The following is a 225,113-nucleotide window of genomic DNA, read 5'->3' on the forward strand; positions in this document are numbered from 1 at the left end:
GTTACCAGGGGTTGCAGCTGGTTGAAAATGTTCAAGTTTTTAGGTGACAACTGAGTGACCTTTCTTCAGGGGTGCTCTGCTCCAGCAAGCCCCAGCGGCCGGCACAGGTTCTGGGGGCCACAGACAGCTGGCCCAGTTTACAACAGCCCACTTAGACTAGTGCACTAAAGCGACATCGGAAAGGGCACTGGCCTGGTATAGATACACAGGGAGCACAAGGGTTGCTTTAGGCCACTGTGCATACACCATGCCTGACCTGTACCATGCTTCTCTGCCCAGCTCAGGAGGGGGCCCATAATCTCCCTCCTCGACACCTCTTTTCTATCTCCCACATTCATGTTAGTGTCAGTATCGACTCTTCTCTTTATCCAGCCTCTTGCACAAGCCTGTCAATATTTTAACCTAAATCCACCCTTTCCCTATTAGCGTCATTGCTAAAACTCTTGTTCTAGGTCTAGATTCTTTCCCACAGCTTGATTAATGTGACCTCCTCTTCTCCAAGCTCCCTGCCTCTCACCTCTTGTTCCCTTAGTATGTCACTATAATAGTGCTGCTAACAATCATATCATCATTTGATCTAACCCTGGGCAGTCTGAATCCCTTCAATGGCTTCCATTCTTATCCTTTGCAGCCTTACTCTGAACACGCTACAACATCGCTCTATGTACATCTCTTTTCACATCCTCCTTACTCCCTAAACTCCTCAAGCCTCTCTCCTTACTGCTTCTCTCTCAGGAAAAGAAGAGCCAGCACTAGAATTCGGAATCCTGAAGTCATTCTCAGAACTCAGTCTTGTGTAAGGCTATGTCAATAGTCCACTGCAGCCAGTGCCTAGAGTGGGTTTTTCACGCAATCATCTTCATTACCTCTTTCAGCTGATCATTTCATGACAGAAGCAGCCGCCACAGGATTACACCAGCCTGAAGCTTGGCATGTAGATAGTGACATAAGAGTGTAGTGCGGTAGTAATGGCACAGCTGTGAACCAGCCACATTTAATTCTAGAAGGAAAGAACTTCAGAAGCCTTTATAAATACTCATTAAATCATTTTTTTTTAAATCAAATAAAAAAAGTTCCTCCATCCTGACCCCACTCTGTATGGCATCATGGAATAGTTTGTTAGGGGTGATCTTGCAGCACAAAAACCCCATCCTCTGTTCAGAATTCGGAGGTTAGGAATGTTCTGGAGTGGGTGGATTAAAACAAAATACATTAGTGGCAGGTGAAGAGTGTTGTAACAGAGCAAGTATCTGGGCGGACACCACACACGCCAGAGGTGTGAGCAGTCTACACCCAAATGAAAACAAATTAGCCTTCAGTTGCGTGCGATAGAATAGTCTGACAAAGAAATACCCTTACCTTCACCAGGGTTTTTATGATGTGGATAGCTATAGTACCCTCTTCAGACTTTATCTACCCTCTTTCAAATAAAAGTGGTTTGCTTTTAGGATTCAAGCAGGAGACCAGCCTTCTCTCTTTCTTTATATTACCTAGTCAGTCCTGACCCAGGCTTCCACAGCTTACTTCCTTCTTTTGTGCCCAGCTCTTGAGCCTGGTAGAATATGCATGTGCGCCACACCTTTTAGCCCTTTCCTGTCTGTTTCCACATCCCTGAAGAGCTAACAGGAAGATAGAGAGTTGAGATGGGGCTACCAATGCTGAGGCCTTAATGTAATTTTTAGTTTAGATATATAATTCCTTAAATATTACCCAAACATACATTTCACTCTGATTATATGACAACCAGTGGGCTCTTGGCTGTCAGAGACCTCACATGTCACCCTTTGGTGAACTATTATGCATATATCTGACCCAGGGGATCCCTCTAAAATCCTGCACTCCCTCTGCCAGCTGGCACCAACAGGTTCCTGGATCACAATACCCCTCTCCCTTTTTAGAATGCTTTTATAAGAAGAAAGGTTTAGAAGAAAGATTTTGAAACTGGAAATTTCAGTAACACTTGATCCTTCTACAATTCTTTTGAGATTGTATGTAGGGCTTGAGATTGCTGAAGAATATCATGAAGGTGACATCAAGATCCCATATCAGAGGCAACCTGCTCACTCTAACGAGAAAATAAATCTGGCAAGATAGGAGAAAAAAGGGAAGGAGAAGTGGCAAGCAGTAAGATGTGTAGTTGTTCAATCTATAAGGATGGATTTAAAAAAAAAAAACACACAACAGTGTACAGTGGAAAGGGTACTAGACTGGAAATCAGGAGACCCCAGTTCTATTCCTGGCTCTGCCACTGACCTTGGGCCAGTCACTTTATTTCTCTGTGTCTGATTCTCCATCCCTTTAGATGTCTCATCTCTATAGATTGTATAGCTCTTTGGGGCAAAGGTTGTCTCTTATTCTGTATTTATATAGTGTCTATCATGATGGGGCCATAATTTTAGCTAGCACCTCTGGCCATTACTGTGATATATAATAAATAGAATTACTGAGGGAAACATTAGGTCTCACAACAAAGCAATTGGAGTTACATCAGTCAAGCATCAAATCGTTCAGGCTACAATTAGAAACAAATGTTGGTCAAAGTCAAGTTTAGGATAATTCAAAAACAAAAACCAGTACTGTAGAAAGTTAGTGTTGCTAACCTAAGCATAATACCAGCTCATTAAAAAAATGGGAATCAACAATTAAAACATCAGTAAACAAAATCCAGGCATAATTCTCAAAACATAATGCATACTCCTCAACCCCATGTTCCCAATGCTAAACATGGCTCCACAATCTGACTACAAACAGGAATTGCAACCTTTGCTTCAACTAATGATAGCCTATAGGAGATGTGAGTGAGGAATGTGTTGGCTTTTTAAAATACATTATGAGTGTGTCATATGTCACACCAGCCCCATTTCCTTTTAATTTACTCCACATTGATTGACTAAAATTACAGTGTATATGTCTCTGGGGCTGATCCAGCCCAGCTACAGCCACTGTGAGCTACTCTGGTAGCACAAAGAACCTGTAAAGTCAGCCGATCTGGACCTCCAAGGATTCCCTGTGTTGACTAAATCCCTTGCACTAATATTTAAATGAGAAGTCAAGAGTATGTAATTACATCCTTCAGAACTAGGATTGTGCAAAAATCCTGGCATAGATGCAGTTAAATAGTTCATACACCCACTTTACAATTGACACCACACACAATTATTTTGACCACAAGAAAACATTAGTTTTAAGTTTAGCATGAACCAATATTAAAATATATTGCCTCGTAGTGTCATCTCAGGTGAGGCCTACAGATACTCCGAACCTCTTTGACCCATTTTCCTGAGAGAATCAAAGGTCCAGTGACTAGATCTCACACAAACATATACCCTTTATAACAACATTTTCACTTATCCAATCAAGGAACAAAAACAATATCATGTGACCAAAGTGCTAATGAACACCGGGCAGACAATGTTTGTAAACAATTCATAGACTGAAATTTATTCACAAAAATCTGCAATATAATTTATATAGTTATTTGAATAATTTCAAGTAATAGATTAAATTTAAAGCAACAAATTCAGGAAAGATAAAGGATCATATTTAATTTGAATGAATTGTTCACTGCAAATGGTTTCTACAGATTTAGAATAGAATGTTCGCAATATGAAGTCAATCCAACTAACCTAACTCAAAACACTGCAGTTCTCCTGTTATTTAGTTTATTTGTTTTGTCAGTGTAATTATGGAAGGAGTAATTGATTATAAGAGCAAGATACACTGATGCTCAAATTCTCCTCATTCCCTCCTCCACCCTATGGTTCAGATCCTGTGTTGTTATCCTCACAGACTGCCACACTACATGGAACCACATTGAGGTCAATGGGTCTCTGTGCTGGTGAGTCATCTGTCCACAGGAAACCAGTTGCAGGACTACAGTTTAATTCTTTACACAATTGTTATGCATTCAGATTAGGCAAATATAGGTCCTCCTGATCCTGCAAACATTTAGGCTTGTGACTAACTTTATGTACTGCAGAGTCAAAGGGACTACTTGCAGCACATAAAGTTAAATAAATGTGTAAGTCTTTGCATGAGCATGGACATAGTTTAGGTAGGAGTAATTCTAATTGGAGGAATAAAATCTTTTAAGATGACCAAAAGGCCTCTCATGAAAATCTATGGCTGATTAACACAACAATGCAAACAACACTCAATCTGTTCTAACTACAATCTTCCAGCTGATTGGTGTTTGATTTATAACCAAAAACAAACAAAGCATTATAGCTATTTTCGCTATTCGCAGTTTGAATTCCACTTATTTCAGTAACCATATTTGGTGGGTGATTAAAACAGCAATAAATGTGGCTTTTTAAAAGGTTGAGGCTTTCTAGTTAGGTTTTTCCTCCTTGTGCCACAGTTCCGGACTCATGAGTTGCTCAAGGTGCTGAAATGAGATTCATCCAAAAATGGATTAAAAACAAATACAACATTCAGGTAGCTCAAATATTTATATTTAAAGTCCCCAGAAATTAAAAAAAATGATAAATTTTAATATTTCCTCAGAATTTAAGACCTGAATTGGTTTAAAGATTATAGTCATATACCAGGAAAAGACAAAACAGGTATAAGTTTAGTTCCTGATTTTAAAAAAAATAGCTAAAAAAAAAATTTCTGCTCAGTTTCCTAGAGCCACATGCACCTCCTCTCAAATAAATTTTCTGCCTTTGGTTTCCAAATAGATGACAATCTGACGAGTGCAAAAACACAACAGAAGTAAAACACTGACAACGCATTTTAAAATATACACACAGTAAAAATTTTCAAAATGATCAAGTGTAGATATGAAAGTAGAAGTAAAAAGGGTTCAACACCTTAAGCTGTCCAGGGTGCTCAGGAACGAGCATCATTTAATGAAATGTCAGCCCATGATGAGCCATGTAAATTGCAGTAGATTGATGTTGGAGAAAGTGAATTGGGTTTAGATTTACTTGTCTCTTTGCCATTGTCTCTTTTTCCACTATATTACTATACAGTTGATGAGAATATTACCACTGTCAACCCCAAGCATTCAAAATTCATGAGTCAGGCCCTCAAAAGATCATGAAGTTTTGTTTTTCAAATAATAGAGCTGGGGATATTTTGTATTTATTTTCTGATTTCTGAGCCTTTAGGTTGTACTCACTTCAAGTTTTCAACTTTTTTCTGCTGATAAAAGCACATCCTCTTATTGATAGTATTGGGGACATTAACATCACTGACATGAAAGCACAGGATTCTGGAGACAAACACTGTGATTAGAAACATACACTTAGATTGTTGCAAAAATTGTACTGTGGTTCTGAATTTATAATGATGCGACGTTTGTCACTCTCACCTTTTAAAATGCAGCACTGTAACTTTTCCCAGTGGTTTCTTCAGAGCTTCGTATCAATAAGAAGCTTTCCCACAGTCTCTCAGGACAGAATGGAAACGTATATAGATTGTAAACTCTCCAGGTGAGGAACTCTTTATTATGAGTGTTCAGTATATAGAACAATGGGGCCCTGATCCCCCCAGTCAGGTCCTCTAGGCACTACCATAATTAATAACACAGCCAAATTATCTTCTCAGCTCCCAGCCTGAGTAATCGGGCCACCAACTGAGAAGGTCATAGATCATGGGGCAGCAACACAGCCACTCGTTCTACAGGTGGAACTGCCCATGGATTTTCATGGTCATGGCTCCATCTGCACTGCCCCCCAAAAAACTTCTTGTACACACTGGGTTGCAAAGATCCCCTGCAAACCTCTGGCTCCTGTGTTTGCTCCCCCATGTTCTGGGCACTTTTCCACAATGAAACCACACTGGTCCTGCTGTGTTCAGGCTTCTTTGCATCTATGGGAGGTGTAAAGAAAGATCTGACCCTTAGTCAGTTTTTGACATTTATGTCCAGTTTACCTTTTATATATTCAAGGTATCAACTGAGGGGAAAAGGGGAGGGGAACTTAGATAGGTAGATGGGGGTGGACCCTTGATCCTTTGTTGTAACACCATGGAGCTCAGAACCTTGTTAATTATGACGCCTTGACAGCTGGGCTCAGACTGTTATAGAATATTGATTGAGAGACTTCTGCCACTGCCATTTATTAAAATTAGTCATCAGTATCAGAATCTCCTCTCCACCCTCATGGTTTCTTGAATACTTCTTATCAAGACATTTTTTCTAAACTCTCCTGATCACACAATGAAAAGAAACATTAACAACTCTGGCACTGCAGACTAATTCCAACCATAATCAGTCACAGTGATAAACTGTCCAGCAAGAAGAAGCCACAAGTGAGTTTTTGGAAGTAATAAGTTAAGCTTATTTTTACAGTGAAAGAGCATCTTACCCAGATTCCAGGTCATGTGGCTGACATGGCACAGCTGATTTCCACAGCTGTAATCACCTGTGTGCAGAAGTATGTCAGGTCAGAGGTGTTTGGGTTGGTCTCTTGCACCTCTATTATTCATTCTTACAAGTTAACTGAGTGGCCATCCTGTATAGACACCCCCAGCTATAAGTGGCATTTCATTGTGAAGAGTATCCAGTTCTCATACTCTTCCTGGTCTGATGCAATTTGGCATAATTCCACAAACTTCCATGTTCTGAGAAGAGTAAATGCAACAATAGCCTCAGTCAGTCATGTCAACAAATCAGCCAGAGCCTAAGGACAGCAATCTGCCCTCACCTGCTAGAGGCAGTATTTGGTGCAAGGAGGCTTCATCAGCTGACTAGAAGGAATTATGTGATTGGCTGAGAAGATCATTTAATTGGTTTAGAGGCGCTCGCCATCGGTCTTTTACAGAAATACCAACTAGGAGTTTTATTCCAAAAGTAAGTGGTGAGTGAAGTAGTTTAGATCTCTTTACTCTAGCACAGGAAAATCTTTGTCTTGTTCAGAAAGCAAATTAAATTGGATGTGATTTGGTCCTATTATATCAGTAGCTGACTAAGTGTTTAATTTTTCCACAGAATCTACCTATAACGTACAAACTTATCAAAATGCATTCCAACTGCAGGCAAGAGTCATGAGTGTTCACATTTCTAATATAGTGATGTCAGCGATCTGTGGCTGTTTGGGAACAGATTCTCAAATGATCCTGCTTGACTCTGCAAAACACTTTGTTAAATTGGAAAATGTGGTTTCTGATAAGCCAGCCTGCACTAGTAGGAAATACTTCAAACCATCATTGCTTCTACCTATTTGTCTAAGTATGATGGAATGTCTCTAATGTTACACTCAGTGTAACAGTAGGTCAGATTCCAAAGTAAAACACTAGGTCTGGCCTAGTTTGGCAATGCCCTGTCACATGAGTGACAAATGAAAAACCTGCCCTCTTCTTCACTCATGGGCTGGGAACACTACAGAAGTGGTACACATTCCTATAAGATATCAGATTGGGTCTTTCAACCCACATCATCTTCCCTTCTCATCTTCTGCTAGGAGTAGTAGTGGTGGGTGTCAGAGGCAATTTTTGTAAATTAAGGGTTCTGATCAGTTGAAGACAGTAATGATTTTATTGTTTAATCATATTTACACCAAATTAATTTAGCTTTAAGGCCACATTCCTACTGCAGATTATGGAACTTCATTTTTAACACCTGGTTACACAAGTGTATGAAGCTTCTGCTCTAGTTCTCACTGGTGTAACTCAAGAACAGCTAAACTCAACTTATTGAACTCTCTCAAAGGAACGTGACATCCCCCACTCTTCTAATGGAGTTAACCTGCAAAAGAATGGTTTGTAGTAGAAATGCTGATAGACACTTAACTCTAGTGGTACTACCAAATTTTAGAATAAGATGTTTTAAAAAGGAATATGAACAATAACAACCAAACAGTATGTCATGTTTAAGTCAACCCTTATTCCATCCTCACCCTCAAGCAAAATTTGTAGCTTTATTTTGCTTAATTCTTGTCAAAGATCCTATGGCCTATTCAAGAGTAAGGGAAAATGGGGTTTAACAGCCAACAATCTTTTTAGCTATTACTTTCTGCATAGTAAATGATGTTCTGGCTTACAGACACTACACTACCACTATTTCATTGCTTAGTTAATTATACACATGGTGTTAATATATACACTTTAATAGTGTATTTCCAGGAAGCAAGGGGAAACTTCAGTATGGAAGTGCTACTTCTCCAGAGCTGAGCTGGCCTGGCAGCAGACAGTTCCAAATTTAAAGTGACAAGAGGAAAAAGAACCATAGATCCCTGCTATTTTATCCAGCTTTATGTGCAAGACTCATTTTTCCCATAAAAGCTCCATTTTCAGTGAAAGCATTTTGCAGCATACAGCATCACTGGAGCTAACATGGAAAGCTATATTTCAGAATACCAACAATAAGAGGCAGCATAGCAATCACTATTTTATTACATAATAAAATATACTGTGACAAAACAATCCAGCATTTTCTAAACATACCTGGTGTGTGTGGAATAGTCTATGCAGAAAGCAGATGATTTCATTGCAGCTCACCATAGCAAAAGAGCCAGGAGAAGGTTTGCAGTTTTCCCTGGGACAGGTAGTGGTCTTTGGGTTTTTTAGGCCCTGATCCAGCAATGAAGTCTGCATGGCAACAAGCCTCACTGGAGCCAACCTTGCAGAGCTCTTCTGCAGTACCAGTTCCTTAGACTGCAAGCTCTCTGGGGCAGGAAATACACCTTTCTATACAACTGTATTGAGGCCACAATCCCAACTGAGACTTCTGGGTGCTAATAAAGCACTGTGCACTCACCAGCCAGGGATGGAAAAATAAAGTCTCAACTCCAAATCTCTCCACATCACTTTCTTCTGGGCTTCCTTTATTTCCAAAAGCCCAAACTAAAAACCAGAATAAATCAACTCCAATTACTGGGTAATAACCAGCCAAGGTCTTGCCACCTGGGAAGAGAGACAACACACCCTTTCCCTATGGCAGTGGGTCTCAACCTTTCCAGACTACTTTGCCCCTTTCAGGAGTCTGATTTGTCTTGCATACCCCCAAGTTTCACCTCACTTAAAAACTGCTTGCTTACAAAATCAGAAATAAAAATTCAAAAAAGGGTAACTGAAAAAGTGCTTACTTTCTCATTTTTACTATATGATTATAAAATAAACAATTGGAATATCAATATTGTACTTACATTTCTGGGTGATACTCAAGCCTGTTTTTCACTTGTGAGCCTTGTGTGAAGCCTGAGCCCCAGGCAGTGGGGCTGAAGCATGAAACTTAGCTTCATGGGGCCCCCTGTGGTGTGGAACCCCAGGTCATTTACCCGCTTGGCACTCCCTAATGCCAGCCCTGCACTTGCAACTCATAACCCATCCTGTGACCCCTTTGGGGGCTGCAAACCCCAGGTTGAGAAACACTGACCTAGATGAGTTGAGTACCCCCTGGAAGGCCTCTGAGTACCCCAGAGGTATATGTACCCCTAGTTGAGAACCACTGCCCTATGGTAACTTCCCCTACCCTGCCTTCCCTTTTCCTTTTATAACTCTGCTCAGATCAACCATCTGACAGGCAGGAATCTAGTAACCCCTCACATGCCAGAGAGCCTTTACACCTTGTCACAATGCTACTGAAGCCGAAAAAACAGGCTCATCCCTATTGTAGTTTGAAATTGGAATAATATTTCATAAATACTTAAAAATAATCATAGCTTGTGCCTTACATTTACTTTAGCAGCTCTTATGTCTTAGTGCTTAAAGATGTATTGACATGTATCATAGAATCATAGAATATCAGGGTTGGAAGGGACCCCAGAAGGTCATCTAGTCCAACCCCCTGCTCAAAGCAGGACCAATTCCCAGTTAAATCATCCCAGCCAGGGCTTTGTCAAGCCTGACCTTAAAAACCTCTAAGGAAGGAGATTCTACCACCTCCCTAGGTAACGCATTCCAGTGTTTCACCACCCTCTTAGTGAAAAAGTTTTTCCTAATATCCAATCTAAACCTCCCCCACTGCAACTTGAGACCATTACTCCTCGTTCTGTCATCTGCTACCATTGAGAACAGTCTAGAGCCATCCTCTTTGGAACCCCCTCTCAGGTAGTTGAAAGCAGCTATCAAATCCCCCCTCATTCTTCTCTTCTGCAGGCTAAACAATCCCAGCTCCCTCAGCCTCTCCTCATAACTCATGTGTTCCAGTCCCCTAATCATTTTTGTTGCCCTTCGCTGGACTCTCTCCAATTTATCCACATCCTTCTTGTAGTGTGGGGCCCAAAACTGGACACAGTACTCCAGATGAGGCCTCACCAATGTCGAATAGAGGGGGACAATCACGTCCCTTGATCTGCTCGCTATGCCCCTACTTATACATCCCAAAATGCCATTGGCCTTCTTGGCAACAAGGGCACACTGCTGACTCATATCCAGCTTCTCGTCCACTGTCACCCCTAAGTCCTTTTCCGCAGAACTGCTGCCTAGCCATTCGGTCCCTAGTCTGTAGCTGTGCATTGGGTTCTTCCGTCCTAAGTGCAGGACCCTGCACTTATCCTTATTGAACCTCATCAGATTTCTTTTGGCCCAATCCTCCAATTTGTCTAGGTCCTTCTGTATCCTATCCCTCCCCTCCAGCGTATCTACCACTCCTCCCAGTTTAGTATCATCCGCAAATTTGCTGAGAGTGCAATCCACACCATCCTCCAGATCATTTATGAAGATATTGAACAAAACTGGCCCCAGGACCGACCCTTGGGGTACTCCACTTGATACCGGCTGCCAACTAGATATGAAGCCATTGATCACTACCCATTGAGCCCGACAATCTAGCCAGCTTTCTACCCACCTTGTAGTGCATTCATCCAGCCCATACTTCCTTAACTTGCTGACAAGAATACTGTGGGAGACCGTGTCAAAAGCTTTGCTAAAGTCAAGAAACAATACATCCACTGCTTTCCCTTCATCCACAGAACCAGTAATCTCATCATAAAAGGAGATTAAATTAGTCAGGCATGACCTTCCCTTGGTGAATCCATGCTGGCTGTTCCTGATCACTTTCCTATCATGCAAGTGCTTCAGGATTGATTCTTTGAGGACCTGCTCCATGATTTTTCCAGGGACTGAAGTGAGGCTGACTGGCCTGTAGTTCCCAGGATCCTCCTTCTTCCCTTTTTTAAAGATTGGCACTACATTAGCCTTTTTCCAGTCATCCGGGACTTCCCCGGTTCGCCACGAGTTTTCAAAGATAATGGCCAATAGCTCTGCAATCACAGCCGCCAATTCCTTCAGCACTCTCGGATGCAACTCGTCCGGCCCCATGGACTTGTGCACGTCCAGCTTTTCTAAATAGTCCCTAACCACCTCTATCTCCACAGAGGGCTGGCCATCTCTTCCCCATTTTGTGATGCCCAGCGCAGCAGTCTGGGAGCTGACCTTGTTAGTGAAAACAGAGGCAAAAAAAGCATTGAGTACATTAGCTTTTTCCACATCCTCTGTCACTAGGTTGCCTCCCTCATTCAGTAAGGGGCCCACACATTCCTTGGCTTTCTTCTTGTTGCCAACATACCTGAAGAAACCCTTCTTGTTACTCTTGACATCTCTGGCTAGCTGCAGCTCCAGGTGCGATTTGGCCCTCCTGATATCATTCCTACATGCCCGAGCAATATTTTTATACTCTTCCCTGGTCATATGTCCAACCTTCCACTTCTTGTAAGCTTCTTTTTTATGTTTAAGATCCGCTAGGATTTCACCATTAAGCCAAGCTGGTCGCCTGCCATATTTACTATTCTTTCGACTCATCGGGATGGTTTGTCCCTGTAACCTCAACAGGGATTCCTTGAAATACAGCCAGCTCTCCTGGACTCCTTTCCCCTTCAAGTTAGTCCCCCAGGGGATCCTGCCCATCCGTTCCCTGAGGGAGTCGAAGTCTGCTTTCCTGAAGTCCAGGGTCCGTATCCTGCTGCTTACCTTTCTTCCCTGCATCAGGATCCTGAACTCAACCAACTCATGGTCACTGCCTCCCAGATTCCCATCCACTTTTGCTTCCCCCACTAATTCTACCCGGTTTGTGAGCAGCAGGTCAAGAAAAGCGCCCCCCCTAGTTGGCTCCTCTAGCACTTGCGCCAGGAAATTGTCCCCTACGCTTTCCAAAAACTTCCTGGATTGTCTATGCACCGCTGTATTGCTCTCCCAGCAGATACCAGGAAAATTAAAGTCACCCATGAGAATCAGGGCATGCGATCTAGTAGCTTCTGTGAGCTGCCGGAAGAAAGCCTCATCTACCTCATCCCCCTGGTCCGGTGGTCTATAGCAGACTCCCACCACTACATCACTCTTGTTGCACACACTTATAAACTTAATCCAGAGACACTCAGGTTTTTCTGCAGTTTCGTACCGGAGCTCTGAGCAGTCATACTGCTCCCTTACATACAGTGCTACTCCCCCACCTTTTCTGCCCTGCCTGTCCTTCCTGAACAGTTTATAACCATCCATGACAGTACTCCAGTCGTGTGAGTTATCCCACCAAGTCTCTGTTATTCCGATCACGTCATAGTTCCTTGACATCACCAGGACCTCCAGTTCTCCCTGCTTGTTTCCAAGGCTTTGTGCATTTGTATATAAGCACTTGAGATAACCTGTTGATCGCCCCTCATTCCCAGTAGGAGGCAGGAGCCCTCCCCTCACAGACATTCCTGCCTGTGCTTCCTCCCGAAAACCCGCTTTCCCACTTACCTCAGGGCTTTGGTCTCCTTCCCCCGTAGTGGTGATGATTAAAAACACACTTCACCTAGTTGAGGGATTTATCACCAAATATTAGTTATTTTTTCAAAAAATGCACAAATTCTGAGCCACAAAATTGGTTGCACTATAGCCTGCAAATAATACTGGCCCCATTTCCCAATATAGCAAATATAACTCATGACGCACAGAAGACGACGATAATGCTTCTTAGATGAGAATCAATGTAATTGGATATCATATTCAGCTAAATTTTCGTGAACACTAGGGAAGAACACATTCTTAATATCTGATTAATTGCTGTTGCTGGTATCACTACAGGAAAGAGATCTGACAGGGAATAGTCTCAATAGTTCAGATGAGGATTTGTCAAACTCTATAGCTCCTGAATTAAATGAATGTTTATGCTCAAGCTACTTTTAAGAGGAGACACTTATGGTAACAAGCATGTTTATGTTGATTATTTTAATCTTGTCCCTGTAAATTGTTGTCTCGATGTTCTTTAAATTACCAAAGGTGTTTAAAGGATTCTGCCTAACGTGGTTTCAAATTGTATCTTTCATGTGAATCTTATCAACCTGTTTAATTGTGAAAATATACATAAAATGCAGTGGGAGTTGGACTGGTGACTCATGCCTCTCATAATTCTTCAGAACACAGGGGAGCAAGGATTTTTGTAACTACATTTGAAGCTTTTCGAATTTAATTTTCACTCTAAAACATGAGCTTTGATTCTCTCAGGCCATGTCTACACTACAGACCTTACAGTGGCACAGCTGTACCGCTGCAGAGCTGCACTGCTGTAAGGTCTTCCATGTAGCCACTCTAATCCGATGGGTGAGAGCTCTCCTGTCGGCATAATTAAACCACCCCCAATGAGTGGTGGCAGCTATGTTGGCGGGAGAGCATCTCTCACCAACATAGCACTGTCCACACCGGTGCTTTTGTCAGTGAAACCTATGTTGGTCTGAGGGGGTGGTTTTTTCCCCACCCCCCCGACCAACAAAAGTTTTACTGACAAAAGTGCTAGTGTAGACATAGCCTTAAAGTGGCTGCAGGAACTCCCTCTTTTACTCGGAGAGGAAACATGGCCCATTATCCTTCATACAAAGGGACAAATACTTCTACCTAAAACACCCTTACCTCCTGAACTTGGATGTTTAGATAAAACTGTGACCCACATCCAAATCTCCCCAGTTTTGCCCATCTCTCAGAAATTGCCTGGAGCATGTTGCTCTTGGAGTGGAAACTCTTACTTCAAAGTAATCGATTCTTTTTTACCCCCAGCTGCCCTTCAGCCAATGAGAAGTTCAGGCACTAGACATCAGCTGTCAGAGGCAGATGAACCTTTGTGTAAAAACACAAGGAACTCGAAGCTTAAAATGATCCCCTGGAGGCTTGAAGATGGCAATATTTGCCACAGATAACAGAGAAGAGTTTTATTATGAAGCTGAAAAGAGAAGAATCTGGAAGGCCTATCTGCCAAGCTAAAGCAGCACTTACAAAACTATGTTGCAATCTCTAGAGATCCCAGCTGAGACGTGTCTAGGTGCTGTGCATACACAGTAAGGCAGTCCCAGCCTTAGAGAGCTTACACTCTAATAGATAAAAGGTGGGGAAAAAGAAGCTTTGTTATTCCCATTTTACAGATGGGGAATTGAGACACAGATTAAGTGATTTGCCCTTAATCATACAGGAAATAAATGGCAGAGCAGGGAATTAAACCCATATCTCCTATGACTCAGTCCAATGCTCTAATACATTTGTTAGTCTCTAAGGTGCCACAAGTACTCCTGTTCTTTTTGCGGATACAGACTAACCCGGCTGCTACTCTGAAAGCAATTAAACATAATACCATCCTTCCTCTTAAAAAGGTAGAAAGGCTCAGCTGGGTGGAAAATTTTATCTATTGTAAGACCATCTATGCTAACCACTATGCCACCAATTTATCTGAAACAAAGACATACAGTATTCTTATTGTGCATCTCTAAACTGTCCTCTTAAGAAACTTGGTAGATTTACAAAAATAAGAAGCTTTCATTATGCACTGCAGCTGACTAAACAATTATTATCTGAAACTTTATTCTTGGGATACTTAATTGAGCCTAGAGCATGAGGAATCTGATTATGACCATTATCTTGTTCTACTTTAGAGAGGAAATCGGTATCACCATACAGTGCCCTACATTAGGGTATATACAGTACCATGGAGTATGGACTGAGAGCTGCTGAAGTAGGCTGTTTTTCCATTTGAAGAAGGTAGTGGGGGAGGTGGGAAGGGCAATGTCCAAAGCAGCAGTAAACTTGGGTGGGAGGGCTGGAGGTAGGTCTCTCCCCGTATATAACCTGTCATCTATGAGCAGCACTTTCCCCAGCTGTCTGATGGTGTTCATGAGAAGGCAGTGCCAGCCTGTGGCTCTGCTTTTGAGAACAGAGTACTGGCAAATGAAAAATGATTCTGGCACTGACTTCTCTGTCTGCCTTGGTGTTTGTTACTGGAGTGTGCATCTGCACACAGTGAGTATAGATTTCACTGGTAGATACAGCATCTTGTATGATTGTTAGGATGTCCTCCCTAGCAAGTAACATTATATCAAGCTCAAAGGGGTGATCGATTTTATGATTAGAGCACAGGCTGTAAACAACTGCAGTGCTGATGGTAGCATGTCAGCTGAAAAGTAGGGATGTAAAAAGAAAAAAACATGCACAGACATGATGGTTTACATGCTCTCCAATTACACCTATCTTCGCAACTAATTCCCCCAACATGTTGTTTGTAGCAGGACTAATGAACTGTCCAAATGACTTCTAGAGTTAAAGGAACAGTGTACATTAGCAAATGTGGCACACCAAAATATAAATACAAAAGTCCTTTACTATGACGTTCAAAAAAGCATTTTTCCATGGGCTGCACCACAAACAGTATATTCCTTTAACTGGTTTCATAGTAAGAAATTAACTAACACAACCCAGAGTTGTAAGGGTACTTAGAGACTTTCCAAAGTGACTCATGATATGGGGTGCCCTTTGAAAAAGGCCTGATTTGTTTCAGACAATAGGTGCTTAGTGCTTTCTGAAAGCTAGGTCCCTGGAAGAAGTCTCTATTTGGGCTCCCATAATAAAATAAAATGGTGATAATCAATGATATAAGTACCTGAAAGAAAAAAAATTGCCCACAAGAAAATCAAGTGGAGAGCAGAATAAATGCAAATCGTTCATAGGGGAGAGAAATGTCAATCATACAAAAATACCTCAGAGATAAGGAGGATTGCCCATTATATTTTTAAAATATTCTTTAGAATCCTGAAATATCAATTATGGTGTCTGTTACACTTACGTCCCTTTCTATTCTGCTAAATCCTGCTTATTCAAGTCCTATTTAAAAATGCTTTTATTCTCCCTGTTCAGCAGGAGAAGGAGGTTAAACTTGAAAGACCCTTCAATTATATATGAAGAGGCAGATCTGCTGGCAGCTTGGGGACGAGTAGCTGCATATCTGAGAGCAGATGAGCACCTCTGCTCTTCCTGCAATTACCTATTTAAAACCCAAAAGGTGCTGTGCAGTAGCACTACTGTACATTAGCTGAGGTTTTAGTTTTTGCTGAAAATAAAAAAAAATAAATCTTCCAATGAAGGTCTGTTCTTCAAACACTTCAGTAGGTTTTGCTGATCCATTCAGCAGAGCTTTTCATGTTGTTCCCTAGTTCCCTGACAATTGGCAATCTGCATCCTCCCACCTAAGTACTTTGGAGCCTAAGTTTCACTGACCATCAGTTTTACATGGACTTGTCTTTTAAACTGACTCCAGTCTAGTACTCTACACATAAAGGAAATCGAATGATAAGACTTCTCCCTTCCTCCTCCCCTCCTCCCAACCCTACCTCCCCCAGCCAACTGCTAGTCCAGGGGTTGGCAACCTTTCAGAAGTGGTGTGCGAGTCTTCATTTATTCACTCTAATTTAAGGTTTCGCGTGCCAGTAATACATTTTAACCTTTTTAGAAGGTCTCTTTCTATAAGTCTTTAATATAACACTAAACTATTGTTGTATGTAAAGTAAATAAGGTTTTAAAAATGTTTAAGAAACTTACTTTAAAATTAAATTAAAATGCAGAGCCCCCCGGACCGGTGGCCAGGACCCGGGCAGTGTGGGTGCCACTGAAAATCAGCTCGCGTGCCGCCTTTGGCATGTGTACCATAGGTTGCCTACCCCTCTACTAGTCTCTCACCCCTGCAGAAGGGCATTAAAAATCCACTGTAAAGAGCTTACTAAATCAAGATCTCAAATCAATAGCAAAGAATAGACTGGTTTAGAAACCTATTTTAAAAATAAATTAATAAATAGTTGTATCTCAAATTGACAAGACTGGAATGGTTTTCCTTGCAACAGCTGAGATTACAATCTAATGAACCATGCAGGAAAGATGGAGAGTGCACAGCATCTTGTATAATTGTGTTAACATAGATGGTCACATCTCAAGGTCCAAGAAAAAATTATCAATATCTTCTAGATGCATTATAATAGAAAAGTCTCCTGAGAATTATTCATTCCAGAGGTGCTTCACTTGAAGAATATACCGTATTTTTGTAGCATAATTCAAGTACTCCTAATGCTCTAGGTCAGTGATCATCTGAAGGAAGATTAAAACATGATTTTAGTGAAGTGACTCAATGTCTTGGACTAGAAAAGGTGTCTCAGATATACTAGCTGAACTGAACAAGCAAACTAACTCTCTAGCTCCCAAACTGTGGAGAAAGCGGCAAGGGGATACCAGAGGCCAAAACTATAGTAGCAGAAAAGAGATCAAAATAGCATGGAATAGCTCATGGAATTGTTAGATCCCCTTCATGGTAACTGTCCTTTAAACAAAGACAGCAGCGTACAGCTTCACATCCTTCAAGACTTATAGAAGAGCTCCATGAAGCTCGAAAGCTTGTCCCTTCCACCAACGGAAGTTGGTCCAATAAAAGATATGACCTCACCTACCTTGTCACCCTTCAAGCTAGTCACGTAGCTCACTCAGCCACACACAGCAGAACACACTGCCTCCTAGCCCCTGCTAGCCCAAAGAGTGAGTGAACCTTGTATCCCATATCATACAGCCACAACGCTACCAATTCAGTATAAAATATTGCCACAGATAGAGGACTTTGGATGGCTTGAAATGGGGTGACCTCTGTATTTCACAAATAGTACTCTTCTAAGAGAATATGTCTTCATCACAAGCTTGCCCCAGTCGCTGCACTGTGTGGTAGAAGAAATGGAGTCTCATGACACAAGTTACAGACATTCTGCTTTTGATTTTGGTGCCTGGTGCCTCTTTGTTTTCTGTGGGGCCTGTGTTGGGCTGTTCCTGTGATGTCCCCTCTCTAGCTTCACTAGATCACAGTTTCCCTGTTGCTGGCCTCTTTTCCCTTCTGTCTGTAATCATACCAGTCTGTAATAAATGCCTAACGCTTCCTACAGCTTCACAGTGCATGACTGAGCCTATGTTTTAAATTGGCAGACTTTAACACAGTGGTAGCATGCAAAACAGATGAATGTCAATACATATTCATGCCACGGGCTAATAATGCAGCAGCAGAAACACAAGAAAGATCAACATTCCATCCAGTTCTGTGTTCTCTCCTTGACAGGAACATCTACTGAATGCTGCAGAAAAAGGTGAAAATGCCTAAATGTGTAGCTGTGTGGTGTGTTTGTGTTGAGTTGGTGAGGAATTTCTTCCTCATTGCAGCTGATGATCAGCTCATGCACTGAAGCACAAAGATTGGTAGCTGATGTAAATCTTATCCTAGCTTGTATAACTGCAGGTAAAGCAGTGGAGTGTATCCATCCTTTGTGCAGTTTTTGGTCCAATTGATATAGCGTGAGGACATGAAGGAGCTTAGCTTGTTGGAACATAACACAGTTTTAGGAACAGGAAAAATTATTTTGTCCTAACAAGCCTGCTACATTTTATGTAACTTTCAGCCCACATTCTTGCAGTAAAAGTCCAGATTCCAAATTCTAAATTCATGCCTATTCTTTGCTGTGGTGGCCTCCTATGGCAATTTTTGCCATTTGTTTAGCACTCATTGAGTGAAAATGTTCTGCTTGCAGATCCTATTTTCTCTCAATCATTAAAAAGTTAGTCAAGATAATTTCCTCTTATACACCTTGTTCAGAGTCTGGAGGGCCTCCCACTAGGTCACCTCCAAATCTCTGCCTACTGGAGGCATCAGAACCATACTTTTATTTCCAGATTTCAGTCTCTAACTGTTTTTCCAATAGGCACCATGAACTTCTCTCTCAGCCAGGTGTGCACATATTGGGACTCTTAGGTGAAGGCACGTGTGACTGAATACACACCTCATGCCACATTCTCTTAATGGAATATATGCTTCTCCACAGTGGCAGCTGTCTAGGGTAGAATGTGCATCATCTGTTTAAATATCTGCCTTCCGATTTATATGCAATGTGTATATGCAATAATAATTTCAGAGAAAATGCCTCACACTTTGCAACCTTAGGGTTTTTAAATTAGCAGGGAAAGTTCTTGGCCTCAAGAAGCACATTTTGCCCCCATAGAATTGAAGTACTGATTATGCCACTGCTCCCAGAAGAGAAAATTAACAACAGAATGAAAAACAAATCTCATTAGGAATTCAAGTAGCCTAGTCCTTTCTCAAGATTATCTGTCTTAGAGGAGGCATATGCGGTTTGGCTGTGGGTCTGTTTAGGTCTAGGAGTGCTTAGCTTCAGACGTAGTGCTGGAAGTTGCTTCTACCACTTTGGCACACCCAAGCTGATCTTACTTGCCTCTCACATTGAAAGCCTTGAGATGTAACTATGGAGTGCAACTGAGAATGAAATTAGTAAGGTAGAGAGCAAGGGGGGTTATTTGACAGCCCCATTTCGGGGTGGAGGAGGAGGGGAAATTGAACACTGGGTGAAGGGGGGGAGGCTTGGCTGCTGTCACCAAAAGTGTAACCTAGCAACCTGAACACAATCAGGCATGAAGTAAACAGACTTTTTAACACAAGTGAGGTAATTTTGCACTTCTCCCTCCAGACCGTGGGAGCAAAGGGGACTCATTCACCAAGCTATGGTAGCTGTGTAAACAGTGAGTAGGTCCTTTATATATATGTATTTAATAACAGGTACATTTCTGGCTTTTACTGCTTTCTTTGTTCAAATACCAGAGTCCCAACTTTCCCTTTGAAACAGCAGCCCTCTGAAATGTAGGAAGCTGGGGAGAAGGAGCTTCTAGCAAGTAGCCCTGATTTATGCAAATATGTATGAACAAGCTACGTCCCAGACCACATCTGTGTGAAAAGAAAGGTACACTTGCACATAAAATAGCTGGGATGGACAGGTAGGTAGCTTCCGAATTCCCAAAGTCTGAGACTTAGTGCTGCTGCTTTTATAGCCCTCATGTTTGAGTGTCCACTCCCACACATTACCTTGGTTATTACTGTTTGTGTTTTTCTCATCTCATACCTGAGTCTATGAGGTACTCAGTACTCTCAACTCCCATTGGCTTCAGAAGGGGTTGAGGGTGCTCAGCATTTTGCAAGGTCAGGCTAGTTTTGTTTCTTGGCTCTGACTATATACATGATTAGCAGAGTCTCTGCTGGCATTATTTTATGTATTTATTTATTTGCATTGCCATTGTACCTGGAGACCCCAACCAAGATCAGAACCCCATTGTGCTAGTCGCTGTACATAAATGTAGAATGAACCAGTCTCTGCTCTGAATAGCTTACAATATATATATATATATATAAATAGATAAGATAAACAAATGATGGGAGAATATAAGTACCATTATCTTCATTTTACAGTGGAGGAATTGAAGCATAGAGAGATTAAGTGTCTTGCCCCAGGTCACACAAGAGATCTGTGGAACAGCAAGGATTTGAATCTAGCTCTGCTAAATTGCAGTCTACCTGCTTAATCACAAGACCATCCTTTCTGTGCCTTCTGGGTATACTACTATTAGGAAGGTTTCATCTGAATTAAAAATACATTTTTAGGGAGTTTTCAAAGAGTTATAGAAATGAGGGGGTGAAAAGATTTATTAGGTCATCTAATTAAAGTACAACATATACCAATCCTGTACACCTCAGCTGGGAAACCAACTATACTTATACATACCACAACTTTGATTCATACGGTAGATGCATCACAAAAGTGAAACTGCCACAAGTCTGTTTCACAAGGGGAAGAACCAGCCCCAGTTACTGGGGGGATGACTATTTTCAGAGGATTTATTTAAATGAACTTTAAATAACTCACAGTGACTTGTTAAGGTGTCATCTGTCTGATGACTGGTGAGGGCTGGCTGGACTTCTTAAGGCGCCCTGTTTACATGTGACTGCATTGTTGGGGTGCTGCTGAATATGCTGAATATGTATCATAATCTCCTCCTAGTCCTGGTCACTGAGATCCACACTACAGGTTTGCAAAATACTTCTTTAAATTTCCTTTGCTCGCTGCCCCAGCTGCCTCTTCAGCACCAGCCGTTCTTTAGAATTAGCGTGGGGGGTGGCAAGGTGGATGGTTTGGCCTAGGTATGGCACGGACAAAATAGCTTTCAGGCAGATATTCAGGCACTGGCCTTTAAAAAGCTGTAATTTCTAAACTAAAGGAATGTTTAAGCAAATACAGATAAACTATATGTCAATGATCTCCCCAGTGGGCTCCACTTTAGTTCCATTTGAAATGGTGAATTATGAAGCAGAAGGTAGAGGGAAATGATAGCACCTAAAGCTTCTTCTTGTGATTTGTTCTGCCCTTTATTAACACGTGTGGAGTGTTTGAAACCTATGCCCAGGGGTACTGAGCAATGAATCCCACTAATCCCTGCTAAGCACCAACCCACACCCTGGGCCTGTTGTGTGATTTAGGGATTCATTATGCAGACACAAGGTGACCAGTGTCATGTGGGTCTTTTTCACTTCCCATTGGTTCCTGAGGGAACCCATTAAAGCTCTGAGGAAGTACCTCTTTGTTTCTATTTGTAAATGCTACTTCAGGAAGCACCTGCCAACACAACGTGGTATAATAATACTTCCCCCTTATAGAACGCTTTATAAACATTCACTGATCCTCACAACACCCCTGTGAGGTAGGTATTGTTAGCCCCATTTTACAGGTGAGGAAACTGACACAAAGAGATGTCAATGGTTTGAGTGATGTGAGAGCTCAACACCTCTCAGACCATGGTATAAGTGAATTTAGGAACTGAATGTACCTTAAATTATAGCAATTGTGAGAAGAAAGATTCGGTCTCCCCATACAATAGATGGAGAGTGTGTCCATAGGTGTGTATAGTACATGTACATAGAATCCATGTGTCTAAATTCCCAACTGGACTGTGCAGCTACGGATGCTAGAATAATCACCAACTTTTCTGTATTGTCATAGAATCACTAAAATGGCAACAGAGATAAAGAACTTGGAACTTGTTCTTCAGCAGCTGGAGTAAGTACCCAAGAGCCATTCCCTACATTTGGAAGAAACACCTAAGCAGCAATGCCCATGAGTGAGCTGGTGGGAAAGCAGCAGCTTGTACCCATGCAAACAGTAACTGAGCTGATGGGGCTGCTGACTAAAAATGGTCATATGGGGTGGTGATGGGTGTCTCATTGCTGACAAAGAGGGAAGCCTGCTGAGCCCATCTCCATCAGGCAGAGAAAAAAAAACATTCTGCTTGGAGTTTAGAGTATTAGCTTTCTAGCTTATAAAGCTGCACACACCAGGTGTCCTGTGCAGTGACATAAGCAGAGCTCAAGTTACATTGTGCGGTAACAACACTGAGTGACAGACCATTAAAAAGTCTGGTTTTGGTTTTCATTTTGAAACCATGGGTGAATAACTACAGAGGCAGCATCCTTTCCCAGGACTAAACCTGGGTGAATCGTTCATAACAAATAATTCACAATGAATTTCACCTTGTTTTCTGTTCCCACTTTGTTTGCAAAAAGAGAACATTTTTCTGACCTATATTTGCGGTATGAAATTATTCACTGAGTAATTTCTGCTGATAATCCTTGGTCTGTGGCTTGTTTATGAGCAGTTTGTTGGGGATGTTCAGTGCATTGAGAGTAAGCTGTCCAGGGCTAGATTCTCTATATTTCAGCTGGCCCTTTAACACTGCCCTTGGGTCAAAGAAGGCATAACAGGATTACTGGGGATTCCCCTTTTGTAGGTGAATTCCAGGCTGGTATAGAGCCAAGTAGCCTGTTGTAGGCCACCTCTTCATGCCCTGCTCCAAAGATAGGGGGCACATCAGGGAGAAGAGACATGTTGGGGTAATTCTCAGACAGCAGAACGGCCATCTAAGGGGCTATTATAGCTAGGGTAGGTTACAACAACCTGAGGCTGTTCTTATACTTACAGCAGGGGATGAACTGTCCCCTGGCTGCCCCCAGCCTCAGTGGGCTGCAAAGGTGTTTCTAAACCACCTTTTTCCCAATACCCCAAGTCTTGCCCATAGTACATAGATTGGACTGATTGGATGAGCACAATGCTTAGAATCAGGTTTCTGGTGCTAATACTCATACTAATGAATTCAAATTCACTTTCTACAAGAGTTGCCTGAAAACATGCCATTTCTACAAACATGCCTGTCAATCAACTTGTATTCATGTAATGCAAACACAGAAGGGCTCTCAATGAATATTCAGGCAAAATTCAGCACTCACTCAGCTCTACTCAGCAGTTAACAGCCCCCGTTTGAAATACTGCCTGGGCCTGCAAATCACTTCCAAAGAAACCTTCCCTGCACATCATTCTCCTGCTGCAACAGAGAGCATTTTGAAAACTTTGTTCCTGCCAAAGCATAGAGCACTCTGACACGCAGTGGGCTGCCATGGGGAAGTATGTGGGGAGTCCTAAAATGGTCTTTTTTTGTAGCACTTCAGAAGGATCAGCGCTGAGTTAAGATGATCATGAGGAAAAATCAGAACCCACATATTCCTAGGTCTCCTCTGGTTCTGATCTAGGAAACAGAACACTGAGCCAGACACTCAAGCAAAATATGATGATTTTTTTCTAGCTAAGAAACGCAGTGAAGCATGAGCATGATGCTACAATGGCTCCTGCTCCTCATATTAGCATTGATGCTAATAATGCTGGGAGTCATCTGGTGAAACGCCGGCTAACGATCCTCTGAGTGGAGGAGTTTTTGTCAGGCTTGAGAATGTGATCTCAGTGCTGTGGTAAAGCTGAGCTCCTAACCTTGCCTGTCTCAGCAGATGACAGATCAGGAAGCCATGACTCTGAGTCACCCGTCAAAGCTGCCAGCTGGGGCAGTTCTCATTGTTTTCATGGGGGTTTCCCTCAGAAGGCTCCTTTTTCTGTATGTCAACAGAAACATGGGAGTCTGTGTGGGCTTGCTTCTCAGCTTACACATTCATGTGTGCTCTTGCTGGCCTACCAGGTAACAACAAAGTGTTCCCATAAATACAGAACAGACCTGTTCAACACAGGGAGCAAACTATCCTATCAGCTTCTCTTCACTCAGGTATTTCATTCAAGCTATTTTTCCTCAGTAAATTTGTCTAGAGCATTAAGTGCATTTCAGGTGGGTATGAAATTCAGATCCAAGGTTTCCCCTTCTGTAAATGAAACATTCTAACAAAGTCTGCTCCGGTGTCAATAAGGGAGAGGATTCCCTCAGTTTGCCGCAATCCCTTGGGATGTGAAGGAAAAGAATAAGTGATAGTGGATCTCTCTGCCTGGTCAGAATGGATTTGGGGTGAAATCCCTGAGAGGAAGATAACCTGCACTGGAGTTTGATGCCTACTTGGAATGGATTCTCACTCTGCCTTTCATGAACCTGACTAGTACCTAAGATACAGACATTTTCATAAAATGTGATTGCATGCTGATACATGGTTTTCTTCTCTTTTTCTTCAAGAACCAAGTGTATATCTGCTAAGGAGAAGATGGAGATGCTAAGGAGCCCAGTTGCTGGTCCATTCAAAGGACAAGACATCACAGCATTAGCAGGAAAACTCAAACACGTGGCTCTAAACACACCACTGCGGTTTAGTATGGAGGCCATGAGACCCCAGTCAAAGAACAACTCTCGCTTTGGCAACCTAAGCCACCATTCCTTCTTCTCACGGCACAACCCCCATCCTCACCGAGTGACCCACATCCAAGGTATGGCCTTAGGATGGGGGGGGGCAGGAAACAGGAGTTGAAGGCATTAATGATGTGGCCTTTCTTTGCTGAGGAGCAGAGGTCAGATGGGATGGGAGGAAACCGAAAAATTAATGTAATGCTTCAGCACAGGCCTGATTGCAGAGTACAGTGGGATATGAGGAAAGTAGCAGAACTTTGACTGCATAATGTTTCTAGAGTAAGTGTTGCCCTGGTGATTCTTCTGAGCAGCAGTTATGATCTGAGTGAGACTCCTTAGGTTGATATCATGCATGTCTTTGTTCCATCCCAGGACCTAGTTCAGACAATCAACTACTGCATCATCTGGATAAGATAATCCCAGCTGTGTATTTCCAATGTAGGAATTTATCCCATGCCTGGCTTCCTGTTTAAAGATGATATAGGCAGTAGTAATTCATCCAAACTGTGTATTCCCTAACTAAATATAGATCTATAAACAGAGGTGCTTCAGGAATCCATTCAGTATTATTGGGGCAGGGGAGGAAAATTGATCTATGTATGCCACCACAAAATTCATGCACCTACAGATTTATTATTCCGGCAGAAAGTAACTGTAAATGCTGTGTGTTATGCAAGGTGAAAGACTATTTTCTTGTGTGCTTCTTCCATTGACAGGTTTCAGAGTAGCAGCTGTGTTAGTCTGTATTCGCAAAAAGAAAAGGAGTACTAGTGGCACCTTAAAGACTAACCAATTTATTTGAGCATAAGCTTTCGTGAGCTACAGCTCACTTCATTGGCTGTAGCTCATGAAAGCTTATGCTCAAATAAATTGGTTAGTCTCTAAGGTGCCACTAGTACTCCTTTTCTTCTTCCATTGAGTTACTAACTGATATTTACCTCTTTTCATTTTCTTTTGTAGGCTTAAATGGCGCCCCCATCTGTATGGTTAATGATGCGTGGTCTGTGCTGACTCCTTTGTCACCTCATCCAATGATAAAAGGCCAGCTTTCTACTACTGTACTGGGGGTGTCAGGGGCCCAGATGCCGATTGGAGATCCACATAGTAATCTTGTCCCCAGGTTAACTGTAGGTTAGTGTGCTGCTCACACACGCGAGTGCGGTAGACTGCTTGATCAGGATGCCCTGTTGGGTGGCCTTTTGTCCAATTAAGTGGAATTCCTTAATTAACAAAATTAATCATGCTGTACCTGAAATGGTTCTCAAATGACTGCCCTTGTTTTGGCTTGCTACAGGACTGGAGGTAGCTCAGGTCTTACATTGACAAAAGACTGAGCCTGATTATTTTTCCTGCCCCTTTGAGCTGAAGTGGTTTTGAACCAGAGAAACATAATGCCAGGTTTCAGAGACAGCATGTATTGCCACACAGCACTGGTGGAAAAGCAGCTTTGCCCTGGCAGACATCTTCCTGTGGCATACAAAAGCACCATCAGCTTCTCATTTTTACAAGGGCCAGATAGCCCTGTTTGAGAACCACTTAATCACTTGCACGTATCCCAAACATGGAATTACCATGGCAATTAAGTGATGGACAGTTAGGGCAGTGGTTAGGTTAGGGCAGTGGTTCTCAACCAGGGGTACGCATACCACTGGGGGTACTCAGAGGTTTTCCTCATCTAGATATTTGCCTACTTTTACAACAGGTGACATAAAAAGCACTAGCAAAGTCAGTACAAACTAAAATTTCATACAGACAATGACTTGTTTATACTGCTCTATCTTCTACACACTGAAATGTAAGTACAATATTTATAGTCCAATTGATTTATTGTATAATTATATGGTAAAAATGAGAAAGTAAGCAATTTTTCTGTAATAGTGTGACACTTTTGTATGTTTATGTCTGATTTTCTAAGTAAGTAATTTTTAAGGGAGGTGAAATTTGGGGATACAAGACAAATCAGACTCCTGAAAGGGATACAGTAATCTGGAAAGGTTGAGAGCCACTGGGTTAGAGGTGTCTGCTTGTCCTTTCCCATCTTTCAGAGATATCACTGTGAGCACAGTGCCCCTTTGTTCTGCGCTCCTCAGTCTCCTGAGACTCTCCAGCAGCTTTATTTTTTGGCAATATGAAGCTAGGGGTTCTCCCTTCACTTGGAGGGCATCAGACCTCAGACATGCACAATGCTTTGGTGTTGCACCAACCACCTGGTACAACAGAATCCAAGGAGGAAGCAGTGTGTCTGATTCTGAACTGCCCATCTTGAGCAATAGGCTGTGGAGCACAGGCCTCTCACCAAGATTTTAGTGCTCTCGTTTTTAGCCTTCTGTACCCCCGCAGCCCTGACTCTCCCTGCAGAGCCCATAGCCCACACAGGAGGCTTTAACAGTGGAAAAGAGCAGAGATTTGAGAGATTCCCCCCTCTTCATCTTCTCATCCATCTCTGCAACACCCTCCCTCCTGTACGAGCCTCTATCTCCTTCCCATATTATACCACAAAGTTTGCACTTGGATGTTTGTGTTACCTCTAGGGCTACTCATGGTGTGAAAGATGGGAACCTTCCTTTCCACTCACTCTCATACAAAAGAGTATCACTGCTTAAGATACAGTATATCCCATAATACCTTGTAATGTATCCAGTGGTTGTAGGTACCATTTATTTGCATTTCATTTCCATCCAAGCTCTGCAGGGGAACTGTTGGCCTCATGATGAGACCCATGCAAATACCTTTCCACAGTGAAAATAGGAAGTCATGGATGCCTAGGGGGAGGAATTCAAGGTGTGGTCTATGTTCAGACTTATACAGGGTTTATAAGTGCTGTAGGAACTAAGTGATGCTACTATACTGAGCTTTCTCACATGTCTCCTATCTCACAGGTGTCTTGTCCGATGCATGGAGAGAAGAACTGCGGGAACTCGCTGCCAGAGTTAGTGCTTCCTCCTCCACTGAAATGGAGCAAAAGGAAGTGGTGAGTTTTTCATACTGCAAGCATGACCCTTAGGGTTGCTTTACTCTTGAGTGTCATCTAACCAACACCTGGAATAAAATAAAGAAATGGAAGGGAGGGAGCAGAAAAACCTGAAGAGAGTTTTTCATGAGGCTGCTATATCACTACTGTAGGTCATGTGGCCCAGTCTGTTGGTGACAGCATCAAGACTTGAAGGGTCATGTGGAAATCTATTTGGTAAAGATCATTTTAAATTACCTACTTACTCCTAATCTAAACAAGGCAAAATGTGCAATGGAATGTGACCCATACCCAGATCTGGAGATCCCCAAATTTTGGAGGTTGACCAAAATCTGAGCTCTGATCCAAATTTTGCAGATGATTTATTTGCTTTTATAATGTACTGGATCATAACTTCTGGATCTCTACTATCCCATTCTCTGGGGTGTTTAATATCTGGAGCCAAAATTTGTAGTTTGAGTCTTTAACAACTACTCAGAGGGGACCATGCCAAAAGGAGAAGTGGGTCAACACTAGTTTTTCACCTCTTGACACATAGGCTCAAATCTACTTTAGGGTACAGATGAAATTGGTTTCAAACTCTTGTAGAGGAACATCACAAAACAATCGCACAATGACACAATTGTTAATCTCCAGTGGAGGGAGAATCAGGATTTACAGGATGTTGTAGGTCAAAATTAAGGAGCAAAACTGTGCGAAAGATCATGGCCGGATACAGCAGAGGTGTTTTAGGTCAGGATCGAAGGACACTGGCAGTGCTGTGGGGAGCCAGAGGTAGAATACCAATACATATTACAGGTCAGGATTGAGGTGCATATATAGCACTGCATACAGGAAGTTTACACAACCCCTACATGCACTGTATCAGCTCCAGTGAGTGCTGTCACTCACTTTCAAGAGCAACAAATTCAGCACCCTGGATTAGCATTCTTTAATACTGGGACCTGATAATCTCAGTGTTAATTTATAAATGAATATAGCTGCATAAGGATACCTATGGGTTTAGATGCAGTGTTTGGGCTTTGACCATTCAGTTGTCTGTCTCTTCTGACAGACAGCAGTACGTGGTGCACAAGTTTCAGTTTTAAATAAAACACTGTTTGCAAAATCAGTGCACAGTTCACAGCTGGAGAGAAACACACCTCCCAGGTGAGCTTTTAGTATTGCACAGTAGTTTCACTTTAACTGCAGCAGGTACATTCATATTTTTTGCAACAGCCAAGCACCTCTTTGTTCATGTGTTGATGAAGATTTCCCCTTTCGTCACAGCCTTTTTACACTCAGTCTTGTTCTAATCATTTTATCTCCTGTGCAACTCCTGTCCCACGCTCAGCCCTCTAATCAGAAAGCATGTGTGCATTTGCATTTTAACAGGTGGAAGAGCCCCAGAGAGCAACACAGTACTCAGCAGAAACTGGGCGCCTCATCCCACCTTCTTCTCGGGCAACAATCCGCCATACACCCCACCAGTTGTGCCGGAATAATGCAAAGAACAAAGGCAAAGATGCTGCCCTGTCTTTCCAAGGCCAAGAGCTGGTAGTAAGTAGAACATAATGAGAAAGAGTAGCTACACCTGGTACTTCCTGCTGCTCACATCCTCTGTGTGACTATTTTTCCTTTAGGACTGTCGCAGGGTAGATACACTCCATCCTGTGCGCTGGGTCAGGTATGGGAAAAAAAATGTACAGCACCCTGTTGGGTCCTGTGTTCGTGACTCTGACTATAAAACATGGTACTACAGCCTAGTGGCTGGAGTCAATAAAGCAGCTCTTCCGCTCAGGACAGCGTGGCCTAATGTCCAGAGTCAATAAAGTAACCCACATCGGTGGGATTGTGTGGCCGATTGGCCTGTTGGGGGAATGGGGCGCCACTTAGGGGTGTGTGGCATCCAGGGCAGAGCAACTCGGGCCCTCTTTGCTCCTCCATGTCCCAGCCCGGGGCCCTGGTGGTGGTGGAGGGGGTGCTCACCACCAAGCCAATGGGGATCCTCCCAAAACACTCTGACTGGTTCCACAGTTCACTCACTGCAGAAAAGTCTAAGTTCCCTGGGCTGCTTCCTATCCTTTTCTCCCTCGACGAGGCTCCACTGTCCCCACGGGTCTCTGGGGTCCTCAAGTGGCCTAGCTCCTGCCAGTGCAGTCCCTTCTCCAGGCTCATCAAGCAGCCTGAGCTGTGTGTGCTGTGGCTCTGTAACTGGGACCTATAGCAGCTCCCTACAGAGAGCCTACATCGTCCCCCTTCAGCAGCCTGTCCAAACTGAGTTGGGCTGCTTCCTTTTATACTCTGCCTCCAGGCTGAGCATGCGCAGCAGAGTCATTGGGGCAGGGCTTCCTCAGCCTGCAAAGCACAGTTAATCCTTTCAGGGCTGGTGCGAGTAGGTACACCTCGTCACAAGGACATTCTATATGTGCACATGGTGTTTTACAGAAAATCCATCACTTCCCTTAAATAGTTTGTTACAATGGATAATCACCATCACTGTTAAAACTGTGTGCCTTATTTCTAACTTGAATTGGTCTGGCTTCAACTTCTAGCGCTTGGTTCTTGTTCTGCCTTTTTCTGTTATATTAAAATGCCACTTGGTACCTGATATTTTCTCCCCATGAAGGTACTTGTACATTGTAATCAAGTCATCTCTCAATAGTCTTTTAGATAAACTAAACAGATTAAGCTCTTAAAGACATTTTCTCTAACTTTCAAATAATTTTGTGGCTCTTTTCTGCACCCCCTTGAATTTTTCCACATCTTTTTAAAAATGTGGACACCAGAACTGGATGCAGTATTCTAATATCAGTGTCACCAATGTCATATGCAGAGGTAAAAATCACTTCCCTAATCCTACTCACTAGTCCCCTGTTTATACATCCAAAGACTGTATTAGCCATTCTTTTGTTCTTAGATGTATGACTTTGCCTTTGGCTGTATGCAAACACATTTTAGTTGAATGGGTTCATCTTACCTAGTGATCCAGATTGCTCTGCATGACTGCCTTGTTGTCATCATTATTAACCACTCCACCAATCTTTGTCATCTGCAAATTATCAGCAATAATTTGATATTTACTTTGAGATCATTAATAAAAATGTTGACTGATGATAGGTTGTAGTGGGCAGGGAATAGAGAACTGACGTGTGTAAACAATGGAAAGAGAATGAATACTGCCCTTGTAGGAGTCATTTCTTCCCTCCCTCAAGGAGACAAGTTTGTTTACTAGAAGTCGGTTTGTTTTCCACAGCTTGGATTTGATATTGTTTTGTTTTTAAATGGTCAAGTGCCAGCAGACAGTGCCAGGTTAATTGCAGAAAGGCAGCTGAAAGGGGTACTAAGGAGAGATATTCATGAGAATCTGCAGCAGTGCCCAAGAAACATTTTGAAGTTCATCTCCTCTGCAGGCTGGGAGGAGAATGAGAAGTTCCAGTTTAGCATGTATAGCAAGTGTGACTAGGCCTGCCCCTGTTTTGCTTGCTCTAGGCACAATAGATAGAGGGAAACAAGAGATGGTAAAAAACAACACAGAACATGGAAACATGAGTTCACTCCTAACTGATAATGTACTCTTCTGAGGTGAGTTTGCGTGCCTGTATACAAGGACAACGGTCAGAAAGGAGTGAGCATGCAGTGCACCAGAAGACTCAATGTCCAAACAAATTTAGTCCAATTTAAACACCGACTCAGTGATCAGGGCCTTATCCTAGTCTTTGTTGGTGGGGGGAGATATCTACCCTTGCACACAGTAGGCTTTGATAGATCATCCTCTACTTCTTTTATTATATTTTCAAATGTGTAGGTTAGACCCTGAGCAAGGAACAGTAACTCATAAAACTGAAAAACCACACCTGTACGGTGTCTAGATAAGCAAGGTGCCTGTGTATGCATATCCTAATGACCTCCTGTTTGTCTGTGTTCCAGGTACAATCAGTGTCACTCTGACCTGATCATGCTGTCACTTTCTACTTTGCTCTTCTGCCAACAGATTTTGGAGCTGCTGTGTCAGATCCTGCAGACAGACTCTTTGTCGGCTATTCAGCAATGGCTGCTCACAGCTGGTCAGAGGGGTGAGGAGAACCTGAAACCTCAACTTGGTGCCTGAGCCAAAGGAATAGACAGCCACTTCTATTCTCAGAGTTTGGCACCCTAATTATCTCTACTTCAGCAACCACAAGTTTATTCCCAATACACACATTACAGCCTTTCAGGTCAACCTGAGTTTGTGGAGTATACATTTTTCTGTGAGGGGAAAATTTGCTTCTGGAGGAAAGATTTCTTTGTATGGAATCTATTAGGGTTTTCTAATGACCAGGTCTGCACTAACTGGTGAAGAACTAAGGATATGAATTTTGCTTGGTGTTCAGGGACTCAGATGCTGTGGTGATGGGATTGGAATAGAATCTGGACAGATGGATGGCGTGCATGGCTTTCTAAAAATTGTCTCTGTTAGTCTCAGTTTTTTCTTCATTCTGTCTTTCCTGCCAGTGATTGTCTTTTGGGTTTCACTGACCGTTATTGAATATGGCCCAGCATTAGTGAAAAACTTTTTCACTAAGAGGGTGGTGAAACACTGGAATGCGTTACCTAGGGAGGTAGTAGAATCTCCTTCCTTAGAGGTTTTTAAGGTCAGGCTTGACAAAGCCCTGGCTGGGATGATTTAACTGGGAATTGGTCCTGCTTCGAGCAGGGGGTTGGACTAGATGACCTTCAGGGGTCCTTTCCAACCCTGATATTCTATGATTCTATGATTAGAGTAAAGGACAGTTTCTATGTAAAAGTTATAGGCCAAAATTTTCAAAATAAGGCTCCTAAATCAATTACCTGATTTCCACAGGTGCTGACCTCAATGGGGGCTTCAGGTGCTCAGTACCTATGAAAGTCAGATCACTTATTAATCTGCTTAAATATGACTTTGGAGGCCTAACTTTAGGCCTTTATGTTTGAATATTTTGCTTCTGAGTTACAGGCTGCAGCTGAAGGTAATGCTGCTGCTGCTGAATTCAGGCTTCACTATTGAGTTCCAGTATAAAAATGCAGCTGTAGGAAGATAAATATTGTTGGCCAGATTATATTAATTGTATTCATTTTAAGAGTATTTGCTCTGGGTGTGTACCAGTTGAGTAAGGGAAATCCCTATTTCCACAAAAAGGGAATAGTGGGAGTAGGGTGACCAAGTGTGAAAAATCGGGACGGGGGTGGGAGGTAATAGGTGCCTATATAAGAAAAAGCCCTGAATATTGGGACTGTCCCTATAAAATCAGGACATCTAGTCACCTTAAATGGGAGCCAGAGTAGCTCTTCTGTTTAAATAACATTTAATAGATGGTATAACAGACTGTTTGAAACAGAATCATAGAATATCAGGGTTGGAAGGGACCTCAGGAGGTCATCTAGTCCAACCCCCTGCTCAAAGCAGGACCAATCCCCAATTTTTGCCCCAGATCCCTAAATGGCCCCCTCAAGGATTGAACTCACAACCCTGGGTTTAGCAGGCCAATGCTCAAACCACTGAGCTATCTTAGGTAGCACAGTAGCTTGTGACTCAACGGACCTATATTACAGCAAGAGACCATTACACATGCCACTGTTCCAAGACCAGGGTATCACTGGAGTCCTGCTGTACTTCTGATTGATCAACTTCTCTCTGCTCTGCTTGAACGCATGCTGCATAGAGGGGGTGAAGAAAGTGACAGACTACAGGGAATAGGGAAATCATTTTATGACATTCAAATGTTTCCATATCGGAACTTTTCTCTCTCTCTCACTCACTCTCTGTTTTGTAACAGGTGAGATATTGTTTCTTCTGCTGCCTACTTGTCTTCCTCTCATTACAGAAAAGGATCTTGTTATGAGGATGCTGCAGACTGCAACAGCCAACCTACAACTGGAGCCCCAGTCCTTGAGCACAAGCATGGAGCAGAGGCTTCAGTCCCAGACGGCAATGGGCCTGTCCTCCAGAGGGCAACACTTGGGAAGCAATCATCCAATCAGGTTCTGTCATAAAAATTATTCAATGGGATGTTCACAGTGTGACAGAGAACTGAAACATTTCACTTACTGAGAGCTGGAGACATGCTGGGTACATTAGCCTGCATGTACAGCAGCAAGAGGCGAGAAAGAGACTGTTACACAGAAAGAGATTAATCAAGCAAGCAATAAAACTGATTTTGTCCACCTTCTAACTCCCCCTCTCCCCCCGCCTCACCCCCATGTCAACTGGTTTAACTGAGGACCTGATCCAAAGCACATTTAAGTCAATGGCATGGCTTGCAGTCACTGCTCAATGGGGGCCCATTATTTCAGTAGCACATGCGTCAGAGATTAAGGTGAACTAGTAAAATTGTGCAGGGGCTTGGATTTCAGTCCTTCTATGTGGACTTCCAGTCAATAGCATGAGCAGAGTAACTAGAAAATAAAAATACACCTGAACACAGGAAGTGAATGGCAAAGTGACAGACTAATGCAACCCTTCATTTTCATGACTACCAGGTTTATTCAAAATTTAGAATTTTAGATTGAGAAAAATATTTAGTTTTCTCTGCATTTCTTTATAACAGATTGTCTCAGAGCCAGAAGCAAGAATCCATTCCAGAGGAAGACAAGCCAGGTAAAACTATTATATTAAATAAATACTTTGTATTTATTACATAATCCCTTCAAATCCCAGGGTCTTAAGACATTTTATAAACTTTAATTAAGCAGCAACAGACCTTTGAGGTAGGGAAGTATTTTACCCATTTTATGGATGATGCCTTAGAGAAGTTAAGTGATTTGCCAAGAGTCACACAGTGAGCAAATGGCAGAGCTAAGAATAGAAACCAAGAGGTCCTGGCTCCCAGTACAATGCTCTAACCACTTGATCAGACTTTCTGAACATTCACACTTTACTATGAGAGCAAGACTATACTACATATAGACAAATAAATGACAAATTCCTTGCAGGCTATATTTTGGTAACACAGAGTAGGAATTCAGGTAGCCTTTTTGTGGTTACCTCTGAGTGAACAGTAATGCATTCCCTGTGAAAGTTTTCAATCTGGCAGGGATTTGGGCATGGGATCAGGATAGAATTTCATCCTTAGTTTTGCGGTGAAAATTCTGTTAAGTAAATAAAAGAAGATTTTACCCAATGATACATCTGTGCCAGTAGAAATAAGTAAACTAGATTTTTAAAGCGTAAAATATGTTGCAACTTGCCATTCTCCTGAGCTACAGTTTTCAAAAAACAAAATACTGTATTCAAATCCAAATAAGCAAACCTGGCACTTCCTCCAAAGTTCAGTTGTTCCAAATCTTGGGGTTTATCAAAATAAACTCTGCTATGAGCAATTTTTGTGTCTTTTCTAGCTAAATAAAGTGTGTTGTTATAACCAGCAAAAACAGTGGGAAACATTTTCAAAAACTCTTGAGACTTCCGAGCCTACCTCCCATTTTCAAAAGTGATTTAGGCATTTATAAGACTACATCTCTTAGATCCAGATTTTAAAAAATATTTAGATGCTTCAAGATGCAAATAAGCACCCAGTTGCAATTTTAAAAGTGGCTAAGTACCTAACTCCCATTGATTTCAATGGGAGACAGGCACCTAGTAGGATTTTCAAAAGCCCCTAGACACCTATCTACTTTTGTAGGTGCCTAAATACCTTAAAAATCTGGCCTTTGGGCACTGAAAATGTTACCCACATGGGCGAGGCATTAACTGCTCTGTGAAATTATAACTGGTGTTGACCCACATTGACCCATCCCAAATTATTTTTAATTTTTAGTGCATATGGGTACTTCAGAAGTTCTCCAGTTCCATTTATCCCAGGATGTAAAGCAGAACCAGCCAGATCCACCCAATTAACTTGGAATCTTCTCTCATTCCTGATGGAAGAACCTCAAGAAGTGCTAGCACATTTCCTGCTATAGCTGCAGTGTTTTACTCTCATTACTCACCTAGTGAAAAAGTGTTCTGTAGAGTACATGAAAAGGCATGCAATATCCTGTATCACCTAATTCCTCTCTTCACTTTGACATTGTATGTTGAGTCATGGCAAATTTAAACAGAATTTGTTTAATGACTGTGCCATAGACATTAAGTCATACTGTAAAATGGGTCTCTGTGAAATTCCAAAAGTCCCCATAGCTGTAGATGCTTAAAGTACTGCTTCTGCTATGATCCAGCTGGGTATTTGGTTCAATATGCAGAATCACAAAGAGAATGTGGCTGTGTTTTTCCAATGATCTCAGATGCAGGAGGTGCATGGTCCATGGGGTGGGTTGACTCGCTGCTTGAAAGATTGGCCGTTAAACATTTCAGTCCTTCCTCTCAGATCCCGTGGGTACCGCTGAGCAATTGCTCGCCATTCCAAAGGACTCAAATCAGTCCTGTCAGTGCTTTTTTAAAGCCACTGGAGGAGACAAAGCCATTCTGGGTAGTAGAGTCATCCATATGTTAGTGATTCTCAGTTCTTTGGCTCCTTTTCACTGAACACAGCTGCTGCCTCATTACTTTCCCACTACGTGCCAGGAGGTAGCAATCTGGATAAAGAAGAACTGGTTGGAATTCAATCCAAATAAGAGAGAAGTGATGTTTGTTCACAGAGGCATTTAGAGGATTAGGTGGAGACACCACCTATGGAGGGTGTATGTCTGCTTTCTGGCAAAATAGCTCACAGCTGTTTGATCTTACTGGATCCATCACTGCTGCTCTTGGCTTCTCAGGTAGCAATGGTGGCCTGCAATTCCTTTTGTCATATATGGCTGTATGATTTTTCTTCTAATGTGGACCTTAGAACAATCTTCCATCTCTTTGTCTCCGCCAGGTTAGGTTACTGAAATGTGCAGATTTCTTTGGTAATGACATCATTGCATATCAATTACTTGTATAAAGAATGTATGACTCCTAGTATTTGCCTGTGGTCCCTTTAGAAATAAACTATCTGCTTGGGTATCCAGCTGATCTCCGTGACTCCTGCCACTCTGTGATCAGTTTACAGCGTCTGGAAGAAGCAGAGCACAGCACAGCACAGCAGACTGTAACAGTGCTAGGGCCACCAGGGCTGGATTAACCTTTTGTGGGCCCGGCGCCAAACATATTTTTGGGCCCTAGGGTGACCAGACAGTAAATGTGAAAAATCAGGACAGGGGTCGGGGGGTAATAGGAGTAAGAAAAAGACCCCAAAAATCAGGACTGTCCCTATAAAAATCGGGGCATCTGGTCACCCTAGTGGGCCCCCATGGGGGCAAAGGAGCATGGCGTTGGGAGGTCGGCCCCCAGAGCAAGGGGCCAGCCAGGGACAATGGGGCATAGCATGGTGGGGCCGGCCCCACTCCACCCAGCCCAGTGCAAGGGCACTGTATACAAACCGGCAATTGCCAGACGCACACTGGCCCACCCAGCACTGTGCTGCCAGCATGCCCCTTCCCCTCAGGGGTGGGCCCATGCCATGCCACACAGCCCCTGACTCCCTATGCCCAGCGTCCCCAAGAACTTCTATGTCCAGCAGCCCCACACACAGACCCTCCACCACAAATGCACAGCGGCCTGCACACCACCACCCCTGCCCAGCACCCCAACACACAGCCACACCACTACTGCCCAATGCACTTCCCCACAGCCCACCACCACAACTACACAGCACCCCACTCAGAGCCCCCACTGCCCAGCATCCCAACACACAGACCTCCCCCACCGTCCCCCAAGACACCCGCCACTGGCCTGCAGCCCCACACACACCTCCAGAGACCCACTCCCTCACACCCAGCACCCTGGCCACACTCACCAGCCTTGCTGGAAGGTGACAGCGTCTGCCAGGCTGAGCTGGCAGCGCGGCCAGGGCCAGGGCAGGGAATCACTCCGGCCTCTCGGGAGTGGCGCGATTGGCCAGGCTAGGGTCTGCCCCCACCCTGGCCAGACTCCCTCAAGACCCACTTGCCTGGAGATAGGGTGACCATATGTCCCCGTTTGGCCGGGGCAGTTCCCTTTTTAAGCTCTGACCCAGCCATCCTGACTTTTTTTGACAAAAACGGGCAGTTATCCCCATCAGCTGGCAAGAGCAAATGAACAAATGCCCAGTTTACCAAAAAAGTCTGGTGCGGCCCCCCCCCCCAGCGGGGCATGGAGGACCCGGGGGGGGGGGGTGGCGACGCGAGGTGTCAGGCAGCAGGGCATAGGGGGTCAACCCCCGCCCCAGCCAGAATGGAGCTTGGGGGGGTTAGGGGCCAATCCCAGCCCCTGGCAGCGGTGTGGGGAGGGTGTCAGCCCTAGCTCCTGGCAGTGGTGCGGGGAGCTGGGGCAAGGGAGGGGTCAGCCCCTGTCCCGGCAGCGGCATGCGGCGCGCGGGGTCAGCCCCTGACTGCGGCGTGGGGAGCTGTGGGGGAGGGGTCAGCCCCAGTGGCAGATTTAGAGTTCGTGGGGCCCTGTGCTCAGCTTCATTTTTGGGGCCCCTCCTTGGGACCCAGCCAAGAAAAATAATATTCTCTCTTATCTCCCTCCAACCCCCATTTTTCATTCTTTTTTTCTTCATCCTCCTCCTATAAGTAATAGCAAGTAAATGAAAATAAAGTGAGGTACCTTGAAGGTTTTTGTAGTCTAACTTATTTTTCCACAGACCACTTGAAAATCTCTGTGGGTCTCAGCAGACCACTTAATGATTTTTCCCAATATTGTTTGTACCATTAGCTAACTACTGCAAAGCGCTGTATATAAGAGCGCTTTATAAAAAAAAAAGTAAAAAAACATTGGGGTGCAGGGTCGGGCCAGACTTAGGGTGCAGGAGGGGGCTCAGGGCTGGAGGTGCAGGGTCTGGGAGGGAGTTCGGGTGCAGGATCAGGCTGGGGGTTGGGGTGCAGGGTCTGGCCCGGAGTTAGGGTGAGGGAGGGGGCTCAGAGTTGGGGCAGTGTTGAGCACTGACCTGGGGCAGCTCCCATTTAGTGCGAGGGGTGCAGGTGGGGATGTGGGGGGTGCAGGAGTCAGGGAGGGCAGGAGGCTGGGAGTGTGTGAGAGGGCTGCAGGAGTCAGGATTGTGTGTGTGAGAGGGGTGCGGGAGTCAGGGCTGTGTTTGTGTGAGAGGGGTGAAGGAGTCAGGACTGGGGGTGCAGGGTCTGGGAGGGAGTTAGGATGCAGGAGGGGGTTGGGACAGGGTTGGGACAGGAGGTTGGAGTGTGGAGCGCTTACCTGGGGCAGCTCCTGTTTGGTGCGAGGGGTGGGGATATGGGGGGGTGCAGGAGTCAGGGCAGGGGGCTGGAGGTGTGAGGGTGCTCCCAGCCCCCTGCCGTGAGTGGCTCATGGCAGGAGGCTGGAGGGGATGTCTGTAGGGGAGTGCGGGGGCCCCGCCTTTGCTCAGCCTTGCCCTTATTCCACCCCCGCTCCCCAAGGCCCTGCCCCCGCCTCTTCTCCGCCTCCTCTCCTGAGCATCCTGAGGCCTCACTCCTCCCCCCTACCTCCACCCCTACACCAGAAAACAGCTGTTCGGCGGTGAGGAAGCACCGGGAGTGGGAGGGGCGGGAACACGGCACGCTCGGGGGGAAGAGGTGGGGAAGGGGGGAGCTTGGGTGCCGCTGGGTGTGGGTGGAGCCTGCCCTGCAGCAGGAGCCCCAGGAGCTGGCAGGACCAAGCTTCTGCCCCTGCAGGAGAGAGCGGTAGGAGGGGGGGCGGAAAAGAGCTGGAGGTGCCTTACTGCAGCCCAAGCAGAGTGGGCCAGGCCAGAGCCCCTTTGGATCCTGGGCCAGGCGCCATGGTAAACTCAGTATTGAGGGCCACTGCAGCCAGAGCAGAAACTGGAGATGTTGAGAGGCTTAATTAGGGTTTCTGACGTGCTTAGGTGAAAGGTGCCATAACACTATAATGTTGTATTACCATTTCATGTTGCCACCGAGATTTCAAGTATCAGAGGGGTAGCTGTGTTAGTTTGTATCCATAAAAACAACAAGGAGTCCAGTGGCATCTTAAAGACTAACAGATTTATTTGGGCATAAACTTTTGTGGGTAAAAAACTACTTCTTCAGATGCATGGAGTGAAAATTACAGATACATATACTGGCACATGAAGAGAAGAGAGTTACCTTACAAGTGGAGAACCAGTGATGACAAGGCCAATTCAATCAGGGTGGATGTTGTCTACTCACAATAATTGATGTGGAGGTATCAATACCAAGAGAAAGGAAATTGCTTGTGTAGTGAGCCAGCCACTCCCAGTCCCTGTTCAAGCGCAAATTAATGGTGTTAAGTTTGCAAATGAATTGTAGAGCTACAGAAGCTCCTCACAAGATTTCAAATTACTGCAAGCATTTGCACCGGAATATCATGGATATTGGAGATTTTTGCCACAGAGCTTCTGTCTGTGGCCACAACAAGAAAGTAAGCTGGGTCTGGTATTCTATGCACATGCAGAGAATTCAATAACAAGCTGCTCATTAACAAGTTGAAGTGCTTTATTGTTGTCCGTGCATCTCTTCAGTGCAACTCTATTTCTTAATAAAAGTAGTGTTCTGAATCAGAATCACATTAGTTGGCTTTTCGGGAGACAGGAGCAAATCTACAAAGGAATACAATCGTACTGCATGTAACACTTGTACAATACCAAGTCAATCTAGTGCCCAGTACTATAGAGGTCTGAGATATTGAACTTCTGCCATCCAAAGCCCATAGACCAAACCATTAGGATCCTCTGCCCCACAAACCAGTCAGTCCAGTCTCCAGCCACATTGTGTGCGTGTATGCACCAAAGTGATGTGCTGGTCTGTAATATGTTTCCTTGCCTCAAACACAGGTTACATGGAAATGAATGAATGAACAGGCATCCCACACCTGGCTGTGTACTAAAACAGCTTCTGAGTGCACTAAGTGACTCCAAATATGGTGCAGAAAAGGACAATGGTTCTGAGAGGAATGGGAGCTAATGGGATGGGAGATGAGATCATTGCATGACCATCCATTCATGAAGCAAGCTAAGCACCGTTACACCTTACTGTGAAAGATCGGAATTGGAATTTTAAAGATCTCGTATGTTATTTAAAAGTGGTTTGCCAGCAGAGCTAGGCATAAGCAGACTAAGCAATTGCTCAGCACCCTGAGCGGCTCAAGGGGGCCCCCTTAGTCACTTTTTGGTATGTGTTGGGGGGCAAAATATTCCTGCTTTAGGGCCCCTAATGGGCTAACACCACCTTTGTAATAATTGCCAGATTTGTTGCTTTTTACATATATGTCACCTTTCACTGAAGAGCTCAAAGTGCTCTGCAAAACTTCAAAACACCCTTGTGAGGTGGGTGAGTTTTATGCCATTTTACAGGAAGGGAAACTCAGTCTACACTGAGCTTTTAGCTACCAGTTTCAAAAGCAGGGTAAGCTGCAAATGGCATTGCACCAATGTAAACTGTGCGTGCACTATGGATTTGCACTAGTGCAGCTGCACCAATGGCTAAAGTCCCAATATAGACAAGCCCTAAATAACTAGCTCAGTGAGTCCGTGGCAGAGCTAGGAATAATGTCATGGAGTAGGATTCAGTAGGACTCAAGTCCTATTTTGTATATGGGCAATCTGTGAGGAACTAGGCACGACCAGTTCATCACCCCATAATCTATGTTAAGAGTTTATAAATAAACTAGGTCAAACCTTTCTTCACAAAAATCCTGTTAGAGCTCTTGTTTTTCCCTCCTTTCCCTGGCTGCACTGCACTTCCTTCCCCTGCCAACACATCTGACTGAAATGTAAGACCCTGTGAAATGCGAGGCACACAGTACTTGGTATAGTCAGACAAGCTCCTGAGAGGGCAAGTGGGTCAGCAGGAGAAATGGGGCTGGTAAGTGAGCATCCTTTGATCTCTAGCCAGATCCTTCATGCACTGCAAGATTCAGTCTTTAGTTATCTTTCCTCTCCAGCGGTCATTACTCTCTCTGCATACAAATCCCTCCCTAAAACCCATTTCAGTTGTGACTCAGAGATGCAAACTGATTAAGGCCCCTCTGAATTGGGTTCTTGGAGATTATACGTCATACACAAATATTTAATTTCACAGTAGTAGCCATGTTAGTCTGTATTCGCAAAAAGAAAAGGAGTACTTATGGCACCTTAGAGACTAACCAATTTATTTGCGCATAAGCTTTCGTGAGCTACAGCTTATGCTCAAATAAATTTGTTAGTCTCTAAGGTGCCACAAGCACTCCTTTTCTTTTTGCAAATATTTCATTGTTTTATTAAAACATTAGGGCTGGAATTTTCATAGGAGATCTAAGGGATTTAGACACCCAATTTCTACTGATTTAGGCTCAGTTTACATCATAGCATTTGTATTCTAGCATGGCCAGTTACCTTCCCACTTGTCATATGTTGTAGATTACGGTTCCCCGGCCTTTTGATTATGAGATTTGTCTATTATAAGCTCTTCCTGGCGAAGGCCATTCCTCCTTCTGTGTTTGGAGAGCACCTAGCACAATGTGTCTGCTCCTAATGACAAACAACAAACACTTCTCAGATTTATAGAGGAACCTGGATGACGGCATGGCTTGTCTATGTGCTGACATGTGGCTGTGTAAATAGTACTGTTCTCCTAACCCTAATGCCCTACTTTTCCAAATTATTTCCTTCTGAAACAGATTACAATTCTGATCATCTTTCATGGACACTTGGTAAAGTGCTGTGTTAGAGGCCTGAGATTAATTGAAAGCTTGCATTCCAGTGTGTGTGTGTGTGTGTGTGTTCTATTCAACAAGCTTCATTCACAGAGCCCAGCTTTCTTATTCCTCTCCAGCCTGGCCCTTTAAGTAACCTGATCCGAGAGGCTGGAACTCCTCAGCCCGTGAAAAGGAAAGGAAGAGGGATGATTCTGCTGCTGCTTTTTTGGCCACTTTCTTGTCAATTTCCCTTCCTTTCTTTCCCTTTTCTTTCTGGTAGAGAAGGGGAAGTGGCTAGGCCTGGAGAGCACTTATGTTTCAGCGGACAGAGCTACTCTTCTGAACCCCCAGGCAGATTCAGCAAGGGAGACTCCAGACTGTTGCCTTTTCTCTACCCAGAAATCCATTTTGCAGTTTTTGTTGATTTCCTTGTTGCAAGCTTTGGCAAATCCAAATGATTTCCAAACCTTTTATTTCTTTTGCTGCTGCGGCTGCTGCTGGGAGTTGGAGCAAGGGATTAATGATTTGCTTCTCCTTCAATGTGTGATTCAGGGATAGGGAGAAGGTCAGGCCTTGTCACCTGACATTGTGAATCCTGTCAATTCTGGCCACTCTGGAGGGGGTTTGTTGTATTTTCCTCCTGCCCTCCCTTCCTGCCCTGTCCTTTCTCTAGCCTTCTCCTCTTTCCCTAGCACTCTGTTTTGCTCACACACAATCCCTACCATGAATTCACAAGCAGCTTCAGGACACATTTGGCTGATTTTCTTTTTCTTTACCAGCTCAGCAAAAGGTAAGCTACTTTGCTTTTGAAATGACATGAAACGGGAAAGTATTCTGTGGACCCGAGAAACAGGATGCTCATCACCTTACACAAAACTCTGCATCATGCCTGGTGCTTATTGGAATTCTAGATCTCAAAATTAGAGTCCCACAGTCAAAAAAGGGGAGTTTAAGGAAAGCTCTGAAAATGCTCAGATTTCTAATCTCTTTATGAAGATTTATTAGCATGGCAACTAACAACAGCTTTTGCATCTCCAGAATTCAGGGACAGGTGGCTGTAACTTAGTTTCAGGCTTTGTGATTAGAAGCTTCTCTCTGGGTGCCTGGGAATACAGGAAATATTGTAAAAGAGCCAGCACCAGTTAACTTTGATACACAGAGAATGGTTTAAGGAATGCAGCTAGATTTACACCTATGTATGCCTGAATCTACTATGGAGTTTTCCCTTCATGGAGACTTTGGCATTCTTTGGGGAGAGTTTTAAAACCTATTTTGCTGGTCATTGTAAAGGATCAGATGACAGAATTCCAAAACACTTCAGTAACCTACTATGTTCACAATGAATTGGAAGAACAGTAGGTCCCTTTGAGAATTTCAAGCACAACTGTATCTTTAGATAATGGATTGAACGGATTATTCCTCCTGGCCAAAGCCAACACAAAAATCAGAGTCAATCTTTAAGGATATACAAAGTATAAAATACACAAGCAGATTGATCTCAAATAATTCTAGGCATACTACATCAAATGAAAAATTAAAGAATATTAAGGCTGAGTTAGAAAAACAAAGACATTCTGAGGCAAGGCCTCTCCAGCATCTTTATGCTAACATGCTGTGGTTAGGTCAATGATTAAGTTAGGGTTAGGGGGTTATGACTTAGATACACTTCTCATCACTGCTACTTTAAAACAGGCAAGAAATGTATGTGTATGAAAGTGGGAATATGTCATCTATTCCTTCACCATCAAATATTCTAGGTTGTCCAAGGTAGGATGGAATGAATGGACATCTCTGTAAGGATCCTTCAAACTTTGCTGAGCATGAACATATCCATAGAACTGTGCTATAGGACTAGAATTCATTCCCTGGAAAGAAACCTCTGTCACCCGCAGCAGTGGACAGGAGTAGGAATTGAAAAAGGGACTGAAGCCTTCTGTTGAGAGCTAATCTCCAAGGTCCCATACGAAGTCTTGAAGTCCCACAGCAGGGTTCCCGTTTTTATTTACCTTTCAGCAGAACTGTGCAAACTAATCCTTAATGGGCCAATGAATCAATCACTATCAACCCTAGGAAAAGATCTCCTGGCACTCAAATATCACAGTGATGGGCGTGTTACAAGAACCTACACAGAATAAAATAGAAAAGAACTGCACCAAATTAAGAAAATTTTTACAGGTTTCCACTGGTTGGCAATAGCAAATGTTATTGTATTATGATACCAGCAATCTGTAATTCAACAGTTTGTAAGGGACTAAGAAATAGCATGAAGGTTCCTTGTAAATTGTGAGTAGATGGAGTTTACATACAGCACTACTCAAAGGTGAATGATAGGGCTACTTAGTAACTTTACCCACGGTCTCAGAGACCGCAGCAGATAGTGGAGGAAGATCCTCATCTGATATAATTTGTCATAGCTCCATTGTTATAACTCCATTGACTTCAGTAGAGTTATAACAACTTAGACCAGTTTAGGATTTCCTCCAGGCTGTATATTCAAACTGCTGGTGAGACACTACAGTGCACATAATTAATTTTAATAGGCCCACATTTGGCTGCTAAACTTGCTGTGGACCTGTGTTGGGTAATTACATAGACCAATGAACTCTTCCGTTCAGCGATGTTTTGTTAACAAAGGTATCTTACTAAATTTTCATCCTTAGTCCTTGATAAACCCCAGAGATATGAGAGATAAGATGGGGAGGGAGGGCTCAGGGAATCCATTCACTTATTTTCTCATTTAAACAAAAACACTTTCCCACAACCACAGAAAGAAGCAGTACCACTGGGCAAACAGACTTATGTGCATTTGCTGGAAATGTTTATCCATTCCTGAAAAATATAGTAAGTATATTGGTAGTGTAGCACAATGTCCTACTTGTATAGGTTGAAGAGGGGGTATGGGGAATTAAGTGTTTTCTAACAAAGACTCATTGTATCTCCCAGTCAGTATTGGTGCAATATTGTCAATTTCAAAAAGCAAAGCAATACAATTCAGAAGTATTCTCATGAGCCCAAGGGATAAGTCATCACTGGCAGAGAATGGAGCGAATTCCATCAGAGTTTGTGAAATCAATCCCAATTCACCCTTTAATCTGATGATGGAACTGTATCAAGGAGCTTTTGATCAGCATTCTACATCCCCTCCTAGCATCCATTAGAGCCCAGTGGAGTCCCCCTGCCACTCTTCCCAGCTGAATCAGCAGAAGTTGGGTTGATCTCATCTGAAAGTCACCCTTTTCACATTAGTACAGTAGCATCCAAATACACATTTGAGGCTAGAACATCAGCAGCTGTAAATTGGGGTAGCTTCATTGAAGTTTGTGCTAATTTACACTAATTGATGATCCAGGCCTTGAAATTCAATTTTCTGGGTTAAATACAATAAATACTGCTAATCTACTCTCAGTTTTAAAAGTGATTCAGTTTATTTTCCTGCTCTGTTGTTGATACACTGTAAAATGGAAGACACAGGCAGATAAAGCAGATAGTTTTGTTGTTGTAAGATAAAAGTGTTCTTTCCCCTGCCAGGCACTGGGTTAGGCTTTAGTGCAAATGACTCAGTGCAACTTTTTAAGGTGATATATATATATATATATATCTTTCAAGCTTTCAGAGACAGTGGAGTTGGACAGAGAGAAATGCAAATGACTGTCAGGCATGAGAGTAGATTCATCCCTAGTGTCACTCCACTGGCTTCATCTGGAAATGTACATTGCCAGTATTATCATGGACATTAGAAATAGAAAAGGCCTTTTAGGTCACTTGGCCCATCCCCCGGCCAGTGCTGGCCAGCCCTGTTCTGTACAGTGTTTCTAATGCTTTGTGAAGTCTAGTTCTAAATGTCTCCCTGGATGGCAATTCCACCACTTGGGTGATTATGCCACAGGCTACAGATCTCAAAGTCGGGAAGCATTTCTTAGTATTTAGCCAGATTTTTCTCTTTTTAAATTTGAATTCATGGTGCAAGACCCATTACCAGGCTAAACCTCTCATAATGTCATAAATCACTGGTAGTTTTTGCAGTGTTCCACCTAGAGACTCTTTGTACAAATCACAGTCTTCGAAACATCTACATCTGTGAGGGGTGAGTCTGTTATTGGCACTTAGTGAGGAAAAGCAGAGCAGAGACACAAGCTCTCAGGCAGCTCAGTCAAATCTAAGGGTGTGGACAAGGTTCTTTCTAATCTTTACTCCTACTTGTACCCCCTTTTTGAAGGGCCCAGGAATAGGAGTTACTAAAGGCAAGATAAGTGGAGGTTCTTTCTACCAACCCAGGCCTCAGCAGCAGGACAGGGAGAATAAGAAAACATATGTATTTTATCTCAGTCAGGTTCTGGTCCAAAGCCCATTGAGGTCAATGGGATTCTTTTCATTGCCACTTAACCTATATGCTGAGATAAATTTGAATGCAAGACCATCACGGGTACCGAGGAATGTGAAAGTGTGTGGGTGGCTTCAGTTCTGGTCTCCTTTCATAGGGAACTTGGAGACACCATCTTTCCAGCCTGGAATCCTCTATCAATATCGCTACTCACTGGAGGTGCAGCTAGATTATGTCTCAAGGTTGTCCTTGCAAGGAAGTCGGATGCGGGCTGAAGCTTTGGTTCAGGTGCACCTGCTCTGGAGAAATCTTGCAGGGGAGCAGCTTCTCCAGATCCAGGTATGTGATGGTTTTGTCCCCTAGTTCCTGCAAGCCTGAGAAAACCTGTTAGTACTTCTAGGACCAACAGGCAATGAGGATTTCCTTTTAGCTCAAGTGGTAGAGCTACTACTGCTGGATCATCTTGGTTTCCATCGGCAACGGATTCCTTCCATGTAAGTAGATTAAGTTTTTACTCAGGCATGCTGACTGTGGAAAAATGGCCAGTGGCTCATCTTTATCCAAACATTAATAAGCCAGTTGAGTGCCAAAATGCTTGCCTGAGAGTTTCTTCACTGAATAAACACATAGCAATGCTAATTTCAGTTGGTGGGCATAGGAGACATTCAATCCCAATCATCTTCTGTTTCTGACATAAGTGGTGTCTGTGAAGAGTCTATGGGATATGTTAAAATAGGGCTGTCAAACAATTAAAAAAATTAATTGCAATTAATCGTGCTGTTAAACAATAATAGAATACAATATAAATATTTTTGATGTTTTCTACTTTTTCAAAGATATTGATTTCAATTACAACACAGAATACAAAGTGTACAGTGCTCACTTTATCTTTATTGTTGAATACAAATATTTGCACTGTAAAAAAACCAAAAGCAATAGTATTTTTCAATTCACCTAATACAAGTACTGGAGTGCAATCTCTGTCATGAAAGTTGAACTTACAAATGTAGAATTATGTACACAAATAACTGCACTCAAAAACGAAACAATGTAAAACTTTAGAGCCTACCAGTCCACTCAGTCCTACTTCTTGTTCAGCCAATCTCTCAGACAAACAAGTTTGTTTACATTTACGGGAGATAATGCTGCCTGCTTCTTGTTTACAATGTCACCTGAAAGTGAGAACAGTCATTCACATGGCATTGTTTTAGCTGGTGTCACAAGATATTTACATGTCAGATGAGCTAAATATTCATATGTCCCTTCATGCTTCAACCACCATTTCAGAGGACATGCGTCCATGCTGATGACAGGTTCTGCTTGACAATGATCAAAAGCAGTGTGCACCAACACATGTTCATTTTCATCATCTGAGTCAGAAGCCACTAGCAGAAAATTGGGGTGTTTTGTTTTGTTTTGTTTTGGTGGTTCAGGTTCTATAGTTTCCACATCAGAGTGTTGCTCTTTTAAGACATCTGAAAGCATGCTCCACACCTCGTCCCTCTCAGATTTTGGAAGGCACTTCAGATTCTTAAGCCTTGGGGTCCAGTTCTGAAGCTATCTTTAGAAATCTCACATCTCACATAGAAATCTCACCTTCTTTGCATTTTGTCCAAACTGCAGTGAAAGTGTTCTTGAAATGAACAACATGTGTGGGTCATCATCTGGAACTGACATAGCATGAAATATATGGCAGAATGTAGGTAACACAGAGCAGGAAACATGCAATTCTCCCCTAAGGAGTTCATTCACAAATTTCATTAATGCATGATTTTTTTAACGAGCATCATCAGTGTGGAAGCATGTCCTCTGGAATGGTGGTTGAAGCATGAAGGGGCATATGAATGTTTAGCATATCTGGCATGTAAATACCTTGCAATGCCGGCTACAGAAGTGCCATCTGAATGCCTGTTCTCACTTTCAGGTGACATTGTAAATAAGAAGTGGGCAGCATTATCTCCTGTAAATGTAAACAAACTTGTTTGTCTTAGTGATTGGCTGAACAAGAAGTAAGACTGAGTGGACTTCTAGGCTCTAAAGTTTTACATTGTTTTGTTTGTGAGTGCAGTTATGTAACAAAAAAATCTACTGTAAATTGCACTTTCACGATAAAGAGATTGCACTACAGTACTTGTATGAGGTGAATTGAAAAATACTATTTCTTTTGTTTACCACTTTTACAGTGCAAATATTTGTAATAAAAAATAACAGTGAGCACTGTACGCTTTGTATTCTGTGTTGTAATTGAAATCAATATATTTGAAAATATAGATGAACATCCAACAATATTTAATACATTTCAATTGGTATTCTATTGTTTTGCAGTGCGATTAAAACTGGGATTAATCATGATTAATTTTTTTAATTGCGGTTAATTTTTTTGAGTTAATCACGAGTTAACTGTGATTAATAGACAGCCCTAGTTAAAAATGAAATCTGTGCCTCCCCCAAGTCAAATGGCCAGAGGTGCTGGGAAGTGGGACACATACCCGCTCTGTGACCTATACCCTCATAGCTTCCATCTGTGTTTTGTGGTTTTAGATCCAAGACCTAAAAGTCCACCATGATTCAAAACACGAGAAGAGTCAGAATGTTACCGGAGACCCATCCACTGAGGTTGTGCTGGGCAAAGAGGACACTGCAGAGCTTCAGCTGCCAGTTTTCCTCCACTGGAATAATGGGAAGGTGTGTTAATAGTACCTCACCCACAGACACACAAAGAGCCCCTAACAAATCCCTATTCGAAACCTGAAGAGTCCCTCATTTTCCCTGCTTTACATTCCTGCCACTCTCAAATTTCTATGTGGTAAGCACCACTCTTCTGGCTATGGACCCCAAGATGAAACTCTCCTCAGATGCTATCAGTGCTGCTGTTTACCTGGCTAGTGGGAGTGACTGTTGAGTAGCAGAAGGCATTCCCTTTTTGGGAAAAGGTGCCCTATCCCAGCCTTTCAGTGTCTGAACACCGACCAGCCCAGACAGTTAGTCACTTCACTTCATGCACTAATGGAAGGCACGCCGATATTATGATGAGGAGGGTGTTACGAGCACCTATCTAGGATAGAATAGAGCAAAGGAAAGAAATTGGAAGTAGATCTTCCACACAGCAGTGCACAAGATGACCACAGAGTCAGCCAGTGGGCTCCAGGTGTGATAGTTCTGTTGAAATATAATAGGCTTGAGCAGTCTGGGTTAGCAATGGTGGCTCTAGGTCAAAATTTTAGATGGGAGAGTGTTGGTCATTGCTGCACAGAAGCTCATTACTTAAGAGAACTCTTGAAAGCTCTCCTACACCCCACCCTACTCAGACCGTCTGGCCTATGCTGTAACTTGTAGGTTGTTCAGGGACGTACAGACACTCTTTCTGAAGTCCTGCTATTGCTACAGAGCCCCCTGCTCTGTTGTACGTTACACAATTGGGTAGTCTACAGGAGCTGCCCCTGCACTGGTCCTACATTTACTGTTCAGTTAACAGCTGTGGATGCCTCATAGGAGTCAGATGAAGATAAAAGAATGTTATTTCGACTCAGTAGAGCAGTATTCCAGGTACCCACAAGTGGAACTGCCGCTGCTTTAAGGTTTGCGCAAAGTGGAGAGGACTCACTTTTAAAAAAGACTTTGTGGTCATAAATGTATTGTGAAATTAAGCCTGTGCTAATCAGGGATATCAGTTTTCTTTTGAAGCCTTTCAAAAAAGTGTAGTCGTCACCTAGTTCTAGTGCAGTGACAGCACAATGAATATTTCTCTCATCCCCCATGGAGTCCCAAGCCTGAGGTTCTCCCTACTGCCCCTTAATCTGAAATTTTTCTCCACCTTGAACTTCCATATCAGTCCAGAAAACCCTTCTGAGAGCCTGGGGAGAGGGGAATTCTCTCATTGTCATGCTCATCATGCTATCTCCATGCCTTCATGCTGAGTTCTTGTCCCTTTCTCAGCAGTCTCAGAGATTCTCTCCCATAAATCAAATTTCTCCTCATAGGTAGAAGGCATCTATGGAGATGGAGGAGGAAGGCCCCAGACCTTGAATCTGAAACAGGGCCTCATCAGTCTCCTCCAATTCCAGCCACATTATGGGACAGCAACTGAGGTAGGAGCAGAATATAGTTTTGTTTTAAAGAAAAATATGGAGGAACCTGATCTTAGTGCATCAGTAAAACCATCCCTGGAGTGAGAGGGTGTTTCCCTCTCCAAACCCATTCCTCTCTTCTGCAATTGCCAATTAGTGCCAGTTACAATAATGTTTTTCATAATTTCTGTGATTACATTCATGCCTTTTTTGTGTTTACTTGCTATAATGACTTAAATGTCAAACACCCATTTGGGTGTGCAGTTGCCTGGTTTTTTTTTATACACTCACCTTGTTGCAGTAACTATGCGAGCTAGAATAGGCATATATACAGAAGAGGAGGCTTTTGAGTCTCCTTTTCAAAATATGGCCCTGTATCTGGCTCTGTGCAGATTTTCTACATAATTTGTTTTAATTGGATTGCGTCATTTTTATGTATAGTGAACTGTATTTTGTTCTGCCATAAGTTCTACTCACACGTTATAATTTCATGACGTGATTTCTTATATTTGCTTGGCTTCAGGAGGATGTTTCTGGGAGCTGTCAAGTCACATATGTTGTTTCCAAGGATTCCGTTGTAAAGACAAAAGATCTGCACAGCTGTACAAGGCCAAAGTTTGGATTCACCTCCGTTAACAAAGCAAGTCCATTCCTACATTGATGGTGGTGGGTTAGAATGTTCCTGCCCCAGTCACACCCCATTTAAATGTACTTCAGTCTTCTCCAGATCTTACCATAGGGTCAATAACTTCAGGGAGGTCCCAGAGTGAACCGTCTCAGGTGTATTATGATTATTTCATGCTGGGGCTTAAAGAAAGCTTTGAAAAGAAAGAAAAGTTCACTTTTGAAGCCTCCTTGGGGTCTCTTCTGCCAAAGTTTGGTGGCTACTGAAGAATTAAGGCAGAATCAGATTAAATGATCATTCTGAGCCCTGTGCTCAAAAGGAGCAAAGGAAACTGAATATCCAGAAATATTTGCTAATAGTGAAATCAATTGGATTGTGGAAGAGTGTGACAAGGGAAGTGGCAGCAGCCCCAATGGATGGTTTCAGGCATTCAGACCTGGTAAAATTAGGTACAATTCTACTGAAGCTACTGGCCTTACATCTGCCTGTGCCAAGAGTGATTTGACCTATATCTTAGATTTCACTGAAAGCACTGGAGAAAAAACTGTAGTGACAAACATGCACTGGCAAGGACTGGCACTATAGGTGACCTAATAGGAATATTTATATTAAAAAAAGCCATTTAAATGTAAACACGGCACATTTTCTCAAAGAAAATAATGGAATTTCTGCCAGGACCAAATTCATGAGGATACAGGTTTGTCCAGGGTGGATGTGTGTGTGAGGATGAGGTGGAAGGCAGTGGTAGAACTTTAGGGCTCAGTCTAATAATTCCCATTGAGTTACTGGAAGTCCTGATCAGGATCAGGACTATAGTGCCTTCACTGGGCTGAGAGGCAACATGGTCAAGTGAACTGAGTGCTTGGCTAGAACTCAGGAGACCTGAATTCCATTCCTGACTCTTCTACAGGCCTGCAGTAGGACCTTAGAAAAGTCACTTCACCTCTCTGAACCTCAGTTTTCCCATCTGTAAAACAAAGCTAATAATACAGACCCACCTTTCTAAAGTGTTTTGAAATCTACAGATGTAAAGCACTGTATAAGAGCTGGGTGTTATTACTCTTATAATTCACTATGTAAACTAGGTCATTGTATCTCATGTACAAAGATTCACAAAGCAAACCTGGTAGTTTCCTGCAGCTCTATTCTTCCCCTGCGACTTCTCCATTCATAAAGAATCCTCCAGATAATGGCCCAGGTGTTCAGATAATGTCTCCTGAAGTTATCAGAGGTCTCTGAGTGAAGCTGAGGGCAGCAGAGAGGTGATGGTGAAGTCTGGCAAGTGCGTCATTCTTTGAAAAAAAAAGAATCTCGTGCAAGGTCACTCTGCAGCACAGCAAGGGAGCCAAGCATTTTTGGCTTGGGTTCACTTTTGATAATTTCTGCTTTTTCTCTCTTTTTTATTTGTTGAATGGCCTTGTGAATAAGCACACTAACCCAGTAGGCTTTCCCTTTCTGTGCTTTCCTTTTTCACAGTAGATTTGGGGGTGGGGGTGAAATATGCTGGATTGACACTGCTGCAGAATGAGGCTTCTCTTTATCCACAGAAGATCCTCTCACATTGCCCCTTTAATATGATTGGTCACACTCTGTATTAGGAATCTATTTACACATTGTTTATAAGGGGTTACTAAACAAATAATAGATGTTACAAATGTGAGTTGTTTGCATTATAGATGGTTATAAACACACCAGTAGAAGATGTTAAAGATATTTATAAGCCATGATTATATTGACCTGCTAGGCTTTATAACAATGTATAACATGTTACTAATTCCCTGAACCATAATTCCCCGCTTTCACAGTATCCCTTAATTGTAAGGATGTTGGGGGTGACGATGGGGGTTGTCTCTCCCGATTGTCTGAATGTTTGTGACCAGAATGAGTGTGATATGAGGCAAAGGCAGTAGGGAGTTACCTGGAAAGACCTGTAGTGCTGTCAACAGAGGCTGATGGAACGCCATCCAGAATCTATTACTGTTGCCTCGGGAGGCATTCACTTCACATTTGTTTATCTAGTGATTGCACAGAACACTGTGTATCTCTTGATGGCTAAAAGGAACAGCCAAGCTACCCAAAGCATAAGAGATGCCCTGTGTTAATACATTTTGTTGTTCATCTCTGGAGACCAGGACTCAAATATGGAGTAAGTCAAAAGTGAAATGTGTTTGGTGAGCTCAATGTAGTCCCTGGGGCATGTGCCCATAGCACAAAACCACTACACACAATTATGTATCAAAACCCACCTTCAGTGCCTTTTCCTGGGCCACTACTTGGGCAGTCCTGTGCTGTACATGAGTGATTAGAGGCTGGCTGACCCCAGACACTAATTCTTTCTCCCCTAGTCCAAAATCCCTTCCTGCTACTTTCACTCTGAGAAAGTGTCACTATTTTCCCCTTTAGGCTTTGGCAATGACAATTTGTAATACACTGAACCTTCCACTGGATGTCACTGTTCCTCCACACTAATCTCTGCTACAGGGTGGGAACCTGACAGGAAACATCTCTCTTTAGTTTAAGTGCTCCGATGCTGAACATGGCGCCAGATGTATCTTGGAAAACCCATTCCTCCCATGCAGGCTGGATGTTCCTCTTAGAGCCTGTTGTTCCACTTACAGAAAATTGCTTGTGGGAGTTATGCATGTTCTGGCAGCAGTGAAGGGATTAGCAAAATCCTACTGGTGCCCAGAGAATGCCCTAAGAGTAACTATCAGCTTTGTGCTCTACAGTTAGAAATAGAAAATAGAGTAGGCATTTCTTTATTTTCCTTTCATACATTTTAAGATGAATCTGGTGTTCATGCAAGGGTAGGATTGAGTGAATAACCTTCCTCCGCAGTCCTTGTTGAAGACGGCCCAACTCAGCTCTGCCAGCCCACAATGCAGGAACTGAACTAGAGTGTTCCATTCTTGGGCCCTACCCCATACAGTTATTCCAATGCACTTGAGCTCTCAGATAAAGTGTCTCCAACTGTCCTAGTCCTGTCCTCTCACAGCTCAGCCAACCTTCCTCATTCCTCTTCCAGCAACTCCAACCCTGTGCCACCTCACAGCTCTTCAGTGCACTTAGCTGTAACCTGAAGCAGGCCCTCATAGTCTACTACTAGATCCCAGCTCATCTTAGCCAATAGACACCAGTCTTAACCTGCGACCACCACTGATATCCCTGCCTTGGATTCCTAAATAGTTCTGTCTCTGTACTTCACTTCTGATCTGACCCATCCTCTGCTGAACCACCTCTTAGTTCTGCTATTGCATCTCAATCCCAAATTGCAGGTTGCCTTGTCATTATAGTCCTGGACTCCACACAATAATGCCAATATATGCAATGCAGGACCTTCTAATATTATAGTCATAGATCTATCCAGGCACCTCAAACCCCACAAACAACATCTCCTACTAGTTCAGTCCTGGGCATCTTCCCTACTGACCAGAAACTGACAAAGCTGCCAAATTGCATAGCGGTTCTGTGATGAGGTGGTTCTTTCATCCAGGAGGCTCCAGGGTAAGACTATCAAATGCATAGATACAACTTTTGTTAGAAACAAAAAGAAGAGCAAACATTGAAAGGAGAACAAGAAAGGAATAGATTGGCAAAAGGATAATGTGTTTGTTCCATTCTTTTGCAGATTTTTGGAGTTCTGTGGCAACCCACGAGCAAAAGTTTTTACTCTGTACGAGGAAGTCTCATCCAGTCAGTGCTGTCGGAGGAAAGCCACGAGGTCTCTCCAACCTTGAAGTCCTCCATTGGCACCAAGATCGTGTCAAGGTTAGTGCTGAGCTGGTTCCAGAGGCTTGCATATACTGAGTAGGCTGGAATGGGATCAATGTCTCCCTACAAAAGTTGGCAGCTAGGAGATACACTTCTCCCGTGTGGGCTTGATTTTCTTGTTATGTCTTGATGTGGGCTGTCGATGGTGAAAGATAAAAATTGGACACACTGAAAAAATCATCCCAGAGGATTTATATTTTCTGGCTCCTACATAAACCCAGGGCAGGCTATGGGAGTACAAAACACACCCCAAAACTGAGGGGTCCTTCACTCCTCTTCATTTTCCCTTGCAGCTTCTGGAATACTAAATGCCCTTTGTTTACCACTACGTTCATTTCACTTCACCTCATAGGGTACACCATACTGATACCAACATATGTCCTAACCATTCCCTAAGCAAAGGGAGGTTTAAAAGATGAAACCCTTCTCAACAGCCTCTTTTCTCTCACCAGACAGCAGCTTGAACTTGTGTCTTCTTCGATGCCTGGCCCTGCAGAGACTCCTGTACAAAGCCTTCAGGAAGCTCTGGCTGGCATACTGGAAAAGCACCAACCTATAAGCACAATTAGCCCGCCCTTCAAGAGAACCTGCATGCAGTGCCCATCGGTGAGTAGCACCAAATGCTTGCAGAAGAATTCTCTTTCTAATGTGACACTTGGGAATGCAAAACAAAGTGAGATCTAGCTGGAGAAGGCTGAAGGGTCTGAGAAGTTTAAATAGAAAATCAGTACACACAGTGATGGCAAGGAAGGGCCAACAGCAGCTACACATCCAGTATCTATCACTGTGAGATTAAACACAATGGCTCAAAAGAATTCTCTGGCTAACTTTGGCTCGGGCAGTAGGTAGGGAGATTGTCCACCAAAGTCTCATGATCACAAGGGCTGCTTCATTTCGTAAAGTAACGAAGTACTAGTGTAAAGACACTTTTTCTAGGTGCCCACAGGGAGAAAGGCAACTAGAGATTCTTGCTCTAGGCAACACCAGGTAGGCACATGAAATACCTACTGAATGTCAGGTATTCTTATAGTTTTCCATAGTTCCTCAGTCTGATTGGAATGTTATGTAGGGTCCCCAAAGTGCCGCATACGTTTTCAAAATGTTATTGTTCATCTGCAGCACTGGAATAAAGGGCTCTCTGAGTAAACCCATGGAGTGTGGTAAGCCTGTCTGCTGTTATGTACTCTGTAATAATACACACACAGCTGTGAATATTAAGACTACTGTACTGAAAGAGGAAGTATTGCCCAGGATACTGGGGCTACACTCCATTGTTTTTGGAAGTGTGATGGGTTCTTTAAGAGCACCTGCACAGTAGCCACCAGCGATGGAAAGAAGGAACCATGGGTGAAAGTTTCATTCCAAAGACAGCACCCCTAACAATGCCCATGTTAAACATTATTTGTATTCTAGTGGTGCCCAGGGGACCCAGCTGAGATGGAGACCCCCTTTGTTCAAAGCCCAGTAAAAAGGATAGTAAGAGCCAGTCTCTGCCCCAAACAGCGTATAGTCAAAATAGATGAAGGGGGGAGGAAAACAGAAGTACAGAAAGGTGAAGTGACTTGCCCAAGGTCATACAGCCATGCAGTGACACAGTCAGGATAAGAATCCAGGTCTTCTGACTCCCAGTCCAGTGCACTATCCACTGGACTATGCCTTGTACAGGTTGCCTTATTAAAGTGGTCAGACCCTTGATAGCGTTCCAAGCCCTCATTGTACCAGCTGGGGCTATTAAACTGTCAATGCACAGCATAAGTTTCACTCTGTCTGCTCTTCAACACATGCTTTGCAGACTAGCCCATTTAAATGCATTTTCTCTGGTTTTGTGATTTTGTGGATGGAGCAGTTGACCTTAGCCATCAAACTTTTCAGTTGCATGTCAGGTTGCATGCCAAAGGCATAGCCCTCTACTCCATTATGAACCCACTTTCTTGATTGGTCAGAGGTACTGTCTAGGTCCTTGTCAGGTGTTTGGCCTCAGTAACTAGTCCTGGAGGTTCACTGCTCACATGCTTTTCTTTAAGAGCTTTGATGATTGAAGGTCAGGCATTGAAATTATTAGCTTTTCAAGGCTGGCGCTTTAACTCCCCTGCTTGATCTTTTTCAAAGGATGATGGGAAAACTACAGCAGGAGGACACCTGGTATCTGGGACTCCTGAGAGCTGAGTAAGGAGTAACTTGCCTTGCAAATAGAGAGGCCAAGATTCAGCTCCCACTTCTCATTCTTCACACTGTAGTTCTTCGCTTTGTAGTTTCTGCATGTCCAAAGTTGTCAAGTCCACCCATGTTCCCTGTGAGGGAGCAGAGGTGTTTAGTAGCCTGGAGCCACACCTCTGTACTTGTCAGCCCACGTAATATAAATGGAGTTGAACTGGGTCAATACAAGGCACTACAGAAGCAAGGCATGCTGTTGATGCAGAAGGTAGTACGCTTCCCTCTGAGTCACTATTTAATCAGTGTCCCAGTCTGGTATTGCAAGGGGAGGGGGGAAATGATGGAACATTTGCTGCTGGCAACTGAGATCTTGGTTGTCTGTGGTCATTAAATATCTCATGGAACTTTTTACAAGAATAGAGATATTAGTCCTGTCCAAATTGCAGCTGGACCAAAATATTCTGCCTACCAAAATCCCCCTTGCAGTGACATGGTATTCTTTATTTCTGTCCTAAATATTTGGATCTAATGTTGTTGCTATCTGTGGAAAGGCTGCCAATGTCCATGCCAGAGATAGCTGCATTTAAGAGATGGGTGAAATAATCCCTGTCTTTATACTGTGCACATTTTGTCCCATGCTATGGCATCTATATAAAATTGCATTTATTGATAATATGAGTGTTTGTTTTCAGCTCAAAACATATTTGAGGACTCTTGGTAACAGGAGAGTCAAAATGGATGTCTCCAAGGTGTCAACAACCTGGCAATTCCACAGGTTCATCCAGATGTTGCGTGATGCCAAGAAGAGGGATGTCCTCCAGCTGCTGAGGAAAGCTCCGGAGAAGATGGTGTAAGTAAATTCCCCAGTGACTGTCTGTTCAGAAAAGACAACAGCCATTCTTACAGACACCTGTTCACAAGGCAGTTTCTGGACTCATTTTAATGATTAACCACATTTCATTCAGGCAGATGCGAAAAGGGCACATTATCATTCCCAGTATCTCAAATGACCAGTCTGAAGAAGTTCAAGGGCCACTTTTTTTAAGGACTTGGCCTTTTTTTACAAGGTACCATAAGCTAATTGAATGTTTTTGATGCAGATTCAGCACATTTTAGAGTAAGTGCTCTGGGGAACCTTTCAGAGACACATGCCCCATATAAACGCAGATCCCTGCTCTACATGTCCCATTCAGTAATTCCAGGACAATGTCATTTTTCACTTCCTATGCTGAACTGTTGCATGGTGTCACTGTGTGCTTTTAAAGGCTGCTGCCTTCCACTCAAGAGGTGGTTGCATTTCAGTGCTAGGTGAAATCTATATGTGATTACATATATATGGTTCCAGTTGATCAACTGCTGTAAATTAGCAAAAAGAAAAGGAGTACTTGTGGCACCTTAGAGACTAACCAATTTATTTGAGCATGAACACGGCTGTTCCTCTGAAACCTGCTGTAAATTAGCTAATTTTTGGATGAAAGCTTCTCCATATGGTAGCTTATTATTTATGTGTATAATTTATCCAATTGAAGCTGCAAAGGGTGTTTATATAGGTAGAATGTAAATTGAACTGGAATTACCCTGCACACTTTTGAAAAGCTTCTGGACCAAACTTAGCCCTGATGTAAGTAGGTGCAGTTTCACTGACTTCAATGGAGGACTGAATTTACTTCCTTTTCTGGAACTGGGGGAAACAGAAACTAGGGATCATATTCTCAGCTGGTATATATCAGTGTGAGTTCATTTGACTTTAATGGACCTATGCCAGTTTACACCAGTTGAGGATCTGGCCCCAAATGCTTCCATCCTCCCCATGTTCAGCTGTACATAGCGCACATAATTCGCTTTCTCCTCTCATTCCAGTACCTTCTTCATTGATGCTGCAGTAGCTGCCCAGTCAACAGCTTCCTTGGCAGCTCTCTCTGAATTTCTGGATTTTAGCAACAAAGGACAAGTGCCCCTCCTAGAGCAGTTTCTCTATGCTGCAGCCTTCTCTCCTCGGCCCTCAAAAGAACTTCTGCGCCTGGTGCTAGTAAGTCAGAGGCATTTCCTCTCTCCCCTTCTGCTCTTTGGTGATCCTACTACTGGATTTGGACTTCATCCTGCTCCCATTAAGTTAATGGAGAAACTCCCAGTGACTTCAGTGGAGCAAGATCAAGCCCTCACAAAGGAGAAAGATAAAATACTAAGTATGTCCTTTGTCCATCCAAGCACTTAATGAAGGGACTTCAGAAGCAATCCTCATGATTTTGGACAAAACATTGCTCTGTATTAAGGGGAGCAAGTTGCCTAGGTGTATTGACTAGAACTGGTTGACATTTTTTCAATAAGGTGGGGTTTTTCCTCCCATCAGAAATGGTTTGTTTGGGAAATGAAATTTTACATGAAAAACTGTTGACTCTTTTTTTTCATTATTTTTCAATTAAAATTTTATCAAAATCATTATGGAAATGGTTATTAACATGTTAAAATTAAGGAAAAACAGGTTTGATAGTCGTCAAAAAATCAATAATGATGTTAATTAACATGTTAATAACAATTGGGAAAAAAATTCAGACAATGAATGAGTTCATTTTGATCTCAAAGTGGAAATAATTCTGAAATGTCAACATTTTTTACAAATCTTTTTTTCTCCTCATTTTTCAGCCAGTATTGATGTTGACATCTCAATAACTCTACTTACACAAGGCTACAGGGAGTGGGGAGGGAGGAAAGGGAAAGAGGAATTCTGTGAAGCAGCCCCTAAAACCATGGTTAGCTCTGGCAGCCTAAGATCAGAGGGGCACTGAGAATGATCTCCTGCCACCATGTTGTTATGTAGGAAGGCAAACCTAAGATGGAATTGGAGTTACTTTTTACATTTCTGGAGTAATCAGTGGGCCAGTAGGAGTATTCCAGGCTGGCCTCAGGACAGAGCACAGCCTCATACCGTCCACAGTAGTGGAGCCTATGAGAGCTTGGAGGAAAGGTGTTTTTACAACCTCTGTTGACAAAGACTTCCTTTGCTCAACAGTAATCCAATTATGGCCTGGAGTTGGCCTTCAAAGGGAAGCCTGTGCCACCCTCCTCAGCTAGAGTTCTGAGACCTCATAAAGTAAAAAAAGGGTTTATAATGGAGGGAAAAGCTGTCCAGGATCTTTAGGACTCCATCCAGGACATGCAAAATCCCACCAAAGGGATTAATGTGGGAGAGGAAAATTCATTTTTGTGTAAAATCCCTCTATTTAAGATATTATTGTACATGAATACTTGAAATGGGAATAAACACTCTGAGGAAATATGTGGCATGACTTTATATCAGTGGGCTGATATAGACAGTAAAAGCTTAATTGCCTGCTATGGAAATCAGAATATTGAGGGACTAGGCCAAGGCAGATGAGAGCAAAGCTAGAGAGACTCTCTCACTAAACCCTTTGGGGGTTATAACTAAAACATATTCTCTCTCTCTCTCTGTCCCTTCATCCTGCCTTCATTTCTTTACACCCACTCTCCCAGGACAAGCTGAATGGAAAGGAGTTAGACCCTGCCATCTGGGAAACAGGCATAATTGTCATTGGCACTCTAGCTGGCAAGTTGTGCCGGATGAAGCTGTGTGGATTGCAGGTGGGTTTCCTGACATGATTGCTGCAGTTATTCATTTCAGCCCTCCCCTTTTTTCCCCACAGCTGCCTGAAAATTGTGTCATGCTTCTTTTTCACCCTGCTCTGTTTCTGCCTCCTCCACATAAACAGGAAGTAGGACTTGGAATGGAAACTGTTCTGAGAAGATTAAGAGACACCAAGGAGAATTCTGAGATAATCATTTACCTGTTGTCCCTGCAGAATGCCCTGCTCCCAGAAACCATTCCTACCCTTCTGCATTATGCAGAGGAAGGGTCTTCAGGGGTCTCAGGTACAGCAGTATCTGCCCTACAAAGGTTCTCCTCTCAGCATATCACTGGTGAGGTATGGAACGAGCCTACTTAGAATCAGAGCTTTTCCTTATGCATTTAAAACACCCTTCCATGAAACAGCCCAGGTGTCCGTGTTCCAGGAAGTGTATGGGATAGCATTCTCACCAAGTCACTTTGTAACTACCAGCATTCTCCATCTATCACATCTGGGATAATGCTTCCTTAAATTTTAGCTGCTATTCCCAGAAGTCCCTCTGTCCTGCACTGAGAAGGAAATAAGTGGTGTGCTTGCCCCATGGTGCTTAGATGGATGTATCCAATTAGCAGAGTCTCCGTGTGATGACTGGACTTGCTGAGGCTTGTTCTGCTCATTACTGTAGCTGATATTAACTGGGAGCTTTGTGGCTCATAGGCATTAGCCATACCCAGGGAGCCAGAATGGAGACTCCCTTTACCCAAGTCAGTAGGAAATGTGATAGTCTTTTCAAATCTGACAGTAGTTCCATAGATCTCAGCCTATCTTTCTAACACCTAGTGGTCTCTCAACTTTTCTTTCCGAGAGAGCATTCTTCATGCTTTGCCACCACTGGGAGAGATGCCATCTAGATTAGGAACAGGAGGTGGCTCTGCAGGGCTTTGGTGATGACTATACTTCCGTTTTTTTTCCTGGAGTTGTAAATAGTAGGTCTTCTGTTGAAAGCCCAAAATCTAGGATTCCACGTGCAAAATATAACATGAAAGTGTAGTGTGAGATGCAATAATTATATATTTGGTGTTAGGAATGGTGAGAAGTAAAGTTTTAACTATATTCTGGCATTAGGTGAAAAAGGCAATGAGGAGGATTTTCCATCAGAAAAACAGAAACTATGAAAAAACCTCTCGACTGGCTGCTGCTGAAATTCTGTTGGACAATGAGCCTTTGCCCATGGACCTCACCAATATCCTACTGGCCACCAGAGAGCTGGAAGCAGAAATGTCAAAATTTTTACTTTCGAAAATCCAGACTAGTTTACATTCTCACCATCACCCAGCCAGGTGAGTATGGAGACTGGAAAGTATTAATTGTCACTTTAAGACCCAAATCCCTTTTTCCTTTCTTCCTCTAAATACCCTCCATCGCCTTCCTCTTTTTCCTCTCTTTCCTTCTCTCCAACATTCTCTCTCTTCACTCTCATCTGTTAGTCTTTCCTTTTTTGTTGTTTTTTCCCTTAAGCAAACTAATTTGATTTAAGTTCCCAGATTTGTTGCCTCAGTCCAGTGGTATTCTATGTGTTGAAGGCAGTAAACAATATTATACGGAACACCCAAATGACAGTGTAAAAACTGTAGAGGTGTTCAGAAGCTAAACTCCAGGGTTGCAAGATATCTATAAAGTATGAGCAATTATATTACTCTTTCCAGATTCTCAAAAAAGCCCAACCCAACAGCTGACTGAAATGCAAAAGTTTTTGAGCTGGCAAATAGTGATAGACTCGAGGAGCTCAATCTATTTAGCTTAACAAGAGAGAAGATTAAGGGGTGATGAGATCACAGTCTGTGAGTACTTACATGAGCAACAAATATTTGATAATGGGCTTTTTAATTTAGCAGACAATGGATAACAAGACCCAGTAGCTGGAAGTTGAAGCTGGACAAATTCACACTGGAAATAAGATGTAAATTTTTAACAAGGAGAGTAATTAACCACTGGAACTATTTAAGGCATGTAGGGGGTGGATTCTCCCTCAGTGACATTTTTTAAATCAAGATTGGATGTTTTTGTTAAAGATACACTGTAATTCAAACAGGAATTATTTGGGGGGAATTCTGTGGCCTGTTATATATAGGAGGTCAGCCTAGATGATTACAGTGGTCCCTTCTGGCCTTAGAATCTATGACATATCGCACCAATGTATTTGAATACATTTATTCAGGTAAAAAAGTGAATCTAGTTCAAAGGTATTCACAGTTTCTTCATTCATTTTCTGCAAACATTCATAACAAGCAACTTTTCATTCACAAAAAATATATGCAGAAAGGGAAAGTGTTGTAATGCTCCAATGAACAGATATTCACAGGAGTGTTCCCATAGCTATCTTGAAAGCTCTTTGGGGATTTGGCAGTCATCCAGTCAAGAAAGAAACAATACCATGGTCATCTACATAACAATCACATGCTCTGATGGCAAATCATTTGTAAGCAATTCACAGAGCAGGATATGTTTGCACAAACCAGTTCTTAAATCATTTTGAATAACAGACTAAATCATAAAAAAAAATCAATCCGTTTGCGGACAATTCGCCAATAGAAGAAGATTAAGTTTACTGACCACATTGGCCAGTGTGACTACTTCAGCCATCTCTAGCACATCACATTCTATTCTTGTAGGAATATAACTACACCCAGACTAAGGAAACCCTGAGCTAGGAAAGGCTTTTATACCGTTTCACAACTCCACTCTGTTCTACCCTCTCTCCCTCATTTTCTTCTTCTGTCCTGCTCCATGTTCTTCTGTCCTTTTTATGCTGTAGAACCATCAATTACAACCACCACCAAGCCTCAAACTTATGCACGTCATGAATAGTTGCCCATGCCATATGGGATATCGCTGAGCTATTTTCTCCCTCCTTTGGGAACATACAAAAGAAGAGAAAGATTATAAAGGAGCTGGTTTCAGTAAAGCTGTTTTTATGCCATTTAAATTGTTCTCAATATGTTGTTCATATATACATACATATATTTAAGTGCATGTCTCCTAACCTCCCTATAAAACCTTCCATAATGGCAGCTGCCTTTTCTGAGTTTTGATTTAGATTCAGGTTTCAGAGTAGCAGCCGTGTTAGTCTGTATTCGCAAAAAGAAAAGGAGTACTTGTGGCACCTTAGAGACTAACCAATTTATCTGAGCATAAGCTTTCGTGAGCTACAGCTCACTTCATCGGATGCATTCAGTGGAAAATACAGTGGGGAGATTCATATACATAGAGAACGTGAAACAATGGGTGTTACCGTACACACTGTAACGAGAGTGATCACTTAAGGTGAGCTATTACCTCACCTTAAGTGATCACTCTCGTTACAGTGTGTACGGTAACACCCATTGTTTCATGTTCTCTATAGAACCATACACACTGTAACGAGAGTGATCACTTAAGGTGAGGTAATAGCTCACCTTAAGTGATCACTCTCGTTACAGTGTGTACGGTAACACCCATTGTTTCATGTTCTCTATGTATATAAATCTCCCCACTGTATTTTCCACTGAATGCATCCGATGAAGTGAGCTGTAGCTCACGAAAGCTTATGCTCAGATAAATTGGTTAGTCTCTAAGGTGCCACAAGTACTCCTTTTTGATTTAGATTCAGACACTAGATTTTCCTCTTTTTCTGCCCCACCCATACACACCTTTTCCTCTGTTTTGTTCTAGGAAAGCAATGAAAGAAATTCTGAAAGATCCACAGATCAATAATTACAACTACCTCTCCAAAACTGGCAGTTCCTCTTCTTTCTCAGGACCCTTGGCAGGTGACAGCATGGACAAGATTATGTTTAAGCTCATCTCAAAGACCAAGTGAAAGTACCTGTAGGCAGAGTCTACTTTTGGAATCCATTGTCAAGGAGCCCTGGGAGTTAAAGGGGATCTCTAACTTGTGTGACTGTCCCAAATTTAAGACGAGGGGGCGAGAGTCCTCTGTATGTGTCCTGAGATGTCTAAGCACATTGGTTATTTCTCCACTAGCTCTAGTTGCATGTACTTTAAAAGCAGTGGGGAAGGAAAGGAGGGGGAAGGATATGTGAGGGAAAGAAACTGCTATGGTAGGGCCACCACAATCCAAAAGCTGGCTCTACATGTAGAGCGTAAAATGACTCCTTTATGGAATGAGGCACCAAATCAGTCAGACATGGTCACATTAGCAGAGCCATTGTTCTTGATTCTTTACAAAGCGTATCACTGCTACTCTGAAGCTTTGTGTGGAGTGATGTCAGACACACACCCCATCATCCAAATACATCTGTTTCTGACATACTGCTTGTCAAAGGGCAGCCCCATCCTGGAGCACCCTTCTGTGACAGTCACAGCATGCCAAGTATGCCTACCTCAGTTTCCCCTTTCAGAGGCCCCAGTAACTCCACTTCAGATTTGCTTAAATCATACCCCTACCACACCCAGGGTGTATAGTCCTTAACACCCCATTCTTCCCAGCAGGCCACCTCCCACACCACTTTCTTTGCTGGAAGTCTTTCCATGCCATACTCCAGTGTCTTCCACCACACCTAGGCTCCTTGTCAGTCCTCTTCTGTCTCTCTGCCAGGATACCCACCCCAGCCCTTCCAGCTAGAGTGGAATCCCACTTCTTCAAAGTAGGAACCCCTTTGTTCTGGGAGGTCATCCTCACCAGGGGAGAATCCCTAACTCCCCCATCCCTCTCACTGTTCTGCTAGATCTAGGTCTCCAGGATGGAAGTGCCAGTAGGTAATCCCCTCTGCTGCTCCCTAGCCTTCAGCCCTCTCCAGCCCTGAGTTGCAGCTCTCCAGCTTAGAGCCAGCAGGCACTTCCCTCAGCTGATCTCTGGCTTTCAACTCTCTCCAGCCTTCCAACTCCATTGCTCTGGTTTGGGGAAATCAGCCAGTAAAACCTCTCTTATTGCTCTCCTGCCTTTAGCCTTCCCCCAGGAACCACCGAGAACTTTCTTCCAAGACTTTTCCACAGTCCCCTGGTCTCTGGCAGTTGTCACCTATTCTTTTCCTGATTGACTCGGCCAACTCTAACTCTCCAGGTTGGTTGGGGTGAGGGTCAGAGATGCTTGCTCGCTCCCCGTTCCACCACCACTTCGTGCCATATCTAGGGCCCAGCCAGGTACCCTCTTTTAAGCCCAACTTGGGGAGTCAGCTGACCAATCACAATCTTCCTCTTAAAGGACCAGTGCCACCGTGTGGTACGTCTTCCCACATACTTTATACAAACACTGATCATGCCAGTATCACAGTTCTCCCAGAATCTGCTACCACGAAAGATTAGCCAAATCTGGGACCTAAACCTGTGGTAGATCTCTTGTGTGATAGCACATTGCTGCTATTGCTAGGCCAAGAGACTAGCTCTATTCCTAATTATTTCTTAATTCATTAGAGTATTTTAATAAGCTTTTCAAAGGGGCAGATCCTCAGTTGATGACTTGACTGGAGCTATGACAATTTACACAACCTTTATGATTTGCCCAAATATTTTTATCCCCACCCTCCAGCTCTCATTTCTGTGCCCATTCATATCATTTCTCCCTTTTACCCTTTAACTGTGTTCCTTTGTATATCCCCAAAGGATGTTCTGGGCATGCAGAGGCAAACTAAATGGGAGTCAGGAACATTTTAGGGCTAATCCTTTGATTATTATAAGTTTGGACAGAGATTAAATTTTGCACCCCTCATATTTTGGCTTCTTGGTCAGACTGTTAATTGTTAGTGTATGGGACTGTGCTGTTCATCTACCATAACCTGGAAGGGAAGAGATATTGAATATAATGATATGATCTGAATGGGGTTGGTACTTACCAAAAGGCCTCTAGCCTTTTGTCTGATTTACCCAGAAACCCAACAGGTTACATAACAAAGTAATGTTTCCTGCACCCCCATCAGAGCTCTTCTGTACTTTGAGTTATAATGCCACTGAATTCGACACCTTGAACACAGAAGACCACACTGGACTTCTCTGCAATCCCATGGCAGAATCTTCAGATCTTCCCATTATATTACATGGGAGGCCTCCAAACTCTTTATTTTCCAGTCAGATAGTTGCAAAGTGTCCCGCCCCTTAGCCATTATTGGAACGTTTTAAAAATGGATGTGTAACATTTTCCCAGTGATGACTGCTGTACAGCTCTACTCGTTGGTGTGTCTTTCTGTCTTTCAGTCACGGATGACATGCTGTCCACTTTCAGTCTGGAGCTGCTATTCACTGAGAGTGGTGGTCTCCTGAGGAAGAGTGTCTCAGGTTTCATGCTGCGAAGCCATGGCCACCAGCTTCAGGCAGCTCAGGTCTGCTATCAGTTTTTGTCCCTAAATGTGAAACACTTTAGAGTGACTGAACAATAGATACATGTGCAGGAACCCAGGACTCCTGCATTGTGCCAGCCATTCAATATCTCCTCTTTAACCTTCCTTGTAGGCCTGGTGGGTTCCTAATATTTGACTTCATGTACCCATTCAGATGCCCCCACAATAGAGAACATCTGCTACATCTAGCCACACATGGGAAGGCTCAATACCTTAGCTGCTTAGCTGTGTTATTCACTGTTCTGAAGTGGGAACCAGGGCAAACCTGCTGTTTGACATTTTAAGAGTGCCTGTATTGAAGGTTGCTCACCTTGGCTAAACATCCTGACACGTCAATATTTTCCTGACATTTTTATTCATCATCTATCTATGGATATATGGGCCCATATCCTCAGCTGGTGTAAATCAATCTCATTCCATTGACTTCAGTGAAGTTGCACCTATGTATGCCAGCTGAAGATCTAGCCCATGGCATCTTCAAAAAGACTGGAACAGAGACACTGCTGTTATACTGATGTTTTAAAATGTACTACTACAAAGACTGAGTGAAATACTGGCCCCTAAAATCAATGGGAGTTTTGCCAGGAACTGGTCCAGGGTTTCATCCTAAAAAAGTCATAATAACTGTTATTCTGAATGTCCAAGTAGAGGTTAGGTGAAATCTGGAAGCCGCTAAGTGCCTCTGTATTTTGAGAAACTTTCCTCACACGTTCATGCTTAGTGTGAGAGACAATTTTACATCATGGTCTGATCCACACTTGACACAGTGCAAGGAGATCTGAAACCCGTCTAAGATTTCTATGCTGCTAATCACTCTATAGGATTGATTGCAAATGGAATCTTTTTTCTGTCCATCTATCAGAGTTATATGGCCCCCGTGACTGTCGTATCTGAGCATCTCACCATCTTTCATGTATTTATCCCACAATGCCCCAGTGAATGAGGGAGTTACTATTATCCTCATCTTACAGATGAGGTACTGAAGCACAGAGAGCTTAGGGACATGCCCAAGTTCACTGTGATGGAGCAGGAAACTAAACCTAGTCACCCAAGTCCCCAGATGGTGTCCTAACCACTAGACAGCCTTCCTCTCTACTTTAATTAACACCCTTAAAATAAACAATATCAAATACTAGAACCTGATTCTCCACTGCTTTGCCACCTGTGTTATCATTTACATTTGTCCAAAATTGGTGTAAAATAATACCGAATCAGATCAATAGCGTTTTGCAATCACTTTGTTCAACTTAAATGATTGCTCAAAGGATAGGCCAGTGTTTTATCAGGCTCACTGAGCTTTAAATATAATCACTTCCCAGTTCACTAGGCCCACGGGTAGATGTTACCTGAATCAGTAGTACAGTAATGTAAGATGCCAACCAACTGCTCTCAATATAAGTGTTTCTATCAGCATATCAGCAGGTTCTTTATCCAGCTTTCCCTAGTGGAAGTAGTAAAGGTCAACCCTTGAGGAAGCCTTGCCTTGTACAGCACATTTTCTCTGCTTGTGTATTTTAGGTCTCTGTTGAAGCCCAGGGGTTAGAATCTGTGCTGGGAGAGAGTAATACTGAAGGAGAAGAGGAGCAGGAGCTCATGGCTGGGATGTCTGCCATTTTCTTTGAAGTCCAGTTACGGCCAATTGTTTTCTTCCAAGGGTATACGGATTTAATGGCCAAGGTCCTCTTAAGCAGCGGAGAGCCAACCAATGTGGTCAAAGGGAATGTCCTGCTGATGGATCATGAACAGGTAATGGCTGTATGATATGAGGGCTTTCCGTCATCCAAGCTGCCTGTTAAACAGCACCATGGTACACTGCAGCTTAGTGAATATTCTGGAGGAAGCCTGCTTGCAAGCCATGGGCTCATGCCTGAGATTCATGATGGTGCCAAATCTAACCATGGGATGGCATTGATCAAAGGATGTTAAGATTTGGTTTTCTGAATTGGCTTATTAGAGGTGGGTTCTGCACTGCTATGTGGGAGACCTGGCTTCAATTCCTGTCTTCCCCTCCCTAGACTAGTAGGCATTGGGAGTGCAAAGTTGGCAGCGTCCCCTCTGGCCAGCTGCTGTTTAATATTTTTGTATGAGCACCTAAGATCAAGAAAAGTGCTTCCAAAATAAATATGCTCTTTTCTGTTCTACAGGCAATTCCACTCCAGTCTGGACTGCAATCTGTGGTTAAACTTCAGGGGGCACTTGGGTTAGATATTTCAGCCAACATTGATATGAATTTATGGGAGCAAGAATCAAGAACAAGCATCAAAACGAGGTAAATGAGTGAAAACTTATTTAATCTCTGAACACTCAGGAGACTTAGCAGGGACTAGCGTAAATTAGAACAGCCTTAGAGCTGCTCCAAACATTAGAACAGACTCAGGGCTGCTCCAACTTAGGCTGACTTGTAACAGCCCCCAAAGGGCTATTTTATATAATTGGCCAAAGATAACTAGAGCTCCATTCCCCACTGTATTTTCCACTGCATGCACTCGATGAAGTGAGCTGTAGCTCACGAAAGTTCATGCTCAAATAAATTTGTTAGTCTCTACGGTGCCACAAGTCCTCCTTTTCTTTTTAGAGCTCCATGCTTTCCAGCCATGCCTTTCCCACCAAATACACAAATGCACATCCCATGCTGTGAGGATGGGGGCTTTTTGGGGGGGAGAGAGGGAGGGAGTTGCATAGAGTATCCTCTACCTCTATACTAGCTGTGAGAACTACATCGGTTACACACCCCTTTAAATCTACCCCATTGAACCTATATGTTCAAGGATCCCACAAAAAGAAGTTAGCAACTTCTGAAAGATCTGCCTCCCCGTGAACACAGACACCCGTCACTTATCACTGTCTTTAGGCTCCCATAGCCTGTGCTTGGGATCAGGCTAAAAGCCTCACTTTGATAGATGGGTTTAATTAACATTTTTTTGCACCTCCCCTTCCTTCGGGATCAGCTGCTGACAAATTAAGAAATAATGAAATCATAGACTGCCGGCATTGCACAGACAGTATGTTCCCCTGGGAGGCATTGGTCAGTGACAGGATTTATGCTTTCTCCCGTTGCAGGGGTGGACTGGCCATTGATTTCACAGCAGAAATCGATGCCCCTTTCTTTCAAGCCAGTGTGAAAAGCCAGATTGAGGCAGAAGCCTCAATCAATTTTGATACAGCGGTGAGATTTTCAGGGAATCCTGTGCTCATGTGTCTGCAGCTAAGGGAGGAGCAGCTTCCTTACAGGTAAGATGAGGCATTCTAGTCTAGGACTACTAGGGTGTGGAGTTCTACTCAGGGGTGGGGATTAGGACACTCCTACTGTCACGGACATTCTCACACCAGACACAGTGTTTAGTTTGTGATTCCCAGTGGTGGGAAAGGTGTGGAGGGAGATCATGCACTACTTCTCCCTGTCCTCCTGACATTAGAACTCAGTTCAGAACCTTGACAACTGTGCTCCCTAGTTCCAGTGGTACTTGGCCTTCCGCAATATCATGAGCATCTGAGATATCCGGGGATACTAAACCCTCAGGATACAAGAGGAGAGGTTATTATGAAAACCAGTTCTCACCCTCCCACTAAGCAGCAAGTTATTTATTGCCCTGTTTCTTGTAGCACGTGGTAGGAGTTTCATTGTCCAGAATTTGACTTAAAGCAGGTTCTGTTGAGTCCCTCCATTTGGAGAGGTCAGTAAAAGGTTAAAGGAAGCCTTGGACAATGCTGGAGAGTTAGCCAGCTTAAGAAGTACTAAGACAAGCCCTGTGCCCAGAAGAATGCTGGGCTGTCTTTTTCAGTATTGTGGCAATTAACCTCTTTTATACTGTAACTGCTGGTCCTAATGCCAATATTGATTTTGTCCCAGATATAACATCACTGTTTATTATGCTGTTACTGATAAATCCTTCATGGCTCCTTCTTAACATAAAAAAGTGTCAAGCAGTTTGTTGCTGCTGTATGGCATCAGAGGCAGATACCACTGTTCCTATGACTTACTAGCTGACTCGAGGTAACAGGGCTGAGTGTAACTGTCTGAAATACTTGCAAATAATAGATAGATAGGTTCCCATAGAAAAGCCTTGGGCCTCCTAACCACCCCAGAGATACATCAGGGACATGAAGGGAACCTCACCTACAGGTCAGGCATCAAAACAGGGAGAGAGAGAAGCTCTTGGATCCAAGGTCCTTTCCCACTGAGGAGTGAAACTCTTGAGGAGTTATTCATTTCTCCACAGATTTTCAAATCTTGCTACACAGCTTTTCCTGGAAGTCCAGTCTGCTCCACTCTCCTGTTCAGTGTGCACTGCAGACTAGTGCCAGAAATCAACTCATTCTCTAAGAATCTTCCCCTTTTCAGTCAATTGCTGGGAGCAGAGGGATAACTTGAGACAGCAGTGGTTCATCCTCCTACTGAAACATTTAGGCCCCGTCCACATTATAGGTGAAACTATCAGCAAAATTTCCCTGTCCAGTGTTGTGAAATGTTGGAATTGTTTTAAAGTGTGCTAGTTAATCTGTGCTAAAGATTAAATTCATAGCAGCCTCTAGCATGGTTATACAACATGGATATAATACTGTTTTCAAGGGGCAATAAATCCCCATTGACAGAAGTCAAGAAAAAACACCTGTCAGAATATGCCATAACAGTCCAACAGATCAAACTTTTAAGGAATGAATGAGGTATGAACCCATCAGCATGGAACATGCTGATTTGAGGAGACAAGTTGGGTCCAATCTTGTATGATTCTAAAGTCTCCTAACTACTTTGTTGTTGCTCTTGTTCTGCTCCACAGAGAAATCTTTACAATCTCCGAATCTTCACTGAACCAAAGCATTACTGTTCGCAAGGGGAGACGGGGCATTATTGCTGGACGTGAGCTTTCCTTGCACAGGGCCAACTCCGAGATGTGCAAGATCCTGTTGACAGAGACAAAGGAGTAGTAGAGGAATCAATGTGTGCTGGGTCTGGATTTATCATTCCTCCCTTTTCCTTGGTCCCAAATTCTCAATGAGCCACATCCATGAGCCAGACCCAGGACTGATGTGGGCAGCCCAGAGCCCTTTCTAGCTCCCAAAACAGTCTGCTTTTTACTGACTGTAATAAAAACAAGTATCCCTATTGCAAGAGAACACGTTGAAATCAGGGTGCCAAATGTGGTTGGGACATGAATCCCTAGAGTTCATCAAGGCAAGTCCCTTGTAAAGGGCCAGCTCTGAGATGTGCACGATCCTGTTGGCACAGTCAAAGGTACAGCAGAATTAACATGTTCTGGGTCTGGCCTTAAGAATCCTTAAGACACCAAGATAGGAGAGAGGTAGAATGTTCATAATCATGTACCCTTCCCTATGATGGTCATTCTCCATATGAGATGGTCCCTTAGAAGCAAAACTGGGCCATCATAAACCTCACAGCTAAGACCCTTGCTTTGAGAGTCACAAGGTGAATTTCAGGCAGTCTTAAGAAAGTGTTCTGAGAGAGGATACCCAGAATGGCATGTTAATCACACATTTCTTCTCACTCACCTGAGTAACCACAATCAAGTGAGCTCTCTCAGAGGGTCTGGTCAGAACTTCCCGGGGCTGAGGAAGTGAATGGAATCCAATATTGCATGATTTGGTGACTGCGATAGTGGGCCATGCATGTGGAAAGGGTAGCTTGATTTTGGGGAGTACTTGATTTTTGAAAAAAAAGCAGTAAAACAAAAAAGCTGCATAATCTGTCAGCAATTATGTACATTCCTTTTGGTATAATTAAAAGTGTTTGTATCTGAATAGTTGTTCATCTCAGTTCCCTCACAACTTGAACTTCTTCTGCTTGATCCTCCAGTGAGTTCATGCTCTGTTGCCAGGGAAATGACTGATGTCAGAAATCGAGAAAGAGAAGATGACGCTGGTAGTGGCAAATCCTTTGTTTAAATAGGGAAAATTCAACTCTGGCATAACTTCTCATTTTAGGGGTTAGATGGATGAATTTGACCCACACAATTTTCAGTATTAGCAAGAATAATTAAACACATTATGGAAAACTAATGTGAAGGTAAATAGGGTTGTGCTTAAGTAGGGTGTGTGTATATATATATGGCAATTTTTCCCTTGGCAAGACTCCTCTTTTAAGGGAATGGAAGTCTACTAGGGATATTACTTCTCATTTCACCAATACAACATTAGTGGAACAGTGGAACCACTACTGGGGCACTGTGTCCAGTTCTGGTGTTCATGCTTTAAAACAGATGTTGAAAAATTAGAAAGAATTCAAGGAAGAGCAACAAGAACGTTTTGAGATCCGAAAGATCTGCCTTACAATGAGCAACTTAAGGCACTCAGTCTATTTAGCTTGTAAAACGCAATTACGCAAGGTTACAACGCAATTTGGCCATGGCCTGTACTTACACAGGGAGAAGATATCAGATAGATGAAGGATCTTGAATTTAGGAGACAACAGCATAACAGGATCCAAAGGCTGCATTCGAAGTCAGCGAAGTTCAAACTGGAAATGAGACCCAGTTTTTAATACTAAGAGGCTTTAAACATTTGAACAGATTACTAAAGTATTTGTTAATTCTCCATCACTTGGAGTTTTTCTAAAAGATATGTTCTAGTTCAGCCCACGTTACTGGGTAAAAGTAGGTATCGCAAGTTGAAATTCCCTCGCCTGTATTACCCAGGAGGTCAGATTAGATGATTATAATGGTCCCTTCTGGCTTTGAAATCTATGACTCTATGAAATGGAGAGTTTGGCCAAGGTTAATACAACAAGGACATTTCATATAGTTCTCTGTCTCTCTCTCTTTTTATGGATATTATTCAACAAAAATTGAACAGAGCAGTGTGGGAGTGTCTTTCCCAGTATCCCACTCTCCTCCCAGTCTTGTCAGAATGTAACAGGAGTTAGGGGAAGGACATGTTTATGTGTATATATATATATATTTTTTGAGATTCATTTCCGAGTGGATAGTTACCCATGGTGCTCCTCCTTCTAGGTGATCCTAGGTTTACATATTAATGAAAAAACCTTTTGCATCTCTTAACTTCTTAAAAGTGGTACCACTCTTTTAAATGAAGCACAAGGTGACAACAAGACATTCCTCAATCCTAAAGATATGAGGCAATATTCAAGTAGCAAAGTGATGGAGAAACTTCCCTTTTCTGTTTATATTTTGGCTATATTTGTGGTAATTAGTGTACATTGTAATTTGCTTTTTAGAGTAAACATTGTTTTTTAAGTTTTCAATGATTTTTCTTTTAAGTGACCAACATCATTGTATCAGTTATCATTTTTGTGCTACAAATTGAATATTACTGCAGCAATTGCAAAAGGAAGGAAAATTAACATCAAATAGCAATGCTCCTGGATCCCTTTCTGATAAGATTTTTGGTGTCCCAGTTTTGCTTCCCACTTACAGTTTCTATATCAGAAAAAACTGGGGAGTGGGGAGATTGTGGGAGTATGAGAACACTGCAAAAGCTGAGGATTTTGTTGCCTGATAGCATTTCTTTCATACTGATATTCATATTTTTGCTTGGTGGTGTTTTGCTGCTTTTTCAGAGGGAGATACTAATTATTCAACATTTGGTTTAGTTTAATAAATTTAATCTATTTTTTAAAAAAAAATATATTTGACTTTGTTAATTTTTCCTTGCATGTGAACAGAAGAGGAACACCACTTTGCAACACGTTCCCCGCAGAAGCCAGAGGGAATGGTGTCATTGAAGCCAACTATATTTAACATGGCTAGGAGCTGGAGCTTGCTTTACAGCTTCAGCCTCAAAAAGTTCCAAAGGGCTGAAGCTAAATTCTCTCAAAACTCCAAAGCCCTGCAGGAGCTCTGGTCTCTTTTGCTCTGCATCTATAGAGCTTAGAGATGACCTTCAGCCCTGTGAGATTCATAGGCCTAAAGATCCCAGTTATCCAAACCCTCCTATTTTGTGAAGGTTTTGGGTACCAGTCAAAATGTTGGTAAAAATCAGGGTTTGCCCTCATCTTCTGAGCAGCTCAAACATCCGCAGATTACTAGGTAATTTGCACTGAGCAGGCCCAAGGTCATATAGATTCATTACAATGTAACCTGCTCTCTTGTCTAAATGGCAGAATTACCCCCAGACTGTGGAAGGAAGGAACATGCTTCACTTGTTATATTTCTAGACTGTCTTCTGGGCTTCAAACTGCTTTCAAATTCAAGTTATCCATCAATAAATTCCATCCCTCTTTGAGCCTCATTTACTTGCCTCTCCATCTTTAACTTTTCCCTGTGGTCTCTCATCTTCATCAACTTTAATTCCTGCTAGCTTGATTCTCCTATTCCAGTGCTGCTTTCCTGTCCTCTCTGTTTGAATTAAAACACCTCAGAGCTTGCTAGCAGCTCTGCTGGCATGTACCATTGTGCTTACCTCCTTCAGCGGAACTGAAGGTTAAGCTGCTAATGACACAGTCCTGCGGTTAACCATGCCTGTAACTTATTCCACAAATGGGTTGGCAGCCACAGCATGAGGCCTGAGTGATCTTAATTCATGTCTGAAATTACGTTATTCTGGTTTCAAAGTAGCAGCCGTGTTAGTCTGTATCTGCAAAAAGAAAAGAAGGACTTGTGGCACCTTAGAGACTAACCAATTTATTTGAGCATGAGCTTTCGTGAGCTACAGCTCACTTCATCGGATGCATACGTTATTCTGCAAGTTGCCTGGGAAAGACCATTTCAGAATTGAAACCTCCATCAAACCAGAACAGATTAAGCCGTCACACTCCTTCACTACTAGTCCAAACCAATGAACAGAATGGTCTGGTTGCCAGATGTCAAGATGCTACTTGAGTGCATTCCCAGAGTTTCACCTCCTTCCTGGTTTCCTTTAACTTCCCATGTGCTCTCCTAGGATTTACAGAGGCCTTTGCGGCCCAGCTCAGGAGCTGTATTACCTGAGGTCAAATAGGAAATGACATACATAGCAGCACATTCTTGGATTAAAAAAAATACAATAATTGTATGCACGGGGGCTCATAAATTGGAAGAATTTAACTGGGGTCACCCAGAAAAATGTGTCAGTTTTGCCCTAAGGAAATCGATACAGTTCCTCAGTATCTGCTGTATTCCCTGTTATGAAGCAATCCTTGGCACTTCATTGTTAAGACTGCAGCTAAATTGCTGTTTAAACACGTATTTTGCGTTCTCTTTCAAATACTAAAGGGCATGCCTTGACAACTGCAAAACCTGAGGTCAAGCTGTTTACTTCTCAACGTCAATTGGCAAGTTTTAAGAATGACTGCCTATTGGAGTATGGCAGGCGGTAGTGATTGTCACCAGCAGTGACAATCTAAGTGGCTGATTGGACCTTAATGGTGATGTACAGACAGCTATACACAACAGTGCACAGCTAAGACTTCAAAAAGAGAAGAACCCCCTCTAGCCCTTTTGTTACTGATGCTTTTAGAGCCAGGGCAGTCAGAGTAAAGATCATTCAGATCCTGCCGAGTCCCACTGGCCCCAGCAGCACTTTCACTTTCCCTGCTACTTTGTCTTGCCCTTGTCCTAAGACAGCCACCACCATAGCAAAGTTAAGGCCTTGACTAGCCACACACTCATGTAACAGTTTCAAGATGACCACCTGTGGTCACAGTGTGTATAATACTGGTAAACCAGGTGCCAGCTCTTGCCAAGGCTGTTGGTGTCAGCTGAGCACTGACAAACCAGACCAGCTCACCTAAATATTAGTATTGTTCAAGATAGGTGTTAGACTTGCAAGAATGTGTTTAGACTCTATAACATGCTGGTAAGTTGCTGCATGCATACATCTTATTTGTAATATCAGTATCCCGTGCTAAAAGGTAATATGTAAGTTTTGCTATATAATTGTGAAAATGCCTGCTCTGAACTTGTGAACCTAAGCAAGAAGAGTGGTTTCCCCTGCCCGTCAAGAAGGACTATCAAGACTAAATTGGCCATGGTAGGACAAAACCTTTGTTGATTGCCCCTTCCATCCATGAGAAAGTTATGTGCAGGAGCGCTGGCCCCATTGGTTTGAACTCTGAGAAAAGGGCATATAAAGATGCTCACAAGAGGAAATGGTTATCTCTTGGCTGTTTGACTCTCACAAGGGCTGGAGCTGAGGAACAAATGCAGAGATCCCTCAGATTAACCTGGGTTAGCCCTAAAAGACATTCAGTGGACAGATTACTGTCACCTTTTGGAACCAAAGACCGTACCTCATTTGTGCTTATCTGTTGCCGGTTTTAACCTGCACATAACTCATTTCTTTTTTATAGCTGATAAATCTTTTGTTAGTTTATTATAGGATTGGCTACAGCATTGTCTTTGGTGTGAGATCTAAGATACAAATTGATCTGGAGTAAATGACTGGGTCTCTTGGGACTGGAAGCAACCTGAATATTTTGTGATTTTTGGTGTAAGTGACCACTGAGTGACCACTGATCACTGAGTCCAGTTTGCCCGGGGTTGGGGAGATGTAGGGAAGAGGATTATATCTAAAGTAGCCTAAGATTGTAACTAAGAGGAAGTGGGGGGATGGGTGAGGGACCTGACATTTCAGAAGATCTTAATCCAGGTCTGGTTCAAGGAATCTACTTAAAGAACAAATAGTTGTATTTTTCCCCATAAAAGAGTAGTAAAATTTCTGGCCTTGAAGAAAGAATATCTCCTCTGCCTCCCAGGTGGAGAGACTAACTCTCCATATTTTGTCTGGAGGCATATTTCCAGCTCCTTTGGAAGTTTCTGGAAAGTTTTGGAGAGCAATTCATTAACTTTTGCTACTGATGGCAGTTTTTGTCTGCTTTTCAGAAGTCAATGAAATCTTAACGTTTCAAGGTCCAGTCCAGAGATTTTTCAACTCTAGCTGTACCTTGGTTTGACATCCTGCTCAGGGCACCCAGAACTGTGATCCACTGTGTCACACCTCTGCCTTAACAAGAGCAAGACAGCTCTTTTGCAGCTGCTAAACTACGTGTAAGCTCCCTGACATACCAGCCTGGCCAGCAAATTCTTCAAAACTCTGCCAGTCTGAAGCTTGCCTTGTAAGGAACAAACAACGAATCCCAGTCCTCTTGTTTCTCAGAGACGACTCCCTGAAGTGTCCAATCCCTCTCACTGGATACTCGCAGAAATTATTACGTTCGCTGCCTCCAGAGAGACAGAGCCCACACCAGTCTCTTAGGTTAGCTGAAGACTCAGACTTTGCTTTAAATACACAGCACTGAGATGGATTTGTATTAAAACAAGAATACGTTTATTAAAAAAAGAACTGAGATTTAAGTGACACTAAGCAAAAGAAAGAAAGAGGGATCTGAATACAAACAAAACAAAACACACTTTCTAGTGACTAAAACTTAAATCTTAGCAAGTTACAATCTTTGCCTAAGCAGTTTTCTTACTCCCATCAAGTTACCAGCATCTCCAACCCTCCAGATTGTGGACCCAACATTCACAAAATCAAAGGGAGCTGCTATCTTTGTTCCCTAAGTAGTGGATAATGAAAATGCCATTTTGCTCCAGCAAGACATCTACCACTTTGTTGACTTCAAGAAAGCATTTGACAGAGTATGGCACGAAGCTCTCTGGGCAACCATGAAGAATTGCAATGTTGTCTTAAGCTTATTCTTACCATTAAACAACTGTATGCCAAGGCCAGCAGTGCAGTTCTCATCAATGGTACAACAGGAGAGTGGTTTCGCACCACTGTTGGAGTCCGGCAAGGCTCCCTTCTTTCGCCCACACTGTTCAACATCTACTTGGAGCGCATAATGACTGATGCGCTAGAAGATTGCATATGCACAGTCAGCATTGGGGGGCGAACAATCTCAAATCTTCAGTTCGCTGATGACATTGATGGCCTGGCAGGCAGTGAAGATGAACTTGTCAACCTTGTGAAACAATTGGATGAAACCTCCGCAAAATATGGCATGGAAATCAGTGCAGAGAAAACGAAACTGATAACAAACAAACATGATGGGATCAGCTCACATATCACTGCCAGTGGCAAGAGCTGGAGACAGTGAAACAGTTCAAGTATTTGGGGGCAATCATCACTAATGAAGGATCCAAGGCAGAAATTCGGGTAAGAACTGCGCAAACAGCAGCAGCACTGGCAAAGCTAAAGCCAATTTGGAGGAAGAAGACCATCTCCCTGGAATCCAAACTGAAACTGCTGCACGCACTGGTCATCTCCATTTTTTTGTATGCGTGTGAGACATGGACCCTTACGGCAGAACTTGAATGGAAAATACAGGTAGTAGAGATGAGAGGCTTCTGTAAAATCCTGGGCATCTCCTACTTCGACCACATCACTAATGAAAAGGTCAGCAACATCATCACCCAATATGCTGGGTCATAGGAAGACCTCCTGACGACCGTGAAAAAGTGCAAGCTGAAGTGGTATGGCCACATAACAAGATCATCTGGCCTATCCATGGTCATCCTCCAAGGGACAATACAGGGGAAGAGAAGAAAAGGTAGACAGAAGAGATAGACTGACAGCATAAAAGAGTGGACAGGAATGGACTTCGCAGAGACTCAAGCACTGACACACAATTGTCAGGGATGGAGATAATTGGTTGATTGACCATCAGTGATGGTGCCCCAATGACCAATGCAGTTATGGGAATGATGATGATGACGACATTACCCAAAGTCCATAGTCTCTGTCTCAAGAGCCAGAAAGGATTCCTGGGGTGGTGAGTCTTCCTCCCACTGGTCCCCTCCCCCTCTCGCCCCCCCCCAGTGTGCTCATTAAAGGTATGTCTACACTTAAAACGCTACAATGTAGCCACTACCTACACCAACGGGAGAGGGTCACCCATCTGCCTAAGTAATCCACTTCACTGAGAGGCACTAGCTAGGTTGATGGAAGAGTTCTTCTGTGAACCTAGAGCTTTCTATGCCTGGTCAGTATAGCTGTGGCTCTCATGGGGTGTGGATTTTTTTACACCCCTGGGATACATAACTCTACCAATATAAGTTCCTAGTGTAGATCGGAACTTAGCCGCTCTTGTTAACTGGTTAGCTTTGTTTATCATAGATATAAATGTACTTTTGTTGTCCTCTGCCAGTAAATCCACATTCCTTTGTTTAGGGCGGGCTGGGTTTATGCACTGACTCCCAAACACATTTTAAGAACATATTTCCAGCACACACATATAAATCTTTGTACACAACCCATACATACATTATGCAATGATTTTTGGGACCGGCGTGTCACCAGTTTACATATGATACTTTACATGACAATTTTTAGATACATACTAAGATGACAGAGTGTTGGGGGCAATGAGCGTATCAGGCCTGATCTGAGTCACAGTATGGTGGGCTCTCTGGCAGTTGACATTGAGAGGGTCCCAGGGTCACACTTGGAACGAAAAAGTAAAGGGCAGCGATAGGTTGGGCCAGGTGGCCTTTTCCTAAAATTGTCAACATGTGTCACTTATGTTCCTTAAAGGGCCAGCTCATCAAGTGACAATATGTTATAAACCCAATTCCTAGTCATGGGTCTTCCAGTCTCATATAACTTCTGTTCTTTTCACCGTAAAAGAAATTGGTGAAAGTACTACTCTCAATCCTCAGTTGTTCTACTGTTTTTTATATGTTACATTTGAATTCAATAAATGGATCACCTCTTCCATGCTGCTTTATCAACTAGAGAGGGCCAATGGCCTGGCCATGTAAAATAAAACATACAAGAGGAAATACCATAAAAATATCTCAGTGCACCCAATACCAACTGATCGTATCCTTTGGTTTTAGAGCAGGAGGCATACACACAGTTTGGCACTTCCACTAACCACTCGAAGATCAAGAGCAAAAATTTAACCCATGTTACACTGCACTCCAATAAAGTGTCTGTGCTCCACTTTTATAACTGCATTAACCTTTCCTTGTGGGGATTCACCAGCAGGACTGCCCATGTTATGGAAAGTTCCAAAGAAAACTCTAGAGCAGGGGTGGGCAAACTTTTTGGCCTGAGAGCCACATCGGGGTTCTGAAACTGTACAGAGGGTTGGGTAGGGAAGGCTGTGCCTCCCCAAACAGCCTGGCCCCTGCCCGAATCTGCCCCCTCCCACTTCTCACCCCCTGACTGCCCCCCTCAGAACTCCTAACCCATTCAACCCCCCCTGCTCCTTGTCACCTGACCGCCCCCTCCCGGGACCCCCCACCCTTAACCGCCCCCCCGGACCCCACCCCCTATCTAACCCCCCCTGCTCCCTGTCCCCTGACTGCCCCAACCCCCATCCACACCCCTGCCCCCTGACAGGCCCCCTGGGACTCCCATGCCTATCCAACCTCCACTGTTCCACGTCCCCTGACCGCCCCACCCCAGAACCTCCACCCCATCCAATCGCCCCCTGCTCCCTGTCCCCTGACTGCCCTCCAGGACCCTCTGCCCCTTATCCACCCCACTCCCTCTCCCACCCTCTTACCATGCCACTCAGAGCACCAGGACTGGCAGCCGCACCACCCGATCGGAGCCAGCCACACCGCTGCACTGCCTGGCAGGAGCTCGCAGCCCTGCCACCCAGAGTGGTGGTGGCACGGCGAGCTGAGGCTGCACGGGAGGGGGACAGCAAGGGAAGGGCCAGGGGCTAACCTCCCCGGTGGGAGCTCAAGGGCTGGGCAGGACAGTCCTGCATGCTGGATGCGGCCTTCAGGCTGTAGTTTGCCCACCTCTGCTCTACAGGATCAGATCTGAAACCACTTAGCTATGCATGCTCCCATCACCAGTAAAAGTTAGTTACATTGTGTGTTATACTGCAAATGGATAGGCTGATACTAACATGAAAACAGGCCATTAATTAGAACCCTACAATATTAATTAAAGAGAGGAGGAAGGTGCCAAGAAGAAATGGAGAAACAAACCCCCACATCACATCTACCTTTCCATTAAACGAATGACATTTTTAATGGGCAACTTTAATTACCGACTTGTTGGTAATTGTTGGTGTGAAGAATTAGCAGCAGTGATTCTGGTTTTGAATCTTGTGCTATTCACATACTTTTGCACTCAGCGTTTGGCAACTGTCTTTCCTCAGGAGACCTTGGATAGTTCATGAGAAAATGTTCCTCCCCAGGCTGAGAAATGACTTGCACTAAATTGATCTGCACAATTAGAACTGATGCTTCCATTCATTTCAGTGCAAAGTTATTTCATAAAGAAATATTTAGCACAGATAATTAGGAGAAATTTCAAGTGTGCAGGATCCCATCTTTAGCCTGCAATCATCTATCTAACTGGGATTTTGTGAGATCAGATTAAAGGATGAAGCCTGTCACATCATAGCACCTTACCAGAAGATTGTTTCAAACCTTGCATTGCTTTTTGTAAACAAGACTGACATCTGGAAGCAATTTTTCCAAACATCTCTCCAAGAGTCACTTCATATATTGTAGCTCAGAGACCTCCAGTGGCTATTTAAATATATGCCGGAGAAGTCCAGATTTCCCAGGTGATGGATAGTGGGCAATGAGGACAGTCTTCTAACTCATATATATGCACACCTACACACACAATGTAACAAGTAGCCCATTGCAATACTCGTATTAGAAATGTGACTGAGGAATTCTGGCAAAGAGGGCTTCCACTACTTCTTCATACAATGATGAAGGAGTGTAGAGGAAGCAGCACCTTCTCTTCTTCATTGCAAGTGTCACATTTAAAAGTACTGACCCAGTACGGTGGGAAGTGGTATGAGTTCTTGCAGCACCGGAGAGGTCACAGGATGTTCAGTGCTCTTCCTGTCTCAGCTCCAGTGAAAAGAAACCTTGAAAAGTGGGTGAGACTAGATTGTGCCCCTGCAATGTGCCAGCCAGCACAGCTAAACTGATGCACAAGGTCGATAACCTGTGTCATGTAGAGGTCTGGTGCAGATTGCTTCCTCCTAGACCAAATCAGGAAACCAGGGACCAGAGTGTAACTCTGAGTCCCTTACTCAGGGCTTGTGGTATAACCATGGTCTAGCCCATGGTCAGCAGGAGTTCTCTTGGAAGGACAGTGAAAATGCTCCCTACTGCCTCTTCCCCAGCTACTTTCAACATAGGAAGAAAAGGGGCAAGTTCAGAGCCCCATGTGACAGTACATTACTACTAGCCCTCAATTGCTGGCTAAAAGAAGTAATATTTTAAGGACACCATGTAAAGAGCAAGACAACAGATGGATTTCAATCCATCAAGACTGGTGATAAAAAATTATCTGAATGCCTAAAAAATTATCTGAATGCCTGCTTCCTGCAGAGACTAACACAGAAATGTATGTGCAAAAGTGACAGGAATGAGTGTAAGAAGATACAGAGTTATATGAAGGACATTGCTACTGTGGGGAGGAAGGCAGAGATGCAAGTCCATAGCACTGGTGTATGTTCTCACGTAGGCTGCAGAGGACTGTTTGAAATCATCAAGAATCTAGAGAATTATTAACTTAAGTGAAGGAGGAGAGACTGCCAAGCATAGATAGTAAAGGGGATAATAAAGTAGTTCACAAAATCATTATATAGTCCCTGTATCCTGCCACTTTCTACAGGGAAAACAGGTACAAAAATGATTTTTAAATAAGTGCAACATACATAAGCCTGAGCTATGTGGGGATCCAAGAGTGGCATAGCCAGGAGTGCTGCAAGTCAGGGTTGGAGTACGGTAGCTGAACCGCAGTGGGTCCAGGACTGGAATACAAGGTCCATTACAGATCAACATTGACATGGTGGGATAAAGTTGAGACGTGAGGGATGGGAAGCTTGCATGTCATCTGTCTGCATTCTACCGGGTGTAGCTATTTGTATCCATTCCACATTTGCAGGAGTACTAGAATTCATCCCTTCCCAAGTGGTTGATATAATAGCCTTGGCTTAGCATTCTTTGGGGACTAGGACATAAATGCTATCCTGCTAACTTTATGTGGAATAAGGAAAGGGGCACTAACAAGATCAAGGCCTTTCCTAGTGATTGGGTGTTTTTCTGCAGCACATGCTGAGAATGGACCAGGCAATATAGAGCTGTTGACACCCCATGGGAATCTTTGGAAAACATTCCATTTAGAACCAGTTTTGCTTCTAAATAATATTTTGGCATTTTTCATTTGTTCATTATTACTAGGGACTTTTGCATGAAAACAGGATCTTTGTTTCATAGAAGCTCATCTTTATATGATCCTTACTCAGAATGCTGTGTTTATGGTATCACAAAGCCAGCAACAGAAAGGATCAGTGCTACCTTTTTAATCTGATCCTCAGAAAATCTCCAAGCTCCTAGGAAAGCACAAAATAAAAAGGAAGTTTGGATCAGTCTCCTCTCAGTCACTTAATTTAGCACTGACCACAAAAACAGGGTGGTATAAAATCAGCACTCTATAGGGATCTAGATCATAGGACAGATTTTCAGCCACCCTCCAAAACCGTCTGCAAAGTTTGCAAATTTGCTTAGACATGTCAAGTTACATGCACTAATCTGGATTTGGCACAACCGGGTGCACATGTGGAAAGCAGAAGACAGCAAAACAACATGGCTCTAGAAACTTTCGGGATTTGTGTCATGGGAAACAGCAGAAAGAGAAATCAAACAAAACATTTTGGATCTAATTCTCATAGCTCTGAAGCTTGTGCAGTCATTTAGACCAGTGCAAAGGGATTGCAACCTGGGTGTAGAACACTACCTCATTCTGAGTTAGTAGGGTTCCTGTATTGCACTGGTATAAATGACCTTGGCGGTGTATGGCTGTGGAGAATCAGACCCCATCCCACCAACTGAAATAAAGATGCCAAAGAACTCAGCATTACAGAGTTTTTATACAAGCCCCAGAATGGAAGCTCAGTGCAGCTTGGAGCACCCACCCTTGATCATCTTTACTGATGTCTAAGTAGGTGGCCTCTGAATGAGCCAGTTTGCTTCTATGGAGATACCCTTTCAGGGAGAAACTAAGGAAGATGAGTGCATCTGAGTATGCAAGATGGCAGCTGGAGACTGTTTTCCTAGCTGACATGCCCCACTCCATGTGATGTGGAAGGACAATGCAAAGGTCTGGTCTGTCTGCTGGAGGCATAAGGCAAGTAATCAAAATGGGTGATTGTAAGTGAGGCAGTCTAGCACGGGATTAAGTAGAGGATGAAGCAGTCTCCAGGGACAGGTGTTATTGTTTGAGTTCCTATATAATATAACAGGCAAGCTTAGGCATGTGAACTAGGAGCAGAGCAAAGGTGAACTGCAATGACAAGGAAACTGAGGTTTGCCCAGGCTCATTAAGGGAGAAATTGAAAAATTTGGTAGGCAACAAGCTTGACTTACCTTTCTGTAATTATAACTCTCAGTGAAGTGCATGTCATTCCTTATGGAGAGGAAGATTTAGTCAAAACAAGCATAAAACAAACAAACAAAGTGCTCTCCTTTCTAAAAAAAACATCCCCAAACAATCCAACGCCAGTAACCCAACACCCAGGATGTGTAATCCTGCAAAACAAACCAGTCAGAGTGTAACCCAGAACTCAGAGGAACCCTGTTCCAATCTACAGCTCGATCTGAGATCAATTAGAGGTGTTGTGGTAGGATGATACATTTAAACGTGTGGCTGTAGGAAATGAGTGAAACCATCCATCAGCCTGAAAAACAAAGAAGTTGCCTGAGACAAATGGGGCCATCAACAGCAAACAGGTTTTGGTGTAACAAGGACAGTTTCAGAGAGGTGTTAAGTGAAGTTTCAAACAATAGATTTAATGTTTGCACTGAACACTTCACCAGGTTCAAGGGATTTTTAAAAAGGATTGCAAATTAATTGGAAACCATCTGAAAGGTTGTCCTGTCCAGAAGCTGCATTCAATAATGGATGCAAATGGAACAGGGGGTAGACAAGCAGAAACAATGATATGCTTACTCTAAGAAGCTGTGTTTGGAAAACAGCCTGTACACTGGTACCACAAAAGACCGTTAGCCACTGATATCAATGGCAAAATGCCCACTGACTTTACTGGGGCCAGGATTTCATCCCTCATATCTCAGACAGTAACAGGGACGTTTTCACACCTGAACATCAAGGGGAGAGACGCAGTGTAAATACAGGGTGTAAACCCAAGGGAAGGACAATGGGAGAATTTTTCATTGACATAGCAACTGTCACAATAAAGCAGCAGTTTCCTTACTCGACTCAACAGACTGTAACTAAGATTTCATCCTGTCTAGCAAGAGAATGTTACATCTTAGACTAGACAGGAATTATCCCACTTACCTTATTACTGTGCTCTTCTCCTTATTCCCTAATTTCTAAAGGTAACAAGGCCCTTAATTAAGCTAATACAGAATTTACTGTGATTTGGGACACTGTTGGAAGACAGGATACTGTCTTCCATTTGTTTGTTTTAAACCCACTGCCTATTAATTTTATTGGGTGATACCCTAGTTCTTGTGTTATGTGAAGGAGTAAATAACACTTCCTTATTCACTTTCTCCACACCAGTCAAGATTGTATAGACCTCTATCATATCCCTCCTTAGACACCTCTTTTCCAAGATGAAAATTCCCAGTTGTTTTAATTTTGCCTCATACAGAAGCTGTTCTATACCCCTAGTCATTTTTGTTGCCCTTCTCTGTACCTTTTCCAATTCTAATATATCTTTTCTGAGATGGGGCAACCACTTCTGCACACAGTATTCAAGATGAGGGCATACTGTGGATTTATATAGATTTATATATATATATATTCTGTTTTATTATCTATCCCTTTCGTAATGGTTCCTAATATTCTGTTAGCTTTTTTGACTGCTACTGCACATTGAGTGGATGTTTTTAAGAGAACTAGTCACAATGACTCCAAGATCTCTTTCTTGAGTGGTAACAGCTAATTTAGACCCCATCATTTTGTATATATAATTAGGATTATGTTTTCCAATGTGCATTACTTTGCATTTATCAACATTTAATTTCATCTGCCATTTTGTTGCCCAGTCACCCAGTTTTGTGAGATCCCTTTGTGACTCTTCCCAGTCTCCTTTGGACTTAACGATCTTGAGTAATTTTGTATCACCGCAAATTTTGCCACCTCAACATTTACCCCTTTTTCCAGATCATGTATGAATATGTTGAACAGCACTGGTCCCAACACAGACCCCTAGGGGACACCACTGTTTACCTCTGTCTATTCTGAAAAGTGATACTTTATTCCTACCCTTTGTTTCCTATCTTTTAACCAGTTACTGATCCACAAGAGGACCTTCCCTCTTATCCCATGAGTTCTTACTTTGGTTAAGAGCCTTTTGTGAGGGTTTCTGAAGTCTAAGTACACTATATCCACTGGATCACCCTTGTCCACATGTTTGTTGACCCCATCAAAGAATTCTAATAAATTGGTGAGTCATGACTTCCCTTTATAAAAGGCAGGTTGACTCTTCTGCAACAAATCATATTAATCTATGTGTCTGATAATTCTGTTCTTTATTACAATTTTAACCAGTTTGCCTGGTACTGAAGTTAGCCTTACCGGCCTGTAATTACTGGGATGATCTCTGGAGCGATTTTAAAAAATTGGTGTCACATTAGCTATCCTCTAGTCATTTGGTACAGAAGCTGATTTAAATAATAGGTTACATATCACAGCAACACTCAGTACCTGCCTAGAATACCTGGTCAGAGTCATGGGAATGGCATACAGAAACCCTAAGGATTAAGTCGGGGGATAGGCGATAGAGGGCTGAAAGGTGATACGGTGCAATAAAAATAAACCAATGTAATCAAACAACCATGGACAACCCTACAATAACAAACCAGTGTATGAACAATTAAGACCTCATAATGAGTGATGGAAACCACAAACACACCAACAAACTGGTACAGCTGATGGCAATGGAGGGGAGACACTTCAGTTTTGAGCATTTAGAAGTGTTGTTAGTATTGATGAAGAAAAAAACAAATGAAAAAAGATGAGAAGGTCTTTTGATGGTGTCCTCTGAACCTCTCCATCCCCCTTGGGAATTTGACATTCACCTGACTTGATGAACCAAGAGCTTTACTTTATACCTCCTTCATTTAGACTTTTTTTTTTAGTTACTTTGCATACTTGGCTTTGAAGTGCCACTTCAGTACTTTGGAGAGCAGATGAACTAGGAGCAGTGAAATAACAGAGGCCTTTATTTTTTTATGTTACATTATGTTTGCCCCCAGTGGCTCAGTATTGGAGCATATGAACTTGTCTCCATCCTCCAGTGCAGTTTCTCTCCCAGATACTCTGTCTCAGGGTGACCCCAACTGGGCTTAAAAGAATGCACCAAGGCTTAGGGGAAAGGAGACTGGGTGAGTCGGAGACCTGGTGAGATAGAGCTGCCTGAGAAAGACAGAAAAGGGCAGGTGAGAGCAACATTATGATGAAATATACACTTTCAGCAATACAAGCAGAGCAGTATAATTATGAGACCATAGAAATTAGAGATGAGTAAGACTTATTACCCTCACCACACACACATATTAATGCAGGATTGTTTCTTCCAGACCTTTCCCTCTTCCGTGTGACACCCTTTAGATACACGTAGACTCTTTGGTTAAGCTATACAGCTTTAGTTCTTTCTTTATATATCAAAACCTCATGCCCCTTACATTTTCTCCCCACTTCTCTGAATTACCTCCAATTTTTGACATTTTTCTGATACCGAGGATTGCAGAATTACAGAGCTAAATTATCCTGTTACCCCAGGGTCAAACTTTATACAGGAATGACTTTGTACACCTGCAGTGAAGGCTTATATTTGTTGTCCTCACCATGTGGTACCACAAGTTCCCGGTGGGTTCACTATGGCAAACAAGAAGACAGAGAGGCAGTCACTGAATCACCAAGTCCTCTGTAGCAAGGAGTTAAAATGCACTATAAGAAGCCAACTAGCCCAGCTCAACCCACGGCAGAGTTTAGATCTTAGAGAGCTTGATCTCTCTTTATTATTGTTACTCTTTCAAGAGTGAATTTATTAATACTGGCAAAAGGTGCCAGGCCTGAATACTGAGGTCCATAATGGGAAGCAAGTGCAAAGTGCAAGCTCCTACCTCTGAGCTCGTCATAGGTCATTCTTGACCTGTCTGAGTCTGCTAACCAGTGTGACAACTAGGTGTCACCTGTAATAATGGGGGGGGGGGTTTCAGACAAGTAGCTGTTTCTGGGAACTGAATAGAGTTCGCTATCTCACTTCACAAAGGGCACCAAACAGGAATCAAATGGTAACAGAGAACAGTCAAATGACCACCATTTGGCAAGTCAGATCAGCATTTTTAGTGAAAGTATTCATATCACATTACTGATCTTCCTAACAAACCAATTATATCCACTGTTTTTCTGCCATGGTTGGAAGGGTTCAAAGGGTGCATATTTCCCATTTTAACCAGAGCAGCAAGAAGCTTACAGTGTACACTACAGAAAATTACAGGCCTTGAACTCCATTCACATCCCGTTTAGAGCCAAAACCATACAAGTCTATTATAGTTTGTGCACAGAAACCTTCATCATAATCTTCAGTGGATACCTACAAGTTAACATAGCTCACGGGTGTTTGCTGTAGTGGCCTTCAGGGTGATGTGGATAGAGGGGAAGCTGCCTTAACAGGGTAAAAATCAAGTAGGTGTTCACAAGTAGCTGAAATGGTGCATGTGGGTGATTAACACAGATTTTAATCTGGGATGTCTAACCTCAGAATACTTGCTCAGCACAGTATGTTGCAGTTTGTTTGGAGAGAGAAAAAAGTACCAGGAGGTTCCAGAAAAGGCTTAGTAACTGATCGATATGCTTGGACTTTGCTTCTCTACAAAAGAAAAAGGACACTAAACTTTCTAAACTACTACATGCCACAAGAGACTACAGCAATGGTTCCCTCAACCCACCCAGCAATATTGTTAACCTATCCAACTATACTCTCAGCCCAGCAGAAGCAGCTGTCCTATCTCGCGGCCTCTCCTTCTGCCCCTCCACCCCCACGAACATGTTACAGTTCTGTGGTGACCTGGAATCCTATTTTCGACATCTCCGACTCAAGGAATATTTCCAACATACCTCTGAACAACATACTAATCCACAGAGACCTCCCTACCAACACAACAAAAAGAAGGACTCTAGGTGGACTCCTCCTGAAGGTCGAAACAGCAGACTGGACTTCTACATAGAGTGCTTCCACCGACGTGCATGGGCTGAAATTGTGGAAAAGCAGCATCAATTGTCCCATAACCTCAGCCGTGCAGAACACAATGCAATCCACAGCCTCAGAAACAACTCTGACATCATAATCAAAAAGGCTAACAAAGGAGGTGCTGTTGTCATCATGAATAGGTCGGAATATGAACAAGAGGCTGCTCGGCAGCTCTCCAACACCACTTTCTACAAGGCATTACCCTCTGATCCCACTGAGAGTTACCAAAAGCAACTACAGCATTTGCTCAAGAAACTCCCTGAAAAAGCACAAGATCAAATCTGCACAGACACACTCCTGGAACCCTGACCTGGGATATTCTATCTACTACCCGAGATCCATAAACCTGGAAATCCTGGGCACCCGATCATCTCAGGCATTGGCACCCTGACAGCAGGATTGTCTGGCTATGTAGACTCCCTCCTCAGGCCCTACGCTACCAGCACTCCCAGCTACCTTCGAGACACCACTGACTTCCTGAGGAAACTACAATCCATCGGTGATCTTCCTGATAACACCATCCTGGCCACTATGGATGTAGAAGCCCTCTACACCAACATTCCACACAAAGATGGACTACAAGCCGTCAAGAACACTATCCCTGATAATGTCACGGCTAACCTGGTTGCTGAACTTTGTGACTTTGTCCTTACCCATAACTATTTTACATTTGGGGACAATGTATACCTTCAGATCAGCGGCACTGCTATGGGTACCCGCATGGCTCCACAGTATGCCAACATTTTTATGGCTGATTTAGAACAACACTTCCTCAGCTCTAGTCCCCTAACGCCCCTACTCTACTTGCGCTATATTGATGACATCTTCATCATCTGGACCCATGGAAAAGAAGCCCTTGAGGAATTCCACCATGACTTCAACAATTTCCATCCCACCAACAACCTCAGCCTGGTCCAGTCCACACAAGAGATCCACTTCCTGGACACTACAGTGCTAATAAACGATGGTCACATAAACACCACCCTATACCGGAAACCTACTGACCGCTATTCCTACCTACATGCCTCCAGCTTTCACCCTGACCACACCACACGATCCATCGTCTACAGCCAAGCTCTGCGATACAACTGCATTTGCTCCAACCCCTCAGACAGAGACAGACACCTACAAGATCTCTATCAAGCATTCTTACAACTACAATACCCACCTGCGGAAGTGAAGAAACAGATTGATAGAGCCAGAAGAGTTCCCAGAAGTCACCTACTACAGGACAGGCCTAACAAAGAAAATAACAGAACGCCACTAGCCGTCACCTTCAGCCCCCAACTAAAACCCCTCCAACGCATTATTAAGGATCTACAACCTATCCTGAAGGATGACCCAACGCTTTCACAAAACTTGGGAGACAGGCCAGTCCTTGCCTACAGACAGCCCCCCAACCTGAAGCAAATACTCACCAGCAACCACATACCACACAACAGAACCACTAACCCAGGAACCTATCCTTGCAACAAAGCCCGTTGCCACCTGTGCCCACATATCTATTCAGGGGACACTATCACAGGGCCTAATAACATCAGCCACACTATCAGAGGCTCGTTCACCTGCACATCCACCAATGTGATATATGCCATCATGTGCCAGCAATGCCCCTCTGCCATGTACATTGGTCAAACTGGACAGTCTCTACGTAAAAGAGTAAATGGACACAAATCAGATGTCAAGAATTATAACATTCATAAACCAGTCGGAGAACACTTCAATCTCTCTGGTCACGCGATTACAGACATGAAAGTCGCTATTTTACAACAAAAAAACTTCAAATCCAGACTCCAGCGAGAAACTGCTGAATTGGAATTCATTTGCAAATTGGATACAATTAACTTAGGCTTGAATAGAGACTGGGAGTGGCTTAGTCATTATGCAAGGTAGCCTATTCCCTTGTTTTTTCCTACCTCCTCCCCCCAGACGTTCTTGTTAAACCCTGGATTTGTGCTGGAAATGGCCCACCTTGATTATCATACACATTGTAAGGCGAGTGATCACTTTACATAAGCTATTACCAGCAGGAGAGTAGGGTGGGAGGAGGTATTTTTTCATGCTTTGCGTGTATATAATAAGATCTTCTACACTTTCTACAGTATGCATCCGATGAAGTGAGCTGTAGCTCACGAAAGCTTATGCTCAAATAAATTGGTTAGTTTCTAAGGTGCCACAAGTACTCCTTAGTACACTAAGTAACACGGCTGTTACGCTGAAACCTGTCAGTAATGAGTCTGACTGCCCAAAACCAAGGGAAAGTGCTGACTGTAAAATGCTGAAACAAACAAAAGCAGTGATTTCTCATTACTGTGGGTGCCTCTCTCCAGCCCCTCCCTCTGGTTGCCTTGTCCTTGGATGCTCCTCATTCCCAGCTGCTTTCTAGAAGCATGGTCCATATCATCAGGTGTTGTCCTTCAAAATCACTATAAAGGCATGATTTAGTGCCATTGTCAGCTTTTACACTGAATACAAGAGGCAGCAGACACCTCCACACCATGTTGTCAGCAACTTTCAAACTGTGCTGTGGGATCTCACATGAGCACCTCCGAAAGATGACTGGTAAGCAGAACTCTCCTTGGTCTATAAAGCAGAGCATACAATATACTGTAAATATATTCCTCCATGTAGTGTCAACCATAGAAAAGTGTTGTCCTCTGAATAACTGGTGTGATTCTACAGGACAACCACAATAAATCGCTATGTCCTATACAGTGGACGCTCTCAGTCGCACAGAAAATAGCATCAGTCACCACTCTATAGATAAAATATATATGTATATATTTATATAGACATATAATCAGACAGACACATTTATAAACAAGCTGACATGTATATGGTGCATATATTCCTATTTTGCTATATCATGTTTAGGAAGGGTCAGATTTTAATCTGTAAATGCTGCTAATTGTTCTTTCCCTTTATGCAAAAAAAATAGCATAAAAATGGGATCATTAATAATCAACATATATAGGGAGGGAAAGTTGAAAACACATGGAACCAAATCCTGAGACCATTTATATCAGCTGAGGATCTGAACCATAGGATACGTTGCACTGGTAGACAACAGGTACCTTCTTTGCTAGCAGACCTAACAACAAATCATTACATATTCTCATGGTCAAAAATTATGACTTGGTTCCTGAATTTATTATATTCAGAATAAACAACATTATTAGTATCTTGGAGAGGAACAGTAGTTCCTGCTAGTGCAAAAATATCAACTTAGAAATATCTGGAAATAAACATTGGCATCCACTGAAATTTATCATCAAAAATCAAATCCTTCCAAACCAGATTATTGATGCCAGGGAACAATTCATTGTGATGCCCATGAATCAGATTTCCCCCAACATAGTGTTTCTTGCTGCACTGTTCTGCAGAGAGACCCTGTTCTATGATACAGGGATCCTTTTTGCTGCAGTCAAGTGCAGTGTATTACAGTAGGATGCAGGGGGAGGGTGTGTTTTGAAGCAGATATTACTGATTTATCACAGAGGTGCAGAACTGCAGTGAGACAGGGCTACAATGATGTGCAGCAGCTCAGTGAAATATGATGCAACATCCTGGGATTAAAAAAATGTACTGTGCTCAACATTTTAACTGTGGCTTTCATTAATTTATGTTTTAGACAGGAAAATGTTAGAGAAAACTGAAAAAGGCAAACTCCCCTCATTCCTCCACTGGAATGTTTTTGACACCCAAGGTCAAATGGAAGTCACGGACTTGATGCAGGAATTACTGGACGAGTTTCTAAGGCCTGTGTTATTCAGGAGGCAAGATTAGATTATCTTAATGGCCTTAAATTCTATACCTCTGTACATCTGATTCTTTTCTGCAAGCTACCAGCAGTGTGATGTCATTAGAAATTTTCACCATACTGCTTAAGTGTCCCTCATTTTGTGGGATGATACTCATTTTAATCCCCAAATTACCTGCATTCCACACAAATTTGATGTCCCCTTACCTTTATTATTGAAAACTGTTTACATTAAACTAAAAGTATAATGAATACTGATGTTATAAAAAGACCATTTACCCTGATGGAAGCAATCCCACAGCATTTGAAGTTTCCTCTCTGAATATTTGGTTCATGCTCCTTATTTTGGGCCATCATCACAAAGTTGGCTTTGACAGTTCATGAGGCCAACACACACCTTACTGAGAGGAGTCCTGCTAGATCGGATTGAAAAATCGGAACATTTCTCATGAAAATTTTCCTGTAAACTTTATCCCTGTTTGCATGAAAAATTTTGAAACTCACCACTTTTCTGCCAGGTAAAGATGCCTTTTTTACTGAAAAAATTTGAAACTTTTTGGTCATCTCTACAGTTCCAGGCAATTTTCTGGCAGTTCACCAGATTCTTCCCTCTCCAGACAGTTGATTGCTACTCTACCATGGCTGGAAAAACCACCTGTTATGAGGCAAGAGGTTTCTTTAATTTTATTTTCCAACTAAAACAAACTAATGCGTAAGGCAGTGAAATGCCTTGCCCAAAAGCCATCCACGGTCATCCAGTGAGCGAGTGAATCTAATTAGTATTCTCTTTGCTCTCAGACCTTTGCCCCAATCTCCAGGCCAATGTGCCCCCTTACTGAATATGATACATTTTAGCAGCTGTCTATGTTTGTCCCCCTGTAGGTTTGAAGAGAATGGCTCTCTCAGCTATTGGGCATGACATAAGAGGACTCATGTCAAAAGGATCTCACTGCCTGTCTTCTACAGTTCCTGATTATATTCAGAGGATAATGTGGGAGGACCCTGGTAAGAGTTCTGTTTATCACAGATGCTTGAATGTTGCATGTCCTAAGAAATCTCCCATAGGTGGTTCCTCCTGCAGCTGGCACAGCCTGTATGTGCTTCCTGCAAACCCCTGGATGGATGGATGTGTATTAAGACTGCCCTGAATGTGACTGATCTATAACCAGAGATAGTGCTATACTGCAGAGAACACAGAATTAATGTTATTCTCACCATATGAGAGGTCTCAATACCTTGAATAATTCATAACCATCTCAGTATTGGCTAGCGGCCAGACTTTTGTCTAACCAATGGTATATTCATCCTGAGACTTGTAAGAGAGACCAAATGAACTCGTCACAAAATGAAATCCAAAAAGACTTGTAGCAAAGGTTGAGTCCAGTCAACAGTGTTTTGTAATATCTAAACAGTGTTTTTAGGCCCATCTAATAATTACCCAAAGATTTGCAGATGGGAACTACCTGTCCTGTTCTTTTGAACCATTCATTGGAGAGGCAATGTGGTATATGGAACACTACTAAATAGTTCCCATCTGCATTCAGTTTCTATCACATTACTGGTGGGAACTAGTTTTAAGTGCAATTTTTAAAAAATACTTTTCAGCAAGTCAGCTCATAGCTAGTAAGTGCCTCCTGCAAATGGTTTTGATTTTATCCAGTTGTGCCCCATCTCTATTGACCAATACAACCATGGTCACTGAAGATGTTTTTATACATCGCACTTAAAAACAGTTTCGTATAATGGTAAAAACTGATGTAGATGCAGGTGCCTATATGTCAACACTGGGCTTTTGAGAGCCGTTGTCCAAGTGAGGCTGTTGTAGACAAGGCTTTTCATTTTGTTTTATATATGTGGCTTGATTTCAGGAAAATTTTGTTATAGTGTGGTGCAATGATGCTACCTCAAGTGTTTGGGCCAATCAGCATATTGGTGATAGTTTATTTGGATATTAATGCTATTGCTTAAAAAGTCACCTGTTTAAATGGTTTTCTACTTTAAAGATATTTTATTCTGCAGTTGCGATGTCATGACCATGACTCATAGCCTTCTGACATCAACAATGGGAAAACTGACTTAAATGGCTAGCTGGCAATGGGATGTTGCTCTGTACGTTATATTGGAGAGGGCCCCCCAAGCAAAGATGTTCAGGTCTGGACTTCTCCAAAGTCAGAGACGATTCAGATCTATCTTCTTATAGGGTTGGGCCTGAGCTGAGAGGCCCATCAGTGCACACTGTAATTCCACACACAACTCATAAAACAGCAGATCTATTGTGTATCCTTATCAAAGGCCAGAGTATATAGGCAAAGTAGGGAGGCTTTTGAACATATATGAACAAGTACTTTGCGCTTGCTCCTGTAGCTGTGGATCAAGAACATGGCTCTGATGTTAACTCCAGCTGGTTTTCAAACATGGAGCTTTCCTATGTGAATCAAGGAGAAGCCACCCTGCGTGGAGCTTTAGGGATACTGCAAAGGCAAGATGGCTGGCAGACAGAAACCTACCAGGTACAGTCTTTGCACTTGTTGCCTTTGTTACTCTAGTAGTCCAAAAAAGTTTCATGCTGAGAAAATCTTGGGGGATACGGAAGGGCTAGATGGAATTTATCACTTCCTCTTATTATTGTTAATAACGATCTCTAGCAATGCCCTCCCCCATAGAGCCCCTTTCAAGATTAAAGGGCCAGTGTCAAAACAGCAACGGCAAAATGTCTATCACATTTCCACCTGCCTGTGCATGGAAAGGACTATGGGTGAATTAGTTTGAGAGGCTAGAGGGCTGTGTGTGTGTGAGAGAGAGAGAGGGTGACTGCCAGGGCATATGGTATGAGTGAAGATACAGAAAAGCAGGTAGATAACAGGAGGGCTTACAGGAAACTATTCTACATTATGGTCAATGTAAAAGGAAACAGGTGCAACTTCTAACAGACAATTGGCTAAGCACACGCACGAATACATTAAACAAATAGACAAGATGAAAAGGCTTTGAGGGGAAGTCAGTCAATCATAGTCCCCGAGAAAGTTCAGAATGTTTATGCTACAAAATTAACAGACACCAACTCATGTCTGTGTTCTGGTTTTTGTTATTTATGTGCTTATATATTAAGACCTTTAGAAGGATAGTTTCCTTTAGCTAGAAAGGAAACAGCAAGCACAGAATGTACCTCTGGTGGTGAATATTTTATAAATAAATAGTAGTGACATGATTTAAAGATAATGACTTTCATCTATAAAACAAATGGTGATGAAAAAGGACCAAAATCATTTATTAGAAAGGTCCATTATGTCAGTGAATGAGTCAGTGCCAATCTGTGCATGACCTGGCAGGGAGTGCGGGCAGGCTAACTGATATAGGCCTGGGTCCTGATTCTAGCACACCTACATCATTGTGATTAGGATTACCCTGCCATGTGTTCTTTCATCCCAGGGAAAAGGAGAGTTGGTGCTGAGTACAGTTCTTCCTAGGCTTGGCAAAGTCTTCCGAATGGAGGCGGTGCTGGGCGTTCCAGTGGACCAGCTATACTATGAACTGTTTGAGAAGCTGGAGCAAATGCCTGAGTGGAATCCTACCCTTAGTCGAGTAAAGGTAAATGGAGAGATGGGTCTGGGGATTCTACAGCCTCCAGTTTCTCGTCTGCTACTGCTTTGCCTGCTCACAAATCTCTCCCAAAGCCTCCTGCAGTTATTTATTTACATTTATATAAATGCTCTCAGGACCCTTGACAGAACTTGAAAAAAAACCACAGCCAAAATAAACACCCAAATATAGCTAAAGTGCAGCAGTGTCCTTCAGCATAACCCTCCAGCAGCAAACCAGGCAACTCAGGAGCTCAAATCCCCTCTTCCCGCTAAGTAATTCCCCATTTATGACCGCTTCCCACCCACACTCCCCTCCATTTCCAGTGCCTGGATAAAGAGCTGAACTTTGCAGCATGGCCTGAAGGTCAGCAGGCTGGGGTTATTTCAGGCCAAGGGGAAGGGTGAATTCTAATGCCATGGGGCCATTGTCAAGAATACCCTGCCAGCAGTCCCTTTGTGTATTGTATATGCCAGTGGGGCTTCAGCTCCAGCTCCTCTGCTGATCTCCGCTGTGACAGTATGTCACAGGGAAAGAGGTGGTCTCTCCGATAGGTAGGACCTAAGCCATTTAGGGCTTTGTAGGTCAAAACCAAACTCTTCAGACCTTACTTAAAAATTCACAATCAGCCAATACTGATAGTGGAGATCCAATAGAATATACTTGTGATAAGAGTCTCCACCTACGGGCTAGACCTAGGCTCACAGGAACCTATATAGGATCTTAGAAGAGAGAACTGTATTGAATGTCAATGCCATTCCCTGAAAGTGCAGGATATAATCCCAGACAACATTGCACAGAAGGACTCAGGCTATTTAGAAGAGGTAGAGCCTATTACATACAACTATTGCACCTTGCTGAGAACATGGACCTCAAACTAAATGCAGTAAAAGAGCAGGTGTTAAAGTGGGGCATGGAGTTCTGATACACTAGCATATATTTTAAGATTTACTTGAGAGTGAGAGCGCGGGAGGGCTTTTTGTTTTGGATACTATATTCATCAAGAAAGAGGAAGTAAAACAATTTCCTTGGGCACCTTGATTGTAGGAAACTTATATTGATCATTGTCAAATATATTAGTGACTGGTCCAGGAGACCAAAGATGGAACTCAGAACAGGGCTGTCATCCTCTCATTGTTTGATCAGCTGTTAGATATTTGCACAGGGTCACAGCAAACAGTAAACTGGAAGAGTTTAATTTTTATACAGAAACAAGCTGCTGCCTTTATGCCCCCATGCAGACATCAGTGTGCAGAGTTTCTTTATAAGACCATCAAGTAAAGTGACCATTAACTAATGCACAGATAATGCTAATTAACTGAGTGAAATGAATGTATGTGCTGAGTCATTTAATGAAGTCCATGTAAATCACAAAGTTCACAAGTCAGAGATGTACAGCGGAAACCTATTGGAATGCTGACAGCCACTTGGATAATTAAACTGATTGTACAAAGTTCTTTGAAAGGGTCTTCAACAATAAAATAGAGAAACACACCTCCTCTCCCCACCCCAAGCACAATAGAGGGTTGGGTTCTTAATAGGAGGTCAAGTACCTAATCAGAAGTAAAAGAAATAACTAGTCAGAGCAGAAACAGCCTTTTCCCATTGGCTAACAGACTGCAGATCTGACCATTCCTACCCTGGGGTGTTTTCCCAGAAATGTTCTGTTCTTCTCAGGACCCAAGCCTGCTAGTAATGCTGCTGCACTGCAGTGGGGGGCACAGCACTGGGAGTAGATTTTGAGTGCATTGCATCTTAGAATTAAGTCTCTCTAGTTTGTTTTGATTTGGCCTCTAATTCCTGCTCTCCTGAGTTTAGTAACTTGCTAGTCAGAGATCAACATTACCTCTGCTGCATTATACCGCAGGGCACATCCCTGGCTAGCTTCTACACAGGCTAGTGGAGTCACACGGTATTTTCTAATCAGTACATTCTGTCTCTTTCAGCTTAGCTTCCACACTAGTATTAGAAACACTCCCCACCCCTTTAAAGGAAGTAATCGTATTAGAGAAGTACCTAACCCATAAACTATTGCTAGCTAATAACATTTCTTCTTAGGTCAACAGGACTAACTACTTCTTACAGCTTATCACTCCTAATATTGGTTAACCCAAGTTCCTAGGGGCAAATCCCCCTCATACTGTACTGGGAGGATTATTTAATTATCCGCAGCTGGTCAAGCTCTCCCACCCTGCCAGTCCCTGCACTTAGCGCTTGCAGCTGTGATCTTTCCTCTGCTGAGGAAGATAGGGTTAACCCCAACCCTGCCAAGTCTTGGTACAGGTTGATACTTTCCCAATCATGCATTAAGCCTATATATTCAAGGAAGGAACAAGGTTCTAAATGGGGCATGAAGTCCAGCCTTTGCTCCTGTAGATATGCCTTGATCATAGCAGCTTTGGAAAAAGATGGGGAGGGATGGTTAGAACATTCCACCTCTACTACTCAAAGACGTACCAAGAATACATTTAAAGGTGGGTTTCCACAGCTGTGGAAAGGTGCTAGCAAGGAGAACAGGCATTTGTTTTGCAAAACCATTAGTGCCTTTAAGGGAACAAAATGGCCAGTTGGTTCATGGACTGTTGTCACCCCCTATGCTTGTTTGGAAGGGGACCAGGTTTTCCAGACTGTTTGGTTGTTACAGTTTCCCACCCAATAGTTTCTATTCAGTTCTTTGGTTTGTGTCCTTGCTAAAGATCCTTCAAAGAATTGGGAAGGACACCCTGTTGACTCATGAGATCACTGCTCAGCGCCCTGGAAACCTCATTGGCCAAAGGGACTTTGTCAGTGTACGGCACTGCTGGAAGAAGGAGACAACTGTGTATCTGGTTGGCACTGCAACCCACTCCGAGTTCATGCCCGTGCAAAAGGGGCAAGTCAGGTGAAGGCTCTGAATGTTAACAGGAATCTGTGCATGCATTATTTTAGCATGTGTGTTGTGCACTCAAGAGGTACATCTTCCCTATAGGGGTGTGTGTGTGTGTGTGTGTGTGAGAGAGAGATCACGAATACACAATTTCGGTGGAATACAAATATGTTCAGCACAACACACATCTAGGGCCACACAGAAACCACTCTTCTGAACAGTTAGCACCTAGCAACTGCAAGGCAGGTAAGGCATTAAATAATTGAGCTTTTAAATTTTATTTTTAACAAGGCACCGTTACAAGTGAAGATCCCAGCCCTCTTTTGGGCCCATCACAAACCCAGTGCACAGATAGACACCAGTATTCATCTCTAATCAGGAGATCTGAAACAGAATAAGGTTCAGCTCAGGAATGTGTTATCTTGGTAGAAGGGGCAGGACTGGAACGGTAGGGTCTGATGCAGATTAGGCCTTAGGTGCATTAGATGGGCTGTATAGAGTGCTCTACCTGGTTTCTAGCCTACATCGCTGGTATACTCCATTATTTTCATGAGCTTTAAATCCACTTACAAAGTATGGGCCTGACCCTACAATAACATCTGTACAGGCATTCCCATGTGGCCACGCAGCGACACATTAGCTGCAGGGGTCTGCCTGCACAGAGGTCATGGAAGGACTGGGCCTAGGAATCTAAAATGAAATGTGACTAGTGAGGTGATGCCTATTAAGATGAGAGCTGATACCTGTACAGTTCAATGGCTAGTCAAACTTCTTTCCCCAGGAAGAACTACCCATCCATGGCATTATTATCAGACCTCAATACATGTACTTTTAATCTATTTGTATTTAATTAATGCACAATTGGCTCAGTCCAGTAAGAAGGGATGTCATGGAGAGCTTGTAAGCAGGTTTCAATGTAAGCAGATGTGTTAATCCAAACCTGAGATGGCTAGAGCTACTTTAGTGTCCAAGTCAGAAGGTTCAGTTGGTCTCCCTTCAGAAAGAAGCTAAATTCCTTTTTCTCCCCCAACTGCCAGGGCTGAGTCTGGGTTGAGCTGCATTGTTCTGCAACCATTGGAAGGTGACCAATGTCAGACTCGCTTCACCTGGCTCCTGAGCATGGACCTCAAGGCAAGTTCATGCTGCCTTGCTAGGATATATGACCACTTTGCTATTGCCACAAGTCGCCACATGCCACCTGTGGGAGGGAGACGTGCAGTATAAGGAGGACTGAAAGGCAATGATCCTTTCTGGGAGCTGGGGAATGGATTGCTGTAAAATAATAGCCAGGCACTGACTTTGCGCTCCTTAGCATGGTTTGTCATCACATTAATACTGGTAGCTAGCCAAGCTGTATATACTCTCAGGAGCCCCCAGGATGGGTGCATGCTCTTTTCCTTTGCTTCAGGGAAGGAATGCACAGTGCAAGCTGACACAGTACTCCTGGGGGAATTCTGCACCACTGCACATGTGCAAAATGTATGTTCCCTGCAGATTTCTTTGCTTCCCCACAGAAAAATGACTTTCTGACAGGGAACCAAAGGGAAGCCACAAGAGCAGTCTTGCAACCTTCCCCAGCAGTATGTTTCAGGTGCCCAGGGCAGCCAGCGGAGAGGTAAATCACTGTGGAGCACAGAGTGGGACTGAGGAAGACCCAGCTGGTGGCTCCTACTCTGCACTGGGCTCAGCTGCTTGTCCCAGCTAGGCTGGGGAGGACAGGACTTGTTCTTCCCCTGTATGGCATCCGGGGCTGGGTCAGACCCTCCCACAGCTGTAGGAAGCTCTGCAAACTCCCCACCCCCGACCATGCTTCCTGCACCCATCACTCCTTAGGTGCAGGGGGCCAGGGGCTCACTGTACAGGGAGCTGCTCCCACATCCGCCCAATCTCTGTGCATCCAGACCCCCTTATAGCCAGACCCTCCTGCACCCAGAGCTTCACCCCCCTGCACCCAGAGCCCCACTCCCCCCGCACCTCCCCAATCAGCCACTCATACCCAGATCCCCACCTTCCTGAGCCCCAACCTGCTACACCTGAATTTCCCCACCCCACTGAGCCCCACTCCCCCAGCATCTCGACCCCCTCACTGAGTCCCCCCCGCCCAGGCCCCCCTGCTGAGCTCTATTCCCCCCCCACATAACCCCACCGCTGAGCCCCAAACACCTTCACCCAGACCCCCCTGCAGAGTCCCATTATCATTGCACTCAGAACCCCGCAACAAGCCCCTGTGCATCCAGATCCACCCTGCACCCAGATCCCCCACTGAGCTGTCCACACCCAGCTTCTCCCACACAGAACTCTCTCAACCCACACCTGGATCCCCCCACACTAAGCTCCTCCACACTTGGATCCTACCTTGCTGAGCCTGCCTGCCAGCACACACCTGGTGCACCTGGCACGGAGAGGGCAGAGGCAGGGGTGTTTCTGGGGCAGGCCTGGTCCTTGCACTGTGTCAGGGTCAGGTGTAATCTCATTGCTGAGTACGTTTCCCCGGGGGGAGAGAGGGGGAAGGAGCTGCACAGTGATCTCCTGATCTCCCACCTCTGTGCAGCCAGTGGCCTGTGCTCCCCAATGCCATGCTGGAGCCTCCAGTGTTTTGCAGAATTTTAACATATTGTGTGCAGAATTTTTATTTTTTTGCCCGAGTTGTGCCGTGTGGGCAGGATTCACCCCTGTGCTGACACTGGGACAGGAACTGAGAGGAGGCATCTTACACCTCCATTGTTCAGATTAGCTCGAATTGCCAGGCCTTAGGATAACCTCAGGTCTCTGTCCTTGTCTCCTCTAGTCCAACCTAGTATGACCCCTGACCCCAGGACTACTGCAGTGGGTGTACAAAGCTGACACAGCCAGTCTGTACCTGCAAAGTGTCCCCCTCCCTCTAATCCACATATCCCCCACTCTGGGGACATTCCCCAGAAGAGACTCCAGGCTGCCAGACTCCAGAATTTGCACCTACATGGATGGAGTCACTCCAGCCACTCTCTCCAAAACTGAGCTGAGGCTGGCAAATTCGTTGCACTGAAATCTTCAGCCCTGTTTATTTAAAGATGTTTTGTTTTTTTTAAGGGATGGATCCCCAAGTCCATTATCAACCGTGTCATACCTCAGTCTCAAGTGGACTTTATCAGACACCTACGCCGGCACCTTTCCACCACAGCACACCCCTAAGCTTCTGGGAGGACGGACTCTCTCACAGCACAAGGCTGCCATAAAGGGAGAAGGAGGCTGCAGGAAACAAGGGCTAGGCCTGTGCCTTTCATGTTTACTTAAACGCTGCTACAGCCAAGGCGGCATTATAACTGGAGATCGGCTGAAAAGCAAAATTCTCATCCTGGCGTGAAACACCCCAAAGCTTGGAGGGTGTGCAGCTGCAGCGCATGGGCTGCATTGTAGGGCTAGGGCCTATAGGGATGGTTTGGGCTTCTCTCTACTTACGTCTTTCTCCACCACTTTTCTGTCCAGAGCTGGACTGGGCAGTGTCCCCAGCAGCCAGCAACATACAAGTTGCGATCCGGGTAGCTTGTAACACTAACAGGAGCTCAGTTAGGGGCTGTTGGGCTGTGTCCGGAAGTGTGGGGATGTCACTGAAATAATCTGTGCTCCCTTGCACTACATTCTGCCCAAATGACAAGGCACTTGCCTCCAGAGCCTAAGGATTACCCCTAACTGTGAGCTCACCCCTTCCTGTACTAGAACAGTAATATGGTGTCTGGCTCCCTCTAGTGGTAAGTCAGCTCCTACCACAGGACCTACAAGATATTTTATACTTTTTCATATTAACTTCTGTTCGACGTTTATGAAGCAGAGTTTCTCTGCTTTAGTCTGTTGCCAGTTTCATCTGACACTGAAACACTTGGGTGCTGGTCTTTGGCTTGAACTGGTCAGTCACCTTTTCTTTAGAAAGTCGAAACTCATTTTTATTTTTCTCTAATTTGATAGTACCAGATATTAAGAGGGAAGCTTCAATCCCCAGAGCCCTAGGCCCTGTCTTGATTGGCAAAAAGGGTGTGTTTTTCAAACACGTTAGCCTGTGTCTTGACGGAACTTTCCAGTCTTATTAAGCTAACACATTTGAAGCCATGTTAGCAGGCTGTGCAGTAGCCAAGGATGTAGTCAAGGTTAAAACAGGGCCAGGTAACATGGCTTCAAACATTCGAGCCTAGGTCTTGATGGGGCTCTCCAATCATGTTAAGCCAAGTTGAATGAGGTAAGACACTTTTTGTCCATCAAGGCAGAGCCCTGGCAATTAAACTGTACAGAGAAGAGAGATAGAATTGCAGTGAGTTACAAATACACTTGGATTCCAGTGACATTCTAATCTGTGAATAGAGGTCATGATCTGTCCATGAGATGGGATTTCCCAGTGGTTGCATTGCTACACATTTATAACTAGGATAAACCATACTAACTGCTCCAAATTAGAATCTTAAAACCACTGGGAGCCATTTTTCTGGCCCTTTAACTAGCATGGCCTTCTTAGAAATGGGATGTTTGTTTGAATGAATCCATCCCCATTTTGCTCACCGAACAGATGGCCGCATGTCTCACTGCACAGAAACTATGAAACATAATTAAAACCAAACACTGTAATAGTGGGTCAGACTGCATGAACCAAGCAGGCTCATCTGGTTTTTATGAAATGTAGTTATTGCAGCCATTTCAGTGTGCTTGCTAATTTATAAGTGTGTGTGTTTGTGTGTTTCTTGGGTCACTCTCATTTACTGAATAGAAACATTGCCAAAATGTCTCTAAGATTTCATGGGACACAGCCAGGAGTGTGTGTGTGGGTTTTGTTGAAGTTAAATAAAGAAATGAAATACTGTTCTCCTTAAAGCCTGAATTAACTGATAGTGCTTCTGATTTATACCCCAGCCAGAGAGGTGGACTGGAGGTGAGGAAAGGGTTATTGAACACAGTCCCCTAATGATAGAAATATGGACAAAGCTCATTCTTTGGATGTTACACTCCACTAATCCAGACTCAGCAGTACTGCATACTCACTTTAAACAGGTGCAAGGCAGTGGAGTCACTTTTATAACCCTCCTCCCCATATCATTCTTCCTGAACCCAGAATGAAATCTACTTCCTGCCCATTCCTTCCCTCTTGCATAACACACAGGGAGCTACAATCTGGGACTACTGCCCAGGACCCCTGCTACTGCTCAACCCACTTCTCAATAATCACACACAGGTTGCATTATTCACATGGTATATTTCCCCCACTGCCCTCAAAAATAAACCAACAGAAAAGGGTGAGGGCAATGACTGGATTTTTTACATTAAGAGTTTCAAAAAAACCCCACCAACAACAAAATTAATAAATATTAAAAAGCTCTGAATCTTATATGTACAAAACTTTACACATCGTAACACTGGACAAGGTTACATCACAGGAATGATTTGACGTGTTCATCGGCCCAGGAGGAGATAGGAAACTATCCCAAGTCCCAGCTCCACTCACCCGGTTAGGTATCAGCTGCAACATACAATCTTCTTGTGGGTGGGAGTGGCAGAGGTCGGGGAGACAAATCTTCACTGCTGTGGGATGGAGAGATTGGTGATGTGACTTGCCCCATACACATAGTATCATTAGCTGTTGTGACACTGGTACATCCCTGTGCAAGACCTTAAACTGCACCTACTTCACATAAATTTGAGTCTCACTGTTGTGCCCAGCTCTGGTGGTGACTAGTGTTTTCTCTGGGTTTGCAAACCAAGTATGTATTAGGACCTCACCAACATCAAACAAATGCCCAACTCACTATAGATCTGTCTACACTACGCAAGAAAACCATTTTAGGCACATCAATCACATCAACTGGTTTGTTGTGTTGCTTGTCCATGCAACATTAATACTTTTGCAGAACTCTCTTGGTACATCCACACACAATCTTACAACCATTGTTGTACCAGTGGGTTCCAGGATTCTTGAAGCACCATCCTACAGCACTCAGTCATGTTGCAGGGAGTGAGGGCTTTGGGGTAATTTCCAAATCTGACATACTGCACTGTGGAACATAGGCGGCAGGAATCCGTGTACTGGTGTAGCTGCTAAGCCTATAGCTTCCTGCTCACAGTAGGGACAAACTACTATAGACAGTGCTTATTCAGCCAGTCCTGAGATAAAGACTTGCTCCTAGATGCTGCAATACAGAACTCATACAATGCCTGGGACAGCTGTTGTGTGTGGAGTGCAAGGGCCTGCACGTGTGCTGCTTTCTGGAGACATCCCAAGCAATGATGGTTAGCAATCATTTTTTAATGCTTGAAGTAAACAGGTTTTGTGAGAGGCAAAGAGCAAACGTGTTGAACCTGCTTGAGGGAAAAGTTTTGCTTCACGGGGAAAAAGCTGAAAAACCGCCTATGTTCATCTTAATCCCAACACTGTATTGAGTTGCCACAGGCCACAAAACTAGCAGGAGAGATGCATGTTACCATCTCCAGCAGGGAACAGTTCCCTCCTCTTAGCTTTTCCCTGTGGATTCAAAGTAAATGTCATAACAGATGTGGCCTACAAGTTACTAGTTCACGTTGTGATTTTGGAGCTGATGCAGTGAGTCATCACAATTATGTACTACGTTTTAGTGCATAATTTATATTAATTATGTGCTATGTTTATATAATGTGTCACACCCACCCCTGATGTCAGGGCTCTCAGTTTGACTCCACATGTGACAGGTTTCCAGATCTTAGCCATGCTGGTACACTGGGAGTAGTTGTTGATGAGATGGAGAACGGTTCCTACCCCACCCCAAACTCTCCAGAGGCTGGGGCTGCAGTGGAGCTGCTGGCATTCTGGCACTCAAACCTGCTCACAATACTGATCAGGGATGACCACTGGCTACAGACAGTAATTGTGGAGCATGATGCGGTATTTTCTAACCCATTCGTCCTAGTGGGTGTTGCCATCTAGGTAATGTACCTTGGTGGGAGCTGTAAGCTTCAGGTGAAAGTCTTAGAAAAGAATGCTCTTTAAAGAGTAAACAACACACAAAATGAAGCATTATCTCTGGCATAATAAATAAACACTGACACTCAAGCACTTCCTTAAAGAGTTCATAATGATATTTCAGAGGGACAAGCCACTAATGTTGTGTGCAGTTTGCAGTAAGAAGTTATCTAAGGGCCAGATTCTGATCTGTTACACCAATGTAAATCTGGAGTGACTCCATTAAAATCAGTGAGGTTACTCCAGATTTACATTGGTGAAGCTCTTGCCAGAATTAGGCCCAAGGTTTGCAGCAAACCTATGAAAGGGTCCATGATGGTTCCAGAAACCTGCATGCCTCTATCACAGACATCCTGTTACTACATTTCCTTACATGTGTTGTTTGTTTTAAGAATGCTTGTTTCTTACATTTTGGTAAGGGGTCTGCGATGGTCTGACATGAAATTGCACTAGCTCCCTGAATTAAATGAACCTTTGTAAACCAATCAGGTTTCTGCTTTCACTAAACCCATTTTATACACCAGTATAAAGTGTCTCTGAGGGACAGCGGGTCACAAGCAGTTTGCATTCAGGGACTGATTGATCTGATCTCCAATAGCTTCAAATTCCTTACAACAGAAACTAACCAGCTGCAACAGACCAGGCCGGTATTATTGATACAGCATGCACAGTGTACCAACTAGACACTCTGTCCATGGCTTCCTTTTCTTGGGCTAAGTCTCCCGCACTACACTGGCCTTTAAATACTTAATGTAGCCTTCAGAAGCATATAGCTGGGACTCTGAGTTCCGAGCCTGCCAGTGACCTCACCTCAGGCCCAAAACACGTGGGCAGCCCAGCTATCCCTCCCCTGTCTCAGATTCAGAGAGAGAGTTCCCTACCCATCTTGTCAGCCACCTGTGAGGGTGCAGAGAGTCACTACCAACCCAGACACTCAGCATTTTTTGCCGTTGGTTAAAATGTCACAGCAAGCCTTCCAATGCAGAAGGTAAAAAACATAAAAATGTAAGAGGCAGTAAAGAAAGAACAAACCATTTTTCACTACTCCCCATTCCTTCCAAAAGGCCCCAAAGGATTTCATTAGTTTAACAAATTATTGTTTTTTTGAGCATTTCTACCCCTTTTGTCACTTTGGTGTATGTACACTTCATTCATATTATAGAGCTCTTCTTCTTGCAAACATATCATTTAAAATTAAAGCCTTAAAAGCACTAACCAACAATATATGCGTATGGACTGGATTACACCTTGTTATGGGCTGAGTTAAAACCTCAATGCAACTGACATATGAATGTGACCTCCACTTAAAATTGCTGTGAGACATTTAAGGAACCACACTTAAAACAAGGCCAAACAGAGCCCACTCAGGAGTTTTGGATTGTGTAGGTGGAGGGGTTAAGTTGGGGGAGAGAGGGAGAACACACAGAAACTAAAGACAGACAAGAACAGAGAGAGAGGCACGCAAAAATCAAGAAAGCCAAGCAACAGCCCGTGAGCACAGTGTGATCCTGGACAAAGCTAGTGAGAAAAAGCTTTTGGGCTGTTGGCTAAAGAGGCTTGGGGCAGTAAGCTAAGGAAATGTCCCTTTGCTCTTGATTCCTCCTGCGATCAGAGAAACAGGGCTTTGCACATTCCTTGTAAATAAACAAGATTGCAGCAAAGAAAATAGCAGACTCCATCAATTGTTACTTCCAGCTGGAACATCCCCATGGCCCTGAAATTTGACTAGCTGCTCGGGTCAAAAAGGGGTAACAATATTTTTCTCTTTACAGCATCCTTTTGAGGCAAGTGAGCGTCCTGGTCTCTGACACAAGAGGAAGATTATCTAGGCCCCACACCTTCTGGATGCTGGGCATCTCCTACAAAGGGCTGGACTTCCTCAGCAGCCAAGTCAAGAGGAGGTCTGGACCAGCCCTTCACACGAGGCGGATCTGACGCTTACTGAGCTGTGAACACTCCATGAGGCTTGCAGTCTACAGTCTGAGGGCATACTGCAGATCAGCTGACCCACGTTCTTTCCTGCACTAGTGACAACTACAGGGGCACAATCCTGCTCCCACTGAAGACAGCAGGGAATTTTGTCACTGATTTCCGTGGGAGCAAAAGTAAGCCCACAGTAAGCACAAATTTCAGAAAAATGTATTTTTGAGAACGCATTTGCAGCTGGACTAATGTCTCAACATCCGTCTGCCAAGCATGGCCTCGCTTTCAAACCCACCTACTATTCCAGCAATTTTGCCTACCTTATTCTCATTTGCAATCGTCCCTCACCCGCCTTTGCCCGAACTGTTGTCTTGTCTTATTTGTGTCCATCTTGTCCAGATTAGGCCTGGCTCCTGCAAAGCACTGAACGCCAGCTGCAATCTTCTGAGAGCTCTCAACTCCCACTGAAGTCAGCCCTCTCAGGAGATGTTCAGCACCTTGCTTGACTGGGCTCAATCCTGCTCGTGGAAGTTTTGCCATTGACTTCAGTGGGAGCACGAACAGAGTCAGACTAGATGGGTATGTCCACACTGCAATTGAACACCAGTGGCTGGCCCGTGTCAGCTGACTTGGGCTCACAGGGCTCAGGCCACAGGGCTGTTTAACTGCAGTGTAGATGTTTGTGTTCAGGCTGGAACCTGGGCTCTGGGACCCTCCCCACTCATGGGGTCTCAGCAGGAATCAAAACAGCACCTTATAGAACAGTTTTAAAGGACAAGCACACGCCCCCACAGCCAAAATTTCAAATGAAGAGAAGTGCATTGTGGGAGCCACACGTCGCTAACCAAACTGTTCTACGCAGGGGCTGCTCTCCTCAGGACCTTCAGGCAACACACTTCTGTCACAAACACAGGAATCTGCAACATATTTATGTACTGAATTCCCTCATTTTCTCTGTGGTTAACGCCACCCTCCTTCCCCCACTTCTGCCTCCTTCTCTGGTGACTGACCTTGCCATTGCCTCACTACGTAGGGCCTCCAGACACAAACACAGGCTGCCCACCTTGAAAGGACACCCTACGCAGCTGGAGACAGGTTGTGAGCGAAGTGCAGTCCAAGGACCACCACACCCCCTCCCAAAGAAGCCAAACACCCCTGCCATGTACCATCCCTCTGCCAGCTGGGTCAGGATGCTGACAGCCCCTCCCCTGACCCTGCTTTTGAAACTGGGTCTCCCTATCCACATGTATGGAGTACAAGTCCATCTGGCCTGCTGTTCCCTTGCCCCCTGCTCTGCTCTTCACTGAGGTTAAGAATAGAAAATCTATTTGCAGCACCATTTCCAACAGGATTTCAGAGTCCACTGTGATCCTTGCCACATGGATAACAGCAGCAGGTGAGTGAGGACTGAGCTGAGGGTCAAAAGGTCCTTTCTGTTGCCTTTTGTTTTATTGCTCGAAAAATCTCTTTGTAGCACCTTGGAAGGAAATGCCCGATTGATTCAAGCCACTCTCTGAGGTAACCAGGGGTGGGCTGCACAAACCATGCAGGCTCAGCCACTGCTTGGGGTTCATTTGCAACCCAGTGGCCTGTGCTGTTTCTTCCTTTTGTTTCTTCCTTTGATCTGATCTTTTTTCATTATTCCAATAAAGAATGAAAAAGTGCCACTGCCGAAAAGTCATAAAAATGAATCCATTTTTTCGGTAGCCTTCCGTTCGGTTTTTAATTCTGTGTCTCATCTGTTTCCGAAAGTGGCTCGGAAACTCAGCTGCTCTGCCCATGTAAACCGTCGACAAGAGAGACTTTGGGAAAATACTTCATGTCACAACAGGGGAGGAGATCCTGAGACTGTTCCCCAGCTGCTTGGTTCCAGTATTATGCCTTCTCCGTCGTGCTATGCCCTGGGAGGGGACAGAGGAATCACTTTCGCTGTGTGCACCGGCAGGTTTGTTCAAGGCTGGAGAGAACCACTGAAAGGCAGTTCTGCCCCAGAGTTCCCCAGAACTCTGCCCTGCTGCAGCCTGCCGGCTAGGAGGTAGTGGTCTTGAGGTGTCAACTTTTGAAGTATCATCGACTGGAGTGCCCCGAGACTGGGTCGCAGCATTAGCCCAAGAGGTTCCATGGGAAGCTGAACCTTCTGTGCTGGACAGCTGGACGTGAGCAGCTTGGGATGCATCTGTCTCTTTGGCAGCTGTGCTTTGTATCCTATGTGGGCGGTGCCGGGCAGTGGGATGAAAGGGCAGTGGTGTGACTGGGCTGGGAAAGAAAGCACCCTCATGACTTTCAGTCTCTGAAGCACTTTGGTCTACACTGGGCGGCATGCTGGTGGTGGAGGCCTTTTTGCCACAGGACTCACAACAGAGTTTGTTGTAGCCAGGGATGGAGCAGTAGCGAGCCAGAACTTCCATCTGACAGAATATGGACTTGTCCCCAAGGCAAGGCTCTTCTGTGACAAAGACATTTATAAAGAAGCTAGTGAGTATAACCAGACATACAATAATAATGTGCACAAAATACAATCCAAAATCACTGCATACATGGGTTTAAAATTATCCCATAAAGCTGCTGTCAGAGTAAAATGCCATATTACACTTGGTGTTACATCATGTTTAGCATTGGTCAAATTTCAAATTCAAGGTTTGGTTTAAGCATGGAAAACTGTGAACTCTCCTGTGGTCCTCTCTGATCTGTAGATCTTGACTTTCTGGTTTCAGGCATGTTGGAAGCACTCAGCTCCTCAGAGGAAAGGTGTAACAGAAGTAACAAAATATTATTAATTATTATTATTATTATTATTATTAGAAAGACTGTGCATACCAAAGGTACAGCTTGCTTCTCTGCAGTACTTTGGTACTCCCACTTCCTAATAAAATCAAGATGTGCAAAGATGCACAAATGTTTTCTTAAATGAACCAAAATGGTGAAATGTTTGGCTGAAGGGATTAGTAATAGGACGTAGGACCTTTCCCCTTTAAGAGACCAGTTCAAATAAGGCAGGCATTTCAGCTACAATTGTCACTACAAACCAAGATAATCGAATGACTCCATTGTTTTAACTTTTCTAGATGACGTTAGCGTTGAGTGGTGGGTGCTGGAGTCACATTGCTGCTGGAGACATCCACCCACCGACAGGACAGAAGTAAAATCAACAGCAGTGGAAGCTCCCCCACGCCAACAGGCCTCAATGCTTCTGAGGAACAATCATCTTAAGGGATGAGACGCTAATTAAAGACTCCAGGCTCATTTAGGGCCTGATGCAAAGCCCAGTCAAATCAATGGAAGGCATTCCAAGGGCTTTGGATCAGGCCCTTAATCCTTCTCATGTCTACTTCTTTGGAGTACTGATATAGCAAAGTACTTAAGAACATGCATAATTTTTAGCATAAATCCCATTGAATTGAATGGAATTACTCTGTATGCATGTGTTAACATGCCTTGCTGAACTGGGGCCTGGGACAGGGACTTTGTCTTCTTCACATCTAGACAAGAATCGAGCATACTTTTGGCAGTAACAGATAAAAATGACAAGAAAGTCATTTGTTAGAATCATCTTCTGATGTTGACATTTGCCCACTAATAGAATGGGACTATCAGCTTAACCCAGAGAGGCCATTAAATGATAACTTCCTGTGACTACCTCCCTATCAGATTTGAAATAACTTAAAAGTTACTAATTCCCTGTCCATGTAGCTATCCAGTTTCCTACCACAACACAAGATGTCTAAGATTAGGAAAAGGCCACCTGACCCAACGTGTCACTGCTCTCTGTATCACCACAAGGACTTTAAAAAATAATGACAATATTTACAAGGGAATTCACGGGCAAAACCGATACTGGCGTTTGGCCACGTTTGTGTGAAAGAGAAATGTAACGCAAGGGATCCTTTTAAATGCAAACTCCAAAAGTTAGCAAATGACATTTCTTATCCATAATGGTAGTATTGGTGAGGCAAGGGACAGAAACCTTATGCTCAAATAAATCTGTTAAGTCTTTAAGGTGCCACCAGACTCCTCGTTTTTGTGGATACAGACTAACACGGCTACCCCTCTGATACTAGGAAAATCCTTACAACTGTATATCAAGGGCCACTAGATGGCACCCTAATTTCAGGGTTAGATACAAAAGTGAACCCTCAGTGACTTGTTTAATTGTCAAGGGAAAGACTCAGAAGAGAGTTTGGGTCATCCTCCAACTGTAAAACCCACAGAAGGGAGCAGGGAGGGTGGCAAGAGAAGAAATGGGGAAGGGAACCTCTAACACTTGAACAGAATGCCGCAAAGGTCAGGTTTCTGAACAAGCAGCTCAGGTGAATGCTGACTTTAGGGAAGGACAAAGAACAGTGTTAGTGGTCTGTAGGGAGCCAGGGTGGCCTCCTTCCAAACCAGAGGGTAAAGAGCCACTCTCTCAGCCTGAGTGGGCAGGGCCAGGCCAAGCTTACTCCACCCCCCCGGAAGAGGAGGGGTGGAACCGGAAGTACAAAAGGTGGGGCCCTTAGCCCAGTGAGGGCAGCACCAGGGAGGGAGACAGACACAGACACAGACTGCTGGCTGTTCCCTGCAGACCCTGCTGCCGAGCCAGGGGAGGCCCTGGACCAGGGGAAACCTGACCTTGAGGAAGGACTCGGGCTACCAGGACTGCCAGCCGCAGAGTGCCTCAAAGAACTGGAGGAGCTGGGCAGCGACCTGAGCCAGAGGGAGCCCGACACTGAGGGTTAGCAGGAGCTACCGGGGCTACTGGTGGCTGAATATCCCGACGAGTTGGAGGAACCAGAGGGACCCACTCGAGAGACCGGGTAGGAAGTAGCCCAGGGGCAGAACTGGACACTGTGGTGAGTCAGTATTTGGTCAGCATGTTGCGGACGGATCCCCGCTGACCCAGTGGTGGGACCCTCTCCTCCCTCCACTCTCAGGGCCCTGGGCTGGAACGCAGTGGAGTCAGGTGGGCCTGCGTTCCCCTACCCTGGCCACCCCACCGCAGGTAGCAGAATCCCGATAAAGACCATGGACGCGTGCCGGCGCTCCCCTGCCTGAGGGGTGCGCCACGGACGCGTGCCGGCACACCTCCCTCCGCTAACTCCCCATCGACAGAAAGGTGTGACCAAGGCCTTTCGGTGAGTCAGTAGCTCTCCACCGCCCCCCAGCGGCTGAGCGGACCAACTGAGACCCTGCTACGTGGTCTAACTTCAATCTCACTAAGCATGAAATAGGGAGATGGTGGGGCATTTTCCAGCACACCCATCTTAGCACGGTAGCATTTGACAACTTCAGACTGCAACCAAACTAATCTTGTATTCTCTTCTGGTGTCCATTATGGAGCATTAACCTTTTGATCTCCCTTTGAGAAAGGTCTCCACTAGCCTTCAAAAAATGGTGTCCTCCATTAAGTTATTTCCACTTCAGTCATGGAAGAGAAAGAGGGCGGCTTGTAAACATTTAATAGCAGAATCCCTTCCTATGTAATGCAGGTAAAGAAACTTCTGCTCCAAGAGACAAACTTAGGAAAAGTGGAAACTTACTTGAAGATATCTTATTAACAGGATTTTTGGGCCCATCCTGGGGTACCCACTGTACTTTCGGAGTCACATGATCACTGGTGTCTGTGTTTGCTGCAATACTTGGTAGCTTTCCTGTAGGTAGATCACGGCCAAAAAGTTTAGTCATAAACATTAGCCCAACAAAGGCATTTCCAAAAAAATTTGAGACTAGGTGTGGTGGGGAGGGTTACTTGCACTAGCCCTTGTCTTCTAGAGACCCACCTCAAGATTTTTTAAAGTAACATCGGCTTTGGGGTGCCTCAATTTTTGGGTGTGCAACCTGAGCCACCTTAAAAAGGGACCTGATTTTCTGAGAGCCCGTGCTCAGCTTTCTGAAAATTAGGCCTCGTAAGGAAACTTAGATTGGGCACCCAAAACTGAGGCATCCAAAACCACTGTTAAAAATCTTGGCCAAGGATTAAAATAAATTTGATGGTCTCACCTTAACCATCAATTATTCATACATCACAACATCCTCAGAAAATTTTACACGGTCTTTGGTCCTAAAGAAAGGACGAAGACTGGAAAGGCCAGGAGTGCTATACATTTTGGTAATGTCAGTCTGGTCTGTTAACATTTTTCCCTGCTGGTCCTCAAGGTCACTTCAGCTGTGTTGCCAGTGTTTCATCAGCATTCCCCTGACGCTGATGGAACAAGAGGGCTTACTGACTAGTACAGTTAGCAGCACAGCACAGGTACTCTACCAAGACAGTAACAGTGGCTGTTTTAAATTGAAGCGAATGGGAATATGTGAATACCGGTATCTAGGGAAGTGGATTTTCAGGAACAACCTGAATCCTTAACTTATATCTTGTAACACTTTCTTCTGCTCCTCGGCATGTAAGCTATATCACCCTCCATAGCCTTACACATCAGTAGAATAGATCTACATGCAAAGGAGTCCAACCTGTACCACATCACTGACCGTTTCTCAGTTTGATTCCATGACTGACTCTAGGAGAGTCTGCTCCAGTGACATTTCAGCTCCTCTCACCTGGGCATGCTGCCATTTTGCAGACATGGACAGTCTCTGGTTTCTCATCTTCACATTGCCCAATGCTATTGTCACTGGCCTTGCACACCACCTGGCGCTGCTGGATGCCTTCTCCACAGCTGACTGAGCACTGTGTCAAATCACCAAGGAGGGGAAAAAATACACCTATCAGTGCCGGGGGAAAAAAGCAGGGATGGAGACATCGAAATGCACCTCATGCTACCAGGAGCTTCAAAAAGAACTCTGTGTGTGTGTGCGCACATGTGCAAGACTATATATATAAACACACACAAATTAGTATTCAGACCAATGGATAGAGATCTTCCCGGCTCTGGTGAAATTTGTCCCCTTGGCTGGATACTGCTTAACCTTCCAAGCCAGAATGACTTTCATCTCTATATCATGAAGGTACCTCTGGAGATGAAATGTTTGGCTTCTCAAATGCACTGAAGTGAATCAAATACCAAGTATTTCCCCCTAGCTTTGATACCACTGGTCACCCATTATAAGCGCCCCCCGCCCCCCATCCCTACTCTGCCACCAATGACTTAGCTTTCTTCTGGGCTGGACAGAGGCATTACCATGCCCACATATACACACCCCTGTCTGCCTCTAAAAAGGGACTACATGGAAAGCTACTTTTCTCTTGTCTTCCTACAAACCCAAACAATAATATCACCTGCCGTCTATGTCATTATCTAGTTCACTATAGAATTCATTTGCTATCTAGGTGATTTATATTAACCCATAGCAAGGAATTCAATGGAAACCATTCTGTTGACTTCACTGGGCTTTGGATCAGGCACTTAAGAGTGAAACATATCTCCAGATAATGTTACACTGTGTGTGCTGTATAAAAATATCCTCCTGACTGAAAACGCTCTCAGCTCCCACCAGAATAAGGGAGGTTTCAGTGCTAACCCCCAGCTACTTAGCATGGCCACTGGCCACCAATCACCAAAGATTGGTGGGTTTTCCATGGTAGTGAAGCAGGTTCTTTTGCAAGTCAGCAGGCTCTCGAGATGTATGATGATCATGCTTTCTGGAGTTTTTGAATCAGGTAACAACCAATTACACTGGAATTGTAATCTGCAGATCTTTGGAATAAAAGCTTTACTATACAACATTGTATGCATTGCAGAACCTGGGCTCACGCACCTGGGACCAGGCCCCTGTCCTCCATTGGGCTGGACAGGGCAAGCGGCTGCAGGCCCTGCGTGTGTCCGGTCGATCTCCTGTGCAGTATTTGGTGTGTACCGTCCGGTTCGTGCCATTCAGGAGGTGCTGGACACACTGCACCACCCTTATCTGAACTCCTAGCTTGCCACAGGACTTGCTGCAGGCTCCCCATTCCTCTGCCATCCAGCTGAATCATTAAAATACAGCACTGTCAACAGGTTGAGGGGGAGAATATTTGGATTTTTCAGATTCTGATTGGCTTATCTTTCTGGAGCTTTGAGATCACAGATTGAGAGTCCTCAGAAGAGATCTGGAAGCTCATATTCCTAGCTGTAGCACAGTCTTCAGATTAAGGAGCAAATCCTCCTCAGGTGTCAACCAGGATCATTCCACTGAACTCAGTAGAGCTACTTGATTTACAGAAGCTGAGAACCTGTCTCTCTGAGCCTTACAGTTGGGTTTTCTGCTGATCTAATGTGTTGGACTCCAGTAGGCCAAACAACGGCAAGTTTGTCTTGGTCCCTCTATGACAGCCTGCATAACCCATTAGGAACAGTTATGCCTTCCATGACTTAAAGTCATTGTCAGTTCCCTCGCACGTGTCCCTGCCTTATTTGGACAGTACTGGGTCACCAAGATTTTATCCTTTTGTACTTTTCAGGATGGGGGTGGGATCAGGGGGGGATTTAAAAGAAAACAACTTACTCTTTGCAATATTTGGATCCCTCCACCTCTTTGACTTGGGAGAAGGAGGGAGAAAGGCTGCTCATGCTAGCTCTCACATCAACGCCAATAATGAAAATGACCAGAGCCTCCTGCCTTAACCCTGAGAACCTTCATGCAGGCACAGCACAGTGTCATGATCGTAGGGGGGAGAACTCACGCTGGCTGGGAGCACTCCTGCGGGTTACATCGCCTCCGGATTGGCTTGGGTTTCTTGCCATTATCACAGAAGTTCCGATGCACCATCCGGTTATCGCTTTTCCTCCGACAGCCATACTTGGTGTACTGGATGCCTGAAGGAACCACAGAAAGAAAAATACACAGGGAGTAAGGGAATCACAGGTATACACACAACTTGGTTTGGAACTCCATCTTGATAACCATTAGTTGGATCCCCCTAATTAGCTCGTCTTGCTTTTCTGCTATGACTTTGCACTCCAACTTTGGAGTTCAGCATGTCATACAAGGGGCCATAATGCAGCCAGATAATACTTCCTCTAGGCTGTACACACACAAACACACAAAGGCACCAAATATATTTGCAGTCAACAAGGAGGTGGTGGTGAGATAATGCTACTCAGTCTGGAATACCCCAGTCATTCCCATATTCCTGCCTGACCCATATGGTTGCTGGCTGCTATGTAGCAATGGGAAATGCCATTTCACCTCTGCAAAACTAGGACCAGATTCCTGACTGCAATCCAATTCTGCTCAGACACAGTGTGAGTGTGCAAGAGAGTAGCTCTAATTTAGGCCACTGCCATAAGGTCCCTCAGGGATCACAAAGCGGACATAGCGGACGAGCCCCTGAGCTCTGGTGAATTTTTGACTATTGAAAAGAGTTTGATGGGCCTTAGTTTGGAGCTTACTTCCCCTGATGGAAAAGAAAAGAATCCACATCACAAGAGAGACCCAAAATGTTAGAATTTGGCATACTGGTCACATTTGCTTGCAAAAAGACCAGGTCTGGGCTAAGCTAGCCTGAAGCATGAGCTTCCATTCACTCTTCAAGAGGGTGGTCCCTCCATCTCAGGATTATGTTCATTGGTGGAGTACATATAAGAGAAGGTCATATTGCAGCCGCTTGTAGCTAAAACAAGGACTTCGGTTCCATCTTTGCCAGTCCCTAAACCTTCCCAAATGCCAATATTTATTTTTTAAAAATCACAGTTACAAGGAAATGCGGACAAGCTGGAGCCATCAGATCTGCATTGACTTTTAAAAACTGATTTATTTCAATGCTCTGGATAGAGTTTACATTTATTTGATCCATAATTATTATGATTTCACCTGCCTTGAAACGGGAGCTATAAGGATTTGGTAACTTGTGTAAGTGTGGCGTCTTATCCATTCATTTGGGTAACAAGCACCCCCGAACCTGCACACAGACACACACACTTCCTGTCTCTCAGTGTAGGGAATGACCCAGGTACTGGAGGGAACAAACCAGCAATGACAGGTGGAAGTGTTACTGGGTCTTACAGGTCTTTCCATTTCTGTAATTTGCTATGATTAGGCCCTTCCCCAAATCTGTAAGAATAACAGTGAGATGATTTTCATTTGTATAGAGCCTGGGTCTGTACTTTTAAGCAAAGCTTCAGAAACCTGACTTAAAGACCTGGTTACATTTTCAGAGATCCTCCTTAAGTGAGATTACAAAAATTGCCAGTGCATCTTGTGATTGTGCAAAACCAACATTCACACATAAAAAATGGCACCTGTGTGCACAATTACCTGTTCTGTGTGCACAAAAGATATCCACTCAAACTTCTGCAGGTGTAATTAAAAAAAAATATTGAAAAATATGACATGCATTTGGAGTGGAGCTGCATCAGAGAATGCTCTGCAATAATTGCAAAGGTCTTTATAACTGTCATGGGGCAGCCCCTTTGGTGCCCTCCAGCGTCATGCTGCAGCACATCCCATGCACATGCCTGTTTCCCCTTCAGTGGATCATCCCAGAAATAGTGCACAAAGACTTTCCAAGGATACCTAGCCTTTGCAGGGTTAGTTTATTACCAAATAAAGCTCTGTGCACATAAACCATAACAACAGCCCCACAACCATAATCCAGAATTCCCCAGCACAGTCCAAATAGTACAGTCAGTCTCCAAGTCCCAATAGTCTATGAACACACCAAGTATGGTCCCATCATCTCTCACCATACTCAGGCTCTCCAGTACAGCTCCAACATCTCTCACCATGCTCACCTTTCTAGTATGGCTCCAGTGTCTCTCACCGCACCTCCCCCAGTCTTAAGTCCTCTCCTGGCTCTCCAGCTCAGCTCTCCGGCTCAGAGAGCCAGCAGGTATCTCTCTCTACTGCTTTCAGCCTTCAGCCGTTTCCAGCCTTTTCTGGCAAAGATGGAAACTCTCTGGCCCAGGAAGGTCAGCAAGCTAGCCCCTCCATTGGCTTCTTGGCCCTCAGCCCTTTTCAGACTCCCAGCACTGGCTCAGGAAAGTCAGCAAACTAGCCCTCCCTCTTTTCAGCTTTCCCTGGAGACCTCCTCCAGATTCCTGATCTCTGACAGCTATCACCTTCCAATCCCCTGACTGACCCGGTCTGTTGTCAGGCTCTCCCACTTATATGGCCCAGGTCCCATCTCTTAAAATCCAATTGGGAAGCAGCTGACATGTCACAAGTGCATTGGACCACCCCAAAACTTCCTAAAGAGGCCAACCTCCCTGTGACACTCAAATTATCATCTTGTAAATCCCCGGTTCTAAGAAGCCACAGAAATCTTAAGCAAATGGGAGCATCAGATGATGCATCAAACCAGACTCAGAAATAAAGCAGTATATCAGAGTACTGCCAAAGGAAGTTAGATTGGCTCCCCAAGCATGCTGGAATTTAAGGCTTGGAATTGCTAAAGAATAGAGAATTAGGTAATTAAAGTATATGGATATCTAAAAACCAGAGGTACTTTGACTCATACTGCCCTACAGGTCCAAGAAATCTGACCGCAACATACATGTGACCGAGTATTACAACTTAACAGACATATAAAAGAGAAACAGACCTCCTCCGCAAGCCTTTGAGCACTGAGACCAGCTCTTGAGGGCCCACTCATAGGAATCCATCTCTTCAAGAAGGACATTATTGTTTCCAATCACTGGCAGCAGGTCTTCATGGATAATGTACTTATACATCAGGCTGCTCTTGGACTCATCTTCCTCTGGGATAACCTGTGATCAGAGAAACAACAAAGGCAGTGTAGAGGCAGCAAGGAAGAGAGAAAGAGAATGCAATTGTGGGAAAGGGTGAGAGTGGAAGGAGGAGAGGAATTAAAGAGGACGCAAACAATGACAATGTAGCATATAGACACATAACATGAAAAGTAGAAGAAAAGAAAGAAGAAGAAAGTAACAAGGAAGAAATTAAACAAGTACCACAGGTAGAAAAGAGAAAACTTTTAGTTAACAAGAAGAACTCTTGATCCATTCAAAATATTTCAATTAATCTAAAATGAATCATAGAATATCGAGGTTGGAAGGGACCTCAGGAGGTCATCTAGTCCAACCCCCTGCTCAAAGCAGGATCAATCCCCAACTAAATGATCCTAGCTAGGGCTTTGTCAAGCCTGAGTGGAAGGATTCTAAAATACTCACAGAACATACTCTGTATTGGACCACTGCACATGTACAGAAGATGCCCATGACATATCAAAATATATGCTCAAACTCTAGACTTCATACACAGAACTTTCTACCTTATCTACATAAATAGGAACCTGTACTATAACTTTAGACAGACGAAGAGGCATAGAAGCTTTGTTTGTAACACTCAATATCAATAAGTGAACATGTATTCCAAGACATTGGGGGGCAGGGAGGATGAGCTTTTCTTCCAGGGAGGCATGGGGAATCTAGATCCCGTTAATGCTGGGAAAAGCCAGAACAGGGTGTGTATTGGTAGGCTATGGTTGTATGCCTTTATACATTGTCAGATGCAAGGTCAAAAACATTCAGGCTTCTAAGAAGTGCATTCATAGTGTATTTCTGCACATCCTGAAGTATCTTAATCATATTAGATTATGGCTAGTTACTTTCACTTTTTAAAATAACTTTTAAGAGTTTTGTAGGATTTACGCCCTATGTCCTTCCACTATGAAATTCGGCCACTCCATTCTACACTGTATATCAGTCTCTTCTAGCATTTGTAACAGTGATTGCACTGTGTGCTCTGCTTCAGTGAATGACTGAATGATTCTCCAGAGGAGAAGCCAGTGTGACTCACCAGCACACTGATTGCTTCATGCAGGGGGCCGCTGGTTTTCAGGCTCTCCTTGCCATTCTCAATTGTGTATTCCCACTCCAAGCCCATCTCAATGAAGGTTTTGCTTTTGGCTTCCTTGGCTTTGGCATTAAGGATGAAGTTTCCAGTAGCTTGATTCTTAACAGCTGGGGAAAAGAAGTTCACAAAGTAATTTTCCCCTGTCAAAGACTTTTAGGGACACAAAAATGAATTGTGAGCATAATGCATGGGAATTTAACTGATCACAAGAAATCCCTAAAGATGGGAATTGTATGGATAGAACTTCATGGTGAAAATATTCCTCATAACAGATCAGATATTCATAAAAAGAATTCAGGCTCAGCTGGTTGGTCTTTTGAAAATCTGGCCATAAGTATCACAGTGGGAGCAGCTGGGAGCTGAGCAAACGGGAAAATCTGGCTCTTGTTTAGGTGCCAAAATGAGCGCTCAGCACCTGCAACTCTAGTCCTATATATTAGCAATTGTATACTATTGACTGTAAGCAAAGCAAGTCCTATTAGTCTTTCGATTGTGGCCTAAACATCAGAAAGGTTAATGTAATGTTATTCAAAGGATGAGACTGCAGGTCTGGACTGTGCCATGGGTTAATGCACTAGATCTTTACAGAAAAACATCTGGGCTCAAATAGTAGCTTAAATGGCAAGTCAAATGGGTTTGCCCACATCACAAACCGACCATTTAAGATAACACCCCTAGGAATCTACGTACAAGGAGGCCCAAAAAGGAGATAGCAGAGGTGCTGTGGGTCAAGAGTGAGATGCACTGGCAGAGCTGTGTAAGGCCTAGGACTGGAATAGCAAAGTGTACTGCCAGTTGGAACTGAGGGGCACTGGCAGAGGCCTCAGGCCCAGAATTCAAGGCGACACACAGGCAGATGAAAGTGTCCCTTTTCAGCCCTTGTGTCACTTGTCTCCGCGGTGCAGAGAACAAGGCTGTGAGCAGCTGCTCATGGAAGAGTCTGGATACATTCCATTGAATGAACAGGCATGTGCATGTAGGGCTGGTGATCAAGAAAGGGGCCTTGGCAGGGAATAACCCTTTAAATGTGTAAAATCTAGTGACCACGCTCCACACCATGCCTCTCCAGCCTGAATCTCTTATTTCCCCACCCTTTAAGAGAATCACACTCCCTCCATCCCACCTCCCAGTTGTTCCAGGGTCCCCCTGCTTTCCTAACATTAACTCTCTTCATCTTCTCTAAACAGTCAGTCTGGTTTGACCGTGCTGCTGACATACCAATCCCCCTGACATTCCAACTCATCCTTTGAATTAATGGTCTTCTGAGCAGAAAGAAAACACACATACACATACACACCCTTCCTATGTCTGAAAGAGATTTGGCTTCAAGACCCAGCCCTCTGAGAATATACCTCACACAGAGGCATATTGTGTGATTTCTCACTACAGGATCACACAGGCAGAGCTCGACTTGCCAGCTTCACTGGAAGGTTCACTAAGAAGGATTTTGGAGACAGCAGAAAAGGAAAGCTGCAAATTGAAATGCAAGAGGCTGGGGAACAGCTACTCCAGCTTAACTCCTTGGTCATTTTCAAGTAACCTTCTCTCTCAATCGTACGCACACACACAAATACTCACTCACTCTAATGTGCTTTTAAACAGAGCGGAATAAGAGAAACAGAAGGGTCACTCTATAGAAGACCTTAAAGGCCAGGATGTTGCCCCGCTGTGCCTCCCTGGCTTAACCAGATACATGAGCTTCCCCTAGTGTGGAGAAATCCTCAAGTGGCCTCGGGCCAGCACAGCAGCTCCTACACTATCCCCTATGCTCCTGGTATAGGAAGATGTGGCTGGGGAGCTGCTCTATCTAGCCAATCCCCAGTTGCTGTAAGGTCCCTTGGGAGCCATTAGCAGCCAGTGCAGCTTAGAACAGCCATAAGGATGTTCTTAGATGCACCGCAGGACAGGCTTGGCACCCAGCAGCCATAGGACTGGGTGGGGTAGGATGGGTATTAAGGTTGTCCCTTAACATCCTTCCCCTCTGAAACTGTACCAGGCCCTGTACCTTCCCCCCTGAAACTGTACCATCCACAGAAGGCCCCGTCCCAAAGATTTGGCCCCAGGACTCTACACTTTCTTTTTTTTCAGCTGACTGTTAGTGCTCATGGAAGTGAAGGAATGGAACCAGTGGCTAGCGCCAGCCATGACCAAAGGCAAATGTTGTACTAATTCTTTGGCCCTCTGCTGCCAGCCCTGCCAACATACCTCAATTCTGACATGGACCACGCCTTGCTATTCCACTCCTGAGGACACACACCCAATTCTGCCCAAACAGTTCAATTCTTCACCACCCTCTGTTATTCCATTCCAAGGCTCCTCCTAAGCAGCAACTGATAGTCAGACAGAACTGGGCTAAATTGTCTGGTAGTTCTGTGATAAGAACAAATGTTAGTCTTCTCTGACGTTTGTGCAAGAAAGTGGGCTGAGAGCTACTCATTTTACTGTGATCAGCCTTTTGCACTCAGTTTCCCATTTTATCCATGCACCTAAATATTTTGTGTGTGCAACTGCCCCTTTGCACTTCCATACACATTTTGAAAGTGTGACTACCACATCTATTTTAGAGAACCCAAGTCTTAAGGTTTCTTTGATTAAACAACACTAGGCCAAACTGGCTAACACCCACCTCTGAGTCTGTCTGTGCTCTCTGGTTGTTCAGTACTCACCAATGCTATGGGAGGCCGGCTCCATCTCTTCTATCTGAATGTATCTGGCCCCAGCCGGAATCTCAAACATTTTCAAAACACCCACTGAAAATCAAACAAAAGTAAAGCATTCTCAAAACTGATAGCAAAGCAGGCAAGTTTAAATTCTGTGGAACACTCCCACTAGGTTTTGAAACCACAGGATTCTTCAGTGAGAGAAAGGAAATGGAGAAGAGCATTTTGGTTGGTGCATTTACCTTAGGTTTTTGCTAATGGTAAAAGACTGGTTTTATATAACTGTGTTCACAAGATCAGCCCCAATCCAATTATGCAGATAATAAATACAGTAAAGCACTAGGAGGCAGTTTACTGAGCTAACAGGAAATGTGTGTTTTTATTAACTATGGGTCAAATTCAAAAGATCCAGTGATTCAATTCAGATAATCATCCAAAAATATGGATTCTTATCTAGAATGTATATGAACATGAGTCGTTTGCCCTCCCATTCTGCAGTTCTCTCATAACTCTGTTTTCTCTCCTGAAACCTCCCCAAGATTTGCCTAACAGCCTCCTAGCTCCCCTTCTTCTCCCTAAATCTTACTTCAATGAGAGCCTTGCAGCTTCCTATCTTTCTCTTTCTGATGACCCCACCCCTGCAAAAGTATTGCATTATCCTTCTCATCTCCTGGTCAGGTTCCCAGCATTCTGTGGCTACCCCCTGCACTCTTCCTTGCTCCTATCACATCTCTCCCTTCTTGCAACACCATGTTTCTATAGAAAGGCTCTTGCCTTTCCACTACTTTGTCCTACTCCTAACCCCTGTGAGATATCAGCTAAATAGACAGACATTTTCACATGGATTGCTAAAGATACTGTAGTATCTTGACTACTCTTATGCAAAGTGGTGCCCCCAGCAAAGCTCTCTATCCTTTCTCACTTCCTTCATAGTGTCTTGAAGGGTCAGACTCCAAGTGGCATCAGTGTGATCCCACCCATCTGTTAGCAAAACACCTACATGAGGATGTATGTCTTGAAACATGCACTGAAGTTGGTAAGGTTGGGGGCTCAGGCTGATCTACAACAGAAGCAAGCTCCATAACCTTCACAAGGTACGCCCTGGACTCTGTCAGCTAAATGAAGCTGCCACACATGGGCACAGACAGGGAAGCAGTAGCTGAGATAGCCTGGCCCCAGCGCACCAAGGGCTTTGTAGATGAGGACCACAACCTTGAACTCAATAGGCAACCAGGACCTGATCCAAGCCCCACTGACGTCAATGAGACGTCTTCCACTGATTTCAATTGGCTTTTGATCAGGCCCCTGGCACAAGGGGGAAAGCAGTGGTATGATACAGTTGTGCCAGTTTGTGTGGTTTAGCAGATAATCCACCGTGTGCTGTAAGAACTGTAACTTCTGGGTAGTCTTCTCCTTCAGTGCATTGCATCGGTCTAGCCTGGTGATGCAATAGCTTGAATCATATAAATTGACAGATAATAGATAGGCAGAAAGAAATAGATACCATAAATAAGCTGTTGTAATTAACTGAATAAATGATTCGGTCCTTGCTCAATCAACAGAAGACCAAGCACAGTTCGGAGCTATCACTTTGGCAGTTATAGAGGGCACATCCTCAGGAAATGTCAACCGGCAGAGCACCAATGAAGTCAGCAAAGATACGCTACCTGACGACCATCGTATCTGAGCACAGAACCAGCACCTGGACATCAAATTTCTGGGCTTTCATTTTGTTTGCCAAAGGTCTGCAGAGTAAGGCAAAGGTCTAGTCTTCTTTCTCGGTATTTATTTTTCATTTCAAAATGCAAAACCTGGATGTAAAAGCCCATTGACTAATGTGCAGTTGTCCAGAGGCAACATAAGCAAGCACTCCGAGCCTGTAGATACACTTCTGGCTAGAAAGACATGGCCTTCATTTCAGCAGCAGTATCGCTCTGTAATGGTCTTTCTGTTCTGTTTGTGCTGTGCTTCTCACAATGGGGTCCTCGTCAATGACTAGGGCTCCTACGCATTACAATAATACAAATAAATACTACTACTACTACTGATGATAAACTACGAGATGTAGTTGTACTTCTGTCTGTAGGGCCAACTTCTCATTTCAGCGACACCCGTGTAAATCTGTAGTAATTCCAGTGGACTTCAACAGAGATACTCTAGAATAGGTTTACACAGGCAGAACTAAGAGGAGGTTTTAGCCCACAGATGGATTATATTTGTTACGTGCAAAGGTATATTAAAGCAATCACTTCCAAAATATGAACACTCTTCCCCTACTCCTGGGCCAGACTCTCACCTGGCTGCTTCGGGGATTTGATGAAGGTCCCTTTCACCGTCCGGCAGTGCGAATTGTCACCCCCACAAACACCACACTTGTCATCCTGCTTCAAAGAACCAATTTCCTTGTCACATCCAACATGCTGTCACCAAAGAGGGAGAGAAAGAGATTTTAAAAAGGTCACATATGTAGAGCCTCAAAATGCAAGGCAGGCATCACACCTCATAGCTCATCCTGGGCTTTAGCCACCCTCCAATCTTACAGCAGTATGACAGCAGTGCAGATGTGTATGGCAGGGGAAGATGGTAATTACTTTCCAGCGCAAACCCTCACAAAAAACTCTGCCAGCTGGTGAATCATTCTCACTAGCAGTTGCTCCCCATGACAAACGGGAAGATGGATCTGATATCATGTGCCCTACTTCTTTTATGGTGCTAGGGAGCTTTAGGCTGATGTAAGCCTTCAGGGTGGTCCTGCTTCAATCCTCTGCTACACTTGACCACCACCTGGTAGCTCCAAGTCCCCCTACTTCCCTCAGAAAGAGTCTATAGGGGTGAACTGTGCAGACTCGGGTGCCAACTTTGGATGGAAGTCTTAGCCCATCCACCACTATAATCAGCCACTCCTCTACAGGCACATTTGATTCTCTGTTTACAAAAACAGTGTGAAGTAAATAAACAGAACCTAGAGGAAAGTATTTAACGGGCTTCCCCACATTGCTAGTTGAATGCATATGAATTGCCTCCTACACACACACAGCTTCTTTACCATTGTGAGTGCCAGGGAAGCCTGGGTAAATAACAGTGCACCTAAAGCTTTACTTACTCTTCACACAGTGCTCCAGTTTAGAAAGGAATTTTAGATTCCTATGAAAAATGTAAAATGTTTAAGATTCCACTGACTCCAGAAATGTTCATGCTTGTTCCCTCTCTCTTCCTCTCATTTGAATAGAGGACAGGCAAAAACTGCCAGACCCAATGATTAGTTACATACGTACCACACACTCCCCCCGAACACAGGCACTGTAGTGGTCTCTGTAGCTGCATCTGGTACCATCATGAACCACCTGGTTCATGAACACCACATCTCCTGTTTCCTCTGACTGACAAATCAGTTCACACTTCTGAGCATCTGCAGCAAAATACATATTGAAAAACCCATGTTCATGGAAACAAAATGGAGTCAATACAAAATACAAAACTATCTTAATAAGAGGAACTCGCTATCTTGAATTAGAATGTTCTCAAGAGCCATTCCCTTCTTGTCTCTAAGTCCCTCCTACATTTGCCATTCGGTACTCTATATTCTCTTACAACAAACTTAGGGAGGTGGATGTTCACCGCAACATATTAAGATTTGACTCTGGCAGAGCAAATGAAATGATCTAAGAAGTACATGATTGGGCAAACAATTTTCAGACTTTGTTGAAATCTGAAATGATTGTTTATGTAGTGAAACACCAAATTCTGCCTGCAGATATGCACGTCAAGTCCCTTTGACATCCTCACAACTGCAAACACGTTGAGTCAGCTGGTACTACAAAATCACTTGATTCCTTTAATTCAATGAGAGTTGTGCATATCTGAGGACAGAATTTGTCCCACAACAGCTACAAATACAATATATCGTCCAGCACTGTAAAGCAACACAGCATTATGAAAAGACTGTAAAACAGTGACAAAAATCCAACCTAAAAAGGTGCAGACAGATAAATTTATGTTTAAAACAAGCAGCAGATTCTCTCCTGTATCACAGATCCTATTGGTGAAAGACAGTGGGGGAGATATCAGAGCACTGATTATGGCTCCCCGATTCTGTTGGCTTTTCTTCACTGTCCCCAGCCCTGATGTAGGTCAGAGCAACTACCTATGGACCGCACTAACGAATATCCGTGGCACAGGAAAATCAGTTTTGCTCCTCTCGCTTGCCTGGATCTAGGTGCAGGGGTTTTATTTCCCCTGCAATTACTGACAATATCACAGATAATGCAAAGAGCATTTTCCTGCTGTATTTCAGGTACTTGTGATGTCCTTAGTGCTCACAACGGAAACCCTCAGCTTCTGTAGGTAAGGGAAAGTGAGTTTTGGGAACCTAAAGGGCTGGTGATGGAATATGGAGCTTTTCACCCCTGGTCTTTAAAGAGCACTGAGATAATACAAGCATGAAAGATATCACATAAAACCCAATTCAATTTTTTCTCTTTCAATGACAGCTCAGTGGGGGGGGGGTCTTTGATAGTGTCCTACCAGTGTGAAAGGCATAATCACATACACCTGTAGGAGCCACTACAGTAGGCAAACAGTGGCAGCAGTGTCATTCCAATAGCAAGGAAAAAAATATATACAGGTCATAAGTTGTGGTAACTCAGGACCAATCCCAGAACTGTCCAAAGAAAGAGCTATCCCCATTGCCATACTGTAGCCTATCCAACCTCTTCTGAATGGTCCCCAGGGAATGTATGCAGCCCACAAAGCAAACAGAAGTCCGGTCGATGGCTACACTAGCACTGCCTGGACGAATGGGCTGTCTCCACTCACCATCATGGTGCTCATAAGGAAGCCACGTGTGTTTGGAGTTCTGGTGGGTATAATAAGAGTTACGCTTAGAACACTGCTGGGCACGGAAATCTTCATAGGGTCCACGACACTCTTCAGTATTGCAGACCTGGTACTCATAAATGGCACCTGGGCAATGGCGCCCACCATAGGCTGGACTAGAAAATAAATAGGGGGATAAAGAATTTTGAAACTATTTCAGAAAGGGGTACTGAGACCTGACGCAGCACAGCTCTACTTGGGATTGTGCGTGAGGGAGGCTTTCATGACTGCCTCTCTGAAGCATGGAGGTTCTAATACAATAGCATAAGGTCTCATGAAAACTTTAACTCTAGAAACACCGTCCACAGGTCTCCGTGAAATCTTTTTTTCTCTTCACTTGACTGACTTTCCCCACAATCCAGTCCAGACGACCATCATGTTAAAGGACAAATGTGTACATAGAAAGACTTATTTATATTAGGTTAGTCATTAAAAGCACCAAAGTAACAGTGAAATCTGGTGAGCCCACAATTCATACCTATCACTACCAACTTCGTGCTACTTTGACAGTCCATGTGAGCACACTTGGCTCACAGGTTAGGATTCTTGTCCCCTGCCAGCATGTAAGAGCAATGAAGTGGTACAAAGTACACGTGTATTTCCATAACTGCGAACTGCTATCACCAGGTCACTGAGCCGAGAAGCTGGGTTTGATCCGTTCGGAGCCCATCTGCCTTAACAGTGCTTCCTTATTGTTACTGCTCCTCTGGGCTAAAGGAAGGTGACCAGCTCAGTTTGATTACGTCAAGCTTCAATCCTATTAGGTGCATGTGGAGAGAAGGAGTTAAACAAATTGTAGCTCAGCGTTTAAATTTAGGGATTACAGCTGGGATTTTCAAAGGAGCCTAAGGGAGTAGGATAAACAAATCCTATGGGAGTTAAGAGCCTAATTCCCTCAGGCTCTTTGACAATCCCATCTTACATATCTGACCATAAGAGATGCCCATGATTTATAGCAACCCAAACGAAGAAAGGATGGACAAGTATATCCCTAAAGTTTGCTAGGCTCTGTGAAGGAGAGTTCCCTTTAATGCTCTGACACTCCGTGCTGTGGTACCTAGGCATGGTCCTTCCTCTCTCCAGTTTATTCAATTGTCCAGAACTTCGCCTTCCTTATGACTGACCTACTGGAGGAAGGAGGAGGAGGCCGCCCTGGTTCTCTGCCACTTCCAATGCGGCCAGGTCTAAGAGAATTAGCAGAAAGCCAAACTTACGGTGGGTTGCTGCAGTTCCTGCTGCGGGAGCGCACCCCACCCCCACATGTCCTGGAGCAGGAGCCAAATCTGGACCAGGAACTCCAGCTGCCATCCTGGCTGTAAGGCTGCTCTGAAGTCTTCCAGATGCAGTGACCCTTGAAACACCACTGGAGCAGGAGAAGAAACGGGTTACTGGAACACCTGCCTCTTCATAACTGTCTAGTGGTAGTGAGGAGAGAGATTCTATAGCCACAGGGGCACCCGGCTTAACAACATGGTTTGGAATCTGGGTCTCCCTCTCCTATCGGTCAGATGGACATGACAGACAGTGGCGACTATGAAGTCATGAAACCTTAATGTAATAAAGAAAGATCTCGGGGGCCTGAGTGGAGGAGTGGACTAATGAACTAGCCTATCCCCTCCGGAGAGCCAAATTCAAATCCTGACATAGGTCACCAGTGAAAGTGAGCTGGGTTTGGTGGTTTCATCCTAGTTCCCATTTGTTCACTCACATTAGGTAAAACTTCTGCTCAGAAGGCTAGGAATGGTTGGCAGGGTTCACTGCACAGGTACAGTTCTCTGGGTCCCAGCACCAATATATCAAAGGACATCACAGATCAGAACTGAGGTGCATTGGCAGAGCTTGCACAGCATTTGCCTCTATTATGCTTGGTTCTCACCATGTGCAACAAACTTCTCACTTTCACAAACACAAAATTCAGTAACAAAAGTTATAACAAAATCTCCCATAAACTAGAGATTTGTCTCCATGAAAATTGCCTGGCTCCAGAACCTCAGCTACAGCCAGAGAGCACACAGCTCAGTTCAGAAAGGGGTGTGAAGGCTGCTCTAAGTCAACAGTTGCCAACGGTTCTAAGGGGCACATACAGCACCAGAGGCACTGGAGGAATATAGAGATGTCCTAGCCATGCCTCCTTTCTCTCAGCCACACCCATTATGCTGGCACCCTGTGGCTGGTTCTGCTAGCTACGTGCCCAGATTACAATAGTGAAGTAGCAGCACGACACTCCAGGACCTGAGCCATAGTTTTGGTTGACTTTGGTTTTGGGCTTGATACACTGCATCTAATTATTGCGGACCGCAGGGTGTATCCCATGGATCCCACAGCGTGAATGGCACGTGTCCCTCAGCCTCGCATTTAAACAGACAGTGAAGCAATCCAAATCCAGTGGCTTTGCCACAAGAGCATAGAATTACTCTGCGGCCAGGACTAATAGTCTATACTACTTCAGAGGAACATTGTCAAGCAGTTGAGGCTCAAAATTTGACTTTCCTTAGAACTGTTACAAACTGATGAAGAATATCCCCTAGTTAGTAAATATATAGGGCCAGATCCTCAGCTGGAGTAAAACAGCATAATTCAACTGAAGTCAATATAATGCTTTATACTAGCTGAGGGTCTTGCACCTGGTTTATTTTGGGGTTTTTTGTTTTGTTTTTGTTTTAAATCATCTCTTCATATCTGAGAAACTGAAAAACACAATGGTCACTGTTTATTCTTGACAATATCGTATGTTTGCCCCATTGCTGTAGAGACAGAGGCAGAAAGTGCATGAGGACAAGTTCAAGTTTGTTACCTGTGAATGCACAAACCTTGCTAGAAGCTGTTGAATGCACAAACACACATCATTAGATGATTCATCTGCAAGAGATGCCCTTTAAGATCCTTTTTTATGTAAATTGTTTTTTTGGGTTCGTGGCTTGTCTTTCCCTCAACCCGTTAACTTTCTGTCTGTTCAGACACTCCAGCATGCACTGCATTGATGATGTCAATAACCCCTGTCATTAGCACTGCAGTCTGCATATGAGGCAGGATAAGTCTGTTTGCATTCAATATTCAGCAGCTTTCTACATTTTCTGGATTTTTACATTTGAGTTCTATAGGATATCAAATAAGAATATTCAGCCAAAGCATTTCCTTGGCCCTTCTGCAGGCAAAACTCTTGTTGAAATCAGTGGGAATTTTGCTACAGTAAAAACTGAGTATAAATTTCAGGATCTGATCCTTTAAGGGGAAAATGTTATTTTGAATAAAAAATGACTGGCTGGAATGATTTAATTGAGATTGGTCCTGCTTTGAGCAGGGGGTTGGACTAGATGACCTCCTGAGGTCTCTTCCAATCCTAATCTTCTATGATTCTATGACTTGCCTTATCTCGAAAGCATTTGGTAACTTCTAAAAAAGTTAGCTTGCTTCTTGACAAATCATGTCCAAAAATATTTGCCAAACTGAAAAGGTCCCAACCATTAGGAAAAGGAATATTAGGAGGCAATAAAATATGGATAATAAAACAAATAAGCATTTTAGCAGGTTTGGCTGTATTCCTAGCTCTGCCACTAAACAGTTGTATGACCTTAGGTGAGTCACTTCATCTCAGTTTCCTCTGCAATCCTTTGTCTTTCCTCTCTATTTAGACTGTTAAGTTCCTCAGGGACTGTCTCTTAGTCTGTGTCTGTACAGCACCTCGCACAATGGGTCCCTGATCAGTAGATGCTACTGTAATAACAACAAATAATTTGATACACTGCATAGGCTTTCACATCTAGTCAGCCAATTCAAATCCAACCCAGGCAGAGATATGGAGCTGTCTCTACAAGGTCCTTTTTTGAAATGGGTTGGTCTTCTCAGTCCAGATCAAGACAAGAATTCATAGCCCCAAACCACCACCACAACTGGCATTAACTAGCCCCTTTTTGGCAGCCACAGGAGAGAGGAAGGGAAATGAACAGGGCTGCAGACTGAACTATCTTTCACCTCTAGAAGCGACAGCTCGTGATCAGGGTTGAGAAACACTGGCAGGATGATGCCACTGCTGCCCATGCTATGCCTGCTGTGTGGATAAACCACAGATTTCAGTCTCCAGATGTTTCAATCTCGGCACCTTTCACCACCATTATATGTAATGTGCACACACACACATTTACAACCTAATTTTAGAAGTTCTAGACAGGGCTCATTTAAGGACAAGCTGTTCAATAAGGCAACATCTTGTGTGAGATCACTGTGACTTATTTTAAAGTTATTAGAAATTGTTCATTATTTTAAACATGTCCATCCACTATGACAAGATTTCATTCTCAAATGTTGGCATGATATGGAATAGGAAGTTTCATACCACAACATCTAAGCATTTTATATCCAGATTTCCCCTTCAAATAAGTCTATTTTGGGGGCAGCTTCTTCAAAATGCAAAGTTTTCTGCTGTCATTGCCTCTGGGACTTCATGGCTGAATAAAACGCTCCAGTTGCTTTTCTGACTCATTGGCACTTGCATACTGTGGTAACGAACATTATAGGAAACCCTGAAGTAGACAGATCCTGTGATCAAGTCATAATCCTGAATTTATGACATCACAGTCTGTTACCATGGCATTAACTGTAACATCACAAAGTTAGCAAGCAGTGTGGCTTCACTTTAGAACAGAGTAGCAGGAGCAAATGGTCTGTAAGGAAGAAAATCCCTTGTCTGAACATAGATGTACTGGATAATTAGGGAAAAAAACAACAATAACTGTACTCCTTTAAGTGAGGAAAATGTTGAAAGCCACATAAGTGGAAATGATTATGAGTGAGTTATTATAAAGTAATGCTTAGCATGGACACTTCTCTCAAAGGCGCACTGTTGTCTCTAAAGGAATGGGCCCTTCCAATCTTTCTGAATAAAACATATGGTACAGAGCAGATGTAAAAAGAGATGTGCTTTTCAAGATGCATGAGACTATAGTTCCTCTTTTCCCCAGGCCTGTAATTTAAATATGACTTACAAACACTTTTCTTACGGAGTACAGTGTACATTCAGTGTGTGCACGTGCCTGGATCTGCATGAGTCAGTCTGTGCACGCATAAATAAATATCAGTGCATGTATCAGTGCGTTCGCATGCCTCAGCATGTATGTGCATGTACATTTTTGAATGTACCATTATGATGAGGGTCATGTCTATTTCCCAGTAATAGTGAATCCAGTTTGTATCCTGCCCACTACCGCAAGTACCTTGCCTGATGAACATTCGGTCCCATCCAAGGGGGGCCCTTTCTTCGTTTTGCAGAAGTAAGGGTTATCTGGATGGCTGCACCACAGCTGCTTGCAAGGGTCAAAGGTTCTGAACTGTGAAGCAAACAAGAGCCCTTCTGTTATTGTAATGGGTAGATAGTCTAACCACCTCATCCACTCCCAACCCTGAAATTATGAGCATGTAAGAGAGAGAGCAGGTAGAGTCAAGAACTCTGAACCTTTCCCATTGCAGAGATTCAGACCCCAGGGAGGCAGAAGCAACATCATGAAATTAGTTTTGAAGTGAAGCTGAGAGTGCCTCTTGTTTCAAACAACTGTTTTCAACCCACTTGGACCCCTTCCCTCTTCTACAGTCTGAATGTGGACAATCCTAGCTCCTTCATTTTGAAGTTGCTTTTCTAACCCCCCGTCCAGAAATTTGTTGCAGCTCTTCCATCGGGCCAACAGAAGATGCAATCATCCTCCAGGGTGCTCTCACTTCTGATCCAATCTGGTGAATGGGAGGGAACAGAAAAGACTGGAGCCAGTCCCTCCACCCTAATCCTCTTGGAGGCTAAATAAGCCTAATAAACCACGCCAGACAATGACGTGACATTGACATAGCAGAGACATCGCAAGATGCTACCAAACCCAGGGCTACTTCACACTTGGCCCACAGAACCGCTACGCAACAACCCCCCCGCCACTGCCTCCTTAGTGCACTCTGTCACTGAGTGGGACTTCCTTTCATTCTACAGCCAGAGAACGGGAAAAAATCCAGACCCTATTAATAGGAGCAATACTCACAGCTGTGCATGTTTTGTAACCCACACCAAAGTCAAAGCGGCACTGTTCATCCATAGAGTAATTGATTCCCGGGAGCTCTGGTAACTTGGGCCATTCATGCTCAAAGGGATCGTCTAGCAGGCAGTCATAGGAACTGCAATGACATCAGGCAAAGACAAAGTTGCATTGAATGTTGCAAAATCTACTCTTTCCCCACACCTTTCTTCTTTATTGTTTTGTGATTTTACCTATCTATTCCCCTGACCTCCTGTATTAAGACATCTTTACTTTCTTGACCCTCCCCCACAACCCTTACAATAGCCACCACCACCATGTGCGTTTTTCCATCAGCTAGGAGAAGATGATGCATGGCTCCACCATAGCCACTTCACAGGCTGGGAGCAGCACCCTCTGAGAAAAAATTTGTCTCTGCTACAACAGCTCTGGCGGTGTCCATCATCACTCGCTGACAACTCCTCCCTTGGGGTGAAGAACTGGCAAGTTCACTACCAGGTGCCTAACTGTCACCATCAAGGAAAAACTCTACGTTAGCAAAAGGTGCTGTAGTCACAACACATGCAAGGTGGTCAGAAGATTCCAGTCCAGGATTTATTGCTACTTCTCCTTCCCAAAATAAAAAGGTTGAAATGAAACCAAATCCTGGCTAGATTCAGCTGGTTATAAAGCTGTTCCTCCTGTAATTCTTTTTAAATTTTGCTTCAAACAAATGCCCAACTTACTGGGGCGTTACACTTTCTGCAAGATGCAAAACACTGGCCAGTCTAAAGGCTAGGCAGGGGCATTGCAGGTAGAAACATGTGAACTGCTCAACTCAAGCTGCAAAATTACTTAACATCAACTTTGATGTGTCCTCAAAATAGCAATGATTCACTTGAATTTTGTGTGAGAGTGTGTGTGTGAGAGAGACTCTGTGTGTGTGTATATAACTTTTTGTGAACCTCAGCTTCAGCGATATCTGCATCTTTTTTCAGGCTACTATTTGCACAATCCGTTGAGTAAGAACCTGATTTGTTAAGGCAAGTCACGGGAGGAGGTCACATAATTTTCTACTGTGTTTCTGAATGGCTAGACCTATCCCAGGTGATCAGAAGTGTCAGTTCAGCAAAAGTCACTTTCACATAAACATTTTTTAATGAAGATATGAACATGATCTTTGGAGAGACCCAGGGGCTCTCCCTCCAGTATGTTTTTTCATGTGTTGAGTATGGTATGTTCTGAGCCTATTCAGCAATGATCATCAGTCCATAGCACAAAATTAACAGATCAATAAATGCAATAAATGCAAAATAAATGCAATTCATTATATCACTAAAAGAAGGGGAGAATTAACAGGGAAGCTAAAGTAAGCACTATCTTTCAAGGTTGGGGTTCAGAGACCAGAGTTAAGGCCCTAAGAGAAAGTTTATATTGTGTCTGCTGCACAAGATTCTTTTTGGTTTTGCTTTCCTTATTCAAATGTATCTTTGCAATAAGAATGCTTCCACTCTCATTCTTCCATGTCTACACTAGTTCATACAAATGCATGCAATCATTCATTTGTACAATAAAAACATAGACTAGCTAGTCTAAATCATAGTTGTTGAAATTGACCTACTGTATGTATCGGTTCAACTCCTGCTTGCTGCATCGGGACCAATGGTAACGGTGGAATGCAGCTTGCACTAGTGGTGCCATAATGCTCCCCATGCTGGTCTCATCTGCACACCGGTTCCCCTGGCCATCATGTTCCATACCTAACCTGTTAAAAAAGCTGGTGAGTTGTGTTCCAAAGGGACATGCCAGGTAGACAGTTATCAGTAGCATTTTGGATAAGGACATTTCCTGTAAAAGCCTCTATTTAACTGGATGAGGAAGGAGGCATATTCACTGCATCTCTTCCACTGGTTGAACCAATAGTTGCAACTTTTCCAGCATTCCATGCGATTCCTGCACCAGTAAGAGTGCTGGTCTGCACAGAGACAGAGCAGGAATAAAATGCAAGGAACTGAACTTACCAGCTATGGCTATTAGAACTAAGAGCCGGCCTCTAGGATATGGCTCAGGCTCAATTCAGGAGCATAAGAAAAGTCTTTGTCCAAGACAGGAACTTACAGAAGAGGCTTCTAAATTTTTCACAGCTAAGATCCTGAGTAGTGATGTACTAGAAATTCAAGGATTGCAGACACTACAGGTCCTAGCAGATAATGCTCCATTTTGATCCTAACAGTCCCTTCTGAGTTAAATAAGGAGCCTTTTTTGATGGAACATGTACTGTCTGCCTGCTGCACACCAATTCTAAACGTGGGCACAGGCACAGACCTTGTTGCAGAACTTTATTGGTCACATTTGGCCTGTGGGCTTCAGTTTGGGCATTTTTTCTTTAGAGGAACTTCAGAATGCTGACTTGAGAAAAACTCAAATGTCTGAAAACCAGAAAATGCAAAGTTAAGATTGCCCATGAAACTTAACACATTGACTGCAGCTGGAGTGTATGTAAACAATTCCCATTGGCTACTGCCATGTCCAGGGGAACAGAGGGTAAGTGGCATGGATATTCTTTTTTTTTTTTTTTTAATTTTATTCTCTAATAGTGCTAGATGGAATCCCGTGAGAGACACTGAATGGATATATAAAAGGAGGTGAAGAGACTGTACATTTCTGGGGTTGATAAAGTAAAGATATGTGTGTTAACAGGGCACACTGGCGCATTGCTGAAAGACGGCAGAGTTAAGGTTGCATAGGCAACCTTAACTCTGCATTTCCTGGTTTTCAGAAGTTTTGAGTTTTGCTCAAGTTAGCATTCTGCAAGATGACATACCACCAAGCAACCTTAACTCTGCATTAATGTAGGTTGGGTTTTTTTTGCCACTGAATACATATACATACTCCCATTAGCATTGCTGAGGAGAACAGAATAACGGAAACGAGATGGAAGAGGTCTATTCATATCAAGATCGCTCACTACAATATTATTTTCAGAATGTTTGTCCAGTCTAGTTTGAAATTATTCAAGCAATAGGGCTTTCTATCACTTTGTTCAGAGCCTACTGTTTCTCACTTTTGGAAATATTTCTTTCTGTGTACACCAAATATTGCTATTCTTGATTTCATCCCATTATTCCCTCTTACAGCCCCTTGAATCACTCTGTTCTCGACTGAGAGGCTGTTGTACTCACAGGAGAAGCAGGCAGACAACCTGGGGGCACTTGTACATACCAGAATGTGTCTGGTAATTAAAGGACTTTGGAGGTTATAGTTTATATCTATACATGAGTAGTAGGTGAAATTTTATGTTTCTGCCCACTTTACAGCACCTCCACCTACAATTCACGTTTAGAAACAAAACACAACATCCAAGGACATTCAATTTCCAGATGCATTCTGGTACCAAGGTGACAGATTTTAAGATGTGCAGATATGTAGACTGTAAACTCTAAGGCAGAGATTGCCTTTGAGTTGCTCACTAGACTTACTATACTACAAAGAGATTTATTCACTCCTGTATTTGCCCGTTTTGGCAGCCGTGTCAGTAACTTGGAGGGCCATTATTTCATCACATCACAACTTCTCATACGTCAGCAAGTCCACTGCATACAGCAATGCTGAGCCTGGGGGACTAAACACCCTGCTGAACTACCATGCAACGATGAAGAAAAAAAAAGATAAAATGTCCAACTGTCTCTTCCAATGACTTACACATGGCCGGTCTCGTGGGCAACCACGAATGCTGAGGAGAATCCATCTTCGTGGTTGAGAGTACAACTGCGTAGAGGGTGGCACATACCAGTGACGGGAGCATAACCTGGAGCAAGACAGAAGACAAAGCAAGAGAAAGGAGGTGGGTGGTTCAAGAGAAGGGAAAAACCACAAGCTAGAGCCATTCCAAATGTATTTCATGCCCAGCTCCCTGCTGAGGGACACGGAATCCACAGCTGCCTGGGAATATAAATGAAGTCTATCAGATGTTGCACCGGCTCATATCTCACGGAGGGAAACGGGCCTGGAGGGTATTAGAATTACACACTGTTTGAACCTTGCCTTGCCACCTGCAATAACTGTGTTGCACTCATTCCTGGCTCATTCTCACCCTAAGGGAACAGAAACATTGTCCATATCTTAAACAAATGCACCAGCAACTGCTATAATCCAATGGCCACCTGTTCAGATGGATTGAAAACATATTTGACAGCCTCCTCGCCCCTTTCTGCACCTATTCGCATCTCTGACTGCACATCTGACTTGCCAGCTCCTTCTCAGATTAATCTCATAGTAGTTTCCTCTGTAATTTTCCTCAGAAGCTTGTTGCGCTAGGTGGCAGAAGGGATTGCTCATGGGTTACAGAGTCTTTTACCCTGAGATTGCTGTTTCAACTCTGGTCCAATCCACAGTCCCGAAAACCGTAATCATCTGATGGCTGTTTGATAGCCTATGTCAGTGGCTCTCAACCTTTGCAAACTACTGTACCCCTTTCAGGAGTCTGATTTGTCTTCCGTACCCCCAAGTTTCACCTCACTTAAAAACGACTTGCTTACAAAATCAGACATAAAAATACAAAAGGGTCACAGCACACTGTTACTGAAAAATGGCGTACTTTCTCATTTTTACCATATAATTATAAAATAAATCAATTGGAATATAAATATTGTACTTACATTTCGGTGTATAGTATATAGAGCAGAATAAACAAGTCATTTAGTTTGTACTGACTTCACTAGTGCATTTTATGTAGCCTATTGTAAAACTAGGCAAATATCTAGATGAGTTGATATATCCCCTGGAGGACCTCTGCATACCCCCAGGAGTATGTGTAGCCCTGGTTGAGAACCACTGGCCTATGTGAAACGGACTGGCAGTCTCAGCCCAGTTTATAATAGAGAGGTGGACACCAACTGACAATCTCATCAGACAAAAACTTAATCAGCCTGGAAGCCAATCTACCTTCACAGTTTTCCAGGTCAAGGAGATGGGTGGTGTGGAGCAGCCTGTACGCTGCAGCTGCCAGCGCAATGGATATACAAGGGATAGTCTCTGTGGCAACTTTCATCAGCACTAAATACAAAAAAAAATCCCTCTGACCCTGGAATGCTCCCTGGCATTTCAGGCTCTTTTGGGGCAATGAGCAAATGGAGAGAACTGATCAAGGATGTGCGGGAAGTTCTCCCCCATCCCTCTCACAAGTTGATTTAATTTGCACTAGTTATTCAGCAGTGAGTGACAGTATCTGGAGCAGTGCCACAGCAGGCAAAACTAAGAGGGCAACGTGTCAGGTAGGTGGCAAGAGGGGAAAACAAACACTACCAAGAAAGAAACCTAAGCCAAGGAGTTGACCAAATACCTCAACTGGTGAGTACCCACTGGGACATGGACATGGTTTCTAGTGAGGTCATCTTGGTTGCCTGTGCCAAGAACAGGCTAATATTACACTTACATACCCAAACATTCCTAATATTTTCCATTCCATAATGGTAATGCATCTTGCCTAACCAGACTGCATGTGCAGAATGGCACCACTGTTCAATTTAACCCCATCTCCTCCTACAGGCAGCAGACGAATGTACAGATTCTATGTCGATATTGGTGGCTGCCACCTTCTGCGCCACGGGCCATGAGCACCCAATACAGCTGATGATTCTCATTGCTCTGAAGAAATTCGATATAAAACAGGCCATAGAAAAAGCACCCCAGCCAGGGCAGCAGTTCCTTTAGAGGGTGAATTTGGGGACTAATGAAAGGGAATGGATGAGAGGTAAGCATAATGTGTACTAACGTGCAAGGTTACACAAGCAGCCTTGTCAATGCACCTCTGTGCTAATCTGCAACACCCCTCAACTCTCCTATAGCTGTGTGAATGCTGCACTTCCATCCTGACCTGCAGATCTCTACTATACACATCCCGGTGCTCTCCAGACCAGAGATTACAAAAATGAAGAATTATGTGGCTGATAGGACATGGACAAATGTTCACAAGGAACTGAGATAGGATCATAGAGCAGGGAAGGATATGCATCTACCCAGTACACTATCCTTCGATCAAGTCATGTGCAGTGGGTCAGCTGTGCATGGCGTAGCAGATTCAGTGATGTCCCATTTTTCAATCTTGTGGGGAGGGGTGTTTCATACTTCATTTCTGCCAAATTCAAATTCAAGCTTTTCGAATGAACTCTGAAATATATGGCTTTTAAAAGACCCTTTTTGGGATCCAGGGAAAGGCAGCTAATGAAGGAAAGGCTTATAAGTTCTACAGAGGTTTATTAAAAGTGGGGCCAGATCATGCTGTGCCACTTTGTCACCAGGCATTTTTGGATAGTAAAGATATTAAAGGAAGTCTAAATGAATTATTTATGGAGCTGAGCTGCTACTAATCAGCAGGAGATGGGAGTTTGGTGACCATATTCTCACAAACATCCATGTTCTCTGGGATAATTAGGATAGAGGAGAGGATAATTAGAACTGTAAGAATAGTTCAGGTGGAAATCTGAACCCATCAGAATCAATCCCATTCACATGTGACAAAGGAACTCAAACATATGAAAGTCTGGGTTCAATGCCCTTGGCATAACGTCATAGCCTGATGCTGCTTGCCTCACAGTGATCTGTCAGCACAGAAGAGTCTGCATTCCAGAGGATGGGCACAGGGAAGGTCTCTGTGCATGGGCAAGCAGTCAGCTAAGAACGCCCCTGAACTCTGGGAGCCTGTCCCTATGTCTGCTTTCCATGCCGCTGCCCATCTTATTCCCACGCTCTGGAAACTGATGCTTGGTCTATCCTGAAAAGTTGGCATTTTAAAGCACATGAGCTTGCTGCAGTGGCACTGAAATGTCCGGAAATGTGCACAGACACACTGTCAAAACTCTCAGTGCCAGATTTATTACTGTGATCTCTAAGTTACTGTAGCTTCCATGTTTAGTCATTTTGGCCCAAATTTGTTCCCACTAAAATCAATCAATGATCAGTGCTAGCAAATAAATCAATGCAGCTGACCTTAACAGGAGCGGCGCTGTGCTCTAACGACTGTTTCAGCCTGACTGACTCCCTCCCCTGGCTGGAATCCCTATTTTGAACATTGACACTATGCTGCCATTTTTCCAGGAAGCTCGTGACTGCAGTGACTTCTCTGTACTATGTATCTTCCAGGCCATTTGTTTCCCAGAAACCCAGTAGTGGTGGAACAACCAATATTAATTACTCTGGAACAAGGTGGAGTGGGAAGGATGTGAGTGGAACTGAATCTAATTCATAAACAATGGATTAGTGGATCAGCACTTTGTACAGCTGGCCAAGGATGATAAAATAACACAAAAGTGAATAGTTTCCTGAGGACTCCTCCCAAATGAAGGTCCGGAAGACTTTAGTAGTTGACTCCATGGCCACCCTGATAGGACTGAATGCCTGCAGTAAAGGCAGTTGTTAAGAAAAAAGGAGTTCAATTAAATCGTTGTGTAATTCTTTACACTTGTGCTCTCTGTCTGTGTGTTTACCTCATGCTACAAGGAGTTTCCAAGACCAGCAGCTATGTTCCAGTGTTCCCATAGTAATGGTCCGTCACAAGTAAGGTAGTCAACTGGGCAAACACGGAACTGGACAAGACATGACTTCTAGGCTTCTAGAGAGACAATGGATTGGGGTTCCGGCCATGAGAGTCATGTTTGTAAATAGGGATCTTAAGGAGGTAAATAAACAGGGCCCTTCCAGGGACCTTCTGGAAATGCACTGAGAGAGTCATAGAAGCTACATATTTGGGGCAAGGGCCAACGGTGTAATACACCTCTAGGTGCTCCATGGTTGGTATCCTAGCAGCCGCCACTGTTAAACAGGGATTTGGGACAGGGAAAAAAGAAGCCTCCCTGAAATAGTCTGAAGGAGGCAGCTCAAAGACTGAGCCACATGGAGCCCAGAAGAGACTAGGGAAGAGGAGAGGAGGGAGGAACGACAAGAGACCATGTTGTCTTATTGGGCTGTGCTGGGTCAGATACAGCCAGTTATGACCATACTGCTGGGCACACTAGCATTACTGCAATACAATCCCCAGGCCATTAAAGAGAAATCAAATAGTGGAAGATGGGGAGCAGGACAGGAGCTACTGGGGCTTTGACTGGTACAAACAACACAAATACACTTCAGGAGGACAACAAGGGGGGCATATAGCTAGCAAGTATGCAGCAGTCTCCCAAACAGCTGATTCCTAATCATTCCTTAAGGAGAGTTCAATAATGGTACAAATAGGCACCAGTCAATCAAATGACTACTCCTGACTTTCAATCATTCCTATTTATGCGCCCTCAGGGTGCAATGGCCAACTCTGGTAGCTGCCTCTGACTCGAGCTCAATAGTGTGGACCTTCTGAGATGCGTGCGCACACACAGTATGTGCCATGTTATGTGTATGTTTATTGAGAGACTGGATTGAGTACTATTTGGTGAATATGTTATTTGGCAATTTTGTCAGTTTTCAACAAATAATTTTTAATGATATTCAACCAGCTCAATAACCGGTGAAATACTACTTATCAATTAAATTGTTTGCTAAAAAACCCAGCAATTTTAAGTGACTAATTTGTTTGAATATTTTTTCTGACATTCAGCCAATTGTCCTTAGAAACAGAATGTATATTTTCTATAGAGCCTGCTTACTCTGGAATTTTCAAAGGATCATAAGTTTCTTAAAATACCATTTTTCTTTTTTTTCAAACCAACCCAAGTCAAGTTCTTAAAAATGTAGCCTTCTCTTTGAACAAGTATGGTGAGAATTTTTTAACATGGAAAATCTGCGTTCACCCTCTCCAAACTCACATGGCTAAAGGGACTTTATTCAAACTCAAACTTTCAGACAAAAAAATATTATCTTCAAAAAAAGACCGATGCACAATTTTTGAGAGCTTAACGAAATCATCTGCTCTTGGTGAGGTGGTGGTCAAAATGGCAAGCAAGATGTAACAGGCTGAATCAAGAAAAAGACAGAGAGAAATGCTGAGAGTACAAGAATCTCATTGTATGGGCCACACCTTAAATACTGTGTTCAGTTCTGGCCAAACCTTTTAAATAAATATATTGAAATGGTCCCGAGAGGGTGCAACAAAAATGATTAGACCCATGGAAAGTTTTTCTATTTGAGGAGAGATTGAATAGATTTTGTTTAGAGTCCAATACTGAATGGTATAAGGAAGGTCAATTTACTCTCTCAAAACAGAAGACCACCAATGAAGGACAGTACCCAATGAATTAAAAGGACAATCCATTTGAAAATGATAAAAAAATTACTCAAAAAATACTTAACCTGTGAGCCTCACTGGCAAAAGGTTTTACTGAGGCAAAAAGCACAGGAGGATGCAAAAGATGAGGAGATATTTATATGGATAATAAAAATGTCCTAAGTTATCACAGCTAGCATTACAAAATATTCAGTAACATAGATGTTCGTGTTTCCAAACACTTGCTAACCACTAACTGGATTTAGCAAGAAACTTCCTCCAGCAACTGCCTGTTATCAAATTATTGCCCATTATTGAGGGTTTACTCCTTCCTGTGGCATATCTGGTGCTGGTCACTGCAGAGGAAGCTACCAGCCAGATGAACCATTAGTCTAACCCATTATTATAATTCCTATGTTCAGGCAAAGACCAGGCACGGAAAATTTCAAACCAATAGATTAATGTTTTGGAAAATTATGGGCATAGGAAAACAGAATGCTATAATGGACACAGTTTGCAACCTTAACTATAGTGGCTTCACTGTGTACATGCTATAGGGGGAGGGAGGGAATCTTATTTTGCTTCAGTTTAAAAATTCATTTTTTTCTTCAGTTTCAATGTGCGCTTGAGTGTGTTTCTGAATATGATCAACTTGATTCCCCTGATTCTGACACCTTGTGGGACAATTTCAAGAATAAGACACTAGCTACTGCCAAGGATGTCTTTGGAATAACAAAGGAAAAACAACCTGACTGGTTCGCCATGCCTGAATATCTGCTGCTCCCACTCATGGAAAAGAAGAAGCAAGATCGCTTAACTTTACTTCAACTCTACTAGGTCCAGAACTCTTACGCTTAAAGAGGCTACAGCTGTGGTCCAGAAAGCCATCAGAGAATGTGCCCAGAAGTATTAGCAAGACCTGTGCAAAAAAATTCAGACCTGCTTAGAAAGAGGGGACATTCGTGGTACCTATGATGGAATCAAAGAGGCACTTGGTTCAATTTGTAAAAAGACTGCAAACCTGAAAGCGAAAGATGGTAACCATGCTGACAGACAGGCAAGAACAACTTCTCTGTTTATCAGGGTTGTGTCCTCAGTACCTTCCTTTACGGCTGTGAAAACTGGATCACATACTCTGAACAGGAGCAGAGATTGAACAGCTTCCACCTTCGCTGTCTCAGAAAAATCCTTGAAGTCACTTGGGACCAACAGATCACTAACTACGAGATCCTTGAGAGAACCGGCCTACAGTCTATGCAGACTACGCTGGACACTCACAGACTTCACTGGCTGGGACACGTGGAACATATGCCTCAAGATCATCCGCCAAAATCTGTGCTCTATGGCCAACTCAAGAACTACTCACAATGCAGAGGAAGGCCAAAACTTTGATATAGCGACAAGGTCAAGCAAGGCCTCAAGAAATTCAGCATTCCCACTGACAACTGGGAGAACCCTGCCTACTGCTCAGTCTAGAGAAGCCAGGTCAAGGCTCATGCAGTCATCATGGAGAGCCATAAGAAACCCCAGCCTGAGGCCTGCAGGCATGCCGGGAAGCAGAGTGTGCTCCAACCTCCAACTGGTGAATGGATATGTAGCCACTGTGGGAAGGTGTGCCGTTCATGCAGTGCACTCTTCTCCCACACTACTGTTAAGCACTATTGACTAACTGACTTTGCCATCTTTCCTTTCATCTCTCAAGATGTTGGATGGCCACGTAGTCCACATATTTAGGCTAATTCAGACACCTGTAATTTGTTTTATTGGGTTGGACTTCCCCATGCTATGGTTCTAGACTCTGAGGTCGGTGGCTCAGTGCTGTTCCCTGCAATTTGAGCCAGCTATGCTGCTGCATTCTGGCACCCATCCGCTCACTCAAAAATACTGTGTGAAGAACTGAATGACTATGGATGTCTACTGGAATTAATCTTTGAATTCACTGGTCCTAGGAAATTAAGAGGAGCTATTCCAATATGAAGTCTGTCAGTTAAGCACACAGATCCTATTGTTTGTTAGTTTGCACTATGTACTAGACTAAAGCACTCTGCTTTGGAATAGAGTTCTATGGGCTTGGCAGGTTCTGCAGTTTCTTGTGTGGATGAAGAGCAAGGGTGGACCTGTGATCAGCTAAAGACTGATTCTTGGAAGAGCTAACAGAGGCTAGCTCAGGATTCTTTTCCTATTCCTCATCCTTCCCACACATACCAGAATGACTCAAACCAAAAATGAATGTGTTTTTATGCAATGTTCCAGTTACTGATGTGTTTCATTATCTTCATCAAAAATCTCAGACATTGTCACCACAGAGGGAATGAGTAGAAGGAAGTCTGGAACTAGTCCTTTGAAAATGATGGTATTCAAAAAAATGGAACCTGCTAAGACAAAGAAAGGAATTAACCCTCATATGGCCACAGAAACCCTGCCACAGACACTCATTTTTCAAAATGAAAACGAAATGCTGGAAGGCACTTCATCAAATTCACTGATATCTGAGCTTTTGCGTTCCTATGCACAGTATAATCTCAGCCTCTAAGGTCAGAGGGCCAACAGAAGCACAGGAAGTGCAAGGGAAGAAGGCTTTTTTGGGTTCATGGAATGTTCCCATTCTCAGCTCTATGGTGACCAAGGAACTGGCCCTTTTAAAATCAGGTTTTAAAATATTTTGTGTGCAGAGGTCCTCCCACTGGGCACAATGAGCAAAGCTGAAGTTTTATGCTTTCTTTACATTGTTGTTGTTTTGGTTTGGTTTGGGTTTTTTTGCAGTACCTGGGACATTATTGATAGGTAAGTATCTAATGTCCAACATAGTCCTAGTTGGGTTTGTGATGACCAGGAGAGCCACATGATGAACTGACAGCCAAGTGTAAAGATTTCGGATCTCTCGAGACACATAGCAAGACTTATGTGCAGTGCTGGGGAGGAGCTTGGTGGTTCTGGTACATGTAGGTACCAATGACAAAGGGAAAGGTAGGAAAGAGATCCTGGAGGGCAAATTTAGGCTACTGGGTAAGAGATTAAAATCCAGGACCTCCATGGTAGCTTTCTCTGAAATGCTTCCAGTTCCATGCACAGGCCAGTTAAACAGGCAGAACTGCAGGGTCTCACCGCATGGATGAAATGACGGAGTACGGGAGGAGAGGTTTCAGTTTTTTTAGGAACTGGAGAACCTTTTGGGAAAGACAAAGTCTTTACAGGAAGGATTGACTCTACCTAAACCAAAATGGTACCAGATTGCTGGCATGTAGAATTAAAAACTTTGTATAGCAGTTGTTAAACTAAGGGTTAGGGGAAAGCTGACAGATGAGGAGCACATGTTTTGAACAGGGACATCCCTTAGGGGAGGATCTATAACAGGGATTATCTATATTCTAGTAAAGAGGAGATGATAGAAGTTGATAAATACAGGTAGGAGCTGAAGAGAAACAGTCAAATGAAAAGAAGTACCATTCAATTACATCACATGAAGGTGGACAACTAAATATCGACAAATTTTATAACTGCTTGTGTACAAATGCTAGGAGTCTAAAATGGGTGAATTTCAGTACCTGGTATTAAATGAGGATATTGATATAATAGGTATCACAGAAACTTGGTGGGACCATAATAATCAACGAGACACAGTAATATCAGAGTAAAAAATATACAGAAATGACAAAGTAGGTCATGCTGGTGGAGAAGTGACACTTTTTGTGAAAGAAAACATAGAGTCAAATATAGTACAAATCTTAAATGAATCAAACTGTACTACAGAATCTCTATGCATAGAAATTCCATGCTTGAATAATAAGAGTATAGGAGTAGGAATATACTACCAACCACCTGCCCAGGATGGTGACTGTGACTGTGAAATGCTGAAGGAGATTAAAAGAGGCTATAAAAACAGAAAACTCAGTAATAATGGCAGATTTCAACTCATAGATCAGTAACTGGTTAAAAGACTGGAAACAAAGGGTAGGAATAAAGGTCAGTTTTCAGAATGGAGAAAGATAAATAGCGGGGACCCTCGTGTATCAGTACTGGGATCAGTGCTGTTCAAAATATTCATAAATGATCTGGGCAAAAGAGTAAACAGTGGCGTGGCAAAGTTTGCAGATGATCTAAAATTACTCAAGATAGTTAAGTCAAAGCACACTGCAAAAAGTTACAAAGGGAACTCACAAAACTGGGTGACTGGGCAAGAAAATGGCAGATGAAATTCAATGGTGATACATGTAAAGTAATGAACATTCAAAAACATAATCCCAACTATACATATAAAATGATGAGGTCTATCTTTCTTGAGTGGTAACAGCTAATTTATTTTGCAGTCATTGTGGATAGTTCTCTGAAAACATCTACTCAATGTACAATGGCAGTAAAAAAACCTAACAAAATGTAAGGAACCATAAGGAAAGGTCAAAATAATAAGACCCCCCCTGGGGTGCAATTTTGTCTTTTCTCCATTCCTTTTATTAAGTTCTCATCTGTATAACTTTTTCCAAAACCTTTCTGGACAGTAACCTCAGCCTGTAGGCACACAGACTGTGTCAGCAGGAAACCCCTTCCAATTACTGGCTTTCCCCCAAGCCCAGCAAACTGCACATACATGATCGAGATGAATACAGTACCTTGCATACCTGCAGGACCAAAATCTTGCCTGGTGAGGAATACGGCATGGTCATGGTATTCAGCATGGTCTGGGTCTGAGCGCTGCTGAGAATGGGCCCAGCGGCAGACCTGTTCCAAGCTCCGAGATGGGTTCCCCCGCTCTATCAGGCTGACTGACTGGGGGGGTGAAAAGAAAGGAGGGGGCATTACTGGGTGACAATGAACCTGTCCAGAGTTTTGAGGTAGAGGGTATGGAAGATCCCCAGATAGAGTTTCCACAACATTAAAAATGAAAAAATAGTGTTTTAAATTTCATAGATCATAGCTTAAAGCCAGCAAGGACCACAAGATCATCTAGTCTGACCTCCTGTATGTCAGAGGCCACTAAACACCACCCAGCCCCGCGCTCTAAACCCAAAAGCCAAAATCAGACAGCTGAATTACTGCCCTCAAGAGACTAAGCTCTTGTGTCCCACAGGGAGACAACAGGAGGGGCCAAGGTGCACCGGTGCCCAGTGCCCCTCCGATGGCAGGGAACTGATTGAGATATACCCAGATGATCCCAGCAAGTGACCTGCATCCTGTGCTGCAGAGGAAGGGTCACTGCCAATCTGATCAGGGGGAACACTCCTTCCCGACTCCATGTACGGCCATCAGTTAGTCCCTGAGCACATGAGCAAGAACCAGGCAACCAAGCAGAGAGAGAAAATGCTTCATGCCACCTCAGAGTCCTGGCCCACTCCTCTCCAGCCACGGCTATCTCTGATGCTTCAGAGGAAGGAGACCAAAAAAACCACAAACAGAATATATTTGGGACAAAAAAAAATCCTTCCTTGGCTCCTCCCAGAAATTACAGACATGCAGCACCCCCAGGAGTGGAGGCTGTCTGGCACACAGTAAACAGAATAGCAGTATGGGGAGGGCTAATGCTGGACAAAGATCCCAAAGTAAGTGCCTAATCTGATGAAAACCTAGGTAAGATCTTCAAGCACAGCAGAGAGGATCTTGATTGTTAAGTCTTGTTCAGATAACCCATACATAGTAAACTGCATGGAACTCAATTACTGTAGAAGGATGAAAGGCTGAGTTGGCCCTGTCAGGATTGCAACCTGTGGCTTCTAGTTCACCTCTCAATGCTGAGACGTTCTGCTCTTGACTCCCTTGCATCTTCAGTATATCATCATCAATTAGATGCCAGCATTAACACCTTAGCTGAAAGGCCAGACACCCTATCTCCTTCCTCAGATGGAAATGATATTCTATTGTCACCTGCCTGGGGGGTGCCTGCCACACTGTGGGCTGTCTCAAGTCTTTGATCACTACCATCAGGATGCATGCAGTTTCTGCTCACCAGGAATATTTCTCTCATAATCAAGTATCTTCCAGGAAATGCTGGTGTTCTGTATCTCCAGCAGCTCATAAAATGTCTATTTGCTCCAGTTCAGCAGTTACCAGACAGAAAAACCCTTCCATCAGTATAGGTTGTGTCTACATTACAGGGTTATGGCAGTACAGCTATGCTGGTAGGGCAGACATACCCTTTGACTCCTTAAAGGTGTTAAGGGTGTTCAAGACCTCAGAGAAAGCTCTTTATGCCATTTTGCTAGCAGCACCACAACACTTTGGGCTTGTGCTGTACATTATAGCACATTTAATGAGAGGATCTCAGTGTTCCACCTCAGCTGACCAGCCCTGTGATTTAAATATTCTAGTAAGTGACAAAATCAGAATTTGAACCCATGATACTTGACTCCCACTCACTGAGAGGCAATGTTGTCTAGTGGACTGAGAAGCAAACTAAGCCTGACTCCAATCCTGGCCCTGACACTGATTCACTGTGTGACCTAGGGCAGTTCACCTAACCTTTCTGTGCTCTGGTTTCTCCATTTGTAAAATAGGAATTCAAATAGTTACCTGATGGACTGTTGTGAGGATTAGTTAACACCTGTCCCCTGCTTTGAAGAGGTGAATCATGAGGGCCCCAGTTTGGGAAAGCATTTCATTAAGTGTATATCCATATTCAGGATAGCACTTAAGCCTATGCTTCACTGGAATTCAATGGGACTTGAGCGTGTGCGTAAATCCTGTCCTGAGTAGCAACATTTTCCTGAATTGGGGTTTATGTAAGTGCTAATTATCACTGCTAGTAGACATTAAACCACACGGTTGCTGTGCACTTAATTCCCTTTTGAAAGGCGACAGGGGAGTATTGTGCCTTGACTCTTACTACATACTACATGCGCCCTCCACATTGCTCTTTGTCTTGGTGAAGAGCTCAAAATGAGTGCAGCTATAGCAAAACAAAAACCAAAGGCCACAGAACCAGTCCAAAAAGCTTCTTCTCGCTGCACTGTGGTGTGACAGAAAATCCCTGCAACCAAAAATTAACCTCAGTTAACCAAATAAGATGTTAATTACTGAGAGATTAACCCTCCTGCCCTACCCCTTCCCAAGCCAGCTCAGAGCTGTAGTCAGCAGCAGCAGTGGGGGAAGGGTAAGAGCTCTCAATCAAAAACACAGGGGTACTGTAAGGCACAGATGTCCTCATGTCTGCCTTCTATAGAAGGAAAATCTTTGGAGTCTAGGAATTTCAGCAAGTCTCACGTGAAACTGAGAGCGATTCAAGATAGTTTCGTTTCAGTCTGGCAAAGCCACAGCATGTGACAGCTGCTTACAGAGGGAATGGAACTAATATTTCATATTTAAACAGAAATCTATTCGCCTTTCACACTTTAGCAAAAGATCAAAAATAGCTCATCAGAGCAGGAAACTTGCCTTACTGTTTGTAAAGCATTGTGCAAATTTACCGCACTGCACAAGTTATTTTTAACAACAATAATTGTATCTGCATTTAAAGTAAAGCATTTGCTCCTTTGTTTTTCCATCCTAGCAGGTCCTGTGCTGAAGTTACAATGCTGACTGCTGACCTTGAGATCCCAATCATTTCTACGGTAACGGATTTTGATACCACAGACATATGCACAGAGGATTAGCTCAAGGAGAAGCTTGGCTGTGAGGAAGAGGATCTCTAATGCAAACACTAATATAGAACTAGAATGAATCCTGAGTCATCTGCCCAAACATACACACCAATCTGAAAGGAGAGGGTGCAGACAGACAGGGAAGTTAGCTGAAGGTGATGTTTTTATAGACATAACCCAGTCTGGAAGCTCATTGCATCCCTCAGCCCAAGCCTAAGCATGCTGTATATTGTGACTGTCCCCTTCCCCTAGAGAGCATCTTCTGCTCACTCCACCCCTGTATTTACCTGTCTGTATCCCACCATGATCATTCTGACCAAGACAATGTTAATGTGAACCCCCAAGGACTCGTCGTGGTAAATTTCATCCACCTAAGAAAAAAAACAAAATAGAAAATAAAGTTAAAAATAACCCTACTATTTTTTAAAAAGAAACTGGCTTTTGAAACGTCCTCATGCCTTCATCAATAGGCAAACCTCTCCAGATCCTATGACAGTTCAAAGGATCTGTTAGCTTTCTTCATGTGACTATTGATCTAAACAGGTGCAGTGGAACACTAAGGGTATGTCTACACTATGAAATTAGGTCAAATTTATAGAAGTTGGTTTTGCAGAAAATGTGTTTTTACAGTCGATTGTATGTGTCCCCACACAAATGCTCTAAGTGCAGTTAGTTGGCAGAGTGCATCCACAGTACCGAGGCAACCATCAACTTCCGGAGCGTTGCACTGTGGGTAGCTATCCCACAGTTCCCGCAGTCTCCGCCACCCATTGGAATTCTGGGTAGAAATCCCAATGCCTGATGGGGCAAAAACATCGTCGTGGGTGGTTTTAGGTACATATCATCAGGCCCCCCCTTCCGTCCTTCCCTCCGTGAAAGCAATGGCAGACAATTGTTTCGCACCTTTTTTCCTGGGTTACCCGTGCAGACGCCATACCACAGCAAGCATGAAGCCCGCTCAGTTCACAGTCACCGTACATCTCCTGGGTGCTGGCAGATGAGGTACTGCATTGCTACACAACAGCAGCTCATTGCCTTGTGGCAGCAGACAGTGCAGTATGACTGGTAGCCATCGTCACCGTACTCCAGGGTGCTCTTTTAGCTGACCTCGGTGAGGTTGGTCAGGGGTGCCTGGGCAGACATGGGAGTGACTCAGCCAGGTCATTTCCCTTTTAAGTTTTGTCTCATGGCGATTCAGTCCTGCCAGCAGTCGTACTGCACCGTCTTCTGCTGAGCACCCAGGAGATGAAGATGACTAGTGGTCGTACTGCACTGTCTGCTGCCAGCAAGATGTATAAAGATAGATGAAGTCGTTCAAAACAAGAAAAAGACCAGATTTCTTTTGTATTCATTTTCTCCCCCAACTCTCCCTCCCTCCGTGAAATCAACGGCCTGCTAAACCCAGGGTTTTGAGTTCTATCCTTGAGGGAGCCATTCTGTTTCTCCTTGATGCAAAGCCACCCCTTTTGTTGATTTTAATTCCCTGTAAGCCATGTTGTCAGGCGCCCCTCCCTCCGTCAGAGCAACGGCAAACAATTTTTTTCAGCGCAGACGCCATAGTACTGGGAACATGGAGCCCGCTCAGACCACTGCAGCAATAATGAGCACTATAAACACCACACGCATTATCCAGAAGGATATGCGGAACCATAACCTGCAAGAAAAGCGAAACCAAGCGAAGAGGAGGTTTCCCCTGCAATGTGCACATCATGGTGTCAATTGGGCAGGTTCATGGCGTGGAACGCCAATTCTGGGCCCGGGAAACAAGCACAGACTGGTGGGACCGCATAGTGTTGCAGGTCTGGGACGATTCCCAGTGGCTGAGAAACTTTCACATGCGTAAGGGCACTTTCATGGAACTTTGTGACTTGCTTTCCCCTGCCCTGAAGCTCAAGAATACCAAGATGAGAGCAGCCCTCACAGTTGAGAAGCGAGTGGCAATAGCCCTGTGGAAGCTTGCAACGCCAGACAGCTACCGGTCAGTCGGGAATCAATTTGGAGTGGGCAAATCTACTGTGGGGGCTGCTGTGATGCAAGTAGCCAATGCAATCACTGAGCTGCTGATATCAAGGGTAGTGACTCTGGGAAATGTGCAGGTCATAGTGGATGGCTTTGCTACAATGGGATTCCCTAACTGTAGTGGGGCAATAGATGGAACCCACATCCCTATCTTGGCACCGGAGCACCAAGGCAGCAAGTACATAAACCGAAAGGGGTACTTTTCAGTGGTGCTGCACGCACTAGTGGATCACAAGGGACGTTTCACCAACATCAACGTGGGATGGCCGGGAAAGGTACTTGACGCTCGCATCTTCAGGAACTCTGGTCTGCAGCAATGGACTTACTTTCCAGACCAGAAAATAACTGTTGGGGATGTTGAAATGCCTATAGTTATCCTTGGGGACCCAGCCTACCCCTTAATGCCCTGGCTCATGAAGCCGTACACAGGCAGCCTGGACAGTAGTCAGGAGCTGTTCAACTACAGGCTGAGCAAGTGCAGAATGGTGGTAGAATGTGCATTTGGGCATTTAAAAGCACGCTGGCGCAGTTTACGGAGTTGTTTAGACCGCAGCGAAACCAATATTCTCATTGCTATTACTGCTTGCTGTGCGCTACACAATATCTGTGAGAGTAAGGGGGAGACGTTTATGGTGGGGTGAGAGGTTGAGGCAAATCGCCTGGCCTCTGATTATGTGCAGCCAGACACCAGGGCGGTTAGAAGAGCACAGGAGGGTACGGTGCGCATCAGAGAAGCTCTGAAAACCAGTTTCAGGAATGGCCAGGCTATGGTCTGAAAGTTCTGTTTGTTTCTCCAAGATTGAACCCCCTCTCCCCCGGTTCACTCTACTTTCCATTGAGCTAAGCACCCTCCCCTCCCCCCTTCGATCACCGCTTGCAGAGCCAATAAAGTAATTGTTGCTTCACATTCATGCATTCTTTATTTATTCATCACACAAATAGGGGGATAACTGCCAAGGTAGCCCGGGAGGGGTAGTGGAGGAAGGAAGCACCGGGTGGGGTGGTGGAGGAGGGAAGGACAAGGCCACACAGCACTTTAAAAGTTTAAAACTTATTGAATGCCAGCCTTCTGTTGCTTGGGCAATCCTCTGGGGTGGAGTGGCTGGGTGGCCGGAGGCCTCCCCACTGCGTTCTTGGGCATCTGGGTGAGGAGGCTATGGAACTTGGGGAGGAGGGCGATTGGTTACACAGGGGCTGTAGTGGCGGTCTGTGCTCCTGCTGCCTTTCCTGCAGCTCAACCATACACTGGAGCATATAAGTTTGATCCTCCAGCAGCCTGAGCATTGACTCCTGCCTTCTTTCAGCAAGCTGACGCCACCTACCATCTTCAGCCCACCACCTCTCCTCGTGGTCATATTGTGTTTTCCTGCACTCTGAGATTGTCTGCCTCCACATATTTTGCTGTGCTCTGTCAGTGTGGGAGGACCGCATGAGGTCAGAGAACATTTCATCGCTAGTGTGTTTTTTTCGCCTTCTAATCTTCGCTAGGCTCTGGGAAGGAGAAACATATGCAGCTGGTGGAGGGGAAAAAAAGGGAGAGTGGTAGTTAAAAAGACACATTTTATAGAACAATGGGTACACTCTTTCACGGTAAACCTTGCTATTAACATTACATAGCACATGTGCTTTCATTACAAGGTCACATTTTGCCTCTTATTGGGGGTCTGCCGGTTTGGTGTGAGAGATCACTCACACAGGGCCGGGCAACAGAATTCGGCTTGCAGGCAGCCATGGTAAGCCACAGTCTTTTGGCTTCTTTAACCTTCATAACATGTGGGAATGGTTTCAAACATCAGAGCCCTCATTTCCCATATGAAGTAGCCATTGGGTTGGTCATTTAACATGGGTTGGCAATTTAAAAGGAGGGGCTGCGGTTTCCGGGTTCACATGCAGCAGAAACCCAATTAACCCCCCCACACACACACACACCCAATTCTCTGGGGTGATGGTTTCACCCCTCCCCCCACCACGTGGCTAACAGCGGGGAAGATTTCTGTTCAGCCACAGGCAAACAGCCCAGCAGGAATGGCCACCTCTGAATGTCCGCTTACTAAAACCACCCTATTTCAACCAGGTGACCATGAATGATATCACTCTCCTGAGGGTAACACAGTGAGATAAAGAACGGATGTTGTTTGAATGCCAGCAAACACTGGTACCATACGCTACAATGCTTTGTTCTGCAATGATTCCCAGCTACGTGCTACTGGCCTGGCATGGTAAAGTGTCCTACCATGAAGGACAGAATAAGGCTGCCCTCCCCAGAAACCTTTTGCAAAGGCTTTGGGAGTACATCCAGGAGAGGTTTATGGGGATGTCCCTGGAGGATTGCCACTCCATCCCCAGACACATTAACAGACTTTTCCAGTAGCTGTACTGGCCGCAAATTCCAGGGCAAATTAATAATTAAACATGCTTACTTTTAAACCATGTATAATATTTACAAGGTACACTCACCAGAGGTTGCTTCTCCGCCTTGAGGGTCCGGGAGCCTGCCTTGGGTGGGTTCGGGGGGTACTGGCTCCAGGTCTAGGGTGATAAACAGATCCTGGCTGCTGGGGAAACCGGTTTCTCCGCTTCCTTGCTGTGAGCTATCTACAACCTCCTCCTCATCATCATTTCCTCGCCCCCAAAACCCGCTTCTGTATTGCCTCCCACTCCTTGGACGGAGTCAAAGCACAGGGTTGGGGTAGTGGTGGCTGCATTCCCTAGAATAGCATGCAGCTCATCATAGATGTGGCATGTCCTGGGCTCTGAACCAGAGCGGCCATTTGCCTCTCTGTTTTTTTTGGTAGGCTTGCCTGAGCTCCTTAATTTTCATGCGGCACTGCTGCAGGTCCCTGTTATAGCCTCTGACCTTCATGCCATTGGAGATTTTTTCAAATATTTTGGCATTTCGTCTTTTCAGCCAGAGTTCTGCCAGCACAGATTCATCTCCCCTTACAGCGATCAGATCCTGTACCTCCTGTTTGGTCCATGCCGGAGCTCTTCGGCGATTCTGGGACTGCATGGTCTCCTGTGATGATGGGCTCTTCAGGGTGACCTATGCAGGTGAGCTCGCCATGCTGGCCAAAGAGGAAATGAAATTCAAAAGTTCGCGGGCCTTTTCCTGTATACCTGGCCAGTGCATCCAAGGTGAGAGTGCTGTCCAGAGTGGTCACAACTGAGCACTCTGGGATAGCTCGCAGAGGCCAATACCGGCGAATTGCGTACACAGTACCCCAAATTCGACCCAGCAAGGCTGATTTCAGCACTAATCCCCTCGTCGGGGGTGGAGTAAAGAAATCAATTTTAAGAGCCCTTTAAGTCGAAAAAAAGGGCTTCGTCGTGTGGACGGATACAAGGTTAAATCGAGATAACGCTGCTAAATTCGACCTAAACTCGTAGTGTAGACCAGGCTTTAGAGGAGACACTGTCGGACAACATCCTTAAAAAGCAGTTTAATATTTTGTCTCTCTTGCAATTGCTTCTTCAAAACTTGAAAATAACACTTACAGTAACTGCTGATCCCTTTCCAGGTAGGGCTGGTATAAACAGTATCTCTCTGAAGGTTCAAACCCTATTTCAGCTTGTTAATCTCTTTTATCCCATGGGAGTCTCTGGTCACAGTCAAGAGATTCCCTGCTGAGTGATACCTCAAGGATTTACTCCGCCCTTGTGTGGTACAGTAGCATGTTCTTTAATTTCCAGATACTGAATGCAGCAGTGCCAGCTGAACCCCTCTTTCCCCTCACAAGACCGCCAGTGTATTAGCTAGATCTTTCTTCCGAGCTGCTCCTGCACCTACATATAAGAGATTGCTATTTGCTGTAGTAGTTCTGGTTTGGGGGAAGGACTTACGTAGTATCCCAGCTCTGGGGATGCAGTGCAACAGTCCTTATGAAGCAGGTATTTCTACACGTGGCTTTCATTACATCCATTTTAAAACTCTCTTGGGGAATACAATGCAATCATCCCGCACTGTGGTGGTTCCCTCTCCAAAAGGGTCTTGTTGCTAACTCCTTGAAGAAAAAGGCATTGTACTGGATAAGAAGCAAGTGACACTAGCCCACTACTGGGGGTGTAGTCCCAGAAAGGGGACACCCCAGATCACTCTCAATTGAAGGAGACAAAAGCATGCTGGATGCAGGTCCTTGTCCACACCATGGACCACCAATGGCTATGCAGGGTGTGGAAAGTTTTGCAAATCGCAATTCAGCTAGGTGGACATCAATGCTTTAAAATGTGCGTTATTGCTTTGATACATCACTGCCCAACCCCCAGCCCTCCAAAAGCACTTCACACCCACCCCCATACCAAAAAAAAACACCAGGAAAAGCCTCTGATAAAAAGCTTTCAGAGTCTCTCTTCCAGCTATGCTGTTTTGGGCTTTGCTGGAGAAATTGTCTTTCTGCCACTGCCAAGAGATCCTACCAGTGGTTCTTTTTGAGAGGCAGCTGACAGAAATGTCCCAGGGACACCAGAGGATAATACAGAGACAAAGGAAACTTGCTAGATGTGATTCAACTCTCTTCTCTCTCTCACCACTCCCTTCAGTACACAAGCCCTTTCCTCACCCTCTCAAAGCAGACTGAATTCAATCTGTTCCCACTCACTCTGTGAGGTCTCTCCAGACCACTTCACCTTCTCTCTCCTCCCAGCTCTTCGCCCCTCCCTTCCTTTCTCATGTTTGCTATGCATTCATCTTATGAAGTCCTAACTCACATGCCTCTCCGGAGCAGGAAATGGTTAAAATAATCTTCCCTTGCTTCATTTGAAGAAAAACACTGTAAAGCAAAACGGACAGCAGGATGACAAGGGTAGAATATCCTTCCTTTCCGGGGCGCCTATCACATAACCCACATGAAAACGCCTTTCATTTCTGGAACATAGTGGGCTGTTTGTCTCCAGACAGGGCAAGAGACAGACTCCCTTCAAAAGATGTAACACCAAATAAATATTTAAACACATACACATACACCTACACATAGTCTGTTTGAACAGTCTCCATAGTGACACTTAAACAAAGTCCCAAAGCCTTGCCTAACCCCACTCCCGCTCCTTTCCTCACTCTGATTTTGATATACAAAGTCATACATGGCTGGGTGCAGAATTAGTGTCTTTCTTTTTTTAATAAATGATCCATTTTTAAAAAACAAAATTTCCAAATGATAGGACGCTTTGCTGTCTGATGATATCCCTGTTATCATCAACTGAGTCCAGAAGAGCTAGATTTCCCATGGCAAAAGGAGGCCTGCAAGGGTCTTTCCCATCAGCTTCAAAAAAACTTTTCTTCCACATATGTTTAAAAGCAGAAATTCAGGTCTTGTCTACCCTGCTTTTCCTGGAAGACCCTCTGGACAGCTTGAGAACTAGTAGGATCATGACATCACATATAACAAGCAGGTGGAAACCTGATTGAGTGAGGGGAAGTTATTTTTATTCAGACTGTTTACAATATTTATTTACAGGTTTTGTTTGTTTGTTTTTTCTGTTAACACCTATTTCATGCATCATGTGCTGTAAGAAGAAGAAAATATCTGTTTCTTAAGATTTAACACCCAACACCTTACAGTTAAAGTTTTTAATAAAAGTCTTAAAACATAACGGATACCTCCAACAAAAACAGAGAGGAAAAGACTTGACATTCTTTAAATTTCTTAGGTAAATACAAGCGGGAAAAAAATAATTTAAAAAATCAGCCAAGATTTCCAAAAGTCAAGAGTGATTTTGGGTATCTCGTTTTTTGGATGCCCAACTTCAGGCACATTAAAAGACCCCGCTATTCAGAAAGTGCTGAGCAGTGCCCCTCCCCCTCTCTGATAATCAGGTCCCTGTAAATTGTCTCAGGTTGGGCACCAAAAAATCACTAGTCACTTTTAGAGATCTTGGCCCTCAAACCTTCATTATACATCATGGAGAAAAGGGACAAAGCCAAGATTTATTCTTTGCAGGTCACCTTTAAGAGAGACAAATCCAAGGTCTGAATTCTTACTGCTATTCCCATTGGTCCTTGCCTTCCATAACTCAAGAAAGGGTTTTCTTGCAGTATTTCACCGAGAGAGAGGATATGGGACAGCTTTAGGGGCACAGGAAATAGGTCATTGCAGCAGAAAGGAGCACTAACATGTGCAGGTACTCTTTGTGCCTAGTTATCTCATGAAATAATCTCTGCGTGATAGAATGTGTCAATTTATCATCTGGCCCAACAAAAATTATCATGAAGCTCGAATCTTACAGACCTCACAGGGCTGAGTCTGAATTTTTTTTTTTAAAACCTTGCTACTGCTATTCTCCTCAATAGCCTACTCTGTCCTTTCTTTTGGAAGCTATTGGAGAGTCCTACAGTAAACAGCTGCCCAGAATAAAATTTTAGACTAATGAACCATATCTGCAAAAAGTGATAACTTGCATCCCAGTACAACTTCCTTAACACACTAATAATGCCTTTTGGGAGATGTAGTCCATTCAAACCAACTATATCCCGGTGGAAACACAAAGGGGGCTGTCTGAAAAGTGGAAGGAATAAAGCCTGAAATACTGAAAATGCTCTTTAAAATGGTTTTATTGATGAAGTCAGCCACTAAGCAAAACACTTGCACAGATGCCAAGAAAGCTAGTCTGTGCGTGCAGCTCCAGTGACAAAATATATACAAAAGCAAGAGAGACATCCGTGGCCCTCAGCCACCCACAAAACAGATGTGAATTTGGCAGAAAAACTGGTCTGTAAAATATTTTGATTTTTATTACATCAGACTTGCCTTTTTCAAATGCTGATCAGGTTAGCACTGCTATTGGGGGCACACAGCTGGAGTGGGGGTAGGAAGGGTTCCAAAGCTATCAGAGTTGTTTGCTAGTTCCTCAGTCTCCCAACTAAACCACTGGAAATACAAAAGCCAGAAAGAACAGGAAGACTTGTGGCACCTTAGAGACTAACCAATTTATTTCAGCATAAGCTTTCGTGAGCTACAGCTCACTTCATCGGAGTCGTCACAGATTTAAGCAAAAGGTGAACTGGATTGCCAACTATCAGGAAATACATTTAAAACTGTCAGTTACAGTCTATAAAAAAATGTATAGTATGTCAGTAAAAATGGTAAGTTACTTTAAATAGTTTCGTTATTTCATCCCAGAGAGAAATATTTTTCCTTTACTCTTTCATAAATTTGCAGACTATAAGAATATTTTAAATATGTCATCCATATTTATGGGACTTTTCTGTTTTGATGGCTAAAATTGTGGATTCTTTAAAAATTCATACAGACGTTGTATGAAGCCAGAATTGCAATTTTCCAAACTACATTAATACTTTTTAATGTATGGAACCTAGAATGTATATACTTATTTTATATTTGAAATGGCATCAGTAATTAAAATCTGGAGTGTAAGTCAATTTGAATACAGTACAACCTTGCTAAATTTCTCTAGGGATTAATACAGCTACTAAGAATTACTGATGTTTGCAAAGGAGTAATTTAAGCCCTGATCCTGCAACTTGTTGTGCACAGGCAGACACAATTAAAGTAAGCAGGACTGCCTGTGCATTTATACAGTCTCGTCACATGCAACAAGCTGCAAATAGCCTTAGACATTTAGGGCCTGGTCCTGCAGCCCTTACTCACACGATTTGTCTCAGTGCTTCCTGTGAGACTGACTACACACATGCAAGCAAAGTTTGCACAAATGGGCACTTATTCAGCAAGTGCAGTAAGCAAGCAAAGAAGCCCAACAAAACAGCAAGGATAATACACCACAAAATGTTCTCTGATAATGTATTCAGCAAATGCAGCTCAGTGGAGCTGTGATAATATTTCATAGCACATTAGTAAGCCTTTTGAAGTATATTTTGTAAAAATAATGAAATATTTGTAGTAATTACTTGATTATTCTTTCTTATTGGAAAAAGAAAGCTTGGTTCTCTGAGAGTCATAAGCAGTTATCTACCCATCTTGGAATTTCTAGCATATTCATCATCATCATATCTCAGCACCAAGATCTGAGAGTCTCTTTGAGAACAGTTCTATCCATGTGCAACATAGTGATCCAAACTGCACTAGCTACTTACAGACCAGAAAAATATTCTGGCACTGGGAAGTAGAAGAGAACTGGAATTAGTATGACACATTTCATACTAAGTTCATATAGATCTCAAACGTGTTTCCCAAAGCAATGAATTCAAACTTGATCTAGAGTAGCACAATGCTTATGGGAATGGTTGTAGCCATTACGGGCTCAAAAATAGATTACGTAAAAGCAGGACACTGGAAACTATTTTACTGAGAGAGGGAATTCTATCCCTACTCTTTTTTTAAAGGAATGTCTTGGGATCTTTAACTTCCACCTGGACAGCTATATGCAGAAAGAACCTCAGCCTAAAGTCTCCCCCAGATGACTGTTGCTCTAACGAGCAACAGCTAGTAGCTCCTACCTTTTATGTACATAGGTGCTGAAGCAGAAATCTAATTCTCTACCACCAGATAGAAATCAGGGTGGTTTCTACAACACTTTAGGAAAGTAAAGGATACATATCTGATAGAAATGAATGTGACTTTTACAGCTTAATTTTAAAAAAAAACCACACGTGGATCAGCATTGCCCAAGGGGTAAACTGCACAGCATATTTTTTATATCCAGATTATATAATTGATTGAACAAAATCAAAAGTTTCTGCACTGGCAAGACGCACCGGGGTGCGCTGCTTTCCAGTGTGATGAGCCCGACCCCAATCAGGAAGAGTTTCTAGGAGGAACGCCAGCACGGCCAGCTCCTCCTGCCCTCGGGCTAAAGTGCCTGTTGAGTTAGAGAAAAACTGGCAGAGCTTCAAAAGCACACCAAACGCCAGCTCCTTTCTGAACCTGACAGCTCTGACCTGAAGCGCCTTAAGAAGCATTTTGGCAGCTTATGCCACCCCCTCAACTGGGTTGGACTTGGCAGGAATGGAGAGGAGGTAAGAATGAGGGCAAGGAGAGAGGATGGGCAGCAAGAATTTGGGAGGGGAAGGAGAGAAGAGAAGGGAAGAAGGGAGAAAGGGAGAAGAAGAAGGGACATCAAGAAAAACTTTAGGTTAAATCTGCCAATTGGTAGCAGTTTGTTTCTCTCCACCACGTGAAATAAATCCCTTCCCTTGTCTCCACAACTCAAAGATGATTAATCCTTTGCCATATACACTTATGATTTCAAGTTGGACTGAAGCTGAAGTGGACAGGAGGTGGGGGCACGGAGGGAATCCTTGGCCACTCTTCCTTTGCAGGAGATGCTGTTATGCTTTCCTTTCTAATCAATGGGAAAGATACAGTTACACAGACACTGGAATATCCTGGAACACACTCAAGCCTGCACTGAGTAGAAAAGCAGAGTGGCTACTGCTGATGGAAACCTTCTGTGCACTTGTTTCTAGGAGCAAGCCCCAGAGAATATTTTCATTGCCATGTGAGGAGCATTAAGTGAATGGCATGACTCTTCATGCCCCCTGCTGATACCATTAGCTGGTCAATGTCTTAAAAGAAAAATCCCTCTGTGCATTTACCTTCTCAGCAAATTAAAGGGACCAGACTACATGAAAACAGCTGGCGTTTTAAAACTCTTATTATCAGACTCATCAAATAGATTATATACCCAGCCCCCATAATGCTGTGATGAGGAATACCCTCCAAACCCAACATGTCTATTTAATAAACAAATTTATCACCAACATTATTGCTAATTCCTAGAGTCTACCTATGATTTAGGTGCCCAACAGCAAGAAAAGTCAATCTGTATGACCCTGTCTGGCTGTATAACAGTAGGTAACATCAAAGCTCCTAGGACTGTGCTGACACGGTGGACGATGCTGGTACAGTAAAACAAGAAAGTGAACATTAAAATACTGAATACCATCTCTCCTGTCAGTCACTTGATAACCTTGCCATTCCATCAGGTCCTTTCTGAATCCGGCTAGTTCTGGAGGTGAACTTTACAATTCTGCCACATACCGTGGGAGCGTTCTGATGCTCCTAATTCACAGTGAGTACTTGCCCAAATACAGCGCATATCACTAATATGTAATCATGCAAGAGGCATTAGAGGTCTGCATGACAACAAAACACATTTGCAATTTCTAGACTTCACTGTCTTTGAGCAATGACTTGACAAAAAAAATAGAATTTTCCAAATGAGCAAAATCAATGACATTTCAAAATCCCAGATCTCAGATTGAGTTTGGCAAGTTCATCTCAAACTAACTTCCGCCCCAATTTCCATGCCAATAAGAACTTGTGAAGAATCTTTTCTGGAGCTCTAAGGGGGGTCGGGGGGGCAAAAGCATGACTTACTATACTAAGTATACTCAGAGCTAATACTAGACAGCACCTTACATTTTTGGGTGACATACAAACTAAGTTGCTCTCCAAACATTTCTGTAAGTTAGGTAAGTGTTATTATCCAGATTTTACATATTGGGAAACTGAGGCATGGAGCAATTGATTTGTCCACAATTGTACTGCAAGTCAGGACTTCCTAGCTTCTAGCACCAATCTTCACCCACTACGGCTTCTCAACAAAACAATAACAAATGTGTGAAGAGCCTCATATCCAAACAGGCAACCCTCTCTGTTAACCACTTTACAACATACAAAAGAAGCCTGATGAAAGTTATGTTATGACCCTTTTAAGCTGCAAGTGGCTACAACCCTGCTGGATTTGCCCACCACAGAATGTAAATGATTTCCCCGTGTGGGACAGAACTGGCTAAATGATTTTTGCTGGTCCCTTTTGATGGCCACTTAAGACAAGTTTCTCTACATATGAACTTTGAAATAAAAAGGGTAGCTCATACCTTGGAGCCCTTCACATATAGCTGGTGATTAACACTGCCCCTGCTTAGTTACTGTACCAAGTTGTCCCTCCTTGCCCCAATGTCAGCTTTAAGAAGGGACTTTTCACGCTGAACCAGACTTGTAAACCAGTTTGCCTAAATCATAATGCTTTGACAGTTATTTTCTGTATTCACCCTGTCATGGCTGAAGATGTGTGTTTGAATAAGAGCTTTCTCTCCTTCCCCTCCCCTCCCCCCCCCAATATAGCACCACATTCAGCTAGTTAGCCCTTCAAAGTATTCAGGATAATACTTAATTTTTGATATCCCAATCATGGAAGTGACTGTGATCTCAGAAATGCATCACTGTGACTGGACTGCAAGATCTAGGCAAAAAATAAAAATGGCCTGAGAAGGGTAACGTTCCTCATTAAAACACCAATATCTTGGCTAAGACTGTCAAGGAAAATTGTAATACATGAAAGGATAAGTGCAAGCCTGTTGTTCTAAAGATTTTCCCCAATGCGGCAATCTCCTTTCCAGGGTTAGAAACCTACAATCCACAGGAAGTTGTTTCTCCAGCAAGATTCTTCCAGAGGAAAATCTTTTCTCTTGAACATAATTGCCATCTAAAAGTAGTTTGATTTTTCTAAAATCTCTTAATAAGGCTTCACTAAAGTTCTGTTTTGCTGAGAACTTACAAACAATGAAATGCTTCACAGAATGGTAGGATGTAAGTCACTCTTCTAGCAGAACTCTGAATCAGGAGGTTTCCTTAGTAACCCAAAACAATAGGAAAATATGAAGTAACTTTGTATTGTCAAGCAAATTCATTGGAAATATTTTATCACCCAGGTTTTCTTAATAGGTAGATGCAGAGCATTGGTGAGAAAACACCAATAGGAAATTTCCTAGGCTGCAGTCTGGTTCCAGTGAAAGAAATCTTTGTCTACCTGCCCACCCCACTACACAGAAGTAGAAAATGAAAATCCTTCTTCCAGCAACTCAGTGAGTTTCCCTCTGCAGAAGGCAGAATTCCTGTTATAGCTACACCATCTTTGTATCTAATGATATTGGTTCTACTCTGCCTACTGTCTCAGTTCTGCAGGTGGATAACATGCCCAGAATTAGTTCTGTGAGCACAAAGCATGTCCAGAATTGGCTCTGCAGGGAGAGAGAGAATGCCCAGGACTAGCTCTGCAGGCAGCTTTCAGAACGTAGAATAAGAACGAAATCCAACCCCCTGAGTTGATGACTTTGCATCTCATCTTCAATTCATTCCCGTGCTGAGTTGAGAAATATGGTATCGATTCCTCTCTGGGTAAATCCTCTAATCACCTGTCAAATCAAATGCTGCAATGAACATTAAAAACACAAATGAAAACAGTGTTTAACTTCAAAAATCAGAACCAAACTGAGTGATGACTCCCCAAAATCTAATTGAAGGGCACTTACAGGGAACCAGTGTGGCCTGAAAATTGGGAGAGATGGGACCTTCTCCAGATTAGGGGTGAGTGGAAATTCCAATTCCACTGAAGGATTCTGGCTGTGTTCCTTATAACTCTTTGCGCCAATCAAAAGGGAGCAGGAGTCTGAAATCTGATAACAGATCAGGGATTAACGCTGGGGAGTCCCACAGGGCTCCTGCTCTACGCTTGTTCAAAACAGTAACAGAATCAAGCTTTTTACCATGTCCCTCTGTTTTGTCTGTTATAAATTCACACTCCTTGCTCTTTATTTTTCCTATTCCCTTTGGCTGCAGATACTGTAGCTCCCCTGCTGCCAATATTTGCTCCTAGCCATTATGGTCTTGTGCCACATAGCACACTTAGGCTCCTCTGCCTGAACATGGCTGGTTGCTTTGAGTTAGGTCATATTTTTAGAATATAGTTTTATCTGTTTGATTTCTCTGTAGGTTCTTGTTTTACCAGAACTTTCCCTCCAAATCAGAACCTGAATGCAAACCCCAAATCCTCCCCCCCAATAACTCTTCCCTGCTATTCAAGCTTCTTCAAGAGCAGCTTATTAAGCAATCATGCTCCAGCCCATATACGCTAATATCCATTTATGGAGCCATAGCCAACAATTTTCTGTATTGAGTGCAATCCCCTTTCTTCTTTTGTCAGAGTGGGGCCCAGCCTGATCATTAAAAATATAAGCGTGAGTGGACAAATGCTGGTGGGAACTCCAGAGGAGAAAGCAAAATGACACCCTTTATGTGACAATGTTCCCCATGAAATCTCCTTAAAGGGATTAAAGATGCACGCATACATATAACAAAAAATCCCCATATAATGAACAGGATGAAGTTCCTGCCCCACTGGGGGAAGGGTATGAAGGGGGAAAAAGCTGACAACCTTCCATCCTTTCACCTCCCAGCATGGGCCATTCTCATCCCACCACCTTTCAGAAATTCAGAAGGATTTAGAGGTATGGCCAAATCCCGCTGCTATGATATGAACTCCGGTAGCAGCAGCAGTCAGTGAATGGAATGGTGATGCTGGGGTAAAAGGAGGAAACAACTCCTTTGCATTATTCTTTAATCCTAAAATCACATTTCCCATGTCTCGGCTTTAGAATCTCAGAGTCCCAGGCTTAATTGGTTAATTCCCTCTTCATGAGCTCAACGGAATGACAACAGATTGAAAAGCAAAGCTGGGTACAAAACATTTCCTCTCCTCTGTCCCTGAAACAACGTTAGATATAGTCTTAATTCCCACCCCCAGGAACCCCACACCCATACAGTGCCTCTCTCACAGAAGCTGTATAGTCACCGAAAATGCTCATGAATTCTAATATTATTTTTCCCACAGGCAACAAACTTTACAAAGTAGGAGCTTTAAAACAATACAGATAATCAAATATTTATCTCTAGATGACAACATTCCGGACATATATAGGGATGTATACTTAGCTAATTTATCTCAGTTATATAATTAAGTTTATACTAAGTTCTTTGTTGGAGAAAATGCTTTAAAAAAGAGAATGGTAAGAGGAAGACAATTGTGGGAGAAGAAGGAAATGGAACGAAGATGAGAAAGAGGGATACCTACTACCAGATATTCCACACTATTTTTCTTGGAGGATCATGCTATAAGATAAGTGAGCAATGGAGCTGCTGGGTGCTCTATTGTAAATCTAGCTCTAATTGTGTAATACGTGCATGCACGGAAAATTTAAATTTGTAGCTATACAGTACTGGCAAAGATGCTGCGGTTGATCAAATCTCAAGCTTCTGCGTCTAGGGTGACCAGATGTCCCTACTTTATAGTGACAGTCCCGATATTTGGGGCTTTTTCTTATATAGGCGCCTATTACCCCTCACCCCCATCCCGATTTTTCACACTTGCTCTCCGGTCACCCTATCTGCATGTAAGTTGGTCAATCATCTTTGGGGCTCAGAGAGGACTTTCCCCCTCGTATTCAGCACTGCACAACTTTTCAGGGACATTATGGGAGCATTGAGAACAATGGGCTTCATGAGGTACTGAGCTCTTTTGAAAATATGACTGACTCCTGTATAAACCCATGGAAGATGAGCATGACCTATGACAGTCTCACAAATCTGTGCTCCTGTTGCAAGAGGCATTTCTAGGGCTAAGTTCATATTATCAGAGGTCATAGTCAATATTCATAACTATTTTGCAGTCCGATACAGTTTAAGGCCAAAAGGGACCATTAGATCATCTAATCAGACCTCCTGTCTATCCTGATTTCTCCATGAGCTACAAAACATCCTGGATTTCTAAGTGTCAGTAGTTGTTCCTCATCCATTTACTACTTGCTCCCATGGAGTCCCTAGTGCAGTGTCAAACAGATAGAAAAAAATTCACTTTTTCCCTCCAAATCATCTGGTTTTTCTCAAAATTTCAGAAGTCCAACTTTTCTTCCACCACAGATCAGTTTTCAAAATCCATTTGTGGCTTGAAATTCTTGTTTTCCAAATTTTCCACAGATGTACCATGGTGGTCATCTTTGGCAATTTTAGCTTTTCAGTGGTTAAAAAGAAAATGATCCACACTCCCCAAAAAAACACATGCATGCTTGCGTGCACACACACGCACACAAAGAGGAATCCATCAGAACAGCACAAAGAGGCAACCAAATCAGGGGAGGTATGGTGTTTCATCGAGCTCCCAAAGCCAAACAGAAATCTGCCCCTCTACTTTTTCCCATTATCTGCAACTAAATAAAGTAAATAAGCAAGTGACTACCAATTTATCAGTAAGTTTGATCTGGGAGTGAATTCATAATAAAGGGTCTGCCTGGTGTAATTTAGAGCTGCCTGACGTGGCCCCCAGTTGGCCACTGGATCATGATAAAGGTGACACTGATAGAACCTTAAGTGCAGCAGTGCTGTGCTAAGCTCAGCAAATGCCAAGCTGACAATAAAGCCTATGTACTATACGTGACGCTCTCCCAACTCCTCCCTCTTATGGCTCCATTTACTTCCAAAATCAGCATTTGGGACACTGGATAATCAGGACACCTCATTAATGCCAAATGGTCACTGTTACAGATTGAACCTGGCTCAGTGTGAGAATCTGATGGGAAGGATTTTCCCCCTCTAATCAGATTAAGGTGGCAGGAACTAGTGGACCCTCCTAATGAAAAGCCAACAGGCTCACAGAGAGCAGCCTAAATTCCTTAAGCAGAGGATCATGTGGGAAAATAGCTTTTTTCTTTCAAAGGTCTGGAAAGCCCAATGCTGGGAAGTTTATTTGGTGAAGGTTCTGAGAGCCTTCTCTCTCTCCCTCTGTCTGGATTTCTGTAGTGCGGTTTCAGAGCCTCCAGCCTGTTTGTATTGGAATGCATGGCACACTCATTCAACGAGTCATAGCAAATATATTGGACCTGATTCTCAGGTCTGGCTGATATGAAGATACTGGTCCTGATTCTCAAAACTGCTCTGGTCAGGAGCCAGCTTAACCTGCCAGCTGAGCATTCCCCTGACCTGAAGAAAACCCTTGCTGGCATAAAGCCAGCATTGCTGATACTGTGTTACACCCTCGCAGCATAGGCAGCATGGCTGGCCAAAAGGAAGTGTGGCCAGGGTGAGACGGTGCCTCGGTACTCCAGCAATCCCCAGCGACTGCAATGGCCCTCCTGGACTGTTGGCTGCCTGGTGCAATTCAAAGCAGCCCAGAGTGGCCCCCCAGTTGCCCATAAGACCATGGTTTAATCTTAATTTTCCTTGCTGAATAATTATCACAGCTTCATCGGCCTTGAAACAGGACCTCTGGGTACTTTGAGAAATGGACTGGAAGGTTGTCTACTGTGACGTTGCACTCTATATGATTTTATTAAAATATGCTAATGAGTGTGAATCTAATATAACTGGAATATGCTTCATGCAAAAGGTCTCTTGTAAGGTATCATTTCAAAGTTTATAATCTAGTGAGTGTGGTCATCCTATTTGTATAGATGTATCACTCTTGTATCTGAAACTAGAAATATGAAATATAACTCTGAGGTCCTATTGTAGTATTGCGAAGTGTGGGCCATTAATGGTGGTTTGGAATCTTTATGGCTCCCATCAACCAGGACAATTGACTGCGGATGGCTCTGTTTGCTTGCAGGCCTTCCTGTGAGTCAGGCTGGGACAAATGAGGGCTTGGAGTCTTACAGTGACATGTGATCATGTCACCTGAACTGGAATACACCTTTAAGCTGGTGCTTTTCCATTTAGAAGGAAGGGTGGGAACCCAGAGAGGGACAAAGGATTCCCACTTTCTGCAAAAGATATATAAGAGGGTAGAACAGAACAAAGGAGGCTGCAATCATGAGAAACCTCCTAGCTACCAACTGAGCTGGAACAAGGGCTGTACCAGGGGAAGGATTGTGCCCAGACTAGGAAGGTGTCCAGTCTGTGATAGAAGCTTATTGAAACATTTGAGGGTGAGGTTTTATCTGTATTCAGTTTTCTTATTGTATTAGGTTTCGACTTGCGTGTTTTATTTTATTTTGTTTGGTAATTTACTTTGTTCTGTCTCTTATTACTTGGAACCACCTAAATCCTACTTTTTGTATTTAATAAAATCACTTTTTACTTATTAATTAACCCAGAGTATGCATTAATACCGGGGGGGGGGGGGACAGCTGTGCATATCTCTCTATCAGTGTTACAGAGGGTGAAAAACTTATGAGTTTACCCTGTATAAGCTTTATGCAGGGTAAAATGGATTTATTTGGGGTTTGGACCCCATTGGGAGTTGGGCATCTGAGTGTTAGAAACAGGAACACTTCTTAAGCTGTTTTCACTTAAGCCTGCAGCTTTTAGGGGACGTGGTTCAGACCTGCGTCTGGGTTTGCAGCAGGCAAGCGTGTCTGGTTCAAACCAGGCAGGGCACTGAAGTCCCAAGCTGCCAGGGGAAACAGGCTCAGGGGTAGTCTCAGCACATTAGTTGGCAGTTCCCAAGGGGTTTTCTGTGATCCAACCCGTCACATCTACTTTCACTGTTTCTTTGGTAAGTGCTTCTGTGTCCTGTGCTGAGACAGCGTTTGGAACTTCTAATATGATTCCTTCTTGGTGAAACATATTTACCAGAGCAATAGGACACGAAGGCACCAGCAATGGATGTATCTATCACTGTCACAAAAAGCTGTACTGCATCCGGACACCAACCCTTTTTAGACTGACACCTACAAGCCCTGCAGTAAAATTAGGTCACTCACTTCCACAATGAGGCTCCAAATAGTAACTGCTAACAGGTGCATCACAGGAAAGGAGAATGGCACCTTACCACCATTACAACGTCCAGAATTAGTAGCTGTTGGAAGAGGAGAGCTTTATGCTGTTAAAGCCGGCAGGGAATAAAGCACTGGCATGTTTATGCACCGCTACCTTACAGAGAGGCTTTTTACATATCACCCATCTCTCCCCCAGCACAAGACTAGGAAAGATATTTTTTGAGTAGAGAAACCAAGACGCACACTGCAAACCAGAAGAAAAATGGATTTGGGAACAGTTTTCCTAAAGAGACACTGCTCACATTGCCAATGTGAGACTACCAATTAAAAACAAAACAAAACTTCTTCTAAAGGTTCCCTGACAAACCAAGCTGGATAGAAAATGACATGTCCACAGCCTTGTGGGGACTGTGGAACTGTTACAACACAAATCACAGCAGCTTCCTACCTTCATCTTCCTCTAAAAATATAGTTCCATTCTACTTAACACAGCTGATGGGCTAATGGCCCAATGCAGCCTGGCTGCTGGAGATATGCTTCCTCTCTTGTACTCTTTTGCCAGGGGTAGTCGCATTAGACATACTACTGCAACCTGGTTGGCTTTCTATTTTGCACTGGTTAAGTGCCATTATCATCACAGTCCAATTGTGCAAAGGTACAGTAACTCCTCACTTAACATTGTAGTTATGTTCCTGAAAAATGCTACTTTAAGCTAAACGATGTTAAGTGAATCCAATTTCCCATAAGAATTAATGTAAAGTGGGGGGTTAGGTTCCAGGGAATTTTTTTCTTCCAAACAAAAGGCTATATTTTATATATATATACACAGTATAAGTTTTAAACAAACAATTTAATACTGTACACAATAGTGATGATTGTGAAGCTTGGTTGAGGTGGTGAAGTCAGAGAGTGGAAGAGGGTGGGATATTTCCCAGGGACTGACTTACTGCTCAGTGATGAACTAGCACTCGGCTGAGCCCTCAAGGGTTAACACATTGTTGTTAATGTAGCCTCACACTCTACAACGCAGCACGAATGGAGGGAGGAGACACAGCATGGCAGAGAGAGACAGAGACACACATTGTGTGTGGGGGGGGGGACCATAGATACACACCATGTGTGTGAGAGAGAGACAGAGACAGGCACTGCCCTTTTAAGTACTCTGACCCCATTCTAAGTACACTGCCTTTTTAAGTAGATCAGCAAGTTGAGACAGCAGCTGCTGCCAGCAAGCTCCCTCCTTCCTGAGCCCTGTCGTGTTTCCCCACCCCCGGCTCTGTGGAGATGAGGTACAAGATCATGGGGAAGAGGACACCCTGACATTAGCACTCCTCTTCCCTGCCCCTCTGCACAGCAAGCAGGAGGCTCCCAGGAGCAGCTCCAAGGCAGAGGGCAGGAGCAGCACAGGGCAGTGGGGGAAGGGGCAGCTGAACTGCCCAGCACTTGATAGCCTGCTGGGCAGTTGCCGCACAGCGAACTAGGGGGAGCTGATAGGTGAGCTGCCGGTCCACCCTGGTTCCAAGCCCCCACCAGCTATCTGCAATGAGCTGCTCTTCCTGCAACCAGTAGACAAAGCAGGCGGCTGCCAAACAACATTATAAGGGAGTATTGTGCAACTTTAAACGAGCATGTTCCCTAATTGATCAGCAACGTAACAATGAAACAACGTTAACCAGGACAACGTTAAGTGAGGAGTTATTGTATACAGTATGAACCACCAGCTTTTCCAGGGCAAGGGGATCAGGAGGGGAAGGCACAGGATGTCTGATATTTAAACACAAACTTCATATATATGAATACTGACACATAATTTTTGTTTACCTTTGCAAGCTCAACGTACTTCCAAAAGGGTGAGGAACGAGTTAAACCGGTGTTTATATACAGCAATGAACAACTTGTTCACCAGATGAAACTATAGTTCAACAAGCATTTGTACAACAGTGTTCTCAGAAAAGAGAAAGTATTTGTTTCCAAGCACAGCTGCAGAGGTTAGCAATTCCACCCTCCCCACACATACTTCTGATGCACTGCCACAGAAGGATACAACCACACAGCTCTCACAAAGCCCTGCAGAAACTCCCATGCCATGCTCCTGACTGCAGCATCCAAATACAAACCTCAAGTTCCCCCAGTGTGAGCTCCTCAGGGCAGAAGTCCCATCTTTCCTACAGTACTCAGTTGTTCACAGCAACAGCTCAATTAGCCTTCTGACAGTGAGTTAAAAGGGTAGTGCCTCTTTCTTCATAGTGCAGGTTGTTAACCAAGCGTGACCTCTGGTGGGAAAGGTCTTACGGGCATTTCTCTTGTTGGTCAGACCACTGGTGCCTCAAAGACCTGACTGGGTTGCAATATGGAACTGAGCTCGCCCAGAGGTCATGGATGTTATCTCAGAGTCACAGATCAGTGGCAACAAATTAGCAATCTGTGAATGATGGCATTTGGGGTGACAGTTCCCTGATGCATTCAGCCACGGTAATGTCCGTCAGTAAAGGAGATGAACACGGTTAACACTACAGTGTCAAGCGCCTGACAAACTGCACTGGCCCAAAGACTCTGCATAAGGGACAGAAGCACAGAGGGGAGGGGTGCTCTTCAGTGGCTGAGAATAGCGAACTACTGTGAAGGGGCAAAAGCAGTGGTGGAGAGGCCTTTGACCCTGCAGTGGGCTGAAAGAGCCCTTATCCTGAGCTGCGAATTGCTGGTATAAATAAATGTAATTCTGTTTATGTTACAAGAAGTACTTCTTAGCCTATGAACTTTCAGAATCAGGACCTGGGCAAAAACTAAAGATGGTTTACATCTGAATACACCTCCATTACACAAGGGTTGAGTAGACATCTGGCAATAGATTTTTCAAAATATTTGTGGCAAGTTAGCCCCTACATCTCAGTTTACAAGCACCAGTGGGTAGAAATCACTAACACACACCCAGAATAAATGGCCCAGTCCTCCACTGGCATAAAATACCTTGAGATTCTTGGGGTTACACCTTCGCAAGAGCTGTGATGATTCTAAAGTTTGCAAACATCTCTTGATGAGCTTCTGAATTCATTGCTCATCCAACCCTTTTACTTAGGATATATTTAGATTTTAAAACTCCAGGAGTCTTGGCTCTCATTTGAGCCTGCCTCACTCTTTCTAGTTAGTCATACCGCACTCCAGCCTTGCCATGGCTGAGCTACCAGCTCGTTAAATCCTCCCTTGTTACAGTCCTGATGGCACACCAGCCAAGCCGCTCCTCTTTAGCCTTGCCTTGAACTAATGGGATTAGTACTCAGTTGTGTGGTCTCGGTCAGGCTGTGATTTATAGACGCTGGCATCGTCCTCTTGTGCACTCCTTCCCAATGAATCCCCAAGCATCCTCCTATCCCCTGTGTCCTCCAGACCACAAAGCACAGGCTATGCGGCTGAACTGCACATTCCACTAACATGTTTTCAGTTAAAAAAAGGAAAAACAGAGAACTATTATAGAGGAATGTTACCGTCCAGCACACTCTTGTGTTCCCTCCGCAGTGCCAGGACAGTCTTGTCAGTGCTGTAACCTGTCTTCTCACTATGGCTATACTGTGTAATTCTCACGGCACACTTTTGGCTCACCAAGTGCATTTTAAAACCTCTCTCTGCTGAATTCGGTACTTTAGGGAATTACTCCAACAGTAGGTAAAAGGGAAGCAAGTCTGTCAATCTGAAGTGGGGGTGATGTGGAAAACTCCACACCAAGACACCTTCCCCCCCTCCTCTACATAAACATCCTGTAGCCCTTTGTGACATCATGACATGGCAGGGGACTGGCTTGAAGAGAAGGCTCAGAGGGGTCCCAGACAATGATGGATAACTAGCAGGTGAGTCCATTAAACTGTGAGTATCGCCCATTGAGTGCAAGAGATGCGTCAGAGCCAGAAGCAAGAAAGGAAAGAAAAAGGCCTCCTTGGAGGGAAATGCTTTGGTAAACTATTCATTTTGCATATTACCCAATGGGGTCATGTTTTCCCCTTTTATTGATCTTTTCTTTTAAACTCATTAAACTCACAAATGGGCCCTTTATTTGAAAAGACAGCTGTCCCTCTTTCACTCTGCATAGCATCCTGAACATTCACACAGTGAAAAGCACTCCCTGCTGCGTATAAACCATGAAATGTGTTTGAAAATAAAGCTTTTGATTAAAACTGACAATTCTGAGCTTCCCATGCTGTCCCCCAAGCCGAAAAAATGACATCATCTGTGACACCAGCAGTGTGGGGAGAGACCAGTGTCAGAGCATGTAACCCCTTCCCTGCCTGATTTCAGAGCAATTTAACAAATCAATGGGGCCTCACCCCAACCTCTGTTCATGAACAGATAAGAGACTTACTTGCATTTACAATTCTTGTGCATGCAAATGACAGGATTTAGGCACATGAAACCTATTTGCACAGGCAAACTGTGGTTTACGGATGTGACAGAGCAAAAGAATTGTTACCATGACTGAGCATACAAATGGAGCCAAAGTCAAGGGCCCCCTGATAAACTAGCTTTTAAGATTTCAGGGAAATATTAAAAATATTTTACTCTCATCCAGGCTCTGACATTCATTGATGTCTTTCAGGAAGAGAAGCGCACTCAGCCAACTACAATGATCATTTTAACTGAAAATGTTATTTTAAAAAATCGTGAAAGCTGCCCTGAGGACTCCATCTCCACTAAGCAAACCTCTCAAGACACCACTTTAAAGAGGCTCCAATGTGTGCAGTAGTTAAAAGCCATCTGACCTTTTGTTAAAGAACAAGTAAACATCTTCTGCTGGTCTCTTTGGGAGTTGCTTAAGAAGATCTCATGATAGAATCCTCACTTTAAATCCAGTGAGACGCATGTGGACTTTCAGGCAAACCTGGATGTTGTTAGCTTAAAGTTGAAATGCAGAGCTCTCATAAAAGTGTAGTAAGCAATGTAAAGTCCCTGGTCACTTACAGGATCTCTGAATGGGCAATTACACCTTACATGAATTATCTGGAAATCGGATCTTCCCACATATGCTGAATCTATCAATTTCCATGATCAAGATTCAAGATTTCCTCTGCAACAGCTGAAGGCAAAACAGATACCCAGCCTTCTCAAGCAATTCCCAGCTCTGTCATCAACTGCTACTGGGGAGAGATGGAATCCCAAACTCAGGTTCTGGCAGGTAAGTAACAAAGGAACTGGATTTTCACCACTCTGCTTCACCGCTTTGTTAGCTTCCTTCTCTCTGTCACTCTCATCTTCTACCTTCTTCCATATTCTCCTTCCCCACATGCCTGGAATACCCTTTCTAGTCCAGTACACCTCATACTTAGCCTTCTTTTTATTCAAGTCTCTTTCTGAAAACTCATTTCCTCTATAAAGCTAATAATGCTACACCATACCTGTAAAACATAGCCACAAACCTTTACTGAAAGAAAAACAAACACACAGTAAAATGATATAATAGTGAACACTCCACGGCCCTGATCCTGCAAATATCTACCCACATTCTTTGCATATGCAAGTAGTCTAAACTGAACTCAATGGGATTACTGACATGCGTAAAGCTAAATAAGTACATAAGGATTTGCAGGATCAGGGCCTAAATTACTACCATGCTGAAGGGCTCTTAGTGAATTTTTGAGTTTATCTTTGTCTGACTATTTACCCTCTAAACTCTGGGGGCAGGAGCCTCATATTTCTTTGTGCCTTGTACAGCATTGAACAAACCCTTGGTGGTTAATAAATAAATCAGGAGAATGCACAAGAATAAAAATTTTCACATACTTTGTTTTAAAATGTAAATCTCCCTGTAATTTTAAACCCACTTGTATATTTGGGGATGGCAACAGTGTTAAACACTAATGCAAGATAGCAATGGAGGATGATAATGCCATTTAGGAATGCTTAAGGAACTGCACAGTACAGCAGGCTCACGGTAATCTCTCAATGTCAGAACTATGTTTATTGCAATGAACAGAAAAGAATTACCATGAAGCATTACTATTTCTTTATTGTTACACTGATATGCCTTAAAATTCAGACTTCAGGAGGTAAATAGCTAGCAGGTGTGTTAAGAATTTAGCTAGCTGATTGACTCACACTGACATTAATGGGAGACATACAAGTAAATCCTTACATCTCACACTGATAATGTACCCCCAGCCTGATTGGCACCATAGCGGCTGCAATGCGAGTTAATGCTGTTTTGGTTTCTACATTTTAAAAAGTCTTCAGAGATTTGTCACTTCAGAGCTGGTCATGCCTGCATAACACTTCCCATGACGCTGCAGAAAAGAACTGAAACAGGGAGGAGAGGAAAATGCATGAAAAAAAGAATAGCTGTTTTCATTCTCCAGTTTCCAACTGTACAGAAGTTACCACTCAGTATATCTCAGCTGGTCCACCTGACATCACGTGGGAACATCTCAGTTATGAGAAATAGGGCTTTGAGCACAGAATCATAGAATCATAGAATATCAGGGTTGGAAGGGACCTCAGGAGGTTATCTAGTCCAACCCCCCACTCAAAGCAGGACCAATCCCCAACTAATCCACATCTCTAGCTTCCAGACACCAAAGCAGCGAACAAAAAAGCAGGAAAGACAACAGGGTTAGAAGGAATTTCTCTTCAGGCCCCATCTGGTGCACAGACACTGCATCTACTCTGTCCTGGCATGAGACATTGAGCCAACGAGGAAGGGAAATGAAGACTGAGGGAGGAGGAGGGAGAGAGAGAGAAAGACCTTTGTGAAGACTGTTCATATTTGCAGCTATTTCGGTGTCAAATGCTCAACAGTGCAAATGCTTTGAACGATTAGCAGTAAAATAAATACTGGTCTTCCAGGTCAACGAGCTCTTTGGGAATATGCACATTTTGCTTTCTTTTTTGTTAATAAATGGTTAAAGGAAAACTCCTACAGGTCAGTAGGAGAGAAGGTCTGGAATAGGGTTCTGGGGAAACCAGGAGAGGCTACTCAGAACTGATAGAGAGGAGCTGAGGATTGCCAAAGGGGAGCTTCGAAATGAGGGAGAAGCTCCTGACTTTCATCATGAATAGCTGCTCTTTGAGCACAATTTTCGAAAGCACCTAAGTGACATAGGAGCCTCTGAAAATTTTATCCTTTGTCAACATGAAGCAACAATTAAATAAACTAAATGCAACAGACCCTTCTCTGTTCACTCTGGAAGAACAGCTTTCACAGCATTTCCTGGACTTTTGGGGGACAGTTTTCAGAGAGGTGCAGAAGGAGGTGACATTTCTCTCTCTCCATCCCTCTTGGGAACATCCAAAACAAACTGGACATTCTTGGTCTGTCTTTGCTGAAGAAGGCAATGCGAATGAACTCCACACTTTTGTTCTCTCCCTTTCTCCCAACCTGCCCACCCAACTTCAGTGCCTCTCACTCAAACAGGTGTTCTGGACAGCAGCCATCATCCACAAGGCCTCTGCAGAGATTTTCATACAGAGTTTTTTGTTTAGATCATAAACGCCCAGCTCTAGCCTGTCAAGAGTTCTGCAAAACCATGAATTGTTTATATACTTGCAGAGAAAGCAATGCCATTCTTGCTAATATCTCTCTTCAATGAGGACAGTGTCAGTAGAGCAGTGTTTCCCAACCAGTGTGCCATCAGACTCAAACAGGTGTGCAGCAGAATTTTCTACATGTGAGAACAAAAACTACATGTGAGAACAAAAAAACCCCTACCCTTTTATTTTAATTGGTGTCGGAGCCAGATCGCATTCTGTACTTTTCCTCTGCGGGACGAGGCCCCTTTCAAATATTATGCATGCATCACGTTCCATTCCCCAAAGTGAGGTTAAGAGGGACAAACAGTAAACAAAGATGACATGCCCTGATGAATGCAATGCACTGCAATGAGCCTTTGATGATGATGCACACAAAAAAACATGTAAGTCAAGCCTAAGTTTTATATTTATATTTGACTCGGGGTAAAAGCCAGAATGAGCCGGACCTGGGATTGCATGATAATTAATTACATTGCATTTTAAAATGGTGGAGAAAGTTACACACACTTGGGAAGACTATTTTGGGAATGAGAAGAAATGACTAATTATTAATTGTTTGTCATCCCAAATTATTATTCTCAAGTACGTATCACTTTTTCCACTGAGCATGCGTTTGTCCAGAATTCTTATATTTAGCTTTAACGTTAGTTTCCATTGTTGAAAATGTTAATTCTGGCACAAAAGACAGGTCGCAATCTACCATTAGCCGCTATGGTGGTTTTGATTTTAACCCTACTAGCCTCATTCTGGATTGGCTCATAAATACTCATGAGACAAAATTTACAGTGGCCTATGATATATGCCACATTACGCTATGCTTATATGAACCTGACGTAACGGGAGGTGAATGCATTTTTCAAATCTTACAAAGCTCAAAAGTTACAGTGGTGAATTTTGAATTTATGACCCCAAAATGGACAAATATTTAAAGAAAAAAGATTTTAGCAATTTCACATCTACTTGCAGTGATAAAGCTGAACCTAAAACTAAGAAAGTGAAAGTGTTGAACCGACACTTCTGCGAGAGCGAACCTCAATATAGGGAACCACCTTGCACTCTTCCACATTGTCTCATGTGCAGGGAGAAACTCTCAAACAAAGCCACGGGGACAAATAAGTTAAAATGACACCTTACAAGCAAACATTCATCCCTTGCCAAGAAGGACATACTTTGTTTTACACATTTGAGGGACCAGAATGAGAAGCAAGCACGACTGATGATAGACTATGCAACTGTTTCTGACAAAGCACTGGAAGCAAGCTACATGGCTGCTAAGCTTGTAGCAAAGACCAAAAAGCCACATACAATCACAGAGACATTAATTTTACCAGCATGCAAAGAAATCGTGGGAGTAATGTTAGGTGCACATGCAGTCAAGGAAATTGAAAAAGTTCCCCTTTCAGATAACAATGTAAGTCGCCGCATTGATGCCATCAGGTGATATTGAGATGGTGCTCGAAGAAAAATACAAGTGGAAAATTTGCATTGCAGCTTGACGAATCAACAAGTATCAGTGGCCATGCTCAACTCTTGGCTAACGTAAGGTACGTTGACAGAGATAGTATAAAAAAAAAATTCTTATTTTGCAAAGAACTGCCAGGTCACATGACTGGAGAGGATACATTCAGCGTGACAACAGCCTACCTTGAGGAAGGAGAACTTCACTGGAAAAATTTTATCAGTGTTTGCTCCAGTGGGGCAACCTGCATGACTGGCAAAGTGAAGGGGTTTGTAAGCAAGGTCAGGGAACAAAACCCAGATGTGTTGGTGACGCACTGTTTCCTGCACCATGAAGCACTCGTCACCAAAACACTGCCAGAAGAACTGTCTTCAGTTTTAGATGGAGCAGTAAAAATAATGAACTTCATAAAACTGCAGGCCTTAATATCATGCATTTTCTCCTTGCTGTGTAAGGAAACAGAAACAGAGCATCAGAGTTTACTTTTCTACACTGAAGTACACTGGCTTTCCCATGGAAAAGTTCTCTCACGCTTGTCTGAGCTGAGAGAGGAGATCATAATGGTCCTAACTTCGGAGAAATCATGGTACATGGACTTGATCGCTTATGTGCCATGGTGTGCAAAGCTTGCCTACCTGGCTGATGTATTCTGCCACCTCAATGAGCTGAACAGGAAAGTGCAGGTAGATATGAGCATCTTCCCTCCAACATGGATAAACTGCATGCGTTTAGGTCTAAGCTGGCCCTCTGGCATGAAAAAGTAGCAAAAGGAACAACAGAAGTGTTCCCCTTGGCAAATGCAGCAGATCCTGCTGGCACTATTTTGGTCAATGTCATTTGGAAAGTTTGGAATTAAAATTCAGTTCATGTTTTCCTTCAATTCATAGAGAAGTTTTGACTGGTCCTTAGAGTTCCTCTGCGATGCAAAGTGCTAAGAACGTTACAACAGCAGCTCAAGGTCAGCTTGCTGAATTAGGGAAGGACCACATTTTGAAAACAAAGCTTGATGATATGCCCTGGGACTCTTTCTGGTTGAAGGTGGGAGGTGAATATCTTGTAATCTCTGACCATAGTATCTCCATTCTGTTGCCCTTTTCAACCTGTGCAAGTTATGGTTTTCAAGCCTGACTTACATCAAGAACAACCAAAGAGAGCAGTTGAGCTCAGTGAAGCACGAGCTCCAAGTGGCACTGATAACATTTCCTCCCAGGGTTAAATGACTCTGCGCCTCAACACATGCTCAGGTGTCTCGTTCAAAGTTTTTCATTATTTATTTTTAATTTTTGTATATAATTTGTTGTCATTCATCACAGACTGTGAATCACAGTGTGCATCGAAATCAGAGGAGCATTTCAGAGTTCCATTCTGTCAGGTGGAATGCGAGACTTGCAATCTCTGGAGTTTGGCTTTTGATGTTGCTCACTTCCAAAGCCATACAAAAGAAGAAGTGGCTCAAAGATGAAAAAGTAATACCGCAAGTCTTGATACATAATATCATTAGTTGATGTCTCTTGATTGGTACAACTTTTGTATTATTTGTTAATTATTATTAACATCATTAACTGTACTGTACACACTGTGAATGGCAAGGGTGGTAAACAACTTAAACCGAGGCGATAAGAGGGTGGGTTCATTTGGAGACAATATCGCGGTGTGCCTCAAAATAATTAAAGGTATCACGACGTGCCGTGGCAGAGGAAAGGTTGGGAACTACTGCAGCAAAGGGACAGTTCACTTGAGTTCTCTCCCATAACTATGCCTTATCTGCACTCCATCCCTTTCCCTCTTTTACTGCTGATGGTATTTAACGGGCTTGCTTAGCTCCCTCTCTCATATACTGCAGCTCCGAAGCTGTCTTCCAGATCTAGGCTCACATATGGGGAAGAGAAGAAAAAATCTTCACCCCTTAAATAAAACAACTGAGTGAGCCACTTAAACACCAGCCAGATAGCAACAAACACTGCCTACTTCCCCTTCTTGGGACTCCCAGGAACAAAAGAGGCACAGATTAGGAAGCCGTTTTGAGACACTCTGCAGTAACAATGCACATACAGCTTGATGGTGCAATAGCACAACTGGGTTCGATGAAATAAAAAATCCACAACCACCAACCAATACAGACCAGTAATATTATGGAGGACACTAAAGAGTCTTTTTAGCATACGTGCAACATGCCACAGCTGGCACGTGACCAGGATTCATCACTGAGTTTGGTCTGCTGGTTGAATCTATGGCTTCCCCGGCCCAGGCTGGGTACTGACAGGGAGTGCAACATGAACACTGATCCATGCCCCAGTAGTATGTCATTTTGCTGTGGCTGAGACAGTCACAGAGATGAGTAGAAAACCATTTGTACCACATATCCACTTTTCATCATTTCAACTACTATATTTGTTAACTGTTAAAGACAACCCTTCTCAAGGCTTATTTTTCAGAACAATAGATTTGGGACATCACAATAAGTTTTGTGTCAGAAGACTGTGATGGCAAAACAGAGGGTAAGGGCTTCACTACAGGACCAAACTAGGAGGGCACCCTCAACTCTGATCCAAATATCCAAGAAAGAGGGGGAAATTACACTAAAAATAAAACTGTCTTTTGTACACAGGCCCCTTCTGCCTCCTGTCTGACCCCAGTGTGAAAATTCCTCTTCGAAGTCCAGAAAGGAGAACCAACAGCCTTCATCAGGCAAATCCATCTCTCTTCCAAAGGCACCCCGAAATATACCTGGATTACTTGACTTATTGTTATTCAGAACTCAGCCAAACTGCTAGTGAATAAACTGGCTATAGAATTGCCACTATATGAAATCATACACACGGCATATGTAAAAAAAGCAATGCTTTGCATAGTAATTATCACTACCCATTTCTATTTGCATCCACTCAATCTCCACAACCTCCCACATCACTTCTAGGAGCAGTGCTTTATAAACAACAAAAGAAAAGAAAACCTCACTATGTTCATGAGTGTGAGGACATAATTCTGGACGTGTTCCTTCCCATGGAACCGCACAACTGAATCGTCCACTGCCAGCAAGACCTCAATGTTGTAGTCATCCTTCTTGGCATGGCGTCTCTTCCGGTCCACTTCACCAAGCCGGTCTTCAATCAGGTCCAGTGAGTTTGGGAGCTCACCCACGCTGAAGCTTGGAACTGTAGGGGTGAGAGGAAAGAGGAAATGGTGAGAGATTTCAAGGCTGCTGCATGCAGAACAATGTGGCTTTAACAATGTTCCCTGGCTCTAATACAGTTACTTGTCTATTTTCTTATATGCATGTGTCATCTGTCTGTATGAATGCCTATAAAATACCTGCCTGCTCCCTGTATTGATTCATGCCCCTCTACCCCCAGCCCTGCAGTGCCCAGTGAAGGAGAAGCTGCCAGTATATTGACTATAGGGGAGGAGTCTGTGGACAGAGAGCCCTGTGTTTGTTCCAGTTCCCTGCCCCTCCTCCTGAAGGTTCTGGAAGGGAAAACACGGTTTTGTCAGCATGAGAAATAAAGACGTGCCTGGTGGCTGTTTAGCAACAGAGCTACAGTGTCTGGTCTTTTATTCCATTTAAGGAGAAGGTGCATGTGTGCTCCAGTTTTTATTCACTGGGGAACTGGAATGCAGTTTTAGCTCCAAGGCCCAGAACCAGCCGTTTCTAATGTCAGCTTTCTCTGGCAGTCACGACATCTCCAAGCCCAAAGGACTCCTCATCCTGGGTGCCAAAAGAAAGGTCACTCCCCATGTCTGCATACACCTTGAGACCCCACGCTGTGCCTACCCTCTCCGCGCCTCTGCCAATAACCATGGAACAAGTGGCTATTTCAGATGCTTTTTATTTCTGCAGTGAAATGTTATCATTTCCCTGACAGGAAAAACAGCAAGTCCACCATTCTGAACATTTTTTGGCTACTGTCTTGCTTAAAATCTCTAATGACAGCAATAAGAATGCACCTTTACTTTCACTATTACTGTTCAGGGTTTGTATCCAGGATTGAGGCCCCATTGTGCTAGGAGTTGTACAATACACATAAGAAGGACCATAGACCAGCAAGATAGACAGGAGAATGCAGGAAAGCGAAAGGGGATGGGAAGAGTGATCAAAGGGAGACAAAAGGAAACAGAAAGTTAAGGCCCAGACCCACAAAGGCATTGGAAACAGGCAGCTAAATACCTTTGAGGAGCTGGGCCAAAATCCATCAGATGTCATTTCTGGAAGCAGCACCTCTTAGTGGCCACTGAGAGCAGGCATTGCCAACACCAGAAAGGATGAGTTAAGGACTTGGAGCATGTTTTATTTTAAAAGTGACTATCATAGTGGTGAAAGGTACAAGATTAGACATCAAAGGGAGATGACGTCCAAGGATACTAACAGCATGGGAAGCAGGAACATTATGAATCCCACTCCTCACTGAATTCAACCTAAATTCACCACCCAAGCCAAAAATCTGAGTAAGTGCCCCCAAAATGAGTTATAAGCGTTCTCTGAAGACAACAACTTATAGGGGCAGCTGGGAAACCTCTCCACCCCCAGGCCTCTTGATAGCCACGTGATTCTTTGATAATTGTGCCCTATTGGGAGCATGTCATCTAGTTAAATAAAGCTGCATGACATTAAGAGAATTCCATTGCTCCAAACAGTGAGTCACATAAAGCATCTCTCTTCTGGTGTAAGAGCTCGGACCTCCGCACAGCACATCTTGCAGGAATTTCTGTATTTGCCAATGAGGGGTTCGTTTTCAAGCAGACGGATGAAGACTGTGAGGCTCAAGCTGTGAAACTGTGTTTAACATTGATCAAGAACATTAAATATAGCAAAGCAAAAAGCTAAGCTCTCACCACAAGTCAGACTTTGGCCCCAAACCTCCATCCTACCACCTTTAAAATAACTTAGCCAGTCACAATGTTTCAAGAAATTCCTTCTCTATATTTACCCTCTCTCCTTTCTACAGAGCAAGCTTTGACAGACACATCACACATTTGCGCCAGAGTTGTCGATCCACTCTTACATGATGTCCTCATTGGCCAGGGGCCTGGTTACAGCATAGAATGTGCAGACAGATGGGAAAGACCCAACAAGAACGCAACTAAGTAAACACAGCCAGGGGGCTTTGCCTCAGGTGATGTATTCACTCTTCCTATGGTAAAGCTGTTCTTTTTAAAGTGAATTTAGTGCTCATGAAAGGTGCCTCATGGCAGCTCTGATTACCCACCACATAGCCAACAAGTGATGGTGACTTGCAGGGCCTGATTCCCCCTTCCTCTGTACCCTGCACTATTACTCGTGCAAAGTGGGGGTAACTTACTTACCATTCTAATGGGGTAGTGATTTACATCCACTTTACAGTAGTGTAAATGATGAGACAAGATGCAGGGTAACAGAATCAGACCAATTGGATCCACACAGGAAACAGTGATTTCTGGATGGCATCATCATCACCTGAGCACTCCAATCCTCCAGCCTCCTCTAAACAAGAACTAGTAACAAACATGAAAGGCTCCACCTCCAACCAACAGTCCCTATAAGTCATTCATCACCTTTTCTTTGCCCCTATTGCTTCATGACCATTTGCAAATTTTTTTTATCAGCTATACTTAAAGAGCAGCTGACATCACATGGGAGACTTTTAAAATCCCATTCTCTTCAGAGGTAATTCTGCTCCCAAAACATGCTGCATTTTTGGTGTCTCTCTTCACCTCCTTCTTTACTACTGAAGTACATAGGCTTGCTAATAGAATCTTTTCTTTGTTAAGATTTATTTGCTCCTGCCTCCGTTCCATGCTGTGTTTGCAACAACACAACTTGTAGCTGTGGAAATGAGTACGATGTTACAAGAAGGAGACAATGCTAAAGAAAGTTAATTCTTACTCAAACATATACGAAGTGTCAGTGCTTTACAAACTGTGGTCCTGATCCTAAAAGCACTTCTGCATGCACTTAACCTTATGCATGCAAGTAAAGAAGTCAGCAGGACTATTCATGTGTGTCAAGTTAAGCACATGCTCAAGTGTTTACAGCCTCAGGGCTATAAATAAGTCACACCTCATGCCCAAAAGACCTAACAATCTAAAAAAGAGAAGACAAACACGCAGAAGACAAGACACAGGACAAAAGTTCAAGAAAAGGAAGATTTAGGGATTGTTATTTACATCCAGAAAAAATCAACACCTACTTTCACTAAGTATATTCAATTAAAACAATCTACACATCTGTCTTCAAATCAAAAAAGTTGAAAAATTACAAACCATTACAGCCATTTTAACCTCAATTCACCCTTATCCCAACTCCATTTTGCCCTGGTGCTTTAGCTCATAACATGTGAGATTGTCTATTTTCTCCTTTCTTCTTCGCCTTGTCTCTTTATGTCAGTGCTAGGGGAACAAGTGGCTGACAGCAAAATCAATTTATTTTAAAGATAAATCTCACCTTTTCCTGTTGCTGCTAGGAGGGAAGGGGGAGAAAAATTTGAAATTTGAATCAGAACTCAGTTCCAAATGTTGCAATTATGGATTCTCGGTACAACAGACCAAACCATCCAATTAGTTTACTTAAAGGAAAAGCCTACAGAAAACACTAAACCTAACTAGTACCTTAGCCTCACTTCAAAGCCTAAGGTATTAACTCTCATTGGACCCCCAAACACTCATCAATGCTGAATGTAAATCTGCCAAGAAGATAGTTGCCTCTGTTTAAGTGATCACTCAAGCGATTTTTCATCATTTTTAAGACTTTTTTTTGTTCACTGTTGTTGATAACAATCCATTTGGGGGAGTTAAAACTGAAACTGGCTCCTTTCTGACAATTCTGTTTCCTCCAACACATTTGCCCAGGCTGGCTTGTTACTGTTGGGTTTCTCAGATGTGGCTGGGCTGCTGGCACTGATTATTTGTTTCTCTTTTTTTCTCACTCTTATTTTTTTTTTTTAAGGAAAAAGAGCAGACTTCTCTGTGAAAAGTTAAATCATAAAGACAGACACCCTGTAAGTAAATAGTAGGAAAAAAAATTAAGCAGGCATGATGTAGGCCTATGAACTAGACAGCATCATTTACATATATTGTCATGACACTTAAGGTTCTAGAAAAGCAGGTGCAGAAACATTGGACGGGGGCATCTCAAAATCGATTGAACAAAGCTGACTCCCCCCTCCTGATTCCCTAGCCCCTCACCCCTTTCTCCACAGCAAAGCATGGACGGGAAATGCTCATGGTCCTTAGTTCCCCACACCCTGGAAATGATGACTCTCCCTGAGGGCAAATGGTGATCTATGGATATTGGAGGCTAGAGTGATCTAGTCTGGGCTCCAGGCAGTTACAGGGAGCTCTCACCAGTTTTTCAAATATAACTAGATGAAAGTGAGACTGATTACACCCATCAACCAGATAAGCTTTGTTATCCCTAGACACCAGCTCCCTCTGACACACTGAGAAAGAGAGATCCAGGGGGAGTAGTGCTTAGAACAAAGACTGGACATCAGAAGACCTAATTTCTAATCCCATCTCTGACAATGTGTCCTTGAGAAAGTCACTTAACTGCCTTTGTAACAAAACCTACTTTACAGGAGTACTGTGAGGCTTAATCAGTTACTGTTCATGAAGCACCTTGAGAGTTTCAGGTGGAAGGTGTTATAGAAATGCAAAGTATTACTATTATCATTACTGGTTTCTTAAAACTGGCCTTCCCATAAAGGCATCCTTACAGTATTATGACCAAGAACAAGATCTTTAATTGCACTGAAACCAGTACGGAATTCAAAAACATGCCTTATGATACTGAAGAGAATAAATGAACTCAGTGACAGCAGACTTCTCCATTTCAATATTTATCCAGGGAGAGGAGACTTGGGTTTTCTCTGCACCCAGTCACCTACATTTTTATTTTTCTACAGATAAAACACAAATCATTTCCATTCATTGGAACAAAATTATGGAGCCGATTCATCCCGAGGTACTTTCACTGGATTTAGGAAACTCTAGCTGCCAAATTCTCTGGTGCTTTAGGGCATAAAGAAGCCATTAAGCTTAACAGAGCTCCAAAGGATTTTCACCAGGATTCCTCCCACTTCCCAGCACAGGTATCATGGCTGAGCAAACAGCATGGCTAGAGTGATTGCCAACTACCAGAAAGCTCCCTGGGAGCTGTGGGTAGCCAAGCACAATCTAGAGCAGCCCAGGTACTCTAAGAAGCACCATGAACAAATATACACCTGGTTCAGGGAAACAAAAAGGTTGCTGAAAGCACCCCTCATCAATCGGATTTCGTGCCCTAGCGCAGCTCAGCCAGAGCTAATGAAGCATGTGCATGCAGCATGTAGTAAACTCACGCACTCACACACACACACAGTCCTACCTTCATTATGAAGATCCTTGTGTGATTCTGCTCTTTCCTGTCTGACAGCGGATCTGCGGTAGACCACATGTGCCCTCCCATTCTCTTCCTTCTCCTGCTGCCCCTTCTCCAAAGGCTCAATGAAAAACTCACTACTGTCCGTCCGAATCAGGCCAGCCTAGAATGCACAAAACAAAAATGGGAAAAGGAAAGAAAATACATATACATTCACAGTACTGCTAAAAGAGTGCATTAAAGGGAACATAGAGTGAAAAGGAACACCAGAGTACAAGACCACCCCCATAACAGTGTGGACAAAGGCAATTTGCATTAAACTCTTTAACACTAGAGCATCACTGCTCGCTGCAAAAAAAGAGAAAGGAAGAAAATATAAAAGTCTCATGTTCAACAGCCAACTCCTAGAGTAAACTTGGATACTGTATTTAATCAATAAACTACCGACAATGACAGCTGGTGATGGAAATCAGGATAATTTGAAGTCAGCAAATTCACTTTACTTATGACCTTAAATTGGAAGAGACACACTTGCACATTCATTAGCCCACCCTTCTCAGACCTCACGTTATTGCCAGAGACATTTTTGCCAATATCCATAGAATTTGGAAATTAACTGATGCAACTACTTGCACAGAAAGGTACTACTCAACCAGGAGTGTGGCAGTTTCGGTCCCTTATGGCATAAGCTCTTTAGAGCTGGGACCTGTCTTCCGTGAATTTTCTCTGAAGAGCCTAGTACACCTGCGTGCGCTATAAAATAAAATAAAATGCACATCAACAAAGACTTTAGTGACATGTTCAGCTGTTTCTACTCCAAAACACTGTCTTATGTTCCATGATAATTTACAAAAACAATACCCACATACTAACCCCTAAAGATTGGAATAATCCTTATGATACTGCCTTAGATCCCTTTAGACACTTCTCAAAAGCATTTTAAACACTTTTGCAATATTTAGAGTTATTCACTCAAAACTGTGCAGAAATTCCCATTTCAGCCCCAATGGGGCACATTTCCCCTCCTTGTATCCTCCATTGGCTCCCCCTTCTCCACCGCAAGCTTGCTATCTCCATCTGTAGCCATTTACAATTAAGCCCTGCCCTATCCATTTGATGCATTTTACCATAATGTCAACTTCCACCTGTTCTTTACCAACATACTAGCCTTTGTCATCTGCCAGTATGTTGCTTTCTCAAACACCTCCATGTTTCCTCCGATGCCACTCCTTATGAGTGGGGAAAACGCTCTGAAAAGATCCACAAAGCCTCTACCTTATCCTCCTTCAAATATCTCCTTAAAAGTACCTTTACTGTCATGTCTACAATACAGCTGATTAGTTCAGCCCTCTTCCTATCATACAATGACGTACTCACATTACTGCTGTCTTGTCTTGGACAGCATCTTTGTATCATTCACGTTTTGCATCTTGTCATAACCTAAATCGCAAGTTCTTTGGGGCAGGGACTGCCCTACTATGTGTCTGTAGGGTGCCTAGTATAATGCACCCCCAATACTTGACTGGTGCCCTTAGGTGCCACTGCAATACAAATAATAATTTCCCTTTGTTTTCCATACCCCACTATTCCCCTTATAGTAACGTGGAATAACTCATCACTTTCCACAAAGGGCCTTCGTTTGCAACCCTTCCATCAGTCCAAGAAGCAGTACTTTCTTTGGGAGACTCAAGAGAGGTATCTATTCAAATCAAATTTGTTTTGCAAAACTGATTGACAATCTATCAGCAAAGATAGACTGAGTGGGCATCTTTTAGCTGTTTAATTTCCTTTGACTCTTGACCACCGGCTGTAATAAAAGGTCCCTCAACTTCCCCTTCTTGATGGAAAAGAGGAATGAATGAAAAAACAATTTCAAACTAAGCTCCTTATACGGTTACAAAATCCCTTTTCTTTTGATCAGTTACAAGTGTTTCTATTTAACTCATCCACACCCTGGGATCCATCATCTATCATGCAACCCTGCTTTCAAACTCTAGCAACCCTCCAGGGCCCTCCCCAAAGAGGAGATGGTGAGGACAGAGAGGGAAATCAGCCATTCTACCAAACATATTAACTCCACTCACAGCTACAAGAGGATCATCATCCTTGGCCATGAAGCCTTTTGAGAACATTGAATGAAAATCGACTTTATAAATACAAAGTATTATGACTAGTAATACCTCCCAGACAAGGAAAAGATGTATGAAATAACAAATGTTATTAGAAATGTTTTCTGGCAACCACCTGTTCTTAATTAGCATTAAGCTTCCATTACATTTACCTTGAAATTGACCAAATCAGTTATGCACTGAAACTCCAGCTGGCTAGGACCTTAGGCAATCAAAAGGAAATCACACACTGAGGGATGTCTAGTTTTAGCAAAAACAAGTACAAGGGTCTAGCGGTCACCAAGTCCTTACATCATATCACTTTTACTTCATCCAGCATCCAAAAAGCAAGTTCTTTCACAACACACACATAACAGTGCCCTTGGAGACTCAGTGGCAGGACTAAATATCTTTCACGGTTTTAAAAGTTTTTTCCCCTCATTATTAATCAACAGGCTCCTTCAGGAGTTTGAAACTGAACACTGTCATGTTATGAAAGTTGTTGGCCTCCATCATGCACATGTATGCGAATTTGTTCCTGCAGGCTTGCCCATGAATGATGGGCTGTCCACACTGGCTTATTATTTTATGAATGCCTGTGAGTACCAGGCTGAGCATGCTGGTTTGTTTCTATAATATTGCCTATGAGCGCTGGGGCTGTACATACTGGATTACACATCAGTACTAGGCTACTGGAAATTTTTTTAAGTGCATTGAAAAGCACTGTGTTTTACAAGAAGTACAAACAAATGACTGGACTTGGGAGACATATTTAGAAGGGATAGGAAAGGCAAATCAGGGGCCCTTCTAAGCTGCCTGTGTCATTTGATTCCCTTCATATTTGTGTACAGTTGTATTCATCATGGCATTAGCCAACCTGACTTGCTTGTACTCCACCAAATTTCCTGCCCCACTTCAGTTTTGTTAGCTGCTTAATGCTTTTGGAAACAAGTTTTTCCCAGGGAAAATAGGTATATTTAGTTGTTCTAGGATCGTAACAATGGCCTAAAATACCATTTCTCAGGCCCTTCCCATTTTACTATAGCCTTATGAAGGTCTTCTTTCTGGCTGCTTCCCATAGCTCCGATTAGCTTGATTACAACTGCAGACTCCGTTACTAGTTGGTGGCACAGCCCAGGATAGACTTGATCAATGCTGCTCTGACTCCAATCCCTCCTTTCCTCTACACCTGCCTTTTTTCTTCCTTCTCTTCAGATTCCCCTTTTCTGTTCTGCTCTCCCCCTATGATGTAATCTTATGAGAAGCTAGCTCATCATTGGGTGGTGCAGTTCTGACAGAGGTAGCTTTCTACCTGGATTCCTTGGGCTTTGCTTTAGCTTCCATCAGCATAGCATCTAAATGTTTTCCATTCATTGTCTTCCTCCCACTGAACATCTTATTGTTAACAAGTGGGATGGTAGAATCAGTGTTGTCAGCCAGTCATTATTCTCCTCTTCTTCTCTCCTCCTTTTCACATCTCTTTGTTCCCCACAACTCCTTTCCTTTCTCCTTCCTTCAACTCTTACTATTCTCCACCTCCACTCCTTAATCTATTTGCATATTACAATCCTATGAACTAAAATGCCTTAACAGTCTTGAATCTTATTATTAAAACTTTAAATATTCTTCCTGGCTATGAAAATTGTGCTTTCCAAAGTGGAACAGGACCACAGCAGTAGTTTACTGCTCATGGAAACATCCACTGACCATTCAACATTATATAGGATTGATTTAATGACACAACCCACCTGTTACACAAGTATCATTTCTTGGGCTTTTCCTTACTTCACTACTTTAAAAATAGAATATTTAACACAGAGATCTTTGCCTTCCCTATAGTCTCCTGTACTCCCTATGCTATTATTGAAGAAGGCTATGTTTGGACATGGACTTCTCACCTTTGCAAGCCAGCTCCGCCTGTTTGATCATGTAGTGTGAACTCATGACTTTCTAACCGTCCTATTGGCCAAGGAGTGCTGAAGCCACTCATTAAGGGGACAGTCAACCAAGTTAGACCCCAAATGTACCACTCTTTGAAGGAAGATATATCCCAGGAGGATTCTATTATTTTATAGATGTAGGCCTATATTTTCAAAAGTCACTAGTGATTCTGGGTGCCTCAGTTTCTGGGTGCCGAACCTGAGACACCTTAAAGGGGCCTCATTTTCTGAGGGTGTGTGCTCAGTACTTTCTGAAAACCAGACCCCTTTAAGATGTCCACTTGAGCACCCAAAATCACTGGTCACCAACTAGGATCTCCCTAGTAAATCTACCACGAGTACGCTACCTAGAAAATTTAGGCCATACACATACACGTATGTGAAAGGGATACACAGGAGATAGTTGCATAACTATGTGATAACTGCAGAGCCATATGGTATGTTGCAGATATCATGCAACCTTCAGCATCACAGGCCCTTCCACGTTTCTGGGAAGTACTAGGGCATCAATTTGTGTGTCCTGTTGGTGCCAACCATCTCAGCTCTTCACCCTAGTTCTCATAAACCCAATTACAATGGCACCAGAGAATTACACTGTCAAAAAATGCAAAGCCATCCTACTCCATTTTTCCTTCAGATTCCTAACAACATTATTATGCACTCACAGATGTTATATTTTTTAAAAACTCTCCAAATTTGAAAAATACTTGAAGACACTTGGTGACATTTAAAGGCAACAAATGTAACATGGATAAAATACCTTATGCAACACATCACCTGGGAAAAATCCTATGAATCAGCATACTGGGACAACCATAAACTTAGTCCAGACGAGTGACATTTAGTTACCTAGGCCCAGATCCCCAAAGGTAATTAGGTGCCTAACTCCTACTGAAATCAATTTTGTCCTATAAATGGAATGTGCTTAACAAGGTGCTATTGCATACCCTGAATTTTAGCTATAGCTGTCTCTTTCACTGTATTATGATCTTTTCCTACCATTGTCAAGTGTTCAAGATATGGAAAAAGCTCATTAGCTAATATAGGGAACAAAACACCATAGAGTTGCCAACTTTGCATTTCAAAAATAAGGGACTGTTTTCTTGGCACCCTTGCCCCACCACTCCCCCCAATATTATTAATCAATAATAATAATAACAATCAGTACTCACCTACATTCACCGGGGTACTTCTTGCTGCTTTTTGAAGCACTCAGCTACTCCCGATCTTGTTGTACAGAGATGAAAAAATAAGGGACATCCCTTGTAATAAGAGGCTGTTGTAGTCACAAGGTAACTCCTATTGAAATCAGTGGGAGTTGGGAGTCTAAATAATTTGAGGATCTGGGCCTTACTACCTTCTGGACCTGTACTTAAAAAGGCTGGATATGTTGCTTGAATGGGGTATCAGAGTTGAGTATCAAATGAAAATTAGTCTCCTGTTTCCATTTCCTACAAATGCCACAAACTGACAAAAGGAACGCATGTTTTGTCTGTCCTACCCATCGCTTTGCTAAATTCTTTTCTGCTTCCCTTAGCCACTTACTAATAACAGTACTGATTAATAAATAATAATACTCTTGTCTGTCATTTTTTTCATATTTACAAAGTGCTAATTCACTTCATAATGCTCAAAACTAAATTGGTTGAAAATTTTTGAACAAAATTTAAAAATAATAACAATAATTGACTGTTTTTCAAAATTGAAAACTTTCACAAAACAAGTCTGAGTTTTCCTTTTTCAAAGTTTTTCTGAGATTTTTTTTTTGACAAAAAGTGTAACGTTAATTATTCTTTGATGTGGTTATCATATTTTGTTTGTCATTTTTCACCTTTCATTTGACATTTTCAGTTTTCTTGTTTATTTTTTAAAATTTATTTTCCATTGCCAATTTTGATAAGCCAAACAATGCAATCATTTCCAAACAGATCATTTTGATTTTGAAGGTTTTCAATTTAAAAACAGAAAAACTTAATTTAGAAAAATGCTGATTTGAAAAAGGAAACAAATTCCACTGAATTTTTTAGGTTAGTTTAGTTTAGTTTAGTTTCCAAAAACAAAAGAGGTTTGCTTAAGTTTTAGAAACCTCTGTGAAATTTCTGTTGGTGTTTGAACCAATTCTATTTACAATATCCATAAAAGGTAAGTATTTATTATTTTCCCTTTTTTAAAGATGGGGTAATAAAGCACAGAAGTTTGAGCCCTGACCCTGTGAACTCTTACACATATGCTTCACTTAACTCACATGAGTAGTTCCACTGATGTCAGTGAGACTCCATGAAGTCAATGGGAATACTACATTAAGCATGTGCTTAAGGAAATCACTGAATCAGGCATTTAGCCCCAGATTTTTAAAGATATTTAGGCATTGCTGTGCTCAGTATTGCAACGCCTACCTGATTTAGGAGCCTATGTCTCATTTTCAAAAGGGATCTAGGTGTTTAGGATCCTAAATCCCTAAGTGCCTACGTCTCTTTAAAATCTCATCCTTAGTGACTTGAGCAAAGCCACATAGTTAATCAGTGGCGGAGATAGGGTTAGAATATGGGAGTACCTGGTTCCCAGAGCATTTCTGCAGTTTTGAAATTGCGCACACAGCTAATTATGTATGGTCCGAAAAAAAGTCATATTTTCTTGTCAGTTAGATACAAAATCCATGATGGCCTTGGACAAAAATTACTCGCCTGTGGTTTTTTACATTCCTGTGAAGCTAACTGCTGTGGAACAATATTGAGGCAAATAACTCAGTAAAATTCAAAAGAGGATTAGACATTGTGAGCCAGATTTTCAAAGTCAGACAAATCCAAATTACTGTGCTTGCCTAATTTATGTTTGCAAATCTTTGATGCATGTGTGTAAATCAACTGCTTGTGATGCTTAGCTGCCAATGCATTATGAATAGTTGATTATGGTATGCACATAGAAGACTCCCATGTATATGTTAGACAAGTGCAATAATTTTGGCTGCTTCATTTTTGAAAATCTGGTCCTATATGAGAATACACTATGAATTTACACTAAGAACAATTAAACTTCAAGGGCTTTCAATCCTTATGTTTTAGAATTTAAACTGGCAACAGGAAGAAATAATCCCCACCTTCATACACGATAGTGTCATACATTTTTAGTAGTGCATTACAGAGGGGGAGTTTGCCTTGTTCTGAAGCATCCAGCCTTAGACAAGAGAAGAGATAGAATCCCCAAGTAGTCACTGAGCAGTTTGAATGTTAGTCATGTTGCATACAGGAACATCTTTCCTTCAGAAAAGAGACAATGGTGTGTGTAGCAATTCAAGCAATCCTATTGCCTGAATATACCTGGGTGATTTTGAATTTTCTTTTGGAACTAAGTCACAGCTGTACATCTGCTAGTGACATATCCCAAATCAAACCAAAACAGGAGCCTAATGTCATAATTTTACCTCTCCTGACGGACCCAGGACCAACCATTTCAGTGAACTAAATCACGTGTTTCTCTCAGGAATCTTCTCTGGAGAGCAGCTCCAGAGTTTAAGCAGCTCAGAGCCAAGTGAGATTGCTTGGCACAAAATCCTGGTAGCCCCAGGACAAGACGACAGCAGGCAATGCTTCAGCAATCACTGCCAACGTCTGCAACCACTGCCAGCTGCCTGTGACCACTGCCAGATGCCTGGTACGGGTTAGAGCTTCAGCAATTAGGGTGAAAAGGGGGAGGTGATTACATCTTAAGATACTGAAGATTTCATTAATTATAAATTTGAAAAATCACAAACTTCAGAGCTTCCCATATCAGTGTAGAAACACTAACAGTTTCAGTACACAAAAATTCCACTGGCTTTTTGCAATACTGGTGTTCTTCTACCACTGGAAAAAAGAGGAAAAAACAATAAATAGCCCCCCTGCTGTTGTGGGAGGCACGGGGATATAAATTGCAGTAGATTGAGTATTACCTAAGGAAATTACAAAGGAGCATTTTTACCAGCAGGAGACACAGAGTCATTTGTAAAGTCTACAGTGATGCTGAGTGTAAGCTTCCAATCCATTTATCAACGTGCAGAATTCCCACTGCAAGGCAAGTGAAACACTAATGACTAATGTGCACACTTAATCTATAATCAAAGTATTCTAATAAATAAAAAGCACAAATCACAGTGGCCTTTTGGGTTCTTGAAAGAGAAGAAAGGCGCTTGGTACAAGTTTCCGCATTCTAAAACGAGTATTGCTTTATTTAAATATTTCATCTGTGTAAGAATTAGAGTGACACAGCAAAAAGCTCTCAGATGCAACAACCCTGGTTCAAAATCCTTAGCCTGAATCTTTACAAGAGGTTTATTGGGTCATCAGTTATGCAATGAGTTTACCACTTCTGGTCTTGCCCCCACATCTCGACTCCATCCACTTACATCAGGAGATCCAATAGTAACACACCATTTTAAGTACCACACCAGTCCTAGTGGACATCAGAAAACAGGGGCTCCATTCTGCCCCCACCCTCTGCAAATGCAGCGTGAGGGTGCCTGTCAGCATCAGTCATCGTCTGTTATTCTCTCTGCTCCTCATATTCTTAGATTACATGGGCATTCTGCACACAAGCCTCCTCCCTAACGCTATGGTTAGGGCATCATGAGGTAGTTCCATGATAAATGCATGAAAACCTTTTTATCACAAAGGGCCCAATCCTCAAGTGTGTGTTAAAACAAATCACATTGTAAAAATGGCACAACTTGCAGGGGTGCAAATTAGAGCTAATTATAACCTGATTGACCTGACTTGTACATTTTTTAAATACTAACTAGAACTAAATCTGTCTTGGCAAGATGGAAATATTGTTGCTAACTTAAGAAACTCACTGTTTTATGGAGCTGGCTGTAGTTCTCAGTCAAAGATAATTATCAAAGCAGGGCTTGCCCTAATCAGTCTTTGTGACAGGATTCCACCATAAACACTAGCAAATATATTTAAAACATTACAGTAAACTTATTTCTATCTAGGCTCAATCTTTACAAAGAGTACTGGGGAAGAAGGTTGGAGGATGAGCGGGGTTTGGAAGGGGGAATGTTAGTTCTTCACTGATTGTCAATGTACACTGAGGGACAGCGGAATTCACAGAGCTGGAGAGATGCCAGCCTTCCGAACGGAAGCCAGACAGTTGGGCTCAGAGATGGCCCACAGAGCCAAGGGTAAATCTCTCCCCCCATTAGTGTTTCCTCTATAATCAGTGGGTAAAAGAGGCTCAAACACCCACAAAAATATAAAATTACCATTTCATCTGGATAAACAGTACTGAGAAGAAGTGATACCTGAGCAGAGGTGCCTTCCTTCAGCTTAGACATTAAACTGAGCTCTCTTTCACCTGGAAACCCATCAGTTAGGATTCATCCCTTCTGTGGTCCGTTCCAGTAGAAGGCAGCACTGTGTTAAGCTGGCAACTGCGTTGGCCCACATTACTGGTATATAAGCACAGAAGCTGTCTGTCCTGGGGAGCTGATCTCTTGACATATTTCTAAGGTCCAGATTCTGATATCTATACTCATGCTGGGTAGGTGCTTACTCCAGGAGTAGTCTGCCTGAAGTCAATGGTGCTATTCCATTAAAGAAGGGGCAACAGAATCTGGCCCTAAAAAGGGTAAAGGATAAACCTGTCGCCCTGACCTACATTCCCTCCTCTGATAAACAGGTTCTGATGTTTGACAATTGTTGTCATGAGTGCATGATGGCTGTGGCATTTAGCTGGAGAACTCTATATATGACCCATCACATTGGAAAGTAGTGTACAATTCCCTAAATATGAAAGGCACTACTCAAAACCAAATTCTGTTCAATAATAAAATTTATTGCACAGATGGTATGTTTCAAATGGACAATGTATTAAAAATATTACAAAATTAATAGCCTTTTTGAATATGTTATGGCATAGTACTCTGCACCTTAAACAGATCCCATATGTCATAATCTGGGCAGCAGTGTAACACACTTCCAGTATATTTTATACATTGTTACATGTGGAATAAATTGTATAAAACACAGCAAAGTATGGAACAAATATACTGAAACTAAATTAGAGGCCTTTTTAGCCACTTGGATAACTCTAGACCAGTACATTACTTGCAAATGAATATGGCTTGATCCAGCACAGTTCTGCTCGATGAAGTTACTGGGAATTGAGGTCTCTATCTGCCCTATTTACCCTGTTGGTCCTGCGTCACAAACTCAGGAACATGCTGAGTGGTGATGTGGGATGTGTCTAAATGTTCTTCCCTCAGACTTTAAAGTGGGAGCCAAATTCTCCCCTCAAATATGTTTGCCTCGTTTCCATTAAAGTCAATGTGAGTGGGACGCTCATTTATCCTGAGGGTAAAATTTAGTCCTACAGCACTTTGGTTGAAGCTGAATGATCAGGAATCAAAAAGATTAGCTTCAAATGTGAAGAGAATTATTGAAATGGGACCCATATGTACAGAATTAGTGCACAGCTATGTCTGAGAAACGTGACTCCCCTGCAGACTAAATTTCCCAGCTTCCTCCTTTGACTTGCTCAATCTTCCACAAAGAATAACAGGCTATATAATGAACCCATGACCCTGCAACCAATCAAATGAAAGCTAGGTAGCTATTTTTTTTTAGCAGATTTAATGCTCAGGAAAAATTAGAAAACAGAACTGGGTTGAGCCTGGCACAGTAAAGGCAAGAACTGTGCAAGTTTTTCCTGCAAATCTTAGACAGCACACCTCAGTCTTGATCTTCAGCATCTCCTACTGCTTTAGTTCTGGGCTTCCACGCAACCCTGTCTATGCACATCAATCCTGACCTGCAATAACCTTCCTGTTCTAGTTATGGACCTCTCCTTACCAGAGATTGCCAACAGTGCAAAAGTGTGCCAAAATGAGCCATGGTTTTGTGATGTCTACGAACAGGGACTATTCTGAACTGTTACTTGTGCCCTAAATTGGAATTTTAATCTAGGTCTTGCAGAGGTCAAAGTCAAGGGGAGAGAATCACACCACTAATTAGCTCTTCAACCAAAATAGGGCCTCATTTTGATCTCACTTACACCACTGCAAATTAGGAGTAACTCCATTCAAGTGATAGCGTTACACCCCGGTAAAATCAGTCTCAATGAGATTGGTATAAGGCCTATAGTAAGCAATTAGATACACCTCTTATGAACCTTTAAATAAGAGATCTGTCTCCCTCCTAACACTAAGCCCATGTTCCAGAAATTACAAGCATAGTCCTAAAAGACCAACATCTACATTTTGGGGTTCAACCCTTCTCCTATTGAGATCCACGGCAAAACAATCTTTATATTCAATGAAAGCAGGAGTACCCCTTGTGGAGGAACTTACATAGTGCACAACCCTTGGGAAAAAAGATTCAAAAAGCAATTTATTTATCCCTTCACTTTCTTTTATTGCTGCTTCTTAAAGACAATGGGACCTGATTTTCTGTTGTTAAAATGCTAGCAGTCTGATGTGGTAGCATTTTACTCTTACTTTGCCCGAGAGTAAATGACTAATTGCAGGATAACAGAGAATAAGACTCACTGATGTATAAATGAATACATTTCCACAACAACCTAAATTCTTCTTCTAATGGTCCCTGCTGTGAAGACACAATCTTGTGTTCAAAGCGTCAAAACTGGCAAACATCAAAAAATGGCAAAACTCCCATTGCCTTTAATGGGGCCTGGATTTCACCCCAAGTCTGTTTCCCTGGAATTGATTGTGATGTCACAAATTCAGCATTATCTTGTTACTGCAGCACCAAAAAGGAGAAAGAGAAGTGATTTAAAGGAGAATAAACCTTTGCTTCTAAAAAAATATCCTTGATTATTAGCAAAGAAAATTATGAAAGACGCAGGCACTGATCACACTAACTAGTGGTCAAGTATACTATTTTAGCATTTCTCCCCAAAATGGGAGTCCATCTTCACACCTGAATCCAGTGTCTCATATAACAGCAGGATATGCTCTCTCCTCACCAGCAAAGGACCTCTGCAATTAACAAAACACCGTGACAGCAAGATACGCAAAGACACGCAGAAAAACCGACAAGGGCTCTGCTGCTGATCTGGGTCTGTGCAATACTCAGTTGCTCTAATTACTGTTCCCATAAAAATACTTGGAATCTTAGCTCACTTTCATGTGTGTGTGTGTATATATATATATATATATATATATAGTAAAACACTGCAAAAAAATGAGATTCCTTAACTTCCAAGAAAACTAAGGAGCCTGCAGAGGACTGTGTCTGGAGGGGAATGTGTGATGGCAAGTCAAAAGATTATAGCTATTCCACTCTCACTGTTTCTGAACTCAGGGCCGCCTTTGAAACGAATATGGAAGACAAGGACTCAACAGCCTATTACAAAAGTACCGGAGCTACCCATGACAAAATTTTCCAACACAGGTGCCTATAGCTAGGCATAAAAATGGGAGATGCTGTGGGCTCAACACCTTTGAAATCAAATCAGGCTACCTATTTACATGTGTAAATATGGATTTCGGACAATAATTTTAAGCACTTTCTAAATAATCATGGTCCCAGTTCCCAGTTTTGACACAACATAATTTATCTGTACATGTTCTTCATTTGACTTTATCAACACTGTGTGGTACATCTACACTGCAATAAAAGGCACACAACATGGCTACGGCTGGCCTGGGTCAGCTGACTCGGGTTTGTGGGGCTTGGGCTGTGGGGCTAACAATTGCAGTGTAGACGTGCTGGCTCAGGCTGGAGCCCCGGCTCTGAAATCCCGCGAGGATGATGGATCTCAGAGCCCAGGCTCCAGCCCAACATCTACATTGCTATTTTCAGTCCTATGGACTGAGCCCCGTGATCCAGAGACAATTGATCTGGGCTCGGAATCTCTGGGCCACAGGTTTTTTATAGCAGTGTAAATGTACCCTTAGTGGCCCACACAAGCTATACTGGAATATAGGAGCTATACTCTCTTTTTGAAGTTCATGGATAACTGCTAGTAAAGTTAACAATTACAGGACATGTGCATAACAAAGGGAAATGCAACAACTCTTTGGCCAGATTCTCCCCTATTAAAGGGGCAGGTTTGTACAGCTCCACTATGTGATTATGTACATATTCTTCTATATTTCCCAATTATCGTACTGCCTACCTTGTAAATCAACACACCCACCTTTTCTAGGCTTAATCACATCTGCAAATACAGTGTGGTTATGATCAGAAAAGCAACTATAAATATTACCTTGAAAATTCTGCCCATATCTGTTCCCTGAGTGTCTGCTGAATTTCTGAGTTTTATTTAGTAAAACCAAGCTTTTATTCCATTCACTTATAGGTCCACTATGGGGGCCAGATCCTCACCTAGTGTAAATTGTCATAGCTCCAGTGAAGGGAATGGAGCTAGGACAATTTACACCCGCTGAGGATTTGTCCCTGCATGCAGAAGAGCAAAACTAGATAGTACTTTGGACAAAAATGTCATTTGACACCCTGAAATCACAGTCTGCACTTAGGTCCTGTCCTTCTGACCCCTCCTCTCCCACTTGGAGATGCCACTCCCATTCCAGGTACTTGGACTAATGATGGGAAGGAACTTGCTGCTTGGGGCAAGGAACAAGAAATGCAATGTAGGGAAAATTAGCAGCCCTTTTCTTCCCCATGATTCTACTTGAGCTATAAAGAAAGAAAGAAAATACCGAAAGGCAACATATTTATTTTTTAAAAGATTTAACATTTTGTATTGATTTAGCTTGGATGACGGGAGACATCGAAAAGTGAGTTGCAGCCATTGGAGTATATGGTTACTGAAGCTCTGAAAAGCAGCATACTGCAATTCTACTAATCTCGCTCTGCAAATCAGCAAAATCCAATGAATCCTGCTCTGCAAATCAGCAGGTCCTACAGAAATACTGTTTACTGACCATTTTTGAATGTATGGTTGAAGATACAAAACCCTTTATCCATCTACTACAAGAAAATTTCTGGACAGTTTAGTATGTCTTTGGGCTACCAAAAGCATGGGGTCCAATTAGTGGTATGTGGTAAATTAGCCAATGGAAAGAGGCATTCATAGACCTCTGACAAGGCTGAGAATTGTTTTACTCACTGGGTCATTGACTATGTGAAGAATGAGAGAATAAGCTGTTACAGGGGTAAAGGGGAAAAGAAGGAGCATAACTATCAGTGGACCATGACAAGAGGCAGAAGAAAAACTCCTGAAAGTCAAACAGGAAAGAGACACTGATCTCCACTCTCAGGAGCCAGGAACGGGGGAGTCTCTGCATACCTACCCATTAACAAAGCAGAGCTGTCCTCCTCTTAAAATCTTAATTCTACCCTACCAGCCACCATTCCTTTCCTCCAGGTGAACCAGAGCTTTGATCACTACACCAACCACTGCTTCCTAAACGTTATGTCAAACCTCTCCAACTTCTACAGCACACTGCATTCTGCAGCAAACTGTAATGCAAGGGAAACATCCGCAAACAATTTGTTATTGAATTCAATGCAGCAAAGACCTTTTCTGAAATTTATTTTAATATATAATTCAATACAAAGACTTCCGTTCAAAAATGATTTCTCCATGCTGCTCCGAAATTTTGAATTTGTTGCAAATTCCAGCACAATACACAAACCCCTGCCAATGTGAAATGAATAGGTCATTTTCGTCCATTTCTTATGCTTGGCCTATACACAGATTTTGTACTGATTTAACTAATTTGGTTCGGGTGTGGTTTTTTTTTTTACCAATATAGTTATACCAGTAGAAGCCCTAGTTTGGATGCAGATACAGAATGATACAGGTAACTTATACTAGTTTAACTTATTACCTTTCCCGTACAGGAACAGTTATCCCAGTATAAAGCATCTTTATATCAGTATAACTACATCCAGACAAGGGGGGATTGTACTACTTTAACTATACCAGTGTAGTTCAAACAGTACAATTTTTGTGGGTAGACAAGCCCGAAGTATAGGAGCATCCACATCACATGCTACCTCCACAATTGGGGCTATTGTCATTAGACTGAGCAGGGAGCCTGAGGACTGAATGGGGCGAGAGAGGGAAGGAACACCTCTGACCTCCTGCGGTGAACTCTCCAGGTCAGAGGTGAGGTATATTGGTTTCAACTCCACCTACCCAGGCTTTTCCTTTCTTTGGAGCAGAGGATTTCAGTCTCCAGAGCTGTCAGCCGGGCATCCTTAAGAACTAGATTCATTAAAATGTAAAGAAAAGAGGATCTGCATCCCAGATTGCAGGTGGATACAAATCCCAGGCTAAGAGAATACAGATATCAAACAGCACAAAGGGCAACCTTAAAAATGTGCACTTCTGAAGAAAAATGTGTGAGTGTTTTGAAAGTGTCTACCATTTCTAGTGGAATCCATCATTCTGCACACAGGAAATCTTGCAGAAAATTGGAGAATCTTCGACTTGCATTCTTGTGACCCAGGCAGAGCTCAGCTAGTCTAAGGGATAGCACAGTGATGGTGAAATCAGGCAGCTCAAGGAAGCAGTGTGATAGCATCACTAGAATAACTATAAATAGTGCCTTCAGGTACCCAAAGAGAAACTGACTGAACATCCCATCAAGACCTAGTGCCATAAACAACTGTTTCTTGGAGCAGCTCATTTGGAGCAGACGTTACTCTTGATTTGGGCCTGAGTAAAACACAAGAGTTGATTAAGGAGTGGCAGTGAGTGTGGCTGAGCCACCAAAAGCAGTAACCCATAACATAACTGTTTGACATCGTCATGGGATCTGATCGGATCATTGCACTTGATGTCAGGTTAAAAAATTAAAATCCATTTGCTCAGAAGGGATGTTCCTGAATATAGCTCAAGTGATACTGTGACAAAATAACAAATATTGGCATGTGGAATAAGGAATAAATGGAGTCAGACACAATATGAAGGGCAAATATCCAAAGATGTAATAAATAATAAGGAATTTCCCAAGTGTATCAAAAGAAGCCTGTGGGAATATCAGTTGTACAAAGAAGTGATGCAATAACTCAAAAACTTAAATACTGTAGCAATAAATTAGCAATACTAGATGTAGTTCACCCATCAGTTCTAAAGAAATTAAAGTCTTGAAATATTAAGACTGAGCTATTAACAAAAACATGTAAGTTATCAGTGAAAAAAGTTACTATAGTTTGCTAGAGAAAAGGAGGGCAGCAATAGAATACCTATATTTCAAAAGGTGCTTAGTGTGATCTCAGGAATTCTGTAGATCACTGAACCTTACTTCAGTATCAGGAAACATAGCAGAGAAATTCCTTGGAAATAAAATCATAAAGCCAAATGAGTATAATTTGATATGAACCAGCACAGCTCTTGAAAGAACAAGTCACACCGCTATAACCCATTAGACCTTTTCAAAGGAGTTAACAAAATAGTGTCTAAAATGGAATCAGTTAATACAAAGCATTTACACTTTCACATTTTTGTAAATGAAGCTCCTCACAAAAGCTTATTGAGGCAACTTGGTAGCCATTTAGGGCTCAGTGGGAATTACAAATGCTCCAGCATGTGCTCAGCCCTTCGACTGGGAAGTCTCCACCTAAGCCTTGATCCCACAATGGGCTCCATGTGGGTGGTCTCATGAGCCTGCACAGAGCTCACTACAGACCTGAGGCCTTATTACTGTATTACTTTTACTTATTAAAAGCTCAGGGACTTTGTCTTTATACCTGTCTCTAAAGTGCCTAACATATACTGTTGGTGCAATACAAAAAGCATTTGTGGTGATCATCACCATCACCACAGGAAGAAAGTGAAAAGTCCTCTTATGGATTAAAAACTAGAGTAAAATTAATGGCCTGTTCTGAATGTGGAAAGTGATTACTCCTAGGCTGCCCTCGGGATAAGAATCAAGACTGGCATGGTTCGATATACACCATTTATTAGAAATCTGGAAAAGGGGGTGATTGTTCAGGTGGCAGAGTTTGCTATGAACAGAATGAACACAATTAAGGTTACTCAAGATTAGAGACCATTTTGAGAGAAGATTGCTCCCCCTCCATTGCACATCATAATGAGAAGGGACCACAGCTTGGGCCTGGAAGCAGACTGGGGCAACACAACATGCTCTCCTGCCCCCAAGCTCACAGAAGTCTCTTCTTACTAACAACGTGCAGAAGACATCTCCTTATACTAATCCAGGAATGCTGTCAACCAGAACTGCAGCAGAGCTGGGGAGCAGCAATCCGACAAGGCAAACACCCCTGGGACATCCACTGGATTTGGAGTGGATTTCCTAGACAAAGCGAATGCTCATCCAAAGAGAAGAGCAACTAAAACTATTAAAGACATATGGATGATTCAGAGTAAGAAATTATCTAAACATTTAGCAGTACTTCATTTGGGAAAAGAATAGTATGAGGAAATATCATAGAGATACAGAAAATAACAGGTAGTGGAGAATGTTTTGTAAGTGGTGTTTTTTGCCCAATTCCTATTATTAAAGGAAAGGGGTCAGTCAATAAAATTAAAAGTTAACAGAAGAAAACAAAACGCAAAGAACATGTTTAATATGCAATTTACCATCAAGCTGTGAAACTCCCTGATACGAGACAGCAAAACTCCTCCATTCCTGACTTAGTTGTAAACTAGTAGTAGGTGAGATGATTTTACATTGTTTAAATACACAGATATACATATATATTTTGTAAACCACTGTGGGGGCTTACACTTACATTATCTCAATGTAAGACATAATTATTACATTAACTTTGTAAGGGTCTAAAGTTATATGAACAAAAATGGTGCCTGCAGTTACACTGACTAGGACAACAATGACAAAGGCTGTCTGACAAACCTCATGCTTCAGGGCATAATATAGGAGAAGAGACATGTTGCACCACCACCATTGACCTCTCAGTCAATTAAACAAAGCTGATTGTTTCTAAAGAGGCTCCAATCCTATGCTCCTTACCCAGAAGATTGATGCAGGAAAGCAAAAATAAGAGGACCTATAGGCAGTGAGAGATGGACATGAAAGGCAGAGGAAACAGATATCTTCAGGGCAGAACCCTTTTGAGGGAACTAATAGACAATATACTGTAGGCCAACTAAGGGAAAGCTAATCCATGGCAATGAGCCAATGAATGACAACCTGCTGCATGATGCCGTGGTCAGCCTACTACCAGATAACATAGTTAATTGGATCTGTAGTTCATCTCTCAAGAGTACCACACACAGGGCACTACAATTCAAAATCTAATGAGACACACAGAGTTGGCCAGAAGGTTCCTGCCCTCAATATTTTCAAGTGGAGAGCAAGTTTCTAGGAAAGCCTGGCACTGCTGTGTGCTGGAAGAGAAGAACCAGCGGGGTTAACATACATGGAAAAATGTCTTCTTGGCTTGTACGTTTCCTTCTGTACTAGAAATAACCTCACATTATAGAGCTGGTCATGTATTTTTGGCAGCAGGAGGAGCACTGAGGGCACGTTGAGAGCAGACAGAATCTCCAGGGCAGGAGAAGGGCATTGCAAATAAGCAACCAGCATCTTCCTGTTATACTTTTAGATGGAAAGTTTAATTTTAGCAACAAACCAATATCGTCAAACTTGTCATAGGCCTCTTTGCTCATTCCTTGGATCGCCAGCAAAGAGGTACTAGAAGCTCTGATGCTAGTTGCTTCGATACAAAGCCAAAATTAAATAACCAATCATAGAAAGACAGCAAAAGTTAAATAATGAGGCAGAAGAGAAAGGGGGAACATTTGTCCTGAAAAAGGGTGATCTGCCTTCTGCTTACCAGTCCATCACAGTTGCTGATAACGACAGTGGCACCCGGCATGCCTGAGACGTCCCCAGTGAAGAGACACTCCTGCTGGAGGGGCTCTCGGAATAGCACTTGAAAATCTTCCTGCCATTCAGCAGAGGCTCCAGGTGGCACAAGTCGACGGTTGGGCTTCAGGCGGAGATGCAGTTCTTTCCCAAAGACCGTGACATTGAAGTATAACAAGCGATTTTCAGCTCTGCCTTGGTGCAGTGGCTCATCCAGGGTGCTGCGGGCCACCCTGTGCCGAGCAGAGGGTGGGGTGGAAGGATGGCTGGCTTCAGGACTGCCTGCTGCCACTAAGCCAGATACCATGTGCGAGAGGAATCGTCCCTGGCAATCTGTACTGAAGGGCACAATCACACCATACTCACTTAGCTTTCCAGACAGGAGGTGCTCTAGTGGAAATAAATACAGATAGAAAGACTTCAATACATTCAAAGCAAAGAGCAATCCTTTGTAAATGTGTTATGAAAACTGTTTCCTCCATGGTACTATATGTTAATTTCCATATGCATCAGGAATTTCATAGCCATTTCAACACTGGATTTTCTTGTTAAATTAGATAAACATGTTTAAGCCAATAAACTTTCTCCCACTCCTATAAACTCCAGTTTATTCTGTGTCTACTTTGTATTTTTAAATTAGCAGGCATATCAAATGTAGCAGAATAAAGTCATCCTGACATACACTTATGCCTCTTGCATACCTAACTAACACCAAGCATCCAAACTATTTATTGTTCAGCTTCCATCTAACATTACTTCTCAAAAACAAGGACTCCCATTAAAATAAAACTATATCAGCATCAATTTAGAAGTGTTTGCTATGGACCCCCAGTAGGATACATACCTCCTTATTGCAATTTCCTATCACAATCAGCATAGCACAGTTCCAGCCAGTTACATAAAAATACACCTGTCAAAACAGCCTAAAACACCCCTATCGCCTAAATCAGAGAAGGCAAAAAATAACCAGTGGGACATGCAGACAAATAGAAATTACAAGCATAGGAGTCTAACATTTTCAAGTCAAATATAGAAATGTATCTTTTTAATTGGCATGTTATTGCACAGATTTGATACTAAATTTACTTAGTGTGGGTGTGTGGTGTATGACAAAAATAACATGGGACACAGAAAGGTAACCTGTGTTTTCAATGAGACTGATGACTGAATTCCAATCCTGCATTCTAACTTTTTAGGCAATTGTATTTTCCCATGCACACTTAAATGCCAACTAAAATTGCTTTGCAAATCTGACAGAAGGCCTGGCACTTGTAATAGCAAGCGTGATGATTTCAGTTTGAGCTTTTGATTGCCACTCCCTGCCCCCATCCCATCTTGAGAGTGTAAATAAGACTTAGGTAAGGAGTGGGGGTTATGCAAAGAAAGTATTTTTCTGCACTTACTGGCAATATGGAAAAATGCTAAATTCCCACCAGTTTAAATAACTGAAAGCCTAAAAACAGTTCAAAGGAAGGGAAGATGGATGGATGGACGGATGAACACACAGATAGAGAGATTCACACTGGAGCCAGGAGAAAAGGAAAGGAAATTAAACTCTTAACATTACACTCGTTTTCCCCTCTGTCCAACTCCCTTCTGTGAGCGCCCACTGCAGCCCTGTTGGCATTGCTCCCGTGAATCTCCCTTTCTCGTTCTGATCTCACGGATTTAAGTGATGTCTGGCTGCTTTAGGTTAAAAAGAAAAACCAGCTCCATCCGTGAGCGAAGGGAACTCTCCTACCTTCGGGTTTTGCTGCCTTCGCTGTAGCAAACCAGTAGCTGAGAGGAAACAAGCAAGACAGCATCACACAGAGATAATCCATTTGGCGCTGGCGAAGCGTTTTCTGGCGGCTCCAGGGAGCAGCTCTCCAGAGGCAGATGGAGTGGAGTTTCTTCCCCTCGGCTTCCTGCTGCTCCTCCGGGAAGCCGGGCGGCGAAACGGGCTCTGGTGAGCTCAGCAAGGCGCCCTCCTCTTGGAGCGCTGCAGACTGGCAGAGGCAGAGGCGCACGCAGAGCAGGAGCCGGTGCTGCTGGTCCCCGCCGCACGGTGCACAAGTTGGACAAGCCCCCATGCAGCTGGCAATGCAAAGTGGGGAGGAGGGAGGAGGCGCTGGCTGGGAGGGAGCCCGGGAGGCTCCTGCCGCTGCCGCCGCTCGATGCAAGGCTGGTGCCAGCTGGGGGGTCCGCGCAGTGACGCCGGCGTGTGAGTGTCAGGCCGGCTGCAGAGTCCTGGGGAGGTGGGGGGCAGCGAGGGCCTCTCCTGGGGGAGGCCCAGACAGGCGCGGAGGGGAGGTCCCTTGCACGTGGCGCTTTCAGCATTGCTACAGCTGCCATTAGCAAGCGGAGTGCAGATGCAGACCCTGGGGAGCCCCACGTTAGGGCTGCTAGCAGGCGGCTGCTCTCCTTCTCTTGCGAGCCAAGACCTGCCCCTCTGCTCCACGGCATGGATCGGGACCGCATTTTGCAGCCCTGAAACCCAGCGGCCTGGTTAGTGGGGCCCTGTTACCGGGGCAGCCAAAGGTGCAAGGTCTTCAGCGAACACCAGCGGCCGGGAGGCTGGTCCCTGGCTTTCTCAGTGTACCTGTAAATGCGGTGTTAGTCCCACAGCTTTGTTACAGTCTAAGGAAAGTCCATGATACCGGCACAAACAACCCAGTAATTCTTGGGGCCCGTTATAAGCACCGGACATACAGGCAGGGACGTTCAGATCCCGCTAGCCAACCATTATTATGCAGCTACAGGCATCTCCAGCCCATGACCGGGTTACTGGGCTAGGCGAAGGCAGTAGACATGATATATCTTGATTTTAGTAATGCTTTGGACGCAGTCCCACGTCATATTCTCATAAGCAAAGTAGGGAAAATGTGGTCTAGATTAAATTGCTATAAGAAGCCTACGCAACTGCCTGAAAGAAAGATCATACTCAATTTAGAAGTAATTATCAGTGGTTCCTTGTGAAACTGGGAGGGCATTTTTAGTGGGTTCCACAGAGGTCAGTCCTGGATCTGGTACTATAAACTGTTTTTATTACTTACTTGGATGATCGGAGTGAAGAGCATGCTTATAAAATTTGCAAATGACACCAAGCAGGGAAGGGCTGCAAGCATTTTGGAAGACTGGATTAGAATTTAACATGACCTTGACAAATTGGAGAACTGGACAGAAATCAACCAAATGAAATTCGATAAAGACAAGTGCAAAGTGGTACACTTAGGAAAGCAAAACCAAACGCACAGCTACAAAATGGGGAATAATTGGCTAGGTGGTGAGTCAACAATGTGATGCAGTTGCAGAAAAGGGCTAATGTCATTTTAGGATGTATTAAGACCAGTGTCATAGGTAAGATACGGGAGGTTATTGTCCCACTCTATTGAGAACTGGGGAGGCCTCCGCTGGAGTGCTGTGTACAGTTCTGGGCACCGCACTTTCAGAAAGATGTGGACAAACTGGAGACAATCCAGAGGAGAGCAACAGTGATAAAAACTTTAGAAAACTCGACATGTTTAGTCTTGAGAAAAGACGACTGAGGGGGAGCCTCATAACAATCTTCAAATCTATTAAGGGCTGTTACAAAGAGGAGGGTGATCAATTGTTTTCCATGTCCACTGAGGGTAGGACAACAAGCCATGGGTTTAATCTGCAGCAAGGGAGATTGAGGTTAAATATTAGTAAAAACTTTCTGACTATAAGGATAGTTAAACTCTGGAATAGGCTTCCAAGAGAGGTTGCGGAATCCTCATCATTGGAGGATTTTAAGAACCAGTTGGACAAACATCTGTCAGGGATGGTATAGGTTTACTTGGTCCCACCTCAGCAAAGGAGGTTAGACTCAGTGACTTCTCGAGGTCCCTTCCAACCCTACATTTCTATAATTCTGTGAGGAATTGAGAAAAAGGGGTTTCCATCTGGAAGCTCGAGGAGTGGATCTAGTGAGCTACTTCTGGTTTTCCACCCTGACTTTGGGTCTTCATCTATACTGAAGCTAGGCAATGACAACTGTTTCCCTTTTTCTTCTCCACCAGGAGGCTCTGTAGAGGGATGCACTGAGGCCAGCAAGGAAAATCCCTCATCTGATGCACTGAGTTCTGGAAGCCACATTTCATTAAATAGCCACTAATTGGACGTCCGCTTTGCAAATCACGCCCGCACTTACTTTAACACAAAACAGACCTCCCACCTGGGACAAAAGTATTTTTTCTTTCCTATGGTTGCCAGTCCACAGTTTTAGCCAAAAAGAAGTTTTGCTGATGTGATAGTGTAACACTTGCTTATACAATCAAAGCGATTTGTTGAAACACTGCACGTACCATCTCAAGCACACACAGAGAGGATGGAACTTCCTGCTAACCCCCAGCCCCACCCCAGCCCCCCCGAATCAAATACAACAACATAACACAATTTAACGCTAAGATATAGCACCATCTATTGGTGCAGCTGCCTTTTGCACTAGTCATTACATTATGCTTGAAAATTGAATGAGAACCCAAAGAAAAATGGCAAAATTGATAAAAGCATTAGAAAAATGCAAAGAAAAATTAAGGTCCCAATGCAGCAATGCACTTAAGCACATGCTTAACTTTAAGCATGTGAGCAGCCCCATTGAGTTCAATGGATCTTTTACAGAAAAAAAAATCACAGAAGCTTTGTGAGCATTGGCACCATTTGGATAACAACAGAAAAGTATGTAGGTGAAGTGCATAAGGACTGATCTGTTTCCCTATTCAGTCGGTGCTTTGCCAGCATCTAACTCTTTACTTTGTGAAGTGCTTTTGATTCAGCCTGTATGAAAGGAGGTTCAGAAATGCAAATATTATTGATATACCTATATATGGTGCAGAGAGAGAATGCCGCAAACTAAAAGAATGCATAACACTCTAAACAAAGACACAGAAATCGAAGCCCCATCATTGTGATTCTTCACAACTGCCTTTTAAAATCATTTACAATTTTAATTTCATTTCAATACTGGTCTGTGCACATTAATCCATTCTGGCAAAATTGTGTCATACCAAAGGTGGATCCTGATCAAATAAGCCCGATGGGCTAGGACAAACCAAATTATTTTAATCCCTTAAAGAGCATCTTATGCCTCAAGAGAAACTTTGAAAAAGATTTTGTTTAGGAACAGTGGTGTTTACTTTTCATAATTCCCTCTTTTTTATTATTAGGGACATTTGAATAAGACTAGGATCTTGTTTCTTAAAATTACATGTCCTGCTGCATATTCCTCACCTGAAGCCATAAGACTTCTTTCATCTCATTATTTCCACATCCATTGAATGGAGAATTCTGTCTGCAGGTGAGAGGTATGCAGCAGGAATGGAAGTTATCCTAAGGACCTCAGTTCCCATATACCTAACCTTATCACTAGTGATAAAAATGAGTGAAGAGAAATACAAACAACACTAGCAGAATGGCTTTTTAACTACATCTGTACATCTGTAAATTGCCCAAGAGGCATCAGTAGCTCTTTAAGAATAAGAGTTATGGAGATATCTTTTTGCTTTCTTTTGCTTTATAAACTTTAAGTTGTGATTAGAACTTTAAGATAAGTTGTCATTCTTATCAGTCTAGTGTGGGTAGAAACAGGGAAAAAAAGTTCCAACATTCCTTGCCAAACAAGAACGAGAATGACAAAGAGCTTAGAAATATAAACATCATGAACGAGCAGAAACTATCAGACAATCAGACCTAGCCTTTCTCGGGGCTTATTCACAAACTCTTCTGGGCAAGAAGAGAAAGTAGGGAAAAATAGGGGAAAGAAGTAGCGTAACAGAGATCCTAGAGAAGTAGTAAGTGCATTACTTCCACTGAATCTTTTCAGACTAACCCAGAACAAATATTCTCCTTAACGTTAAACAGCATTTCAACAAATTCTAATACAATACTCAGCATGTATGTTCACTGTAAAGATCCCCATCAGGAAACTGGCACCATATGATTACAGCACAGGTGATGTCTAGATCCATCTAGAACACAGGCCCACTAATGACTTATAGTCCTGCTGGTGAACCTCAATTGTTGTCCCATGTATTAGAGACCTACAACAAATAAATAAATACAAAAGATATTATAATCCTATTCATAAGGGTTGTCATGAATATTTACTAGGACTGTCGATTAGTCACAGTTAACTCATGCAATTAACTCAAAAAAATTAATCATGATTAATCGCAGTTTTAATCGCACTGTTAAACAATAGAATACCAATTGAAATGTTTTAAATATTTTGTATGTTTTTCTACATTTTCAAATATATTGATTTCAATTACAACACAGAATGCAAAGTGTACAGTGCTCACTTTATATTATTTTTATTACTAATTTTTGCACTATAAAAATGATAAAAGAAATTGTATTTTTCAATTCACCTCATACAACTAACAGAGTGCAATCTCTTTATTGTGAAAGCGCAACTTACAAATGTTGATTTTTTTTTGTTACATAACTGCACTCAAAAACAAAACCATGTAAAACTTTAGAGCCTACAAGTCAACTCAGTCCTACTTCTTGTTCACCCAATCGCAAAGAGAAACAAGTTTGTTTACATTTACAGGAGATAATGCTGCCCACTTATTTACAATGTCACCTGAAAGTTAGAATAGGTGTTCACATGGCACTTTTGTAGCCAGCATTGCAAGGTACTTATGTGCCAGATATGCTAAATATTCATGTGCCGTCCAAAATCTGAGAGGGACGGGGTGTGGAGCATGGTTTCAGAAGTCTTAAAAGAGCAACACTGAGATGCGGAAACTACAGTTCCCAAACCACCAAAAAAGAAAATCAACCTTCTGCTGATGACATCCGACTCAGATGATGAAAATGAACATGCATTGGTCCACACTGCTTTGGATTGTTATTGAGCAGAACCCGTCATCAGCATGGACACATGTCCTCTGGAATGGTGGTTGAAGCATGAAGGGACATATGAATCTTTAGCACATCTGGCAAGTAAATATCTTGCGACACCAGCTATGACAGTGCCATGTGAACACCTGTTCTCACTTTCAGGTGACATTGTAAACAAGAAGCGAACAACATTATCTCCTGCAAACGTAAACAAACTTGTTTGGCTGAGCAAAAATTGGCTGAACAAGAAGTAGGACTGAGTGGACTTGTAGGATCTAAAGTTTTACATTGTTTTATTTTTGAATACAGTTATTTTTTGTACATAAGTCTACATTTGTAAGTGCAACTTTCATGATAAAGAGATTGCACTACAGTACTTCTATTAAGTTAATTGAAAAATACTATTTCTTTTATCATTTTTACAATGCAAATATTTATAATAAAAAATAAACATAAAGTGAGCACTGTACACTTTGTATTCTGTGTTGTAACTGAAATCAATATATTTGAAAATGTGGAAAACATCAAAAATATTTATATAAATGGTATTCTATTATTAACAGCATGATTAATCATGATTAGTTTTTTAATCATGCAATTAATCACAACTATTTTTTAATTGCACAATTTATCGCAATTAATATTTTTAATCGCTTGACAGCCCTAATATTTACAACATCCGAAAACTTTAGATCTTACAAAATACAGGAGTACAACAAATAGTGCCATGATCTTGCGCAACGCCCTAGGTGAAAAAATATAAGAATGTAAGAATGGCCATGCTGGGTCAGAATAATGGTCCATCTAGCCCAGCATCCTGTCTTCCAGCAGTATCCAATGCCAGATACTTCAGAGGGAATGAACAAACAGGCAATTATCAAGTTATTCATTCCCTGTCGGCCACTCCGAGCTTCTGGCAGTTAGAGGCTTAGGACACCCAGAGCATGGGGTTGCATCCCTGACCAGCTTGGCTAATAGCCATTGATGGACCTCTCCTCCAGGAACTTCTCTAATTTGTTTTTGAACCTAGTTATACTTTTGGCCTTCACAGCATTTCCCTGCCAATGAGTTCCACAGGTTGACTGTGTGTTGTGTGAAGAAGTACTTCCTTTGTTTGGTTTAAACCTGCTGGCTATTAATTTCATTGGGTGACCCTGGTTCTTGTGTTATGTGAAGGAGTAAATAATACTTCCTTATTCACTTTCTCCACACCATTTATGATTGTATAGACCTCTGTCATATCGCCCCTTATTCATCTCTTTTCCAAGATGAAAAGTCCCAGTCTTTAAGTGTGGGCATACCAGGGATTTATATACGGTCTTACTATATACACCTTTCCTAATTGTTCCTGCCATTCTGTTCGCTCTTTTAGCTGCCGCTGCACATTGAGCATATGTTTTCAAAGAATTATCCACGACTCCAAATCTCTTTCTTGAGTAGTAACAGCTAATTTAGGTCCCATCATTTTGTATGTAAAGTTAGAATTATGTTTTCAACTGTGCATTACCTTGCATTTATCAACACTGAATTTCATCTGCAATTTTCTTGACCAGTCATCCAGTTTTGTGAGATCCCTTTGTTACGCTTCACCGTCTGTTTGGACTTAACTATCTTGGGTAATTTTGTATCATCTGCAAACTTTTCCAAGTAGGGTGACCAGATGTCCCGATTTTATAGGGACAGTCCCAATATTTGGGTTTTTTTCTTAAATAGGCTCCTATTACCCCCCACTCCCTGTCCCGATTTTTCACACTTGCTCTCCGGTCACCCTATTTCCAAGTCACTGTTTACCCTTTTTCCCAGATCATTTATGAACATGTTGAACAGCACTGGGCCCAGTACAGATACCTGGGGGACACCAATGTTTACCTCTCTCCATTCTAAAAACTGACCATTTATTCCTACCCTTATTTCCTGTCTTTTAACCAGTTACTGATCCATCAGAGGATCTTTCCGCTCATCCCATGACTGCTTACTTTGCTTAAGAGAACTTTGGTGAGGGACCTTGTCAAAGGCCTTCTGAAAGTCCAAGTACACTATATCCACTGGATCACCCTTTCCACATTTGTTGACCCCCTCAAAGAATTCTGATAGATTAGTGAGGCATGATTTCCCTTTACAAAAGCCTTATTGATTCTTCCCTAACAAATCGTGTTCATCTATGTGTCTGATAATTCTGTTCTTTACTATAGTTTCAATCAATTTGCCTGGTACTGAAGTTAGGCTTAGCAGACTAATTGCCAAGATCACTTCTCAAGCCTTTTTTAAAAATGGGGGTTACATTAGCTATCCTCCAGTCATCTGGTACAGGAGCTGATTTAAGTGATAGGTTACATATCGCAGTTAGTAGTTCTGCAATTTCCTATTTGAGGTCCTTCAGAACTCTTGGGTGAATTCCATATGGCCCTGGTGACTTATAACTGATTAATTTATGAATTTGTTCCAAAATCTCCTCTATTGACACTCAGTCTGGGACAGTTCCTCAGATTTGTCAGAAGAATGTCTCAGGTGTGGGAATCTCCCTCACATCATCTGCAGTGAAGACCAATGCAAAGAATTCATTTAGCTTCCCCGCAATTTATTTAGCTTCTCTCTTATCTTCCTTGAGTGCTGCTTTAGCACCTCAATCATCCCAGTGGCCTCACTGATTGTTTGGCAGGCATCCTGCTTCTGATGTATTTTAACAAAAATTGCTGTTAGTTTCAGAGTCTTTTTGCTAGGTGGTCTTCAATTTCTTTTTTTGACCTGTCTAATTATACTTTTACACATGACTTGCCAGAGTTTATGCTCCTTTCTATTTTCCTTGGTAGGATTTAACTTTTTTTGCCTCTGCTTCTTTTACTTTCTTGTTTAGCTATGGTGGCACTTTTTTTGGTCCTCTTACTATGCTTTTTTTTTTAATTTGGGGTAGAAATCCTAACATTAAAAAAAGGAATAACAACATGTTAGCATGTTTCTGAGCTTATGCCTTTCAGAACAATTTATGTTTTCTGGAAGCAGCTATTATTATTATTAATATTAATTATTAATTATTATTATTATTATTATTTGTAGTATGATAGTACTTGGGGCCCCCAGTGTAAATCAGGGCCCCATTGTGCTGAGCACTGCACAAACACAGAATAAGAGACAGTCCCCGCTTCAAAGAACTTCAAAGAAATGAGGCAGAGTGTGGTGGAAAGGGTGAGATCATGCAAACAGAGTGAATAACGTGATGGTCTGCAAACTTCATGTAGTTCAACTTTTTTATTTCCTTTCTTTTAAATTATATCTGAGTGGTGGAGTTTTGTTGGGGGGAGATTAGCAAACCAGAGAGACCAAGGAAGGGAAAGACTGCATGTAGGGGAGGGGAAAGGCATAGAGGGTGGGAGAAGAAGCACGGGAGGAGGGGACCATAGAGACCAAGAGGAATGAGGTGAAGACACGGTGAGATTAGACCTCAGATACACTCAAGCTGGTGTAAACTAGGACCTCAAAAACATTTCAGGAGGTGGAACACCGAACAACTGACTCTGTCAGCCTCCTGGAGAACAGTACGGCTTTTCCAGTTTCCACGCAAGATATGCTGTGCTGTGTGCAAAGGAAACTGTGAAGTGGGAAGGGACCATCCACACGCACAAAAAAACTGTGTTAAGGAAGCCCCTCTGACACTGGCCTCTAACAGTGTGAAGGTTCCACTCTGTCCAGGGCTGATGGGGTGAGGGAGGATTCACATGTACCAGGGACCTCCCCCGACACCAGAGATGTCTGTGATACAGCCATTTTTTCTGCTTAAGTTCTTATGACAGCTGCACTTCAGTGCTCATGAATCACAGTATGCAGAAGAGATGTTGCTGAAGTGTCACTGTGGAGTATTAGATGAAAAGGAAGAGCTATGTCACATTTGGTGAGAGAGGCTTTGACTTTTCTTTCTTGCAGTTACGAAAATTAAAGCAAAAATGAAGCAAAAGGAAAAGCAACGAACCACCTTCAGAAAAGAGACAGACCAATTTATTTAAATTCAATAAGTTGAGAAAACATTGGTTTTTTTTCTAAATAAAGTATTTGTTTGATTTGTGTTTTGCAGAGTTCACTATAATTTGTTTTTTACCAAGAGAACCATCCAACTACCCTCCTCTCAAAAGTGCTGGCTTCACCATAACCAAATAACAGCATTACTGGTCAACAATTAATCTAAATGTGGCTGAAGCAGTAATGGCTACACATTTAAATTCAAGTCTCATATTAATAATTTTTGTCTGCAAACCCGAGTTACAGAGATAACTCAGGAAATACATGCAATTTGGCCCAATCCGGTAACATGGGCATGGGCAGATTGCTGCACTTACATGGAACTCATGTTGAAGATCTGTGCACAGAATCCCCTCCACTCACAGATACTCAGATAGCAATCCCACCCCACCAATAATATTACTCAAGTACTCAGGTAGCAATCCCACTCCACCTTAAATATTAAAAGTACTAATATTAAAAATGGACGTTGCTGTTCCCTAAAGTATATGATGATATCTTTACAAGGGAGAGGACCAATCAATCCTACTAGTGACAACAGCCAAAAAATAGAAGGAAACACCCTTCTTTTGGAGAGAAAAAACACTGTCATATTTAGCTTCCTTCCCCCTTTAAAAATGGGGGAGAAAAGTGAGAAAGGAGTCAGATTTTTCCTACCACAACAAAATTAATTTTTTTTTAAATTTGAACATTTTCATTTAGAAATTTTCTTCATAAAATGAAAAATGTTGTCAAAAACAAAACTTTTCTATAAGAATCTTCATTTTTGTAGAAAAGCCATTTGTCAGCAAAAGGGAAAATGTTTTGACCAGCTGTAGTATTAAGCAAATAGAGATCTATATAAACTGGAAATGAGTCTAAAAAATTACTCTAAAAACCTATATATTTTAATGGAGTACAATATCCTTTCTCTGGGTTTTTTTTTTAAAACCACCCCGGAGAATTATAGAGCAGGAATATAATTCTTTATTAAATTCTAGAGTATGGTTAAAAAAAAAATCTATGTAAGAGTTATCATTCCCTATTAAATTCTGTAGGGCTTTTCATTCAGTTACAATCAAAGATAAGATCACAGTTATTTTATGGAGCCTTATATCTCCTCTCTCAGCTAACCCTCTCAAAAAGAAGAACAAAACACTAGATTAAAAATGTTCTAAAACCTCCAGCCTGAGGTAGGAAGGGTCTAGTGTACAGGTTTGTGATCCAAAAACAACGACAATAGAATTCTTCTTGAAATGAAGAATACAGTAAGATAACATTGTCACACAGTCATTCTACAGATACAACCAAATAATCCAGCAAGGAAACATTTAATTGGAAGATAAGATATACTTCTACATAGAAATATACATCATTAACATTAAAAATACAAAACAAATTGTTTTCTTTTAAAATTGCTTTTAACGTTTTATGAGGATTGGAAAGACAGCAATGGGGTGGTGAATAATTCTACCCTTTGCTTATTCACTTTTTCCTCAATGCCTCTTTACTTTCTTGCAGCATTATTGCAATTTGCTCTGAAAACATGTTTTCACATCACCTGTACAGGATTGCCTATATCTGCCTTTGTTTGTTATATGGAGAAAGATCTGTAGCAGTGGAGTGGGAGAATTTAACAATTTTCTTCCATAACTAGTACAGTGTCATAATACTTTCCTTGCAGAAAGTTGCTAAAAAAGTGAGATACCTTAATTGAATATGCAATGCTGTAGTGCAGGCAGGAGCCAGGGGCACAGAGAAGCACCTGTGCTTCCAACAGAAACAAATGTCTGATTGCCAATAACCTGGAAGTGATAAAGATAGTCAGCAATCAGCATTACATCCAGGTGCTGTGGCCCCTTCACTCAGCTTCTTCAGTGCCTTACAGAACATCTCCCCTCTTTTTAGCTTCAGAAACACTTATTAATATTGGAAAGTCCAACAAGGCCTAACTAGAAACTGTAGCAGGAGGACAGGGTAGACCAGCAGTTCTCAACCTGTGGGTTGGGACCCCAAAGTGGGTTGCATCCCCATTTTAATGGGGTTGCCAGGCTGGTATCAAACTTGCTGGGGCCAGAGACCAAAGTCAAAGCCTGAGCCCCACCACCCAGGGCCAAAGTCAAAACCCGAGGGCTTCAGCCCTAGTTGGGGGACCTGTAATCTGAGTCTTCCACCCAGGGCTGAAGCCCTCAAGCTCTGGCCTCCTGTCCCAGGTAACTGGGCTTGAGCAGGTTCAGGTTTCAGTCCCCCATCCTGGGGTGGTGTAGTAATTTTTGTTGTCAGAAGGGGGTTGTGGTGCAATGAAGTTTGAGAACCCCTGAGGTATACTACCTGAACTTTTGGACTTGCTGGGTGTATGCATCTTATTCCACTGGCTCTCTTGGCTTTCTATGCTTCCTCCTTTCACTATTTGCTTGCTCTTTTCCTCCTTCTTGACTTGAAGCTTGGCCTTCTTTTTGGCTTGGCCTTTCTATTCATCTCTTTGGCTTTATGCTTGGCCTTTTCCCTCCTCCTTTTCTGGTTTGACCTTCTCTTTGACTTTTAGGCTTAATTTTTTTTTTTTTTTTTTGTCTTTGACTTTAAGAGTGGGCCTTTTTCTGGTCTTTTCCCCCAGCCACCCCCTCTCCTTTGATTTTTTTATTTTTTCTCTCTCTTTTCCTTGGTTTCCACTTCCTCTAACAGCAGGGCTATGTCAGAACTCACATTTCTTGACAGAACAGGCCTTCCCCTTCTGCATCAGATATGTCAATGACATCTCTATAGCTCTTGGAGATTGATATTTTTCTGGGAGACTTAGTACCAGCACCAGCCTGGGCCCGGGCTCCTGCATATTGCTCCTTTCTTGTACAAAATTAAGAGGCCACACTAATTATAATTATAGAGAGCCTAGCCTCCCCAAGGACTTCTCATAATTCAGGTGCTAAGAGGTATTCTCTAGTCAACATGCTGCAGCAGTGATATGTCCCCAGTTTCAACAAATCTGCACCAGAAGTCTTTCCTCCAGCTTGCTGACGCCTGCGTCTGCCCTCCACCACCAGAGGTACAGCCTTTGGGGAAGGGGAACAAAGCTGGCTTTAAGACCTCCTCCCTATTCAGTGCTGCTCCAGGGACCAGTGCAGCCTATGGTGTAATTTGGAGCTACCAGGAGTTGCTCTAATTATGGGACACAGCCACAAACCCTCCTCCGGGCTGGCTATGGGCTACTCTGCAGCATAGCACCCCTCCTACCCTGGAATTTGCAAGGGGCCTGTGTGAAACCACCTATGACTGGCCTCTGCAGGTCCTACATCAGGTGGGAATTGTCCTTCATCCAGCTAAGAGGCCTTTACAGCCCCTGTAAATACCCACAGTAACATACAAGGATTGTGGCAGGAAGAATCTGGAGTGTGGAGTTTCAGTGCTTGGGGAAAAAGAAGTGGAGAACTCCTGTAATTCTGCAGTGCTGCGTGGGCAAGGAAAAGCAGAACTAAGTATTGGAGAATAGATTCAATTTCTCTCCCCTCTCATTTTCATTTTATTTGCCGTAGCTGTTTATTTGGTCCTTTCAATATTTACATTATTTTCATTTGTCCAAGTGAAAAACTATGCAGCTCTCTTCATCTGGAGGCGCTCTGCTTCCGTTGGCAAAAAAAGCATCGACGCTTGGTTCCCGCTCATTTTGAGCACTGCTCTTGTTCCCAGGATTACATTTGTTCTTTGTAATGAACACCTTTCTAGTCAAAACCATGAATAAACATATAACTATAAAATCATATCATATGCACATGCACTCACAGACTTACATGCTGCATGTGATCGTGTGGTGCGCTCTAAGGGTTTACTTGGCCTGTGTTTGGAACGTCTGAATTACTAAGAAGTGGTGAAGACAGCTAATCCGAAACAAGGGCCAGTATAACTTTTATACCATACTATAATGCATTCTGTACATGCCACATGTTACAGAAGATCTATTTTAGTCACACTGGAGGGAGTTCAAAAGAAAATTAATTGGAGTTATTTTTTGCCTCCATGTGCCTTAGTTACCATGAGTCCAACTGTGCAGGCCTCATAGGGAGAGGAGAGTTATAACTTATAAAATGTGAGAAATCTCTACACATTACCTAAAATAGCTTGTCTACCCATAATATCATGATTTTAAAATCCAATATCTTGGGACCTACCAGGGCTAGAAATGAGAGCTTAATTTCCCACTGGAAAGCTGCACGTTTTCTCTTTCCAGGGATATAAAGATCCCACTTTAAAGACCTGATGTGGTAAAAGATATTGGACATTCAACCGGTCAGCGGCTCCAAGGCTTAATATTGACCATCCTGCACCTCAGGGCAGGGGGATTTGGGCAGAAAATTTTAAATTTGGGAATGGAAAAAGAAGACATGTCTCCGGCAGGTTGTTTTGTTTTATGTTCTCTTGAACGTGACTGAAGCTGCTCGGTGGATTGCCACCATATGTGACATTACATATATACAGAGAGAGAAAGAATGAATATGAGAGGAAGTTTGATGTGGTTGATTAAGGTGGAGTCCACATGATTTTAGTTTGTTCCTAAGCTCTGCATTGTTGCACAAGTTGTTACGACAACATTCAACACCCGTATACACTACTGAGCGTAGTGTGGTGTCCATGGTCCTACTGCCTTTACAGAGATAGTGACAGCCTCCCCCTCAAAGGACTGAAGAGAAGCGGCTGACAGTCTCTCCATGAATGAGCATGACCTCATCCCTCAGACGTGCAGAGCTGTGATTAGATTAAAATGGAAAATATTTACTGCTGCACCATGAGTGGTGAGAGGGAAGCATCCCTGATGCAAGAAAAAACATCAGACCCCCCCCACCCCACCCCACAGCAAGTACAAAAAGCATGTTAACTATGAGCAGAGAAACCCATCTGTGTCATGGAAAAGTCCTTACAGGGACAGAGCAAGCCAGGAAAACAGCTCCCCAGAGAATTCCAGAGCCACATCCTGGACGAAGCAATTTTAATCTCTATAATGCACATTACATTCTTGTCAAGTTGTCTTAAAATACTGGTAAAATCCAGATCCCACTCTTCCCTCCCCTGTCATTTGTAGTCTTCATACCTACCCCTCCCAAGCCCATTAAAAAGGCTTGCTGTCTGCCAGGATACGGAGTTGAGTCTAATATCAAAAGCATCTGGGGGTTGCAGCAAAAAAGTGGGAGTCACTGAAACGGTTTGAAGGTTTAGGTAAATGACAGATACACAGCTAGACTTTTGCAGAAGTGGTACCAAAATAAGGAGAGAGGGCAAGTAAAATAAATGCCTTTCTGGAGAAGAGCACACCTGCACAGTGGGCTGATCACCTTTTCTGGAGCCCCATAGGACAAATAACTAAAATGTTGTGAAGCTCTGTCATCCTGTCTTGTCTCATCACCGTGCAATATAATGACATTTAGGCCTCAGCACTGCAGGGCAAAGACAATCCTGCAAATTGCCATTACACAACTTAGGGTGGAGATGAAAAATAGTGAGATGAGGGGCAGGCTTACCCGAGGCTCGCTGCAAAGACATCGTGGTCACCATACATGCCATGGCCAGCATTCGAGTTCTGTGAAGAAGGATTTTAAGAGTCATATTAAAAAGTTGCTTCCAACAGAGTCTCCAAGATTTTGAAAAGGGCAACACTTACTAAGATGAAAGAAATGAGCATTTTCAAGTGGTATTTCAAGTGGGTTTTAGAGGCAGAATGTGGGGATACACTGAGCAAATTTCAAGAGGGTTGTACGGATCCCTGGCAAAAAAAAATGGTAGTAAAGATTTAAAGGCTTTTTTCTTCAAAAATGCACATGCCTGACTTGTTTACTCACAAATTCCAGTGTATTCCTAACGTATAGAGGTACATATCAATCTGTGTGCACAAATCAGGAGCTGCATGCCAACACTGACAATTTTGCAAGCATGTGAATAAGGACACTTGTAAAAATATGTATGCACTTCTGAAAATCTGGCCAAGTTCCTATTTTGAGGCTCCAAAACTATTGTGGGCTACTGGGAACATTAATGAGAGTTTCAAACGTCTTGCAAATTTTTTCAAAAGCATCTTAAATGCCTCTGCGTTGCTGCATCTTTTATTCAAGACACTGTTAGAAATTGAAAGATAATTAATACAGTATATACTATGTGAATTATTAATGAAGACTCTGCACTTAACTAGTGACCACTCATGTGAAATTCCACTTTTACGTCCTATTGCTTTTCAGTGGGACTAAGTCACTTTGATACATTTCACAAAACGCCTAAGTGAAAATCTCCATTTCCCCTGGGCAGTCAAGGCCATCCAGGTATGGAAACTACAGTTATGTCATATAAGAACAGAGCCCTAACCTCTTCCCTTCCAAGAACACTAGTAAAACACAAACA

General features: G+C 43.1%; 4 protein-coding genes across 7 annotated transcripts; 3 read left to right on the plus strand and 1 right to left on the minus strand.

Annotated features, from left to right (window-relative positions):
* Positions 1 to 19,643: 19,643 nt before the first annotated feature.
* TBATA (thymus, brain and testes associated) lies at positions 19,644 to 36,605 on the plus strand. Of its 2 annotated transcripts, XM_073353577.2 has the most exons (10): positions 19,644 to 19,731; positions 22,038 to 22,094; positions 24,535 to 24,782; positions 25,663 to 25,833; positions 27,582 to 27,673; positions 29,048 to 29,212; positions 31,647 to 31,728; positions 33,496 to 33,652; positions 34,219 to 34,268; positions 35,428 to 36,605. In XM_073353577.2, the coding sequence occupies exons 2-10, from the start codon at positions 22,048 to 22,050 to the stop codon at positions 35,505 to 35,507; spliced, it is 1,092 nt and encodes a 363-aa protein (XP_073209678.1). In that variant the 5' UTR covers positions 19,644 to 19,731; positions 22,038 to 22,047; the 3' UTR covers positions 35,508 to 36,605. The 2 variants fall into 2 exon arrangements, with proteins under 2 accessions (XP_073209678.1, XP_073209681.1); XM_073353580.2 differs by lacking the exon at positions 22,038 to 22,094 and having other exon boundaries at positions 19,678 to 19,731.
* Positions 36,606 to 42,448: 5,843 nt separating this feature from the next.
* LOC140914833 (microsomal triglyceride transfer protein) lies at positions 42,449 to 72,868 on the plus strand. 3 transcript variants are annotated; one of them, XM_073353582.1, is made up of 18 exons: positions 42,449 to 43,047; positions 46,736 to 46,917; positions 49,120 to 49,263; positions 50,559 to 50,666; positions 51,169 to 51,285; positions 54,899 to 55,038; positions 55,494 to 55,647; positions 57,888 to 58,045; positions 59,056 to 59,224; positions 60,688 to 60,795; positions 60,924 to 61,136; positions 61,905 to 62,119; positions 64,491 to 64,588; positions 66,969 to 67,093; positions 68,630 to 68,857; positions 69,256 to 69,380; positions 70,172 to 70,342; positions 71,890 to 72,868. In XM_073353582.1, the coding sequence occupies exons 1-18, from the start codon at positions 42,981 to 42,983 to the stop codon at positions 72,035 to 72,037; spliced, it is 2,670 nt and encodes an 889-aa protein (XP_073209683.1). In that variant the 5' UTR covers positions 42,449 to 42,980; the 3' UTR covers positions 72,038 to 72,868. The 3 variants fall into 3 exon arrangements, with proteins under 3 accessions (XP_073209683.1, XP_073209684.1, XP_073209685.1); XM_073353583.1 differs by having other exon boundaries at positions 61,014 to 61,136; XM_073353584.1 differs by lacking the exon at positions 60,924 to 61,136.
* A 19,851-nt stretch (positions 72,869 to 92,719) lies between these two features.
* On the plus strand, positions 92,720 to 103,597 carry LOC140915342 (steroidogenic acute regulatory protein, mitochondrial). Its single transcript, XM_073354926.2, has 7 exons — positions 92,720 to 92,783; positions 94,864 to 94,986; positions 96,346 to 96,491; positions 97,411 to 97,569; positions 100,257 to 100,441; positions 101,464 to 101,557; positions 103,496 to 103,597. The coding sequence occupies exons 1-7, from the start codon at positions 92,720 to 92,722 to the stop codon at positions 103,595 to 103,597; spliced, it is 873 nt and encodes a 290-aa protein (XP_073211027.2).
* A 7,521-nt stretch (positions 103,598 to 111,118) lies between these two features.
* Positions 111,119 to 209,971, minus strand: ADAMTS14 (ADAM metallopeptidase with thrombospondin type 1 motif 14). Its single transcript, XM_073354774.2, has 22 exons — positions 209,641 to 209,971; positions 207,868 to 208,289; positions 189,097 to 189,253; positions 183,717 to 183,913; positions 152,598 to 152,681; positions 149,359 to 149,506; positions 139,252 to 139,357; positions 137,171 to 137,314; positions 135,577 to 135,709; positions 134,770 to 134,883; positions 130,774 to 130,922; positions 129,500 to 129,675; positions 127,960 to 128,093; positions 126,981 to 127,104; positions 124,691 to 124,774; positions 121,968 to 122,131; positions 120,751 to 120,916; positions 117,892 to 118,024; positions 116,988 to 117,195; positions 115,830 to 115,959; positions 114,818 to 114,928; positions 111,119 to 111,747 (listed from the first exon to the last, which is right to left on the minus strand). Exons 1-22 carry the CDS (start codon positions 209,969 to 209,971, stop codon positions 111,119 to 111,121), a joined length of 4,044 nt encoding a protein of 1,347 aa, XP_073210875.2.
* Positions 209,972 to 225,113: the final 15,142 nt, after the last annotated feature.

The sequence above is a fragment of the Lepidochelys kempii genome, chromosome 7 (genome assembly GCF_965140285.1).
Source record: "Lepidochelys kempii isolate rLepKem1 chromosome 7, rLepKem1.hap1, whole genome shotgun sequence".
Lineage (NCBI taxonomy): Eukaryota > Metazoa > Chordata > Testudines > Cheloniidae > Lepidochelys > Lepidochelys kempii.

Coding starts and splice junctions, on each gene's coding strand:
- TBATA (XM_073353577.2), top strand. CDS start 22,048: ATGGCAACAGAGATAAAGAACTTGGAACTTGTTCTTCAGCAGCTGGA. Junction 25,834..27,581: donor TGTCCCCAGGTTAACTGTAG/GTTAGTGTGCTG, acceptor CCTATCTCACAG/GTGTCTTGTCCGATGCATGG. Junction 31,729..33,495: donor GCTCACAGCTGGTCAGAGGG/GTGAGGAGAACC, acceptor CTCTCATTACAG/AAAAGGATCTTGTTATGAGG.
- ADAMTS14 (XM_073354774.2), bottom strand. CDS start 209,971: ATGGGGGCTTGTCCAACTTGTGCACCGTGCGGCGGGGACCAGCAGCAC. Junction 127,105..127,959: donor GTGTTCGGGGGGAGTGTGTG/GTACGTATGTAA, acceptor CTTTGGTGACAG/CATGTTGGATGTGACAAGGA. Junction 115,960..116,987: donor GGACAGGGGCCTGGTCCCAG/GTGCGTGAGCCC, acceptor GATTTGACACAG/TGCTCAGTCAGCTGTGGAGA.
- LOC140915342 (XM_073354926.2), top strand. CDS start 92,720: ATGTTGTCAGCAACTTTCAAACTGTGCTGTGGGATCTCACATGAGCAC. Junction 92,784..94,863: donor GCACCTCCGAAAGATGACTG/GTAAGCAGAACT, acceptor GTCCCCCTGTAG/GTTTGAAGAGAATGGCTCTC. Junction 94,987..96,345: donor GATAATGTGGGAGGACCCTG/GTAAGAGTTCTG, acceptor TTGCTCCTGTAG/CTGTGGATCAAGAACATGGC.
- LOC140914833 (XM_073353582.1), top strand. CDS start 42,981: ATGAATTCACAAGCAGCTTCAGGACACATTTGGCTGATTTTCTTTTTC. Junction 49,264..50,558: donor TCCACTGGAATAATGGGAAG/GTGTGTTAATAG, acceptor TTCTCCTCATAG/GTAGAAGGCATCTATGGAGA. Junction 69,381..70,171: donor AGAACAAGCATCAAAACGAG/GTAAATGAGTGA, acceptor CTCCCGTTGCAG/GGGTGGACTGGCCATTGATT.